Source organism: Dasypus novemcinctus, chromosome 5, assembly GCF_030445035.2.
Source record: "Dasypus novemcinctus isolate mDasNov1 chromosome 5, mDasNov1.1.hap2, whole genome shotgun sequence".
In the NCBI taxonomy this organism is placed as follows: Eukaryota; Metazoa; Chordata; class Mammalia; order Cingulata; family Dasypodidae; genus Dasypus; species Dasypus novemcinctus.
This window is the reverse complement of record NC_080677.1, coordinates 154,650,818-154,894,610: the sequence shown is the minus strand read 5'-3', so window position 1 is coordinate 154,894,610 and position 243,793 is coordinate 154,650,818. Positions and strand designations below refer to the sequence as shown.

General features: G+C 40.0%; 1 protein-coding gene across 4 annotated transcripts; it reads right to left on the bottom strand.

The window, feature by feature from the left end:
- Positions 1-4,848: 4,848 nt before the first annotated feature.
- On the bottom strand, positions 4,849-208,947 carry ZNF438 (zinc finger protein 438). 4 transcript variants are annotated; one of them, XM_058297746.2, is made up of 7 exons: positions 208,823-208,947; positions 152,488-152,547; positions 106,190-106,294; positions 29,756-29,823; positions 19,032-19,115; positions 7,725-9,498; positions 4,849-6,082 (listed from the first exon to the last, which is right to left on the bottom strand). In XM_058297746.2, the coding sequence occupies exons 4-7, from the start codon at positions 29,790-29,792 to the stop codon at positions 5,533-5,535; spliced, it is 2,445 nt and encodes an 814-aa protein (XP_058153729.1). In that variant the 5' UTR covers positions 29,793-29,823; positions 106,190-106,294; positions 152,488-152,547; positions 208,823-208,947; the 3' UTR covers positions 4,849-5,532. The 4 variants fall into 4 exon arrangements, with proteins under 4 accessions (XP_058153729.1, XP_058153730.1, XP_071071559.1 ...); XM_058297747.2 differs by having other exon boundaries at positions 5,393-6,082; positions 152,488-152,544; positions 208,823-208,880; XM_071215458.1 differs by lacking the exon at positions 152,488-152,547 and having other exon boundaries at positions 5,393-6,082; positions 208,823-208,928.
- Between the last annotated feature and the right edge of the window lie 34,846 nt (positions 208,948-243,793).

The following is a 243,793-nucleotide window of genomic DNA, read 5'->3' as shown; positions in this document are numbered from 1 at the left end:
AAGAGGCCCCTTTCCTAACCATGTTCTACCTTTGGGACCAAGTCAGGCTGCAGGCCTGGCCCATCACAGGGCATTCAACAGAGAGGAAGAGCAGAGAACCAGCGGGGCGGGCGGCTCAGCAAGGAGGGACCATTTCAAACCCAACCCAACCCAAAGAGCTTGGATGGGTCTACTTGGGAGCAGCTTCCGCTCAGCCGTCCTTTGAAAAAGGGTTTCAAAGCCTGTTGGCTTATGGAGTGAAGCCCCAGCAAGGCTCCTAAATGAGGACCCCGCCTTGTTCCCAAGGGCGTGGCTGCGGAGGCCCCAAAAGGCCTTCCTAGCTGGGCTGTGCATAAGCTTCCAGCATGAGTCATCCCTTTGGCTTGAGGCCACTGTTCAAAATGCTATAAAATGCAAATGTGTGGGGAGAGGTGAGTCACTCTTCAAGCCCAGACAGCAGGAGCTGAGGGACTGGGTGACAGCCCAGAAAGGCTTTGATGGAGTAGGGGAGGGGTCAGAAATCTAGAGTCTGTGGCAGAATATTTCAAATTGTGGTTGCTCATTAGTGGGTCATGAAATCAACTTAATGGGGCGTAGCCAGCCTTGAAAAAGTGAATTAGAAGAGACGGTATCAGAATGCAACGCACACGTAAGGGTATTATTTCCCACAATTTTTGTGTTGTAGAAACCTTTGGGTGTGCGAGCGCGTGCTAGGGTGACAGTATAAATGTAGTTCTCACTGTGCGTCGTGCCTGCGGGGTAGTGGTAGGAAATGCACTGGGGGTGGTAAGACAACGTTTTCCAAAACAGAATGCAGCACAAACATGCCTGCAAAGGTAGGTGGTCTCCTGCCCCTCTCCGGGGAACCCTTTCCTGAAGTCATCTTCCAGGAAAATCCTATGCAGATAAAAGCACTCGTATGTCCCTTCCCCATCCCTTTCTTCCTTTATGAAGCACATGATGCAGTGATCTCTACCTTCCTTCCTTCACGCAGTACCTAACGTTTCAGTACATACAGTGCTACTTCAACCTTTCATACCATGGTACTGCATTACGGAGTAGGCCGTAAGTTTTCTAAACCAGCTCTGAGGGACCTTTAGGTTGTGTCGAGTCTCTTGCTTACTATAAACAGCGCTGCAGTGGACATCCTCCTACATCTGTGCATGTGGGCCACAAGATCCACAGGACAAACTCTGAGAAAGTGGAGTTCCTGGGTCGAGGTGTCTGTGCATTTTCAGATTTTGATAGACATTACCAAATTTCTTTCCACTGAGGTTGGGCCAAAATGTTGATGGCATTTTGCTGCCTGGGACACTGGAGCCAGGGAGCCTCTTCCCCAAGGGCTTTCCAGTGCGCCATGGGCCAGCCATCATCAGACTACATCTTGACAGGCAACTCCTGCTTCCCCTTCCCCACTCCTTACTCCAAGGAAGGATGAACACCATTAGAAAGACTTAGTCTTCTTGGATCCTTAAGAATCACTGCCCTTGGGTGTAATCACCACCACCGAAAAGCTGGGTTCAACGATGTCTTAGGATAAATTTAACTGTGCATTCGTTTGTATTTAACTGGGAAAAGACAGCGTTTTAGTTCTCTGGGAACACACCCTTAAATTATTCTCTGATCTAGCCGGTCCTCTGGGAGGGTTATGCAGCTCATGTGTTTGAGCCACCTGCATCTCTTCCATGGCCAAATTTTTGTAGTAATAGAGGCATGCTGACCCCGACCAAGCACCCACAGAATACCCCTTGCGACTCCTAGGTGGGGATTCAATTCCTATTTAATTGTAGCTCAAAGGACAGAAGGTAAAATCTTCCAATTCTCCGAGTCAGGTTTAGTGGTTATTAATCAAGACTATAACTTATTTTAATATTGAATATTATATATATTACTACATGATTATAAACACTTGCAGTTTTGGTTCTGGAACATACTAAAAGGGGCAAGGATTGCAGTCCGATTACATTATATGAATAGATGAATTCTTCACTGCTAAGCTAACCAAGGGGAGGGGATGGCAGCAAATTTCACTCAGAAAAACAAATCTAACTGTTGAGACTAACATCAAAATGATAACAAGTAATCTTTACTTCTCTGTCAGTTGTCACATTTGGCTTCCTTCAATAGACAGCAATTTTTTCTAGGGTTAGGCAACACTGAAATATTTTCACCCTTCAAAGCTATGGAAAATGTGATGTACTCCTAAGTCAGCATTTGCATGCTAAATACAAATTTAAAATATGTCAGAAAAGCTGTGGTTACAGTTTTATTATGAGGATAACCACGGCCAGACAGGAGATACAATAAACATTTTGCCTCCAAAGGTGACACTCCTGAAGAGGGGGATATAGTTAAAACATATATTAGATTGCACCAGAAGCCTAGATAAGCTGCTGATTGCCAGACATCAGGGAAGTCAGTACAAAATGGAAGCTAAAAACCTGTTTTGCTAAATCCCAGTTTATCCTTACCAGCGTATTTTCTTCTCAGGAGCTCAGTGAAAAGGGGAGACAACATAAAATACATACCTAACAAAGCATGTCAGCAGCTTGAATGGAGCAAAACAGTCCAGTTCCGAGAATTCTAATAAATAAATGAAGTTGAGCATTTATTGCCAACAGTCATGTCACAAAGGCTACAGAGAACTGGAGCCGAGCAGCTGGGGAAGGGCAGAGTCTGTAGCCAGAGGAGGCAGTGGAATGCGCCCAGGTTTGATTATTTATGGTGTGTCGATGAAGAAACAAGTTTCCCTATGAGGTCCAGCCTCACAGAGGAACGGTGAGGCTGAACCAGGAAGAGGCCCCAAGAAAGAGAGCGAAACAAAAGAGAGTGAATAAAAATGACAGCTAATAAAACAGTACAAATCTAAACTGCTGTAACTTTCAGAAATAATTTAGGGCCAAAAGACAAGAAAAAAGCCTTCTTTGGCTGGCTCGAGACAGTTTTCCCAGAAGCAAAAAATAGTAAGCAAAGTCAGGGTGCTCAACTTAAGAGCAAAAATTTGCCTCAGTGCCTTCTGTGGTATCTGTTTGGTTGATCCTAAAGCTGGATTTTTCCATAAAAAGGGAAGCGGCAGTTTTGTCTGTATGTAGCCAAGGTCTTCATGATTTCAACAAGTATTTATTGTAAACAATTACATGTCAGGTGCCATGTGCCAAAGACTGAAATAACAAAGTGACTTGTGCTTTCTTTATGGATTCAGCACTTAGAAAACCTCTGTGAAACCCAAATTCCGTTTTTATTAGTTTCTTAAGAATCAAAATGCACTTTGTATACGCAGGTAGATTGGCATTCTCTGTGGAGTGCCCATCCTTGAATTCTGGACTCGAGGTCCACTCTTTCAGCGGTGTTACGACCGCACCTCCTTTTCCAGCTCTGTCCTGGAGCAGAACATGACATGACAACCAGTTCCTACCGCCCTGGATGGTCCACATGAGGCGTTAGTGCATTTTATTCCTCTCAGTTGCTCTTCCCAACAATGCACGAGGGAGGATCACCCACTTTTTTTACCGATGAGGGAGGCTGAGGTAATCTCCCAAGGTCATTGGGACTGGACGCGCTCATTTGTCTCTCCTGTCATCACCTCTGGGCCCAGTGTAAAGGTTGGTACCCGCCTTCCCCTCCACCAGGCTCCAGGAAGGCCCTGAGCTGTTCCACAAGTCGCCTGAGCTAAACGACCCCCTCCTTTCTCTCTGCCTCTGCTAAGGGAGCCTCCTTTCCCACCATTCACACCAAAGTCGTACCAGGAACGCCTTATCTTAAAGCTGCCAACTTAAGGAAGCTTCCATTCCGACTGAACACATGCACCCAGGCTTCCAGGGGAGGTTCCCCTGCAGGGCAGGCTCCCTTCTGAGTTTTCTGAAAAGATGAGCGACCCCACCCCATTCCCTCCACGAGTGCCCTGACTTTACTTAGGACACTAGAAGGCTGAGATGCATTCTAGAAGGGCTCCACCCAGCTAGAGCATCTGTCAGGAGCTTCACCCCTTCCCCTTTTGTTCTCCTCCCACTGCTAACACTTCTTTCCAGAGGCTCAACATGAGAAATCATGGTTAAACAGGGAGCACAGGCCCCTCCACAGGTGTGGGGACTCCAGGCTTTCTTTACATGCTGGTGGGTGCATTCTCCCCCTACACTGCGCTTCCAAACAAGCTGCAGACCCGCCGCTTCTCCTGCTGGCCCCGGGCCAGTACTCCTGAACGGCTACTTAGCACCTGAGCACTGCGCAGGCTCGGGGTTACTTGACGGGTTACCTGAGTTCAAGTATCATGGTTTGAATTCAAGTAATTTTCTTGGTAGATCTTATTTTTTAATATTGTCAAGATCAAAATTGTACCAAGGTCAGTACCTCCTAAAAAAAGACAAACAAAAACTAGACAGTAAAAAAAAAGGGGACTTGAGACCCACGAGCTTATCAGTACAAATTGAGTTCTTCCTCTGTTAAGTAACTCTCAAGCACAGAAAAATATGAAGGCGAAGCGTGGGCCATGCTTTGGAAGAACAGGGCAGGCTACGTACAGAGTGTTTTCATCCAGATCCAAGATTTTTCTTAGATGAATGCTCAAATCTCCTCTTTGTAAGAAAACGGTTTTGCAGCCAGGATGGTCAGAAACTTCAAAAGGCAACTTTTCTGATTTGAGGTACCTTACCACGGATTTAAGAGGCAATTACTTACTCTTGACTTTCAGAGAGAACCTGGGCTTGAAAGGCAGAAGTGCAGCTAAAATGGATCAGCTGGCAACAACTTTCTCAACTCTTCAGGTAGTGGGGAGCAGCAGTGGAGACACGTAGACACGTGGACTGAAATTTCCTGGGTCCCAAAACTACCTGAAAATAACTCTTTACCAAGAAAGCAGATTTTTGCATTAGCTCAAGTACTAAAAATATTTTTATTATTTTGACATAGAATGCTGCAGTCATAAGACTTACCAACAGTTACCCTGAAAGACAATGTGCATTTAAGAAAACAGCAGACCCCCCTCCCCAAAAGATCTAAATCTTGAAAACATATACTTAAAATTATAGTGACAACCTTATTAAATATGCTGTTCTACAATATATTAAAATAAGTGAGAGAATTTAATAAATACCAACATTTGCCATCCAACTTGATACTAAGTTGGAAAACGAAAGGTTTTGCCACCGGGAAATCTTATCACCTCTGTCACTCTGCGGACGCAGAAAAGCTCTGAAAAGGACACCCACGCAAAACACACACGTTTTCACTGAAAACTGTATTTGAAGAACAACAGCCTGTGATCCTCTCTATTTCAATCTCCAAACTCTGATCTTTTCTTTTTTTTTTTTCCAAAATAAAGCCCAGGACATTAAGAGTTAGTATGCAGAGTTTCAAAATAAGACTGCATATGGTTGGAAAAGTCTGCACCGACATCCCACATCTTTCATTTCCTAAGAAAATAAAACGATGTACAAAAATCACTTCCGTTCATTACAGCCGACCCTACTGGGTTTGAGTTTAATACTGGAGCACCACAAATAAAGCCCAAAGCTCCGAGACAAGGGTGGCGTGCGCGCCAGGCTGCCTGCCGAGCGGTCACTTTTCGGGTCCGCCGGCAGGCCCCGCGCCGCCCGGGGTGGACGAGGCGTGCAGCAGCGCCCAGAGGCGGGAGGGCTCCTCGCAGTTGTGCCTGCGCTCCCAGTGCAGCAGCAGCTCGGCGTGGCTCCCGAGGGTCTGCGGGCACAGCAGGCAGTGCAGGCCGGGGGGCTCCTCCCTGGGCACGCCCTGCAAGGGCTCGGCCGGGCTCTGCCGAGGAGGTGGCAGCGCGGGCGGCCTCCTGGCCCTGGGCACCGCGCCCACCGCCGCCACCGCGGGGCCACCGGGCCTGGCCGGCTTTCTCCTCTCGGGACAGTCTTTCCAGTAGGAAGCGGCGTGTCTGACCAGGTCTTCCTGAGCCCGTCTGCTTCCTGACAAAAGCCCTTCCTGCGGCCGGCCCTGAATTTCCTCTCCGTGGGCATAAAGCAAATGGAACTTTATTTCGGCCAAAGACGGGGCGGTGACCTGGCAGCGGCCGCAGCGGATCTGCAGCTTGACTTCGTCGGCCTGGTTGAGGAAGAGGTCGTCCTCCGGGCTCGACTTGCTCTCCCTGGAAAGGGGGGACAGTCTAGGTCAGAGCTGGCCGGAGAACACGAGGCGGCGCTTCGCTCCAGGGCTCTGGGACACCTGCTGGCAGGAGGGACGAGGGGAGCGCGGGAGGCCTTAGGCCAACAGGGCAGGAACGCTGCCTCCTCTGGCCGCCGGGGCTGCTTAGGAAGGGGCCGTCGCCCTTCACATCTCCCCAGGGAGCTCATCTGGCTCAGCCTGCCAACACGACCGGGGGTGCCTGGCCGGGGAGAGCCAGGTGGCAGGCCTGAAGCGCTGGGCATCTGGAGGAGGTGAGAGCCCCACACCACCTGCCGGGCTCCCCTGACCACGTGCAGCTTGGATGGCTCATCTCGAAATCAAAAGCCGACAAGAGGGAGCCATGAAGGAGAGAGGTTTCTTCAGGGAGGTGACTGTGTGTGGCACAGATGCCTGAAAGGACAGACACACCTAAAGAGAAACAGAAACTAAAGAAAAGCAAGAAAATGAAAACAGGACGGGTGCCATTCTTTTTCAGAAGATGACAAAGGAAGCCAAACTTGAGCAGAAAGTACAATCCGTAGCGAGAACAAGTAGGACAACGAGGGTGATGGGCAGAGAACCTGAGGGGTGGGAAACGCCCGTGAGATTGAACTTCAGTAACTCCCTCCTGGCCCCCCAGAAGCGGAGGACGCTCGGGGTTACCAGCGGCTCTCACACCGGCCCGCAAGCCTTTCAAATGACAAGGCTGGGAGGTGACACCTGTAAAAGGGAAAAGTTCTTCTGGCTTGATGGGAAGAACAGGGTCGGGGGGAGGGCTGGGTGTCACGGTCACGGCAGCAGCCCACGCTGACTCCCCGCCACGGCCAGGCCCTGACCGGAGCAAATGAAGCTGTGTAGATATACATCCCGTAGCCACGAGTGGGGAGAAGGTACCTGTAAAGACTACCAGGAACTACATGCAGTCATTTACTGTTCCATATCAGATGCGAAAATAACCCCCTGCCCTCAGCACACCCCCCCAAAGTGGCATTTGTGCCTGGCCTACAGGGGTAAGGCAGTCGGAGACCCACGGCTGATCAGACACCAGAGCCACGAGCTCCATCTTCACAGCACGCCGGGGCTACGCAGCCAGCGTCTGAGGGAGGGACACACGAACTCCGGAGATGCAAGAGGACAAAGCAGGGAAGCAGATTTGGTTGAACAGATAGCGCATCCACCTACCACACAGGTTCAAACCCAGGGCCTCCTGACCCATGTGATGAGCTGGCCCACGAGCAGTGCTGATGCGCGCAAGGAGTGCCGTGCCATGCAGGGGTGTCCCCCGCGTAGGGGAGTCACATGCGCAAGGAGTGTGCCTTGTAAGGAGAGCCGCCCAGGAGTGGTGCCGCACACACAGAGAGCTGACGCAGCAAGATGACGCAACAAAAAAATAGACACAAATTCCCCGTGCCGCTGACAAGAATACTAGTGGACACAGAAGAACACACAGCAAATGGACACAGAAAGCAGACAACTGGGCAGGGGGGAAAGGGGAGAAAAATAAATTAAAAAACAAAACAAAAAAAAAAGTTAAAAAAAGAAAAAAAAAAGAGGACGGCGCACTGGCCTCTCCCCGGGGTCGAGGCAGACCTGCCGGCCAGGCTCCCACCTGCGTGAACACTCACCTGGCGGCCGCTCCCTCTGTCCCGGGCACGACCAGGTCTCTGATCCCTTCGGGTCGCGCGTCCCCGGGCCGGGGCTCGCTGGGGGTGGGCTCAGTGCTGATGACAAGCCTGTGCACTTCTTTCAGATGGCCAAAGTAGACTTTGATGTGACCGAACACTTTTGCACAGAATTCACAGCACAGGAGCCTCTTGGGCCGGTTCTCGCCGTGCTGGAGTGCCACGTGGGCGCTCAGGCTGCCGGGGCGGACGTAGGCCTTGCGGCAGAGCCAGCAGCCGTAGGGCCTCCTGTTGGCGTGCGTGCTCATGTGGTCCCGGAGGTGCTGCTGCCACTGGAAAGGGTGGTTACAGACGTGGCATCGGTGCCAAGGCAGCTTACCGCCCGGAAGGCCATTTCTGAAGCCGGCGCCGGGCTTAGGGGAAGGACTGTCGTTCTGCCTACAGCCGAGGTACTTGGAAGCGAGCGAGCTCGTTAACGACACATCCTGGGACTGCAGCACGGCGACCGGAGAGGCCGGGGGCGCCAACGCTGGCAGGACGAGCACGGGCTTGGGCCTAATGCTGCGGTATCTCCTCAGGGCCCCGGCCTCGTGGGCGTCGCTCGCGGCTCTGTCGGTGCCATCCCGGCACTTGTCGGCCACGCACCTCCTCCTCCTCCCCTGGAACGCGGAGGTCTCCTCGGGTGCCCTCCGCTTCCTCCCTCTTCTCCTGGCTGCGCCCCCGCCTGGTCTGGTCCTGTGGCTGCGCTCGGGTTTGGCAGCCGGGCGACAGGCGCTCTCGCGGGGGCCTGGCCTCGACACCACCTGGGTGGCCACGCTCACGCCCTCCGTGAGGGATCGCGCCTTCTCACAGTCGGCCCCCGGCCCGGGAAGAGAAGAATGGGCAGCGTGCGCCTCTGGCTCAGGTTTGCAAAGCCCAGTCGTCTTCACTCCCGAGTAGGGTAAGATGGGTAGTTTACCTGGGGGGACTGAGGACAGCAACTGAACCGCGCCGCCTCCCACTGCTGGGGAGACGCCGGTCATGGCTTTTGCAAGAGCCACTGGACCCTCGGGTCTCCCTGCAGCCCCTGCGGGCTTCTCGGGGGCCTTCCTGCAGGTGAGGCTCGCTGTCCCTGCGGCCCTCGAGTGGCCTTGCCCGCCGGGGGGCTCCTCGGGTGCAGATGCACTAGGGGCGGCAGGGGTGGCTGGCTCTGCAGGGCTGCCGCTGGGTGGAGGCCCCGAGTTGCTGTGGCCGCCGCCGTCGGGAAGGGCGGCTGTGCGAGTGCTGGCTCGGGCTTGGTCTGGGCAGAGCAGGTGCTTGGGCGAGCTGGCTTCCTGGGGCAGTTCTGAGGGGGCCGGTGGGGATGGGGACGGCTGAGGACACGCTTGGGCAGTGGCAGGTTTGCCGCGGTCACTCTCCGAGGGGCTACGCACGGGCTTCTTCCTTGACCCTTTGTTCCTCCTCGGGGGCTGGTATCGTGGGATAGGCAGCTTCAGGTTTCTGGGCAGGGGCAGTCTGGGTTTCTGGATTGGCTGCGTGGAGGCGACGTGTGGCAAAGCGACGAGAGAAAACGTCCCCTCGTGGCCGGCGAGCTGCATCAGAGCGTAATTCTGGGACGGCATCACCAGTGGCTTGGACGGTCCCGGGTGGACGTGATCAGACAGCGACGGGGAGTGACACGGCAGCACCGCGGGTGTCAGGACTTTGGGCACGATTTTCGGTGCGATGGTCCTAAACTGACTCTTACTCTGCAAACCTTTCCTGCTCTGTGCCGTTGCAGGAGGGACGCGTGACTCACCTGCAATGACAACACAACCCAGCCGGTCACTGCGTGTGACTGCACAGCTGCCCAGAGTGCAAACAAGCACCTTCAGCTGATCCTGCCTACAACGCATTCCTCGGGCGCTCTCCCCGCTTCTCGGCAAACCCCCTTGTCCTCTGACGTGAAGGCCAGCGCCCCCGCCCCCCGAAGAGCTGCTCCTCTCCCCTGTGCTTCCACAGCACCTGGAGGCCACTTAGCGTCTCCCTAACCCTTTCTCTGTGTCATGGCTATTACTCACAGAGCTTCTGAAAAGCTGGGACTCTGCCGTCCTCTTAGTCTATCAGTCCATGCTCTCCATTTACCCAATTCCGACCCAACCTTCCAGGCCCGGGGCACGCCCACCGCCTTCCCGGCCTCCTCTCTGCCCCCTTGGGCAGGCCTGCCATGTGTTTTATTTATTCCGTGTCCATGCCTTGAGTCCCCTATTAAACGCAAGCTTGTGAGGGCCAGGCCACATTCCACGCTGCATGGCTTTTCCCACAGCATCTTTGGTATATAAACAAACGTTGCTGGTATCACGCTGACGGCTGGCCCGGCCTCAGGACACACAGGCAGTGCAATTCAGTTTGCATGGGGGAGGGTTCCACACTGAATGCCAGCTTTGTTGCTGTTTCCCCATGTGACTTATGAATTTCTTCTCACACCTTTCAAGCTGTTTATGTGTTTGCAATTAAGTCACCAGTATTAAAAAGGCTGGTGTGACACTTTCAGAAAAATGTTGAAGGAAAACAAAAAGATACCAAGAGATGACAAAGATAAGAGAGCATAAGAGAGACGTGGAGCATGCACAGAGCATCTTCTAGGCCACTTTTGGGGACAATCCTAACCGACAGACTAACCCTGCAGGCGCCCTGGATTTATTCGCCCGGCTGAGGCCAATCACCCCTCCTCTGAGAGAAGAATTAGGGCAGCATTCTGATGCCCTGCTTCGGAGGACGGATCACCTTGTCTGTGCCCCAAGCCTCAGGGTGCAAAGGCCGGGTGGGGTATTCTCCTTACTCAGCCTTCATTTCAACTTAGGTCTGCCAGGCACCTACAACATTCAGGCACTGGCTATCGCAGGCCCACGGGCCTTTTCTGGGGCCAGATGTGTTTTGGAATTTACATTTGCAGGTTTCAGAAAGGTGATATGATGTGTATACTAAATATGACCTAACAGCCAGCAGAATCTGGGGGTATGCATAACTAAACCTATTAAACCTATTACCACTCCCACAGTAACATGTGACTATCCATAACAAGCAGGACTAATGGTTTCTAGATAGTCTCTGAAGGAATTTCGGTGCCCTGTCAAATTTTCAGTTTTCAGATTGCAGAGGAGAACTATTTGTTTAAGGAATACAACGATGAATAGACAATTTCTATCTTGAGAGCTAGCAATCCAGTGAAAAAAGACAAATTTTTTTTAAAAAAGTAGACTCAGCCATGATTTTAAACCCTATAGTTAGTGAACTAGCAGAATTTTAGCAGGAAGTTAATTCCCTCAGCAAAAAACGACACCTACCCCTAAATAAACCCAAAAGCGGCACTGTAGGAATGAGGCTGAAACTCATTTTGACAACTTATTTTACAAAGTAATCAATGTTTGGTGAAGAAAAAGATGCTATTATAAACAAATCTCACATGGTAGTTTGCAGCAGCGTCGAGAAGGAAAAAGACCAGCACTGTGGACTAGAAAAACCAGGTAAGGATACCTGTAACATGCTGTTTTCTTTGAGGTTCATGGGCAAACGGGTCAATCATTCCACAACGGTCCTCTAAGGGACAAGCTACATTTCTCCTCACATGTGGTTTTCCCCTTTTTTCTAAACGCAGCCTTTCAACTTAAATGTCCTTCATTTTAAGCTTCATCTTCCCATCCTCTTGGAAGAAATATGGAAATAAGTTGCAAAAAAAAAATAAATTAATTCAGGGTTGGAAGAATAAGCCTAAAAAAAAAGAAAGATGACTGCTTAAAATGATCGATAGCTTATGGCTACCTAGAGACAAGGGGTATTAAAAAATTACCTTAATGATAATGTCATTGGGGGTGGGAAGGGAGAGAAGAGAAGACACTGGGTCATTTATATCGAGTTCATGCTCCTAATTGAAGAGTAGAAAATATTTGCAGCAGTAAGAGCTGGCAGAAAGGCGATTTTGTCTTTAGCAGTTGAATGACTGCTTGGAACATGTTGTGACAGTGATCCACCACGGCATGAGACACATGGCCTCTCTCCTCTGCTCACACTATCTGGCTCTCCGTCGGGCCTGGAAGGCCTCGCGCCACTGGCCACCTTTGTCCTCGAGCACGCCACTCTGGCCTCGGTGCCCCTGTGCTGGTCCTTAACCGTGTCAGACACACACCTCCTCGGAGGCCCTCACTGTCCCCACTGCCCAGGACGCTCCTCCCTTAGACAAATCCCTGGCTCCTTGCTCCACTGTTTCCTTCAAGGTTCTCCTCAAATGTCCTCTTCTCGGTTAGCTCTTTCTTGACCACCTTATTGAAAACTGCACCCCCATTCTGAACTCCCTACCCCCTTTCCAGTTTTCCTTTTCTCCAGAACCCTCGCTAGCGCTACCGTCCTAGCTCCAGGTTCCCCTGGAACGTGAACCCCTGAGGACACTTTTGTCCACTGCTGTGTCTTCAGGGCCTAATAGTCCCAGCACGAGGCTGGGACGCAGCAAATCCTTGTCGAATAGGTAAGTGGTGAAAGAGTGAGGAGAGAGAGGAACGAAGACCACAGAAATCGAGCCTAGACCCTTTTGTAAAGAAACGAAAAGCATGTGATTTAAAAGGGAATTTTAAAGCTTCCTAACTTGGAAAATCAAGAAAGAAATAAGAGATTATCCCTCTGGAACATTATTTTTTCCATTTCTTTGCATTCACTGCCACAGGAAGGGACTAGAGAGTTGGCACCTTGGGAAGCCCCTGAGAAGCAGGCAAGAGGCTGAAAGGCAAGGCCGATCCTGACCAACTAACTGGCAAGAGAACGCTACGTTAGGTTGCTGGGTACAGACTAACTGTCGAAAACCAATCCGGTTCTGAAGAAGAAACGGCTTTAAAGAAAAGGACTAGAGAGCAGAGCAGAGGGTTAAAGTGAGGAGCGAGGAACACCTTGGAAAAAAGCGGCAGCTTAGAGGAGAGAACGGTACTATGGACGAGAAGAGCGGGAATAAGGAAGACCAGACGGTGCAGCTGAAGCAACTCCTAGCGTCAAGGTTACCGCCAAGGTCTCTGAGGACTTGGGTAGGGAAGGGGCTTCCTGCTTTTCATAACCAAGTGTGAGAAAGCAACCCTCTGACAGTTAAGGCTTCCAGAAGCAAAACTAAATATACCTTATAGAGCCCTACTGAAAGGGATTGAGCTAATTAGGAGGCCTTTAAAGTTAACATGCTTCAACCGCTCTTCAAAAGACTCCACATTATAGTGGAAATGAAGGTTCCCTGGGAAGAGTGATGGCCTTCAGGAGAAGGTGACTGTGGTCCAGGGCCAAAGGAAAATCCACGGAGGACCTCGCACGTCCCCCCAGGTGAGGATACTGTTCTGTGTGGGCAGCCTGGGCAGCCAGAAATGACAGGGCCCCCAGTGACCAGGTACTGCAACAGCAGCCTGCCAAACTCAGCTGGTTCTTCTTGTTCTTGGCAATTGAAAGAACTGGATAAGCAGTAGAAAAGCTGATCAGTCAGTCCAGGACCATTAATCAGAAGCTAATCCCGAAAAAAGGGTGAGGTGAAAAGATAAGGCCTCACTAGGAATATTTAACGCATTCACACTTGCGGGGATCGATCAGGATCAGGAAGTACCTACAAGGGTGGGCTCTCTAGGAAGGGGGTGTGGAGTCCCATTTCCCAGAATCATTCAGGATGAAATGATAGGGAATGAAACTGATGCTTCTGAAGAAATGCAAGGCAGTTTGAAAAAGGGCATTACCACCAAACAAGGTGCCAATGAAATAATCATCCAACCATATGATGGAATACTACGTAGCAGCAAAAGCAAAGGAGACTGATTTGGAGTACTCTCCAAGATAGGAGGCTTGTAGCATGCTATCACGGGGATTGAGACATTGGGGAGATACGTACACATTCTTGCATATGCATAGAATATCTCTGAAAGGAAACAAAAGGGCCTAGTATTAGTGGTGGCCTTTGGGGGTAGGGGCCCAGGGGATCAAAGAGGTCAGGATGGGGTAGATGCTTCATTTCCCCTGAGTACCCTCTGTGCCTGGCACAAAGGAGATGGTCAATAAATATTTGCTGAATGAATGAAAGGAACAAGAGATGCTTAGAAGGGGTATCTTTTGAGAAATTTTTGATGGGTTAATGTGTGTCTAGATACACTCATGGAGAATTTCCCATGTCTGATCTTTCTTGCCTACTTAATGACAGAACTTCTAAATGATCAGGGAAGTAATCTAGTAATCTGTAGGCAATGCATAATCACCTCCCAATGTTAAACACTAAAAGGTATTAGAGCTTATTACCTCCCAAGGACGAGCGGAGTTCTGAGAATTGTTCCTCTGAACATTTGGCTTTTTAGGATAAAACAAGGCAATTTGCAATAAAGGTCAGTTTTGCTCCAGTAAGTACAGTTTTTTTTCCTAAGTAGTTTCCATATTAGGGGTCCTTAGAGAAGCTGAAAATGCCAGTAAGTTTTTTAAACTCTAAAACATTGAGGTGGCAGTATTATAGGAAGTCATTCTCAGCAACAGAGCGGCAGTAGTGGTTTACCCCACTTTACAAGCCCTTCACAGATGGTGGGAGCTGAAAAACCCTTACCTGTCACCTACTAATTTACAGATCTCATAGAACTGGGCACTAAGTAATAAGAGGTAGAAATTTCCATCTGCATTTATAATTTCTGGGAATCCCACAAAATCACCCAGAACACATTCAAAGAGAGACTGAAAATGGACTTTCATTAGCTGAAAACATAAAAAGGCTCACCCAGCAAGATTAATTTTGAACAATTATTCAATGAGAACTCTTTAAAATAGAATAGGGTTTTAAATGTGAGTTGTTTTAATATGTTAAGCACATTAAAATAACTATTTTGAAAAGTGACATTGGGAGTTGGTAGAAAATTTATCTTATGTGGATTAAAGGGAAACTAAGAAGTGCTGAGTCTTTATCATGTTCTAGAATCTGTGCTAGTTCTTTTAATTGATCCCTCACCCAAACACTGCAAATCAGAATTACTGTTCCCCTTTTACAAATTAGGAAAAATAAGACTCGAGGAACTTAACTGGCCCAAATTCCTACAAAGGAGAATTGTCCCATTACAATTTGAAGCAACAGCCCTCCTCTCCTTCATTCTCCCCTCAAAGGGGGAACAATCTATCCAAAGTTGCCATAATTAACCCCTAAATATAACATCATCTCTGAATTTTAAGAAGGAAAAAAGAAGAAGAAAATTTGAAATAGAAATGGCTTGTCATAACCCCAAAGTTCTATTAACATGAGAGGATACTTTCTTTCTTAAAGCTTACTTACTAGAGAGAACTCAAGGAAAATTAGTAAAGTCAGTGGAAGGTACAGATTTTTACAGCTGGACTTGCCCCTTAACTATCCACAGGACCCTGACAGATCCAGTGAGCCTGTGGGTATTTGTCTGGAGAGCAAGCAAGGGACTCGAACTGATGGATATGGCCTGCAAGTTAGAGACAGGACCCAAACGATGCGCCATCAACAATGTCTAACCCACCTTCACCCAAGCTGCTTCCCAACACAGCAGGCAGCAGTCAGCATTAAGAGACCCGTCCATGGGGCAGTTCCCTGGACAGCTACAAACAACTCACTTCCTGATTTCCTCCGGGAGAACCAAGGTCTGCTTTCTTGCTTCTGAACAAAGGTGTTCCCACTGGTCCCTCTGGCTGGTTTGGGCAAAGTTCCATGATTCCATCCGTGTGGGGCCAGCATTGGGTGTAGGCAGGGAGATAGGAGTGTCTGCTCTTGGAACAGGCGCCACGGATCCAGGCTCAGAGCTAAGGTGCTGTCAAGTCTCAGGCGCTAAAGAGCCAATACTTCTGGGTGTTGTTTAGGTTTCAATTTTATTAAACCAAAACCTCCTATTCTCAATTTTATTTGTTGGCATCCTGTTCTCCCTCCCACTTGGCTTTCAAATAATAAATTCCAGTTGGGGTTCAAACTGCTTCCCAAGATGCTCTCTGGTTAAAACAAATATGGTAACACCCTGGAGAAGTTTGGGGTAAAAGAAATGCCTCTTAACACAAGGGAGCTCAACTTAATTCTGTTGAAAAACCTATAAACACATTTCCTCTTGCCTATCCTCTCCCCAAGGCACTGTCCTGGATCTCCAGCGACGTAGGAGTCAACAAGCGTTTACCACGTGTCAACTGTAGGCGTACACTGTAGGGTGTGCGGGCAGGAGGCACAGGCTTTCTTTTGTTTCAAAGGACTCAGAATGCCAACTATCTTTTCTAGCCTACGTATTGGTAGCATCTAAGACCTCCTAGGCACATTCTATCTCTGAGGCAAATTTCAGGAAATCCGAGACTATACAAAGGAAATAAGCATATTCCCAACTGGATATCTTGTATCCCGAGTCTCATTCTGTCCAGCCTCCTTGGCCCAGGTGCTCTGCGGAACTATGCCCTGACGGTCCTACCCTGTGCGCCTACTAGCCCCAGGGATACCCTGCACCTTCCCTTCAGCACAGTCTTTGGGACTTGTCTTGCCAAAGAGTGAGTTTCACTGCATGGCTTACCAGGAAAGGGAATTCTCATTTTCTGAGGACCTGAGTTTCTTAGTTCCTAGCACTTACCAAGACTGTTTCTGAGGCATTAGCCCAATGATGAGTAATATTTTCTGGGCCAGAACTGAGGCAGGTTAGTATAGGAAACGAGGGATGGCTGCTGGTCAGAACGAGGCCGTAACCATCACAGCTGAGACCTAGGAAAGGACAGGGCCGCGAGATCCGGCCAGGAACCCGTTTTCAAGCTGTTTGAAAACAAAGCTGTAACCATTATAGCTGAAATATTTGCCAAGATTTTCACAAGGTCACATGGTCTGGTTTCAAACTCCAGGGCTCAAAAGAAGCCACAGGGGAGTGGATGTGGCTCAAGCAGTTGAGCACCTGCTTCCCACATGGGAAGACCCAGGTTCGGCTCCCAGTGCCTCCCAAAAACAAACCAAAAAGACAAAACAATAAGCAAACAAATGAAAAAACCAACTCAGGGAAGCCGGTGTGGCTCAGTGGTTGAGCGCTGGCATATGAGGTCCTAGGTTCAATCCCCAACCTCAGTACCTCAGGAAAAAGAAAAAGCCCCAGATAATTCCAAAAAGAAAGGCCTCCCCATAGGTTCTCTAAAGGCTATGAGGTGAAGATAGAAAGGGACAGAAAGGCCACCAATCAGGAAAGCAAACAGCTGAGCTCCCCTCCTTAACTTGGGGAAAGGGAGGAGGAGAGGAATAAAAAGGCCTCCTGGGCCCCCCTCCCCTTCGTGTCTCACCCTTGTGCCGGCACTGGTATCTCATGTGTGTACTTCCACTTTTTTCTTCTTGCTTAATAAACTCTTGCTTGCCTCCCCTATGGCGGGCCCTTAAATTCCTTTACGAGAAACCCTGAGGTTCCAGCAGCAGAACCTTTACGTGCATGACCTCGTTTAACCTGCGCCATAAGCCAAGTGGGGAGTTATGTGGTCTCCACTTTCTCTGGAGCGATCCCTAAGCTGGTAAGTGACTCTGGGGCTCAGTCCCTGGGCCGTGACCCCGAGGGCTCTGCTGCCACTGCCGGCGATGGCCTGCTCTTCTGGAGGGACAATTTCTAGGAGAAACAACAGGTGTTTGGGGGGCTGGACAAATTTGGCTTCGAGTCCCGGCTCTGGACCCACGGCTTGAGCAACGACCTACCCTCTTAGCCGAGATGTTCTTATCCATCAAATGGGCAAACTAGGCTCCAGCACAAACACCACCCTCAGGGTTAAATGAGAAAAACACCTGCCAAGGTGCCAGGTAGTGCCACTCGTCAGGGCTCAGCAGACGCCAGTTCTCTGCTTTCTCTTGCCAAGAGGCTTGAGGTCCTGGCATTTATTTTTGGTGAGGAAGAAAAGCCCAGGTTTTGAATGCTAATCACATGGAAATAGGTCTAGATCTTTAAACCAGATCTTTAAATCATTTACCTTTTAAGGTAAATGAAGGAAAGGGAGAAGAGATGGTTGTGACTTGTGAGTAATGCTCCCAGAGAAACTGTAAGTGTTTTTTTCCCTTGTACCTCTCACCCCTGACTCCCAGGCTCCACCTTTCCCAACATCTACTGGAGCCTCCCAATTTTTGCCTCCCAGAGGAGAAAGTGCTAAATGGGTTAAGAATTGGGGTGACTAGGAGTTAACCTATGTGCATTTTAAAGAGCCCTTCCAAGGGAGCACTCCTCCCTGCTTTTGCTCCTAGAGAAGGTGATGCTAATTGCTGCTGCCCTCAAACCTAAGGACCAGGAGAGAGCCACTAACCTCTTAGGCCTTTCCGAGGCTGAGGTGTGTGCTTGTGTGCAGCTGGGGCCAGGTGAGCCCAGGTAAAAGATGGGGCTAGAGGGAGGCTAGACCAAGCAGGGACTCTGGCTACACCCATGGAGCAGGGTGGCAGCAGTGGCCCTATGACTTCTCAATTCATGAGGGAAAATCTGGGGGCTCTCAACAGGACTGAGGGGCAGGGCGGCAGAACCTTGAAAACATTTCCCTTATGGACTTTAGTATTTTGTTGAGGAAATAATTAAGAAATAAGTTTAGGATAGATTGAGTATAGAAAGAAAATCTGGGCATCAAGGAAGGAACTAACAGTTGATAAAATCTAAAAAATTAGATATGTAAATATATTATTATGAAGCAAGAGGAAAGAGGCATCCTTTATGGAAGAATTTAAAAACCTATTATGTAAAATGTCAACGGCAATAAAAGAAAAAAAAATTTAATACAATGTGATTTCTTATATTCAAGAAGCTAATTATTCTTTTTTTAATTATATGGGGCCATATAATTAATGCCTTGAAAGAAAAGAAACTTTTGAAAAAGCTTTATCATTTAAAATACATTTTAATAATCCTCAATTTAAATGATTTCCCCCTTATTTTAATTAGGTCCCTTGTAGACACCCTTATTTCCAGGAGACATTGATTTTGATTTCAAGTGCTTCTGATAGAAAACAGTTGAAAACCATATGGATATTTTTACCTTTAAAAAAGTTAGATGGATGAACATAAATCGTTTACCTTTTTGGCAGTATTTGTAGTATACACATGATTTTATTAGTTTCATTATCACAAAACAGCCAAGTCAACATCTTTATCCAAATCTAAGCATGGGTGAATAGAACAAAAATTTAACTAAGAGCAAATGATCTTAAACAGAACACAAAGCAAGATAAATGGAAACTTCTTCTTACTGTCAGTATGACTAGAACAATTGCTATTCAGGTCAGTCACAGAGTTGAAATTCAGAAGACCTTGATAACTGAACTTTTACAAAGCAAAGAAAGCAAATGACCTCATTTTACATACTATCATCCCTACGGAATACCTGTGGGCACTGTCTTTCCAGAATTTTCCGACATTTGCTGAGCCAGTTGTTTCTCAATAGGACCAGTGAGCACAGAAACCTCTCCTGCAAAAGAGTTTTAGTGCGTCAACACATGTCTCACAGCACGAAACACAGGAAAGGCAATATAAAAGTCTGTGTGCCACTGACAAATTAAAATGCCAATGAATTAATCCTATATTTAAATAGCAGTTGGAACAGTCAAGTATCTGGGATGACTAACTTGATGACAGTTGGTGAAGAAGACCTTTTCCTTGGTAGGGATAAACAAAAAGATAAGGTTTCAACATCAGACCGTGCAGTTGTTTGGAACATTCAGACCAGGAAACACGCAGTAGGTAGAAGGTTCTTGCCTTGGGCCAAAAACTGACGAGTATGTGACTAACTGTTTCAACAACAGAACAACTAAAGACAAGCGACCAGAATTACAAGGACAGTCTTATTTTTACCTTGCAATTTCAAAAGGTTTACTGAAATTCATACGGGATTGTGCATATTGCATTTCAAGAAATGGAATAATTGTTCCACTGCTATAGCTTTACAGATGCTTTATCCTCACTTCTGATTTATCTTCGTCCCCGTGATTTATAACATTTTTTGCTGCAAGTTTTTCTGTATCTCAGCTTTTATGTCACATGGTTCATGATTTGTAAGTACAAATGCACAAAAGGGTAGACAGCTGCGGATCTTTTCCAAGAGAAGTATTCCCTTGCTAGGTGGATAACTGCTCCTTAACTCTGCTGCGTGGTGGGTTTGACTCTTAGTTCTTTCATTGAGGCACACTTGTCCCTTAACAAAGGGAGTCCCCTACTACCCACAAGACTGACACTTTGAAGAAAATTTAAAGAAACAGATAATGAAGTACCACGAGCTGGCTGGTACTGAGGTAGGGGATTTGTGCCATAACTGGGGTGGGACTAACTTGAATTTTCTATATCTGAGTTAACGAACTTATCCAGATTCTGATGTATGGCCAAGGCATTCAGATTATGATCGAGGCTAGTAAGAAGAACAAAATCTTCGGCATTAGAAGGCTGTGGGGACCCCTTGGGATTTCTTTTCCTCTGGGTTTTGCCCAGCTATTCCGCAGAGTCCTTAGGTGACAACTATAAGACCTGGTAGAGGGGGCCACCTCCTGGCACCACAGGTCGGGAGCATTTAGGGGCTCCCTCTGTTTGCTCTCAAGAGATGGGAAAGCATGAGGTCCACGTGCCCTTTCCCTGCCTCGAGGCTGTGTGGTTGGGTGTGTGTGTAGCTGGGGACATGCTCCCTGTCCTGGAGCTGGCGGCTTCATAGGTGCTCCCAGCATGTACCTGCGCTCTCCACTCCTACCCTGAGCACTGGGCAGTGCCACGAGGGTTATGTTTCCTGACTCCACAGCCCATCCGTGTTCCCTAACACATCCCCGAGGGCCCTCAGGGGCTGGCCATGTCCCCCCATGGCTCTCTGAAGCCATCGCCCCTCCCCCACTGCGGTCTCCCCCTGGCCAGTGACGTCTGGCTTTGGCTCACGGAGAAAAGGGAGGTCACTGAGCGGGCGCTCACGCACTATCCCTCCTTCTACCTGTTAACTCTTCTCTCTTTGACCGTAACACACAACATAAATTTCTAAAAACCTTCTTTGGAGGGGAGGAATAGAGAAGTACTATGGCTTTAAAATACACAACTCATCTGCCGCAACTTCTCAAATGGTAAAATATGAAAACAATGTGCATCGTAGACTGAGGAAATGACGTATTCCCCGCCCTGTTGTGAACCCCACACTTCTCTCCAGGCCTCAGGGACCTGAGGTCCCTCCCAGGAAGGCCTTCCCTGACGGTTCAGCTGAAAAGCAGCCCTCCCCGCCATGGGATCACTCACTCTCTTCTTTCTCTGCTTCATGGTGTTTATCTTTGTAATGACATTGTATATCAACCAGCTTGTTACCTGTCTCCTCCCACTAGAATGTAAGCTCCAGGAAGCACGAGCTTTGCTTTGTTCATTGCTAGGACCTCAGCCCCTATATCAGTGCCTGGAACAGCAGGCACAGAACATATTTGCTAAATGATTGAACTATTATCTCTCACCGGTTTTATCCAACTTTCTCCTTATCTTTTGCTGGATGCAAATTTTAACAGCGAAGAGTTCCTGGGCTCCAGCAACCATGCTGCCACCTTTCTTTCCTTCCTGAGAAAGCTTTCGGGGAGGTGGTACATAAAGTCCCCATCTTTCTCGTCAACTTCCAGTCTTCCCTCAATGCCCTAGAACCTTAGGTTCAATTAAGAAGTAGGAAAATGCCCCTCATGCAGGGGTCAGGCTGGGTGCCTCCCGTTATCTCACTTCCACCTCCACGTTAGCATCTCAGCCTCCTGCAAGGTCACGAAGCTGTGAGAGTTGGCTGTGGACCCAGGCCTACCTGGCACTAAGGCTGCTGTCCCTTCATTCTGACACACTGCACTTAGGAAGGCGTGTCGCCATTTATCTGTTTAAAAATAGATGCCAGTCTCTTCCACTGTTGGGGAGTGCCACGTAATCCATTCTTGATAAAGGAAAGATCCTCTGGACTGACATTTTCCAATCAGCGAGTGTGACAGTCAGGAGAGAGGGCCCTTCCTGCTCCAGACACCAGCCGCCAGTGCAGGGGTTCTTAACCTTTTTTGTCCCACAGACTCCTCTGCCAGTCAGGTGAAAATCACAGACCCCTTCTCAGAATGCAGCAGCAGATAGTTTTATGACACTCAACTAGCGATGGGTCTAACAACTACTGTAATTTTCAAGTATGGATTTGCATAGTGATTTTTTGAGATATGTAACAACTGTGATGTGATACGAAATAAAAAATACTGTAATTTATTGCATATGTTCATAAGTGAGGGGAATGCTGGGTTTTAGTTAGAGGTCAGAGAAAATTAAAGATAATAAGTTGATTTTTTTCAATTTTTCAATTCAAGCTCATGGGCCCCCTGAAATCTGATTAAGAACCCCTGCTCTGCTGTGATGGCTGGTGAGGTGGATAATGAAATGTAGAGCGAGTCCTTCTGCAGCAAACTAGCAGCCTGCTGCTCAACCACCAGGCCTCTTCCCCAGTTTACAGAGCTTCCCATCAGCAAATGGGGCTTACACCAGGACGAAACTGTGTTTTTTGAAGTTTTTTCCCCCTCACCCCACCCTGCTGTTTTTGCTGTGTCCATTCACTGTATGATCTTCTGAATCGATTTCTTTTTGTCTTCTCTTCTCGTCTTTCTCCTCTAGGATTCACCGGGATTCAATCCTAGGGACCCCTGATGTGGAGAGTTTCCCTGACAATTGCACCACCTCAGTTCTTGGTCTCTGCTGTGCTTCACCTTGACTCTCCGCTTCATTTCTCTTTTGTTGTGTCATCATCTTGCTGGGTGACTCATTTGTGTGAGGGCACTGGCTCCACCATGCAGGCACCTGGCTCGCCGCACAGGCACGTTTTCTCTTTTTCTTTTTTACCAGGAGACCCCAGGGATCGAATACGGGTCCTCCCATATGGGAAGCAGAAGCCCTATCATTTGAGCCACATCTACTTCCCTCACTCGAGCCACATCCACTTCCTAGAATGAAACTTTTTTAAAGCGGCAATTACATAATAGATTTAAAGACACTTTTAAGCACAGACTTGGTTTTATAATAAGAAAAATGAAGGAAAAAGTATGAATAAGGTCTTCTATAATTCAAAACCTGAGGTCACTGAGGAGCATTAGGACTGAACGAAACGGTGTGAGAATGCTAGAAGAATTTCTAAAGTTTTCACAAGGCAGGTCCAGCCTTTTTGTGAACTTGTTAAAACATCAGTTTTGCGGTATGCAGTTGGGATCTAGGGAATTTGGGGGGGTGGGGTGGGGATTGGGGTAAGCTATTCCTCAGGGAAAACAAGACAAATTGCACTGCGTCTAGGATGGAGAACAGAGGTCTGTCTGATTTCGGCTCTTCCACTTATTGCAGGATTGAGTCTGAGCAAGACAATATGCCTCACTGGCCTTCGGAAGAGAGGGTTTGACTAGGTCAGCAATTCTCAAAGTATGGTCTGCAGAACCCTGGGGGAAGGTCCCTGTTTTCATAACAGAAGATGCCCTTTGCCAAACTGTGCAAGGGGTCGTATCTTGCCCACCACACTCTCACAGTAAAACAACAATGTGGCAGTACAATTTTTTAGTTTTATGCAGTCTTGATCCTTGGGTGTATGACTTTGTAAAGGTCTGTCTAATGAAATGGGATGCACTCACAGAGCACTCTGCTGCATACTGAAGTATAAGCACTGAGAAAAATAACATGTGTGATCATCTGAGTTGCCAGCTGAACTAGTTGCTTTTTTATGGACACCATTTTTGTTTGAAAGAACATCTGACAAACATATGTTGAATCATGTTACAAGGACATATTTGGACTTGGTATCTGGCAGGCATTTTCTCAAAAATGAATGAAGGGAGCTTGCCACTCAAAGGAAAACAGCTGATGGTATTTGTTGCCAATGATAAAAATCATGCTTTCAAGTGGAAATTAGAATTTTGGAAACCTGACTCCACTTGCCAGGATCCTGAAGCTTCTCAATACTCAATGACACCACGGACGAGATGGCAGTCATAGTAAAGACAAGGATAGCTGATTTTATCATCATGTAATGACGTGTTAAAAAGATATGCATAACTCAGTGAACTAATACTTTCTAAATGACTGCGGTAGGCTGAGTTATATACCCCACTTTAGATGGGTCCTGAATCGTAATCCATGTCCCCGAGCACGTGAGCTCACTGTAAATAGGACCGTTGTTACAGTTATTTTTATTAAGGTGTGGCCAACTGAACTGGGGTGGGTGTCAGCTCAGATTAGTGGAGGCCCAACATAGAGAAAGCCACAGGGAGGAGCCGGAAGCAGGAAATCAGGAGAATCCGAAGGAGAAAGGAGAGCCAGGGAACCCCAAGGACGGCCCACAGCCACCGCCAGAATGCCAGTCTTCGGGAAGAAAGCAAGCCTTGCCAAGGCTGGGATTCTGGACTTCTAAAAATCATGAGCCAGGCAATTCCCACTGCTTAAGGCAACCCAAAGCAGCTGGGAAACAAAGACAATGATCAATGCATGCTGTTAAACATATAGGTCAAACATTCCCTCAAGTGTAAGATAGGCCAAATGTAACAGCATCCGAAAAACTACATTGGCGTGTACTCTTTCAGATTCCATGTTGCAACTAAACTTGCAGTTACTACTTGACGAGTTTTGGTGAGAATCAAAGAATAACCCTAATTATCTTAAAAGGCTAATAAATACCACCCCCTACCCTTTCCAACTACCTATCTGTGAAAAGCTGGATTTTCTTCAAATACTTCAACATAAACAACCTATTATGAAACACTGAATGCAGGACCAGATATGAGACTCTGGCTGTCTTGAATGAAGCCGAACTTTAAAGATATTTGCAAATAATATAAAGCAATGCCATTCTTCTCGTTTTTTTTTTTGCTTTGGAAAATTATAGCTGACTTTCATTAAAAATTATTTATATTAACATGTAGTGAGCTTAATTTTGCTATTTTTAAGTGAATTCATAGAATTTAACATTTTTCAGTTTAAAAATCTCTATTACAGTAAATATCAATAGATACAACCTACATAAACAGATGCTCTTTACAGTCTTCAATAATTTGAGTGTGTAAAAGGGTCTGAAAACACAAAGTTTGAGAACTGCTGAACTAGAAGAAATCAAATGTCTTATCTTCTTTACAGATTCTATGTTTTTGTGGATGAGAATAGAAAATCAAACCTGGAAATGTTTTACTTTTTGTTGCTAAGGTTTTGTTTCCATCACTTTTGTTTCCCTGAGAACATAATATGGCAGATTAATAGGAGAGAGTTTTGAAAATAAAGTATTAAAAGACTACTCAGCCTAATAAAAAATATAAAATTTAAAATATCTAGTTGGCAATGCTAGAACACATGTTAAATAATAAAATGCTTGATAAAACTCTTAAATATAGAGCTTTAGATGTTTATTTAATCTGAATTCATATTCATGGAATAGCTCATAAATTATATTATATTAAAACTAATGATATTTGTATTTCTCCCCAATTTTTAGAAATGTCACCCCAAGATTCTCTTGTGTATACAATCTTTTCAAAAGATAGAGCACTATTTCCTAAGGAAAAAATTTTTTTTTCAACAAAATGCATTTAAAATCATTTAAAATTATTTTATCAAAGCCAAAATAATCATAATTTGCTCTTTCCAGGGTAAGTTGGAGGTTAGGATTTCTGTAAACGTTTTTAGGATTCTGGGGCCAATTCAATGAAAGACAAGAACAATATGTTTACTCTATTAAAAACATTACTAGATTTATGAATTTCTATTTCTATTGGATCAGATTTTACAAACAAAAAGTGCCTATCCTATATTTTTGGCTTGCATAAATATCCCTGTCAAACTCCTTTGCTTTTATCCCTGCTCAACTCATCACACAACCATCTGCATAAATAAAGATGTAAGCATCTGCTGGACGGCAAATGGTCTCAGGGGCAGATGTTCCAATCCTTGGGCTCATGTCACTGGGGCTGGATACATTATTTGAACAGATGTACACAATCTGAAAGTGCTGTGTCCCACGGTGAAATGCCTCCAACTGCTTTCTATCAAAGTCCATAAATGCTATTTGCACCTGCATTTATGTTAATGGCATAAAGGCAGCAGGGGTTCTGACAGAGTGAGATGTGATGCTACGAAATATATTTACGTGGTTAATTGGAGTTTCTGAGACTCTGCTGCCAAATGGCCACACTGACATTGATACATAATACCCAAGTAAATCATCTGATTAGCAGCCTGCTTTTTAAGTCATGGAAACATAGCTGTTTCAAACAACAAAAATACGCATAATCTGAATTTATCAATAAGAATATATTCATCTCTAGTATTTCGCCCCTAAAATAAGAAAATAATTTCCAGTGTCAGGTCTCCCTGACAAATTTTAGGCCACCCAAGTCATTTCTATTTTGTTCCACAAGCACATTTCTATAGGTATATGTGTGTTTTCCATTTGTACTTCTGTCAACAGCATAACATACTCATCATCCACAGTGGTATTTTGCAGAAGTTATTGCATCGGAAAGTTCCAATTGCAAACATTAAGGAGTTAACCAAAACCAGCTTGAAAACGTCAATTTGTACTTTGTCTGTAGCATAAAATAGTACCAAATCTCCTAGAACAAGCATTTACACTGCTAGTTAAGATCAAAATGCTTCCATATGAAGTTCACTTATTTGGAAACATAATATACTGGTGATATATACAGAATCAGTTTTTTCCTCCTCAAGAGTGAGGTCACAAAGAAATGTTAACCACAAAATACACAGTATCAAATTACAGCAGTTCTTGCTATTATATGAGTATATTAAATGTTGGAGCTGAAGGGTTCAAGAATTTGCAAGGGTAGTTATCTCTGTAGCTTTACTGAGCTAAGAACTTACAGTCACTTTCAAATAATACGTTTATTACTTTATTAACTTGAAATTTATAATATCAACTTGGCACACATGGATTAATATATGAGTTAAGTGTTACCCAAGATAATTTCCATTCTGCAAAATCTGCTGAAATTTACACTGTGCTTTTCGAGTTTCCAAGGTGCATTCATAAGCCTTATCTCATCTGAGTCTTAACAGGGTAGGAATTATTATCCCCACCATAAAGATGAAGGCACTGAGGCTTGTAGAGTTAGCCAAGATCACAGAATATAAAGAGAAGGACAGAACCACCAGGGCTTGGCCTTCCCTCCAGCTCTTAGCTTAGTGCCCTTTCACCGTAGGGGATGAGGAGGCACAAAAGGGAGGCGAGGGAGAAGGAGAAGGAAAAATGGGAAGAGAGCTTCAACAGAGCAGAGCTTAGTTTGCCTTTGTTTTCTTTTTCCTCCTTTGTCCCCTGCTCATTCTCTCTCCAAAGAGACTGCTCAATAAATATTAGTGAAATGAGAATTTGTTCTTTCATAGGCCTTAGAGCTCTGGATGGTGTTTCATTAACAAAAATGATTAAAACATTTTCACATACAGACTACTGAGCACTTTACCTGTCCTCCCTGCTCTTTCAGGAAAAAAAATTGTTTTCACAGCATTTAAATCTAATGTTTTTTTTTGAAATGTGAGTTTAAAGCATTTTGAATATGACTGAATATATATTTGAGAAACACTACAAGCCAGGGTGCTTTAAACTGTGCCAAAGATAGAAAATTTGTAAGACCATTCTAAAAGACCTGATATTTAAAGTAAAAATAAGTTGAAAAAGTTTTCTGAACTTTTAAAAGGAATGAATATTAACTAGCCACCCAGAATGTTCCTTACTTTGAGTTCTAAACTGCCATATTCACTTAAACCAAATTATTTGTGTCTGTAAGACTTTATGTAAGAAACAGAATATATTTTTTAGGATGTGCCATAATTATTGATTTTAAAAGTATTTTATTGAGTCAAAAAAATAAGGAGTTTTAAAAGGATCCAAATAATAATGATAGAGAGTAATGGCTGAAATTTCCTGGTTACAGAATGTAACAGGGTTTGAAAATAAAGAATAGTTGTACAGGGCCTATTTAGCTAACAAAAAGGGGTCAAACGGGGCCATTAGGACCCACTGTATCTTTGTCTCAAAGCACCCCCATCCTACTTATTATTCTCATTAAACAAAACTAGTACTCGCAACTTGAAGACTATGCTTAAAGAATACAAGTGCTATGGCAGTTGAGAAAGGGGTCAGAAGGTCTGTAAAAGGAGAACTTTCTGCTTACAGAAGACTTGCCTAGAAAGGGCAAAACCGAAAGCTGAAGCTGACAGATGACTAAGCACTTTGAGTGATCCCTCACTGGACTTACATAAAGACCCTTCAGTGACTGATGCGCAGCGGGATGTGTTTTGACCGCCAGCACGGTGGTGGCACACCTTACTTCCCTATATCAGCCGGAGGCCAGGCACTGCCTGGCTTAGTTACTCCCACAGACGCACTACCTTTCAGAGCCGAAAAGGATCATGGAGCAATCACTGTTTCACTAACAGCGAAACCAAGGCACAGTGGCAAATAACTCGTCTGAGGTCCCGCAGCTGCTGGCGGGCAGTTCTGGGAAAGCAGCCTGGCTTCCCGACCCCGCGGCCCATTCCTCTCGTGCGCAGTCGTGCGGGCCCTGGCTGGCGTGAGGAGGACAGCGACGCCACGAGCACACTGACATTCCAAGTCCTTCAGCTGCTCCTGTGCTATGACTGACCTCCAGAAGGCTGTGTGCCCTCCATATGCGGAGAACACCGTAAGTAAAGGCACGCTCTTTCTTTCTCCCTCCCCTCCCCATGTCCTTTCTGGCTCGGGAGCAGGGATGGATCTTGCGTGTCTCAAGGACTGTCCCTTTGGCCTGATGTCTGGAAGAGAACCAACCAAGGGGTCGCCCTTGCCTACTTGCCCCACATGGATGATGCTCGGCCTCTCAGGCCAGGTGGCATTCCGAGCAGGAGGCAGCCGTGCCTCTCTCACTCCACCGGCCTCTGAGGATGGAGAGTCCAGATATTAGCAACAGCCATTAAGAGGATAGTCACTCTCATCTCGTAAGGGCCTCCGATGCCATCAGCAACATGCTGGGGGATTGCCAGAATGGTCTCCTTTTGTCTCCATCACTTCCCCAAGGGTAGGACTTACTACCTTCGTTTGAAAGTTCAGGGAACTGAGGTTTTAAGAGGCTAAGCAATGCCCCTCAGTTACAAAGGTATAGAACTCAGTTTCAAACCAGGTTCACTCTTCACAGTTACACATGCCACCTTCTCCATGGTAGACCAAAGAGAAGGTTTGCTCCCCGGAAGGGCCCTTCAGGGCAAATTCCCTCCTTTCACTACCAGCTATATCCTCCTCCAAGGCAGCCCAATTTTGTGCCACTGAAGACATCATCTTATCAAAGTTTATCTTCCTTGGGGAAGAGAATTGGCGAGGATATGGGAGAAAGGCCTGGATTTCTCCTAGACACTGGCATGTATCGCTTACGGTGAAAAGAATTTACTTATCCTTTATTCAGAAAGGACTCTACCCCACCTGTAGACTGCTTTTCTGAAAGCTCCAGGAAGCTCCTGTTAACAAATCATGATTTTCTTTATTAAAACTCCTACAGGCAGGAAATAGTCCCTCTTCTCTGCTCCTTTTTAAATGGGCTTGGAAGGAAGAGGTCAAAGGAAAGTATAAGCAAATATCCTCTCTCTCTACGCGTGTGTGTGCGTGTGCATGGTATACATATACATATATACATAAACAGCCCATTCTGCCTCAGGAAGGCCAATCCTCTGTAATTCCACCTGGCATGGATTTAGATGCTGAGTAGCTCTCAGCTCCCAGGCTGGGCTTACAGGGTACATGCTGCACTGGAGAACAGAGCCCTGCTCTCCTGGAGCACTCAGCTTAGACAGGGAGCTGCAGCCTTAGCACGGGTAAGAAATGCTAGAGTTTACCTAAGGAAATCAGCTTTCACGTATAATTACAATTTTTGTTCTTAATTACAGGAAACAAGTCACTGTATGGTCAGTAAATAGTGACATTCACAAAGAAGAAGACACAGAAAAGAGACACAGAGAACAGACAACTGGGGTGGGGGCGGGGAGAGGGGAGAGAAATAAATAGATAAATAAATCTTTGGGGAAAAAGTTACAACTCTTTATGACCCATGTATTACCATTGTGCCTCAGCATGGCTTATCTTACCTTGATCTTTCGGCGGGACTGACAGAGGATTCTGCATTATGATGGATTGGACTTGAATAGTAACTTTCCTAAAAACAACCAAGCACAAATAATAATTAGAAAATGATTGAAATATCACGTTAATGAGTACTACAACTATAACTGTACGCTGCTTGTGGTTCCACTTTTCTAAGCTGTTTGAGCAATGAGAAAGGGACTGAGACACTGAGAAACTTATGTGTTTCTTGTCTTCTCATTTTTTCTACAGCAAGATTTCACTGAAGGCAGTGGAATGGACTTGGTGAGGGATGAAGGGCATTTTGCGAGTGGGGCCCGGGGGCCATGTCTGCCCTCACAGAGTGAGGGGAAGTGCAAGGAGAAGAGTGAAATGCCCCGCGCTGACCGTCATTTCACAGACTCTGCTTAGGAAGAAATAACTCTAGTGCTTGAGATTCCAGGTGAAGCTAATGTAACTGCAATAGAGTCATTACACTTTGTGATTATGAAGATTATGTCACAGTATACTAAATGACATATACACTAGGATTACGACTTATAAAAAGAGAGGAATAGTCACAAAGCATGTCAATTTGCACATTGGAATTGTGTTAAGGGTGAAACCACAGGTGCTCCCCACCCGTTTTAGCTATTTTCCAAACTGTCTATAATGTGGGGTCCCATATTAATAAACTATTTGAATGTAAAACTAAGGCGATAAAAGTCTTTTGAAAAATTCTAAGTAAATAATTTTACAAGCTTTCAAACATAGAAGTCTTTCTAAATGTGACATTAAAGACAGAAATCATTAAGGTAAAGACTGATGAGTTTTCCATTTCAAAATTAAAATATTTTTAAACAGGAAAATTAGGCAATATTAAAAGGCATGCGTTTTGCTTCCAGCCAAGAGGGAGTTAACAGAGACCCGATTCACCTTCCTGTCTGAAACAACCAAAAAACCCAGAAAAACGATAGGGAGGAACATTTTCAAGACATCAGGCCAGGAAAGACAGGGATCGCTGTGAGACAGGATACGCATGAGCTGAGGACAATGGCTGCTGAGGACAATGGCTGCGGCTCAGAGGGGGAGCGGGACCCTGGGGGAGGCAGTCAGAGTCCAGAGAGACCGAGGTGGCTAGAGTTGGTGAGAGAGAGTACCGAGGAAAGAGAACTGTACAGAGAAAGAACAATGGGGAATGCAGAGGGGCCCTGAGGAGCCTGGGCAGTGCTGCTGAGCAATGCAGGGCAGGGAGTGCCTGAGGTCACACAAAGCACCGACCCTCATTGTAGAAACAGCATCCAATCCCACCAGCCAGCCTGGAAAAACTCCCAAGGCACTGGATAGACTAAACAGAAGGAGCTTGACTTCTCTGTAGGGAGGAGCAGACTGAAACTTACTGGAGTCTCAACATCACATATCTTAGAGCAAGACATCAAAGGATCAACCTGTTTGCAAGTATCTTAACTCTGTCTCAGAACAAAACTCAAGGGTATGTAAAGAAACACAAACATATCCATCACCCAACAAGGTAAAATTCATAAGGCCTGGTATCCAATAAAAACATTATCAAGCATGAAAAGAAATAGGAAAATGTGACCCATAATGAGGAAAATAATAATTCAAAACTGACCCAGGAATGAGAAAGACAAGGCCATAAAAGGTATAACTGTATTTCATAGGTTTAAGAAGTACAGACAAGGAAGATATAAAAAAGACTCAAATGAAACTGCTAGAGATAAGAACTATAATGTGTGCAGTGCAAAATCATGGGATGGGGTTAAAGGCATTTTAGAGGTATCCGAAGAAAATATTAGTGCACTTGAAGACACAGCAATAGAAATGATCTAAAATGAAATTCAGAGAGGGAAGAGAATTTTTAAACAATGAACAGAAAGCATGAATGAGATGTGGGGAAACTTTACGCAGCCTAGTATACCAGTCAATAGAGAGAAGAGAGATGAAAAGACAGAAAAACTCTTTTAAGAAATAATGGCAGAAAAATTTCCAAATGTGAATAAAACTAGAAAAGCTGGAGAAATTTATCACCAGGTCATCCACACTGTAGGAAGTGTTAAAGGGCGTCCTTCAGACAGAAGGAAAATGATACCAGATGGGAATATGGATCTGCACAAAGAAAGGAAGAATACTAGAAATGAGGACTACATGGTGTATGAGGTGTTTTTAAAAAAAAAATTTACATTTCTTTAAAAAATAACCATTTAAACAAAAATAAAGTTTTAATGTAGTGTTTGAACCTATATGAAAGTAAGATGCATGGTAAAAACAGGACAAAGGCTGGGAGGGGAAAATGGAAGTATACTAGTTGCAAGGCTCTTACACTACATGTGAAGTAGGATAATATTACTTCAAGGTAGATTCTGATGAATTAAAGATGTATCCTAGATACCCTAAAGCAACCACTAAAATAACACAACAAAGAGTTTTAGCTAATATTCCAACAAAGGAAATAAAATGGAATCATAAAAATATTCAGTTTTTCAAGAGAAAACAGAAAAAGCCAGCGAAAAACAGAAGGGACAAATAGAAAACAAATAGCAGGATGCTGTCATCTTTAAACCAAATAATATCAGTAATCATATCAAATGCAAATGTTCTAAATACCCCAATGAAAAGGTAAAGATTGTCAGACTGGATAAAAAAAGCAAGACTCAGCTCTAGCCTACCTACCAGAAAGGCACTTTAAGTACAAACTCACAAACAGGTTCAAAACAAAAGAGTGCAAAAGATATATCACATTAGCTCTATTCAAAGGAAAGCTGGAGTGGTCATAGCAGCTTTATTTGTAATAGCTCCAAACCAGAAACCACCCAAATGATAGTCATCAGGTGAACAGATAAACCGTGGTGTATCAATACTTAGAAACTTAAAGGAACAAACTACTGCTCCACCCTGAAATATAGATGAAACTGAAAAACAGTAGGCAGATGAAAGAAGCCAGAGAGAAAAGAGTATCTACTGTGTGATCCCACTTTTACAAAACTTTAGAAAGTGCAAACTGACCCATAGTGACAGAAAGGAGATCACTGGTTGCCTGGGTCATTCCAGACAGGGAGGGGTGGGAGCAAGAGACCACAAACAGACAGGAGGAAGAGAGAGGCATATCCTTTGGGAGTGGAGGATATCCTCATTATCTAGATTCTGGTGATCACTCCAAGGGTGTCTACATTTATCAAAACTCATCACATTGCATTTTAAATTGTTCCATTTATTGCATGTCAATTAAACCCTAATATAGTTGTTAAAAAATTAAGATGCAAATATTGGGAAAAAATAAAAAATACACAGATAGGTATTCCTCCATTTATTCACTTCACAAATACTTGTGGTTGACACACTCTGGAGCACTGTGGGCACAACAAAGGATAGGACAGACATGGTCTTTGGGCTCATGGATCTTACTGGCTGGTATAAGACAAATTAATAAGAGGAGAAAACATTCTACCATAAAGACTCCAAAACTTTATAAAAGAAGTCAGTAAACTAGTAATTATTAGAAAGAATGTCCAGTCTCACTAATAATAAGAGAAATGCAAACTTCAAAATCAGATTACTTTGCCTACAAATTGAAAAAACAAAACAAAACATGCAAACCATTCGAAAGAATCTGAGGAAAGGGGCATGGTTATTATTCTGTGCAGGAGTATAGTTGATGCAAATTCTTTGGGGGATAATTTTGCAAAATGTATCCCAAGCCTTAAAGTTCTGTATTTCTTTTGATCCAGACTTCTACTTTTTCTTTTTTCACTTTTTAAAATTAATTTATTGAAGTATATCACTCATACATAAACAATAAGTGTATAGTAATATTTGTGTTTTTCTAAAACAAACATATATAACATCATACAGGACTCTCATAACTCACCCTACACTAATAACTTGCATTGTTGTTAAACCTTTTGAACTAATGATTAAAGAGCATTGTCAAAATTTTACTACTAACTGAAGTATTTTCCCCCCAACCAGCCCTATTATTATCTTTATATCATTTATATATGAACATACATAAACAATTAAATATATAGTAAGACTTGTGAACTTACAAAACAAACATGCATAACATCATACAGGGGTCCCATATATCAATCTTCCACCAACACCTTGCATTGTCGTGAGATGTTTGTTACAAATTACAAAAGAATATTGTCAAAATCTTACTACTAATCATAGTCCTTATCTTACATTTGGTGTGTTTTTCCCCAACCCACCCTATTATTATTTTTTAAATATATTTTTTATGACAGAAGTTGTAAACTTATAAAACAGTCATGCACATTTGTAGAATTCCCAAACAACACCCCTCTATCAACATACCACACTGTGGTGGAACATTTGTACAGATAAGATATCATCTGATTGTTACCATGTCCATAGTGTACATTTGGTTCATTTCCATACTGCCCCATTATCAACACGGTATATCTTTTGTATAGATGCAAGAATATTATTTTATTACTGCTAACCACAGTCCATAGGTCACTCCAGTTGTATTTTTCCCATGCTTCCCCATATTCCCAACACCCTGCAGTAAAGGTGTACATTTGTTCTAGCTCACAAAGGACACTCCTGCATCTGTATCATCAACCACAATTCTCATCCACCTCTTGCTTTACTGTGCTATTTAGTTCCTAGATTATTCTCTAGCATTCTGTCAATTGGCATTTACATACCTAGACTATTGTTTTTAGCCACATCCCCATTTATAAACTAGCTGATACTATGTGTTACCATCCACACTATACATTTCCACACTTATACAGTAAAGCTAACACTTCTACATACATTAAACATCAATAGTCCATCTCAGTCCTCCTCTTATCTCCTTAAAGAATCCATCATCTACCACCAGGTCTTGAAAATATTTTCCTACAATTTCTTCTAGAAGTTTTATGGTTTTTGCTTTTATTTTTAGGTTTTTGATCCATTTTGAGTTAATTTTTGGACAAGGTGTGAGAGATAGGGGTCCTCTTTCCTTTATTCAGCTATGGATATCCAATTCTTTCAGCACTATCTGTTGAATGGACTGTTCTGTCCAAGCTGTGCAGGTTTGACAGGCTAGTCAAAAATCACCTGACCATACATGTGAAGGTCTGTTTCTGAACCATCAATTTGGTTCCATTGCTCTATGCATCTGTCTTTATGCCAGTACCATGCTGTTTTTACCACTTAAGTAGGTAATATGATTTAAAGTCTGGAGATAAGGGTTCACTTTTCCTTTTGATGATGTATCTGGCTATTCAGGACCCCTTACCCTTCCAAATAAATTTGATGATTGTGTTTTCAATTTTTTTTTTAATGCTGGTGGAATTTTTATTGGGATTGCATTGAATCTGTATATCACTTTGAGCAAAACTGACATCTTAATATTTAGTCTTCTAATCCATGAGCATGGAATGTTCTTCCAGTTATTTGGGCCTTTTCTGATTTCTTTTAACACTGAATTGCAGTTTTCTGAATACAAGTGCTTTACATCATTGGTTAAGTTTATTCCTATTTGAGTTTTATGTCATATTTTATTTTTTACCACTCTTTTGACACTTAAGTTACTTTTATTGATATAATCTTCATTCTAGACTCTCTTCCAGGCCTCTCTCTCCTGTCTTTTCTTTTAAGGCTTTAGCACAGCCTTTAGTGTTTCCTGAAAATCTGGTCTCTTGCTTAGAAATTCCCTCAGTTTCTGTTTATCTGTGAATATTCTAATTTTGCCCTAATTTTTGAAAGACAGTCTTGCTGGATATAAGATTCTTGGCTGGAAGTTTTCTCTTGTAGTATCTTAAATATATCAGACCACTGTCTTCTTGCCTCCATGGTTTCTGGTGAGAAATGAGCACTTAAACTTATTGGGTACCCCTTATATGTTATGCATTGCTTTTCTCTTGCTGTTCTCAGAATTTTCACTTTGTCTTTAGCATTTGACACTCTGATGAAGATATGTCTCGGAGTTGGTCTATTCGGATTTTTTTCAGATGGGAGTACACTGTGCTTCTTCAACATAGATATCCATGTCCTTCAATAGGGTTGGGAAATTTTCTACCATTATTTCTTCAAATATTCCTTCTGTCCCTTTTCCCTTCTCTTCACCTTCTGGGACACCCATGACACAGATGCTTGCACGCCATTTGCTGTCATTTATTTCCATGAGACCTTGTTCAATGTTTTCCATTCTTTTCTTTATCTGTTCTTTTGTATGTTCACTTTGAAAGGCCATTTCTTCAAGCTCACCAATCCTTTCTTCTGCTTCTTCAAATCTGCTAATTATATGATTCCAATGTTTTTTAAATTTCATGTACGGTACCTTTCATTCCTATAAGAGCTGCTATTTTTCTATGTATGCTTTCAAATTCTTCTTTGTGTTCGTCCAGTGTCTTCTTAATATCCTTTATCTCTTTAGCCATCTCACTGAACTTATTAAGGAGATTTGTTTGAACATCTAAGATTAGTTGTCTCAACTCCTTTATGTCATCTAGAGGCTTATCTTGTTCTTTTAACTGGGCCATAGCTTCCTGTTTCTTGGTATGGGCTGTAATTTTTTGTTGTTGTCTTAGCATCTGGCTTACTAGAGTATTTATTCTGGGTGCAGTTTTTCCCTTTAGTTTAGGGCTTCCTGCCCTTTCTCCCTTGCTGGTTGTGCAGTAGAAACCAAGGTTGTAATTGGTGCTATAAGCTGTGGAGGCTCAAGCTGCCCTCACTGCGCCAGGGACCAGTGAAGCTTCTTCCAACTTTCTTCTTTGCCAGGGGTAGGGACAGAGTCACAGCTGTGTGGAATAATCCAAGTCGTGCAGTGCTGCAATCAGCTCACAATAGGTTGTCTCAAAGGGAAGGCAATGCAGAACTTACAGAAATAAAGGACAGAGAGAAAGACATAAGTGAGGAAATAAAGATGGGACCAGGGGACTCACAGCCTCTGAAAATAAGAGCCTCAATCCTAGTTTCCACAACGGGTGTTTATCGGAAACTACTGAGCAGCTGTTTGCTATCAGAACTGTAACATCATTTACAATAACAGGGAACAACTGCAACATCTACAATTGAACAGGTGTAACATTTACAATAAGGAACAGGTCATACAGAGTTAAAATACAATCTAAACTCTTTTTCCCACATTTCCCCCTTTTTGTTTTTGTATATAGGGGGTCACACAAAAACTAAATATAATCCAATAAGTGTTCTGCTAGATAAAATGCTTTTCCCATGCTTTGCAACATCTAACTTATGGCTAGGAAGTCCTGACCCAACAGCCGACCAGAATCTTGAATGTGCTGACCCATAAGGCATTGGTTCACGGATTAACAAAGCTTCCTGCATGATATTTTCACTTTCAGGTTTGAACAATACTCATTAAATTTTTTCTCAATACATTCAGTCTGAGGATTGTTCAAACTTAAAACAAGAGATTTACATATACATTCAACAAGATATATCACGTACAGTTCATCAAATCACTTAAGTACATAATATGTTTCATTATTAAAGTTCTGATTAGTATTCAAGCATCTTATATATAATCCACAACTGCAGTAGATTATATAACAACAAACAGTAAGACTTCCAACTAGCAGACATTTAATGAATAGACTTTCATTTCTCATGGGCTTAAAATTCCCAACCAACAAGGCTATATAGTCCAGTATTAGTGCCAGCCACATTCAATTCACAGGATAAGTCAATATTCACCTTCTCCCTCTTTTTAAAATATTTTTTAAAGCAGCCTGCTGGAGGGCCTCCTACTCATGAAGGACCTTTCCTAATTAACACATCTTAGTGAGGGATAAAAGATTTTTAGTATCCCAACAATATTACCAATTCTGTTAACATGAGAAAACATTGTACTTTATCAAATACAGTAGATGGTAGAGTTTTGTCTTACCCAACCAAACAACATTTAAGAATTTGATAGAGCAGCAGGGACCTTACAGCTTGTCCCAATTGCTTGCCTATTCCAGGCCCTTAAAATACCATTGTCTCTGATGTTTCTTAGTAGGGTCACTGCCACAGGTTTCTTCTATGCAGCCAGATTCATTGCTATCAGACCAGGGCAGAAAGCCTTGAACTGCGAAAGTCCATCGCTGACCTTTTCACATAGTTTTTATACTTTTTATATTCTTTCAGGCTTGTTTTACTTTTACAAAACACATTATCTCACTGAATGTTACCACAATACTTTTACAACTTGCTATATGCAATTTAGTTCTGTCCCGCATACCTCCATTTCTGATTTTATAAAACAAACCATTTTAAGACAAATTACTCATTATTCAATTTCAGTTAGCATACCCACAACTTTTCACTTTTTTCAATATTCACTTAACTTTTACATCTTTCATTTTAACCTATGAAGAAAAAGAAATTATTCATTTCAATTCAAGCAAGAACTATTTTTTATGAAGAGACTCGGTAATTTTATTAATCAAGAATTACATTTCTTATTATTATAGAGATCTCATTAACATTTTAAACTCAGGTAACAATATAAGTGCTTATTTTTTGACCATTTGTATAGAGCTCTTTCAGATTTTTTTTTTCTAATTGTATCACCATCTGGAGGTATCAGAATACATACTGACAGTGAACGATCACAAAAACAGTTAAAACATACACTAAAACAATTACAACACACACACTGACATTGAACAAACACTAAAGCAGTTCCAAATCTATTAATCTAGAATTTCTTCATTGCTTCCTTTCATAATTCAACATTTCTTTTCCAGTTTTCCTCCTCTCAGTTTCTTTCTTACTCTCTTTCTTTCGTCCCTAAGTCATACTTGCTCTATGATGCCATGCTTGAACAAGTTCTGTAGTTTAGATACTTTGATGTAAAGCCATTCTAGTCCTTGGAATGAGACCCAGCCATGCAGTTTCCAGCGTCCGTCTCTCCATCTGCATGACTGGAGATTCTGGTTTCCACAGGAACTTTCAGCATCATCTCTTGGCGTTTATGGTATGGCTTTATCTGACGAGCTGGTACCCACACACAGGACGTTCTCCATCTCCTGAGGAAATACAAGCAAACCCTCGAGGACTTCAAAGGTTTTCCAAACCACTCAGGGCTCTGTGCTGTCAACAACCATGTTAGTTTCACTCAAAGCAATCCTTCTTCCCTTTGGGAACCTCGTTGGGCACCAGTTGCTGTGATCAGCTCAGCGATAGGCTGGCTCGAAGGGAAGGTAATGCAGAACTTTACGAAATAAAGGGCTGAGAGAGAGCCACAAGAGAGGAGATAAAGATGGGACCAGGGCACTCACAGCTTCTGGAACTGAGAGCCTCAATCCAAGTTTACACATTGTATTTATTGGAAACTACTGAGCAGCTGTTTGCTATCAGAACTGCAACATCATCTACAATAATAAGGAACAACTGTAACATCTACAATAGAACAGGTATAACATTTACAATAAGGAACAGGTCATACAAAGTTTAAATACAATCTAAACTCTTTTTCCCACAGTGCAGACCTGGACTATAGTTGTCCAGAGAGACCAATGAAGCTTCACACCCCTTTCTCCCCTGCCTGGGGCAGGGATGGAGCTGCAGGTATGGCCAATAATCTATGCAGTGTGGATCTAAGATGACCACAGTGCCCCGGTAGACATCCGATTTTCAGTCTGTGCCAGCCAAAGGTACCTGCAGTTACCTGGATAGGCTGGTGTAGGGCCGCCAGCCTCCTCCCTGCCAGAAGTGGGGCTGAAGCCTAGGTGAGGGTTGCAGGCCAATCTGGGTGAAAGAAACCAGTTCCTACCTTCACTGTGATTTTCAGTCCTGGCGTCCCCTCAGGCTGGGGCGGAGTCAAAATGGCAGCCACCAGCCTCTTTCTGACTTGGGCAAATTCATACCCCAGCTGTTTCCAAGGTTATATCTTAGCCAGCCGAGTCTACCAATCAATAGCTGAAATAGGTGGCCAACCATCTCCTCCTCTCCTTTTTTTGGGAAATGGAGCTTCCAATTCCAGCCACAGAATAGCTCCTGGGGTGGCTTGCATCGCCAGAGTAGGATAATCACTGGCCTCCATGGGTTGGCCGGTAATTTCCTGGAGAGGCTAGTGTAGTTCCCCACAGCTTTCTCCCTGCTGGAGGTGGCACTGGGGCCTAGGCTGGAGCTGCAATCTGACCTGTATGGAAAGAAGCCGGTCCCCACCAGCACTGGGATTTTCAGCCCGCCCTGCGTCCCCTTGTGCCAGATGCGGAGTTAAGATGGCGGCTACTGGCTCTTTCTGACTTGGACAGGCTCAAACTTTAGTTATTCTCAGGATTATACTGTAGCCTGCTGAATTTTACTCATCAGTAGCTGAGACTGGTGCCCAACTTTCTCTTTCTCCCCCATTTTAGTAAAGTGTAGCTTTCAATTCCAACCATGGAACAGCTCCTGAGGTGGCTTGTGCCTCCAGTGGAGGATGGGCACCAGCCACTGAAGCCAGGAGCATTCTACTTACTAGTCTTCTCGGCAGATGGGCAGTGTCCTCCTTGTAGTCCTTCAAGGATGTTGCAGGTTGCTCTTCTGGCCTCTTAAAGCCCCCAAACAGGTGCTTCAGCTAGCTCCAGATAGCTCTGGGTGTTTACTAACTGCCCTGTAGCAGGAGCTGACTCTAGGAGCTCCTGACCCCGGCATCATCTTGCTGGTTGTCTACCAAACTTCTACTTTTAAGAATCTTCCCCAGGAAATTATATTGGTAATATGCAAAGCTATATATCACCTTTTTCATTACCATCATCCTCATTACCTTTATAAAATTACAGTACTATTTAGGACAGTACACAGGAAATTTAACCTCCTCAGTAAATTAGGATATATTCTAACAATGAATGCATTAAAAATGTTTCTTAAAACATTTAATAATATGGAAAAGGTTAGTGACATATTTCTGGATCAAAAGGGGTAGCTTAGAGAGCAATATGGTTCAATATTTTTGTATATATGTTATGTGCAAAAGTAGAAAATATTAGAAGTAGCTATCTCTGAGTGGGAGCTTAAATTGCTATTTACTTTTTTTTATGCTTATGGACAAATTACTAAATTTCCCCAATGAAAAATATTACCTTTGCAATCACAAAAAGTAATATGAGTTTTTATTTTAACTGTTTCAGAATGCTGTATTAGAAGAGTGCCATTAAGATCATCTTAACCAACCCCCCCAATCTCTTAGTATTTAAAGTGGAAAATTCACACAAATGGAGCCTTAGTCTCTGCTACTACAAAGCACTGTACTATTATGTTTAATTCTGCCATACTTAGGAAAAAAGGATTATGCTGTGAAATAAAGAAAAGTTTATACTTTATTAAGGAAAATCTTTGAATAAACAGAAAATTGCATTTTCTGATTGGGCTGGATAATAGTTCATTATATAAATATGCCATAAGAAAAGATACATTAAATAGTCACCTATAAGACATGAGTATTTTTCACACACCATGTAAACAAAGTCAATGTGCATCTTTCTCAAAGGTGCCTCGGGTGGTACTGGCTGTCCAGGAATCCCTCACAGTAGATAAAGACTCTTCTAATTGTAACTTGACTTTTCTTACTCGAATTGCTCAAAAGCATATTAGGTAGAAAAAAAACTATCAAAAAGGAAAAAAAGTAAAGAGTGCAAACAGCTAATACCATTAGTTATAGCAAGATCTGATATACTATGCCTTATAAATCACTCATATGCTTACTTCTAATTTCTGTCAATATGACATATTTAAACAGAGTTGATTAAAAAAGAAAATTAGGTTGACAGCTTGATGGTGCTGGAAGTGGAGATCTTTCATTTACTTCCAGTTGAGGGAAACTCAGGTAGACACTGTTCTGCCTTTGTTAGGCTCCTGGCCATGGTCCCTAGAGATAATTTACATAAAGAACCTCTGAGTAAAAGATTCGTTTGCTCCATGGTCAACAGGCACGTGTGTAAGTGCACGCTCCATGTGCATATGACTGTAAATGAGGGCACCAACCACGGAACTGCAGTCTAGTCTTATTTCCAGGGACCTCTTTCCTAGAGAATACAGACATATATCACCCAGCCTGGTCAGGAGTGGCGCTGCACAGATGGAGAGCTGACACAGCAAGATGACACAACAAAATGAGACACAGATTCCCAGTACTGCTGACAAGAATACAAGCAAACACAAAACACACGGCAAATGGACACAGAGAGCAGACAACTGGGGTGGGGGGGAAGGGGAGAGAAATAAATTTTAAAACCCCTGCCTTAAAAAGTATCCTCATTACCACAGAAAGTTCCCTTGGGCCCTTTGTAGTCAGTCCTTACCACTTACCTCTAACTAGACCAATCACTATAAATTAGCTTTGACTGTTCTAGAATTCCATACCATTGCCTATAAATCATACAGTATATATATATATATATATATTTTCTGGTACCAGGCATTGAACCTAGGACTTTGTACATGGGAAGCAGGCACTCAACTATTGAGCTACATCTGTTTCCTATATTCTTTGTTTGATTTTTTAAACAAATCAATTTTATTGTTTGAAATTAATAAAGTATTCAATTTATCCAAAGTGTACAATCATTGGTATTTGATAAAATCACACAGTTGTGCATTCATCACTTCATTCATTATTAAAGCATTTTCATTATTTCAATAATAATAATAAACAAAAAACAGATGAACAAACAAGAAAATTCCTCATCTCTGAATCTGTTTCCCCTGCTGTACATAGTTGCTATTTCTGGGTATACTTGCACATTTATTTATTTATTTATTAAACAGTTTTATTGAGATATATTCAAATACCATATGATCTATCCAAAGTGTATAATCAATGGCTTTTTTTTTAGCTGTAAAAAAAGTCCTTAATTGTAAAATTGTAAAATAAATAGAAAAATAGATGGGAAGAAATTACAAATTTTAAAAAAGAATCCAAGGCCAGATTAGATTTAATACAACCAACTGTAAAAAATAGATAGCATAGCAACAAACATCTATAAATGTAAATAATAATTCAAATATAATAGAAATTAATTATAACAATTCTAATTTTTATATTACAGCTCTAACTCTTAGACATAATAATCTCTCAGAATGAAATAAATTATTGGTTTAGTTATTTAATTTCCATTTAGGTCATAATTCTTTCTAGATAATCAAATTCCTATTTGGGAATTCTTCACATCTTATTGGAATGAATTATAGTGGATAACAATTTGCCAACTCATAATGTTATAAGGCAGAAAACCTCAAAATCTTGTTCAACAGTAGTCATGCTAAATCATCATTGATCCAAGTAGATTATTTTAAAGAATAAGAATGAGTTAAAGAAAAATGAAATATCCAAAAATATATCTCTTTTCCAGTCCTATTCAATGAAAAGCAAGTGTTTATTTTGTAGGATAAAATTTCCACATACTGATCACAGGAACAATTTGCCAAATGCACTGAGTAATTAATGTTCATATACTATAATGTTATTTTACATTTACCTGGTCTACTATGGCTCTTTTTGGTTACTGTTTGCATGGAATATCTTTTTCCAACCTTTCACTTTTAACCTGGTTGTGTCCTTACGTCTGAGGTGGGTCTCTTGTACATAACATAGAGATGGCTCATATGCTTTTTTTCATCCATTCTATTAGTCTCTGTCTTTTGATTGGGGAGTTCAATCCATTAACATTAAGTGTTGTTACTGTAAAGGCATCACTTACCTCATCCATTTGGTCCTTCAGCTCTCTGTTGTCATAATGTTCTACTGTCTTATCCTTTAATTTTCCCTTCCTAATAATCTTCATTTCTAAACTCTTCCCCAGATCTCTCACCCTTGTTTTTTCCTTTCAGGCTGCAGCATCCCCTTTAGTTATCTCTTGCAAATTTGGTCTTCTGGTAACATATTTTACCAGTTTTTGTTTGTCTGTGAAGACTTTGACTTCACCCTCATTTTTGAAGGACAGCTTTGCTGGGTACAGAATTCTTAGGTGGCAGTTTTTTTCTTTCAGTACCTTTAATACATCATACCACTTTCTTCTCTCCTTTGTGGTTTCTGATGAGAGGTTGGTACTTAATCTCATCGAGTTTCCCTTGTATGCGATGCTTTGCTATTCTCTTGCTGCTTTCAGAATCCTCTCTTTATCTCTGATATTTGTCATTCTGATTAGTAGGTGTCTCGGGAAAGGTCTATTTGAATTTATTCTGTTCAGGGTGCATTGTCCTTCTTGGATGTTGATATTTATGTCTTTCATAAGGGTCAGGAAGTTTTTGGTCATTATTTCCTCAAATATTCTTTCTGCCCCTTTTCCATTCTCTTCTCTTTCTGGGACAAGGACAATATGAATGTTTGTGCATTTCGCATTGTCATTCAATTCCCTGAGACTCTTCCATTTTTTCCATCCTCTTCTCTTTCTATTCTCCTGTCTTTTCCAGTTCAGATGTTCTGCCTTTGAAGTCACTAATTCTGTCTTTAAGCAATTCAAATCTGCTTTTATGTGCCTACAATGTATTAATCTCATCTATTGTGTCTTTTATCCCCAAAAAGTCTGTTACTTTTCTTTGAGGCTTTCAAACTATTCTTGATGCTCTCCCAGTATCTTCTTAATATCCTTTACTTCTTTAATCGTATTTTCTTTAAATTCCTTAAAGTGATTTAGGAGAGTTGTGCAATTATCATTGATTAATTGTATTAAATCCTGTATCTTTTCAAGATACTTGGTTTGTTCCTGTTTCCTATTATGGCTTGTAACTTTTTGCAGATGTCTAGGCATCTGAATATGTTGGTTAATTTACTTTGATGGCTAATTTCTCCCTCCTGCCTATTTTTTTTTATGTCACAGCTCTTCTTTGATATTGGGTTCAACTTATTCTCAGTCTTTAAAATTGCCCAGCTTAAGTTTTCAAAATCGGACCAGGGAAACTCGCTAGTGCAGCACAAATTTTCTCCTACGGGTTGGATACAAAGAGCATGAACAGTTTTTGTCCATGTAATTTCCAGACTGGCCAGCAGATGGTGCTTGTCAGTGCACCGTTCCACAAAGGTGTTTCAGGCTTGGCTTTCCTGTGTTCCCATGTTGAATCTTCAGAGAAGAGATTCAAGCATGCTCTGCTGGCTGAGCTCACTGAAGGAAAGCACCCTGACCTCCCCTCCCTTTTCCCCTGAAACAGGTGACAGGGAGGAAGATGTCTGTTCCCCTCCCAGTCAGCTACAGGGAGCCAGGTGTTTTATTCCAGCTTACTATCTTGGGGGTAGGGCAGGGGAACCCTTCCTGGCCACCATGGGGGCTTGGTAACTCATGTTTGTCATTTCAGCTTCTTAGTCTCTCTGTCCCTCACCTTCCTGGGAGTTGTGTAGCACTGTCCTGGTCTGCTGACCCCCAAAGCCAGTCCCTTGGATAGCTTTTGGTTCTCTGTTGTTTTCGTAAGAGCATTAAGCACTGCCAGTTAGTCCTTCATCATATTCCCATAATCCTTTGCTCCCTATATATTCCTTCATTGGGTATATCAGTAGGTCACTCCTTTATATTGCTGAACAGTATTTTGTAGTAGGACTACAACATAATTTGTTCATCTATTCATCCACAAATGGGCATGTGAGTTGTTGCCACTTTTTTTTCTATCATAAATAAAGCTATTATAAACATTTGTGACCAAGTCTTTGTGTAGATAAATGTTTGCAGATCTCTTGGATAAAAATCCATAAGTGGAATTCCTGGGTGGTATGTTATGTTATAAGCAACTGCATAACTGCTTTCCAAAGTGCTTGTACTATATTTCATTGATTTAAAAAACTATTTCTTCAAAGCAATCATGGAATTCATGTTTCCCAAGATCTTACATAAATAAGAGAACAAAATACCTTACAGCTCAGTTTTGTTAAAATGATATTAGTTTATAGTACATAAACCCTAAGTGATGATAGTATTCATCATTTGTGCAATTATAGTAAATGCTTATTCCTATTTCAATCTGTCCTATTTAATACAGAAATAATAAAATGATCAAATCAGTCCTAAAGGATCAGAGAAGTTAAAAGTTAATACACAGAATAAATCTTGATCCAGTTAGAAAGTTCTTAATGCTTATTTGGTTGAAGCAGCATTTATATTTGGCAACTTCTTCTTTCCCTAAATGGCTGCATACTGCTAATAAGTTCAATATAAAATCCCTCTTTAAATTCAGGTAGTTCTGAATGTCAGCCAGTGACTGAGTGAAATGCTTTGCAGAGTCACTCTGGGGGATAAGTTTGTTTTAGACCCTCCAAGGTGACTTCTATCCTGCTTGGAGTTGGGGAAACATTGGAAGTGGTCCTGTTTTCCCTAATTCTTTAGATTTGTTGTGAAGGCGATCATGCCAGATGCTTACTACTGTTCTCCAAGCCAAAACCCCTCAAAAGCTGGACTGGCCTTTCATTCTCAGGACTGTGCTCCAGCCCAGTCTCCAGAATGCAGAGAGGTAAAGAGTTGTGGAAGGACAAATTAATAGCGACAAGGAGATGTGTGTTTTGTTTTTTTTTTTAAAGATTTATTTATTTATTTAATTTCCCCCCCTCCCCTGGTTGTCTGTTCTTGGTGTCTATTTGCTGCGTCTTGTTTCTTTGTCCGCTTCTGTTGTGTCAGCGGCACGGGAAGTGTGGGCGGCGCCATTCCTGGGCAGGCTGCATTTTCTTTTCACCTGGGCGGCTTTTCCTCACGGGCGCAAGGAGTGCGCGTGGGGCTCCCGCACGCGGGGGACACCCTTGCGTGGCAGGGCACTCCTTGCGTGCATCAGCACTGCGCATGGCCAGCTCCACACGGGTCAAGGAGGCCCAGGGTTTGAACCGCGGACCTCCCATATGGACGCCCTAACCACTGGGCCAAAGTCCGTTTCCCGAGATGTGTGTTTTTAACAGAAACTTCCTACTGGTTGGCCTTGGACAAGTCACCTGATTGTCTCTGTTTCCCCAACTTGGAAAAGGAGAGATAATATCTAACTCATTTAGTTGTTGAAAGGATTAAACTAAATACTGTGTGCTGAAAATACTTTGTATAAAGAATTATTCAAAAAACAAGGTATTATATGTTAACTTTCCAAAAGAAAAGTTTACACTCTCTTTGGAATTCCAAAAAAAAAAGAAAAAAAAAAAGGTCCTTAGAGTATGCTTAAAAGTATGAACATGATTTACAATAGCAAGAGCCAATCTCATACAATGCATCTATCTTCCCTTACATGTACTGCACGCCTGGCTGAACTGGGTACATGAACACTGAATGGAAGGGCATTTTTCTACCTCAACACAAATCTGTGAAAATGTGTTCTACATTCTCTTTTCTTTTCCATTCAAAGGTTTTCCATACATTTAACTCCAACTCCTATGGCTCCAACTACAACTCCCAAATTTTTCTTTCCAGTTCTCAGGCTCCAGGGTGAAATGTCCTCTGTTTGCTACAGATCTCTACTTGGAACATCTCAAAACTAAAAGCACTTCCTGTCTCCAAATGTGCTCTTCCTTTGAAGTCTTTCTTTCCAATCTATTCTCTAAATGCAGATGGAATAATCTTTCCTTTTTATCTTTTTAATTTTTAAAAATTTAAATTAAAGTTATAATACATTTAGAAATACAGCCTTAATCATGTCCTCTTCCTAGAAATAAACACTTTCAATGCTTAGAGTTGATTCCTTCAGTATTTATATCTCCATATCTGTCAACAGCATGCTTATAATCTTATATCTTAATTTTTTCATTTTTAGACATTATCAATTGATGTCCCACCATGGAAGATAAAAATTTAGTTCTATTTCTCTTTCAATCAACAAAAATCAAAGCAAAATTGATGATTAATAATTTGTCTGCATATAGAATTCCAGTTTGAAATTTGAAGGCATTATTCCACTGCCTTCTGGTTTCCAATGTTTGCTGCTAAGAAATCCAAAGCCAATGTTACATGTGGTCCTTTGCATATCATCTGTTTTTGTTTTTCTTTATAGAAACAATATTTAGAAATTTCACAATGAAATGTTTAAGCTATTTTCAGCCATCTGCCAAGTATTTTGAGGGTCCTTTCAATTTAGAAACTCATGTATTTTAGTCTGGAAGTCCTTATATCTATATTAGTTCCTAGAAAATTTTAAATTTATTTTTCTGAGATGTCTTCTGATTTTTCCCTGTTCCCTTCCTTTCTTAAACTCCTTTTATTCAGATATTTACTCTTCTTGATCATAATTTGTTTATTTTTCCCCTTAGATATACTTTATCTCTTTTCATTTTGCTCTTTCTTAGAGAATTCTTTAATTTTATATTCTAATGTTTCCAATGAGTTTTTCACATTTCTGTTATCATATTATTTATTTACAAGAGCTCTTTTTGTTTGGTTCTTGGAATGTTCTTTTTATGTAGTATCTCATTCTTGTTTCATGGATATATTCTTTTTCTACTGATATTAATAGTTTTAAAAACATTTTTCTTCATTATTATTCTTGCTTTCCTCTAAGTTAAGTTGTTTTTATCTTAATTTGTTTATTTTCATCTTGATGTTTTATGTTAGAGCATTTCCTCTGATATTTGATGCTCCCTGAAGGTCTGCTCGTGTTAATAGCAGGGCACTTAGAAGCTAATGGATACTTAGTGTTGGACTGAATCTGTCAACCGAAGGGCTTCACTGAAGGGTAGTCTGGTTATGTGATTCCACCAGGGAACCTCTGGACCATACATTCAGATCTTTCTTTAGCTGGTTGGATTCTATGGAGAAAAAATTCTGGTCTCCCATTTGAAAGGTGTATGCCTGCCTGCCAGCTTTCTGAGAGCCTCATGAAGAAAAAAGGCTGGGGAGGTGGCTTAAATTCAGTATGTAAATGTTCACTTACACACCCTGTTTCATTTTCTAGCTGTAAAAACAAAGACTGTACAATGGGTTGGCTTCAACAGGAATTTATTGGCTCATGGTTTTGAGGCTAGGAGAAGTTAAAAATCAAGCTGTCAGCAGGGCAATGTTTTCTCCCTGAAGACTGTGGTATTCTGGGGCTGACTGCTGGGATCCCTGGAGCTCGGCTTTTCTGTTACATGGCGATGCACATGGTGATGTCTTCTTTCTCCTCCAGGTTTCAATGACTTCTGGCTTCTCTCCTGGCTTTCTCTTTGGCTGAATTTCATCTTGTTTATAAAGGACTCTAGTAATCCAGATTTTAGCTTAATGTCATTCAGCCACACTTTAACTAAAAATAACATCTTTAAAAAGTCCCATTTACAATGGGTTCACATCCACGGAAATGGACTGAGTTTAAGAACATGTGTTTCTGGGGTACATAATTCAATCCCTAACACCTATTCACTACTTCAACCCTCAACTGTGCCCACTGTCTCACAGTTCAGAGACCCTTCTGCTGGGGTAAGGGAGGGATGGATGTTCCACTGTGAGACGTTGTAAGGGGATGTGTTTCTTAAATCTTTTCAACTAAACCCCTGTTTGTCTGACCTTCATGCCTCTACTTCCAGTAGAATCTAGAGCTGACAATTTCTGAGCTTTTTTGGGGTAAGAGTCCTATGGTATAATTCCAATTGCTTTTCAGACTTTCTCACTGCAAGTTTATTAAGTCAGATAACACTGACTCATCTGGCTTACCAGTTTCTAAAATATAGTGTCACCCTTTCACCCTTGTTTCCTTTCTTATTCTCTTTGTCTTTAGATATTTATGTCTCTCTCTCTCTCTCTCTCTCTCTCTCTCTCTCTCTCTCTCTCTCTCTCTCTCTCTATATATATATATATATATATATATATATATATATATCCTTTTACTCCAGTTTTAGTGAATATTAGGAGGGGGAAAAAGTTAAGATATGACTTTAATTGTCATCCTACCAGCAATCCATGAGTGGTCTTTCTCAAATGCAAATCTGATCATGTTTTGCCTATTCATCAAGTCCTTCGCTAGCTCCCTATTGTCCACAAGATAAAGTCCAGCTTCTTTGGCCCAGCATGTGAGTCCCTTGCTGCCTCACGTACCACCATGATACTATGAGATGCATCTCAGAAGGTGACAGGCCAGCTCTCATAGCCTTCCATAATTCTCCATGAAATGTCCTTTCCCCCTTGCTTTGCTATGCAATTCCTGCTCAGCTCTTTTGCAGTGTCTACCTCATCCATTCAAGAAATTTTTATTGATCTGTCCATTTGTCTCCCAGTCCACACTGACTGGCTCTGCCTTAGTATGTAATGCCTGTTTAAACCTGTCCATTTCCCCTTTAAGACTATGGGTTTCCTGATGTTCAGACAATGCCGTTTTTATCTTTATACTTCTGGAACCCAGTGGGGAATGATATAATCAGGTTTAAAGTTTATTGAATAAATAAATGATGCCTCTAATCCTGCAAAAACGAGTGCAAGAAATTATTTACCAATACTTGCACAGATCCATCAAGTGCTTTTCGTACCATGTAAATCTTTTAACTTTCAATAGATAAGTTTCTAAAATTCTGAGTCATTTTTTAACGAACAGTGATTTTTAAAAATCTGAAGCAATGTCTTATTAATTTTGCCCTGACTATACTTTTCCATAACTAAAAGTGACAGATAATTGACTAAGTTAATTTTCTCAGAAATAAATTTCCTTTTATCTGTATAGCTTGCCTGGGCTGAAGCCTACTAAAATGATTTAAAAATTAATTATGTAACTGTAAGAATTGTTCTATGCTCTTGAATTTCTCTGGTTTGTGGCCAGGGGACTTTCAGATACATCAATATTATTTTGAGTGCTATCATAAACAGATAAAGCATGTCTTAGGAAAAAACAATTTCAAACATTATCTATAAGTGAGTATTTTGACAATGCTGCTTTCCTGTTAGAGGTTCCACTGTACTTTATTTAGTTAAATCTAAAAAGACACAAGCTTAAGAAATAGACACATTTCCACTTCTTGCTTGTTTAAATGTATATGATAATAAATAAGAAAAATATTTGGTTATTTCTACATCAAACAGAGCATCCTTGGAATTTCCAGCCTAGCTCCCCTATACTAGGGGAATGAAAAAGTCATTTAGTTCAGGAAGGCTACCATCAAGATTAAGATGAAAGCATTAAAAAAACAAAAAGAATTGTGTAACTTGGTAATAAATGAAATGTCACAAAGCAGCAAAATAAATACCATGAAAATAAAGAGACTGTAATTTACACTTCATGCTATATAGATACATATGGTGAAATTGTTCATTAGTTTTTATTTCCTTCAATCAGTGTGGTTCTTAAATCAGTTTGGATCTAATGCATTAATCTGAAATGATCACTTTTCCACTTCTCTAGGCTTTTTTCCCCTTGTCAACACTCAGTGACAAAATGACCTGAAATCAGTCTCATAGAAATTTGGTATAATTTTAATATCATTGCGGATTCCTCACATCCCTTTTCTCTCTTAAATCTTACCAGCTGCCAAGCAGGGCTTAAGTCTTGGTTTCATCACCATAGATTGATTAGTTTACTTGGAATAAACTCCTTTTCTGCCCTCTGCCCCTCTCCATTCTAATGGACTCACAGCACTGCCAATACTGCCCCTTTCTCTTTCAGCTCTGATTCCCACCTCCAGTCCTTCTCCACAGTCTCTGCTAAATTAAACTTCCATCAATTAGCTTTAGAAAGACTAGTCAATTAAACTAAACAAAACAAAACAAACTGTTTTCTGCTCTATTTCCTGCTGTCTTCATCCATGCTTTATATTTTCCTATGTTCTGTGGTTGTGTGACCTGCTGTTTAACTAAAATCAGCCTGGTGATTTTTCTTCTTTCTTTAGAATGATTCAAACTTTGATATTTTCCCTGGGGCACTCTTGTCACAGAATTACCTTTTCAGCATCATCTAAATATTTTTCATTCTCTGCTGCAAATGGCTTTTGTCTAACCCTTAGTTTATCATAAAGTGATTTTCTCCAACATGAAAAAGCTAAATAAATATGAACAAGAATGAAAAAGGAAGGAGGAACAAAAAGCTGTCAGGTTGATGGAGACCTTCTGGAATTTGTCTTTCTTTTTTTTAAAAAAATTTTGTTACTGTAATACAGCCTGTGCATGAATTCAAACTCATCTAATTCTGTATCCAAGTGTGCCCAGTTTCTAGAAAGCCAGTTAAGTAATACAGGCCTTGTAGGCTTTAAATATTCAGAAAGGATGGAGACTGGATGTGTATTCAACGTTACATGCAGGCAATGTGGGTGATACGTTAATTCAAGCTTCCCTGGAGGGAGGACGATATGTTAATTCAAGCTTAACTGGTATTCAAACAAACGGATAAACCCTAAGAAACTAACAAAGTCTTTTTGAACCCTAAACCTCTCCTGGCCCCACCATGTGTGTCTCTTGTATAAAAATAACCTAAAACCTTTGCTCAGGGCTCGGTTTTTTTGGACAGGGTCTTCTGGGTACAGCCAGTCGTAATAAAGCTTCCTTTTCAGAGATTCCTGAGTCCTAGCCTTCAATATGCAATCATTGAATCCTCTTTGCTTCCACTACACTGTGCATTGTAATAATGTTATAAAAAAACATTTTTGAAAGATGAGCACTTAAACACATATACAACTGTAGCAATACTTAAGTAACTAATACCTATGATTTAATACATATGTAATATACTGTGGCATTTTAGAACTAGAGAAACCCTGGTAATTTTTTATTATATATTTTCTGCTAATAAAATATTACATTACTAAATTTTGAATAGAGGAAAACATCACCCACAATATAAATATAATATAATACTAACATAAATACTACTAGTATTTTGGTGTCTTGTCTCCTTTTTCCTTTTTTTTTTTTCTACATGTAATCATAGTGTATATATCTTTACTCTCAAATCCCCCAACCCGAGGAAACAACTCTTACCTTCTTGGGTATCCTTTTGGAAACAGTCTGTGTATATGTATGTAAGTCAACATATATATAGAAATGGTTTATCCCTTCTTTCCCCACCTTGCTAAACTGAAGATCATACATGCTTCTCTCTCTCTCTCTCTCTCTCTCTCTCTCTCTATATATATATATATATATATATATATATAAGAGTTATTTGTTTTATTTATTTTTTTTAAAGGAGGTACTGGGAAGCAGGTGCTCAACCACTGAGCTATGCTTGCTCCCTGAGATTTATTTTTAAGGAATTGGATCATGCCATTGTGCAAGTCTCAGATCCACAGATGCTCTTTTTTTTTTAAAATTTAATGTATTTTGGAGAGCTTCCCATATCAGCACGTATTGATCCCCTTCATTCTTTTTCAAGGCCGCATAGTACTTCAACGCAATGGAGCTGCAATTTTATTAACTAGTCACCTGCCGACTGATGATCAGATTATTCTCAGCCATTTGCTCTTATGAACAAAGCGACAGTGTACCTCCTTATCAAGACATCTTTGCTAACACCTACACATCTCTCTGTAGTATAAAGTCACAGTAAGAAATTTCTGGGTTGATTTAAAATTTTAATGGATGTTGTCAAATTGCCTTTCAAAGAAATTGTACTGATATATATTCTATCTGGCAAAGCAAGGAAGTACCTGAAAACTGCTATTTGCAAAAAATGCCAGAGGGCTTTTTCAATTATCCAAAAGTTTTAAAGATTTGAGCTTGCCTAGATATACTTCTCAAGTTTAGATGAAATATATAAACACTGCATTAAAATACCCTGGCAATAAAATGAAGACCAAGTTTCCCATCGCAAGGATCCAGAAGGGTGACGGTTCACGGGAACTGCCTGCGACAAACTGGAAAAGGAAAGCATCAGTCACCAGTGCGTGGAAGGTGCAGTCGCTGCTGCCTGGCCTTACGGAAGAAGAGGGTACTGGCGCCAGGGGTGTGGCCAGCGAGTGGGCGCCAGCACACTGGTGCCAACAAGTGAAAAGACAAACTGATTTCCTAATTCAAAAGGACAAGCCAGATGAAATAATAGGAGGAAAAAAATCCTATGTATTTCAAAAAATGTGTTTGTTTTTTCCTGAGGACACTACAGAATGTACAGGTGTCGTTTAAAAGGTAATTTTATAGGGGAAAAATGGTACTCCTTTGTCTAATAGGAAATTGGTGTCTAGATTGCGGTGCTACCAGCCGAGGATCAGGTGAACCCAATTAACCCACTTTTCACTGGTACCTACTAAGTGTTTGTCGTAGACGAACACTGCTCCCTAAATCCTTTAGGGTACTACATGGAAAAACCTAAACAGGCTATAAAGGTCATGACATTAATTTTGCTGTCATCCTTATGCTTTAAATAGGCATCAAACACTAAAAAATCTTGTCCTCTGGGAAGGAAGGCAAATCTGAAACTAATTATGGAGCTTATTATTCTAATACTATTAAATTAAACACTATGACCTTAGCTAAATTTATTTTGGTATCTTTTGTTAATGAACAGAACTTTCCAAATAAGATTACTTCACATGCTCATAGAGCAAAATACCTCATCAGAGGACTATTAGAACAAAGTAACCACTTGAAAACCTGAATTTTCACTCCCCTGTAGCTTAACGGGATGTGTAATGCAATAAGAAACATGATGTGGAATCTTCTTGCAGAAGACGCTGTTTTTGCTACAACGCTTTATTTGAGAAGTGAAAACTTGGCATGGGTAAAATACTGAAGCTAAGAGTCCTATTTGTCATGGTTGTCGGCCCGCCTACGGATGGTTTCACTTATTTTCTGCTCTCAAGAAATTCTATTTTGCTCATAGCTAGGACTATTTATTTAAACCTAAAGGGGGGGGGGGCGGGGAGGAGGGAAAAATACCTCAGTAGATTTTCTGTGGAAATTTCCAAGAATCAAGCTATGTGAGGTGTTTGGAGGACAGGCCGGTGCTGAGGAAACCTCAGCTTGAACGTATCTGTTCCTCAGGCTGCAGCCTCCTGCCTGAGCCCGGCCTGAGCACCAGGGCTGGGGAGAGTAAGCGTCCTCCCCGACCAGGCACAGGAGAAGGGTCTGCAGGGTGCAGGCTGGTCCTGCACTAGCAACGAGACGCCCCCGCCCCAGCCTCTAACAGTTTCCCTGTAATCCTTACAGAGGCTGGAGAGGAGATGGGGGCTGAGGAGAGACAGAGGAGGGCGTGGTGGGCAGGCAGGAGAACGAGGCACGCAGGGGCACCATCGCTATCTGCGAAGACTAGTGAACGGGAGAGACAGTTAAAAGCCAGCAGGAAGGGAAGGGAAAGGAGGCAGGGGGAGAAAGGAACGCTTTTTTTTTTTTTTTTGGAAAGGAGAAACAATGCAAGAAATATACCATTTAAATTGCAGTTCCGTTAAATCCCTCAGAACATATTTATTTACTAGCTCCTCATGTACTTTAGAGCGGCTAGAGAAGATGTGTATATAGTTCCTTTGTGCACTGTAGATGGTCTTGACAGTCCTAACTGTTGACTGATGCAAATGATCCTGCAGTGGATCAACTGCACTAGTTCATTAAAATTTAAGGTGCAATGGAGTTAAAACACTTTAAAGGGAAACTTCTATTTCTCTGAATTTGAAAGCTAATCTCAGGATATTTCTAATTGTCTCTCTTTCATCAGAGGTGTTAACTGACCAGGAAACATTACCATAGGAAAAATCAGAACAATAAGCAGGGAGAAGACCCTGAAGGATCATTTTTTTCTTGCACGAATTTTGATAATGGTTTCTTTTGGATACACAGGGGTTCCAGTTAGAAGGCTATGACTATGGGTGCTTTCCTGATCCTGCCTTTTCACGCATTTGACCATGTTGCAATGACCCATGTCTTTATACTTTGAGGACTGATACCTCCCACTGCCTTCTGGACTCCAAACGTGTACCGCTGCACATCAGCTGGTGAAGCAGCACGTCAAGCTAGCGCACGTTGCTGCCGGCCAGCCACATGTTCACTTTTCAGAGGTGGCATCTTTGTCTATGCAACAGTGGTTTTACAATTATTTTAATATTTCACTGCATTTGGCTATTATTTTAGAAAAAATTAGTGGAGATAAAAAGTAAACAAGTTTATACCGATATTCATGATTGGAAGCACACTGGACTTAAGCCAGGCATATGTATGTTCAAATGTGAAGGGAAATACTACTACTTACAGCATGCACCACATATACCAGGCATGCTATGTCATAGAGAATGATGTATGAGGACCTGCGTAATATTTTGCTAGCGCTCTGGTAATGGAGTACCTTATATAGCTGATGTCTATTTTCTGACTTTTCCTCCTTTAACTTCTGTACTTTTTTTGAGGAGTATATTTTGAACTAGAGTAAATGCTGCCTATAAACAGGAAGTATCAGCCTAGAGCTCCTTCACACAGCCTCTCCCAAGACTGGGTCTGGTTCATTTCTTTCTATTTTCCCTAAACACTTACCATGCTGGCTCTCTGGAGACTTTACTAGGACAGGGTCTTCTAGGTAGTCTTAGCTTATGGGGCTACCTAAACAGCAGCAGCCGACGAAAGAACCAGTACAACAGGGCAAGTACTTGCATAAATAACATTTTCTCAGCCCCCAACTGGTGTCCCCCCCCCCCACCTCCACCCCTAGCAGGATCAAAGTTGAGCCAAAGAAGTCAAGTTAACCCAAGTGGGTCCAGATTAAAATAAGTGTCGGCATCACACAGAGATTAGCTTAACCCCAATAGCTCGGAGATTACCATAGCAAGGCCATCGGCGACGGGGTTCCCCACGATGTGGGCAGTAGTCAGAGCAGATGGAGAAGCGTATAGGGGTGACAGTGCCTTGTGGCCCTTCTCCTGGGGACGTTCAATTAGACTTTAAGGATCTGAAGTGCTGGCAAGATATGTTTACCTACACACAGCAGGAAACTCCAAGTTGCAATATGACGGCCAGGAAATCTTTTCTCATTTGGGTATACCCTCTGAAGCACTGATACCACAAAATCAATTAGTTGCCACTATAAAGTCACCATGTTTCCCTATACCTGGGAGGATTAACTCTAGTACAACCAAGTAAAGACATATGAAAATAAAAGATAAGATCCTGCTAAAGGTAGTTGCTTCTGGAAAGGGGAGAAATGGGAGGCACCTCTTGGAGGGAGACTTAATTTCTACTGTCTACTCTTCTATAAACATTTGGGTGTTTTACATTAAGCATGTAACTACCCTAAAATGACAGTATTGACAATAAGAACAAAAAGAATGAAGAATGAAGTAGATCTAGAGGGACAGGTGGTTCCCAATAAACACTGGCATGTAAAGATGGCCATGAAATAATCTTAAGTGAGGCAAGTTTGTGGAAAAATGGGATAACCCCTGATCTCATTTGTCTTTAAATGGGAAGGTTTATTCCCACAGAGAAACCTCAAATAGTCAGTAGTGGTTACTGGGTTGATGACACTTCCCATCTTTTTAACACACATACATATATATATATGCACACACACACATATACATATAATTACATAACTATTATATCAGAATAACAGCTAAGAAAAATCTTAATTAGAATGCCCTTTGTAAAAATATTTCTGGACTTTCAAGTAGTAATTAACAAACTAAATGGTAGTCCTTTTCACTTTTTTTATGATCCTCATTCCAATTTCACAATGACTACACTCAATAAATAATTTTCTATTAAAATCAAATGCATAGGGAAGCGAATTTGGCTCAACTGATAGAGCATCTGCCTACCACATGGGAAGTCCAGCGTTCAAACCCAGGGTCTCCTGACCCATGTGCTGAGATGATCCACACTCAGTGCTGATGTGTGCAAGGAGTGCTGTGCCACCCAGGGGTGTTCCCTGCATAGGAGAGCACCACATGCAAGGAGTGCGCCCCGTATGGAGAGCCGCCCTATGTGAAAAAAGCACAGCCTGCCCAGGAGTGGCACTGCAAACATGGAGAGATGACGCAACAAAAAGAGACACAGATTCCCGGTGCCACTGACAAGAATGCAAGTGGACACAGAAGAACACACAGCAAATGGACACAGAGAGCAAAAAATGGGGGGGGGAGGCGCGTGCGGGCGGTGAGGGGAGAGAAATAGATCAATAAATCTTTAAAAAAAATCAAATGCATAAAGTTCATCCAGCAACATTCTAACAGTCATCAATAAATAACTGATTAGTAGAGTGTGCTTGTATTGATAAATACAATGATAAAGGACATCATAAGTAATTTCTTAAAATTTTTGTTTTGATATTTTTTCTAAACTCAAAATAATTTCAGCTTGGTAAGAGCCCTTTAATATAAAACTAAAAAAATTTCCCAAAAAAAATAATATTCTCTGACTTCCCCAGATTAATTTAGGCTCTGTTATTCTACGTCCCATTGTATCATTTAATTTTTCCTTCCCAATACTGATTTACTTACATTCTCACACAGACTTAAAACTCCACAAGGGCAGGGCCCAAGGCTACCTTGTTTCTATTAACCCAGGGCCTCTGAGGGGAGAAGTCTTTCGAAGGTATTTGATAAATATACTTTGCAAGACAGAAAGCTAAACAAAAGAAGTTGCAAGATTTACAGATATTTAAGGGCAAAATGAATCCTAAAAAGGATTATGTGATCAATGAAACAAAAGAAGTCCACATCATAGTTTAAAACAGCGTAAGGATGGCAGACAAGGTGAGTGTTCTTTGCCTAAATGATCTGCTGTAAAAATTAAAGCATGTGTTCTCTGAGTACAACTGCCAAATGCCTACAGCATTCAGCTACTTTATAATAAATATAAGGCTCTGAATCACAAGGCCAAAGCCTTTAGAAAAATAACCACAAATAACTTCTGAAAGGAGATTGTAATAATACACCCTTAAGTAGGTTATCATTAAAATTTCATCCCAGGAACAGAATTTTTGTTTCCAGAAAATTTGGAAACGTTTCAGGAATCTTGAAAAAAAAGAATTATGGGATAGAAAATATCATTAAGCACACACACACATTCACCCTCCCACTCAGACACATGCTTAGGACTTCCATTTTGACAATTCTTGAAAGGAATCTGCAACTTAATATTTTTTAATGAATATGTATGTTTTTTGGCATGTCTACACTTAGACAATCCACTAGAGTTGAATTAAGTCTACTCATGAACTTGTATGTCAGTTTCAACAGAATTTTTACCAAGGTAGAAAGGGATACTTATTCTAAATCAGAAAAGTTTTCTGCCAACAAGGAAATTAAATCAAGTAATGTGCTTTCCTATGCAAGATTACATCTTTGCAAAAGTGGGATAGTGTGGAAGGCATGAGTTCATTCACTCACCAGTCACTGTAACTAATAAACTCCTAAACCAGGCATTGGTGAAGCAAAGGGGCAGACTGTAAAGATTTTCAGCTTTGCGGGCCAGAGGATTTTCGCGCAAATACTCAACGCTGCCACTGTAGTATGAAAGCAGCTACAGACCATATATACACGTTGGCTGTGTTCCAATAAAACTTTATTTATGGACTCAGAAATCTGAACTTGATATTATATTCAGGTGCTGCAAAATGATAGTCTTCTTTTGATTTTTTGAAAAATCATTTAAAAATGTAAAACTCATTCTCAGCTCGTAGGCCATACGAAAACAGGCCCAATCTGGTCTGAAAGCCTTAGTCTGCTAAGCCCTGCCCTATACTTGCCCTAAACCAACTCTTTAGTAAACCTAGTTTTAATAGGCATGCCACTTCCTAGTCAGGTAGCTTTGGACTTACACCATCCAACAAACCCAAACAACAAATAAAACCAACCACAATAAGAGCCGAATTAACTCTTAGGTCTCAGATGGGGGTTAGAGTACCATTTTGCTGGCATAACAGTAGCAGCAGCAAGTAACATTTATTTTGAGTTTACTATGTTTCAAACAGTGTTCTAAGCATTTTAAATGTTGCTACTACATTGAATTCTCTAACAGCCTTAGGATGGGCTCCAATTCTGTCTGTACTTGCTAACATTGGTTTTTGTCCATCTTTTTGATTACAGCCATTCTAAGGTGTGTGAAGTAGTGTTTTTAGTTTCCATATTCCTAAAGCAAATACCAGGCAGTGGGTTGGTTAAACGATAGAGATTTATTGGCTCATGGTTTGGAGGCTAGGAAAAGTCCAAATAAGGTGTCATCAAGGCGATGTTTTCTTCCCTTAAGAATGGCATTCTAGGGCTTTTGCCAGTGATTTTTGGTCCTGGCTCCTCTGTCACATGGCACCTCTCCCTTCACTTCTGGATCCAACTGACTTTCCGCTTTTGGCTGCTGCCTCTGTGGTTTTTCTCTTTCTCTGTGACCTTCCCTACAAGGCCTTCAGTAATAGGATTAAGACCCATCCTGGGCCACACCTTATCTGAAGTAACTTTCTCAAAACATCCTATTTATTAATACAAGGGTTCACACCTACACGAACGGATTAAATTTAAGAACACATTAATATTTTTCTGGGGTCCTCAGCCCCAAATCACCATGAATAGTAGCTTAGCATTTGATTTGCATATCCCTAGTGATAATGAACTTTTTTTTTCATGTGTTTGTTGGCAGTTTCAGTTTCCTGGCTGCTGAAACAAATATCATACAATGAGTTGTTTTACCAACAGGAATCTACTGGCTCATGGTTTCAGAAGCTAGAAGTTTGGCCTCTTCCCAGAATTTGTATCTTCTGGCTGGCCAGCATCTTTGGGGTTCTTTGGCTTTTTCGTTACATGGCAATGCCTTCTCCTCTCTCTTCCAGGTTCGACTGACTTTCAGCTTCTGGCAGCTCACATGGCTTCTCCATCTTTGTACAAATTCCTCTGCTTTTAAAGACTTCAGTCATATTGGATTAAGACCCACCCTCATTCTGTTTGGGTACAGCTTAGCTAAAAACATATTTTGAAGGTCCTTTTTATGAATGGGTTCACACATGTGACCAGGGATTTGGACTTGAGCATGTCTTTTGTGGGAGTCATGCTTCAATCCCCAACATAGTCTATTCATATATCTTCTTTGGAGAAATGTTTATTCTTTTGCCCATTTTTAAATTGGGCAATCTTTTTATTGTTGAGTTATAAGACTTCTTCCTATATTCTGGATATAAGTCCTTTATCAGATATATGATCTGCAAGTATTTTCTCCTATTCTATGGGTTGTCTTTACTTTCTTGTTGAAGTTTTTGAATCAGAAAAGTTTAAATTTTCATGGAGTAGAACTTACCTATTTTTTCTTTTTTTCTTTTTCTTTTTTAAAGATTTATTTATTTATTTAATTTCCCCCCCTCCCCTGGTTGTCTGTTCTTGGTGTCTATTTGTTGCGTCTTGTTTCTTTGTCTGCTTTTGTTTCTTTGTCCGCTTCTGTTGTCGTCAGCGGCACGGGAAGTGTGGGCGGCGCCATTCCTGGGCAGGCTGCTCTTTCTTTTCACGCTGGGCGGCTCTCCTCACGGGCGCACTCCTTGTGCGTGGGGGCTCCCCCACGCGGGGGACACCCCTGCGTGGCAGGGCACTCCTTGCGCGCATCAGCACTGCGCATGGCCAGCTCCACACGGGTCGAGGAGGCCCGGGGTTTGAACCGCGGACCTCCCATATGGTAGACGGACGCCCTAACCACTGGGCCAAAGTCCGTTTCCCCTATTTTTTCTTTTATTGCTTATTATGCTTTTGGTGTTATGTGTAAGAAACTGGTGCCTAATTCAAGGTCATAAATATTTAGGCCTATGCTTTCCTCTAAGATTATTATATAATCTTAACTCTTATATTTAGATCTTTCATCCATTTTGAGTTAATTTTGGCATATGGTGTGAGGTAGGGGTACAATTTTATTCTTTTCCTTGTGGATGTCCAGTTGTCCCAGCAACACTGGTTGAAACACTATACTTTCCCTATTGAACTGTCTTAGCATCCTTGTTGAAAATCAATTGACCATAAATGTATGGTTTTATTTCTAGACTTTCAATTCTATTCCATTGATCTCATGTCTATGCTTATGCCAGTATCACACTGTCTTGATTATGGTGGCTTTGTAGTTTTAAAACTTTGTAAGTTTTAAAACAAAACTTACTACAAAGTGAATTCTCCAACTTTCTTCTTTTTCAAGGCTGTTCTTGCTATTATGGTCAACTGCATTTCTATTTGAGTTTTAGGACTGACTTGGCAGTTTCTGGAGAAAAAAAAGGCAGCTGGGATTTTCAGACAGATTCATTCCACTGAATCTGTAGATCTATTTGAAGAGTACTGCCATCTTAAAAATATTAAATCTTCTAATCCAAAAACATGGGATGTCTTTATTTAAGTCATTAATTTCTATCAACAATGTTCTCAAATTTTTGTGCACAAATTTTGCACTCCTTTGGTTAAACTATTCCTATTTCATTTTTTGATGCTATTATAAATAGAAATATTTTTATTTCATTTTTTGATTTTTCATTGCTAGTGTATAGAAATAAAATTGATATTTGTAACCTGATCTTGTATCCTGAAAACTTGCTGAACTTGTTTATTAGCTGTAATAGTTTTTGAGTGGATTCCTTAGAACTTTCAGCATGCAAGATCATGCCATCTGCAAATAGAGAAACTTTTGCTTCTTCTTTTCTAATCTAGATGTCTTTTATTATTATTTTTCCTTGCCTCATTTACCTCAGTAGAGCTTTTTAAACAATGTTTAATAGAAGTGGCAAGAGAATACATCCTTGTCTTGTTCCAGACCTTAGAAGTAAAGTTTTGAGTCTTTCACCATTAAGTACAAGGCTACCTATGGATTTTTCAAATAAGCCCATTAACCATTAAAATGTTGAGGAAGTTCCCTTCCATTCCTAGTTTGTTGAGTGTTTTTACCATGAAAAGATACTGGATTTGTTAAAAGCTTTTACACTGTTTACTAAGATAATCATGTGGTTTATGGTTGTTATTCTATTAACAGAATATTATATTGACTGATTTTCCTATATTAAACAAAACTTGCTTTACTGGGATATATCCCACTTGGTTATGGTTTATAATCATTTTCATATGTTGCCAGATTTGAGCTGCTACTATTTTGTTCAGGATTATCTGTGTCCCTATTCATATGTGATATTGGTGTGTAGTTTTGTTTTGTTTTGTTTGATGCTTTTGTCTGGTTGTGGTATCAGATGTCTTAGTTTGCCTTACTGGCTTAAACAATGAAAATTTATTGTCTCATGATTTTGAGGCTAGAAGTCCAAAATCAAGATATTGGCAAAGTTCAGAGTCAGGAACATACTGGTACTGTATTGCTATAACCCTTGCGGTTCCTGGCTTACACCTCTGCCCATCACGTGGCAATCTCTCTCTCCTTGCTCTATTAGGTTCCCATTGATTCCTGGCTTCTGACTCCTTCCTGTGGTCTTCTCTGACCTCTAACTTCTGGTTTCTTCTCTTTATAAAGACCCCAGTAATATGGATTAAGACTCACCTAGATTCAGTTGGCCACACCTTAACTAAAATTAACATCAAAAGTCCTATTTACACATGATTTCACACCCATAGGAATGCAGATTAAGATTGGTTCTTTCATTGGAGTACAGAATCCAACCTACCATAGAAGGTAATACTGGACTTATAGAATGAGTTGGAAAGTGCTCCCTCCTATTTTTCAAGAAAGTTTCTGAAGGACTGGTGTTAATTATTGTTTAAATATTTGGTAGACTTCACCAGAGAAGTCATCTGGGCCTGGACTTTTCTTTGTGCAAAGTTTTTTGATTACTAATTCAATCTGTTTATGTGTTTTAAGTCTGTTCAGACTATCTATTTCTTCTTGAGTCAGTTTTGGTAGTTTGTGTCTTGTTAGGAGTTTTTCCATTTTATCTACATTACCTAAATTTTTGGCATACAATTCTTCATATTATTCCCTTATAATTCTTTCTTATTTCTTTAAGTTCAGTAGTGATGTCTTCTCTTTCATTGTTGATTTAGTAACTTGAGTTTCCTCAAAATTTTTTCTCTTGGTCAGCTTAGCTAAAGGTTTGCCAATTTCCTTGACATTTCAAAGAACCAACTTTTGCTTCTGTTGATGCTTCTCCACTGTTTTGTATTCTCTGTTTCATTTATTTGCATTTTAATCATTATTATTTCTTCTGTCTGCTTACTTTGTGCTTTTTTTTTTTTTTTAACAAGGTAGGAGGTTAGGTTACTGATTTGAGATTTTTCTTCTTTTAATATAGGCATTTACCTTAAATGCCTATAATGTGCAAAAGTTATAAATTTCCTTCTAAACACTGCTTTCTTTAGCTGCATTCCATACAGTTTGGTAATTTTGTATTAGTTTTCATTCACCTTAAAGAATTTTCTAATTTCCTACGTGAGTTCTTCTTAAATCATTGGTTATTTGGGAGGGATGTTGTTTAATTTCCACATATTTGTTAATTTCCCCAATGTCTCTCTGTGACTGATCTTTAATTATTGTCCATTGTGGTCAGAGAACATACTATGTATGTATTGAGACTTTTCTTATGGTATAACATATAGTTTATCCTGGTGAACATGCCATGAATATGTATTTGAAAAGAATTTGTATTCTACTCTTACTGAGTGGAGTGTCCTAGATACGTCTGTTAAGTCTAGTTGGTGCTGTTACGGCTCTGGGATTGGAACCAAAGCTGTTCTGGGGTATTCAGAGAGGGAGCTTACCTTTTTAAGTGCTTACCATTCTACTTTCTATCATCCTAATGGTAAAGGTATACACATGGAGAATCTCACTTTAGATTTGTTTTTAAATACATCTATTCTGAAGCACTCAAGGGAGAAGTAATAAATGAATGGTGTTTTCCTACCTTTCCTGATTAATTTTATATCTTTCTCAGGGACTTGTGAATATATGATTGCAAAGCACACTGCAAATAAAAAAATCAATACAAGTGCACAATGAAAATAAATAATGCTATTTCAAATGGCTAACAGTGAAGTTTAGTTTGCCCAAGCACTTTCAGAAAGAAAGATTATATCACTTGATACAGCAGAAATAAATTTTTGGATTAAGAAACTTCATTAGCAAAATAGACTCCGGAAAGTAGTATCAAGTGCAGTAGATTTTCTTAAGAAGGTCTCATGAAGCACACCTAGAAATTATGACAACTACATCAATGTGCAAAAGTTATCTAATAAAAGACCTTTTATTATTCTCACAAGAGATTTGTGGTTATTTCACACAAACTGTCTAGAAGCTATAATTTGCTGACTTTCTTAAAGACATGTAAAGAAAATTGGATTTTCACACTTTAAGAGAAAAACACAAAACAATATTATTTGTCTATCATTAGAGCCACATCTACATCTATTTGGAAAATGACATAGTATTTGAGATCACTAGCAAAATCCATACAGACATTCACCTTAACCTGCGGCTTCCTGCAAAAGCTTACCACTGTAGTAAAGTACTAAGTTTTCTCAAAGTATACATACAATTGAATTATGTGAAATTACAAATCCAAAGAAATGCTTAGCTTTGATTCTGATTATTTTGTAATCCACACAAGTTACTCAAATAATCTCCATGAACTGCTATTAAATCATTGCTGTTTTTACATGGGCAACAGGAAAATTCCATGACTCCTGAAAGATACCAGAAGTCTCTATCTGAATAAAATGCAGAGCTCCTGATTCTTTGCTGAGATTATATATTTCCAAAAAGAAAAAAAACCCAACGTCCATAAATAATACCTGAAATGACAAGTCTTAGAAAGTAACTTTTCACCTTTCCTTTCTTTTCCTAGTCCTCATTCCTACTCACTCATCTTCATCTTTACCCTGATCAGGTATTCTTACATCATATGTCTTCTGGGTTGAATGTAATAAAAGCACCTTACTTTTCAGTAGGACATGGTGAATCATTTTCAAACTTGTAAGAGACAGGGTGCTTTCCAATCCAAATCAACAACACTATATACAATTTAACTAAGTGAGAAAAAGTTAAGTATGAAGCAGCTGTGGCTTAGGCTGCCACAGTGACCACAGTGGAAGACAGGCCTGAGTCTGAAAACATGCTTGCCAGGCTGGCACATCATGCCTTTTTCCAGTTTCGATTGTGGTCAGCAAAGAGGGCTGTGTGAACAAAAGGGATGCAAAGAGATTTCTGAAAATATCTTCATGACCAAAATAAAGGTTACAGCAGGCTCATTTATTTCTAAGTTTGCCTAGCTAGATCTTCTTTTACATCAGTTCCCCAAGATTGAGGCCCACCAGGTTCAACTGAGCCCTTCTTGAGAAGCAAGACTCCTGAGTGCTCTGCAATCTATCCACTCCCAGGACACCCAACATAAGGGCTTCCTGGAATCTAGAGTACAGTGACCACATGCGAGAGTGGGGAAAGAGCTAAACTAAGGCAATAGGTACAGGAAAGAGGAAAGACGGTATTTAAAGTGGGTATCGATCCCAGGCAGCAAGAATCTCTGGAAAGATGGAGAACATTAGGGTTAACTGGAGGCAAGAGGAAGAGACAAAGCTTCAGCAAATGCCCAGATCCCTCTAGTTCTTCACTATATGCCTAGAAGAAGCTGGTAATGACAGAATAGCGTTTCCTTCACTCCTATCCCAGGCCTAAGAATGGGCCTCCTACAACTACACATGGGCAAACAGGCAAAGATACTATACAAGGCAGCTCTGGGCACTTCCAAATCAGTTAGATCAGAATGAAGAGAATCTTTTCAATGACTCACCATGTGAAAGATTTTCAGCAGGAGTTTGATGGTATGGAGGATGAAGCCATCATAATGTTGCAAAGGATCAGAGAGACTTCATCAATTAATACAGATAAACTACTCCCTTTTGAGAATCAGTGGTTTAAATAGAATCATCATTTACATATTGGCAAGATACATATCTACAATGACACACTATCCTTTTACCTAAAGTATTTTTGGCAGTAATTTAAAAGACAAAAGTCAAATGTAATTTTCCCGTACTTTTTAAAAGGATTTTTGTGGAAACATTTTCTTATTCCTAAGCCAATTCCAAATTAAGAGTTGAAATTGAAATTTTTCTATCAAAAACCAAGACTAACATTTCATGAATTCTGGAATAGAAAACATTAGAGAATCACTAGAAAAAGTATCAAAATCTTAGGGTACTGTAGTTCAAGCAAATAGAAATTTTCGAAATTTGAAAAATAGGAAAAAATACATGTGATTCATAATACAGCAATTATGAATCACACTTCTCAGTTATGTTAAATAAACAAACATTTAAATTGAGTAGGGGAGAGTAACATTCTTGGCAGATTAAAAAGAAGGAGCTGGTCACCATTAATTCAAATGAGAACATCTATTTACTTGTTAAATGTTTGCAAATAATATATAAATTTTATTTAAAACAAACAAAAAACCCTGGCCAAATAAAACATATCCCACAGGTACAAACAGAGATGCAAAATCTAGCATTTTCCTCTCCATTCCTTCCAGGAGTGTTTAGTGAAGAGTTGCAGGGTACTACACTCAGCAGCCTGCGGGGGGCCTGTCCCTACGCACTAATTGAGGAATTTTGCTGGTGAGAAAAAGGCCTTGCAGGATAAGCACAATGTAAGGTAACAGGTGACGTACCAGAAGCCTGCTTCAATGCGAGAATTTACATTACCACAAATGTTCGCTTTTTAAAAATGTGTCGGATCCTCTTGAAAATTCTCCCCAGTAAAACACCTTCGCTGTCCTTGTCCCTCTCTCTGCTTTAATACTGACTTCATTCCCAGGAGCGACAGACATAACAGGGGAGCTGCATTCTTCACATCCTCATCTCAAACCCGGCAGGTGCTCAGAAAAGGGCATTTGTGGTCAGCTAAGAAACCCACTGCCCAAGTATTTCTGGAAGTAGAAAAGCCAGTCTCCTTGGTAACTAATGCTAAAACTGCCCCCTTTGCTCCTTAAACCTCCATTTCCAGGCTCCGTTCCACTCACTCTCACCCAACCATTTCACCTCCACCTCGCAGAGAACACAGCAGCCATCACGATGGAAAGCCACGCGCTTCTGGCATGGAGCACACACGGCCCAACACTTGTTCCCATCCCTCCCACTTTCCACCTGACACTACAGGAGCTGCTCCTCGCCTTCCCAAGGCCAGGTCCTCGGCCTTGGACTCCATTCTCTCCTCTCTCCCCAACAACAGGAAAACATCACTCCTTCCCTTGCCTTTATATTCAACCTCTTCTTTTTAACCAGATCTTTTGCAAAGGCTTTGAAACAAATCCAGATTTCTTCCACTAAAACAGCAATAACAAAAACAAGGCCATTTGGCTCCACATCTCCCTCCAGCTATAGCCCAAAGTGCCATCACTCCTGTTCTTGAATAAACTTACAGGAATACTCTTATCCCCTTTCCTCATCGCCTAGTCGCACGCCCTTAGCCCTAGCACTCCTCCAAAGCAGCTCCTGCCGCTCATCCACAGAGGCCACTCGTGCTCACCTCACCTAACATGGCAGCAGCCTAAAAAGGGTGCCCATTCCCTCCCACCCTTTTTAAGATACATAGATCACACAACATGTTACATTAAAAAAAAATATGAGGTTCTCATACACCGTACTCCCCACACCCCTCACGTTCCCCCTTCTTGCTACCCCTTTTTCTCTTGGCTCTCGTGAACCAGAAGCCCCTGGTTTTTCCTTCTGCCGTTCTGGTTCGCCTTGGTCACTGACGTAGCCCAGTTGGGACATGTCCTTGGACTTGGTCTGCATTCTGGTGGGCACAGACTCATTGCAAGTAAGATCTCTTCAAGCTGTTACTTCAGTTAAGGTGTAGCTCAGCCTACCCAGGCTGGGCTTTAACTGGGATTCCTGGAGTACTTTATAAGCAGTGACAATCAGGTGAACAAGCCAGGAGAATAGGCAGAAGCCAGAAGTCAAGGCAACCCCGGGGAGAAGGGAGATGATATCCCCATGTGCACTGTCACGTGATGGAAAAGCCAAGGGCCCAGGACTGCCAGCAGTCAGCCCCAGAACGCCACACTCTTCTGGGAGAAAGCATCCAGTTTCGGACTTCACCCAGCCTTAGAACCATGAACCAATAAAATGTTTACGCTAGCCTAGCGTAGGTATTTGTTTTAGCAGCCAGGAAATGAAAAGTCATTAAATGCTGAAGCTCATCAAGGCAATCCTAAGCACCATCGTCTCCCATGCAAACCACCAAAATGTCAACCATTTCCATTCTTTACCCCCAAAGCATATTCCACACTGTAGCCAAAATGACCTTTTCAGACTGCAAATCTGCTCAAGTCAGCTTCATGCTTAAAATCTTTTATTGGCTTCCCATTGGTCTTAGGATAAGAACAAATCTCCTTAAGTAGAGTCTGAAAAGCCCTACACGGTCTGACTTCTACTTACCGCTCCAGTCTTACTTCACACTCTTTGGGTCCTCCAGCCCCTGGGCTGGCTTTATTCCATTTCCTTGTCTTCGCTTTGCTCCATCCCACCACGGGGGCTTCACACGTGCTCTTCCTTCTGTTTTAAATAACACTCTTTCCTCCTGCCTTCTCCTAGTTAATTCCTATTCATCCTTCAGCTCCATGCTGAAATGTACCTTCCTGGGGAAGTCTGCCCTGCCCTCCCAGTCTATCATTGGTTCTCACTGCTGGTGCCTCTCTTGCAGGGAAGAGGAAGGGAAAGTGCATTTAGAAAGGAGGGGAGAAGTATTTCGGTCAGCTGAAATTTAAGGAAGATACTGCTATTTCTTAATCATTAATTGAAAAAGCACACAGACAGGTCCAGGGGAAAAGGAGTTACTTGGGTAACAATCAACTCTAGGAACAGAGTTTGTTGGGTAATCATAGGCTGAACAAAGGAAAAAAACACAAAACCAACTTACTAGCAAATCTGCTGGAATCAGAACAAGGATCTGTCTTGCATTTGTCTGCTACTGGTATCTTCTCTAACCTTGCCAGATTTTATTAGAATGAGTTATTGTTAGGGAATAAATGACTTTTTTTTTTTCCTACTGGAAATATATTTTCAGGCAATTCATCTGGTCTTAGTAAGTGAAGACATGGACTAATCCAATCTAAATGGCTAAAGAGACGTTAAAAATGTCTTTTTAATTAATAGGTACATTTCAGCAATGTCTTAAACACCTTTTAAACTGTTATTTTACATCATCTCAACATTACATATACACACATGCATGTTATGTGTGCATCTGTGTGTGTCAAAACTAAAAACCAAAGTAGAGCTTGATGGAATTTTACTCAGTAATAAAAAGGAACTATTAATACACATAACAAGTTGGATGAATCTCAAGGGAATTATGAAATGAAAAAAAGCCAACCCCAAAAGGTCACGTACTGTAAGCATCAATTACTGAAATGGCAAAATGATAGAAAGAGGACAGAAGGATGTTTGCTAGGGGTGAGGGATGGGTTGGGGTGGGGGCAGGTGGGAAGATGGTGTATGTGGTCAACAAAAGAGCAACACGAGGGGTGCTTGCGGCAGGACTGTTCTGTGCTTGACTGTGGTGGTGGATATAAGAGGTGACACGTGATATAAGTGCATAGAACTAAATATGCACATGTGAGTGCAACCACACCTGGGGCCATCCGAATCAGAGAGGTGAGTTATGTCAATGGCAATATCTTGGTTGGACCAGAGTTCTGCAAGATGTCACCACTGGGAGCAGCTGGGTAAAGGGGTCACTGGATGTGGGTTATTTCTTACAACTAAATGTGAATCTAAAATGACCTCAAATTGAAAAGTTTAAAGAGAGACAGTTTTAAAGTGCTTTCACCACAGTCTCAGAGTCATTAGCTTACCCATCCCTGACTACAGATTCCAATTTTTAAAAAGTAATCCTCCAATTCCTCCACATCCCACCTTCATTGGTATCAGACCATGAAAAAAGGGAGACTTGGGTTAACAAAAAGAGTAAATGTCTTGAGGTTGTAATGAACACAGAAAAAAAGGATTAACATTTAAAAACACAGATCTTGGAACATATTTTAAAATTTGAGATCACAACGACACAAACAACTATTTATGACCTAAGAAAAAATGCCTCCTTTGGTACTTTGAAGTGTTAAAAAAAAAATCACATAGAATTAAATTACAAAGCTCACACACTTGTTTTTGCAGCTGGTCTTTTTTAAAATCTAGGAACTTTAAACCTCCAATTTTAATAGGCTTACTGACGATACCCCAGTCCTTTGAAAAATAAATGAAATATCATAAATCATCTGACAGTTCTTAAGCTTAGATTTTTATCATCATTCAGGATCTTTAAAATATAAAAAGCAATAGGAAAGGAGAGGATCTTGTCTCGTGCCCTATAAAGTTTAAGACAGAATATAAATCATACTATTAAATGTCATTTAGAACTCTAACTTCAAGCCTTAGGATTAAATTGGTTTAATATTCTTGGTCGTTCCTACGAGAACTCATGCAAGCAGAACAACTTTTCTTACAAAATATTGCAAAACTCTGGCACTTCCTGTGATAAATGAAGCAATAAGGCTTTGGAAGTGCAATTGTGTATATTCAACTACTACTTCTAAGCAACCAGACTATCATCTTGCAGGATATCTAACATTATGAATTTATTATTTGGTATCCAAGGGAATGTCTGAATACTTATAAAGAGTACAGGGTTGGGGCAAACCCTTTACATCTTAAAACTACAAATTTAGGACCACACCAGAGCTAGAGTTCAATCTTTATTTTCTGGCAAGTTGATTTAATAAAAAATATTCATGGATTTTGCAGGAAACACAGAGATGAAAAATCTATAAATACCTTGAAAATGTTTACAATCCAACAGAAGAAGAGTAAGATTGTGGTGGTAGTCATAGCATTCTGAGAATTTTGGTCATAGTTAGGCTTCAAGAAAATTGGGGGAGACATTCTCCATGACCTGGTTGTAAGGCAAATTCAATGATCAGTTTAAGTGACATTTCGATTCATAAAAGTGTGCCTTCTGCTGTCAGCTGGACCAACATTAGGGGAAGAAGGTCAAGGCTGGAACCATTCCAGTTGTCTGGCCCATCATATTTTAAAAGAATTCTAGGGGATGAGATTCATGGGGCCCAAAAATTACTTCCGTCTTTCACGATGGTTTCATTTACCTTTCACATCAGTAAAAATCCATAATTTTCCTTCCCTTTTCAAAGCAATACTGGCACAAATTGTTAGAAATACCACAGAAGATTTATATTGCATCTACTTAAAAACTGTAACCATTTTTAGATTCCAGTAGTTTTCTAAAGCGTAGTTTCAGGTAAGGTCTTCCCCAATGCTGACACCACATCTGGCTGTAGACAGGCCCATAAATATTTGAATGACTGAGTGAATTAATGATACCATAAAGCCTACTTCTTATATCTTGCATACCATGCTGTTCCTAATGAAATATCCTTAAAGACTGAATTTTAAAATGAACATTTTAAGAAATTGTTATTAAATATTGAATATACACCAAACCGTATTTTTAACATATGTGCAAGTTATAAGGAAATTAATAAAATGAGCACCTGTTTTCCCACTAGCCAGTGTAAGGAAAGGACCATTACTGGTGACTCTGAAGTCCCCTTGGTGGCCCTCCCAGTTCCCACCCTCCTTCCCATGCTGCCTCACTCCCTTTCCTGAATTGTTTCCTTGCTTTCCTTTGTAATGTTACCATATGAATGCCTAATAAATATATTCTTTAATTTTGCAAGATTTTGCATAGAATTATATTGGTTGGAATCAAACTGGGAGTATTCCTATGTCACTTGGTGTTATCACTCAACATCAGGCTCAGGAGACTCTGTGATGATACGTGGGAGATTATAATCCATTGTTCAAATACAGCACAATTTATCCTTTCTCTTCTGAAAGGATATGAATTATTTCCAGTTTTCTGGAGCATTCCTACATACATTCTCAGTGTTCATGTGGAAGAATTTCTATGTCTCAGAGTAAATGCATTGCTTATTAGATAATGACAAATTGTTTTATATGCCTGTGCCACCATCTGCTTCCTATTTTACAATATCACTGGCATGGTAAGAGAGTTCAGGATGCTCCACTTCCTTGCCAACACTTCTGCCAATCTGGTGGATGTAAACTAATATCTCATAATTATTTTATGGTGTTTTTTCTTTCTTTTGAGGTAAAATTCACATACAATGAAACGTGCAAATCTTAAGTATGCCATTCCATGAGCATTTTTACAAATGCATTTGTACCCGTGTAACCCAAACCATGAGCATCACCAGGAGAAAATTCCCTCATGACACTGCCCCCCAATTCCTGCCCCTCTCCCCAGAAACAACCACTGTTCTGATTACTTCCCCTTGCAGATAAATTTTTGCTTTAGAATTTCACAGAAGTGGAATAATAGTAAATGTACTCTTTTGTGTGAGATTTCTTTCAGTTGGTACAGTAAGATTCATCCTTTTTTTTGTAGTTATCAGTTTGTTCCTTTTTATTGCTGAGTAGTATTCCATTTTATAAATATTCCACAGTCCATTTATCCGTTCTCTTACTGATAAAACAACTGGGCTGATCCCAGTTTGAGGCTATTATGAATAAAGGTTCTGTGTACATGTACTGTGTTAATTCTTGCACATGTCTCTTTTGTGGACCTATGTTTTCAGTTCTAGCTCCCTGGCTGAACTGGAGCTGTCTTGCAGATGAACTCATACAGACTTCCAGTTTTGGTTTTGTCTGCTGCTGTTAACCATAGATGTCAAAGATACAAATACCAGGGTACAGAACACTCAGTTTCAATAATGAATTCCTTTACAACTGGAACAAAATACAATCCTCTTCTTCAGGTGACTCTCAAAAAGGAATAAAGGACACCTTTTTTTTCCTGATGCAACTCACTAACTCTGCAATTTTGTTCCAAAGAGACAGGGGTGTCAGTTTTAACTCTCTCACAAATGCAAACATACTCAGTGTCTGTCAAACTCAAGCATGCAAGGTCTTTTACAGATTCGATTTCTGTTACCCAGCAAAGAGCAAAGTTGATATTTATCAGGAAGATCATATATATATATCATATATATATATATATATATATCATATATATATATATATATATATATCATATATATATATATATGAGGCATTCATGGCATCAGGAAGCCCCTAAGATTCTTTTTGCTTCATCATAAACGACCACTTTATGCTAGTTTTTGCTTCACTTATATGTTGAAGAAGTTCACCCAGTATGCCAAAAAGTATATTTATGTGATCCTCTCGCTCTTCTTGTTTTAGATCTTTTTCATTAATAATGAGATGGTGAAGTTATGATTTTTTCCTACTTTTCAGAAAACTTCAAAGGGCAGAGAGAAAGGCCTGTTCTCTTGTAGGTGGCGATATCAAAGCCCAGACCCTATCTGCCTAGGCCCACAACTGACCATATAAAGATTCCACACTGAAACAAGGAAAACCAAAGGCATGCCAGATCCAAGTTCAACAGCATCAAGTACTCCTTTACCTTGAAAAGCCAAGTTTAAAAGAAGTCTGTCCTTTAATGCTACCTCAGGAAGAACTCAAAGGAAAAGTTATTGAATTTTTGGAAGTGCAATGCTATTTGCCTGTTGACTTACACTTGAAGGACAGTTTGGCTAGATATAAAATTCCCTAAGTTACCCACTCTTTTCTTGAAAATCTTCTAAGTATGCTCCATTTTCATGTGTTCAATGAAATCTAAGGCCAACATAATTTTCCCCCTTATAATAACTCAACCTATTTGCCTGGATTTCTAAAGGAATCTTGCTTTTATCTCTCAAGTCCAGTGCTCTACTAAGCCTTGGCACACAGTGTGCCCTTTCAATATTTAGATTCAAGTTATTTTTTATTTCAGAAGAGTTTACTGTCTAAACATTGGTTATATTTCATTAGTTTGGGTTTCTTTTCAGTCAACAATTATACATATGATAGATCCATTCTTATTGTCTCATATATCAGTGGCCTTCAGATGAGGTACATTTGAGCTATATGAAGATTTTCCAAGATATGCAGGCACAGATAGTTTAACCCAATCAATTTCCAGATTCTCAACTTCCATGTACTGATTTTCATTGGAATGTACCTACAGCTAAGATACCAAGCTGGACTCTTCCCCTTTCCCCCTTCCTTCCTTTTACAATCATGCTTTTTCCACTTTATAAAAGACATGTATACCACTCACCAATCCCGTCTAGTGCATTTCCCTGGGATGTACAACTCTCCAAGATGCCAAACAAAAGAACAATTTAATATACCAGTGGCTGTGAATCTTCCTTCACTCACAGTATTACAGTAAGATTTTGGTCTTTCCCTGTCTTACATATCTTTTATGAAGAAATGGAGTATTTGGACACATGTTAGTATATTCTAAATTCAGATGTTTTGTAGAATGAAGGAGTAAGGACATTTTCACTTAAGGCCTTCTCTCTTCCATCCCCTAATTATTGTTAAGTATCACTCCTGTGGGAGTCTCTAGTGAGCAAAGAAACACCGAAGGCAGCAACACTTTATTGTATCCAAGCAACACACATGGACAGGCTCTGTGTCTTATCTATCTTTCTAACTTAGAATTAGAATGAAGCATGTGCTGGTTGTCATGGAGATATATATTAACATATTTATTTTAGTAGAAAAATTAAGCTGGACTTCTATTGAGAGAAGGAAGTATGATTTGGATGATAAGTTTATAAATAAAGACTACCTTTATCAATTAGATTAAATGGCAACTATTTTTCCTAAATTGATTAAGTTACATTTAGAGCTGCAAGGTTTTGGTAAAAATATATTTATGAGATATGTTAAGAAGAACAAATTTCTCCAAAAATATTACATTGGTAAAGATATATTAGAATTAGTAATATTTCTAACAACCCTTTCTAAGTATATTGGGTTAAACAGGATACTTCTCAATAAAAGAGAAGTATAATAGTCATTTGATAAACCTTGGTAACTGGGTAACTTCCTTTTGCAGGTGATTTCCAATGCTTTGCTTTCTACAAATGAGGGAGTAATTGAGTTGTCAGTAGATGTGATTATTAAAATAACTTTTAAATTTATAGATCAATTTATGAGTTATGACGTATAGTTTGGAAGAATTATAAAAGTGAATAAATGACAATTTCTGCATATTGTAAATATTTTTTAAACAAATCACTTTTAAATATACATTTGACTGTGTTCCCTTTTCTCATTTTGAGTCTCTGTGACCTCATTATTTTTTCTGTATCATCTCTTTTCTCTTGCACTTATCCCCTTTTTTTTTTCTCATTTCTTTGAGAGTTTTGTTTTTCTTCAGTTTCTTTTCTGAGTTCTGCCAGCTTCTGTTTCATCCATTGTCATCTTACTATTACTCCCCTGGGTTCCTGCTCTTCTGCTTAAGCTTCAGAGAGACAGTATCTTCATTAAGTTAATTTTGGGGGAAAAAAATAGTGGCAAAATATTTGCTTGTTAATATCTGCTCTTTGCCAATATTTTTCTGTTGTGTGTAGTTCACGTACTTATCATTTTGCTATACTTTTTCTTATAAAATATTGGTAGCAATGTTATGTTAGATCCTTGTTTATTACTTATTGCTGAAGCAGTTAAGTTTTTCTGGACTAGCTGTGTGCATGGGGTTCCCTGGAAGGAGAGGGGCTAAGGTAATATTTCAGGCTGATTTTTTTTTTTTTTTATACAAAGCTCTCTTTTCTCTGTTCCTTCAGAGGTGTATGCATTGCCAAAAAATGGTCGCATATTCCTCAGGTCCCTATATGCATGCCCATTTGCAATGTGACTTTGATGGTCCTCCTAACAAGAACTGGTGCCTATTTCCCCACACCTGTAAATCTGGGCTTGAGATGTAACTTGCTTTGACCAAGAGAATGTGGCAGAGTGATGTGTGAATTCTGAGCTTAGCCTTCAAAGGGCCTCACAACTTCTACTTTTATCCTCTTGGAACTGAAGAAGCCTGTGATAGTCCCGTTGAAGACTGGAGACCTTGTGGGGAAAGAGGATGTCCAGCTGACAATCAGCCCAACCACCAGACATATGAGGGACAGCATTTTGAACTATTCAGCCTCAGCTGAGCTTCCATCATGAGTGACCTCAAGTGAGAGCAGCAGACTAGCACACTAGAACTGAGTCTAGTCCAAATTGCTTATCCTCAGGATCATGGGAAAGTAAAATGATTGTTGTTTTAAGCCACTAAGTTTTGTAGTGGTTTGTTACAAGCAATAGATAACCAAGACTAACTGCTTCTGAAAATATGGCTTGTTTCTTCAGAAAGTGGATTCTGCCTGGTTCTAAACTCCTGCTGCCCATGGGCCCTCATCACTAACATCTCTCTCCATACTTCTTCCTCCTGCCTTCTGCACGGCTTCCACTCAGTATCACCTAATGTGACAGCCCTTAGACATACTTTAAAATTATAGATTACTACTGACTCTGGTTTTAGTGAAAAATGGAGTTTGTAGGTTTTTTGCTTTTCATATTCTCTTTTTACTTTTGGATGATTTCCCAAGAGAATAAGGGTAAACAAGGATCTTTACTGCTAAGCTCATACTGGAATTCCTTCCATTTTCTTTATGGAAACTAACTCAGGTGACTGGTAAACTAAGTTCTTAATTGCATTGTACTTGAATTTATTAAGCTGTTACTTTATATGCTGTATTTCTTTATGTAGTCTAAAATTTCCTTCTATTCTCTGAGGTCATAAAGCTACCCTCTTCTTATAATTTTATAATTTATAATTCTATAATTAAATTTAATTATAATATTAATTTATAATTTAACCTCTTCACATTTTGTGAATGGTCTAAGGTAGGGATCCCATTTTTTCCCTCTTTCCTATAGACAACCTATTACTCTAGCACCAAATATCATCCTTTCCCTCACTGATCTAAACTACCAGTTTTGTCATAAACTGAGTTACATATATAGATGGACCTGTTTCTGAATTCTCTCTTCTTTCCATTGGCCAATCTGTATAACCTTACACCATACTCTAGCTTCATTACTATAGTTTTAACTTATGTCATGCTATAAGGCAGGGAAAGTACCCCTTTGTTCACCTTCAGATGTACATTTGTAATCTTTGGACCTTGGTTCTTCCAAAAATTGGTTCAGAATTATAATAACGAGATTCACCCAGGTACTTAATAATAATTAATACATTAAGAGAGAATTAACATCTTTGCAATATTAAGTCTTCCAAACCTTGAATATGGTTAATGTCTCTCCGTTTAATTGGATCACATTTCATGTCTTTCAATAAGGGTTTATAACTTTCTCCATAAAAATCTTAGATACTATTTTTAGTTTTATTTAAAGGTTATTTTTATTGTTTGACTACTGTAAATTTTGTCTTTTAAAAATTACATTTTCTTAGGTAACTTTATGGTAGAGAGAGCTTACAGACACCATTTTAACCAAGTTGTCCAAGGTTAAGGTCACCATAATAAGTCATATAGATCATGTGCCCTCTAATATGATGTGACAAAAACATTAGAAAACACCAGACAAACCCAAATTGAGGCACATCTCACAAAATACCTGACCATAACTCTTCAAAAGTGTCAAGGAAAGACTAACAAACTGTCCTAATTCAGATCTTGGAAAGATATGATGACTGAATGCAATGTGCCATCATGGGTTGGATCCTTGAACAGAAAAAAGATGTGAGTAGAAAAACTGGGGAGATGCAAACAAAGCTTGTAGTTTAGTTAACATTATTGTGCCAATGTTTTTTTAACTTTGATAAATGTACCACAGCTATGTAAGATGCTAATTATTTCAAATAAGATGTTTTTTAAAAATTAAATTTTCTGGCTTTTTGTTTTTTTGGTGGTTGCTGCTGGGTTATAGAAATGCAACTGGCTTTCTTATTGATTTTTTTATCCAGCAATCTTGCTAAACTCTAATTAACTCTAAGAATTTAGCTGTAGAGCTGTGGGACCTTCTACATGGATAATTGTATCTGTCAATAATGGCATTTCTTCCTTTCCTTCCCCTGATTCTTGCCCCTCCTGTCTTACTCTGCTGGCCAGGAACTCTGGTACAAAAACGCACAGAAATGTTCAGAACAGACATCCATGTCTTTGAATGGAGCTAAATTATACCTATATAATATATAAGTATATATATATATAATATAAATTATGATGCTCAGAACTGATTTTAATTTTATCAAAATAATCCAGGGAAACTAAGCTGCTTTTGCTTTTGAACAATTCTACCACAGAGCTAGAAATATCTTTTTTTTTTTTTAGGTTGAAATACTAAAATGTTTCTCCAAAAAGTGGAAAAGAATATAGAACACAAAGGAAAGGAAATGACATTTAAAAAATTTTTTTTAAATTTTTTTTAAAAAAGGGAGGGGAGAAAGAGAAAAGCAATGTGGCATTAGGTTACTAAAATAAAATGAAACCTGTGACAATAACCTGTCCAGATATGCTTTCCCCTTTTCATGCTGTAGCCATCCTGGGAGTTGGTTGCCCTGCCAGAGTCTATATTTCTGGATGCTCCCCCTCTCCCAGCCCAGGCACCTAGAGGTGGCCATGTAGGTAGTTCCCCCTGGCAGAATGTTATGGAAGTGGCTGAATGTCAAATCCCAGGTGGGGCTCTTCAGAAGCAGGTGAGGCTCCTTCCTGCTCTCTTTTCCCAGCTTCTGGAGCACTCCAAAGGCCCAGGTTATGGATGGCCAACTATTGCTCAAGAACATCCTCCAAGCACTGTTTCCTTAGCAATAAATATACTTTCACTGGTTTAAGTTATTACACAATTTGGGATCTATTTATTACAGCAATTGCTTTCCCTAACTAATACAAAAAATGGTATTTTTAAGTGGGGGTGCTGAGAAAACAAGGAATCTAAAAGAGAAGGCAATGACTTAGCAGTCAGGTAGCAGGAGTAAAGAATAGAAAGCTAGAGAATTAGATCATGTAGTCACAAAACATTTAAGAAAAATATTGTTTACCTAGATTAATGGTGACAGAAGTAAAAAAGTGGTTGCCTCTAAGGATGTCAAGTGGTGAATTAACAGGAAAGGGGCATCTATCCGGGAAATTTTGGTTGGTGATCACACAGTGTATACAATTGTCAAAAACTCATTGAACTAGGGAAACCGACTTTGGCCCAGTGGTTAGGGCGTCGGTCTACCACATGGGAGGTCCGCGGTTCAAGCCCCGGGCCTCCTTGACCCATGTGGAGCTGGCCCATGCGCAGTGCTGATGCGCGCAAGGAGTGCCGAGCTACACAGGGGTGTCCCCGCGTAGGGGAGCCCCACGCGCAAGGAGTGCACCCATAAGGAGAGCCGCCCAGCGCGAAGGAGGGAGCAGCCTGCCGAGGAATGGCGCCGCCCACACTTCCTGTGCCGCTGATGACAACAGAAGCGGACAAAGAAACAAGACGCAGCAAAAAGACACAGAAAACAGACAACCGGGGGAGGGGAGGGGAATTAAATAAATGAAAATAAATCTTTAAAAAAAAAAAAAAAAAACTCATTGAACTAGAACTGTATATTTAATGTTTACAAATTATTCATCAATTTTTAAGAATATCTGAGATAACACGGAAGGCAGAAAGAGTGCCTACACCAAATCTATAGTTACAGGGAAACAAATCGGAAAACCGAATATTAGGATGACAGTATTATTTGCTGAATTTACTGAGGATTTATAAGAAAGACATATAAGCACAGCACTAACTGACAGATTTGAGAGCTGAATTGAAAGAGAACAGAGAATCCAGAATTGTGGGGCCTTCCAGGGTTAGAAAGGCCAGCTGCTTCTGGATTTCACACAGTAGGAGAGAAGATTTGAGAAAGGCTTTGAGCAGCAAAGGCCCATTATGGTCTCCCAACCTTGCTGCAGGTCAGTTTAAGGATGTGAACTTCCCATGAAACCTGATTCAGATGATCATAAATGAGCCCCTAGCAAGCTGAGAGAGAGGGGCTCTTGGGTGAGGAGGCAAATAAATAAGCTGGGCTTGGGACTTCTGGCATGTCCTGCAGAGCTGTACAGGTAATGTCCAAAGTGGGATGGTGCTGAGAGTGGTTGGGGCGTCGTTATCTATGAGGCCCTGCCCTGCAAGCCTGGGTATGGAGTCTCTCTATTGCTCACACATGGGGTTACTTGTAAGCAGACAGACCAGAGGCAGCTAAGCCTTTGAGGGAACAGCATTGCTGAAATACCCACATGCTCGGCATATGAGCCACTGACAGAGCCTCAAACTATGCTCGCTGCCCCAACACTGTATGGGAAGAAAGTAGCTAACAAAAGCTGAATATCCTCCAAGGAGGGCATAATCCCCATCGTCCAAGTGAGTGTGATCTTGGAGGAAAATGGGCAAGTAAGAACCTTTTGAAGGCAGAGCCAGGCGCAGAAAACAGTAAAGGGGTTCTTCTGGAGAACAGGATCCAAGCCCCCCCGCAAAGAGGCGTTCTTCAAAATGCTTCTTGTTGCCCCATGCTTTTTACCATTGCCAGAATTCCTGATCTAGATGCTCCCTTTGTTAAGTGGGCCTAATGCAATAAATCATGGACACTCCACATAGTAGGATAAATCCAAAGAGTCTCTGGCAGAGATCACGGCCTGACTGCCAGGAGGCTGTGACTCTCACCTGACCCCTGCTATGAACTGTGTGACCCTGGGCAAACCATCTGCAAAATGACTAAGGGATATTTTTGGTTCTATAATTTTAATTTTAAAATTTTGACCTGTTGAGCCAAAAGAAAACTACAAATATCCATCATAAAATGTCACTACATGGGGAATCCAAGGTAGTGAGAGCAAGACAGCAAAAGCAACTCAGCACAATCCTGAAAAGTTATATTGGCAAGAAAAATGCTGGTACATTTTCATGTCTTGATTTTTCTATATAATTCTGATATCATTACAGTACATTAAGAAATAGAATAAAACTTTTAAGTGGGAGAAAGATACTTGCCTTCCACTTCCTTAGGCTTTAAAACTAATCCAAAAAGAAAGTGGGGGCAGAAAATTCCACTTACCTAAAAATGAAAATACTTCTGTAATATGTACAGACTAAAATTTAGAATGTTTAAAAAAATAAAATTTGATATCTTTTATTCTAAAAATACCACAAGTACACATTTTGTTTATATATTCAATAATAATAACTGAATTCTAAACTCTTTTTGAATAAAAATGTGAAAAGTATGCCTTTTAAATTTCAACTGTGATGCATCTTCCAAGTTTTAGAAGAAAACAGCATTCAAGAGTTTTCTTCATTGATGAAGGATAAGACAAAAATTAATTTTTTATATTGATACTTTGTTATTCACAATTACCAGCTTTATACACTATAATGATAAGGCCAAAAATTTTAAGAGAACAGGACCCAAACTTTGTCACTATGAATCATTATCTGTTGAGACAAAACATAAAAAAGGTAAATACTTTGCAAATCCTGCTGTGATATACCAACCTATTAACATGAAGTTCTAAGTCAGTCACAGTTACTGAAATCTTACTGACCATAGGCGTGTCTGAAGAACGGTGACTAAAGAAACAAGCAGAGCTGAACCAGGATCCAGATGAGCTCATTTGAGTTCCTCTCAATCATAGATTGAGGCACATGTATAAACAATTAAGCTCTCTCTCTTTTTTTTAAAATGTCATTATTTTTTTAAAGATTTATTTTATTTATTTCGACCCCCCCTCCCCACATTGTTGTTTGTGCTCTCTGTGTCGGTTTGTTTTGTGCTCTTCTTTTTAGGAGGCACAAGGAACTGAACCGGGACCTCTCATGTGGGAGAGAAGCGCTCATTGGCTTGAGCCACTTCCACTTCCTGCCTGGATATCTTTCATTGTGCCTCCTCATTGTGTCTCTTTGTTGTGTCATCTTGTTGTGTCAGCTTGTTGCACCGTCCCGCTATCTTGTCTGTCTTCTTTAGGAGGTATCGGAAACTGAATCTGGGACCTCCTATGTGGTAAGCAGGTGTCCAACTGCTTGAGCCACATCTGCTTCCCTTCCTTTATTTTCATAAGCTAGTCCGCTTTTACCTGTAACTGAAGGAGTCCTAATGAACATACCATTTAATCTAAATGTTCCAGTTGTTAACAGAACTACAAAACACCATTCTTTACCAAAATCTAACTTCTTTTATTCAAATAAAATCACAAATCATAAATGGTATACACATAGGCCCCATTCAATATTTAGCTAAGAAGCTTTGACTTTATTTGATATCTTCCTTTTTCCAAGGTAGCATCATCTTTGAGAATGAGGCATAGATAGATATTTTAAACATCCAGTTGCTACTAACCTACAGAACAATTTTCTTTCCAGATACTTCGAAAATTCTTTAAGCATTTCTTTAAGCTTTCTCCCTCAGAGCCCTCAGTTCTTAATAAAAGTCAAGTTGTCTAGTTATCTTATGTAAAGGCTATGTGGATTACTGAAATAATATATCCCAAAACATCTGTTCCCTTGGGAGGAAAGTATGATTTAAATTCAAAGAATGATTCTGCCTCAGTCTCTGACCGAGACACTGGCGATGAGGCTACCTTCAACCCCAGGATTTATGGGAAGCAGGAGGAGGGTAAGGACATACTTCCAAGCAGACAGGTAGGAATGCTTAGAAGTCTTTCTTGGATGCTCTCCATGGAGTAACTTCCCCACTAGTTTTCTACAAGACATTGTGCTTCCCAAGAGTCCATGTCTAAGCTTTCTGGGCTAGAAGTTCTTTCCGGGATCTTTTTTGGCTATAACTCAAATGCATATAGGGGTCAGGCAGGTGATCTAAAAGCATGAGGAGGTGTATTAGTCACGGTTCTCTGGGGAAACAGAATCAACAAGGGATATCTGTGGATAGTAAGAGATTTTATCAGTCTCTCAGGCAGCCGTGGGGATGCACAAGTCCAGATTCTGCAGGCAGGCTGCAACCAGGGGCTCTGATGAAAGTCCAATGAAGATTCTTGACGAGTTCTAGGAGATGTTGGCTGTCCAAAGAAGAGCTGGGCAATTCTCTCTCAATGCTGGAATCTCTTCCCCTTTTAAGGGATTCAACTAATTGGGTTAAGAGTCACTCATTGCTAATGGCAATCTCCCTGACTGATGTCATTGTAATTAGCTATCTATGATTCACCACCGCAGTAAAGTCAAAGGTGACTGAAGTCCATAAATGCCTTGTATTACAGTTAGCCCAGTGCTTACTTGACCAAACACTGGGCACAATTATCTGGCCAAGTTGACATAATAGCCTAACCATCACAGGAGGCTACCTAATTTTTAAAATTTATTAAAAATCTTTTATTTGCATTAAAGTATGATTTTTTAAAAATCTAGTTCCTCTTCTGGGGGTGGTAGTACAGGTGTTCTTTTTTCCATGCACCATTTCTATCTACTAGCCCTAGATTGTGCAGGTTTTGTTTCATAATGCTATCTTTTCCATCTTTGACACTGACATTCCTTGTCTGCACAGAAAACATGCATGAACAAAAGTTACGATGAAGATAAGAATAGCCAGGTCAATTGTGCACTTGCGATGTGCCAAGCCCTGTTTTAGGTGCCCTGCATGCATCAACTCACTCTCTCCCCGCTTCAACTGCTATTCCATTTTATAGGGGGCACTGAGGTACGGAGAGGGCTAAGCGCCTTGTCCAAGATCACACGGCCAATTGGTTGGAAGTTGGAATCCACACACTGGATCTCAGGATCTCTGCTCTCTAACCATTCTCTGCACTCCACAAAGAACGCCGCAATCCTGTTACTCCCCACCTTAACAGATGGTGGTATGAGTAACATTTAACTTTCCTCCTTATTCTATTTAAAAGAAAAGCGGCAGCCAGAGAGGAGGCTGGAGACCTGCCGAGTGGAGTGGAGACGCCCATCTGAGAGGCCGTCTCTGTGCAGCTCTAGCAGATTCCTGCCACGGAGAAGGGCAGGGCCAGTGTTGCGAGATCTTTCAGTCTTCAAAAGAAGCCAGAATTCTGGATTTGTGTGTTCAATTACTTAAGAATGCATTAAGTTAGTTATTAATTAAACTAACATTCATAACTAAAAACAATTTATTATTTAATAAACAAAACAAAACGCACTTTGTACCAATCTGGCCACAGGTCATCTTTTTACTCTCTCTGCTTTATAGATTGTTTTGCTTTCTTGTCTACTTCCACTCCTGCTTCTCCTACCGGATGCCGCCCGGGGCCCCCATCCCGGATCAAGGATGCAGGTACAGCGCTGGACTGGGATGCTCTTTGGAAGGTGCCGAGTGCAGCAGAGGTGGATCCAGGGCCAAGTGGGCGTGCTCCTCTAGCTCCAGAGCCCAGGCCCATCTCACTGCTTCTGTTCCCTCAGCTGCTCTTCAGAGCTCTGGCCTCTGTCGGTCTGAGCAGGAGGGCTTTAGAGCATTCCCGGGGAAAGGTCTGCCCTGAGTCTGGAACAGGACCTTGTACCTCTCAAGCTTACCCACCACTTCATTCAGAGCTCTGTCCTTGCAATTTAACGAGTTCCCCAAATCTCTTACCGGCCTAAACGTATAATTAAAAGAAGCATTTAAGTGGATTGCAGTACCTCATAGTTCTCCCTCAGAATTCACCATTCTATAATCTAGACAAGATGCCCCGAAACAGGAGGCATTTTTCGAAAGCAGTTTTGTAAAAACCATTTTACAAAATGTGACTTTCTTACTCAGCTTGCTCTAACACTTCAAAAATACAGAAAGGATTATTCTAAAGATGCCAACATCAACTCTAATCCAATAGGTCCGATTGCTATTTCGTAGCCTTAGAATCTTCTGAGTCCCTTTCGACCACACATACTACTTCAGTATCAACTGGAGTTCAGGTCTATTTACAACAGCATAGAAAACCAAGAATGGTCTCTGGAAAGCTAAGGCAGATGCCTGGCCTGCTGCCAGGACTCTCTCCACTACACCAAGAGATTAAATTCACTGTGATGCAATGTGGCTCACCCTAGCCTTAGGGACTTGCAAAATTGACTGTTATTTTTGAAGAGTTGTAGAGTAATGCTAAGGAGTGAAACGCCATAAAATTTATCCACATCATCTCATTTAATTCTTTTTTAAATTTGAATTAAAAATATCTCAAAACTTACATTGGCTTTTAGGCCTGTAAAATCTTACTGAAATTGACGAGCTCATTATTCTCGAAACAGGCCCACGTGGTCGGTCAAGGAGGTTTTCTTCCCTTTGCAGATGAGGAAACCGAAGCTCAGAAGCTTTACAGAGCTTATGCAAGGTTGTTAGTGACGGAGGTGAAGCTTGTACTCAACCCCCTGAGTTCTGTGCTGGTCCCCAAGAAATAAAAGCCATGCAGACTTAAGACCAGGTTCTTTAGACTGTCAGAGCTGGGATCAAAACCCAAGCTCCATCCCTTATTTGCTTTTTGACCTCAAACGCCAATTTTAACCAGTCTAAATGCCACGTTCCTCCTTTGTCGAATGGAGCTAACATGAGAAAACCGACATAAAGAACTTGGCACAGGCTGGGTGCTCTCTCCCACTCCCCTCCAGGCTCCTCCATCGCTGAGCAGACTTAATGCACAACTATTTGGATGACCAGTGAAAACCTACGATGCTATCAGAAAAGTCAGTCAAGGGATGTGGCTATACCATAACGTAACAATAAAATTCACTACCAAGAGCAAAGAAAACCATGGTGGAAACTGTCACACTGCTCGATTACAGAACAGCTGAGAGAGGAATACTTTTTTAAAAAAATGTTTTTTTAAAGGGGGAGGGTGAGAGTTCATATCAAACTTCACGCCTTGAAATTATTCCCTGCTGTGTAGTGAATAATAGCTCATTGTCTCCAACCCAAAAAAGCTCAAAACACATCAAAGAGGTATGAAAATATTTCCATTCTATGACACGGTTTAGGGCTGCCGCGTGTGGGTGATCCCAGCAGCTGCCAGGTTCTGTGGGAGAGCCACCAGGATCACCCAGCTTGTCAATGCCGCAAGAGAAGGCCACCTCTGACTCTGTCCTTAATCCCTGGATAAAAATGGGGGAGGGCGCTCAGGGCACAGGCACCAGTGGGGGATGGGCCCGCATGCAGGGTCGGTGAGAGGCTGCAGCGAATGGGACTCGAGCAGGGAGGGCAGCGGAAGCTGAGAGTAAGCAGGGCTGCTGGAACCTGGAGGCGGGAACAAGTCTGCCACCAGAAAATTAAGCAAAATATTAAAATGTGCGGCATGACTCAGAATATTTCTTCAAATTTCAATTTAATGCTAGGTAATTCTTGTGCCAATAACTACCTTCAATGAGCGACTCCAGCTCCTGGCCCAATCCCGCAGAGCTGGGGCTGTATACTGCGTATGTGGGTGGCTATTAAATGCTGTATAATGACTATGTTAAAGGTTAGATTCCTCATACACATAACTTCACTTACTATTAGGAGTTAGACGTGTACATGAGTAGACAATGGTCTCCTTCCATTAAGTGCAAACTGGCTGAAATTACTGTTCAAGTTGCCAGGTGGTAAGAGAAAAGAGATCATATTAATGAGGGCGAAGTTGTATAATCAGTTTATAAAACAGATCATGCCAAGGTCAAGGCTGACATCACCAAATCCCACACATCTCAGTACACTCAAAAATGTGACTCTTCTCTTTTTCCCCACTACCACTCCTCTAATTCAAGCTGTTTCTTATTTCTCTTCCATGTACATGCAATTGACAAATTATCTGTGTTGGCAAACACCAATTCTCTCCTGTCCCCCATCTCAGGAACCTGATAGTTTTCCACTGTGTGAAGGTCGGAGGCCTTACTGCTCAACAGGGCATTCGAGGCTCTCCTGGATTTGGCTTATCCATCTAATTCAGTTCTCAGCCTTGGCTGAAAATCAGAACCACTAGGGGAGCTTTGAAAAAAGAAAGAGGCCCCATGCCCCAGAAATTCTATTTATTAGTTCTGGGGTTAAGATCCAGGGACTTGTATTCTTAAAAATATCTATGGATGACTTTTATGTACTGCCAGGGTTGAAGGTCTGCTCTAATTTTCCCCACCTATGATTTCACCCAATGTGAACTAAACCTCCTGCTCCAGCTAGTAATGCTTTTTGCTTTGCTTGTTTTTGTATCTCCAGTCCTCTATTCATGCCATCAATCCAAACTGGAGTACCGTTTCCTCTCCTAGATCTTTCCTGAAATCTTCACCATCCTTCTGAAAGTAACTGAAATCCCACCCTATCTTTCTAGCCTGGGTGAATCACTGTGCTATTGCCATTCGGATCGCCCTGAGCCCACTTGTGACCTTCATGATGCATTCTGGCAACAGATACTCGAGCAATATGGGGCTGAGTCCTTCATAGTTTGCTCCCTGAACCTCAGGCTCCTGGAGCAAAGGCAAACGTCTCAGAACATCTGTGATGCCCACTGCCCATGCCTGAGAGAGCATTAAGCTAATGCAGGCACTTGCTCACGTGCTCAATACTTAAGATAACAGAACAAACGAAATTCCCCGACTTTTCTGAGGCATTTTTCTTACAGCCTGTCACCTGCCTGGGCTGTTTACACACACTGTGCATACGCAGACATGATAACCACCTGCCAATGAAAACGGCTGTGATGTCAAACAATGGGGTGAGATCTGTAAATAAGATTTTTTCCCTACAGATGTTTATATATGTTTATACTTGCAATTCCTCTAAGTTCACAGAAGAGCAGAAAGGGGGAAGTTCCAAAGAAGCCACCCATGTGAGAGAAGAGCTGAAGGTCTGCTTACCATCCTAATCATGAGAAATGAGAATCTATGGTTGAAACTGAAAAGCTTCTGGCATGAGTATCCACTATTCTCAAGCCATGCCAGCGCCCCGGCTCAGGTCCTCCGAATGCCTGAGCTGCCAGAAAGTTCCAGCTTCCAGGGCATGGGGGAGGTACGTCTTACACCCAGAGCCAGAACTTCCCCACAAAGCGGTGCTGGATGTGGTGGCTGCCTGAAGCTAACGGAGCTGGGGCAGTATGGGGTAAGTGGTCTTAGGAGGGCTGGCTAAGAACATACCACTATTGATAACATTGTTTTGGGGAAAAATGCTTTCTGCCTTCCAAACAACAGAATTAGACATGAGCTCTTGGAGCACAGAACCGACTGTGTTGCTGAGTATGCCCCAGCCAGGACTTTTCCTAGGGTAAAGGGGAGGCCTGCCCGAGTGACCTCCAGGAACAAAGAATCGCTACAAACATGGACTGTGTGTGTGACCAAGGACGGGAGACAGAGGCAGTGATGGAGAAAAGGCCAGGCCACTCTTAATTTATTAACAAATACTAAGCTCTAGTAGCGGCCATGCTGAATGCCTTGGAGGTGAAATAAATGAAGCAGACAAATCTTTGACTTATTGTCTTTACACTCCAGGGTGGGAGGTGAGACAGGCATAATCACAAACAATGAAGCTGCGTAGTAAAACTACAATAATAGTGGTAAAAGCGAAATGTTAGATGAAGCCGGTGGAGAGGGGAAGCTAGCGCTTCTAAGCTGGACCTTGAAGGCTTGAGCAGAATTTTGCCAGGCAGGGGAGGCTAAGTGGGGAGCTGGGGACACCACGGGCAGGAGAAACAGCACAACTGAAGACCCAGAGGCACGGAGAGCATCGAGAGTTCAGGGGCGAGGAAAGTCCAGTTGGCTAAAGAGGAGGGGGGCATTTTTAGGAGCCTGGTAGGGGCCTTTGAATATCAGCCAAAGAACATGGATGCCATCCAGCAGAGAGCAGAAGCCATCAATGGGCTTTTTAAGTACAGGAAAGGTTCTTTATCTGGCAGCAGAACAGAGGATGGAGGAATAGAGAATGGGGGCAGAGAGATCATTAGGAGATCCTAATAGTGAGGTTGGTTAGAAGGGCCTGTCGAAGCTAGGCTCTGAATAAATGGGTAACAAGCATTTCAGGTTGGAGTGCTAGTTAATTACTAAATAGCTCCCTTTATGATCAAGAACATATAACTCATTTAGAAAAGTTGTATGAAGACAAACTGAAAAACAAAATATTTTCTACAATGGACAAATTATTTTAGAGAGCACCGAGTTGGACACAAAGGACTTCATGACTAAACTTGAGAGAGATCAAAGGGTGCTTTTCAGGTATTTGTCTCAATTTTTAAAATAATATAATGAGGTTAAACATTACATTGACAAAGCTTCAAATGTAGTGGACTTAAATTTTTTACATTTTAAAACAATCTTAGGCTGGTGGTCAGGTGGATGTGAGCAGAATTAGTTGATGTGACCTCTAAACTGTAAAACTTCAATATTGGATGAGACATGGCATCTTTACCTCAAAACAAATGTAATGAAAGTAATGAAATTGAAAGAATTGAGAGGTAGGTAATCGAGGCCAATTAGATAGTCAGTCACCTTTAAAGACCATCTAAGAGTTAACACGAAGCCCTATAAAATTGACATTACTTATACTATGCATAATTTAAGAACCTAAAATAAAAATCTCAAGCTATGGCTAAAGACTTCTAAAACATGGGAAGTGGATGTGGCTCAAGTAATAGAGCGTCCGTCTACCATATTGCAGGTCCAGGGTTCAAACCCAGGACCTCCTGGCCTGTGTGATGAACTGGCCCATGCACAGTGCTGATGCGCACAAGGAGTGCCATGCCACGCAGGGGTGTCCCCTGCGTGGGGGAGCCTCACGTGCAAGGAGAGCCACCCTGCGTGAGATAAGCACAGCCTGCCCAGGAGTGGCAATGCACACACGAAAAGCTGATGCAGCAAGATGACGCAACGAAGAGACATAGATTCCTGGTGCTGCTGAGAATGCAAGCAGACACAGAAGAACACACAGCAAATAGACACAAGAGAACAGACAATGCGGGGGGGGGGGGGGAGGGGAGAGAAATAAATAAAAATAGATCTTTTTTTAAAAAAAAAAAAGACTTCTAAAACAGGAGAGAATATTTTCCCTCCATATATCTTTATGTCAATCTCCTAAAAATTCTGGAAAATACATTAATACATATTTAAGCCTGATTTGAACAAAATTATTTAAAAATTTAGCCAACATTTGAGCCCTACAATTTATTTAATACTATACTATGGAGATCAGAGAGAGATGAAGTTGAACAAGAGACAATTTCTGTCCTCAAGAAATATATAAACACAAATAACTCTACTCAATATCAAAGCAATACAGTAAGTGCTACATTGTCCAGTTGGGGCTATAGGATTTGGGGGAGGGTGAATCTCTACAGAGAAAATGTGGGAAGGCTCTGTAAGAGAAATTTGAATTGAGTTTTAAAAGAGCACTAAGACTGTCAACAATCAGATAAAAGCAGGGTTTGGAAACATACAATATTCCAGGAAGAAACAAAAATTACTTTGTTTTAGGCATAGTAGACAAAATGTACAATGTGAGCTCAAAACTGTCAATACACTTGTATAATAAAAGCATGATTCTGGGGGAAGAAAGGGAAGAGTTGGTAGGAAGACAGACTGACAGACAAATTTGGGGTTGTGGCCAAATGTGAAATGACGGCTTTGAATGTTAGATTTAGGGTTGGGGCTTTATTTTACACATAAAGGGAACCATCAAAGGTTCTCAAAAGAGATAGCCTATTTTGTATTTTTTAAAAAGATGGTTCTGGTTTTGAAGTATGAGCTGCAAGAAGATTGAAAAGGCAGAGATTGGTTTTGTTGGTGAAACAGTCTAGATGAGAAGAAGCCAGGGAAAGTGCAATGGAAATAAAAGTTTAAAATTCACTGAAGACAGGCATGAAAGTGTGAACCAGAATAACCATGCCTGATGCCAGTTATGCAAGACTGAGAAGAGGAACAGTCATTCCCATTCAGTTACACAGTCACAAACGCACAGTGTCTTGGATCTCACAGAACTCTTTTTTTTTTTTTTTTTTTAAAGATTTACTTATTTAATTCCCCTCCCCTCCCCCGGTTGTCTGTTTTCTGTGTCTTTTTGCTGCGTCTCTTGTTTCTTTGTCCGCTTCTGTTGTCGTCAGCCGCACGGCAAGTGTGGGCGGCGCCATTCCTGGGCAGGCTGCTCTCTCCTTCGAGCTGGGCGGCTCTCCTTACGGGGCGCACTCCTTGCGCCTGGGGCTCCCCTACGCGGGGGACACCCCTGTGTGGCACGGCAGTCCTTGCGCGCATCAGCACTGTGCATGGGCCAGCTCCACAAGGGTCAAGGAGGCTCGGGATTTGAACCACGGACCTCCCATGTGGTAGACGGACGCCCTAACCACTGGGCCAAAGTCCGTTTCCCTCACAGAACTTTTCAATCAGAACCACGTGTTGCTTGTTTGCACTGACCACTACCTTACGAAATCAACCAATCCAAAGACTCACCTCACTTCTGATAGTCGGTCCTAGAATTTTGGGGCCCAGCCTATCATCAAGAAAAGCCCTACTTTCATTTCCTTTAACAAGGCACTACCTTAGAATCTCCTGCGTGGTCTCCCTTGTTGCAGTAAATCCGCATTATCTCCTGAAAGGTTTATTTACTAGAAGAGGAAGCTTGCCACAAAAGACTGGAATCCATCAGTGAAGTCAAAGAACAGCAAAAGGAGGAAGTGCTCTGTCCTGCCTTTTCAGGTCAGAAAGAGACCAAGAAGAAGCTACTTGTGATTTCAGAGAAATTTCAGGAAGCCAATAAAAAAGAACAAAAACTTCAGTAATTGAGGGATTTTTTTTTTTTAAAGCAGATAAGTAGAATTAACTAGTAAACTTTCTTCTAAGAAGCCTGATGTACTTTGAAAGTGAAGCTGAATCTTTAACAAAATTTTTAAGTTATTGTTTTCATGTTCAATGCTAGGGAAAAGAAGAATTGGAGAGGAAGAATGAAAATAATGGAGCAAAGTCCAGAAAAGATAGGAGCATGAACACTGCTGATTCTGGCATTTTACAGAGGCGAGATCGTGTTTTGTCTATGATTAGAAATGCAGGAGATGATGAATGATGGCTATAAATACATTTTTGCATGTAAGAGAGTAAAGTTGAGGGATATAAGATCCAATGGCAAAACCATCTATTGAGATAGAGAGGGACAGAGAGAAAGACAAGCAAGAAGATAGGAAGAAAAAGAGAGAAAGTGAGATGGAGACAGTACATAAATAGAGAAATTTCTGAATTAAAGAGTTTGGGGAGAAAAAAACAATTGCCAGGAAACAGGAGAAAGAAAAAAGAGAAGGGGCTTTCTGTATTTGAGATCTTGCAACAATTCTGTTCGATAGAACCAAGGAAGTTAAAAAACTAATATCTGAAACTCAAAAATATGAATTTGGAAGAAACATTATTATCAGTTGGAACAGAGATGATAACTTCAAGCGTGGTGCTGACATCACTAAGGAGGCTGGAGCAAGGTCCCGGAAGTCAACCATAATAGCCAGGAGAAACGGGAGATGGTGTAGTTGCCAGGTTTAATTTCTGCAGAGGAGAGGGAAGAAGAGTTCCAGAAAAAAAAATCAGTTACAAGACCTTGTTCACAACAGAGCAGAAGGTCCAGATGACACAGGGAACAAGAGAGGGAGGTGGACTACCTGTATAGTCAATCTGAATTGGGAAGATATGAACACTTGGATAAAGAAAACATAATAAGAGTAGGGCTGTACCCAGGATGGTGGGTGAAAAAATATCACCATTTCTCTCTCTCTGACTCATCTGTTTGGTGAGAAAGGACAAAAAACTGGTCATCCAGTCTCTGACTCTCTTAGATTGTGCTTGCCCAAACCCTCATGCAGTCTTCTATCACCCACATAGTAGACTCAAGAGGTAAGTTGAAGGGATAGGAAAACAACGTATGTCTAAGCTACACTATTTAACCTAGTTTTCCCATTGATGAAGTTGACATTTTTACCCCAATCTTAGTTAATGTCTATTTCTCAACGACTTCAGAAGCTGGAAGGGTAATCTAGTATAATTAATTGACCCCCTCAAACTCCAACAATTGGGATATAAAGTAAATAAATGGAAAGAAATCTGAAGGAAACTTCATGGGAAATGAGTCAAGTGTAGAACTTTTGAAATTTCTCAGAAACATTCAAGGCCTAATAATACTGATTAACTTCAGGTGAAGAACACTATTAGAAGTGGGAAGATTTCCAATTATGCCTTTAATAAATACAGATTTTTTATTTCTTTTTGTGTAAATTTTGATGTTTTTCAGGAGTCTGTCCATTTCATCTAAGTTATCAAATATTTGCTTGTTGATAGTATTTGCTTATCTTTTAGATATTTCCTAGATCACTAATATTTCCTTTTAATTCTTAAATTAGCAATTTGTATTTTCCCTGTTTTTGTTTTCTTTCTAGAGGATTGTCAAGTTTATTAATCCTTTCAGAGAAACAACTTTTGGCTTTGTTGATTTCCTCTACCACATGTCTGCTTTCTTTACTACATCCTTTTGTCTAGTTTGTTTATTTTTAAGCATTTCGAGATGGAAGATTAGCTCACTGATTTTCAACCTTACCTTTTAAATATATGCATTTAAAACTAAATTTCTCTCTATGCACTACCTTAACTGTGTCTCACATGTTTTGATAGGCTACATTGTCATTACCATCATTCAGCTGAAAATGTGTTCTTATTGTTGTCATGAGTCATTATTTGGTCCATATACTATTTAGAAGCGTGTTTGTTTTCCAGGCAAATTGAAAAGTTATCTTTCTTTATTTCTAGTTTAATTCCAATGTGGAGCATATACTATATGATTCCAATCCTCTGAAATTTGTTGAGACTTGCTTTTTGGCTCAACACATGTTCTATTTTGTTGATGAAAGTTCCATTTGCACTTGAAAAAAATGTACTCTCTGCAGTTGTTGGAAATAGTGTTCTAAAAGTAGTAATTTGGTCAAGTTGATTAACAGTATTATTTAAATATTGCATAACTTTACTAATTCTTTAAATCAGCTTCTTCTATCAGTGATTGAGAGTTGTTAAAATTTCTAAGTATAACTGTAGATTTGTCTAATTATCCATTTTGTTCTGTCAACTTTAGCTTTATATATTTTGAAGTTATTAGGAACATATAAATTTGGAATTGACACTTTCTATCATTAGTAAATGTTCCTTTTATATCTCATTATTTTTTGCTTTAAAGTCTACTTTGATATTAAAATAACTACATCAAGTGTTTTTTTCAGGTTAGTATTTGCACAGTGTACATCCTTTTCTTTCCTTTTTATAGGTCTTTTTTGTTTTAACCCAGTCTGACATTCTTTGGCCTTTAATGGAGAATTTAGTCCACTTACGTGTAATTCATTACAGATTTTTGAGAACATCTTCTTGTTACTGGTATTCTATTTACCTCATCTGTTCTTTTTTCATTTATTCCTTTTCCTGTCTTGTTTTTCAATAAAACTATTTTTTTTATTATTCAATTTAAGTCCTCCATTAGCTTCTTTTAGGGATAATCTTAGAGATGACAATATACTTCCTTGATTTATTTCTGGATTTAAATTAGTACTTTTGCCACTTCCACAATATAAAAATATTAAGGGAACAGATATAGCTCTAGCAGTTGAGTGCCAGCCTCCTACATGGGAGGTCCCAGGTTTGGCAAATGGCTCATCTCTCTTCCTGGGACCACAGGATTCTCTCTCGCATCTATGGAGCTCCCTTCCTCTTTTCTTGGGTATCTGCTTATGTGTTTCCTTGATTGAGCATCCATTTATATAGCCCACAAAGGGGGTGGGGAATCAAACTGAGTTGTCCAAAACCTTAATCTTAACATAATTTAATCAAAGCCATCTCAGTTGAATCTATTACAATCAAAGGGTATCATACCCAGAGGAACAGACCAGTTTACAAACATAGTCAAATATCTTTTTTTGGAATTTATAAATAATATCAAATCTTGGAAACTCTGTGAGCCCCAAAGCACTATATAAGAAGCCTAACTACCCTAAGATGATCATGCTAGATAGGCCACATGAATCCAGTCTTCCAGCCATCTCTGCCAAAGCACCAGATACACATGCAGAGAGCAGTCCAGCCACCAGCTAAACACCACCCAGGGATCTCTGTCACTGTAACATGGAGGGGAAGGATTGCCCAGTGGAGACCTGCCTCAACTCCCAACCTACAGAATCATGAGGAATACAACAAAATGGTTGTTGTTTTAAAACATTAAGTTTGGGGGCAATTTGTCATGTAGTAATAGATGACTGAAATAATGATTTTTCTAATTTAACTTGTGTTTTAAGTTGTGGTTGTGGCTGCATTGTGCTGCCAACACTTTTTACAACCTACCTGGAAGCAGAAGCCTAAACCTAGACATTTTTGCAGAATTTAGGTGCAAAATTATATTACACAGTAAAATTTTTTCCTAGAGATAAGATTTAACATTCCTTATTTCTCTTTAGATGCTACAGAACAAATACTTTTCTGAACATTAAAAACATCAACTAAATTATTGTGATTAAACCTAATCATTTTCTTCTTACCAAATAAACTATTGTTCATACATAATGAAGCCAAATGATTCATGTTCAGGCTATCCTTCAGTTCATTTAACACATGGTTATTTAGATACTTTCTCATAACTGAAGCCAGACCAGGATTACAAATATAAAATTAAGATCATTTGTAGTAGTCTAAAGCAGCAATTTTAAACACAATATAAGTACTACTGTATTGAGATAAATTATGAAGCACAGAACAGGTAATAAGCTGTTAACAAAGGGGTGAGCAATAAATAGATGTGTGTATATATATGTTTGCATATGTTTACGTATGTGTTTATGTGTGTGTGCGTGTGCACATATTGAGAGGGAGAGTGAGGAGGGAGAAAAGGGAGGAGAGAGAGATGGAGAAACGGAAGGGGGGAAGAGAGAGAGGGAGATAGATGAGAGACACAGAGAGAGGCAGAAATACTATCCCCACAATGTAGCTTGCAGTCACTTGCACTCACATCCTTTTCAAATGGAGGAGTGCTGGTGCCAGGGTGTTTACTGAGGTATTTTAACAACTTAAAAACTAGAAACAAGGCTTAAGTACACATAAATAGTAAAACAAGAAGAGTCTAGAAAAGACAAAGACGACTTTAATTTTATACTATATACTCGTATATACTATATATACTATAAAATATATAAGTATATTTTATACTCGACATATGAATTGAATTGCTGCAAATGTTTTATAAGCATGTAGCATTTGCAAAATTTTTTTAAACAATGAAAAGCACTGCAAGCTAATCCCTACAGCCACAATCCAAGGTCTGCAGAGCCTGAATGATCCCTTGGTTATGTGCTGGAAAAGAGCCAAAATGATTGCTCAGGGAGAACCTTAACCCTTTCAACACTTATTTCTTCAGGTTGCCTTCATGCAAAGGTAGAAGACACTCTATGTAAATACATTTCCTTCTCGGCCTCCCCAGTTTCTCTGAGAAGATGAGCATCCTATCCCTAGCCTTGCTGCTGATTAAAGCCACTGGCTCAAATCTAACCTGTGACTGAGAATAACTGCACACCAGGTACTTGCCAGGAAGTGAAACTCTTACATTTACCGCTACTCGATTTTTACTGAAAACGTCTGAAGGACTGCCTGATGGTTCCGTAGTCCAGCCATTGCTCATCCTAACAGGTGATCTCTGAAAGAGCAGCAACCCTGGCCTTGTCTTCTACAGCTCCCCTCTCTAGTCACCAGCAGGACGGTGTTCACTGACTGTTTGAGCTGTACCAAAGACCCAGGCTCCAGGAAAGCTCCAGAGCAGAAGAGGATCTCCTCAGAGAGCTTGAAGCAAAATTCGTGATCTACCTCGAGCAAATATACAAGCTGTTATGAAATGCGCTCTTACCCTTACTCCATTTGTCCAATTTTCTCACCCATTTGTTTTTTTGTTTTATTGAGGTATGGCTTACATGCCATAAAATGTACTCGCAGAAGCAATTAAATGATATTTTAGTCAACTTACAGAGGTGTGTACCATAATACAGTTTTAGAACACTTTCATCACCCCCTCAAAGTGAGCCCTGTGCTCTCGACCCCCACGCTCGCCTGCAGCCTCCTACTGACCTGTTTTTTAGCGCTATACATTGGCCTTTCCTGGACATTTCATATAAGTCATCTTTTGCATCTGGTTTCTTGCACTTATCATAATATTTTGAGGTCCATCTATGTTGTAGCATGTATTCGTTCCTCCTTTATTTCTGAATAGTATCCTGATGAATGGATATACCATATCTTGTTTATTTATTCACCACCTTTGGTTTCCAGTTTTTGTCTATTATGAATAATATTGCTTTTAGGTGCTGAAGATACAGAGACAAATAAGATATTCTCATAGAGAAAGGATGGCAGAGTGTGTTAAGAGCAGCAATAGAATTGTGTACAAGATACAGAGGTAGCAAGGGAAAGGGATGTTATTTCTATCTAATCAGATTTACCTTTATATAAGAGGCACATTTCTGAGAAAATGACTTAAAAAGTTTGGTATTTTCTAGAATGAGTGAGTTTTAAAAACACCAAAGAGACTAGTACTTTCAAAGCTTGTAAGAGGCAATCCTTTTGTAAAATAGAGGGTCACTCAACTAATTTATGTCTTTGCATTTGCTCTTTGTTTTTAAGATTACAAAAGAGATTTACACTAATGGAAAAATCAAACAAAAATCCCACTCCTTCTCAGAGGTAACTTCTGTTGCGCTTCGTCAACCCAACTGTTCAGGGCTATAAGGATGCAGGATACAGCCTCTTGAATCCCTCAGCTAGACCTCAAACCCTATTATGGTAGCTAGGAGCGTCTGCCTCTTTCCCTACCAGAATAGCTAACAAAACTTAAAAATTACTTCTTTTCCATTTGTATCCCAAGCTATGCTCCAGAAAAGGTAGCAATTAATAGAAAAATGGCCATAAAAAATGGACCTAAAAATCCCTCTATGTATAAAAACTTCACAGTGGCAATTTCTAAAATTTGTTCTACAGAGTTTAATAAGTACTTTTTAAAAAAAGAAAAGTAGGAAGGAAGGAAAGGAAGAAGGAAGGAAGAAACATGGGGGTGAACATTTCTAAGGTTAAATAAATTGGGGAAATACTAGGCCAAATAAAATAACCATAAGCAATGTGATGCTACCATCTTTCCTAAAATTAACCGACTACAAACCCTTTAATTATGGATCACCTAGTAATAGCTGGAAAGACTCACTCTTCACAAGAACATAGTTTGGAAAATAATCACTGGCTATAGTTCCCCCTTCATTATTATACTAGCAGCAATTCAGACCGTTCAACAAATGTGGGGGTTCAGACACGTGCATAGGGTCACATAAATACCCTATTGGCCAAAAGACTAAATAAATAAAGTTAACACACTGTCTTAAGAGTCTATCTTTACTATGTTGGGAAATATGATTTCAGTTCTGTGCTGTATTATTTTCTTTGGCTATTTATAAAATTTTAAATAATACAAAGAGTCTCAAAATAAATTCTACCCATTTTTTAATTTGCTTTACAAAACCAAAGAATTAGATTAAAATCTTTTGGGATTTTAATACAATACTTGATTTATTATAAAAGAATCTTTAAGAGATTAATAAAAATTGCTGTGAAATTATGATATTTATCTATAGTGACTCTGTGAATTTGGATATAACACAGTAGTGAGTGCTGGTAAAATCTGCCTCTGCGATTGAATGCGGCTTTACTACCAAACTGTACTCAAGAACAACACCTTTTCAGTTTACCTTATTCCTGTCTTCCTGCTGAAATTTTAATTGGGTGAGAAATTTGGGAGCATTTCTTACTGAAATGTTCCTTGTGGAACTAAAAGAGCTGCTGCACATCCCAGGTGAAAGCTTTTCTGAAATTCCACTTCAGGAATAAATAAGTCACCCATGGAAAAAAAATTCTGTCACACAGTTGAGTCTTTTTTGTTGTTGTTTTTTTCATTGCTGGTGGGGGCAAGAAGTGTGATTATTATTGACAATACTGATAAACATGAGACAGGCTCTACACTCCTTCACACACAAGCTCCAACTTCTTACACAATGTCCTCCTTGAGCTTCTTCTCGGAAATCTCTCTCCATTCTCCATTTGATTTCAAAATGATTTCACCCTTCAGTGAGCTGCCAATTCTTGTTCTGGCTTCTCACTTAGCACACAACCATATCTAATGTATAGTAAGTTGCTGTTCAGCCTGGTTTGTGTACTACGTATCCTGTTCATTGAGAAGTCTAGGAGGTTTTAGATGGCACATCTTGGGAGCTCACAATGCCACATTCAGGGCCGCTGGCATTAGCATTCTCTAGGTATTTGCTGTCTGATTGACTGATAGTAATTATTTAGTGCTTTATCATGGTCCTAGGAATAGGTCACCCTTGGGAGAAAATATAAGTGTTTCTCCATTTTGAGCATAATGGGTTTACTTATTGGTTTTAGAAAATGTTAAGAGACTGCCTCTAATTTAAGGCTCTGATGACTGAATGTCATTATTTTTCTAGGATAGAACAGTGTCGTGGTGAGGCCAGCCACTGCAGATCACCTCAAGATTCAGGCACAGACTAAAGGAGGGCATTAACTATTTAATGACAAAGGGACTTTGAACAGGGTGGATCATTACAGACTAACAGGAAGGGCTGGAGCAACATATTAGACACGCTCTTAGGGAACCATCAAGACCCTCCGAAAGTAATTCAGCAGGCTCAGTCATCCCTGCAGCAAACCACTGCTGAGAGCCCACTATGTGACAAGCTCTGGAGGAGGTGTTGGTGAATGAGAACTAGCAGTCATACACGTTGGCTGGCTAAAGCAGATTCAAAGAGAATCAATCTGAAAATTCATTCACCCACCTTCATGCAACAATACTCCTTTAGACAATGTAAAGGAGTTTACTGGGATCTAAATATCAGCTAACAAATTATCCTGAAACTCCCTCAAAAAGTCATTGCTTAGATTCTGCACCTACTGCTCCATGTCGCCAAGTTGTTGATTCAGGACACAGAGACGTGCAGCAAGCAACCTGAGCAGGGGCCCCCAGAGCTGTGTCTAAAGGAACGCACGGTCCTGGCCATGGAGGCCACGCAGGCAGAGGTACTCCTGGTCTCCGTCAAAGCATGAACAGCTGCTGACAGTCTTAGGTTTCGTAGGAGCATAACATTTTCTTTTAAAACTTAAGGGGGAAAAGGCAAAAACCAGAAAACCTTTTGCGCCACTCGCAAAAATTTATATATCTTAAAATTATGGAATAAAGACGAGCTGCTACATACTTTTAAAAGCAGAGAAAAAGGAGAAATACCAAGTACCTCTCCCGTCACCTTCTGAATTGACATTAAAAAAAAAGCAGAAATTATACAGTTTCAGTTAAGCAGCTTCACATCTGAGGCAGCTTCAAATGATCTACCGAGCAAGTAGGCTAAATGTGAGATGGTCTGGTCAATTTGCCCTTTTTGAATCACAGCCCATTTTTCAAGTGTGTTTTTAGAAGGAAGAATGTAATCTTTAATAGAACCACGGAGTTTCATTCTACCAGAAATTCACTACACGAATCAGCAGATTCTAAAATCCATGGAAGTAATTCAACAACAAACTTGCCTGCTAAATCTGAATTTTCTAACTAATGTAGTACTGCTCTGTTGTTACTACTTTAAATCAAAGGGATTTCTTCTGGGACCACACTGCAAAGGAATGAGCCTTCAGCCTATCTCCTAGAGGAAGGAGTGATTTCTGTTCTTAAAAACAGGAGGTTCGCCTACATGTTCATCTGGGACAAACTTGGCCGGTGCAAGCAGGCTAGAAGGTTATAGGAGCCTGGGAATGTTTAACATCAAGAAAAGAATTACAGCTCAGTAAGATCAGAGGGAATTACACAGGAAATGTGAACAGTAACCCTTTCATATCCCCCCGCCTGTGATAAATGGAGTCCTGCTGCCACCCAATTATGTGAACATGCAAGCCCAGAGCAGAGAAGTAATAGGGGAAAAGAAGTTTGACACATGGCATAAATTCATAATGAACTGATAAAACCATGTTGCTCCAGAAAACAACCTTTAGTGTTCTTAGTTGCCACATATACACTGTATCATTGCCTTATCTACCAGAGCCCTAACTAAAAATTCCAAAGAAACTTGAAGAATCAGGCAGAATTGGGGGATGGATGAGTTGGCAGACTCATCATAAGGAGGGAAATGTGGCTCATCTGAAGCTGACCAAACAGGTCTCCACCCTGGCCTATGTTTAAACATCTTGTTCCTAGTCAGTCTGCAGGGAAAACATTTTTTCCGCAGTAAAGAATATGCAATCAAATCAGAAATTCTTACTCCATCCTTTATCTACTCTATGTAAAAGTTTCATCAGTACTCTAAGCTGGAAGCTTAGAGAATTCAAATGATATTTTTTTTCTTTCAAAAGTAGCCTACCTATCTATAGTCAAGGCAAGATAAAATTTGGAAAAGCAGATGTGATTTGCAGATCCTAGGCTTTTTTTTAGAGACCTCTGGTTGGGATCTCAAGAAAGCAACCTACTCTTACTACACCTGCATTTGAGAAAAGGGAAATTGCTCAGTTTCTATGAAAAGGCAAGTTTGAGAGAGAATACTTAAAACCAAAAGCAAAATTTGAAAAACCAAACATTGTTCTCAGATGGTGAGGGGATGGGTAGGGTTGCAAATAAAATGAAGAAAACAGTGTTATTTCCAATGGGCTAAGTTTAAAATAGTGAATGGAATTTCACAGGTCACTCTGAAACAAGATCTAACTTTTTCCTTTGGTGTAACTTCATGATAGAGGTGGTTTGCCACAAAGGGTAGGTCAAGAAATGAATGAAAGCGAATATTTGCTTACAAAGCAGACCACCAACAAAAGCCAAAAGGGTAAGCTTTTCAGAACCATCTAGAAGAAAAACCAAAGGATTCTTTTCCCCAGCAAAGCACCTTCTCCAAAGCACATGGTCTTCTTTAAGGAATGGCGTATTTAGTGTTTCTGTACAATAAATGGCACACTATTCAAATGGCAAAAGACATTTTTAAACTGTAGACTTCTTAATTGCCTTATAGTTAAACAACTGATGTCGAATTTCTCTAGCACTAGTGCACAGATGTGTAGTCTCATGACTTGGCAACAAGCTTAAAGGTGCTCACTCCGTCCACAGATTCTAAATATTAGGAAAAACATAAACAGAACTGGAGGGAGGAAGATGATAAACAAACTCTGAATAGTAAACCAGACTTCTGAGTTTTCAAGCAAGGATCAGCTCCCCATTAGAGTGTGGGACCCCAAAATACACCAAACAGAAGCTTAGTGGAGCTCAATCTCCTCATCTGGGAAATGAGAATTTACTATAATGTTTCTTAACAATTTTTAACCCATGTCCCCTTTTGATAAAAAGAAAAACCTCAAATCCTCCTTGAATGTTATTTGAGATTTCAAAATTAATTAAAACTAAAAAGAAACCACTGCAAGATAATTTCTGATTTTTTCAATATGTCCCACTACAATAGAACATATTAACATATACTATTATAAGTGGTCAGATATCAATCAATATTTGTTTTATCTTGAAGACAAATAGTCAAAAATACCTATGTACACTAATATATTGATGATAATGAAATAATTTTTATTGAGACTTTCAGCATATATCTTCCCTCATTGAGATCTTCTCAATTCTTACATTAGCCAGAGGAATGCTAATTCATACAGATTAGGCATTCAAAATTTGTTAAGTGACTCAGCAACAGGGCCTCTTTTTCTATTCTGAAAATAATTGAAACCTCTTTCAAGTAATGAACAGACACAAGCAGGTTAAGTCTTCAGTACAGAGGCATTAGTAAATGAGGAAAATGGCAGAAGGCCTTGATAAGTCATGACCATGAAAATGAAGTGAGAAAATTATACAACATCTGTATATTTGTATAGCACATAGGAATGTAAAAAATACTTCATGAAATTTCAGCCCACAACCCTATAAAATACATGTTATTATTATTTGAAATCTAAAGAAACTGAGCATAGAGTGGCTTTTTCAAGGTCACCCAGATAGTTAAGCTGTAGGGCTGAGACGTACCCTTCTGACTCGTTCCATTTACTAGAAATTCTTTATTTTGCCATGAAGTGTTGAAAATATCCTTATGCAAACTCCCAAACCACGGTTTACATAATAAGCCCCAACTATTTTTTCTTTCAACCCATCATCTTCACTCCTTCTCTAATATCTTCCATAAAAATTATCCCAATTCCCACTGCAGCAGCAGCCTTTATTTCCTCTTATCAGTATGACTCAGGGCACAAGTAAAGGCATCTTTCAGAAACTAACTTCCTTCTTATATCCTATAACTGTCCCAAAAAACAAGGACACCATCACAGATACTGGCTTCTAAAATCTTTAACTACTGAGGAAATGTCTGGGGTGACTCCTCATCATGCACAGTGAGTCAAATATGACACAGACTACCTCTTCATTCCTGAAAGTTGAGCAAGAGTCACCATCAGAGCCCCAGCCTTCTGGTCTAGGAATAGGGCCCCTGACTCCAGGCCCTTGGTAGAGAAAAGTTGACTGCACAAGAATAACAAAACTAACACACTTAAGAAGTTGTATTTTTACCAATTTTTAAAAATCAACATCCTAAATCCTTAATTTTTGAAGTCTTATTAAAAAGTGATAAACTAGTGGCAAGAGTACTTTAATGTAAAAGGGAGGTGGCATTTTATGCATTTAAAAAAATCAAGTATTTTATTCGCCTCTGAAAGTTATTGTGAAGATTATAAGTCTAAACTATATGAGACATGCTAAGCATCTTATCTAGCACAGAATAAATGTTCAATAAATGCCAGCTGCTGTTAGGAATAATACTGAAGTATTAAATCCAAAACTTTGCAATGGAAGGCCAAATTTAAAGTGAACCAGCAGACAATTTATTCTGTGATTTTTTAAAAACATCTACACAAAACACAAGTGTCTGTTTTCTGCATACAAATACTGCACATAAATATTCAGAAAAAGATCTGGAAGAATACATGGCAAAATGATGACCTCTGGGAAGATAGCCAGATTGTGGTCAAAGGGAACTTTAGTTTCATCTATAATGCTGTTTTTAAAAAACATGAGGATGGACTCATGTATTCCTTGTGTAATTAATTTAAATTTATTCTTATTATTTAATTTTTTTAAAAAGAGAAAAAGAAAAATACATTCACTCAATGTATCACCCAATTCTAAACTTGATTATTACTATTACATGAAACAGTTTCCTTTCATTTGCTGTTAAGGTTTGCAAATTTCTAAAACCGATTTTTCTTTACTTAGTAATAACCACTCAAGCTTTATGTTACAAACTGCTTTTAATAATCTTCCTAATGATGTTCCAAATTACTACATTAAAAATACCTGCTTGTGCCAAAGAAAAAGCTCCCCTCCCCACAATTTAGCTAAGTTTTAAAGCCACTAAATGTATTTAATTGTGGTGCAAGGAGGCTTTCAAAGTCCAGAGAGCCATAAACCAAGAGTTTTATATAAAAATATTACATTTTCCCCATAAATTTTATATGTGTTTACATTTAATAAGCCACAAAAAGTTGAGCCCTTGATTCTTTCTTTAAGGCCAAAGGGTTGTCTATTTAAAATCCCCCTAACAATTTCCAATGTCTTGAGGGCTGCTGTAATTAAAAGCCTCTCCTCCCAAGGTCTTCCTAACTTCTAATTCTTGTCTGTACCATCCTGGCTCTGGTTTTTAAAATTCTAACTTTCCTTCTAGTTCATAATCATGACTCTGAGTTTCCCATTCCTTTCTTTTTTCCCCTTTCAAATCATGTAGATTTGAGCCAATAAAGTGTGGGCAAACCAGGTCACAAAAGCCTTCATTAAAACGCCCTTGGAACACCAAACAGAGGGTCTCCCGTGGCTCAGGCACAGAGAGGCGCCACGTGCTCACAGGCCCGACCTAACCTGGGCCCCTTCAGTTTACAAATCTAGCTGATAAATTAAAGGCCTCTTCTGTTGTGAGAGGATACCAACATTATGGAAAACTGTATAATATCTTTCAGAAATGCTCAAAATTCAAGAAAGAAAATGGTTAAAATGACAAATTTTATCATATACACACACACACGTATGTATGTATGTTATCACAACCCAACAAAAGGAAAGGAAAGGAAAGGAAAGAAAAGAAAAGAAACGGCGTCATAGGCTCCAGCACTCCTCAAAAAAAAAAGACAAAACAAATCAAGGGAGCCCTTTCCTATAAATTAAAGGGAAGAATATTTGATCACAAGGTATCTTCTTCTAATTTCAAATAAAATTTAAAATTCTAGATTTAATGCAGGGAAATTACCTTATAATAATAATAATATGCAGCTTTATTTTTAGAAAATAGAAAGCAAATATATCAAATTTTTAATTTTTAAAAAGTTTTCCCAGATGCCCAACTATAGACGTGTTAATATTGAGTTGCTGTACCTGTAAAATGTAGAAAAATGGACTCCTTCAAGCCTTAACTTGGCATAATGGTTAAGAACATGGACTTTGGAGCCAAGTTCGAGACCCATCACCTACTCGTTGTCATTGGTTAAGGGATTTAACTATTCTGGGCCTCAATTTCCTCATTTATAAAACTGGGCTAACATTAGTATCAGTCTTACAGGACTGCAGTAAGGACACATGACTTGTTATAAACAAAGCACCAGAATGGTTCCTGATGCTGAGAAAGGACTATAGCATTGTGGCTTAAGAGCCTTCACTTTAGAAATGTATCACCCCTGGAACAGAACTTAACAGCTTCTACAACCAGTGACAGCAGAGACACTTCGGAGGCTGCTTGGGGCTCTGCTTAGACACATTCAGCATCACCTGCAGCATTCTCTCCTGTGCATTCTAATTATGTATTCCTTCCACATGCTACCATGCACCCAGTGCTCCAGGTACCTGTTTATCCATCTCCGTCTGGACTACGAATGCCCCGAGAACAGGGACGCCATCTTCCCGTGCGGTCTCGGCATCTGGCACAGTGCCTGGCATAGAGGGGATGCTCTAGAAAAAAGGAAAGAAACATAAGCTCTCAAGTATTAGCCATGTATCTTTTCTGTTTCATTCAAATTAAGTTCCTGAGCACAGATCTCTGCATGACTAGCTGTGCCTACCATACAGCACGCATGTATAAATAAAAGCCAATCACGTGCATTTTTTTGTCCAACGTTCAACTTTATTTTGAACTTTTTATTTGAATTAATTCATGACATGCCATAATTTACTAAAATAAAATAATACATATCTGAAATGAAACAACCCCCTCCCTCCCCGAAGCCCTTGTTGGAGGGAAATAGCACCTTCAATATTTTAGTGTTCAGAACTGAAGACTACAGAGGACAGATGCAACCAATGTCCAACACCCCAGCTTTCCTGAGCTGTTGCAAAGGGAGGCTTTGCTGGGGCCCTTCCTCCAGAAACTGCCAGAGCAAAGCCTTTCTTCAAAAAGAGTCACTTTGACCGCTGAAATTGTATTCAGTCAGCACTGTTTCCTGGCTCTTTCACAATTGTGGCATGCTCATTATTTGAAAACTCTTTTTGCCCATCCTGCCTGTGACCATGCCCAGCTCAGCTATGACACATAGCCGGCTCGGGCAGCACTGCTGACCTTGTGAAATACAGCTTCAGCCTTTTACCACTCAGGAGCTCATCAATGAAAGACCTGCAGTGTGACCTGAGCCTGATGTCAAACTGTGACCACACGGCCAGGCCACTTCCCAGCACCCTTAATCTCAAAACACTCACAAATTCCAATAGAAAGGCGAAAACCCTGAGAATCTAGATAAAAACGCTTCCTGGTTGCCTCAGGGGGAAAAATGGTGATTTAGCATTCTACTGACTCATTCTATTACCGGATTACTTCCAGGTGTCATAATTAGGACAATCAACCACAACATGTGTCGCTGACCTAATATTAGGTCAGAGCATAAATACATAAACCACATGTGACCCTGCCTTCCTATCCTATTTACTCAGAGTAGTAAGAGAAATGATTTATTTCTCTTGAATTTACAAGATGAAATGAAGCTGGCTCCTTTGCCTGATGAAATTAAAAATAAAAATGCTGTCAAATGGAAGCTCCTGGCGCCTGGGTCCGTCATGGAATTGGAAAGCTAGAAAGGATCTTAGAGAGCGAGCCATCTTCTTCATTTAATAATAGAGCGAGTGTGAGGTCCAGAAAAGTTGAGTGATCTGCTATGGTCACAAAGATAAACAACAGGACCGAGGCTAGAATAAAGGCCTTCCTCCCTCCGCAGCCCATGGGCTTTCCAAAAGACCACACTAGACACGCTCTTGCCAAGAACCTCGCTGACCTGGCAATCCCGAAGAGGCTGTTCTCAGCTTGACCTCAACTCTCTACATCTTGGTAGTCCAGCTACATAATTATCTGCTAAAAAAATATGAGAAGGACAAGCCTTCCATCTCTAAAACTAACCTGGCAACAGCACTGTTTTCTTAAAGATATTATCCCTAGCAACTCTATGGGCATTTCCAAGACAAGGCTGGGCATCCTCTAAGACCCTGATTCCCTAAAAGGTCCTCAGGCAAGTTCTGAAAACAAAAACAAACAAAAACAAACCTGGGAAAGCCCCATGCAAGCATCCTTATTATAGAGAGGGAATGAAAATGGAAGCATTCAAAGTAGGCTAACAGCCTCTCAGAGCTCTAAGCAGCAAGCACAGCTTCTACGACTGAACAAATATCACCGAGAATCTAAATGTCAGGTCAGGTGCGACCTGATAAAGTAAGTGACAGTGGCATTTTAGAAAACAAGCTTACTAGAGTAACTAGTAACCCTCCTCCACCCACCACCAAAAAATCCATTCAATAATCCCAAACATCTTCTGGATTTTATAGTTTGCTACAGCACAGCAAAACTCAGAATTTAAGATTTTAATTTCAAATATGACTCCGTCTACTTCTTCTTTGTTCCTGGATCTAATGAGCAGGGGAATGACCTGAAGGTGGGCAGCAAGGAAAATGAAAAGAAAGTCTTCCTAAGACATAATGTGAATAGATTTTTCAAAATAGTTAAGAGTAATATAATAAAACACAAACTATTTTAACAACTTTCTTAATGTTCATTTTAATATATACCTAGAAAACACAGGCAATTCATTTCAATTTGAGGCAACCTTAGGATTTTTCATAATCATTATGTCCATAAAATAAATATTTTATAAATTATTTTAAAGTAAAAATTAGTAATACCCTAACATGAAAATCTCAGATTATAGTAATGAAGACTGAGAAGAAGATACATAAAATCCTATTAAATCTGCCATGGCATACTGAGGGAAATAAAAAGATGCCATCTCCTTCTTGACTATTACTTATAAGTATTACATAGATTTAAATTTTAGAAAAACTTTCAAATAATCCCTAGCAGACATGAAATAAGACACAAGTCTTTCAGAGAAACCATAAGTTTAAAAAGTCAAAATCACTATAAAACAAAGATAAATCATTACATCATATAGCAAAAAAAAAATGCTGAACACAATAGAAACAAAGAATTTAAAACAGAAAGCTTAAAGCAAAATCAAGGTAGTAAAACCAATTCGATCACTTTTGACAGTAAATATAAATGAGTTAAAATTATCTGTTAAAAGACAAAGGTTCTGATTAGGGTAAAAAAATAAAATCCAATGATGCTCCACTTTTAAGAACATACCAAAAAGAAATATTGTAAGAAGTAAAAAGATTTATAAGGAAATATAAACTGAGGTAGTAGAGTTCCAGGAAGATAGTGCTGGAATAGGCAAGCAGGGATCAACTCACACAAAAACAATGGAGAAAGGACCAAGAGCTGTCTGAGGGACCTGCTTTGCGGTCAGTGTTACACAACTCCCAAGAGGATGAGGAACAGAGAGATGAAGAACCTGAAACAACAATCTCCCACCCACAAGATATTAAGCTGGGATAAAACTTTGGGCTCATTGCAGTCAACTGAGAGGGGAAGAGACATCTTCCTCCCTGTTAGCTCGTCAAAGGGAGGAGGGAGATGCATTGGAGGGCTCTTCCTCAGTGAATTCGGTCAGCAAATCCTGCTTTGAATCCTGGCTCTGGCCAGACCAGAAATACAGGAAAGAGGAAGTTAAAAGAAACACCCAAGTTCCCTGATGAGCACCATCTCTCCTGGCTTGCCAAGAAAGTACAAGGAGAAAAACTGATTTTAGTCTCTTTACACCCACCCCTGGGAGAAAAATCTGCCCTCCAGTAGTGAGTCCCTGGCTTACATTTGATAACATAAGCTGGGCAATTTTAAAGACTTAGAATAAGGTGAACAAAAAAACAAAGAAGATCAGTTAAAAAAAAAAGAAAAAAGAACACTAGGAAAGGCAGACAAACTGACCACCATAGTGAATTCACCAACACATTCAGATGTCTAGACATCAGCAAAAATTACAAGCCATACTAAGAAACAGGAAGAGATGGTTTAGGCAAAGGCACAAACCAAATACCCTGACAAGATACAGGCTTTAAGACAATCAATTCAAAGAACTGAAAGAAAATATGACTAAAGAGATAAAGGATATTAAGAAGACACTGGGAGAGCATAAAAAAACAATTTGAAAGCCTGCAAAGAAAAGTAACAGAGCTGATGGGAATGAAAGACACAATGTTTGAAATTAAAAATATAATAGAGGCCATAACAACAATTTTGAATTGCTCAAAGACAGAATTAGTTATTTCAAGGACAGAACATGTGAACCAAGAAAGATAGGAGAGCAGATAGAAGAATGAAAAAACTGAACAGGGTCTCAGGGAATTGAACAGTACAAAACACACAAACATGCATTATCAGTATCCTAGAGAAGAGAATGGAAAGGGAGCAAAAAGAATATTTGAATATTTGAGGAAATAGTGACCTAAAACTTCCCAACCCTTAAGGAGGACATAAATATCAATATCTAAGGACAATGCACCCCAACAGAATAAGTCCAAATAGACGTACTCCAAGACACCTACTATTCAGAATGACAAATATCAGAGATAAAGAGAGGATTCTGAAAGGAGCAAGAAAAAGCAAAGCATCGCATACAAGGAAATTGCAATAAGTGCCAACCTCTCATCAGAAACCTTAGAGACTAAGAAGAAAGTATCAAAGATACTGAAAGAGAAAAACTGCCAGCCAAGAATTTTATATCTGGCAAAACCATCCTTCAAAAATGAGGGTGACTTTAAAGTCTTAAGAGACAAACAAAAACAGAGAGTATGTTACCAAAAGACCAGAATTACAAGAGATACTACATGGAGTGATGCAGCCTGAAAGGAAAAAACAAGTCCAAGAGACTTGGAGAAGAATGTCGAAATGAAGATTATAAGGAAGGATAAATTAAAGGGTTAAAAGGCAATAGATATGACAATGGAAAGTCAAACCATAAAATGGGCAAAGTAAGTTATGCCTTTATAGCAGGGGGTCCTAAACCTTTTTTCGTTCCATGGACCCCTTTGCCACTCAGGTGAGAGCCACAGAACCCTTACTAAGTCCACACTATATGGTGGATTACTTAATAAATATATCATGCCTGCACCAACATGTCCCCACAAGAATGTTTTTTTTTAACTTCAATTCAAGCTCATGGACCCCTTGATAAGAACCCCTATTTATAGTAATAACTTTGAATGTTAATGGCTTGACCTCCCAAATCAAAAGACAAAGACTGATGGAATGGAAAAAGAAAATGAACCATCTATATGCTGTCTATAAAAGACTCAGTTCAGATTAAGGACACAACCAGGTTGTAAGTGAAAGGATGGAAAAAGATATTCCATGCAGGGAAGCAGATATGGCTCAACTGATAGAATGTCTGCCTACCCTATGGGAGGGTCCAGGGTTCTATACCTGACCCATGTGGTGAGCTGACTCATGCACAGAGCTGCCGTATACAAGGAGTGCTATGCCATGCAGGGGTGTCCCCCATGTAGGGGTGCCCCATGCGCAAGGAGTGAGCCCTGCAAGGAGAGCCGCCCCGCGTGAAAAAAAGCACAGCCCACCCAGGAGAGGTGCCACACACACACAGAGCTGACACAGTAAGATGATGCAACAAAAAAGAGATGCAGCTTCCTGGTGCCTCCAAGGGTGCAAGTGGACACCAAATAACACACAGCGAGTGGACACAGAGAGCAGACAATGGTGGAGGGAAAGGGAGAGAAATAAGTAAACAACTCTTTAAAAAAAAAAGATATTCCATGCAAATAGTAACCAAAGAAGAAGAAAAAAAGAGCTGGAGAAGTGATGCTAATATTGGACAAAATAGATTTTAAATGCAAAACTGTTCTAAGGGATGAAGGAAGTCATTATGAATTAATAAAAGGGGCAATACACCAAGGTGAAATAACTGTGATGAATATTTATATACCTAACCTGGGTGCTGCAAGATACATGAGGCACACATTGCCAAAACTGAAGGGAGAAATAGACATCTCTATAACGACAGTTGGAAACTTCAATACACCACTCTCAGCATTGGCTAGAACATCTAGACAGAATAATGAAACAGAGAGCTTAAATAATATGATAAATGAACAAGAACTAAGACATTTATAGAACATTATACTCCAAAACAGCAGGACATACCTTCTTTTCAAGCACACATGGATTCTTCTCCAAGACAGGCCATATATTGGGTAACAAGAGAGGTCTCAATAAATTTTAAAAGATTGAAATTATACAGAATACTTTCTTTGATCATAATGGAATGAAGCTGGAAATCAATAATGAACGGAAAAGGAGAAAATTCATAAATATATGGAGATTAAACAGCACACTCTTAATAATCAGTGGGTCAAAGAACTTACAAGAGAATTCAGTAAATAAATGAAATCAAGGACAAAAAAAAAAAGAGAATCAACAAAACCAAAAATCGGTTCTTTGAGAAGATCAACAAAATCTACAATTCCTTAGCTTAGAATATGACAAAGAAAAAAGAAAGAAGCCCTGGATGGTGCTTCAGAGGTAATCACCGGACATTGTAAATCCTCACAGGGCCTACATGATGGAATAGAGGAGAGTATGGGCCATGATGTGAACCAATGTATATGAGGTGCAGAGGTGCCCAAAGATGTACTTACCAAATCCAATGGATGTGTCATGATGATGGGAACGAGTGTTGTTGGGGGGGGGAGAGGGGGGGTGGGGGGTGGGGTTGAATGGGACCTCACATATATATTTTTAATGTAATATTATTACAAATTCAATAAAAAATAAAAAAATTAAAAAAAATAAAATAAAATAAAATGCAAAGGCATAAAAAGTAAAAAAAAAAAAAAAAAAAAAAAAAGAAAGAAGATGCAAATAAATAAACTAAAAAATGAAAGTGGGGACATTATTACTAACCCCAAGGAAGAAATCATAAGAGGTTACTATAAACTGTACACCAAAAAACTAGACAATGTAAATGAGATGAACAAATTTCCAGAAACACACAAAAAACCTACGTTGACCCTAGAAGATCTAGAAAACCTAAACAAACCAACCACAAGACCACAACAAACCAATCACAAATAAAGAGATTTAAATAGTCATCAAAAATCTCCCAAAGATGAAAAGCCCCAGGTGAATTCTACCAGTTATTCAAAGATGATCTAATATCAATCTTGTTCAAGCTTTCCAAAAAAACTGAACAGGCAAGAATGCTGCCAAACTCATTCTATTAAGCCAACATCACCCCAATACCAAAAGCAGATATATACACTATGAAAAAAGAAAATTACAGACCAATTATCTCTAATGAATATAGATGCAAAAATCCTTAAAATATTTGCAAACTGAATCTGAAAGCACATTAAAAGAATTATATACCATGATCAAGTGAGTTTTATCCCAGGTATGCAAGGGTTTTCAACACAAGAAAATCAATTAGTGTAATAAACCAAATAAATAAATTGAAGAAGAAAAATCACGATCCTCTAAATTGTTGCAGAAAAGACATTTGACAAAATAGAGCATCCTTTCTTGATAAAAAACACCCCACATATAGGAATAGAAGGAAGCTTTCTCAACATGGTAAAGTCCATATATGGAAAATCCACAGCTAGTATTATACTCAATGGTGAAAGACTGAAAGTTTTCCCACCGAGATCAGGAGCAAGATAAGGATGCCCACTGCCAACACAGTTATTCGGTATTTTGCTACAAGTTCTACTTAGAGTAATCACGCTAGATAAAGAAATAAAAGGCACCCAAACAGGAAAAGAAGAAGCAAAACTTTCACTAGTCACTAATGATATGATTCTTTATCTAGAAAATCCTGAAAAACCCAGAACAAAGCTACTCGAACAAATGATTTCAGCAAAGTGTTGGGATACAAGATTAATATGCAAAAATTAGTAGCATTTCTGTATACTACTGATGAGCAATCTAAGGAGGAAATCAGAAAAAAGATCTATTTACAATAGTGACTAAAAGAATCAAATATTTAGGAATAAGCTTAACCAAGGACATTAAGGACCTGTATTCAGAAAACTACAAAACACTGCTATAAGAAATCAAAGACTTAAATAAATCAAAGGGCATTCTATGTTCATGGACTAGAAGACTAAATATAGTTAAGATGCCAATTCTACCCAAACTGATTTACAGACTCAACACAATCTCAATAAAAATCCCAAGCCTTTTTTGCAGAAATGTAAAAACCAAATATCAAATTTATTTGGAAGAATAAGGGACCCCAAATAGCCAAAAATATCTTATAAAAGAATGGAGTTGGAGGACTATCACTTCCTGACTCTAAAGCATATTATTTAGCTACAATGATAAAATCAAAACAAAACCGAAAAAACAGCATGGTACTGACATAAGGATAGATATATTGACTAATGGAACCAAATCAAGAACTCAGAAATAGACCCTCACATTCATGGTCAAGTGATTTTCCACAAGGCTATCAAGCCCACCCAGCTAGGCCAGAACAGTGTATTCAACAAATGGTGCTGGGAGAACTGGCTATCCATATCCAATAGAAAGAAAGATACATCACGCCTTATATAAAAATTAACTAAAATGGATCAAGGACCTAAATACAAATGCTACAACTATAAAGCTCCTAGAAGAAAATTTAGGAAAACATCTTCAAGATCTTATGGTAGGTGGTAGTTTCTTAAACCTTACACCCAAAGCAACAAAAGAAAAAATAAATAAATGGCACCTCCTCAAAATTAAACACTTTTTTCTTCAAAAGACTTTACCAAGAAAGTAAAAAGGTAGCCTACTCAATGGGAGAAAATTTTGGAAACTACAGATCCAATAAGCATTTGTTATATAAAAGAGTTCAGACAGCACAATGATAAAAAGACAAGCAACCCAATTAAAAACTAGGCAAAAGCTTTAATAGGTATTTTTACAAAGTGGAAATACAAACGGCCAAAAAACACATTAGAAAATGCTTAACATCACTAGCTATTAGGGAAATGCAGATCAAAACTACAATGAGATACCGTTTCACACCTTATAGAACGGCCATTATTAAAAAAAAACAAAAACAGAAAACAACAAGTGACGGAAAGGAAGTAGAGAAACAGTGACAGCACTGTTGGTGAGGACGTAGAATGGTGGAAGACAGTTTGGCAGTTCCTCAAGAAGCTGAATGTAGAACTGCCATATGATCCACCAACACCGTCCCTAGGAATATAGTCAGAAGAACTGGGAGCAAGGACATGACCTGACATTTGCGCACTGATGCTCATAGCAGCATTATTCACAATTACTAAAACATGGAACCAGCCCAAGTGTCCATCAACTGATGGATAAACAAAATGTGATATGCATGTGTGTATAAGACATATATTTATGTGTGTGTATTTATATAGGAATACTATGCAGCTGTAAGAAGAAATGAAATCAGGATGCATATGAACGAATGGATGAATCTAGAGGATACTGTGTTGAGTGAAATCAGTCAGACACAAAAGGACAAATATTGTATGGTCTCTTTAATATGAACTAAATCTCTTCCTGGTCTCTCCTTCCCCTCACAGCTTCCTATTCCTTTTGAGTTCTGTGGGTGGAGCTTCTTGAGGCTTCGTGCCTAAGCGATCCAAGAGTCTTCTCTCTCCTCGTTTCTTTCCAGGCCCTTCTATATCACTCTCCACCGTTCTGTTCTCCTTCTGATTTTAGCTGTAAAATATCAGGCAAAATGACTAATCTCTCCCTGGGGCCTCAGCTGTTTTGAGTCTTCTTTCTTCACACATGGCAGGATCAAAAATGACAGTATTGTCTCTTCCTGTGTGTCTCTGTGAGGGTCCATTTATATCATACCAGCAAGGGGGCAAGGACTCAGCCCGAGTCATGTCTTACTGAAGGGGTCAAATCAAAAAAGCCCTAAAAGCAATCTTAACAGGTAATCTAATCAAAGATCCCTCAACTAAATCTAATACAACAAAGGGTATCACATCCAGAGGAATAGATTAGTTTACTATCACATCCAAAGGAATAGATTAGTTTACAAACAATCTTTTTCTTTTTGGGATTTATGAAATAATCTGAAACTGCCACATGGATGTTCATGTATGAATGATATACATCAATAAAATTCTATTACAAAATAAATCCCTGATTACAGCTCTCCATAACAGATATAAAGATAATGAAAAAGTTTGAAATAGTGTGAGAATTACCAAAATATTACACAAAAAGACAAAGTGAGCTGTTGGGAAAAATCATGTTGATAAGAGTTGCTTGACACAGATGCCACAAACCTTCAAGTTGTGAAAAAAAAAAAATGCAATACCGCAAAGCACAATAAAGTGAAACATACCAAAACAAGGTATGCTTGTATCTATTAAAGTTATTATATTCCTAGTTAACCACCCCCCAAAAGAAAACTTCAGGTCATAACATGTTTTAACTGATGAATTCTATCAAACATTTAAAGAAGAAATAATACAGAAAGTAAAGGAAGGGAGAACACCCCAATTCATTTTAGGACACCAGCATTATACCAATACCAAAATCAATAAAGACATTATAAGGAAAGAAAACGATGAACAAATATCCTTCATAAGTTTAGATGAAAAAATTAAGAAACCATTAGCAAATTATTAGCAGTATGTAAAAAGTGGATTTATTCCAGGAATACAAAGTTGGCTTAACATTTTAAAATCCAGCAAGATAAATCACCACTTTAATAGAATAAAGGAAAAGTCATATGATCTTGTCAGTATGTGTAGAAAAAGAATGAAATTCAGTAGCCATTCATGAAACTAGAAATATAAGGGAACTTTCTCAACCTGATTGTCTACATAAAATGTCCATCTAAAAATCTCATTTAATGGCAAAAGATAGAATGCCCCTATGATGGGGAACAAAGCAAGGATACTCACCATCTCTCCTCTCTAATATTGCAGGAGGCCCTAGGCAGTGTAGTAAGGCAGTAAAACGAAACAAAATATATATAAATTGACAAGGAAGAAGTAAAATATTATTTGTAGACAAAAAGATCATGTAAAAAGAAAATGCTAAGTAATCTCAGAAAAGCCACTAGTATTGAAAATTGAATATAACAACGTTGCAGGATACAAGATATATATACAAAATCAACAAACAATTGGAAATTGAAACTTAAAATAAGAATACCATTTACAATTGCAAAAAATATATAAATACTTAAGGATAAATTAATCAAAACATGTGTAAGATTTGTGCAATAAAAACTACCAAACATTAGTACGAAACACTAAAAAAGACCTAAAATAGAAAGACATGAAATTCATGGACTGGAACATTAATATTGTTTAGATGTCAGGTCTCCCTAAAATGATCCTTAAATTTAATGCATTTCTATGAAAATGTAGCAGGCTTGTGTTGTGTGTGTGTGTGTGTGTGTGTGTGTAGAAACTGACTAGCTGAGTCTAAAATTTAAATGGACATGTCAAAAGCCAAGATAGGCTGAAATCTTGGGCTTTTGCAGGAAACAATTAGCCAAGTTGTGAATGTGAAGGAAAAGTCCTTTAAGAAAACTAAAAGTGTACTCCAATGAATGCATGAATGATAAAGTGAAACAGCCTTATTGCTGATATGCAGAAAGTTCTTGCGGTCTGCAGAGAAAATCAAAACAGCCACAATATTCTCTTAAACCAAAGCGTATTCCAGTACACGCCCTGACTCTCTTCAATTCTACAAAGGTTGAGAGGTGACAAAGCTGCCAAAGAAAAGTCTGAAGCTAGCAGAGGTTGGTTCATGAGGTTTAAAGGGAAGAAGCCATTTCCATAACATAAAAATGCAAGGTGAAGCAGCAAGCACTGTTGTAGAAGCTGCAAGTTATCCAGGAGCTCTAAGATCACTGATGAAAGTGACTACACTAAGCACCAGATTTTCAATGTACATGAAATTGCCTTCTATTGGAAGAAGATGCCATCTTAAGACTTTCACACCTAGAGAGTAGAAGTCAGTGTCTGGCTTCAAAACTTCACAGGACAGGCTGACTCTTGTTAGGGGCTAATGCAGCTGGTGACTTGAAGTTGAAGCCAATGCTCATTTACCATTCTGAGAATTCCAGGGCCCTGAAGTATTACGCTTATCTACTCTGAGCTCTAGAAATGTCATAAAAAGCCTGGATGACATTACATCTGTGTACAGCATGGTTTACTGAATACTTGAAGCCCATTTTTTTGAGATCTACTGCTCAGAAAAAAAGATCCCTCTCAAAATAATACTGCTCGTTGACAATGTACCTTGTATAACTCCAGTGTAGATATACAATGAGACTGATGTTTTCATGCCTTTCATTTCCATTCTGCAGCCCATGGGCCAACAAGTCATTTCAACTTCCTGGTCTTATTTAAGAAATAAATTTTGTAAGGCTACAGCTACCACAGACAGTGATTCCTCTAATGGATCTGGGCAAAGTAATTTGAAAACCTTCTGGAGAGGATTCACCATTCTAGATACCTCACAGGATGGCACTCAGGATTAACTGTGTTAAAATACAAAAAGCTTTGAATACCATGTTATGTGACTTATTATTATTAAGGCAAAAACAAGTAAACAAACAGGCTCTAAATTACACATATCACTTGGGGCCTGTATTTCAAACATCATCTATATGAAGTCTCTTTTGCTTCATTCCTCACTCTCAGAATTGTTCTAAGGCGTGGAGTTTGAGAGTTTGACAGAGAGAAGTGTGACTATATTTGAGAACTACTTTTTCCTCCCCATTTTCATTTATTACTTCATTATTGCCCTTAGTTAGGGTAGGATGTATCACGCTTCTGCTAAGACCATGTGAAAAAAGCGAGTCTCAATTGCCCTGGAGAAAGAGATCAAGGACCATTACACGTACAATGTTTATTTCATGTTTACAATCAAGGAGGTGCTACCATCTCTCTCTCCTCCCAGGAGGATCCTTGGCTCCCTCAAGACAGGACTATCCATACAGGAGATAATCCAAAGTGTAAGTACCAGGTCAGAGAGGCAGTGTTGTTTAGGAAAAGTCAAGATGGCAACCAGGACGAAGGAGGAGTTAAATCTAAAGGACACAGATAGGGTCAATGGGAAAGGGGAAGCAAAGTCAGGAACCTAGAGAAGATAGAACAGGTAGGGTCTCAAGGTGAAGACAGGTTAAGGAGTTCAGGTCTTCCTTCAAGAGTCAGGACAATGTCCTCATTAGAATACTGACTTCACAGAGGGTACCAGGCACATGCCAGGTGGAACAGGTCCAATTGCTGAAGGAAGCCGAGCTAGGCTGGAGGCACATAGCAACACGTAGCTGCCCATCCTATCATTTAGGTACTAGCTACCAGAACTGATCAAATATACAGCACTTCTATATCACAGTGACCCTGAAAAATCATTCTCTTATAACCACCAATTTCAAGTTCCAAAGTTCAGTGGTTATTGCAAGCATGGATGTGCATGATCATTACCTTATTCAGGCCTAATTAAAAACACTTCTCTGGTAGTCAGAGGCTATTTTTTGTGTATTTTAAAGAAGAAAAGGGTATGGCTGTTTCATCCACAATGAAACATTCAAAATATAGTCACTTCTTCTCAAACAGCTTCTGGGATAAGGGTAAAGTTGAGAGGAATTTTCTGTTTCACTGACCAAGCCTATTTCCAAATACTGTGCTCTCTACTTCTGAAGCAAAGTGAACATTTGTTGCATAAATAAAATCTATTACGGAGCTCGTATGTGAGTGTGGTGCTATTTATTTTAGACAAAGAAATGAATCAAAATAAATTAAAAAATTAAAAATTGATAGGAAAAAATTGCCTCAGAGTAAGTTCCTGAGATGAGAACCTGGCCAATCTGTCTGGAAATCAACCTTAATAGCAGCTCTTCTTTCCTCGAAAATACTGGAATTTTTTACTAAAAAGGCATTATATTTTATTGGAGAAAACTCTCCAATACAGAAAGAGTCAGAGGACTCTGAAAAGACCTAACAAAACAAGATTCCAAAAACAGAAATAATCTCAAAGTTGGAAAGACCTCAGAAATCAACTCTTTCCCACTCAACTCCAGCATATTTTTCTTCTATTGCCATCACTGTGAGGTTAATCAGCCTCAACCAGCAGCCTCAACTTGAACGCTGTCCGTGACTGAGAACTTTCTATCTTATGATGCAGCCCGTTCTGTTTACCTGCAGATATAATTACCACCTTATTCACTGCAGTGCTCACTACACCGAGCACAAGTCTATCTCCCTGTAACGTGTACCTGTCAGTTCTAGCTCTGTCTCCATAGATTTCTAGTCCCTTTTACACTTGAAGGCAATTCAAATTACAAAACCTTAGAATGTTAAAGGTGCAAAATTTCTAGTGTGACCTCTACCACTAAAGGTGCTGCAGAGTTCTGGATATCTCCTTTTCTTCTCTTCAAACTTACCACTGCTGGTACTCAGCTGGAGGCTGAACTGGCTGGAATGAGGGCTGTGAGTAGGAGAGAAGAGGAATTTAGCTGACTCCAAACTACAAAGGACTCCAAAATCAAGGGTGTTTATAGAAAAGGGTGAGAAAGAGTCATGTGAGCAGGAAAGCAGGTGCAGAGCCAAGAAGCCAGAGATCAGCCGGCATAGGAGACCAGGGCAAGAACGGACAGTTTGAGAGGGCTGGTAGATAATCACACCTGTTTCCCCTTCTTCCTGGATTCACAGTTCATCTACATTTCCCAGCCTCCTCTGTGGTTAGATTCAATACTAGAACTAAGATCTGGATCATGGAATGTGGGCAGAAGGTTCACAAACACTTCCTGCACAATCCCCTACTCTCTCTACCTGTTTCAGTTTGCTAAAGGCATACACCAAGGCAATACATCAGAAATGGGTTGGCTTTTACAATGCGGATTTACTAACTTACAAGCTTACAGTTCCAAGGCTGAGAAAAATGTCCAAATCAAGGCTTCAGGTGGAGCTCTCTCCCCGAGGACATGGCTGCTAGTGATCCCAGACTCCTGTCATATGACAGGGCACAATAGCAGTATCTGCAGTCTCTGCCTCCTCCAGCTCCACTGCACCTTCTGTAGCTTTCTCTATCCCAGGTTCTGCTGATTTCAGCTTCTGTGGGTTCCTCTTTGGGCACCTGGGTCTTTTCTCCCTGTATCTCCAAATCTGCCCCATTTATAAAAGACTCTAGTAAGAGGATTAAGACCCACCCTGGGTCACACCTAACCAGAGTAATCTAATCAAAGGCCCTTACCTGAAGTAATCTAATCAAAGGGTCCCACCTGCAATGGGTTCATACCCCCAGGAATGGATTAGTCCTAAGGACATGATCTTTTCTGGAGTACTCACAGTCTCAAACTACCCCACTATCCATCCAAGAACTGAATGTAGGAGAGAAGGCTCTAGAAAGTGGTCGGAGGCACTGACAAAAAGAGCCTGGGTCCCTGAGTCACTGCTGGAAGGTTTCCCAGGAGAATCATCTGCCCAGCAGAGTTACTGATCATGAACATCTGTGTAGGACTATCACTCAAGTGAGACATAAGCTTACTTTTTAAAGATACTTAGATTTGGGGGCTGTATGTACATCCTATCTAATATTTGTTTCAGATATAGGGCATTGCTGTAACAAAATCCCGAAATACATCGTTATGGCCTGGTGGTAGACTGCAGTGACAAAGAAATTGTTTTGAAGCCTGGGAAGTTAGCAACCCAATGGATGCAGAGACAAAGCATTTGCAGAACTGTGGCCTACAGACCATGTAACTACTGAATCTGTAGTTCTGTGGAAAGTGGTGGGCATCAGGATGTTAGCATGTATTACCACTACTGGCTGCCTTTAGGGAGGCATAACAAGAAAAACTGCAGGAAAGAATCTACAGTTTGGCTGCAGAAATGAAAGGAAGGAGACTCCAGAATTTGGAGTATCATAGAAAAAACAACTGCTTTACAGGCCTCAACAGCAAGAGATAAGATGGAAAATGCTTCGAGGGGCAGAGGCCTAGTAAAACTTCTCACTTGAACAAAATGCCTGAGTCTTGCAACAAAGATTAGATTAAGGTTGTGATTCTCCCCATGCTTATTTCAAATGTCCTCAAAGTAGCCATAAAAATTGAGGGAGGAAAACCTGGGGTGAAGAAGCAAAGACATAAGGAAAAACTGAGGAAAAGGTCTAGGAAAAAACATTGGCTGTGGTTTTTAGCACTTAAAACTGACTCAGCTCAAACAGGTAAGAAGGTTTCTAAGTTTTTAAAGGAATAGTATTGCCAAAGAAGTCATCGACTCATATTTAAGAGCCTTTGACTATTCTACAATTATCTGGAAGAAATAAGGTAAGAAAGCTGTATTGAGGCACCAAAAGGTGAATATTCTGTATGTCAGGAAGTCCCCAGGAGCAACCTCAGGTTTAGTGATGCATTAGGAGGACTCACAGGGCTCAGCATATAGTCATACTAACAGCTATGATTTAATACAAGGGAAGGACATGGACCAAAATTGGCACAAAGAAAAGACTCAGCAGGCAAAGTCTGGAGGAGCTCAGAAATAAACATGCAGAAGTCCTCTCCCAGTGGAGTTGCTTAATTCCCTCAGCAATGACTAGTGATGATACATGTGACATGTTGCCAACCAGCTAAGTACACTGGACACTCAGGGCCTGGGGTCTGTATTGGGGCTATCACTAGGCAGCCTCTGCCATGCATGCATCCAACTCCAGACTCCAGAAGGAAGGCAGAGGTCAGCATAAACCATAGAGATTTTAGGTTTAGGCAAAGTGAGTCTATCTTATCAGAGAATGGTGGGAACCCTCCCCAAATCCAAGTTCCCAGACACCTGCCAAGAACCAAACTTGCAAGAAGGTTTTTCAAAGGAGAGCAGTCAGGCCCACTATGTTAACTCTTTCTTGCACACTCCCCAACGCCCACTTCAAATGCAACCAAGGAACATCATGGACAAGGAAGAACCTCCCAGAAGGTGGCGTCAGGGATCATGGTGAACAATGAACAAAGGAATGCCTCCCAGAGAATAAAGTGAGTGTTTAATCAAGGAACTTCCCCAACTTCACGAAAGATCTTCAAAATGCCCGTCTAGAGAGATTTTAGAAATACTACAGACTAGGAAAGGTATGTGTCTCCCATTTTTCTAGTTTTTAAATGGGAGTTTACCTTTCTTAGGTCCACAATTATAAATTGGGCATGTGCATATTACAAATTGGGGGTGCGCAGATAACCTGGCAAAGTTCACAGTGAAAGCGGGGCATATTATGGAAGAAACTGGGTAGATCACACCAAACCCTCTTCACCTTCTTCCTGGCACATGATTAGATGACATTGTGTGTGTGTGTATGTGTGTATTTTATTAGAGAAGTTGTAAACTTACAAAACAATCATATCATGCAAATGTGAAGAATTCACAAGCAAAACCCCTTCACCAATGCATTACATTGTGTGGAGTATTAGTTACAGATGATGAGATAACACCATTAGACTATAACCACTAATTATGTTCTATAGCATCTATTTGGTATATTTTTTCCATACCCCCATATTATCAAAACAGTACTCTGACAGTGATGCAAGAGTAATACAATATTGCTGTTAACTATAGTCCACAGGTTAAATTAATTATATTTTTCCCATGCATCTTCATAGTCTTACCAACTTGTAATAGCGATGTACATTTGTTCTAGTTCATAGAAGAATATTCTTGTATTTGTACTATTAACTACAGTTCTCATCCACTTCTGGGTTCAGTATGTTATTCAGTCCCTACATTATTCTCTAGCTTTCTGTTGATTGAAATTTACATCCCTAGACTACCCCTTTCATGACAATCCCATTTAAAAACCAGTTGTCTTAGTTATACTCAGTATAACGTTTACCATCAACTCTATCCATTTCCACACTGTTATAGTCAAGCTAATTAAAGCTTCTATATACATTAAGCATCACTTCTCCTTCTCAGCCCTCATCCTATCTCTTAGTAACCCGTACTACAGGCTTTAACTCCATGTGTTTTTTCCTTGATATTTAGTTCACATTAGTGAGACCATATAATAATTGTCCTTTTGTGTCTGGCTTATTTCACTCAGCATAATATCTTCAAGGTTCATCCATGTTATCACATGTATATCCCAATTTCACTTCTTGGGACAGAAGCATAGTATTCCATCATATGTACATACCACAGTTTATTTATACATTCATCATTTGATGGACACTTGGGTTGTTTCCATCTTTTGGCAATTGTGAATAAGACCACTATGAATATTGGTGTACAAATGTCTGTTCACATCACAGTTTTCAGTTCTTCTAGCTATATTCCTATCAGAGGGATTGCTGGATTATATGGCAATTCTATATTTAGCTTCTGGAGGACCTGCCATAGTGTCTTCCAGAGGCTGCATTCTCACCAACAGTGAAGGAGTGTTCCTATTTCTCCACATCCTCTCCAGCACTTACTGTTTTCTGTCTTTTTTGAAATAATGGCCATCTATGAGATGTGAGATGATATATCATTGTTGTTTTGGTTTGCATTTCCCTTATAGCTAGTAATATTAAACATTTTGCCATGTGCTTTTTTGCCATTTGTATTTCCTCTTTGGAGAAATGTCTACTTAAGTCTTTTGCCCTTTCTTAAATTGGGTTATTTGCTCTTTTATTGTTGAGCTATATGATCTCCTCATGTAGCATGGAAATCAAACCCTTATGGCTTATTGGTTTCCAAATATTTTCTCCCATTGAGTAGACTGCCTTTCAACTTCAAGACTAAGTTCTTTGAAACACTAAAGTGCTTAAGTTTGAGAAGGTCCCATTTATCTACTTTTTCTTTCATTGCTAGTGCTTTCAGTATAAGGTTTAAGAAACCACCACCTACCACCAGGTGTTAAAGATGTTTCCCTACATTTTCTTGTAGGAGTTTTATGATTCTATCATTTATATTTAGGTCTTTGATCCATTCTGAGTTAATTTTCATATAAGGTATGAGATAGGGGTCCTCTTTCTGTCTTTTGAATATGGATATTTAGTTCTCCCAGCACTTGTTGAGTAGACTGTTCTGGCCCAGCTGGGTGGGTTTGACAACTTTGTCAAAAATCACTTAACCAGAGATGTGAGGGTCTGTTTTTGAACCATCAATTTGGTTCCACTGGTCTATGTGTTTAGCTTCATTCCAGTACTCTGCTCTTTTTTACCACCGTAGCCAGGTAATATGATTTCACTTCTTTTTTAAGAAATTTTTGGCTACTCAGGGACCTTTACCTTTGAAAATATATTTGATAATTGTATTTTCCATTTCTTTAAAAAAGGCTGATGTAATTTTTATTGGAGTGCATTGAATCTGTATACCGATTTGGGTAGAATTGGCATCTTAATAATATTTAGTCTTCTAATCCATGAACATGGAATTTTCTTTTATTTATTTAGGTCTTTTAAAATTTCTTTTAGCAATGCATTGTTGTTTTCTGAAAACAAACACTTTACATCCTTGGTTAAACTTATTCCTAAATATTTGATTATTTTAGTTGCTACAGCAAATGGAATTCTTTCTTTGACTTCCTCCTCAGATTGTCCATTAGTAGTGTATAGAAACACTACTGATTTTTGCATATTAATCTTGTATCCTGTCACTCTGCTGAACTTATTAGTTCTATTAGTTTTGTTGTAGATTTTTCAGGACTTTATAGGTAGAAGATCGTATCACCTACGAATAGCGAAAGTTATACTTTTTCCTTTCTGATTCAGATTCCTTTCATTTTCTTTTTCTTGCCAGGGTGCTCTAGCTAGAACCTCTAGCACAATATTGAACAGTGGTGAGAGTGGCATCCTTGTCTTGTTCCCGATTTCAATAGAAAAGCTCTCAGTCTTTAACAGTTGAGTACAATGTTAGCTGCAGGTTTTTCATATATGCCCCATGGCGGTTTGGTATTGTTTATGAATTCCAAAAATAAATATTGGATTGTGTATTTCTAAACTGGTCTGGTCCTCTGGGCATATTACACTGTATTAGATTCAGAGGTTTCACTTTTACTTTACTAAATCAAGATTAGGGCTTTTATTTGACCATGTCATTAGGGTGACTCAGAGTCCCCATTCCCATGGTGGGGATAAAACAGACTTTCACATGGAAGCAGACACACAGAAGCAGATACACAGCAAGAGAGAGTGCTCCATAGACACGGCCCTGGAAGAGAGATGAGCCTGATAGTCTACAGTTGACCTTGTGGAGAGAAAAGAGCAGCTGAGCCTGGAAAGAAATGAGCTCCAAGGAGAGTGGCAAGCCTGATGCTAGGAGCTGGGACCATGGAGCCTTAGGAAGAAGAGGAAGGCTGACTCCAACGGATGGCAACAGACTTTGGTGAGGGAAGTAACTTACATTTTATGGCCTTGTGACTGTAAGCTTCTACCCCAAATAAATATGCTTTATAAATGCCAACATATTTCTGGTAGTTTGCATCAGCACCCCTTTGGTTAATACATGCCCTTTATCATGTTGAGAAAGTTTCCTTTAATTCCTATCTTTTGCAGTATTTTTATCAAGAAAGGAAGTCATATTTTGTCAAATGCCTTTTCTGTATTAAGCCAATTGTGTGATTTTTCTTCTTTGACTTATTAATGATATATGCTGCTGATTTTCTTGTGTTGAACCACCCTTGCATGCCTAATATAAAACCCACTCCAATATGTTGTTGGAGTAGATTAGCAAGCATTTTGTTGAGGATTTCTGCATCCATATTCATTAGGGAAATGGGCCTGTAATTTTCTACTTTTTGTAATATCTTTATCTGGCTTTGGCATTAGTGTGATATTGACTTCATAGAATGAATTTGTAGTGTTGTTCCTTGTTCAAATTTTTGGAAGAGTTTGAGTAAGATTGGTATTAAATCTTCTTTGAATACATGGGAGAATTCACCTGTGAAATTACCTGGTCCTGGCCTTTCATTTTTGGGAGGTCTTTGATGACTCTTTGACTCTCTTCACTTGTGAATGGTTTTTGAGGTCTCATATATCTTCTAGAGTCAATGTAGGTTGTTTGTATGTTCTTAAGAATTTTTCTATTTCATCTATATTTGTTTAGTTTGTCGGCACGTTTATAGAATCCTTATGATCTCTTTTATTTTTGTGGGATCAGTAGTAATGTTCCCATTTTCATTTCTGATTTTATTTACTTGCACCTTCTTTTTTTTCATTTTAAGTCTAGCTAGGGTTTGTCAATTTTGTTCATCTTCTCAAAGAACCAAATTTTGGTTTTATTATATTCTATTTTTTTGTTTCTGTTGTTCTAAATTTCATTTCTTTCTGCTCTGATCTTTGTTATTTCAATTCCTTCTACTTGCTTTGGGAATAGTTTGCTGTTCTTTTTCTAGTTCCTATAGCTGTGTAGTTAGGTCATTGATTTTTAGCTCTTTCTTCTTTTTTAATGTAAGCATTGAGTGCTATAAACTGCCCTCTTGGCACTGACTGCTGGATCCCATAGGTTCCAATATGTTGTGTTCTTGTTTTCCTTAGTCTCGAGACATTTCTTTCTCTTGCAACTTCTTCTTTGGCCCATTAATGTTTTAAGTGTGTTTTTTAATCTCCATATATTTGTGAATTTTCCCTATTTCTTCTTCTTGATTTCCATCTTTATTCCATTATGATCAGGAAAGTACTTTGTGTAATTTCAATTTTGTTAAATTTGCTAAGATCTTCTTTGTGACCCAACATATGGTCTATCCTGGAGAAAGATCCATGAGCATGAGAAAAGTGTATATCCTGGAATGTTCCATATATGTCTGTTAGGTTTAGTCCATTTATCATATCATTCGAGCTCTCTGTTTCTTTAGTTATCCTCTTCCCAGATGTTCTATCCAATGAGGAGAGGGATATATTGAAGTCTCCAACTATTATTGTAGAGAAATCTATTTCTCTGCTCAGTTTTGCCAGTGTTTGCCTCATATATTCTTGGGGCATCCTGGTTAGATGTGTATACATTTACAATTGCTATTTCTTCCTGGGGAATTGCCACTTTTATTAATATATAATGTCCTTCCTTGTCACTAATAACAGTTTTGCTTTTAAAATCTATCTCATCCAATATAAGTATAGCTACTTCAGCTTTTTTTTTTTTTTTTGGTTACAGTATGTCTTGGATATCCTTTTCCAGCCTTTCACTTTCAATCTATTTGTATCTTTGAGTCTAAGGTGAATCCCTTGTAGACAGCATATAGATGGCTCATATTTTCTTATCCATTCCACCAGCCTGTGTCTTTTGATTGGGGAGTTTAAATCATTAACATTCAGTGTTACTACTGTAAAGGCAGTTCTTACTTCATCCATTTTGACATTTTGGATTTTATCTGTCATATCTTATTTTCACCACTCTTTTTACACTTTTGGTTAACTTTACTAATATAATCTTCATTTCTAGACTCTTCCAAATCTCTTTCTTGTCTTTTCTTTCCAGGCTGTAGCACTCACTCTCAATTACAAACTCTCTCAGTTTCCATTCATTTGTGAACATTCTAAACTCCCCCTCATTTTTGAAAAACAATCTTGCTAGATACAAGATTTTTCACTGGCAGTTTTACTCTTGCAGTGTCTTAAATATATCATACTTCTTGCTTCCATGGTTTCATGTTTGCCTGTCTCTTGCTATCATTTAGTTCCCTGAGACCCCGTTCAATTTTTCCATTCTTTTCTTTATCTGTTTTTTGTATGTTTGCTTTTGGAGGCCCTGTCTTCAAACTCACTGATCCTTTCTTCTGCCTCCTCAAATCTGCTGTTATAGCCCTACAGTGTATTTTCAAATTTCATTTATTGTGCCTTTCGCTGCCATGAGATCAGCTATTTTTTTGTATGCTTTCAAATTCTTCTTTGTGCTCACCCAGTGTATTCTTAATATCCTGAATCTGTTTAGCCACCTCATTGAATTTATTGAGGAGGAACATCTATGATTAGTTGTCTCAATTCCTTTATGTCATCTGGAGGCTTAGCTTGTTCCTCTGACTGAGCGGTATCTACCTGATTCTTGGCATAGGTTGTAATTTTTTGTTGGTGTCTTGGTATCTGGTTAATAGATTTATTTATTCTGGGAACAGTTTCTCTCTATAGTCTAGGGATTTCTACTTGATTGGCTTTGTGCTACAGCCCCTCTTTGATACTCAAATTAACTTAATTTGGAACTTTACAGTAGTTTGTGTTTAGCCAATCTGAATTTGTTTATCTCTTTTTTGTCTGTTTCTTGCCCTTCCTCCCTTGCTGGTTATATAGTAGGAATCAAGGATGCAGTTGGTACTGTAAGCCATGGAGATTGAAACTGCCCTCATTGCCCCAGGAACCAGTGAAGCTTCTCCCACTTTTCTCCTCCACCAGGAGTAGGGATGGAGCCACAGCCATGTGCAGCAATCCAAGCCATGCAGGCCAAGACCATCTGCAGTTTCCTCAAGAGACTGATGAAGATTCATGCCCCTGCCTCCCCTGCCTGGGTCAGGGATGGAAACATAGGTGTGGGCAGCAAACTAAGCCATTCAGGTCAAAATTGACCTCATTTGCCCACGGAGACTGACAAAGCACCGGCCCCCCTCCTCCCCTGCTAGGGGTGGTGATGGAGCCTCAGCACCTGCAGTTGCCCTGGGAGGCTTTGGGAATACTGTCCCTTCTGCCCTTTCAGGGGTGGGGATAGAGACTCAGGCACTCAATAATCAGTCTATGTAGGCTGCAGTTGCCCAGAGAGGCTGAGGAAACACCGTCCCTCGCCAATTCTATTGGGGAGTAGGGATAGAGCCACAAATGTCCAGCAGTCCAGTTTGTATGACCAAAAGCACCCGCAGTTGCCCAGAGAGGTTGAGGAAATACAGCTCCCCTCCTGTCCTATTGGAAGGCGGGGATGGCACCACAGATGTCCTACTATCCAGTCTGTGTGGGTGAAAGTTGCCCAGAGAGGCTGGTGCAGGTCCCCCCAGCACCCTCACTGCTGGAGTTAGGGCTGGAGCCTAAGCTATGGTTGCAATTTGATCTGGGTGGAAAGAAGCCAGCCCCCCTCCCCACCACTGTAATTTTCAATCAGCTCCATTTCCCCTCATACTGGGGGTTAAAATGGGGGCTACCAGTCTCTTTCTGCCTTGGACAAATTCAAACTTTAGCTGTTCCTAGGATTATAACTTTAGCCAGCCAAATTTACTAATCAGTAGCTGAAGTCGGTGCCAGACTTCCCCGCGCCCCCCCATTTTTGGGAAATGTAGCTTTCAATTCCAGCCAGGGAGTATCTCCCAGGTAGCTTGCACCACCAGCAGAGGATGGGCACTGGTCTCTGTGGCATGGAGTGCTCTACTCAAGATTCTTCACTGCAGATGGGCAGTCTCCTCCTCCATTCTTCCAAGGATGTTGCAGGATGCTCTTCTGGTCTCCTGGGCTTGCCACACAGGTGCTTTAGATAGCTCTGGGTGATTACTAACTGCCCTGTAGGATAAGCTGACTCTAGGACCTCCTTACTCTGCCACCATCCTGCCACTCTCCTCACTTAGATGACATTTCTCAGTCTCTTTTGCAGTTGTTGCTGCCTGGTCACTGAGATACAAACAGAAGTAAGTACGCTACCTCCAGGCATGACTCATAAAATATTTTCATGCAGTTCTCTTCTTTCTTTTTGTTTAACTACACATTGGGCTAAAAGAAGAGAAGGATGAGGTCCTAGAATAAAATGATCTTTAAGATAGAAGAACACAGCAAGCTAGAGAGCCATGCTCAGGAACCCTTGCATTAAACTGTTGTAGAAGAAAGAAATGAACTTTTCCTTTCTTTTTCATTAAGCCCCTGAGATTTTAGAGCTTTCCCTGGTGTCGAACTTCAGTGTGCAAGAGAGTCACCTGGAAGGCTTATTAAAACACAGATTGCTGAGCCCCACATCCATAGTTTCTGATTCAGCACGTCTGGGATAGGGCCTGAGAATTTGCTTTACTAACAAGTTCCCAGGTGATACTGATGTTGCTGGTCCCAAGATCACACTTAGAAAACCACATATTAGAGCAGATAGCCTACGTCATTCTAATAAAAGAGAATAAGTAGAATGGCAGCTTTGAGGGAGTGGCTGGAGTAAAAAATTTTGCCTATTGTTACATTTTACCTACTTGAAGCAGTTTTTTGTGTTGGTTACTGGGTGTAAAAGACTGAGGGACTGAGAGAGTGAGAGATGCAGACAGAGAGCATGTGCACGTGTGCATGTGTGTGTGTAAGATCCTAACTTGAACCAAGAGTCTATGGTGCTATAAATATGAATATCAAAATTTAAGATTGCTTTTCCATCTGTATTAGTCAGCCAAAGGGGTGCTGATATAAAATACCAAAACTCTGCTGGCTTTTATAAAGGGTATTTATTTGGAGTAGAAGCTTACAGTTACAAGGCCCTAAAGAGTCCAACTCAAGGTACCATAAGAGGTACTTTCTCACCAACTGTCTGTTGCCATGTGTTGAAGCAAGATGCCTACCGATATCTGCGAGGGTTCAGTCTTCCACTTTCCTCTTAAGGCTCCATGGGCCCAGCTTCTTCCAGTCTCAGCTGGAGCCTGGAGGGCTCATTTCTTTCCAGGCTTCCTCAGCTCAGCTGCTGAGAGTTCTGATCTCTTCAGCTGCAAACTATCAGGTGAATGAGTCATCTCTCTTCCTGGGACCTCTGTCATGTCTATTGAGCTGTCTCTCTTCCTCTGTGTTCTTCTCCAGTGTGTCTTTTTGAGTGAGTGTCCGTTTATATAGCCCACAAAAAGGGTAGGCACTCAAACTGTGCTGCACTCTACTGACGTGGTCAAATCAAAGCCCTAATCTTAGCATAATTTAATCAAAGACATCTCAGCTGAATCTAATACAATCAAAGGGCATAATGCCCAGAGGAACAGACAAGTTTACAAACATAATCTCTCTTTTTAGAATTCATAAATAATCTCAAACTGACATACCATCTAAAAACATCCTTAGGGCAATGAATATGCCACTCTCTCCTTCTTCATAGGGTTATTACTCTTTAGAATTCGCAAGGGGCATGAGATACTGGGATGTACCATGGGTTCACTCATTCATTCCTCCAGGAAACATTTATTGAGGATCTACTATGTGCCAGGCCCTGCTCTTAGTGCTGAGGTTACTGCAGTGAACAGTAAAAAGTCTCTTCCTTTAAGGAATTTATATTCTAGAGAGACAGTAAAAAAAAAGAAAACAAATATATACTTCCAGGTAAAGTCCTATGAAGAAAAATAAATCAGGGTAAGGGGGATAGAGAGTTATGAAGAGGTAAGGTCTTTTAGATAGAGTGTTAGGGAAGGTCTCCCTGAGGAGAGGACATTAAATTAGAGACCTGAACCAGGTGAAGTAAGACACCCGGAGATCCTATGAGCATTTCAGGCAGAGAAACAACAAATACAAAATCCCTGAGGCCAGAATGGACTTGTGGTATGTAAGGAACAGCAAGAAGGCAAATGTGGCTGGAGCAAAGTGCATAAGATAGAGGATGGTAGGAGATAAAGTCAACAGGGAGAACCTGTAGGACCTGGTAGAACACGGTGAGACTTGGGGTTCCATCTTGGGTGTGAGGGGTAGCCACAGCTTGTTCTGGACAGGAAAAAGACAGGAAGTATCTAACACTCTTAGAAAACTCACTTTGGCTTATATGGAGAATTGCTGGTTAAGCTGCAAAGATGAGATAAGGGTGGTCAGTTAGGAGACCATTACTATTCTTACTGATGGATTGGATGTGGGGTATGAAAGGAAAGAGAAAAGTCAAAGATGACTCATAGTTTTTGGCCTCATTTGAGGAAGGAGGAGACAGGAACAGGTTTGAGGAAGAGTTGAAGAGTTCTATTTTAGACATGTTAAGTTTGAAACGTCTATTAAGTTTTCAAATGGAGAGGCTGGATAAGCAGATGCTGGATAGCCTGAAGTTCATGGGAGAGGTCAAGGTGAAGAAACAAATGTGGGAGGACGGATGGCACCTGCAGCAAGGGATCACATAAGACCACCCAGGAAAGAATGTACTGCAGACAAGGCCCCAGAGAATGCCAGTTTCTGGAGACTATGAAGAGGAGTCAGCAAAGGAGATTTTGTATTTTTATGACTCTTATTTAATGAACAGTTGGAATTATTTTTTCTACAAACTAAGAAGTCTACAACCTTTTCAGAAACCACCTTGCAGAGTCATATACCTTATTTCTGACTCTTGATCTCCTGAGTCTGGTTAGCTGCATTCTGCCCATCAGTGACTCAACAACACCATCCCTGGTACCTGGCACGTGTTCTAGTTTCTTGGATCCAAGTTCTCACCCTGATTAAACACTCGGAGGGCATGTTGCCCAGAACTGCTCAAAGTTCTTGGCATATGATCAATGAAGCACACAGCAGATTCAGTGTTCAACACTGTAATCGGGTGATAGAGAAAAATGGGCATGTTGGACTCAATCTCAAAGACCTGTAGAAGAGCCAGATTAGGGCTGGCACTAGGAACAGGAGCCCCTACTCCAGGCTGCGCACCTCAGGGATTCTCTCTAAGTCTTCGCAGTATGGTCAGACATTCCTTTATCCAGAAAGGTTGTGCACCGTGTGCTCAAGGATTCAACACTTCCAGGAACCTGCTTACTTTATGAGCCATACCCGAGGAACTGCACCCAGAGGACACTTGTTCCTTCTGTCCTTTGCTCTCTGGGTTAGTGGAGGCATCTGTTACTTGCCCAGCCTCATGTGTACAGGGGAATTTCAACCAATTTCATGGATGCTTGAGGTACTACCAGAAGTGCTTAGTACACCTTAGCTATTATCATTCATACTTTAGATCAGAAGTTCTTAACCTTTATTGTTCCATGAGTCCCTTTGCCAGTCAGTTGAAAACCACAGACCCCTTACTAAGTCCATACTATACTGTGTATTATTTAATAAATATATCCCACCCGCACCAACTCATACCCACAAGAATGTTTTTTTTTAATTTAAATTCAAGCTCACAGACCCCTTAAGAACCCCTGCTTTAGATGACCATAAAATGACAGCCAGCTGAATGGCAAGCATATCCCTATAAATAACATTGTTAATACTGTCCTAGCAAAAAAAAAATAACAGAGGTTATTTTCTGTGAGCTATCAATGGAATTTAAACTTGTCCAAATTCTCATTCCTTTTTCAAAAATTTCCTATCAAGACTGACACAATTATGTTACAGAATTAAGAAACAGAGACACAAATTTTACTGACATCAGATCAATAACAACTCTAAATATCAAAGTCATCAAAAAAAACCAGAAATCTCCAGGCCTGACAATTATTCTTTAAGAGTGGTATGTTGTTTCAAACATTTATTTCTATTTTGTTTTATGAAATGTAAGTTTAACTAAAATCATTAAAGCTGGCAACAGAAGCAAGAACCATTTACAAAACCAGCCTGGTCTTTAAACTTTCATTAATGAAAAGTTGTTAAATCAGAATTTCAATAAACTACTGAGATCCTTTCTTCAGTTCTTTTAAACATACTATTTATAAATTTAGAGGAGTTATACTACTAGAGTTCACTTTGGAATTTGAGAATATCTATTGCCTAACAGCAACGAATTCTGTATTATTTTACCTCAGATACAAAAATGGCTATTTAGTAATTGTGACATCTCTATGCATACTCTTTAACAACAGGGCAACCTAGAAGATCAAGTTAGTGTGACTGAACAGAACTACACTAAGAGGGTCTCAATTCTAAATCACTGAGGCACACCACTGGCCTTTTTCCCTCTAAACAGTGCACTAAAGAAGATAGGAAAAAACAATGCACTAGGAATAATTTATAGGACCTGCTTTGTGTTCAAAGAAAGTGCCATAAAAAACAATAGAATGCATGCTACCTTAAAGGACTCAAAAAGAAAGTCTTTAACCAAGTTCAAGGAGATGTTCACAGACACCATGCAAAGGTCCAAAAATGAAGCCCTATACTTCCTATGAATGGAAAATAAAACTGCAGTAGGGACTTCTGGGAAGATGGAGGACTAGAAAGACATGGGACTCACTTCTCAAACAGAAAAATAGGTAGAGGACAGGCAAAATGGTCTGGGAAAAAAATCTAGCATACAGGACACCAGAGAAAGGCTGGACACTGCCCAGAGGAGAGAGGGGCAAAGGAAAAGAATCTCAAGGACAAAACTTAAACACACTCTGAATTGAGAGGGCTGCCAAGACCGCCATCTGCTGGCAGACCAAGGAAGTGCATGTGACGAAATTAAAAGAAAATAAGTAAGAGAGACTATTCCCAGTTTTTTAAAGCCTTCTTCCCTAAGAAGTGGATCTGAAACCAATTACTGGGCCCAGGGCCCAGATCTGAGTAACCTATAACAGAGACAATCCTAAAGACCCAGATCAGGCTGAACCAAGAATCAAAGAACAGAAGTAACAAACAGACACCCACTACTAAATCCCTACAAAAGAGAGAGAAATTGAGTATCTGAGTAAACTCACCACCCTAATCAGGTGCCTAGACATCAGCAAAAAATTACAAGCCATATTAATAAAATAGAAGATATAGCCCAAGAAAAGGAATATATCACAGCCCCAGAAGAGACATAGGATTTGAGACAAGCAATCAACAGGTGCACATAAATTTCCAAAATCAATTTAAGGAGTTGAAAGACAATATGATTAAAGGTATAATGGATATCAATAAGACACTGAGTGAGCACAAAGAATTTGAAAACATGAATAAAAAAGTAACAGATTTTATTTGAACATTTTAGGGTAATTAGGTGTGATGGCAAGTTTTTGGTGCCAATTTGGCTACATTATAGTACCCAATTGTTTATCACACACCAAACGAGGTGTTACTGTGAAGGGATTTTTGTTTTGGCTTGTTTTGTTTTGTTTTTAGGAGCTATACCCACTCCTGAATTTAAAAAGTAAAGAGTTCATGGGAATGAAAAACATGATAGGTGAAATCAAAAACATATAAGAGGAAAGTGGCTATGGCTCAATTGACAGGGCTCCCCTCTACCATATGGGTTCGTGTCCCAGGGCCTCCTTGTGAACGCAAGCTGACCCGCGCCCTGCGGAGGGCTGATGGCCCACGCCTGCGCACAGCTGGTACAGCAGATGATGCAACACAGGAAGATAAGCAGACGCAGAAGAACATGCAGCAAATGGACACAGAGAGCAGACAGCAAACAAGCAGCAAGGGGGAGGAAACAAATAAATAAACAAATCTTTAAAAAAATTTATAAGAACAAACTTGAAAAGACAGAAGAAAGAATAAGTGATACAGAAGACAGAACAGCTGAAAATGAAGACAGAAAAGAACAAAGAAAAAAGAATGGAAAAAAACAGAGCAGGGGCTCAGAGAGTTGAATAATAATGCAAAACACAAGAACATACATGTCATGGGAGTACCAAAAGGAAAAGAGAAGGGAAAAGAGGCAGAAAGAGTATCTGAGGAAATAATAGCTAAAAATTTCCCAACTCTCACAAAAGAAATGAACTTACATGTCCAAGAAGCACAGTGTATCCCAATCAGAATAAATCCATACAGACCTACTCCAAGACACATGTTATTCAGAATGTCAAACGTCAAATATAAAGAGAATTTCTGAGAGCAGCAAGGGAGAAGCAAACCATCACATACAAGGGATGCACAGTAAGACACGGTGCAGATATCTCATCAAAAACAAGGAAGGCAAGAAGACAGTGGTATGATACATTTAAGATACTGAAAGAGAAAAACTGCCAGTTGAGAATTCTTTATCCAACAAAACTGTACTTCAAATATGAAGGTGAGTTTAAAACATTAAAAAACAAACATAAACTAAGAGAGTTTGTAAAATAGAATATGCCTTTGCAGGAAATATTAAAGCAAATCTTAGAGCCTGAAAGAAAAAGAAAGGAAGAGAGACTTGGAGGAGAGTATAGAAGAAAGAATAGCTGAAAGGGTAACCAAAAGAGTAAAAAGAAAGATGAAAACAAGATATGACATATGAAAACCAAAGAATAAAATGGTGGAAGTAAATAATGCCTTTATAGCGATATCATTCAATATAAATGGATTCAACGTCTCAATCAAAAGATACAGGCTGACAGAATGGATAAAAACACATGAGCCATCCATATGCTGCTTACAAGAGACTCACCTTAGACCCAGGGATACAAACCAGCTCAAAGTGAAAGGCTGGAAAAATATATTCCATGCAAATAGAAACCAAAAAAGAGCAGGGGTAGTTATATTAATATTGGACAAAACAGACTTTAAATGCAAAAAAGTTAAAAGACAAAGAAGGCCAATATATATATACTAAAAGGAGCAATCCACCAGGAAAAAATAACAGTCATAAATATTTAGACTCCATACCAGGGTGCCCCAAATTGATGAGGCAATCTGGCAAAACTGAAGGGGAAAACAGACATCTCTACAATAATAGTGAGACTTCAACAACCACTCACATTATTAGATAGAACAACTAGGCAGAAGATCAACAAGGAAACAGAATTGAACAATACAATAAATGAGCTAAACCTCACAGATATATATAAAGAATATTGCGTACAAACTCAGAAGATTATACATTCTAAATAATGTATCCATGGATCATTCTCCAGGATAGAACACATGTTAGGTCACAAAGCAGGTCTCAATAAATATAAAAAGACTGAAATTATACAAAGCACTTTCTCAGATCATAATGGAAAGAAACTGTAAATCAATAATAGGAAAGAGGTAAATTCCCAAATGTGTGGAGGCTAAACAACATACTCTTAAATAATCAGTGGGTCAAAGAAAAAACTGCAAGTGAAATCAGTAAATACATTGAGACAAATGAAAACGAGAACACAACTTATCAAAACTTTTAGGAAAAGATATGGGGGGAAGCAAAGATGGTGGCAGAGTAAGGAGCTCTTGGAGTCAGCTTGTGCTACAGGGCAATTAGTAGTCACCCAGAGCAAACTAAAGCACCCGTTTGGGGGCCCCAGGAGACCAGAAGAGCATCCTGCAACATCCTTGAAAGTATGGAGGGAGGAAACTGCCCATATGCAGAGAAGATTCATGAGTAGAGCCCTCCACACCGCAGAGGTCGGTGTCCATGGCACAAGCTGCCTCAGGAGCTATTCCATGGGTGGAGTTGGAAGCTCCATTTCCCAAAAATGGGAGAGGAAGACAGGGTGTGGCAACGACTTCAGCTAATTATTAGTAAATTCTGTCAGGCTAAAGTAGAGCCCTAGGACAGCTAAACTTTGAGCCTGTCCAGGTGAGAGGGAGGCTAGTAGCTGCCATTCTGACTCTACTCCCAGCATGAGGGGAAGCGAGGAAGACTGAAAATCACAGTGCTGGTAAGGACTGGCTTCTTTCCACCCAGATCGGACTGCAGGTCTAGCTTAAACCCCAGCCCCAGCTCTGGCAGGGAGGAAGTTAAAGGTCTTGCACCACCTCTCTGGGAAACTGCAAGCCACGCTGCAGAGGCCAGTGACCATCCTACTCTAGCAGCACAAGCCACATCAGGAGCTATTCCATGGCTGGCGTTGGAAGCCCCATTTCTCAAAAATGGTGGAGGAAGAGATAGTTGTCCACTAACTGCAGCTGATTAGTGGACTCGGCTGGCTAAAGTATAATCCTAGAAACAACCAGGATTTGAGCCTGTCCAAGTTGGAAAGAGTCCAGTAGCTGCCATCTTGACTCCACCCCCTGGCATGACAGGAAGCCTGGCTGACTGACAATCCAGTGAAGTTAGGGACTGGCTTGTTTCCACCAAGATCGGACTACAGCCCTAGCCTAGGCTCCAGCCCCACCTCCAGCAGAGAGGTGGCTGGCAGGACCTGCACCAAGCTCTCCAGGCAACTGCAGGTGCTCTTCACTGGCAGAGACAGAATAGTCGGACACGTGGGGCTGCATCCCCGCACATCTCGATAGGATAGGAGGGTGCTGGGTATCCTCAGTCCCTCCAGTCAACGGCAGGCTTTTCAACCATAGGAACAGGTTTGTTGACTGCCTTCAAGTCCATCTCCACCCCCACAGAATACGAGGGGGCTGGCATTCCCTCAACCACTCAGGGAAACTTCAGACAGTTCTGGGCTGCATAAGGCTGACCATTGGGCACCTGTGGCTCTATCCCATCCCCAATAGGACAAGAGATGGACTGTGTTTGCCCAGCCTCTCTGGGTAACTGCAGGTGCTTCAGGCCCACACAGCCTGGACTGGTGAGTACTTATGGAACCACCCTTACCCCCCAATGGGAAAGAAGAGGGCTGGTGTTTACACAGCCCCTTCAGACAACAGTGGGCACTTTCAGAACTATTGGGTATCTGTGGATCCAACCCCGTAACACGACAGGAGGGGGCTGGTGTTTTCTCAGCCTCTCTGGGCAACAGCAGGTATTCTCTGCCTAAAGGGACTGAACTGTTGGGCACCCATAGAACTACCTCCACCACCCAATAGGACAGAAAAAGGCTGGTGTTCCCTCAGCCTCTCCGGGCAACAGTGGGTACTTTCAGACTAAAAGGACTGAACTGTTGAGCATTGGTGGTTATGTTCCCACCCGCTAAAGGGCAGAAGAAACAGTACTCCCTCAGCCTCTCAGGGCAACTACAGGCATATTTAGCCCACATGGATTAGATTGTTGGGCATCCAGAGGGTCCATTCTCACTCCCAGCAGGGAGGAGGTCTGGTGCTACATCAGTTTACCTGGGCAACTGTAGTCATTTTGGACGCACACAGTATAGATTGCTGCCCACAACTATAGTTCCATTCCCACCCAATGTAGGGGAAGAAGGGCAGTGACGCTTCATCAGTCCCTCTGGACAACTATATACAGTCTTGCACTGCCCAACTTTGATTATTATTATACACGGCTGCAGCTCTGTCCCTACCCCTGCTAAAGGAGAAAGGTGGGAGAAGCTTCATCAATTTCTGGGGTAACGTGGGCAGCTTCAACCTCCATAGCTTACAGTACCAACTACATCCTTGACTCTTACTACACAACAAGGAAAAAAAGACAAGAAAGCACTAAACTAAAGGGAGAAACTGCACCCAGAATAAATACATCTAGCAAGTCAGATACGAAAACACCAACAAAAAATTACAATCCATACCAAGGAACAGGAAGATACGGCCCAATTAAAGGAACAAGATTAAGTCTGCATATGACATAAAAGAGTTGAGACAACTAATCATAGATGTTCGAACAAATCTCCTTAAATTCAATGTGATGGCTAAAGAGATTAAGGATATTAAGAAGACACTGGGGGAAGCGGGCTTGGCTCAATGAATAGAGCATCTGCCTACCACATGGGAGGTCCAGGGTTCAAACCCAGGGCCTCCTGACCTGTGTGGTGAGCTGGCCCAAACGCAGTACTGATGCACGCAAGGAGTGCCATGCCATGCAGGTGTGTCCCCTGTGTAGGGGAGCCCCACACGCAAGGAGTGCGTCCTGTAAGGAGAACCGCTGAGCGCAAAAAAAAGTGCAGCCTGCCCAGGAGTGGCACCGCACACACAGAGAGCTGACAACAGCAAGACAACGCAACAAAAAGAGATACAGGTTCCTGGTACCACTGAGAAGAACACAAGTGGACACAGAAGAATACACAGCGAATGGACACAGAGAGCAGACAACTTGGGGGGGTGGGGAGGAAGAGAAACAAGTAAAAAATAAATCTTAAAAAAAAAAAAAGATGACGACACTGAAGGAGCACCAAGAAGATTTGAAAGCATACATGGAAAAATACCAGACCTTATGGGAATGAAAGCTGCAATAAACAAATTTAAAAATACACTGGTGGCATATAAGAGCAATTTGAGGAAGCAGAAGAAAGGATTAGTGAGTGTGAAGACATGTTCCGAAAATGAACACTTTCAGCGTGAAGACATGTTCCGAAAGTGAACACTGTACAAAAGAACAGATAAAGAATGGGAAACTAAGGAACTAAATGACAGCAAGAGATGTGCAAACATATGTGCCATGGATGTCCCAAAAGGAGAAGAGAGGGGAAAGGGACAGTAGGAATATCTGAAGAAATAATGGTGGAAATTTCCCAACTCTATTGAAGGACATAGATATCCATGTCCAAAAAGCACAATGAGCATCCATCTAAATAAACCTGAATAGACCAACTCCAAGACACATACTAATCAGAACGTCAAATGCCAAATACAGAGAATTCTGAGAGCAGCAAGAGAAAAGCAATGCATAACATATAAGGGATACCCAGTAAGATTAAGTGCCAATTTCTCATCAGAAACCATGGATTCAAGTTACCTCCTGAGAGCCTTCATGGTGATCAAATGTGGCCACTCTCTAAGACAAACTCGGTATAAAAATGCATTACCTTCCTCCCCAGGGTGGGACATGACTCCTGGGGATAAGCCTCCCTGGCACCGAGGGATTACTACCAAGCATTGGCTGGTGATGCAACTGGAAAAAGATCTTGAATAACAGGGGGAAATGGGAAAGACAAGTGAGTTTATATGGCTAAGAGACTTCAAAATGAGTCAGGAGGTGATCAGAGAGGTAACACTTAAGCAGGTTTAAGCAGGATCTCATAGACAGCCAAAGTGAGGGTTAAGGAGACACCCAGGTCCTATGGTCATGGCAGACAGCTCCGGAGTTCAGTGCTTTGCCAGTGGGCCCTACGCTGGATGCTCCTAAGTGTGACAAAGTTGGACTCAGATGTGACTTCTCTACACATGCCTCTTCTCTCCCTTTTATTGAACCATAGCTGGTGCTGGAGTTGGTAGGTGTACGTCTAAGAGACTTGAATCTCTGGGCTGCCCATGTGCCAGCTGGACCCTGAGCCTCAGGAGAGTTGCAACACCTACTCTCCAGTTCATTGGACTCACCCAGGACAATTAACAAGGAGGTAAGGAGGGACAACCACCACACCAAGGAACCAAGAGAGTCTACAACTGCAAGCAAGAGCGTCCCGTCCATCAGCCATATGGGATCGAAGCCCCTTCTCAATTAGAGGTAGGGTGGATATCCCAGAATCCTCAGGATTACAGAATAAAATATGGACTCACTGGTATTCTACTATAGACTTATTGTGATTCTAGCAATGGAAGAAATTATATCATTCATGTGAAGACAGTGGCCACTGGAGTTACTGAAGGCAGGGAGAGGGAAAAAGAGGGGGCATTTTCAGGACTTGGAATTGTCCTGAATGACATTGCAAAGACAGATACAGGATATTATATACCCTGTCACAACCTACAAAATGGAGAGGGAAAGAGTGTAAACTACAATGTAGACTATAATTCATGCTATATAGCAATGCTCCAAAATGTGTTCATCAATTGCAATGAATGTACCACACTAATGAAAGGAGTGTTAATGTGGGAAAAGTGGGAGGTGTGGGGAGTGGGGTATATAGGAATCCTCTATATTTTTTCATGTAACATTTTATGTAATCTATGTATCTTTTAAAAATAAATTTAAAATATATTTTAAAAAAATAAACCATGGAGGCAAGAGGCAGTGGTATGATATATTTAAGATACTGCAACAGAAAAACTGCCAGCCAAGAATTTTATATCCGGTAAGATTATTTTTCAAAAATGAGGGCAAGATTAGAATATTCATAGTTAAATGGAAACTGAGAGAGTTTGTAACAAAAAAACCAACTTTGCAAGAACTACAAAAGGCAGTGTTACAGCCTGAAAAGAAAAGACAGGAGAGAAAGGCTTGGAAGAGAGTCTAGAGATGATGACTGTATCAGTAACAGTAACTAAAAGTGTCAGAGGAGTGGTGAAAGTAAAGTGACAGATAAAACCCAAAGATCAAAATGGATGAAGTAAGAACTGTCTTTACAGTAAAAATATTGAATGTTAATGGATTAAATTCCCCAATTAAAACACACAGAGTGGGGAAATGGATAAGAAAATATGACCATCTATACGCTGTCTACAAGAGACTCACCTTAGACCCAAGGATACCAACAGATTGAAATTGAATGGTTGGAAAAAGGTATTCTATGTATGCAGTAACCAAAAAAAAAAAAAAAAAAAAAGCTGGGGTAGCTATACTTATATCAGATGATATAGTCTTTAAAAGCAAAATTGTTATTAGAGACAAGAAAGGACTATATATATATTAATAAAAGGGATGATTCATCAGGAAGAAATAACAATCATAAATGTATATGCACCAAACCAGGATGTACCAAGATACAAACCAGGATGTACCAAGATACATGAGGCAAACACTGGCAAAACTGAAGGGAGAAATAGATATCTCTACAATAATATTTGGAGACTTCAATACACCACTCTCAGCATTGGATAAAACATCTGGGCAGAGGATCGATAAAGAAATAGAGAGATGAATAATATGATAAATGAACTAAATTTAACAGACATATACAGTACACTGTACCCCAAAACAGCAGGACATACATTCTTTTCATGTGCTCATCAATCTTTCTCCAGAATAGATCAAATGTTGGGTCACAAAGCAGATTTCAATAAATTCAACAAAATCTAAGTTATACAAAGACTTACTCTGATTATAATGGAATAAAGTTGGAAATCAATGAGTAGCAGAAAAAGGGAAAATTCACATATATGGAGATTAAACAACACACTCTTAATTAATCCGTGAGTCAAAGAAGAAATTTCAAGAGAAATCAAAAAAATATCTCAAGACAAATGACAATGAAAACACAATATATGAGAATATATGGGATGCAGCAAAGGCAGATTTATAGCCCTCAAAGCTTACATTAAAAAAGAAGAGATAAAATCTATGATCTAATTACACAGTTAGAGGAACTAGAAAAAAAAAACAGCAAACTAGTCCCAAAGTAAGTAGAAGAAATGAAATAACAAAGATCATAGCAGAAATAAATGAAATTGAGAACAAAAAAAAAAAAAGAGAAAATTAACAAAATGAAAAGTTGGTTCTTCAAGAAGATTAACAACGTCATCAAACTCTTTGCCAGACTAAGAAAAAAAAGAGAGAAGATGCAAATAAATGAACTAAAAAATGAAAATGGGAATATTACTACTGAACCCACAGAAATAAGACAGATCATAAGAGCATACTATGAGCAACTTTATGCCAAAAACTAGACAATGTAGACAAAATGTAAAAATTCCTAGAAGTGTACAAACAACCTACACTCACCCTAGAAGAAATAGAAGACCTTAACAAACCAATCACAAGTAAAAGATTGAAGAAGTCATCAAACAGCTCCACAAGATGAAAAGCCCAGGACCAGACAGTTTCACAGGTGAGTTCTACCAAGCATTCAAAGAAGATTTAATACCAATCTTACTCAAGCTCTTTCAAAAAACTGAACAAGCAGGAATACTATCAAACTCATTCAATGAAGCCAGTATCACCCTAATAACCAAAGCCAGATAAAGATATTATGAAAAAGAAAATTACAGACTCATTTCTCTAATGAATACAGATGCATAAATCCTCAATAAAATACTTGCTAATTGAATTCAACAACACATTAAAAGAATTATTCATCATGATCAAGTGGGTTTTATACCAGGCATACAAGGGTGGCTCCACACAAGAAAATCAATCAGCATAATACAACACATTAATAAATCAAAGAAGAAAAATCACATTATCTTATCGATTGATGCAGAAAAGGCATCTGACAAAATATAGCATCCTTTCTTGATAAAAATACTATGAAGACAGGAATTGAATGAAACTTTCTCAACATGATAAAGGCCATATATGAAAAACTCACAGCTAACATTTTAACATTGAAAGACTGAAAGCTTTCCCACTGAGATCAGGGACAAGTCAAGGATGCCCCATTGTCACCACTGTTCAGTATAGTGCAAGAGGTTCTAGCTAGAGCAATCAGGCAAGAAAAAGAAATGAAAGGCATCCAAATTGGAAAGGAAGAAATAAAACTTTCACTATTCACAGATAAGAGCCTATATCTATAACATCCCAAAAAATCTACAACAAAGCTGCTAGAGCTAATAAATTATTTCAGTAGAGTGTCAGGATACAAGATCAATAGGCAAATATCAGTGGTGTTTCTATACAACTGTCATGCTCAATTTGAGGAGGAAGTCAGGAAAAAAGTTTCATTTACAATAGTGACTAAAAGAATCAAATACTTAGGACTAAACTTAACCAAGGATATAAAGCACTTGTATTCAGAAAACTATAATGTATTGCTAAAAGAAATCAAAAAAGATCTAAATAATTGGAAGATCATTCCATGCTCATGGATTGGAAGACTAAGTATCATTAAGATGTCAATTCTACCTAAATTGATATACAGATTCAATGCAATCCCAACAAAAATTCCACCAGCATTTTTTCAGCAAATGGAAAACACAATTATCAAATTTACCTGGAAGGATAAGAGGACCCAAAGAGCCAGAAACATCTTAAAAAAGGAGAAGTGAAGTTGGAGGACTCTCACTTCTAGGCTTTAAATCATATTACCTAGCTACAGTGGTAAAAACAGCATTGTATTGGCATAAATATACACACGTAGACCAATGGAATCGAATTGATGGTTCAGAAACAGGTCCTCACATCTATGGCCAAGTGATTTTTCATAAGCAAACTATTCCCAAAGTAAGCAAAAGGAAAGAAATAATAAACACTAGAGCAGAAATAAATGAAATTGAGAACAAAAAAACAATAGAGAAAGTCAACAAAACCAAGAGGTGGTTCTTTGAGAAGATCAATAAAATTGGCAACCCCCTAACTAGACTAACAAAGAAAAAAAAGAGAAAAGATGCAAATAAAATCAGAACGGAAGGGGGGGGAGTTACAAAGGACCATATGAGGATATGAGAAACTGTCTGCCAACAAACCAGACAACATGGATGGAATGGACAAATTCCTAAAAATGCACAACCTACACTGACACTACAAGAAATACAAGAACTTAACAAACCAGTCATATTTAAAGAGATTAAGTCAGTCATCAAAAATATCCCAACAAAGAAAAGTCCAGGACCAGATGATTCAAGGGTGAATTCTACCAAGCATTTTGAGAAGAATTAGCACCAATCCTGTTTAAACTCTTCCAAAAAATTGAAGAGGAGGGAAAATTACCTAAAACATTTTATGAAGCCAATATCAACCTAATACCAAAGACAGGTAAAGACACTACAAGAAAAGAAAACACAGACCAATCTCTGTAAGGAACACAGATGCAAAAATTCTCCACAAAATACTTGCAAATAGAATCCAACAGCCTATCAATAGACTTATACACCATAACCAAGTGGATTTATTCCTGGTATGCAAGTGTGGTTCAACGTAAGAAAACCAAGCAATATAATACACCACATTAGCAAATTGAAGGGGAAAAAAACACATGATCATTCTGATCGATGCAGAAAAGGCATTTGACAAAATCCAGCACCCTTTCTTGATAAAAACACTTCAAAAGATAGGAATAAGATGGAAAATTCCTCAATATGATAAAAGAATACATGAAAAACCACAGCCAACATCGCTCTCAACGGGGAAAGGTTGCAAGCTCTCCCTCTAAGATTGGGAGGTAAGACAAGGATGCCCACTGTCACCACTGCTATTCAACATTGTACAAGAAGTTCTAGCTAAAGCTATCAGACAAGAAAAAAAAAAAAGAAAATCCAAATAGGAAAAGAGAAAGTAAAACTCTCACTATTTGCAGGTAACATGATCATATATTTAGAAAATTCTTAAATGGTTACCACAAAGCTACCTGAGTTAATAAATGAGTTCAGCAAAGTGGCAGGATTTAAGATCAACATGTAAAAATCAGCAGTGTTTCTGTACACTAGTACTGAACATCTGAGGAGGAATTCAGGGAAAAAATTCTATTTACAATATCAACAAAAAGAATCAAATATCTAGGAATCAATTTAACCAAAGAAGAACAGGACCTATATGCAGAAAATTACAAAACAATGCTAAAAAGAATCAATGAAGACATAAACAAATGGAGAGTTCATGGAAAACTAAAGAGTGTGAAGACGTCAATCCTATCTGTAGCAGTTTGATATAGTTATGAATTCCAAAAATAGATATTGGATTATGTTTGTAATCTGGTCTGTACCTGGGCATGATGGAGTTATGATTAGGCCATGTCATTAGGGATAAAAGGCATGGCAAAGGACAGAGTTGGAAGGTTCTTAATGTCGAAGTTTTGATGTTTGAGTATGATGCTGAAGTCCTAAGCTGGAGCCCCAGGAAGTAAGCACACAGAGGAAAGAGAAGCAAGCCCCAGGAAGAAAGGAACCCTGAGGCCACCAAGAAGCAAGACCCCAGAAGGGAGGAACCCAGGAAGCCTGAACCCTCACAGACATTGGCAGCCATCTTGCTCCAACACATAAAAATAAGACTTTGGTGAGGGAAGTAACTTATGCTTTATGGCCTGGTATCTGTAAGCTCCTACCCCAAATAAACACCCTTTATAAAAGCCAACCAATTTCTGGTATTTTGCACCAGCACCCCTTTAGCTGACTACTACCCTATCCAAACTGATTTATAAATTCAATGCAATTCCAATCAAAATTCCAATAGTCTATTTTACTGAAATAGAAACAGCAATTGCCAAATTCATTTGGAACAGAAAGTGTACCCAAAGAGCCAAAAGCATTCTAAAAAAGAAGAGCAACTTGGGAAGAATTTCACTGCCTGACCTTGAAACATTATAAAGCTACAGTTGTCAAAACAGCATGGTACTGGCATAAAAATAGACACATCAGTGGAATAGAATTGAGAGTCCTGAAACAAACCCCCACCCCTAGAGTCATCTGCTTTTTGACAAACCTACCAAGTCCATGTTGACAGAACAAAACAGTCTCTTCAACAAATGGTGATGGGAGAACTGGATTTCCATAACCAAAAGAATGAAAGAGGACGACTCTCTCACTCCCTATACAAGAATCAACTCAAAATGGATCAGACTTAAATAAAAAGTCAGGACCATAAAACTGCTACAAGAAAATGGAGGGAAACATCTTAAAGATCTTATGGTAAGTGGTGGTTTCTTAGGCCTTACACCCAAAGCACATGCAAATGAAAAAATAGATAAATGGGACTTCCTCAAAACTAAACGTTTTTGCACCACATAGTATGTTTTTTTTGTTTTGTTTTGTTGTTTTGTTTGAGGTACTGAGGCTGGGGGTTGAACCAGGACCTCGAATTTGGGAAGCCGGCACTCAATTACTGTGGCACATGAACTCCCCCTGCACAGGACTTTGAAAAAAGGGTGAAAAGGCAGCCAATTCAATGGGAGAAAACATTTGGAAATCACATATCTGATAATGGTTCACTATCTATGATATATAAAAAGATTCTACAACTCAACAATAAAAAGACAAATGGCCCAATTAAAAATAGGCAAAAGACCTGAATAGACATTTGTCCACAGAAGAAATACAAGTGGCAAAAAAATACAAGAAAAAATGTTCAGCATCGTTAGTGCTAAGGGAAGTGCAAATTAAAGCTACAATGAAATATCATTTAACAGCTATCAGAGGGATGCGGATTTGGCTCAACTGATACAGCATCCGCCTACCACATGGGAGGTCCAGGGTTGAAACCCTGGGCCTCGTGACTCGGGTGGCCAGCTGGCCCACACACAGTGCTAATGAGCGCAAGGAGTGCTGGGCCACACAGGGGTATCCCCCACATAGGGGAGCCCCACATGCAAAGAATGCACCCCATTAGGAGAGCCACCCCCCATAAAAAAAGTGCAGCCTGCCCAGGAGTGGCGCCACACACATGGAGAGCTGATGCAGCAAGATGATGCAACAAAAAGAGACCCAGATTCCCAGTGCTGTTGACAAGAATGCAGGCAGACACAGAAAACACACAGAGAGCAGACAACGGGGGGAAGGGGGGGGTGTAATAAATAAATCTTTAAAAACAAAACAGCTATCAGAATGGCCATTATTAAAAGGACAGAAAACTACAAGTGTTGGAGATGATGTGGAGAGAAAGAACACTTATTCACTGTTGGTGGGAATGGAGAACGGTAGAGCCACTGTGGAGGACTGTTGAGAAGTTCCTAAAGAAGTTGACGATAGATTTGCCACATGAGCTGGTATTACCTCTACTGTCTCTATATACCCAGAAGAACTGAAAGCAGTGATATGAACAGACATCTGCACACCAATGTTCACAATGGAGTTATTCACCATTGTCAAAAGTTGGAAACAACCCAGGTGTCCAACAACCAATGAATGGATAAACAAACTGTGGTGTATACACACAATGGAATATTATGCAGCTGTAAGAAGAAATGAAGACGTGAATCACAATATAACATAGATGAACTTGGAAGACATTATGTTGAATAAGGCAAGCAAGACACAAAAAGACAAATACTGTATGACTGCACTATGCTGAATATGGGTTACCAGAAAACTGAATGAGGTTAGAGAATGGAAAGTTGAGCATTAAATTGTACAGTCTTGGTAAAAAGACTATGTGTTAATCTTTGGAAATGAATAGAAAAGGTGAAAGCCCAATATAAAGTTTGTAAATAGCAATACTATTTTTTTAATATTTATTTTTCATTAAAAAAATTTTTTGGGGGTCTGTATTTTTTTATTACATTCAAAAAGTATGAGATCCCCATATATCCCCCACTCCCCTCACCCCACTCCTCCCCCCATAGTAACAATCTCCTCCATCATCATGAGACATTCATTGCATTTGGTGAATACATCTCTGAGCACTGCTGCACCTCATGGTCAATGGGCCACATCATACCCCCCACTCTCCCACGTTCCATCCAGTGGGCCATGGGAGGACATACAATGTCCAGTAACTGTCCCTGCAGCATCACCCAGGACAACTCCAAGTCCCAAAAACGCCTCCACATCTCATCTCTTCCTCCCATTCCCCACACCCAGCAGCCACCATGGCCACTTTCTCCACATCAATGCCACATTTTCTTCGATTACTAATCACAATAGTTCATGAATAGAATATCAGTAAGTCACTCTAATCCATATTCTATTCCTCCATCCTGTGGACCTTGGAATGGTTGTGTCCACTCCACATCTATACCAAGAGGGGGCTTAGATTCCACATGGATGCTGGATGCAATCCTCCTGCTTTCAGTTGTAGGCACTCTTGGCTCCATGGTGTGGTGGATGACCTTCTTTAACTCCATGTAAGCTGAGTGGGGTAAGTCCAATAAACCAGAGTGTAGGAGCTGAAGTCTGTTGAGGCTCAGGGCCTGGCTATCATATGGTCAGTCAAGAGGTTCAGATCCCCTGAGTATATATTAAATCCCAGCACCAACTACAGTTCTGGTAAAAGTAACAGGAGAGACTTGTGAAAAAAGATCACATGTGAGTCCAGCTCCATCACACAGAAACACAAACTCCAAAGAAGGACCAACTGACATGGCACTGAACTCCATCTGCCATGACCATAGAACCTGTGGGTCTCTGTAGCCCTCCGAAGGACCAATACCCGGGGTTGTATCTACTTTATCTGTCTCTGGGACTCTGCTGAGGTGTGCATAAGGGCAACCCCTCTCATAACCTCCCAGCTCTTTTTGGAGACTCATAGCCATATAAACTCATTTGTCTTTTCCATTTCCCCCTTGATTCAGGTCAAAAAGCATTTTTAACTCCTGGTATTATATGTAAACTGAGATATTCTGCTGGTCCGAGTTGACCCTTTTATTCAAGGTCATTTTCTAGTTACATCATCAGCTGGTACTTGGTAGTAATCCCTCAGTGTCAGGGAGGCTCATCCCCGGGAGTCATGTCCCACACTGGGGGGGGGGGGGAGGCAATGCATTTACATGCTGAGTTTGGCTTTGAGACAGGCCACATTTGAGCAACACGGAGGCTCTCAGGAGATAACTCTTAGGCACCCTGCAGCTCTAGGCCTTGTTCTTATTTCAGGTGCATAGGCTCACTAGCATAGTCATTAGTATCAAGGACTCATTGTTGGACCTTCATTCTTTTCTGGTCTTTGCTGTTGCACTTGGGGGATTGTTGCTGTTCCTTTAGGGAATGTGATAGAGCTCCCCTGGCTAGGAACTCAGCACTCCCTCAGTTGTTGTTTTTAATTGTATCCCCTATGAAAATATCCAAACATTTTTATGTACCCTGGATATATGCCCTGTCGAACTCCCTGCCAACCATGTGTCCCCTGTCATTAATGTCCCAGACCAGTATTCCTCCGCTGCTATTGTTGAACCTCTCTGTGATCCAAAACCTCCTGAAAAGTGAAGCCCAATATATTGCCAGGTTCACTTAACAGTAAAATGGAATATAGTAATGAGTTTAAAGGTTAGATATAGAATACATATTAATTTGGAAAAATTACGGTAAAAATAAATTGGGGTATCAAAAAATTGTCTAAGTCTTATCTTTTTCTTTTCTTTTTTCTAATTATTAAGCTTATCTTCACAAGAGTTTTAGATCACAGTAATTCATATATACAATATACAGTACTCCCACATATTGAACATAGCAATACTATTATGTGGCTCTGAAATTGGTTTAAAGGAAAGTCTAAGGGCATGTATATTATTAAAAAGAAAGCTAAGAAATGCAACATGGGACTGTATAGCATAATAAGCCTGCATGTGAACTATGAATATAGGTAAAATTACATATATAAAACCATTTTTCTTTGAAGCTGAACAATATATGTTAATAATACAAAATGGCAATAACAGATTTTTTAAAAGCCCATTATACTAAGTGAAAGAAACCAGGCACAAAGTACTACATATTGTGTGATTCCATTTATATAAAATGTAAATACAAATCAATTTATAAAGATGAAATTAGATTAGTGGTTATGTAGAGCTGAGGAAGGAATGCTAATGGGTGTGGAGTTTTTCTTTTTGGAGTAATGAAATTGTTTCAAAATTTTTTGTGGTGATGAATGCACAACATTGTGATTATACTAAAAACCAATGATTGTACACTTGGGATAGACCCTATGGTATGTGAATATATCTCAATAAACTGCTTAATAAATAACTGTGCAAGAATAGCCAGAAATAACAGTTATGTACAGCAGGGGTAGCATAGAGAGATTGAGGGATGATGAATTTTGTTTGTTTTTCGCTTATTATTATTGAAATAACAAAAATTCTCTAATAATTATTGAAGTGATGAATGCACAATTATATGATTATGCCAAATAGCATTGATTGTATACTTTGGATGAATTGTATGCTTTATTAATATGTATCAATAAAACTGATTTGTTTAAAAAAAGCACCTACTATAGCCACATATTTCCCTGTATCGCTCGCTGTTTCATGGAATCTGTCTGTTCTTCAGGGTAATTAATAATTTTGACTTTTTTTAACTATTGCACAGAAAAACTATTTCCAGCCTGTATATTTTTTCCCCTCTAAATGAACTTTCAATTTTGGAATAATTTTAGATTTATATAAAAGAAGCAAACATAGTACCGAGTTCCCATATAAAACTTTCAACCCAGTTTCCCCGAAAGAGCACATCTCACATAAACATGGTACATCTGTCAAAACTAAGAAGTTAACATTGGCACATTAATCAGATCTTACCAGTTTTTCCACTAATGTCCTGTTTCAGTTCCAGGATCCAATTCAGGGGACTATATTGCATTTAATGATTTTTTTTTAATGTTTTAACATTTGGTATGTACCACATTCCTGTGTCTTAACAATGTTCTCATTATTATTATTATAGAAAATAAAGTTAAAGTCCCCGGGGAAATATGATTTATAGGATATTAGGGAAATAGTATATGAATATTCATGTATACATAACAATTTCTACTAATGCTTTGTTAAAGAAACAAGTAAATCACTGAAGTAAAAGAGGCTCTGTTACGTTGCCAGGAACCTATAAGATTAAATTACTTAATGTTTCAGAAATACGTATTTTTTAAAAATACTTGTCACTTACCTATCTCCCATAGTTCCCATAAGGAGTCATCATATATTCAGTAAATCCTTTTAAATCCTTCTGGAACAGAATATAAAGTATTACAATCCTATTCAGATAATCCATTATTATCAAATATATATTAAAAACTGCTTTCCTTTCATTTTAAGCTCCCATTTTTAATTACTATATGATATTTTTATTAAGATAACAAAAGAACTAAGGGAGAATAATTTCATAAGTTTCTGTCATTAGTATCAAAATGAAAGCACTCAAAATTTAACAAAAGTTTTAAGAATAGAAAATGTTTCAGGAAAAAAAATGCTACAATGAGAAAAACTGACTAAGAAGAAAGCTTCACATTCTTTTCCATATGCATAAAGCTGTGGAAATTACTAAATAGTCAAAAACAAGTGAATCATATTGAAGGTACAGCCTTTGACAGGAAAATTATAATCAAGGGTTTGGGATTAGGGGATTCTGAAAGGACACTCATCTGGTGAAGTGGCCATGCAAGCCAGTCTTCCTAAGACAGTCCCAATTTAGCCTGTTGTCCCAGTGTACCATCCAATTTACCATTTGTTCTGGACCTTTTTTTGGTGACTTCTCTTTCAGTACCATTAAAATAAGCTGGGACGTATCTGTACTTTTACTTCTTGGCTCTGCCACAGACTCATTAAGTAGTACATGAGGTACACCTGCAGTGAGCCTAGTTGTCAATTTCACATGTAGGTAACCCTGAAAGACACTCAGGGTAATGCCTTTTTCTTCTCCCTATCCTTTCTACATGTGCTGTAACTGACACCTCACTTTCAAATACAGCACCCAGGGCACTTGCAGATAAAGGAACTGAACTTGACCCCTTCACCTATTTCTGGGTAGAGGTAGAAGAAATTGTCAATGCTGCTGCACCTGCTTGCCATTTGCTCTAAGATAATGCTTTAACAAAAGCAGGAAGAAAAAGTGTTTTACGTGTTACTCTATGAAGTATGACTTTTTATTTAGATCAAATGACTTGCTCACTTTGGATATCAAATAGTCCTGTTTATATACAAAAAGTAAAGTGCAGTAAAGAGAGTCACAATTAAAGAATGCCAGCTTTCTACCAGTGTCAAGAGATGCTTCCAATAGAAAAACCAGTTATTTCCAATAATGGCTTGATCTTTTTCATCCAATTCATGGAATTAAAATAAAGCTTTTGAAAGCTCATTCTGCAGAGTGTGAAACACCTAACATTGCTATAATTGATATTTAGATATATTTGAAAACAGCAAAGCTAAAAATATGTTTTTACAGTGGCAATACAGGGAACACAGCATTACAAGTAAAAACAATGTTCTTTTGAAATAACTACTATGGAGCAGAAATCAATCTGTACTTGGTTGTTCATATATAATCTACAACTGTGCCCATATACTAACAATCAAAATAGAAGCAAACATAGTTTAAGACTGTATCCACAAAAGCTGCGATATTCCAACAATCAAAATTTACATATTTATACATACAAGCATAAAGTTAAAGGAACAGAACTAATACTTTTTTGTAACAAAGCTGATGTTGAATTTTAAAAAGTACTTCAGCATGGCAATACATTTTCACTTTATGCTACCTGTCATGAATTGCATTTTAGATATCTTCAGAGCCTTTTAAGAACATTCTGTAAAATCATCAATAATATTGAACTTCTTTGCAATTGTGCTCTCTAAATTTTGGTTGCATTTTGTTCTTCACTGGTTGGAAATCTTTAATTCAAGTATTAACAAGTGGAGCATCAAAAATGTCAATTTGTGAAACTTTTTAACAACTAGTGAAAACGAAGCTTGCAAACAAGAAGGGGCTGAAATATTCCCTTTAAAAGACAGAATGAGAGGTGAACAAATTAAAAGATGAGAGCTCTAGAACTTCATGTTGGAATGTTTTGATTTATAGTAAGACTTGTTTGATGGAGCTATTTTTTTATTCAAATAAACGTATATAATGTACCAGAATGAAATGAACTTGAGAATACCTACAGTATAGCAGCATCTAAATTTGGCAAAATGTTCAAAAACCTTTGAAACAGACACAACTTATTTGACAGGCATAGTCTTGGAAAACTTTTGTTGAATAAAGGAACTCTGAATAGAGTTTAAAAGACAGTACCTGTAAAAATATATGTTGAAATACTTACATATTAAATTTTCAAAAATCAAAATTTAGAATAACCTCAACTTAAAATTTGCTTTGAATTTACAAAGTACCTCAGTACCTATCAAAGAGTATATTCTCAATTAAAATATTATGGTATACCAAGAATGGTAACTGTTGAAAGAATCAACAATTGCAAATTAGTAACTAAAATGCAACTTCGAAGATTACAATTTTAGGAAACAACTAAAAAATAATACAACCATATTAAAAAATACTTTTTTTTTCCCAGAAAAATAGAGGAACTCGGACTAGGTACAACACATTTTTACTAAGAAACTGAATAACGTATGTAACACTTTACTAAGAATCAATTTATATTCTTTTTAATGTTGAAAATAATCAATATAGAGCACATTTTCTTTTGCTTTAATACATATGCATATAGGTTAATGAGTTTTTAGAAATAAATTTATTTTTAAAACAATAGGCCTATTTTATTCACTTACCAATATGATGAAAACAATTTATCGATCAACAAACAAGTATTTTTAAAATTACATAAATTTTACTATTTCTTTAATACTCATTCTCAAAAGAATCCCAGTTTGGGCAACAAATTATTTGGTTAAAACACAAGAAAAGAACCTAAAGGAACACCTATGAACATAAGACACACGCTGATAAGAGTAGAAGGTGACAGAGATTTATTTCAGGAAGCACATAATTAAAATCATTAACATGCCTTTTAAAATAATAGAACCCCAGATTCCAGAGCTCCACCTTCCTATACTAGAATTATAACCCATAACCCAACAACCCAGATCCTTAGTTTTTCAAGAACAGGTATGTCTTACTTCTCCTTGCACCCATGACTCGGCAAACCTGAGATAGAAAAGATGCTCTAAAATGGGGTTTCTTGGGAAGCGGACTTGGCCCAGTGGTTAGAGTGTCCATCTACCACATGGGAGGTCCGCGGTTCAAACCCTGGGCCTCCTTGACCTGTGTGGAGCTGGCCCATGCGCAGTGCTGATGTGCACAAGGAGTGCCCTGCCACGCAGGAGTGTCTCCGCGTAGGGGAGCCCCACACACAAGGAGTGCGCCCCTTAAGGAGAGCCGCCCAGCGTGAAAGAAAGAGCAGCCTGCCCAGGAATGGCACTACACACACAGAGAGCTGACACAACAAGATGACGCAATAAAAATAAACACAGATTCCCATGCCGCTGACAACAGAAGTGGACAAAGAAGACGCAGCAAATAGACACAGAGAACAGACAACTGGGGCGGGGGAGAAGGGGAGAGAAATAAATAAATAAATCTTTAAAAATAAAAAAATAAAATGGGGGTTCTTAACCTTTTTGTTCCACGGACCCCTTTGCCAGTCAGGTGAAAACCATGGGCCCCTTACTGAGTCCACACTATACCTTATTATTTAATAAGAATATCTCACCTGTACCTACACGTCCCCAACAAGAATAAGTTTTTTATGAACCCCTGAAATGGTTAAAAATCCCTTCTCTAAAATGTTGCCAAACAATCTAAAGCTTCAGAAGACATCACTGGCTCTTAATGCAATTAAGATGGGGAGAATGCAGCAAAAGCATTTCTTTTAATGTTTTCAGTAATCAAATTGGTATTAACATTAGTGTTCTCATTTTGAGTCTGTTGTGTGCATAATATGGAATAAAATAAATGAATAATTATGGGATTTTCTAATTGTATAATCACTGTGTCCTTGAGAAACAGATTCTTCTTGGTATGGAGAAAAGAGATAAAGATGGAAGAATTAAGCACACTGTAGTCTTGAGTTTGAATTAGAAGTATCAACATGAATTTGAGAGGTAATTTTATTTTATCATATATATTAGCTCAGCCCATTGCAAAGACCAAGAAACAAAGACCTGCTCAGTATTAATGGATATCCATCAGAAACTAGGGCTTCTAAAGAAATGGCTGATTCTAAGACTCACAAACCAACCTCAAGAGGCTCCCACTGGCCAAAAATGAAATATTTGAGCTTGATATATAACTGAAATAGATTAAAACCTATTTAGTCTCCTAGACTGCTTAAAGCAGAAACCATAAAATGAGATGCTGTTAAGCAGTGAGCATTTATTAGGCTGTGAGACTATCCAAATCAAGGTATCATGAAGGTGATGCTTTCTTCCTAAAGAAGAGCTGTGGGTGACCCTTGTTCCTCCGTCACACTGCAAGGCGCATGACAGCATCTTCTGTTCTCTCCCTTCTCTTCTGGGTCTCTTTGATTTTAGCTTCATGATTCCCTGGCCTTTCCTCTCTCTCGATTTATCCCATTTAAATAGGACTCCAGCAAGAGGATTAAGACCCACCCTGCACCATGCCTCAACTGAAGTAGCCTCATCAAAAGGCCCTACTTATAATAGGTTTGCACCCACAGGAATGGGTGAGCTTTAAAAACATGGTTTTCTGGGGGTACATACAGTTCCAAACCACCACACCCATCAAATATGTTCAAATCCAAAATTCACAAAAATATATTTTTTCAAAATTGGTTTTCACTTTCAAGAGATGATAGGGAACTTATTTATCTTCTAAAAAAGAAAAAACAACAGTAAATAAAAGAAAAAAAATTAGAACTTATCCTACCATCCCTCTATGAACTATAGCACTTGGTAAACATAGATTAGATAAGAGGAAGTGTCCCTATAAATATGTTCCAATTAATAAATGGAAGAACTAGAATATTACTATCTTGCAAACCCCAAAAAGTAGATAAATGCGGGCATTAAGCATAAATGTCTGCTAAGATAACAAAAAATTAGAAACCTAGACAATCAAATGTCATCATTGGACTAGTAACATCAGTATCACTTGGGTATTTGTTAGGAATGCACATTTTTAGTCCCTAAACCACATCTACTGAATCAGAACTTTGGGAGTAAGACCCAGAAATCTGTGTTTTAACAGGCTCTCCAGGGAATTCTGAAGTATGCTAAATTTTCCAAAACTCTGTAGATAGTATTGGCAAGGGATTGAATCTGAGTTTCAGCCAGTCTCTGCATCCAGCTGTCAATCTGAAAGAAATATAAAGGTCAGAGAACATGTTGAGCTATATCATGAGTATGCAAACATCAGAACCCTAGAATGCGGGAAATTCTATAGGTCAAACCTCCCGGTTCTTTAAACAGATAAACTGTACAGATTTAAGGGGACAAGGAGGAATGTAAAATTAGGACTCTATAGATTAGCCTACAGATTAAAAGAGATTTAAGACACATTGATTTTCTTTAATGGACAAAACCAGGAGACAAGAATGGAGGAATGAAGAGTCCAACAGACTATCCTCCCTAAAAAGTCAGTTTAACTAGAAAAAAATATTGTAAAAAAATAATCATTTAGAGTCTTTGGAAATTGTGTGAAAAACATAGAACAAATAAGAGACATATTCATTCAAGAAAATCTAGTAAATCTTTAAAAACAACAAGTCTGTGGCATCTGAGTCATGGAACCCTCCCTGTGATGGTTAGGTTCATGTGTTAACTTGGCCAGGTAATGGTGCCCAGTAGTTTGGTCAAGCAAATACTGGCCTAATCATTACTCTGAGGACATTTGGTGGACATAAATCATCAGTAAGTTGATTGCATCTATGGCTGATGACATCTACAATCAACTGAGATTGCCTTCAGCAATGAGAGAAGTCTCATCCAATTCACTGAAGGCCTTAAAAGGAGAAGTGATGATTTCAGCAGGCACAAGAGAAAATTTCCATCAGTCAGTCATCCAGCTTCTTCTGGGGAATTCATCAGGGACCTTCATCAGAGTTCCTGGCTTGAAGCCTGCACTTCAGAATTTGGATTTGTGCACCCCCTCAGTCACATGGGACAATTTTATAAAATCTCATAGTATTTACAGATATCTCCTGTTGGTTCTGTTTACCAAGAGAACATTGACTAATACACTCCCTCTTCCCCTGTCTTATGGAAATGACTTCAGTAGCTCTAATCCAGGGAGATGTGATCACAAACACAGATTCTCTCTCCCCTGGGCTCCCAGTCTGGGAGGGCAGGGTCCTGGCACTGCTCATTTTGCCCAGACTGAATGATATAATCTTTATTCCAGGTAGATAAAGCTGAGAGGACTGGGGCCCCAGTTGTTCCTGCCCCAACTCTGTCAGGGTGGAGGTTCCACATCCAGGGGTGGAAGCCAGAAGACAAGGGCCTAACACCCCCAGCCCCAACACCCTTTGTAAAGAAGGGTTGTCTCTGTGGGGGAATGAGTCACTCTGCCTGACCCCAGGACTTGTACAACGGTGAAAGGATCTGCCGGGGGGAGGGGGGGTGCGGGGGAGGGCGGGTGCAGAATAGAGAAACAGACCTTAAGGACAAAGAACTCCTTGGCTCTGCCTGAGGAAATTGATTACATTTTTTAGAGAGCTTGGAAAAGTGTATGTGCCATGTCAAAAACAACAAAGTTCTTGGTGGAGAGCAAGCAGGACACCTACATTGCCAAGACACAAGTAGCAAAAAGCAAAATGTCTCAGCAACCAGAAATTTAAGACAGAGACCTGGGGGAAGAAACAGCCAATAATGGCCCTCCTGGCATCACAGTCAGGGGGTCAGAAGGCTGTGTGCAAGGCTGCACCCAGGCAGAAGCAATCAGAGCAGGACAAAGGCAAGACTTCAAAACACTCCCAAGCCAACACACAGATCAATCAACAGAGAGAGAGCCTCACTGGCATTAGAAGATGAAGCACAACCTCTGACCAAGCACTGACAGAACAATAACCTACTCTGACCTAAGGACAACTTCCAGGAACCAGGCTTAAAAACAAAATCACGCACAGCGCTGGCAGTCTGGAAGACTGTGGCCATGTCCAAGACTGTGCCCTATTAGGAGAGAGCAAAGAACAAAAATTCTAGGCTATAAGTCCCTACTTGAACATGGGTCAAAAATATAAACTCCTAGAAATTCGATAGAATTCCCTAAGCCACACACATACCCAAGAGTAAAGGGTAAAAATCTAACTGCTCAGGAGGTATAAGCACAATCTTTGACCAATAAGTGACTTATGCTGAACTGGGGTGACTCCTAGGTAGGCAGGCTAAAAGATCAAAAAAATCTGAGCAGGGACATCAGAGTTGTACTTAATGAGAAAATAGATTCCACACAGCCAAGTCATTAAAAATAAATGAATGACAAAGCAAACAACATCAACACTTTACTCCTCCCATAAGAGGGACACCAGTATGGAGAGCTGCTCTAATATACTACCTAAAATGTCCAGTTTTCAACAAGAAATTACAAAACATGCAAAGAAAGAGTAAATTTGGACCCATACACAGGGGGAAAAAAAAGCAGGCAATAGAAACTGCTTTTGAAGGAGCCTGGATATTTGACAAACATAGACTTCATAACAACTACTTTAAATACATTCAAAGAAGTAAAGGAAATGATGTATAAAGAATTAAGGAAAGTAGATGACAATGCCTTATCAAATAAAATATATCAGTAAAAAGACAGAAATTATAAAAAAAAAGAACCAAATGGAAATTCTGGAATTAAGATGGCTGAAAGGAAATGATTCCAAACAATAAATCAAACTACATGTAAAAACAAAGGGTACAGTTAAAAGTAGTTGTGTGCGTAATTATAAAAGGCACTATAGTTGCATACATCTTTACTTTTCTTCACTTATTTACAGAATAATTCTATAAAAATATATACATAATTGTACTGTGGACTTATACCATATAGACATATATTTGACAATTAGAGCAGAGAGGAGGCAGGTGAGAGTAAAGCTGTATTGAGTTAAGGAAATGACACTAGATGGTAACTCAAATCCATTGAAAAAAGTTAAGAAAATGAAAAATGATAAATAAAAGGGCTGTTATAACTCACTCTATAAATATGTACTTGTTCTCTTCTCTCAGCTTCTTTAAATGCCATAGACTACATAAAGTAAAAATTTTAACAATGCATTTTTGGCTTTCTAACATGTATAGACATAGTATGTATAACAATAATAGCATAAAAAAAAGAAAAGGAGGGAAATGGAACTATAAAGTGGGAAACTGAGATAAAGTATAAATCAGAAATATATTTTGATAAGTTAAAATGTATATGATATGGTAAGCTCTAAAGCGACTATCACAAAAATAATTCTAGAAACAAAAATTATTAAAGGAATTAAAATGTTACACTAAAAAATATCCACTTGAATCAAAAGACAGCAAAAAAAGAGAAGTAGAATAAAATAAACACAGAAGACATAGAAAACAGATCAAAATGTCAGATGTATATCCAACTACATTAATAATATTAAAAGTGAGTAGATTAAACAATACAATCAAAAGGCAGAGATTATCAGGATGAATTAATAAAAGATCCAATTATATGTTGTCTACAGGAGACACAATTTAAATTAAAAGATACAGATGGGTGGAAATAGCTGTACCAGCTATTAAGAGAGCTGGAACAGCTATACTATTTGCAGACAAAATCAACTTTAAAAGAGAAAAAAAATTACTAGAAGAGTGGTATTTCATAAAAATAAAAGGGTCAATTCATCAGGAGGATATAAAAATAATAAGCATATATGCCCCTAACAACAGAACTCAAAAATACAAAATACATTAAGTAAAAAAACCAAGAACACAGAATTGAGGGGAGAAACAGTTCAAAAATAATATTTGGAGATTTCAATAGCCCTTTTCAAAGAGATAGATGATTAACACGGAAAAAGACAACTTGAACAACAATAGACTTAACATGCATATACAGACTACTCCACTCAGTGATGGCAGAAAATGCATTCTTCTCAAGAAAACATAAACGAATGGACCATATGCTAAGCCATTAATTTAATAATTTAAAAAGATTGAAAGCCCAAAAATTATGTTCTTCAACCATAATGAAATGCTATTAGAAATCAGTAGCAGAAGGAAATTTGGAAAATTCCAAATTATGTGGAAAACAGTATACTCCCAACTAAGCTATAGGTCAAAGAAGAAATTACACAGAAGATCTAAAAATACCTTGAGAGGAATGAAAACTAAAACACAACATACCAAAACTTATGGGATGCAGCTAAAGATAGGGGTCCTTAGAGGGAAATAATATAGTTGCAAATGGCTACAATAAAAAAAGAAGAAATATGTCAAATCAATAACTTAAACTTACTCCTTAAGAACCTAGAAAAAGAATAGCAAACTAAACCCAAGCAAACAAAAGGATGGAAATAATAAAACTTAGAGCACAAATAAATGAAAGAGAGAATGATATTAATAGAGAAATAGAAGGAATCATGAAAAAAACTTGATTCTTTGAGCTCAACAAAATTGACAAACCTTTAGCTAGACTGACCAATAAAAAAAGAGAGAAGAGTTAAATTATCAAAAGCAGGGATGAGCAAAGGGACGGCAAGATAGACCTTACAAAAATAAGAAAGCATTATAAAAGAATATTAGGAAAAACTGTATGTCAACACATTAGATAACCAAAATCAGAACAAATTCCTAGAAAAACACAAACTACTGAAATTGCCTCAAGATGAAGTAGAAAATCTAAACAAACCTATAACAAGGAAAGATACTGAATTAGTAATTTAAACACTTCCCCTAAAGAAAAGTCAAGATCAAGGGACCTCACTGATAAACTCTACCAAATACTTAAATAAAAAATAAAAATCTTTCACAAAATCTTCCAAAAAAAATAAATAAACCCAGCAGAGCAGGGAACAGTTAGTTTCCAACTCATTCCATAAATCCATCATTACAATGATACCAAAACCAGACAAAGACATCACAAGAACACTACAGACCAATTCTCTTTACACTACAGACATAAAAATCTTCAACAAAATACTAGCAAACTGGATCCAACATATTAAAAAGGATTATTCACCATCACCAAATAGGATTTATCCCAGGAATGCAAGTCTTGTTCAATATATGAAAATCAATCAATATAATCTACCATATTAATAAATTAAGAAACAAAACCATATGATCATCTCAATAGCTGAAGAAAAAGCACTTGACAAAACTCAATACCCTTTTATGGTAAAAAAAATTCAACAACCTAAAAAATAGAAGGGAACTTTCTTTGACTGAATAAAGGGCATCTTCAAAAAATCCCAAAGCAAACATGTTTAAAGGTGGAAAGACTGAACACTTTCCTCCTAAGATCAGAATCAGGATAGTCTGTTTTTCACCACTTCTATTTAACATTGCACTGCATGTTCCAGCCAAAGCAATCAGGAAAGGAAAAAAAACAAAATCAAAAAACACAACACCAGATTGGATAGAAAGAAATGAAACTATTTGAAGATAAAATTCACTGAAATGCTATTAGAAGTAATAAACAAATTCAGCAAGTTTGCAAAATGCAAAATCAATATACCAAAATCAATTGATTTCTATATATTTAGCAATGAAAATCTGAAAATGAATTTAAGAAAATAATTCCATTTGAAATAGCATGGAGAAGAATAAAATACATAGGAATAATTTTAACCAAAAAAATGACATACATTGAAAACTATAAACTTTTATTTTAAGATTTTAAAGATTACCTAAATAAATGGAAGACTATTCCACATTCTTGGATCATAAAGACTTAATGTTGTTAGGATGCCAATTCTCAACCAAATATGTCTACAGATTCAGTGCAATCCCTGTCAAAAATCCCAGCTGCCTATTCTGAAGAAATTGTCAAACTGATCCTAAAATTCATAAAGAAATACAAGGGACCAAAACAGTCTTAAAGTAGAACTAAAGTTGGAAGACTCGCAATTCCCAATTTAAAAACTTACTATATGACTATAGTAATCAAGATAGTATAGGACTTGAATAAGAATAGACATAGATCAATGGAGCAGAATTGAGAGTCCAGACATAAACCCTTACACTTATGTTTAATTGTTTGACAAGGGTGCCAGACAAGATCATTCAATGGGGGAAAAGAAAAGTCTTTTCAATAAATGGTGACAGAACCTCTTCCTTACATCATACACAAAAAGTAACTCAAAATGGATCACAAATTTAAGAGCTAAAACTATGAAGACCCTTAAGAAAAAACACAGAGGTAAATCTTTATGATCTTGGATTAGTCAATGGTTTCTTAAATATGAAACCAAAAGCACAAGAGGCAAACAAAGAAAACGAATACACTGGCTACATCAAAATTTTAAAACTTTTGTGCTACAATTGATACCACCAAGAAAATGAAAAACTCCACAAAATTGGAGAAAACATTTTAAAATCATACATCCAATAAGGGACTACTATCAATAGTATATAAAGAATTACTTTAACTCAGTAACGAAAAGTCAAGCCAACTGGATATAAAAAGACATTTCTCTAAAGATTTACATAGTGCTAATAAGCACAAGAAGTGGTGCTCAGCATCTTTAGTCATAGAGAAAAGCTTACCAAAACCACAATGAGATTCCACTTCATACCCACCAGGATGCCTAAAATTACAAAGATAGATAATTACATATGTTGGTGAGAATGTGGAAAAACTAGAACCTAAACATTGCTGAAGGGATTGCAAAGTGGTACAGCCACTTTGGGAAATAGTTACGGCAATTTTTGAAATGGTTCAAAAGAGTTACCAAATGGCCCACCAAGTCCCCTCCTAAGTATATGCCCAAGAGAAATAAAAACATACATCCATATAAAAAATGCACATATATTCAAAGAACATTATTCCTAGTAAACAAAAAAGTGGAAATAACACAAATCCCTATGAACTGATTAGTGTATAAATAAAATGTGAAATATCCACACAATGGCATATTATCCAGCAATAAAAAGAAATGGAGGGGACATTCAGGAAGATGGCAGACTAGAAAGAAGTGAGTTTCCCTTCTCTCCAAGAAAAACAGCTAGAGTACAGGCAGAAATGGCCTGGGAAAAAGTCTTCTAGGGTTTAGGACACTAGGGGAAGGCTGGACACCACCCAAAAGAGGGAGAGGAGAGGCAGAGGAAAAGAATTACTATGGCATAACTCAGTTAAAAGCAGCAGCTGCAACTGCCTGCATCCTTCCCATCCTACAGACAGACTTTTGAATTCTCAGGCCTCAGGTCCAGCAGCTACAGTCAAAGGGGGTCCCAGGGATCCACCGCCCCAGGAAATGGGAGAAAGAGGGACACAGCCTAAGGATGACTCAGCTTTTGAACCACAAATTTCGTCTGCTGTGTCCCACTAGTTAAGCCCTTCCAAGCTGGGTGGGGCCACGCCAGTGTTTGCTTGGGAGCTGGCAAGAGAATAATAAAGAGATAAGACCCTCTCTATCTCCCTCTCTACTGACCAGGACTGACTGTTGGAGAAGGAAAGGGGAGTAGAATTATTCCCTACTTGGGAAGAGGGGGTTGCCAGAAAAGATTGGAGAACTGCCTCTGAGAAAGTTTGAATTACGAGGTTCTTAGCCTCCAGGAAGGATCATCTATCACATTGATGATCCATGTTGCAGAAAACACTCCCACCAGGCTTTGAAATGAGAGGGTTGCCAAAGAGCACCATCTGCTGGTGGACCAAGGAAGAGCATGTGAGGAAATTAAAAATAAAGGAGAGGCTTTTTCCAGCCATTACAGCAGGGAATGCACAACATTGTGATTATACAAAAAGCCACTCATTACACATTTTTGAAAGATCTTATGGTATGTGAATATATCTCAATAAAACTGCTTAAAATAAATAATAAATAAATGTGTAAGAATAGCCAGAAATAGCAGCATGCGTGGCAGAGTAAGCATAGAGAAATTGAGAGGTGATAAATTTTGTTTGTTTTTCTGTTTTCTTGCTTATTGTTATTACTGAAATAATGAAAATGATCTAATAGTGATTGAAGTGATGAATGCACAACTATATGATTATACCAAATACCACTGCTTGTACACTTTGGGTCAATTGTATGCTTTATTAATATGCACCAATAAAATTGGTTTAAAAAAAGAAAAAGAAAAAGCTGGAGCCTCGATATATACTACATCATGGATGATCTTGAAAATATTATACTAAGTAATGGTGTAAAGTATAAACCAAATGTAAACTATTTACCACGATTAGTTGCAATGCTTCACTATTTGTTCATCAATTGTAACAAATGTACCTACCATACTTGTGTTAAGATGTAACTTTTCTGTAAATTAAAATTTCTTTAACAATAAAAAAATTTAAAAAGTGGGGGAACATACAGAAGAAATTGTAGACATACATAAAAAGATAACAGAGCTTACAGAGATGAAAGGCACATTGCAAGCAAAAAAATTTGATTTGATTTTGAGGAAGTTTTAGATTACAGAAAATTACAACTAAGACAGGGGAGGATCACTGGTATAGGGCGTCAGTGGTGGGGGGTATGTGTAGGGAAGGGTACAACTGAGCACATGTCTATGAAATACGAATGTGTTCATGTGGTCATGGGGTGTTACCTCAGTTGGTGGAGACCCACACAATAACCAACAAAATATTAAATTCCCATCCTGGGGAGTCCTGATACCTCCTCTAATAGAGTGGCAAAGAATCTCTAGAGTACAAAGGCAGTGCCTAATGAAAGAAAACAGCACAATACATCACGCCCTTGATATTAATGCTTATAATTATGAGCCTTATTCTTATAAAATTGAAACTTAGCCTAATAATATATATTGCCTAAGAGTTACCTCCTGAAAACCTCCTTGTTCTTCAAATGTAGCCTCTCTCAAACTCAGCATATAAACTCATTACCTTCCCCTCCGGCATGGGACGTTACTCCCAGGGATGAGCCTCCCTGGCACTGAGGGGATTATTACCAAGTGCAAGCTAGAGATGTATTTGGAAAAAGACCTTGATCAAAAAGGGGAAATATTAAATACAAAACAGTTTTTATGGCTAAGAGATTTCAAAGTGAGCGGGAGATCATTCTAGAGGTTACATTTATGCATATCTTAGGAAGATCTCACCAACTGCACAATAAACAAAGTGTCAAATAGGGGTGCTCCTGGGGGCATTAGAGACATCTAGACACTATAGGTAAGGCACACAACCCCATGAAATCAGCACCCCATTGGTGGGCCTTACCTTGGAATGAATATTAACCTATTTCCCCAGTGTAGCAGAGTTAGATTCATTTATTATTTCCCTACACATGATTCTTCTACCCTTCTTATTTGAACCTATAATTTGCACTATACTCATTAGATATATATACCAGAGAGTTAGGTCTTCAGTCTGTTAATAATCCTGTTTGAGCCCTGAATCTCAGCAGAGTTGCAACCAACACCTACTCTCCAGTTAATTGGACTCACTGAGAACAACTGACAAAATGAAGATGATGGACAATGCTCATCCCCCAAAACAGAGAGTATCTACAACTGCAAGCAAGACAGTTCCTTCTATCTGCCCCATAAGATCTAAGCCCCCACTCAATCTGAAGCAGGGCAGGTATCACCATCCCCAAATCCTCGAGGTTGAAGAAAGAACAAACCTAAGAGGGGAATGCAACCATGGACCAAGTAGACTTATTTTTATTGTAGTAACTTGTAACATTGATATAAAGATAGTAGTTACCAGAGGTTATGAGGGGAGGGGGAGAGAAGAAGAAGTGGGACATGGGGTATTTTGGGAGGCATGGGAATTATTCTGCATAATTTTGTAATGATGGATACAGGCAATTATACATTCTGTCAAAACCTATGAAATTGTATGGTGCAAAGTATAAACTATAATGTAAACTATAGACCATGGTTAGTAGAAATGCTTCAATATTTGTTCATCAATTTTAGCAAATGTACCACACTAATATAAGATGTTATTAATAGGAGAAAATGTGAGTGGGGGTGGGGTATATGAGAGTCCCCTATATTTTCAATGAACTTTTCTATAGTCTAAAACTTGTTTTAAAATAAAGTTTTTAAAAAGGGAAGGAAAAAAAAAGATGGGCTTGAGACCCAGCAGTTTTGAAACATGTAAAAAATAAATATATAAGAGAAGTCAGTCACAATAGACTTCATTTTGCATGATTCCTTTTACATGAAAAGTTCAAAACAGGTAAATCTATAAAGAAAATAGCAGTGATTGTTTAGGGCTGGGATGGTTGAGAGAAGAGGGGAAGGGAATGAAAATGATTGCTAGTGGGGAAGAGGGTTCTTTAAGGGGTAAACAAAACGCTCTAACCATGTGAATATACTAAAATCACTGAAATCACTGAACACTTTAAATGGGTGGATTTTACAGTATGTAAATTATATCTCAATAAAAATGTTTTAAAAACAGGTAAACCAAACTATTGCGCTAAGGATGCAAATTGGGTTTACAAATTATAAAAAGAAATATGCAAGTAATTACTATGAAAGTTGGGATAATGGGTATTTATGAGAGAAGAGCAAGGGCTGTGACTGATATGAGGTCACTAGGAAGAGCTCCTGGGATAACTGACAAAGTTCTATTTCTTGACCTGCATGTTGTCTTCATTGTCATAATTCATCAACCCATACATGTGAGTAGTGTAGCTTTCTGTACCTGTGTTTTATTTTATAATAAAGAATAAACAATTTCTTAAAGTGTATTTTGTAAAGATGGGAAATTGAGATTATATGTTAAAGGTCTAATTTATTGTTAGAGCAATAATGGTGATATTTTATGTGTGTGCTGTCCAATATGGATGGTTACTGAGCACTTGAAATACAGCTAATGTGACTGAGGAACTAAATCTGTAATTTAGTGGATACCATGTGGACAGTGCTGGTTTACAGTATACAATTATGATGAAATTTCTGCCAGATACATTTGTTGCAAGAAGAAATGATGAAAATAATGTTAACCGTAAGAATACTGAAAACAAAATTTATATATCACAGAGATGGTAGCTTTGTGACAACCACGATTTGGTCTTAAGTTTGTGTAAACTTCCCAAAGAGCAATGAACGGAAATGCTAAAGGGAGCCCTTCCAGCTGAAATTCAATAGCATCTAAAAGAATATAGTATCTAGGAATAAATTTAACCAAAGAGGTAAAAGACTTGTATACTGAAATTTATAAAACATTACTGAGAGAAGCAGATGTGGCTCAAGTGATTGAGCTCCCGCCTACCACACGAGAGGTCTGGGGTTCAGTTCCCAATGCCTCCTGGAGAGGACAAACAGGAAGTGGACTGGCGCAACTAGCTGATGCAACAAGATGACACAACAAGGAGGCACAAAGAGAAAACACAATAAGGAAACACAGTGAGAGACACAACAAAGCAGGGAGCAGAGGTCGTTCAAGTGATTGAGTGTCTCTCTCCCACATGGGAGGTCCCAGGTTTGGTTCCTGGTGCTTCCTGAAGAGAAGATAAGCAGATTCAGAGAGCACACAGTGAATAGGCACAGAGAACAGACAGTGAGTGCAAACAACAAGCTAGGGGGAGGGGAGGGAATAAATCTGTTTTTAAAAATTACTGAAAGAAATTAAAGAAGATCTAAGTAAATGGAAAGACAGCCTTTGTTCATAGATTAGAAGACTTAACATTGAAAGATGTCAATACGACCTAAAGTGATCTACAAATTCAATTCTGCTATCCTTCTCAAAATCCCAAAAGGTTTTTTTGCAGAAATGAAAAAGTTGATTCTCAAATTCATATGGAGTCGCAAGGAGTCCTAAATAGCCAAAACAATCTTGAAAAAAAAGAACGAAATTGGAGAACTCACACTGATCTTAAATCTTAATACAAAGTGACAGTAATTAAAACTGTGAAGTACTGGCATAAGGGTAGACACACAGACCAAAGCAATAGAATGGAGAGTCTAGAAATAAACCACACATCTATGTCTAATTGACTTTTGACAAGGGTGTCAAGTCCATTCAATGGGAAAGAAGATGTTCTTCAAGAAATGGTGCTGCGACAACTGAAAATCCACCTGCAAAAGAATAAAAATGCACTCCTACCTCTTATCATATACAAAAATTAATCCAAAACTTATCAACAACTGTGGTATTTAGAATTACATATACTGCACGAAAAAACAAAAAATAAAAAACATGTTCTTAATCCATTTCAGTGGCTGTGAACATGTTTTAAACGGGACCTTTTTTTTTTTTTTAATTTATTTCTCTCCCCTAAGTTGTCTGCTCTCTGTGTCCATTCGCTGTGTGTTCTTCTGTGACTGCTTCTATCCTCATCAGCGGTACCGGGAATCTGTGTTTCTTTTTGTTGCGTCATCTTGTTGTGTCAGCTCTCCGTGTGTGTGGCGCCATTCCTGGGCAGGCTGCACTTTCTTTCACACTGGATGGCTCTCCTTACGGGGTGCACTCCTTGCGCATGGGGGGCTCCCCTACATGGGGACACCCCTGTGTGGCACGGCACTCCTTGCGCGCATCAGCACTGCGCATGGGCCAGCTCCACACGGGTCAAGGGGGCCCAGGGTTTGAACCGCGGACCCCACATGTGGTAGGCGGACGCCCTAACCACTGGGCCAAGTCCGCTTCCCTAAACAGGACCTTTTGAAGATGTTATTTTTAGTTAAGTGTGGCCCAACTGAAGGAAGGTGGGCCTTAATACCATAATTGGGGGCTTTATGAAGAGAAAACCACATGGAGGAGGAGAAGTTGGAAGTCAAGATAACCTGGAGAATATCGCCAAGTACATGTAGAGAGAAAAGCCCTACTACAGGTTGACTGCAGCCAGCCCCAGAACACCACCGTCTTCAGGGAGAAAGTATCAAAGTATTGCCTTGCTTAAACCTCAATTTTGGACTTCTCCTAGCCTCAAAGCAATTGTAACAAATGTTCCACACCAATGCAAGGTGATAATAATAGGGTAGTATTTGGGAACCCTGTATTTTATGCATGATTGTTCTGTAAACCTACGACTTCTCTAATGAAAAGAAGGAAAAACAAAAACAAATCCTGAGTCAATGAATTCCCATTGTTCAAACTAATCCACTGTATAGTATTTGTCTTAACAGGTAGGAAACTATGATAATAACCTAAATGTAAGAGCTAAACCATAAGACTCTCACAGAAAAAAAAACAGGGAAATACCTTCAGGACCTTGTATTAGGCAATGGAGTCTTGGATTTTATATGAAAAGCACAAACAACAAAAGAAAAAAAAAGATAAATGGGACTTCATCAAAATAAAAAAACTTTTGCACAACAAAGGACATTATTAAAAAAGTGAAAAAGACAACCTACAGACTGGGAGAAAATATTTGGAACCTATATATCTGATAAAAGTTTAATGTCCAAACTATATAAAGAACTCCTATAACTCTATAACAAAAAGACAAACAACCCAATTTAAAAATTGGCATTTGAATAGACATTTATCTAAAGAAAATATACAAATGGTCAATAAGTGCATGGAAAGAAGCTCAACACATTAGAGAAATGTAAATCAATTCCTCAATATGCCACTTCACACCTAGTTTGTTTTTTAAAACAAATGGAATATAACAAGTGTTGTCAAGAATGTGGAGGAATGGGAACCCTCCCCATACATTGTTGGTGGGAGTGTACAATGGTGCAGCTGCTGTGGAAAACAGTTTGGCAATTCCCCAGAAAATTAAAAATAAAATTACCATATGATCCAACAATTTCACTTCTAGTTACAAACTCAAAAGAACTGAAAGCAGGGACTCAAACAAATATTTGTACACGATTGTTCACAGCAGTATTAGTCACAATAGCTAAAAGATGCAAGCAACCCAAGTGTTAATCTACAGATGAATGGATAAATAAAATGTGGCACAAAATATACAGTGGAATATTATTCAGCCGTAAAAAGAAACAAAGTTCTGAAACATGGAACAACAGGGATGGATCCTGAAGACTTCATGTTCAGTGGAATAAGCCAGACACAAAAGGACCAATATTGTATGGTTTTTCTTAAATGAACTATTTAGAATAAGCAAATTCATATACACAAGAAGCAGAAAAGTGGTTAGGGGTTGGAAGGAGGGGGAAATAGGGAGTTACTGCTTAATGGGTACTATTTTCTGTTTGGGATGATGAAAATGTTCTAGAAATAGATAAAGGTGAAGGCTACACAACACTGTCAATGTATATAATGTTGCAGAATTGTACACTTAACGGTTAAAATAATTTTACGTATATTTTATAAGTTTTAAAAATTTTTTATTTTTTAAGAAAAAAAATATAAAGGACATGAAACACCCTCTTTTTTACAGTCTTGGGTCCTTGAATATGAGCTAAAGCCACCATCTTGAAACCAGCAGAGGAAAAGCACTAGGACAAAAGCAAATACATTCAGGATGGTAAATGGAAATCTAGACTGAGCCAGAAAGCCTGATGATAGCAGTTAGCTGCTACATGAGCCAACTCTGAAACCATCTTTCTTCCAGACTTCTAGTTATATGAGATAATAAAATTTGCTTTTTTTATTGTGGGTTGGATCTTCTGTACTTGCCAGCTGAAAGCATTCTAACTGACAGAGAAAGATATTTCATTGAGATGGGCATGGATAAGATTAACTTTGCATGTTAAAGACATGGAATTTCAGCCTGAAGTTTCATTTATCAAGCAAAAATGAAGCTCATATAGATTTATTGGTAAATTAAAAGGATTGACCTTAGCAGTTCTTTCAAAAATTAAAAAAATCTAGTATTTCTAATGATAACAATAGTGATTTCTAATGATATGAAGATGATAAGCTCATGGTTATTATTTTTAAAACATTTTTAAAGCATTTTATTTTTTACCTTCTGTATTTCATTTTATTTCAGTAGTGAAACCATACCAATCTCTTACCTTTTGTTTATACCAATTTCCATATCAGTTTTATTGTTCATGATTTCATGACATATAACACTATACCACAACACAGTTAACAGAGGGAATCCTTAACTTTTAAGAACAAGCACTTTTAAAACCAAACAATTTATAAAAAGATTTCTATTTTTGTTTCCATACATTTCTAAAAAGAAAACATTTCAAAGTCATCTTTGGAATGATGCCTTTGATACCTATCAGAGGATAGAAAATCAACACTGTAGCCACATAAACACTAGAGAGAAAGCTTGATTTTAGCACAAATGACATTATATGGCCCATCCATGAATTCAAACTTATCTAATTTTATATCCAAGTTTGCCTAGTTTTCAGAAAGCCAATTGATATAGGCTCTATAGGCTTGGAATATTCAGGAAGGATGCAGACTGAATGTGTATATTTGAACTTAAATCCAGATGGAATGTGGGTGATATGTTAATTCAAGCTTACCTGGAATGTGGGCAATATGTTAATTCAAGCTTACCTGGAATGTGGGCGATAAGCTAATTCAAGCTCACCTGGAATGTAGGCGATATGCTAATTCAAACCTACCTGGTTTCCAAACAAACCCCTAAAACTCTAAGAAACTAACAAAGAAAGTCATTTTTGCATAAAAGTACTGCTTGACCCCTGCTCTTACATCCCCTGTATAAAAGGGACATAGAAATATTATTAAGGGCTCGGTTTTTTTTGGACAGAAGTCTGCCAGGCCTGGCTGGCTGTTAATAAATCTTCCTTCTCAGAGATTTCTTGCATCCTCACCTTCAATACCATGATCACCTGACTTCTCTCTGCCATAACACCTCTGGGGGCTCATCTGGGATCACTATGAAGGCTAGAGATGGCAACAGTTGATTGCCCCTTTCAGTCGCCTCCAAGAAGGCCAGGAGGGCCTGGGCGAACCCCAGCCCAGGGTGCCCCTCGATCCCTTTAGTCCAGAAAGAGGTTGTGGACTCCATTGGAGCCCTCCTAGAAGAAACCAGAGGCACCAGAGGGTTCAGAGGAGGCCCTGAGAACGAAGCAAGGAGCTCCACACAAGAGATGAGTAAGACCCCTGGGGGCATAGTGCAGGAAAAGCCTAACTCTGAAAAGTTAGGAGGGGAGCCTAATGAGCTCTCAAGAAGACCCTCGTGCTCCTGAGGAGAAGGGAGGAAGCCATCATCTCTAAGTCTGAGAAAGAAAAGGAAGGAAGGCAGTTGTGGGCGTGTGACTGTGGGACTGAGGGAGACACAGAGACACATTTCTGTGGGGCAAGTGCAGAGTCCCGATCCATGGTTCCGTGGCTACCTCATCTTGTCAAGGGTGGTCTGGGGGTCTCCCTGCAAAGGGACCCTCTTCCGAGGGTCAGTTTACACTGACCCACTAAGGCTAAGAGGCACTATTAAGTCCCCACAAAAGGCGTGGCTGGAGACAGACAAAGCGAAAAGCTGAGTGAGGGTTGTACAGTGCCGACACAGGGTGCAAACATGGGCAACATACAAAGCAGGACTCTGTTATGTTGTATGCTGAAAAACTTTCCCCAAGCATTCCATGGAGATGTATACAGCATAAAGTTCTAGTCAGGAAAGCTTAGAACATTTTGTGGATTAGAATGGCTGACTTTCAGGGTGGGATGATCATCCGTAAAGTCCATGATGTGGTAACTGGAAAACCAGTTCCCATACATCAATGCCTGGCAGGACGCTATGAGTCAAAGCCCGTCCTAGTTAAGGAATACATGACTATAAGACGCCAGGATTTGCCTGATGCAAAAGCCCAGGATACTGTCCAAGGAACCAGGCCAAACACGCGCTTTGCAAAGGGTCCTGAGAAAGTGAGCCCCAAATCTAGTTCCAACCCACCCACTCTAGAAAGGCCAGACAAAAATGACCTCCCACTGCCATATGTAGTTGCTCCTACTGCGCCAGTACTGAGAAATGGGGACAAGCCACCCTCCCCAAGCAGGGTAGCCTCGCCATTCCCACAGCTGCCTTCTCCAAGCAACACAGCCCCACCTTTCCCACAGCCATTTTTTCCAAGCAACGCAGCCTCTTTACCCCTGCAACTGCTATCTCTGCCAATCTCGGCCCCCAGCAGTGTAGTGTCATACTCCCAGGCACAAGTGCCGACCATCAGTCAGGAAGGAGCCCCTGAAAGAGGCAACTCAGACCATGGAGAGCCCGGGAACAGGTGGAGCAGGGAGAAGGGTCACCCTACAGCTACCTCTTCGTGAAGCCCAAGCTTCAATTTATTATGATACCGATGGCTAGATCCAAAGAGGAAACTGAACGTTCATGTACCAACCCTTCATGACCACTGACCTCTTTAACTGGAAAAGTCACACCCCACCATACTCAGAGAAACTCTAGGCCATGATGGACCTCTTCCAGTCCATCATACAAACCCACAAACCCACCTGGGCTGACTGTAAACAACTCCTCATGACCTTACTCAACTTCGAAGAGAGAACGCGAGTCACACAAGGGGCTCTAACCTGACTCAAAGAGCACCCACCTGAGGGAACCCTGGACAGAAACCAATACGCCCACACACAGTTTCTAGACGAGGACCCCCAATGGGATCCTAATAACACAACCGGGCTCAACCAACTAGAAACTTTCCATAGGGTCTTAGTCAAAGGGTTCAGAGCTGAGAGCCAAAAGGCAGCAAACACGGCGAAGACCACCCAAGCCTGACAGTCTCTCAATGAAAGTCCTGCTCAATTCTATGAGCAACTACACGAGACTTTTCGTGTATACATGCTCTTTAACCCAGATGCTCCCGAAAGCCAAACGATGGTCAAAGCAGCATTTGTTGCCCAATCACAGGCTGACATCTGAAGACAGCTACAGAAGTTAGATGGATGCACTGGTATGCATTTCCCAGCTCATGGAGGTAGCCACCAAGGTTTATGTCAACCATGATGAAAAAATCAGGAGAGAGGAAAACTGGAAAATGAAAAAGAAAGCAGACCTTCTCACAGCAGCAAGAGTCAAAAGAAGCAATCCTGTGTCAAGGGAAGTAAACTGGGATGCCTCTGCCCAAGGAGGGGGGCCCCAGCCCTAGGGTGAAATCAGTGTGCATACTGCAAGGAGGAAGGGCACTGGAGCAGGAGGGCCCCAACAGGCCACTCGACCCTGTTGCCCCCAAAAGGGTGGCCAAAGCATTAGCCAGGACAGCAAATGGGGTATCGCAAACTAAATCCTGGGTTAGCAAAAATTTGGAAGGAAAACCTGCAAATCAGCTCAACAAACTTGCGGGGATAGAGGGCTCTGATGAGGACTATTAGGACAGACTGGGCGCCTAGTCTATCAGCCCCACAGTTTGTATGGTCGGAGTCCAAATTGGGGGCTGCACCATACATACGATGGTCAACACTGGGGCTCAACACTCTGTAATGACCAGGCCAGTCAGGTCATTATCAAAAAGACAAGACACTATATAGGGGAAACTGGTAAAAGCACCCAGCTGCCCTTCCTCCAAGCTAGGACCTGTAACACTGGGGGTAGAGAAGTCACTCACGAGTTCCTGTATCTCCCGGAATGCCCGGTCTAGGTCAGGACCTTCTAGGTTGGGACCTGTTGTCTAAACTACAAGCTCAGAATATCTTTAACGCCACGGGGCAATCCACATTAGCACTGGGACCACCAAAGCCTGCGACAGTAGCGTTAACCCTCCCTCTGCAGGTAGAATGGAGACTGTTTTGCCTCAGCAAAGCTGGCCAATCTACAGCTGCACAACTCCCCTTTAGAGATGTACCCAAAGTTTGGGCAGAAGACAACCCAACGGGGATGGCACAAACCATTCCCCCAATTGTTGTTGAAATAAAACCCACAGGCAGCCCAGTAAGCATAAAGCAATATCCCATTCCACATGAAGCACAAGAAAGAATCCAGGGGAAGCGGACTTGGCCCAATGGATAGGGCGTCCACCTACCATATGGGAGGTCCACAGTTCAAACCCAGGGCCTCCTTGACCCGTGTGGAGCTGACCCATGCCCAGTGCTGATGTGCGCAAGGAGTGCCATGCCACACAGGGGTGTCCCTGTGTAGGGGAGCCCCATGTGAAAGGAGTGCGCCCCGTAAGGAGAGCTGCCCAGCACAGAAGAAGGTTCAGCCTGCCCAGGAATGGCGCCGCACACACGGAGAGCTGACACAACAAGATGACACAACAAAAAGAAACACAGATTCCAGGTGCCTCTGATGAGGATGGAAGTGGTCACAGAAGAAAACACAGAGAATGGACACAGAGGCAGACAACTGGGGGGAGAGACATAAATAAAATAAATCTTTAAAAAAGAAAAAGAAATAAAGAATCCGGTTACATATTCAGAGATTGCTGAATGAAAGCATACTAATGCCATGCCAATCTCCATGGAATACCCACACTTCCCAGTTAAAAAGGCCTGTGGGAACTACCGCCTGGTCCAGGACTTATGAGCAGTCAACTCAGCGGTAGTGACCCTACACCCGGTGGTCCCCAACCCTTACACTCTCCTCAGCTTGATACCCTCATCGAAGTCTACTTTTCATGCCTAGATCTCAAAGACGCCTTCTTCTGCATTCGAATAGCACCCCAGAGTCAACCAATTTTCGCCTTTACATGGGACAATCCAAGCTCCAGGGAAAAGCAACAGCTAACCTGGACAAGGATTCAAAAATGCGCCCACTATTTTTGGACAAGCCCTGGCCAGTGGATCTCAAGTCCTTTAAAGCAAAAAGCCATAATTGTTTTCTCCTCCAACATGAAGATGACCTCATCCTCGGAGGTCCCACCTACCAAGACTGTGCTAGCAGAACCATGACCTCTTAAAACATCTGCAACAATGTTATCGGGTGTGTAAAAAGAAAGCCCAAATCTGCCTACCTCAGGTCAAGTATCTAGGTTACAAAATAGCACAGGGGTTCTGTGAATTAGGACCTGAAAGAAAAGAAGCAATCTGTAGCTTCCCTGAGCCCAGCCCTCACCGGAAGTTGTGAAAATTCCTCGGATCGGCTGGATTCTGCGCATTTGAATCCCCAATTTTGGGGTGTCCTTTGTATGAAGCCATAAAGGGGGGAGATCGTGAACCCCCTGCTCTGGGAAAGCCCCCACAGAAAGATGCTTTCATCACTCTCAAGGGGGCTCTGATGGAAGCACCAAGCCTTGGGCTTTCAGATCTCAGAAAATCGTTCTACCTCTACGTCCATAATCGCCAGGGCATCGCAGTAAAAGTACGCACTCAGTACCTGGGTTCCTGGCAAAGACCCGTAGCCTACCTATCCAAACAACTGGACACTGTAGCCCAGGGATGGCCCTCATGCCTGCAAGCTGTAGCTGCTGGACCTATGCTAACACTAGAAGCCATGAAATTAACTCTTGGGCAGCCTATGATTGTTCAGTAGTCACAATCTTAGAAGCCAAAGGAACATACTGGCTTACTAACAGCTGCCTGATTAAATATCAGATCCTATTATATGAAAATCCGTCCATCCAACTGGAACTTGCAAAAAACTCTGACTCCTGCTATCCTGCTACCAGTCCATCCGGGGGTTCCAGCCCATAACTGCCTGGAGACATTGCAGGAGGTGTATTCCAGCAGGCTGGACCTCCAAGACCAGCCACTACCAAATCCCAACATGGAGTTACTCATGGATGGGAGTAGCTTTGTTCAGGGCAGTGATCGGCAAGCAGGATATGCTGTGGTGACCTCTGAAACCACAGTGGAAGCCCAATATCTCCCAGATAACACATCAGCACAAAAAGCCAAACTCACTGCCCTCACCCGAGCCCTATAACCTGCGGCTGGGGCCAAGGTTAACATCTACACGGACTCCAAATATGCCTTCCTTACCCTGCACACTCATGGAGCCTTATACAAACAAAAGGGACTCATTAACTCAGGAGGAAAGGGCATTAAATATGGCACCCAGATTCTGGAACTACTAGAAGCACTTTGGGAGCTCATCAAAGTGGCTGTGATGCACTGCAAGGGACACCAGACAAGTCATAGCCCCATCGCTCAAGGAAATCAGAGGGCAGATGCTGAAGCAAAACCACACCGGAGGGATCCCCATCTGAGGACCTGGCCACTGCCTTCATTCCCCAACCTCTTAACTATCAGAACCTCCAGTATATGCTGCCTGCTCTCATCCAGCAGCCTCTGAATCACTGGGAGCCACAATATACTCAAGCCAAGAGAATGGATACTCTCTGAGAGTGGGATACAAGGAGCAAATGGATGGTGGACATTGCCCGATCACACAGTAGTCGTGCCTTGAGTATTAGCCACAACTGTAGTTCAGAACTACCATGAAAACACACTTGGGAAAAACCCACCTTAAAGAATTGTTAGAAAGATTCTTCTACATCCCAAGTCTAGCTGCTGTCACCCTTGCCGTAAGCCAGTGGTGCGTGACATGTGCGAAGAATAACCCTCGCCAGGGACCCACGGGAGCCCCAGGAGTCCAACGAATCGGCAATATGCCTCTCGAAGATCTAGTAGTTGATTTCACCGAAAAGCCACGATCCGGAGGCTACAAATACCTCCTAGTCCTCGTTTGCTCCTTTTCCAGCTGGGTGGAAGCCTTCCCCATTCAGACCAAAAAGACTAAAAGAAGTGGCCAAAGTTCTGCTCAGGGAAATCATTCCTCGATACCCCTCTTAACTGGCTCTGACAATGGACCCCCCTTCATTTCTGAAATCACTCAAAAGATTGCCAAAGCACTGCGCATCCAGTGGAAACTGCACACCGCTTACCATCCTCAAAGCTCAGGGAAAGTAGAGCAAATGAACCATAAAATAAAGACTTATATTGCCAAGATTTGCCAAGAAACTGGGCTAACATGGGTACAAGTATTCCTGAGTGCCCTCTTCCAAGTTTGAGCCAGCCCAAGTCAAAAGCTAAACCTAACCCCTTATAAAATTCTCTTTGGGAGGCACCCCCCCCCCTTTATCCTAAATATAGAAAGGGACCTCAGAGAAAGAGAAAACTTACCAATAGCTCAGCAAAGATCAGCTTAGGAAAAACCCTACAAAACCTTTATCACTGGGTCCAAGAAAGGGCCCCCATTAGCTTAAGCAGCTCCATACACCCGTACAAGCCAGGAGGTGCGGTCTGGGTCAAAGACTGGAAATCAGCTCCACTAACCCCTCGACGGTGAGGACCCTAACTTTAATTTTATCCACCCCCATTGCAGTTAAAGTAGCTGAAATCACCGCATGGATACACCATAGCCGGGTCAAACGAGCTGCCCAAGAGTCCTGGACCTGTATTCCAGACACCCACAACTCAACCAAACTCATCTTGTGAAAAAACAAGATGCCACACCCTGCTCCAGTCACACCCTGGAAGCTGACTGGTCTACTCACGGTGGAAGGTTGAAAACAGAACACCAAGCTCTGCTCCAATCACACCCCGGAAGCTGACTGGTCTACACATAGCAAAAAGTATGAATCTGATTTAATCCCAGTTACAATGTCCCTTCAGTTATTTTCCCTACTCTTAGCCCTGACCTTCCCCTGGTCCCAGGTCGGCACTGCAGAGTGTGAGCCATGTACCCAAGAAGTGCAAACGGGGGTCCATGTCAATACTACGTTAATATATCATAGCCATTACACCTGCAAGGGCCATATAACCACCTGCCAGTTTCAGGGTAACTTCTATAGTGTCTGTAACGTATCTGGCCAAATAACCTGCTCTGACCCCAAGCTCCCAACAGTCTCCCGGCAATGGGAAATAAGAGTGTCTAATCAAGAAGGAAAGTTACTTAACTCCACCCCAGTCACTAGCTGGAACCAATGAGTGTCCCTCCTATTTGACGCATGTCAGGTCATAGACTCTGGGACACCATGGAGCACCGACTGTGGAGGGCTCAGCTGGGAGCAGGAATATACTCACAGCAATAAGTATTTGTGCACTCCAGAAATGGAAAGTGCAGCCCAAGGGGTGGCTACTGATGCAAATACCTAGGTGCATACTACTGCCCCTACTGGTCCTGTGTCACCTGGGCCACCTGGGACACAAATACAGCTGGACAAACAGCCGTCCTCACCAAAGAAACAGCCCCAACTAACTGTCCACACAGTCAGTGTAACTCCTTAGACCTCACCATCGTAAACCCTGAAACCTGGCAGACCCAGGGAGTCCAAAAGGGCCTCCACATTGACGGTAGAGGAATAGACCCAGGAGTCTATATCCGGGTCAGGTATCAGGAATACCTACTCACAAGTAAAGCCCACTCTGTGTTCCACTCCTCCTATGAAGAAATGGAAAAACCCTTTAGCATTCCGCAAGTAGCAGAAACCTAAACCTAGCTGAGGTAGTAGGGGCAGCCTTAAATGTATTCTCATGCTATGCATGTGGAAGTACTAATACGGGAGACCAATAGCCCTGGGAAACTAATACAATTACAGTCAACCATATAACGAAACTGGCCTCCCAGCCATCCCCCAGGATGGTATGTGGTCCCTACAAACTTCTGTCACAGAAAAATATTGCACTTCAAGGGTACGCCTAAACTCATCTATATCTGTTGGAAACCTAACCTGTACAGGGGGAAGACGCCAAAATCACACCACCAATACAACGGAGCCTTGGGGAATATGAAATGAATCTAACCTCATTCTCATAAATTGTACTTTCCTCCAAATTAATCACAGCGTGAAACTCCACCGCAAAGGGCCCCTTTACTGCTCCAAATGGTCTGTACTGGATTTGTGGGAAAGTCTCTTTCCAAAAACTTCCCTAAAATTGGTGTGGTACTTATATGCTCAGTACAATTAAAACCCTCCTTCTTCCATTCCTTTAGCAGAAGGGAAAGTGCTGAGCCAACCAATATATCAAAACACAAGAGAAAAAAGGGCTATCATTACCTGGGCAGATGATAAATGGCCCCCTGAGCATATAGTCCAGTACTACGGGCCAGCAACTTGGGCGGAGGATGGCACGTGGGGTTATCAAACCCCTATCTATATGCTAACCAAATCATCTGCTTACGAGCTGTGGTAAAAATAATAACTAATGAAACCACTCATGTTCTAACCTTACTAGCCCAACAGCAAACCAAATTCAGAAATGCTACCTATCAAAACAGTCTCACCCTAGACTATCTCTTGGCAGCTGAATGGGTAGTTTGCAGGAATTTAATCTCTCTAATTGCTGCCTTGACAACACTGGAAAGGTTGTCGATGAAATTACAAACAAAATGGTAAACATTACTCATGTTCCAGTGCAAACCTGGAATGGCTGGAATTTAAATAATCCCTTTGGAAATTGGCAGTCAATAGCAGAAAATTTCAAACTTCTAGTGGGAATAATTGCCTTCCTTGTAGGATGATGCACCATACTCTCTTGCCTCTTCTCCTTCATCGTAAGCAGGATGCGTGCCATAATAAGAGTATAGTAAAAAAACAAATAACTGCCCATCTCATGGTTCCATATACATACCAAGCAGAGAGATTCCTATAATAGTGATGCCAAAGCTTAACAACCTTAAGCAGGCATCAAAGAGGGGAAATAATATGACCTGTTCATGGACTCAAACTTATCTAATTCTGTATTCAAGTTTGCCTAGTTTCCAGAAAGCCAATTAAGTGATATAGGCTCTACAGGCTTTGAATATTCAGGAAGGATGCAGATTGAATGTGCATTCGAACTTACATCCAGATAGAATGTGGGCGATATGTTAATTCAAGCTTACCTGGAATGTGGGCAATATGTTAATTCAAGCTTACCTGGAATGTGGGTGTTAATTCAAACCTACCTGGTATCCAAACAAAACTCTAAGAAATTAACAAAGAAAGTCCTTTTTGCATAAAAGCATCACTTGACCCGCTGCTCCTACATCCTCTGTATAAAATGGACCTAGAAATCCTATTCAGGGGTCGGTTATTTTTGGACAGAAGTCCGACGGGCCCAGCCGGCTGTTAATAAACCTTCCTTCTCAGAGATTACTCACGTCCTGACCTTCAATACCGCAATCACCCGGCTTCTCTTTGCCATAATAGATGGAAAGCACTAGAACTGTGTGCTCATCCCAGTAGTCCCCAGATGATGAAAGGCCATTATGAAAGTTAATTTAAAGTCAGTTTTGAGGCCCCAAACCTTATACCTATAGACACAAGGCTACCATGAGTCACGGCATTCCCAGGCCATCCACAGGAACCTTTTAAAACCATAATCAGAAGGCTATCCACTGCCACTACCCTCTTGCAAAAAACAACTTTCCCCTTTGGAAAACATTTCATTTCACCCTCTCCCCTCTACCAAATCCCAGTGGCCAGCCATGGACTGTGTTCTCCTCTCCAACCTCTCTCTCATCTCTTACACTGCACTACACTTCTGCCCTCCGAGCCTGAGCTTCCAAGCTCTCCCTCCCCTCCTCTTCTCCTAAGGCACCTCCACTCAGGTTTCTTGTCTCAGCGAAAATGTGCCTGCCTTCCCCAGGAAAGTCGCCACGAGTCCTGAAGTATGAGCTGTCCTCCCGAATCACCCTTATTTCCATCACAGCATTCACCACACTGCTGTAATCGTGTCACCCATCTCCCCCACAAGCTCCATCCAGGAGGGGACCAAATTTATTTTTATTTGCTATTATTTTAACATCAGAGATACCTAACTTGTTTGTTTATATGAATGGATTTTCTCAAGAGAAGGTCCATCAGTGCATTTTCAAACTGCTCTCTGGAACAGGTGGTCATTACCACGGAGGAAGGGGATTGCCAAAGAAGACTTCCCCACTCCTGAATTTATACCTAGAAATTGTTCATGGGGGAAGAAGCTGCTTATACCAATAGCTTCCCTGTTGCTGGTGTACAAAGTCACTTAAATGGAACATTATAATTCTGGCTAACAGAAATAAGAGTATTTTCTAATATTACCTTTATCTCTTTCTTGCAGATAATCACATTAATTCTCATGGCTTGTACTTTAACCCATCAACTGCTAACTTCTGAGTTTGTATTTCTAGGCCTGGTTTCTCTCTTGAGAGCAAGATTCGAACTTTCAGCTCTCTACATTCTTGTACTTGACTGTCCCACAAGGACTTCACCCCATGCCCCAGCCCTCTTCAACCTGTCTGCCTCTTGGGTTCTCTGTTTCAGATAATGACATCTCTATGTAGTCACTGGAGTTATCTCACCAAGTTATCTCACCCTGGCTACTTAAGGCGTGGTCCTTGGGCCAGCAGCATCAGAATCACCTAGAATTGCAGCATCTCAGGCCCCACCCCACAGTTTAACAAAACCCCCAGGTGATTCATATGCACATTAAAATTTGGCAAACCCTTATCTCTAACTCCTTCTCCATACTGACCAGAGGTTTCTTTCCAAAACACAAACCTGGTCATGTCATATCCCTCTCTAAAATCTTTCAGAGGCTGCTGAACACTTCATGTACTTGCATGTCGCCACCCTTCTGCTCATGCTTTACCCTTTGATTTCTCCTGGCAAAAGTCTTGCTCATCTTCCCAAGTCCTGCTCAGGAGTCATCTAAAAGGAGAAGAGTCGCCTCATGTCATGGGCTTCTCTGGTAAGTCGCTGTGCTTCTGCCTCCCCTCTACAACAACCCCCTCCCAGAGTCTGTTCATCACGTGCTGCCTGTGTGCCGGCCAGACCTGAACCTCACCAGCATTCTGGCTCTAAATAATTGGCAGATGGAAAATACTCGAAACATGTGAAAGAAATCAATTACCATTTATACCGACGTCATAAAAAGCTGTATAACTTTTCACTGACAATGAGAATGCATTTATTAACAGCAAAATACTAAGGGACTATACACCTACAAGATGGAATTGTTTAGGAAAGAAAACAAAATATGAAAATTCTCTCAAGCTGCATGCTTTAGGGGGCCAACATTTTCTCCCAAGTGTCAGACCAGATAGTTGGAGGGAGCACAGAGAGGGTAGCCTTGGGGGGGTGGGGGGAGGGCCAAGGCTGCAAGCTGTTCTTTCACAATTACACATTTTATCACTAAGACAGCAATGAAGGAAAAAAGTTTAATTATGTACAATAATGCCATCTGAAAAAATTTCCATGTTTTGCATATTATTTTTCAGATGCAGTTGAGATCACAGTCAATATACCATTTTGTATTCAGTTACAGAATTGTGCCATAAATTACAATCAAATTATATACTTTGAGTGACCATGTTATTCCATCATCCTGACATACTGTAGTTAATTAAATCATTCTTCAAAGTTCAATAATTTGAGTCAACATTTATAGTGCAACGGCTGTGTGTCCGGCCCCTAACCTTCAGGACCACGTGGCCGGGGGCAGGGCAGATGCACGGTCCTATGAGGGCCAACCCAGGCCAAGTGCAAGCCAGAGGGTGTCTGCCTGGTGCTGGCTCAGGTGGGACGTGCCAGGATCTCATTACTGCTGCTCCCATGGGATGAGAAGTCAGCAGGAGCAGGAGCAGGGGAAGGAAGACAGGAAAGGGACAGAGCCTAAGAATCTGAAATTGTACAGCATGTTCGGTGGATGACAAGTGGCTGGAAACAGTGATGACAAAAGAAACAAGAGTGAATGGGCTGATTTTCTTAAAACCTCTCCAGAATTGGGAGTTATTTTAATTTTCAACAGTTGAGAGAGAACAGAAGGCGTAACTCGAGATGAATTTCAAATGCATTCCTTCAATCACCAGCAAGGATGGACATGCACTTTTATTACTAATTCTAGTACTCATTATCAGCTAACACTCTGTCCATTTATGTGCTAAACAAATCCTACTATTTTTTTTCCTCAGTAAGTTTAAGAGACCTCTTCAGGCCTTACAGAGATTAACTCAGTCATACAATATATAACCATTTTCCCCAGTCTGTCATGTTATTTTTTTTCACAGCAAACAAGTTATACACTATAAAAATTTAAATATATAAGTATTCAAATCTATCCATCTTTTCCATGTTTTTTTCCTATTTTAATAGCTTCAATGCTGAGTTATCAGTCCTTCACAAATCTGATAAATATGACTACATCCTATTTTCTACTACTTTTTCCAAAGTATGATCTTAAAAATACTTAGCTCTTAATACCAGCTAGACTTGACAAAGACACAATGTGCATAAACATTCATACACTAATCCTTAACTTCCCTTTTCTAATTCTACTTCCACTCCCTTTACTCTGATACAGCTGGAGAATTTCCTTTTACACAAACTCCCACCCATTCCCTTTTCCTCTAATATTCATGTTAATTCAAGTTTTCTTATGTGACAAAGGTGGGAAGAGAGCGGCTGGAGCCTGAGTCCTTTGCACTACCTTTAGAGATGGCTCTGAGATACCCACACCCTATGAACGGATTAAGAATTAGCATTTTAATGTACATACCAGGGGCAAAACAAAAACACGTATGGGATCCATCAGCAGTAAAAATAAATCAAGGCAAATTTTAAAGTGCTGGTGGCAACAATTACTGCTAGACTTTATAAATTCCCAAAACTAGAAAGAAGCAAATAATCCAAATTTTCCTTAAGAGCCTGGTATGCCACATCCTTTTCACTTTGTGTTACAGACAGCAATTTTCAAATCAGAAAAGGGGGCTGTAGCAGTTTGATATTATTTGTGAATTCCAAAAAGAAATACAGATTGTAAACTGGTTGGTTTCTCTGGCGTGATAACCCTTTAACTTTATTAGATTCAGCTGAGATGTCTGATTAAATTATGTTAAGATTAGGGCTCTGATCCAACCATGTCATTAGAATGTGACTCAGCATCAAGTCCCAGCCTCCCTGGGGACAAAACAGATGTTCTCAAAGAAGTAAACACACAGAGAAGAAGAACACAGAGGAAAAGAGTCAGCTCATTAGACACGGCAGAGGCCCTGGGAAGAGAGAGATGAGCCTGACAGTCTATAGAGAACTAAGCAGCTGAGCCCGCAAAGAAACAGCCCCACAGAGAGAGATGAACCTCATACCAGCCTACAGTCGAGACTGGAAGAGGTTGGGAGAGAGCCTTAAGAGGAAGAAGGAAGGCTGAACCCTCGCAGACATCATCTGCCATCTTGACCCAACAGGTGGCCAAAGACTTCGGGTGAGAAAGTACCTCTTACGGTACCTTCAGATGGACTCTTTAGGGCCTGGTAATTGTGAGCTTCTTCCCCAAATAAATACCCTTTATAAAAGCCCACAGAGTTCTGGTATTTTGCATCAGCACCCCTTTGGCTGACTAATACAGGGGCTTAATCGGGTAATTTGCAATTTGGCATTTCTGACTCCCATGGAGGGCTCTGAGAGCCAGGGGGTAAGGAGATATTTCTTAGTTGTCAAGTGAGGAAGCACACGCTTACTATTTAGTCAGCTGGAAACCAGGGTTCCTAAGTGTCCCACATGTGTAGGACATTGCATGACAAAAAACTATACCATCCCAAATGCCAGTAGCCTCAGCTAAGGACCCTACAGCCCAAATAATCTGCTTCCAATATCTAATGAAGGAAAGCAGAACCCAGGTCTTCTGACTCCCATTTGCTCTACACCCTGGCATAAATACTTGTACAGTGAGAGGGCCAGCCCTAGGTAGAACTGGGTGTATTTGGGGACCTGCCTATTCCCTCATGGGGTCCTCATTTTCTCCCCATTCTGGCCTGAATCCCTCGGATAACATCCTAACCAGGCCTGTCACTTTTTTCCCCATCCATGAGGCAAGTTCCTGGGCTTTTGGTACTCTCCTCTCAATCTGACCCATCAAAACCTGTTTCCAACAAGTTCTTAGAAAACATGAAAAACAAGCCACACTTGATGAAGGTACAATGCATTCCTGTTCTCAAGGATCTTTGTATTTAACCTAAAACCCAATAGACCCTTCTCAACATTCCTCTAGTTTCACCCCCTGGTCCAAGCCACTCTCACCTTTCACCTGCATTACCACGGTAGCCTCCTCACTGGTCTTCCTGCTTCGTCCATCCAACCCACAGTCTACTCTCAACAAAGAGCTGCCCTAAGTCAGACGATGTCACTCCTCAGCCCAGAACCTTCCAATGGCTCCCTATTTCACTCAGAATAAAAGCCAAAGTACCCCAATGGCCTGTAAGGTCCTAAATGATTTGAAATGAAGAAAGGTGGGAGAAGAGTATAATAGGGAGAAAGACCCAGAGTTCATTTTAATGATGGTAACAAATTTCAGATATCTATGAGATCTTCAAGTGGAGATATCCAAGAGGGAATATCACTGCCTCCTCAGAAGAGAATGTATGACTAGATAAGTGGTTCTCAACTGGGGATGATTTTACCCCTTAGGGAACATTTGGCAACGTCTAAACACATTTTTGGTTGTCACAACTAGGAGGAGGAGGGTCCCACTTGCATCTAGTGGATAAAGTCTCTGGAACCTGTGACTGATACGTCCCAAGGAGACATTAGAGCTGCAGATGAAATTAAAGTTGTTAACCAACTTACATTAAGTAAGGAGAAATTCTAGAATATCCAGGTAGGCTGAATATAATCCCAGGGTTTTTAAAAGGAAAACTGTCAGAACCAGAGAAGTGGCATTATAAGAAAAACTCTGCCAGCCATTGCTGGCTTTGAAAATGGAAGGGATCCATGACCTAAGGAATGCTGGCAGCTGCTAGAAGCTGGAAAAGAGAAGAAAAGAGATTCCCCACCAGCCTCCAGAAAGAAATGCAACCCTGTTGACAGCTTGATTTCAGCCCTGTAAAACTTGTTTTAGATTTCTGATCTCCAAAGACTATAAAATAATACATTTTAAGCCACTACATTTTTGGTAATTTGTTACAGCAACAATAAGAAACTAATACACAGGCATAATAATCCTTCAAAAAGTGTTGTGTAGATTAACCAAGACAACATATAAAAAGTAACCAACAGAGTGGTTAGTACATATGAAGTACTGAAAGAGATGCTGCTGTTACTAGTGATACTTCCATTCATGCCACCAAAACCAATATTATTCAACAGAGCAAACACTGAATTCAGTTCTAGAACTTACTCTGCTTAGTTCTCCTCCACAGGACTCAGTTCTCTCACTTACAAAACAAAATGAGGGGCCTAGAATATGTGACAGTTCAGGATTTTTGAGTATATTCACAGAACTATGCAACCATTACATCATCATCTCCAAAAGAAATCCCCTACCCATTAGCGGTCACTCCCCGCTTACCCTCCCTAATCTTCCGAGCATTAGGCAGCCACTAATCTACTTTGTGTCTCTATAAATTTACCTATTTTGGACTTTTCATATAAATGCAACTATAAAATACATGGTCTTTTGTGACTGGCCTCTTTCACTTAGCATTGTGTTTTCAAGGTTCCTCCATGTTGTAGCATGTATCAGAGCATCATTGCTTTGTATGGCTGAATAATATTCCATTTCATGGATATACCACATTTGGTTTATTCATCCATCAGTTGATAAACATTTGGGTTGTTTTCACTTTTTGGTTACTATGTATAATGTTGCAATGAACATTCATACACAAGTTTTTACATGAATTTATGCCTTCATTTCTCTTAGGTATATACCAGGAATGGAACTGCTGGGTCATATCATAATTCAACGTCGTAACATTTTGAGGAACTTTCAAACTGTTTTCCAAAGGGGTTACCCATTTTGCATTTCCCCCAGGAATGTATGAGAGTTCCAATTTCTCTACATCCTCACCAATATTTGTGATATCTTTGATTATTATACCATGCTAGTGGGTATGAAGCAGATTCTCATCATAGTTTTTACTTCCAGTTCCCCAATGGTTAATGTTGTTGAGCATATTTTTACGTGTTTATTAATCATTTGTAAAACTTCTTTGGAGAAATGTCCATACATATCCTTTGCTCATTTTTAGTTGGCTTATCTTTTTATTTTTGAGTTGTAAGAGTTCTTGATATAGTCTGGATACAAGACCGTTTATCAGGTATATGATCTGCAAATATTCCCTCCCAATCCATATATCACATTTAATCTTACTGTACCTCCTTGTACTAGATAAACAGATTTGGTGCTCCTATCCACATTTTACAGAAAGAATTCACTTGTTAGATGAGTAAACAGACTTTGACACCAGGTAGACTCAAAAAAAAAAAAACAACTTACATCTGTGCTCCTGTCCCTATCAATTTGAAGAGGCCCATAATGATAGCAATGTTGTGATTGCACACCCAGAAATGATCCCTGGCTCAACCCTGAAGCAGTCCTATATCTGTAACCAAACAATCTGATTTCCACAGTTACAGCAAAGATGGCTCACTCAATCACTCAACAATCTGTGATTTGTTAGGGGATGGGTGCTGTGCTCCTCTTAGGACAGGATGTACAACCTTGTCCCCGTCAGGCTGAATATTTTGGCAGTTGTGCCAAAACCCCTAGCCCGAAGTCAACTCCTTAATGGCAACTAGTCCTGACAAATCAATTTGTTATTTTAGGGCCTAAAGTCCAGACAACTCAGTAGAAACCTTACAAGTGACATCCGATTAACATGCAAGCGATACACTTTAAAAAAAAAAAAATACAAAGCATCCAATTTACTTTGCTGCCTAGAAGCTTGAGGTTTTTGTTTTGTTTTGTTTTGCTTTTGTTTATTTTTTTTAGGAGGCTCTGGAGATTGAACCCAGGACCTCATACATGCAAAGTAGGTGCTCAACCACTGAGCTATATCCACTCTGCTTTTTTTTTTTTTTTAATCAAAGCCCACAGAACTGTATGCACAAAGAGTGAACCCTAATGCAAACTACGGGCTGTAGTTCCTAACGATATATCAATATTGTTTCTTCATTAACGATCGTGCCACACTATTTTTTTTTTTCCAACTTGGTCAGTGCTTTATTGAACCAAGGCCCTTTAGTTCCAGCCCTTTCCTTGAGATTCAGAATCCAGAGGCTGCTAGGTCCTTGGTTTAGCTCTCCCACGACAATTCCTATTTAATACTTCCAAACCATACGTGTAAAAATTTTTGTCCACAAAGACACACACATCTTCTTGCCATAAGCTATCATGCTCACCTACGTGCTTCCACCCATTGGGTTTGTGTGCACATGTTTGTGCAAGGCTTGCGCACCTGCAGCCAGTCAGCCAGCCAGCCACTAGAGCCATCACCTGGTTCTCAGAAAGATTTTTATAAGGCTACTTTAAAAGCATTTGTCAAAATTGAAATTGAGTAAAAGAAGGGAAGCACTTGTGGCTCAAGCAATTGGGCTCCCATCTACTATATGGGAGGTCCAGGGTTCAACTCCTGGGGCCTCCTGGTGAAGGTGAGCTGGCCTGCATGGAGAGCTGGTGCACAAGATGACACAACAAAAAGAGACACAGAGGAGAGACAATAAGAGACGCAGCAGACCAGGGAGCTGAAGTTGAGAGAGATTGAGCGCCTCTCTCCCACTCCAGAAGATCCAAGGATTGGTTCCTGGTGCTGCCTAAAAAGAAGACAAGCAGCACAGAAGAGCATACAGTGAAGGGACACAGAGAGCAGACGGCGAGGGGGAGAGGGAAGAGGAATAAATCTTTGAATTAAAAAAAAACTGACTAAAGAAGAAAATACTCATTTTTTACCTTTAGCCAGAAGAGCCTGATGGTCAGGGGGCTCTATCACAGCCAATTCCTACTCCATAGCTAAGGAAAACATAATAGCTCCATCAAACATAGCAACAAAAATACAGCATTACTAAATCAACAACTTAAAAATGGTCACTCTGACCTTGCCTTGTCTGACTGTCTATCAAAATATTCTTAGAGCAGAGAAAAATAATCTTTAGAAGATTTAAGGCACAGGCCTAAGAGGACCACAGCAAACTTTAAAGGTCTCTGTCCTGTTACTTTTTTCTTGAAAATTTCATACAAATGCTACCATCTAAACCACAATATATCAATTTTATGTTGATGTAAAAACCATTTGGGGGAAGCAGATTTGGCCCAATGGATAGGTCCGTCTACCACATGGGAAGTCCACGGTTCAAACCCCAGGCCTCCTTGACTCACGCGGAGCTGGCCCATGCGCAGTGCTGATGCGCGCCAAGGAGTGCCGTGCCACGCAGGGGTGTCCCCTGTGTAGGGGAGTCCCACGCGCAAGGAATGCACTCCGTAAGGAGAGCCACCCCACGGAAAAAAAGTGCAGCCTGCCCAGGAGTGGTGCCGCACACAGGGAGAGCTGATGCAGCAAGATGATGCAACAAAAAGAGACACGGATTCTGGGTGCGCTGACAAGAATACAGGAGGACACAGAAGAACACACAGCGAATGGACACAGAGAACAGACAACTTGGTGGGGGGGAGGGAAGGGGAGAAAAATATATTAAAAATAAATCTTTAAAAAAAAAACCCATTTGGAATCCTTAGTTAGAGGGAACAAAGTAATTTGTAGAGAAGGCTAGAAAGAGCCCACGGCCTGTGGTAAGAACTACACTAAGGGACAGAGAGCCAGTCACAGGGCACCTGGAAGACGCCCCAGGCCCCCTTCGCAGCCCTGAGCACCCGGCACCCGGCACCCGGCGCCTGCTTACACACTGGGCCTCCCTGGAAGCCTTCTGAAGAAAGGGTCAGACAGTGGGGAGGAGGCCCGCAGCCCAGGTCTGGAGGACCGGGAAGACAACAACGCACACCAGATCTGCCGGACGAGGTGAGGACAAAAGGGGAGAAGGAATCATGAAGCTGGTGAGGAGCAGAGTCAAAAACAGGAAAGGGTGCGGCGCAAGCCAGGGTCGGGGCAGGCCTTCCTCCACTAAGAAGAATGCCCATTGTGGAGCGGGCGTCTGCTTGAAGGAGCAGCCAGGCGCTGTGTCCCCTCGGGCTCTCCACCGCTGAGAGGCCTCCCCGCGCTCCCTGCCCCCCAGCTCCCTGCCACCCAACTCGTATCCTCGCAGCTCCTCGGTTCCTCGGTTCTTCAACTCCCACCACCGTCACTCCCCCACCGAGCACTCAGAGCCATCCTGCAGAAAAGACAGAGCATCCTTCAGGCCTTCTGGCGCTTTCCCACAACACCTGAACACAACCCTAAACCCTTACCCGGGCACTGAGGCCCGTGGCCCCAGGGCCCACCCCCACTCATTTCCCCACCTTCCTCCTTACTCCTACTCCAGGGCCAGGGCTGTTCCTCAAGCAAGCTCCCACCCCAGAGCCCGTGCACGTTGTGTCCCTACGGTGGCCTGCCCTGACCTCATGCAAGTCCCTGCTCAGGGACCCTCTTCCCAGAGCCTCTTCCCTGATGACATTCCTTAAGGCAGCACCTGCATCTCTCCCTCCCTATTCTTCCTCGTTTTTCTTCTTACTATTTTATCACCATCTGAAATCATATAGATGCCTCTTTATTAGTCTCCCTCGCTAGGAGCCCTACAAGGACAGAAGCTTTGCTTTGAAATGCTCAGGAAATACTGAGGGAAGGAATGAATAAACTACGTCTGCTCTTAAACCTGTCTCAGCTTCATTTTCCCCCACTTCCATCTCTTTTTTCCTCCTAATCCATCAACGAGGTTCCAAGCTTCACTTCCTGTCCAGTATAACTTAGGGTCCGACCCCCCCACACCCATACCCACCCTGGCTTTGCGCACTTCCTGGCCTAGGTTCTCAACTTTCTTGCCAGCTTGCCCTTCTACTACACCCAGCCCCTAGGCCAATGTCAGGGTCTCCTGCTTCACTCCCACACCCACACTGGGGACCCCCACGCGGATCAGGGGCTCTGCAGGTGCATGCTATCCTCAGTCTCATCTGGGCCCCTGATCACTGCTGCCCACCAGTCCTTTTTGAGGCTCCCAATCGGCTCCCTCCTTCACGTCCCAGAGTCAATTCCAAACTTCCATCACTTTCTTCAAGCTTCCTACCCCCTCTACTCAGCAAATGACATCACCGCCACAGAAACAAACGAGAGGTTACTAGGTCAGACTCCCTCCGTTTCCTCTGCCCCCAGTGACCAACAACCGCACTGGCATTCTTACCTCCTTCCTGGTGGGGGGAGGGTGTCCCTCTTCCTGTCCAAAGCCAACCTCCACCAGGGCCAGGAATTCTAGCCACCCACCTCTAGGGACCAAGGCCACCATTATCCCTTCCCTCTCCACATCTTAACGTCTCCTCGTGACTTTTCCCCACTGTACAAAAAGGCTTAAATCTCCTCCATCATAAAAAAAAAAAAAAAACCCAGACTGTGTCTCACTCCAGCTGTTTTCCTATTTGCCTCATTCTCTCCACAGCCAAATTCCTTGAAAAGTTTAAATGGACTATTTTTTTTACCACCACCTACCATTTACTACCTACGTCTTAGCAATTTGGATTTTGCCTGCAAAACACAAAACTGTTCTCCCCAAAACACCAATGATTTCATTGAAAATTCACTCAAATTTAGTAGATCCCATTGATTTAATACTGGCACCCTTATTTTTTTTAAGATTTATTTTATTTCTCCCCCTCCCCCCCTCCATTGTTTTGTATTTGCTGTCTACTCTTTGTGTTTGCTCATCTTTTTAGGAGGCACTGGGAAATAAGCACAGGAGGGAGGCACACGGGAGGAAGGCACCTAATTCCTTGCGCCACCTCTGCTCCCTGTTTGTTGTGTCTCTCATTGTGTTTACTCATTGTGTCAGCTCATGGCATCATCTCATTGTGCCAGCTCACCGTGCCAGCCTGTTGCATCATCACACTGTCTTGCTCATCTTAAGAGGCACCGTGAACTGAACCCAGAGCCTCCCATGTGGCAGGCAGGCACCTGACTGCTTGAGCCACATACGCTTCCATCCCTTAATCTTAAAATGCTCCTCTCTTAGCTTCAGTAACATTATTATTTCTTGGAGGTCCTTTTACTTTTTTTACCCCTTCTTCTCAGTCTGCCTTGCTACTGAGTGAATTGAGTGTAGCAGTTACAAGCATGAGCTCAGCAGAGAGTACAGCCTGGTTAGTCTAGATTTTGCCACTAAGCAGCTGTGTGACAATGGACAAGTCATCTGATCTAAAATCTCAGGGCCTTGCTGGCCTCATGTATAAAGCAGGAACAATAACAGTACTATCTTGAAAGGCTTCTGTAAGGATTAAAGTAAAACAATACAAGGAAAACCCTTAGAACAGTCCCTAGAACACAGTAAACACACACAAAATATGAGCCACTACTGTTGGTACTTTTATTGTTGATCTTGTTCTTGTAATTGTCTTCACTGTTATAACCAACATTGTTGTTTGCCACTGTTTTCATCACTGTCATCATCAATACTGTTTCTGTCATTATTATTAGTAGTAGTAGTAATAGTAAAACGAAGATATTTTTTACCCCAGAGCACTAAGATAATTTAGCTTACAGAATAATTCTTACGAAAGTGCTGCATCATTTATAGAAACAAAACTTGAAAGCAATGTAAATGCCAACAATAATGGAATGTTAAGTAAAATATGGTACAACTGAATATTATCAAACCATAACTATGCAGCCAGTACCCAGAAGTAGAAAATGGATATTAACAAAAATATATCAGGATATAAAACTTTAGAACAAACATTTAAAGCATATATAAAAATAAAAAAGGAATATAATTATAAAAGGGATGGTGTTCACATAAGAGTTCTTTCAGAGCTTTTTGTATAATTAGACAATTTGAAAAATAAAATTTTACAAAATGAAAAGCTTCAACTGAAAAAAAATTTCCAAAAGGACTTCAAATCTAAATTTCTATGACTGTTTCCTGCAGACATCACTGCCAACTATATTAAGTAGGGCATGGGCTGCCAGCTTGCTATAACAATGTAGTGGCTCAAACAAAGCAGGAGTTTCTCTCTTAGCTAACAGTCCGAGGGCAGCAAGGTGGGCCAGGGAAGGTGGGCAGCTCTGCTCTATGACATCATCCAGGGACCAAGGTTCCTTCTCTCATTCTGCCACTCACTGGGGCACTGCCCTTGTCTGTAGGATTAAATGGGCTCACAAACACCATGTCCATGGGAATGGGGAAAAAGACCATGATGGACAAGCAGCTTCTTAACAAAAATGTGGTTCAGAAGTTGCACATACCACGTCCACTCCCACCCCACGGGGCCTCATCTGACCACACTGAGCCCAGCGGGTAGAGTTTCTAAGTAGAGTCTATGTGCCTAGCTAAATATCAGAGAGTGGGAGCACATCCTTCTTCCCACTCATGGAAAACAGTCATCTCCTTCCTTCCTTTAGACAACCCCAAAGTCCCTCCAGTTACTAGGTTCAGCTCAAAGTCCAGGATACACAATCCTCTTTGACAGGCAGAGATGTGCCTTCTTCCCAGGCCAGTACTTTCAATTTAACAGACAAGTAACCTTTGCTCTCTACCACCTCCATACCCAATATACAGTTGTGGAATACAAATGAGATTTAAATCTTCCATTCAAAAAGAAAAGAACAGGAAATTTATATTCTTATCAATGATGAAATACTGCTGGAAACTGCCTGACTGATTTCAGACATGGCCATTTCCTTACTTTGGCCAACAAAAAATGAACAAAAGTCACATATGCCACTTCCAAGCAGCTGGTTCTGCCAGATCTCTCTCCTCTGCCACAGAAAGGCAATGCCCCCAAAAAAGCCTCTTCTTTTGGCTTAAATCTGAGTGACAGAGGACAAAGAACAGAGCCCAACCAACATGTCATGAGGAAGAAAGAAACTGTGGCTTCTGTAAGGACTAAGATTTTATGTTTCTTATTAGAATTTTATGAAGCTTAAACTGACCATGGGAAGGCGAATCCTTAGTTTGAGCTCTGCTTGGACTGGCTTTCACTGTCTGGTCAAGAATATCTAATAGATTCCTGAGAATGATAGACTTACCTCTTGATGTTTGAGACACAGAAACAATTTTTTCAACCTTGCAGTGCCCCTTATTACTATCTTCTCAGTCAATTCAGACCACAGGCCATAGGCTGAGAGGAACTTCTTTAGCAAAACTACACTCCCTTTCAACTCAAATTGCCAACTGACCTATTGTTCTCTTATTTGATGCCCTTTTTAGTTCCCTGCTAAAGAAGAAGCAGACAGCTCAAATTAGCAATCTAAATCTAACCGCTTGCCAAGAGTTACAAACTGGATCGATTTATTGACTGTTTTGCAAGTTATCAGGGGTGACCCATTTCACCAAATGTTTCCACACACGCTTCAACACGGCATAAGAAGGACCACCAGTTTACTAGCCTGTAACGAACTCCCTACTGTCTGCCGACCGCTCAGGCAATGTCGTAGCTTTTGGCTTGTTACTTTGGGTACCAATTTTGGTATTAGATAGGGTATGTGCTAAGCTGTTGTAATAAAGGGATGCCAAAATACAGTGGCCCAAACAAGAAAGAGGTTTACTCCTCTTGCTTGAACCAGGACAGGGACAGAAAGGCAGATGGGGCCAGGGCAAGCAGTAGCTGGTCCTGGTACCCAGATGGTCCTGGAATTAAGGCTGAGGATGGCTCTGCTTTTTGTCACAGGGTTCAAGGTGGTGGTTGCCATTCTAAGTGGTGTTGCTTTCCAGTGGAGGGAAGAAGGGCAAGAGAAGAAGGGAGGAAGGGAGCTGAAGAAGATAACCCAGACATTACTTCCATCACTTCTGCTCACATGGTCTGTCCTGTTACTGGATTCAGCTCAAAGTCTGGAATGGACAATCATCTTCAAACAGGAGATGTGGCTCCTTCCCAGTCCAATGGCTTTCAAAGCTAATCACAGGGACATACCTATCTGCAAGGTAAGTTGGAAAATGTAGTCAACAGGTGGGTAGCCATATGCCCAGCTAAACCAGAGGGATTCAGACACTGAAAGGGAGAAAGAGGAACTAGAGCCTGGAGAAGAATTAGTAGTCTCTGCCACACCTTCATACAATCTATTCTCAACAAAGTCACCAGAAAGTTCCTTTTAACAAATGGCATATTTCAGACTATGGGGCACTCTTCAAAATACTCTGCTGGCTTCGCATTCACTTAGCATAAAAGCCAAAGTCCTAAAATGGCCTTACAAGATCCCACACAATCTGCTTCCCCCTTTACCTTTCTGATCCCATCCCTGAATACTCTTCCCAAAAAATAAGCACCAGATGGATTAACAATGTAATATAAAAGGTAAAACTAGAGCTAATAACAGAAAATGTAGGATAATATATATTTGTGACCTTGTGGGGGTGAAAGATACCTGAAACAAGATTTCAAAAGTGAAAACGACATGAGGAAATGTTGGTGGAATTGACTCCATCAAATTTAAGGACTACTGATCAACAAATGACACTGCAGACAAAGTTAACAGTCAAAAGGCTAGAAGAATGTTTGCAAAAGGCTAGAAGAATGTTTGTTAAAATGACAAGGGATTAATATCTAGTGTACATAAAAGAACTCTCAAAAAATAACTAAAAGAAAATGCAATTAAAACTTTAGTAAGAAATAGACGTAGACAATTCACAGAAGTGAAATTAGGGTTGTCAGATTAAACATAGCTAGTTAAATTTGAATTCCACATAAATAATGAACAATTGTTTTAATAAAGTATGTTCCAAATATTGCACAGTACATACTTCTACTAAAAACTATTGTTTATCTGAAATTCAAGTATTTTTATGAGTCATCTTGACCAGGTTATGGTTTCCAGTTATTTGGTTAAACACCAGCCTCCATGTCCAGGTAGAGGTACTCTGTAGATGGGATTAGAAGGGACAATCAATTGACTTAAAGTAAAGAAGACTACCCTCCATAATGTGAGTGGCCCTCATCCAATCAGTGGGAAGCTTTAACAGCAAAGAACTGAGGGCTCCAATAAAAAGAAGAAATTCTGCCTCAAGACTAGAAATGTCTAGCCTGCTGGCTCTACAGACTTCAGACTCACCACAACATCACTCTTATGGGGAGTTCCAGCTTGCCAGCCTCCACAATTGTGGGAGCCAATTCCTTACCGTAAATCCCTTACTATAACTGCAGATGAGTCCTGTTAGTTCTGTTTCTCTGGAGAACCCTGACTGATACTACAAACCAGATGAATGAAAAGAAGTTCAGCCTCACAAATAATAAAAAAATATGCAAAATAAAACTGAGATGGGACTTTATATCTATTATATTGGCAAAGACTAGAAAATAAGGCTTTTTTTTTTTGAAGAGCACATGATTCTTGTATTTTCCATTTTCCTAGAAAAGCACACCTAACCTGGAATTCCTTTTCTGATCGCATACTAGGCAATAAAGGTCCAACTATTCACTACATATGCACAGAAAAGAAACATGTTTAAATGCTTTATTTCACAATTCTAGATAGCACAGAAATAAACTCAGCAACCATATTTAGGCATCAAAGACAACTTTTTCCTAGAAAATCTGAGCATCTGAGCCTTTTGAGGATAAAAATGTTTGAATATCATTTATTAGCTAAACAGTATGTCTTTCGTAAACAATACCATAACATAAATTTTAATACTGGGTTAAGATTAACCTCTTAAAGTTCACTACCACAGCCATGAGAAATTGGAAGTGTAAACAAAAACAAGAATTAGACTTTACATTTTCAAAAAGCTTTCATATGAAAATGCTTTGTATAAATTATGTCTTTACCACTGGACATCTCCTATCTGTAGAACAGAAGCTATGCCACGAAAGCTGCAGGTTAAGGAAGAAAAATAAGTTTTACAAATAAATGCAACAGAACCCATTATTTTTTGAGTGTTTTGAGCTTATTTCACATGTAAATACAGCATGTAAAGTAGTATTTAAAAATAAATTTTTCAATACACAAAAGCAATTACATCAAAAATTCATTTTGACTTCTCTAAAGTCTAAAATAAGATAAATAATGCCCTCTGAGTTTCTTTTTAACATTTCCATTGGAAAAGAATTTTTAAACTGTGAAATCAAATTTAAAAAATATCTACTTTTTGTCACAGTTTCAGTAGTTATAAATAGTAGCTCTTTATTTCATTCTAAATAAAAATATTCTAAATAAATATTACATTACTGAAATACTTTATATAAATGGTAATATGATATAATAATTGGGATAAAATTATCCACAGATACTAAAATAACTTGGCTTACCTTGTTATATAAAAGATATGCGATATAACCATTAAGTCTTTTAAAACATTGATAATGCTATTAATTGCTAGTTAACTTTCATAAAGTAATACCTATTAGATGTATTTCTAACAATAGCAAAAACAATAAACTTAAGTCCATAATTCAGCATCCACCAAGACTAATTTTGACATGCATATAACACTCTCCTACAAGAGAAAAAAATAGACATAAAAATAAAGAGTTTTCACCAAAATGTTTAAAGCTTTAAATTTCCATAAGTAACATATTACCTTCTTAACTATATATATAAATAACCCTCAAAGCAGCCTGGGTCACACATATCATATAATCCCAAGACTGGTTAGTACACAGCAAATAGTATTTGCTTTCAGAAGAAGCAAAATCAAACGTTTATTATATTAGTACAATTGCTAACACGGGTTTGACATAAATGTAGAGAATAATAATTACCTATTCTCCAACTTCAGGAAAGGAGAAGACTGTTCTCTGGCTCTTGTCCCAAACTGTGAACAAGTAACCAAGGAATCAGTTTTCAATCTGCCCCAATCAATCAATCCTAAACTCTTTTCAACTTTCCACTTAAATACTCAGCCAAGAAAGGCCAATCAGCAACTGCCCAGCTTCACTACCCTGACTCCTCAATTTAGTTAGTCCCTAAACTTCAAGTTTAAGGTCAGCCAATCTGTAACTGTCTTTACTTTGAAAATTGGCCAGGCCTTAAACTCCATGCTTTCTCAAAAACCCTGTATTAAAATTATCTCTGCCTCGCTCTGAGGGACTGTGCTCTGCAAGCAGAGTTCTTCCAGACTTAGCAAGTATTAAATTCAGCTTTATTTCAGCTGGATTTGAGTGGCAGGCTCTTCCCTCAATAATACAATAAATAACATTTTACTTCAGATACTAGCATGTTTCTTCACAGTGGTAAGAAAAATGTTTTTGCTATAATAATTCAATTTTTTGGGAAATTGGGAATCTTTCCTTTTTAAATATAATCATAATCATTACCCAATACACAATGCACTGGTAGAAATGTCTTCTTCCTTCTTCTAGCAATCCTGGACCAATAATTTCATACCATCAATGTTCCAAATCCAGCCAAATGATGTATTATACTAAGTATTACACATTTTAAACTAATGAAATTTATACCAAGAAGTACATATCATCAGATAGTCTTCAAACAAAATGAAAACTGGTCAAATATTTAGGCAGATATTCTCTTTGAGCTAATTGAAATGACAGTCTCGCTTGGTTTTTCTGAAAACTTAAATTCTAAATCCTACCTTTGAAGTTGATTTACTTGTGTAAACTGATAAACTCTTAAATTTCCTAATCTAGAAAATATCATCTCATCTAAATTTCCTAATCTAATAAAATTAAATGAATATCAATAGGTACTACCACCCCACAAAAATGATGTACTCTTTTAGAGTAGGGTGAACTTTAAATTTTCGGAAAGGAAAATAAAAAGCTGATTAGAACTTTTCCATCCAGTTTGTTGTTAAAGTCAGGCTGAGGTTTAGACCAATTTGGCAAAAAACTAAGAGAAACAGCTTCAAACTTGACATAAAAGATGGGGAAAAACAATAATATGGATTCTAATTAGAAAATAAGAATGAATGGAGTCCTACTCCAAATGCAAGTTCCTGTTTCTCAGACTGGCAAAGCGAATCCTGCCATGGAGCATACCTCACCCAAATTCACTCAAATATAGCTAAGAGCCATCTCTTTAGACTTAGTTGTCCAAAAAATAAATTCTAAACAGCAAATATTGCTACATCATGGTTGACCAAAATCTGGGGAAGTGTCCTCTCAAGTCAACTCAATGTAAGATTAAAAAATTCTGAATTATCAACTGATTCCAGTGACAGCATGAACAGACTAGGCATCAAGAGACCTACTTAATCAAGTTAGGCAGAGACTTAGTGAATGTATTCGGAAATTGGCAAATTTGTTTATTGGAGAAGATTATCCAGAGAGGCAACATAGCTCACTGGAAATAGTCAAAACCACACTATGACTTGGGTAACCGTGGGCATGTTACGTAATATCTCCAAATCAGTTCCCTCATCTGTAAAACAGGAATTTATCATCTTTTTTCATAGGACTGTAGGGAAGATTAAACGGCATACAAATAAATGGTAACTTTTAAAGTGCACTAGATGTTAAAGAGAAATTTTTACATGGGAGTTGAATTGTATTTTCTTTCCACTGATGTGGATTTCAGCTGGATTAAGAATAAATGTTTCTGAAAACTATTCTACCACTTGTGTTCTAAGCGCAAATTTTAGAGAAATTTTAGAAAAATCCTAATAGCTGTACATGGCTAACTACACTGAAGTCTAGTAAAGCAAAGAAGAAAGTAACATTTTAATTTGTCAAATTCTAGAATTCTTTTAATTCCTTAGGCCAATTTAGTAAGATCAGTTTTTCTTGCAAAATCATTCTTGTATTTTGATATTAAACTGTTTCCATATTGTCTGCATTATTTATTGATATTCACAATGTCCCTTTTATCATAATCAGTAACTACTTTGTCATGAAGTATTCTCTCCATAACTCTGAAATATAAAATACAAATTATCAGGAAGCGGCTGTGGCTCAATCAGTTGGGCTCCCGTTTACCACATGGGAGGCCCTGGATTCGCATCCCGGGGCCTCCTTGTGAAGCAGGCTCACTCGCACACCGCAGAGAGCCGCCCAACCCGGAGCCACCACCACAGAGGGCCGCCTGGCCCCCAAGCGCTGACTCAGCAAGGTGACACAACAAAAAGGGAGACAAGTAAGAACACAGAATAGCACGCAGGGAATGGACACAGAGAGCAGACAACAAGCAAGCCGTAAGCGGCGGGGGGGAGGGAGGGAAATAAATAGAAAATGAAATAAAATATAAAAATAAATAAATAAGATAAAATATATATTATGATGGTTAGGCTAATGTGTCAATTTGGCCAGGTAATTGTGCCCAGTTGATTGGACAAGCAAGCACTGGGCTAACTGTAAACAAGGATATTTATGGACTTTAGTCATCCGTGAGTTTACTGCATAGATGGCTGATTACATCTATGATTGACCACAGAGATTGCCATCAGCAACTAGTGACATTTTATCCAATCCGTTGAATGCCTTAAAAGGGGAAGTGATTTCAGCATTCAGAAAGAATTTCCCAGCTCATCTTTGGACAGTGAACCTCTCCTGGAAACTTATCAAGGACCTTCAATGGACTTTCATCGGAGCCCCTAGTTTGTAGCCTCCCCATGGAATCTGGACTTGTGCATCCCACAGTCAAGTGGGAGAATTTTATAAAATCTCATACTATTTACAGATATCTCCTGTTGATTGTTCCCCTAGAGAACCCATATTAGTATACGCTTAGTACAATATATATTTTTTAAATGTACTAAGCATCAAGACAAGTCTTAATAGATTTGCTTAACAGATTAACTTCCTCTGACACACACAGCCAATCATTTGACCTAAGTCTATTTCCTTATCTGTCAATTAGTGAGTATAACGCATGCCCTACATGTACATGCAACAATCACATATGAAATTAATGTGAAAAGGATTTTTGAAAAATATGAACAACCATTTAAACATGAGAGCTCAAAATTCAGGGAGAGTCATACTAGTAAACTGTTATAATCCAGGATTATATAATGCTCAAATTAATTTTAGTAAGAAAAAATTTTGATAGCTTTAAAAAAAAAAGCCATTAGACATGCTGGCAACAACAAAAAGAATTCAAGGATATTAGCTACAAGAATAATTTCCATGCAATAAATGAACCAAATTAAAATTAGCTTAGCTCCCCAACAAACTAAAAGCCGTTCAACACAATCCACTGTTCAAACCAGGTATTTATTGTTCACAACCACCACCTCAATTTCTAAAGCTTCAAAAATCCCAAGAAGGTTATTTATTATAGGATTTCTCAACCTCAATACTACTGATATTCTGAACCAAATAATTCTTTGTTGTGGGGCTGTCTTGTGCATAGTAGGATGTTTCAGCAGCATCCCTCTACCCATTAGATGGCAGTGGCACATCCCCAGTTGTGACAACCGATCAACACTGACAAATATCCCCAGGGGCAACAGGGATGGGGACAGAATTGCCCAGTTGAGAACCACTGAGGTAAATACCCCAGTAGCCAGGTCACATCATCTCTTTTCTGACTGGTGACTGGCAATGCAGCTTAGAACTAGAAAAGAGTTTCGCAATTTAAGAACCAAACAAAAGAATGCTCCCCGTGGAGTGTTAACCTCTTAAGAGGAATTACAGCTAAGGTAGCAGGTAGTTATGGCTAAATTATCCCTTCCACCAACATGCTGCTTTTTGTATAATCTTCTCTAAGAATTTTCCTCTTGGGTATACATACAGCTTGCTAAGGGTGACAACTTAGTTACCCTGACAATACAGCTTAGTCATGCCCCCCCCACACACACACAGCCTTATTAATTTTTACTCATTAGTGTTTACTTGAAGGAAAAAAAGTCAAGTCTCAAGATTTTAATTTCTAAGCAGTCAAATAGAAAATGAATCCAAATTAAGGGCTACCTATATATTTAAATTTTTTAAAAGACTTAAACATTTACGATGCTAAATATCAGTACCACGAACTAGCATTCAGCTATTACTGCAAATATGTAAGATACATCCAAGTTGCAAAATATGGAAAAATAAGAGTAAGAACAAGAAGTGGGATGTTAAGAAACATATTTAAATGTCCAGTATGTGTTATCACTGGACTAGGCACAATGTTTTCTAGAAGAACAATTTCCATATATTCACATTAGTACTCTTAGGGTTTTAAAATTTGCTTGTGCAAATAAAATTATTATAAGGAATTTTAAGTTTATAAGTTATCTAGGATTTCATAAGGCCAAAGCTGGACAGAGTAGCTTCTGTAGTAGTCTTCAAATAGGAGAACTTGACCATTAATCTTGCTCTATTAGGAGCTGTCCAACTCAATCAAATAATCACCAACCTGCCCTCATGGAGTCTGAACCTAAAAAACAGAAAATGCCTCCGCCATCAACAAGCCATTTAATATGGAATTCTATTTTATACCATATATGGGTGTCTGATGTTACTAGAAAAGCTAACTGAAATTGTGGAATGAAGAAATAGCAATCATTTCAACTCCATTAAATTCAGAGAAATTACCAAAACAGATTTAAAATTTTTCAAACTGCAAAATGAGATGGGCCATCTCTACATTTATATTTGTGAATGGTTCCTGTTTCCAGTGATGGGGGGGACTTGGTTACTGAAATCAACTCTTCCAATGAAAGCTAAGAGCTGAACAAAATATAAGTGTATCTACTGTAAGGAAAACACTTTGCAATTAAACATACAAAAATACCATAATGCAATTACATACAATCTTTTAATGATTCGAATTGGAAATACTCATTAGAAAATAAGAAAACTGTGACAAGTGTGTTGAGGTTTTGATGTGTCTGGAGAGATTTATAGAAACAAGACACAACTTTTGGGGGTATATTATTCTAGTCTCTACATTCTCAAATGTTTCAGCTATAAGAGATATAAAACTATAATCCTACCTTTTACACACAACACTAGATCCCCTCTGTCCAAAAAAAAACAAAAAACAAAAAGCTACGCACACATCTTCTAGTGTTAAAGAGATGATGAGCAGAGAAACTTAAACCTAATCCAGTATTTGAGTATGTGGAACTTTGGCATGCTATATTTAAGCCAAGTGGAAACCTGCCCAAATACTTCACACAGCCCCTCCGTCACCCCCTATTATGAAAGCTGCAACATTTCCAGCCAACTCCCTTATTTCAATAGTGAGACCTGTCAACACTGAGGTAATAGAACTGGAAAAACTCATCACTCCGCAGTGATATTCAAATATCAGAATTTATTTCATTTGGTAAAAATTACATCACTGCTGAATAAAACGAATGCAAATACAGTAAAATATTGAGATTTCGGGTACTTCTTTTGTTGAAAAGGACCCTTGGGGTGCCTCAAATTCATCCTGCAATTGCTCAGGCATTGTTACTCCTTTGACACCCTCCCTCCAGTCAGGGGTGCTGGGGGGCAGAGAGCCAAATGAACTAATTGGCAAGCAGTATGCATTTAGTCTACTCTTGCTCTTTTTATTCCAGTAGGTTTTCCCCCACACTCAGCTCCTGGGGGTGGAGATAGAGATATTCATCTCTGAACTCCTAAAGCCAAAACAAACATCCTGAGTATAAAGTCAGCCCGAAGGCCACCAGAGGGCAGGCAATGGGTTGGGGGCTAGACTGAGAAGTGGCAGGCCCAGGTGGTCCCCAGCCTCGTGGAACCCCCGGCCCAGGCTGGTGCAAGAACAATGGCATCAAGAAGGGAAGGACCAGTTAGCGCCGCCCACTGCTAACCAAGGCCCAGATGTGGAATGAAAATAGGCTTCCTCTTCAGAAACACAGATGTGGGTCTTCAGCCCTGACCATCCCCCGAGTTCCAAGTGCTTCTCAATGCAAGCACCTGGAGGCCACTACAGGGACTAGAGCCAGATTGCTCGGGTTCAAACCCCAGCTCAAGCTGGGTGACTTTAGGCAAGTTATTTTTAACCTCTCAATGTGTCCATTTGCTCATCTGTAAAACAGGGACGGTAATGGTCTGTACCACATTGTACTAAGTTGAAGAGGGTCTCCCAAAATCCACGTCCACCCAGAACCTCAGACTGTGATCTTACAGGGCCTTTGCAGATGGAAGCAGGTTGGGATGAGGTCATACTAGACTAGGGCGGGCCCTAGAGCCAACCACTTACTGGTGGCCTTGTAAGAGGAGCCAAACGGGAGAACACCGTGTGGAGACGGAGGCAGAGGCTAGACTGATGTGTCCACAAACCAAGAAATGCCGAGGACTGCTGGCCACAACCAGCAGTTAGGAGAGAGGCACGGAACGTATTTTCCCCTAGATCCATCATAAAAACAAGCTGCCGACACCTTCACTTCAGGCTTCTAGCCTCCAGAATGACGAGAGAATAAATGTCTATTATTAGAAGCCAGCTAGTATGCAGTACTTTGTTACAGCAGCCTTAGGAGTCTAATAAACACACACAACTCCTATGAGGATTAAGTGAATTAACGTTGGTAAGAGTGCTGAGAACCACGCCTGGCATACAGTTTACACTTACATATGCTGACTCTACTAGCACTAGAACTATCACGACCCTGTCCACAGGCATCCATACGTAACCTGTCCAAGACCAAACTTGTGATTTTCCTCCCAAGCCCTGTTCTCCCCTAGTCCTTCCTCTCAGTCCAGCACTGCCATTCTCCTCGTTGTTTTAGCCATCACTTCTCCTCTTCCTCACACCCCAAATCGGCAGGTCCTGTCTGCTCTACCTTCAAAGTAAATCATGGCCTCAGCCACTCATCATCACCTCCACAACCACCCTCCCTAGTCCAGGGCACCATCTTCTCTCCCTATTTCCACAACCAACCCTTCCACGATCCTTCAGTAAACTCTCCATCCAATAGAAGGCCAGGAAGATGCCACTGCCTTGCTCCACACCTTTCGGTGGTTTGCCAGCACACTCAGAATAAACTCTGAACCTCACCACAGCCTACCAGGGTCCTGTGTGGCCCAACCCCTGCCTGACCCTCCAGCATTACCTCCCACCACAGTCTCCCTTCCTCGCTGCGCTCTCAACACCCTGCCTTACTGCGCCTGGGCCTCTTCAGAGCCCTGTCCCGAGCTGCTCCAGCTTCGGTTCAGCACAGTGCAGTCCACTTGTTAAGACAGACCGCTTGAATTCAAATACTGTCGCTACCACATTTTAGGGACGTAACCTTCAGCAAATTCTTAACCTTTCTGTACATCAGTTTCCTTACCTATAAAAACGTATATATTAGTATGCCCCTCACAGGGCTGTTGTAAAAATTTAGGGATCAGAACAATGCTTCACATATAATAAAGATCTATATTACTGTTTGCTGCAATTACTCTTCTTCCTGAAATGTTCTCACCCCAGATATGTGCATGGCTCTTTTCCTCACTTCAGCCCATTCAACTTTCACCTTGTGGTCTTGTCTGGCACTATAAAACAACCTGCCCAGATATCCCACTGCCATTCTCTTCTCTTCTTTTACTTCTCTGCACTCATCACTTCAGAAACTATATTATGTACTAATTTCCTTGTTGTGTATTTCTTCTCTGGCGTATGAGTTCCATTAGGTTGGAAATTTTGTCTTCTTTGTTGTTATATTTCTACACCTCTTGTGCAGGCAAGGGAACCAGTGCAAATTTCCTAAAAATACCATAGTTAAACAGCCTTTCATTTTCACATTTATTGCCTCAGATACCCTTGCAAAACTGACAGCAGATATGACCGTCATCTCCCATTTTAGATAAGAAAAAGAAAGTTCCAAAATCGGGTGACTTGTCTTTAGACATAAAGTTAGTTAACTCATAGAACTAAAATTATAATCCCCGCTTTCTGATTCTAAGGCTTCTTCCAATAGTATGGAAGGATATTATGCTGCTTATTTGGATTTACAGGAAAAGTGATTTCCTGTATAAATACTGGAGGTATGCTCAATATTCTTCCCTTCAAAGTTCCTGGCAAATATCTGTCCCAGAGTGTGAGAAGTATTATGGTATGCTACTAACTTATCAGTAACCTACTAACCGGAGTTTGCCAAAAAATTCTGTCCCTCAGGTGTATGACTAGATATTCCCAGTGAACACACAATCTAGAGTCCCTAAATCTCACAGTGCATATGTGCTAATGTTCTACTTCCAGCTAGCTAAGAGCTTTCTCTACAAAACCCAGACAAGAGAACATCATAATTGCCAAGAACCCTGTGATATTCATAGCAATTATTTCTTGATCCCTGTTTCAGTGACAATTCAGACTGCCCATCAGGCTCCGGTGTGGTTCAAACTCAGATGTGACAAAATCATTAAAGACCCCTACCTACAAGACCTCTGTGAAATGACCATTGGCCACTACATTCCCCAGAATAACCGATTGTCTTTATAACTTTCTGCTAGCAAGTTACACGTTTGTGTTATTTCACGCGCTCTCAGGTTCCTGATGCTGAGTGAGCAAAAATTAGGGCAGCCAGAGGTAGCTTTGCTCCCATTTCACATAACAAGGACACTAAAGGCAGCAGGTATCTTTAACTTGCCCCCAGCGATGTGGTCACTTGCATGACCCGAAACGAGGCCTGGATTCTGGATACAAAAATCCCTAGACCCTGAAGGAACTGTCCATCCCAGACTTAACGTGTCATACTCCAGGACTGAGGGGACGAAGAAAAAGGATCTAAGACCCTCTACCACGGAAGAAGAAAAAAGAGCTTATCCCACTTGCACTGGCTCCTGGAGCCGGGCTCAGGCCCCCAGAAGACGCAGCCCCGACCCCGAGGGGCGCGGCATCGCCTCCACCACCCCGGCTCTCTCCCACCCAAGGGCGCGCTCCCGCTCTGAGCGGGCACTTGTCCCTCCGCCGCCTTCGGCCGCCCCCCTGATAACTCGAAGGTCAAACGCCCCCCACAGCGGCCGCCAGCGCCAGGAGTGCGCGCAGCCGAGCGAGCCGCGCAGACCCGGGGAGCTGCAGGGACACACGCAAACTTACAGCTTCCCCACTGTGTGCGCGCCACGGCGGGATGACGTCACGCACCCCGCGCTCCGGAGGTCAGGGCGCCGGGCGCTCGGCCCATCGCCCGGCCCCTCCCACTTGCATCATCGGTCCTGCCCCCACTGCTGCCCTAGGCGCAGGCGCAGGCGCGGGCGACCCGCGTCTCCGCCTCCCCGAGGGTTCCGCGGGCCGAGGCTCTGAGGGCGGGGACCGCTTTGCCAGACCTCTGCTGGAAGCGGGTGGCCGGGGGCGCGGGTTGGGGCCAAGGTTAGGGAATGAGGACTTCCCCTCCCCAACAACAAGCTGTCACCCCAGGGGCTGGAGGAGAACGCCGGATTTATGAGGAAGTTTTTCCACATTGTCTTCGTTCCTTCCTGCGTGCGTTAAAAGTTCTCCAGAACAGTCAGGTGCCCGCGGGGCATCAGCCTCCAGGCCAGGGCCAAACCAGGGCCCTCCCGCGCTCCGACCCCACCCGGGCCCGCCCCGTCCAGTCCGCCCTTCCGCCTCCGGCCACAGGGTCCCTCAGGAGCGCCCCCCCTGCCCCGCCCCGCGCGGATCCGGGCCCGCCCCCGCTCGGCCCCGGCTCCGCCCCCGCTCGGCCCCGGCTCCGCCCCCTCGCACCCGCCCTTCCGGCTCCGGCGGGAGGTCCCCGCGGGAGCTCACCTGCCCCGCCCAGGCCTGGCCCCGCCCTGGCCCGACTCTGATCCGGGCCCTCCCGCGCTGCCACTCGGCCCGCCCTTCCGGCTCCGGCTGGTGGCTGCCTCTTTCGCCGCCAAGGGCCGGCGCTGCCTCTACGCTCTTTCCCGGACGTTGTGCCCTCACCTTTCTGTGTTTCGTGTGTCTGCTCGATGAAGCTGAAGTTACAGACCACCGTTCCTCTATTCAATGTATAATTTTGTACACTTTTTCAGTGTGAACTTCCCAGCCCCCACCACCACGTGACTGCGCCTTCACGCCCTTACAATGTGGAAGAAAAACGAAGGCTGTAAGAGCTGATAACGAAATATTAGCCGAAAGCTCTTGGCTTTGGGGATCCTTATATTACTCGTATAAGCAGAAAATATGTAAACGTTATAGTAAGAAGTGTGGCTCAGACAAACCTGGGGAAAAAAAAAATTAAGAATGGGAAAAACAGGTCTTGAGAAAAAGTGACTTTAAAGAGAAAGTATTGAAAATAGCAAGGATCACTTTTGAACACTTACTGGGAACCGTGACAAATGGCCAGATCAGGCGCAGAATTCTGTCATGCAGTTCCAGTGTAAATAAAACTTGAAACAATGGTTTGTTTATACTGTTATTGAAAATATATAGTATCTTCATAGGAAAGAGTGATGACGGAGAATATTAGCCTTTAACTCTAGATCTGAGCTGGTTAAAAATAAACAGGTAAATAGCGCTCAGGAAACATCTTAAGTAATTACAATTTTGGAAAGTTTCTGATTTGGATAACATACGATTTATTCTAGTAGCATATAAACTTTTAATTAACATGATGTAAAACATTTGTGAAGTCTGCATGATAATTTTAATAATAAGGTTTTTGTTCTGTGGAGAAGTATAGCAAATTTCACTCTTTAAAAAGTCCATGTATTTTTTAATTAGCCATATTTCTAATTTTCCTTACAAAATAATTTTAAGAAACCTTTAAATCTTTAGTTTCCATTTTCCACATGCTTATGAAATGTTTCATGCATATCATGCCCAAAAATTGGGGAAGTTTTTTAAAGTCAAATTATAGGTACACCATGGGAGGGCCCCACAGGCAAGTGTCATCTGTCATACCTTGGATTGGAAAATGGAGTTTTACATATAGGAAATGTATTTGGTAGAGAATAATTTTACCCCTCAAAGATGGTATCACGGAATACATTTTTCTTCTTATTGTTTTTTCTCTCTTGATATTCCAAATATTTAAAAATTGTTAAAAAACCTTCTGTATTGTGGTAAAGAATTAATGTGGTGAACAAAAGACTAACAACCAGAAAGGGTACCCAAGGGTAGAAGAAACCTCAGGAAATTTCAAGGCAAAATTTGTGGGAAAATGCACATCTTTAGCCAAGTTCCTGTAACAAGCTGAAAGTTGATCCAGATGGATAGTTAGCAGGACGTGTCAAAATCATACTGATGTTAGAGAGTGTAACTGTAAGGAAAATGGCTTTCTTTAAGAAAATAAGCCCTGCTTGGGGCTCTTTCCCTTTGACATCTGCTGCCACTAACATGCTGGCTTCCAGAACCCACTACTTCGAGCCACATACCTCTTATCTCTTCCCTGAATCCTACTTAGCACCGCTGAGAAAAGCTGACCTTAAAAAATAAATAAATAAATAAATTTTTGAAAACTAAGGGAAAATGAAAGAGAAGAAATATAATGGCTAATATTTATCGGGTGTTTTAATACCAAGTCCTCATTATCTTGTTTAATCCTTGAACTGGCTGAGGTACGAATCCTAATTTATTCCCATTTTACACATGAAGAAGTTAAATCACAGAGTCTAGGTCAGTTCCCCAGGGTCTCACAGTTGCTGAGTTACAGAGCCAAGATCTGAGCCATACTCCAGAACCCACAGGTTCATATAGCAAAGTACAAATAATTCAAGAAACGGGGACTTTTAGAAAGTCCAAGATACGTACATTGTAGCTCCAAAAGACTCAGGCTGTGTCTGCATGGATGCTTCTTCATTTTTCAAAGTGCTATCATGACCCACTAAGATGATTTTGTGATCTATTAATGGATTGCCACCCTGAAAAACACTAATCAGAATTGAAAATATGAAAATGTATCACAAGTATTAAGGGTAATTTTTTCCGAAACTCTAAAATTTGGGGATATTGTATTTTGGTAATATGTATGTATTTTGGGTTGCATTGTTAAATGTATTTTTTACTGTGGCTTTTGATCCAAAAAGTTTGGAAAAAACACTGTTGTAGTACTCTTCTCATAGTATCACCTCTCTTCCCCCATCCCTTTACTAACTTCTCCCCCATCTTCTTGGTCTTTACTTAACAGGAACTTCCTCTTGGAAGCCTTCCCTAAGCTACTCTTACTTTATGCGTTCATAGCGTCTTGTGATTTCCTGCCACAGTACTTGGCTCATTTTGAAAATTATTTTCCTTGCTTCCTCTGCTAGACAGTAGAAACGACTGGTTCTGTTCAACCTCAGCTCCTCTAGCGGTGGGCTGAGTCACCTGGTCCCAAGCAGGTACCAGGAAATATGGGTGGAGGAATGAATGCCTGAATAATCTCAAATGCAAAGACTGGGTGGGTTTCTTACTCAAAATGCTAGTTGGCTTCTGAAAAGGGTCCACTGCATTCAGAAATAATACCGAGAGGAAAGTTTCCTCAGGTGGAAAAAACATTTCGAATGACAACAAGCACTGAACAGGGCTAAGCTCTGCCATTCCCTGCTTACTTTCATGCAAGCCCAATAGCTTCTCCAAACTTCAAAGGGCCTTTAGCTCACTAAATATTATTTGTAGTCGCATCTAACAGGGCGTTACCCCCTCTGGGAAGTCTGGGAAGTCAGGGCAGGCCACCTGGAGCCTTCTGTGCATGAAGTCCCCTGAAAGGAACTGACAGGCACCGGGGGGCAGCCATTAATTCTCTTAAACAAAGGCTGCTGAACAAAGGCTGCCCCTAACAATGGCGTCAGGGGTGGGGGGTAAGGAGGGAAATAGGGAAGACAAGTAACTTGCAGCCTGAGCAGCCCTGTTCCTGACTGACTACATTTTGAGTCTGAAGCTGGAAGACCCAGGCTGCCTTTGTGAGTAGGCTGGGATGGCAAGTCGGGGGGAGGGGGCCGGGAGGAGGCAAGAGAGGAAGGTATGGGAGAAAGAAGAGGGTTTCAGAAAGATTTGCAGTTTCTCAGGGAAAAAAAAAAAACCTCACCCACTGCAACACCACAGACAGCCACAATGTTCCAGAAACATGCCCTTGGCCTTTGTGTATTCTGTTCTTCCTCGCTGGAATCTGTTTTCTCCCTGAGCTACTTGCAGAAGACCTACTCTTTCTTTAAGTTCAAGTTCTATCATTAATTCCTTCTGCTAATAATCGCCCATCTTTAGTAAGCACGTATTAAGTCCCAGACACTGTTGAGCACTGTACATGAAAAATTTCTTTAATCTGCACAACAACTCTATGGAGTAGCTATTTATTTTACAGATGAGGAAAAAATATTTTTCAGGTGAGGAAAAAAGTGTGGTTGAGTGGCTTGCCCTAGGTCACATAGTTTAAACTAATCTGACTCTCAATTTCGCCCTTTAACACTTCTCTGTATCTCCCGGCTTCTCCCAGATGGTCAGCCCATCTCTTCTCTCTGCTGCTAAACACAAACTCTCCTATAAAGCCCAGCTTGTTTTTTAGCATTTCAATCAGTTCTGAAATCAGAATGCATCTTAAATTTGAAGGCATGTTAGTTTAATTGACAGCATTCTTTTTTCTAAGAGGCACAGAAAATAATTGTCTTATAATTGATGGCATCTTTAGACTTAAGAACATATGATATATTGTTTATACTTATTAATGCTTCTTTCTCTCCTTTAAGCTATGAATTCTTTGAAAAGAGAGGTTGCAACTTACTCTACTTTGTGTCCATAGCACCTAGCAGTTCCTGGCACGTAAAAGGCTGCTGACTGTTTTCTGGAATTCGGTAGAAGATGGAATGTCGCCACCTGACCCTAGTGTGGACTCTGGGAGCCAACAGTCTTCACTGTTGTCACCAAAAGCCATGCTGTCCCCGAGTGCTGATGACCCGGAGAAGCTACGTCAGAGCTTCTCTGAGTTTTTGCTCTAAAAAGTGCTGTCTGGCTCTGCAGGGCTGTGGACATTCTCTTTGGCCATTAATTCAACGTGTTTCTTCTCTACTTAAATTGCCATTTATTATTTATCTTTTATATTGGGTTCAGGCAATTTTTTAAAACACTGAAGGCAGTTATACTCAGGCCAAATTAAGGTAAATTTTTAAAATCTGCTTCTGCAAACTAGAATCCAATGGCATTTAGACTGAAGATCACACTCAGCTGTCTGGATTCACTTCACAGAGGTGGTTGGTTTGGCCTATGTGGGGTTTTTTTTGTTGTTGTTTTTTCTTCAAGATTTTTAATTGAATATTAAATGATGCATTTAAAAAGAATGCTTTTGGGGGCTTCTTTTGACAAATCAGAAGCTCTGATAATGTGTCCCTGCTCCCTCAGGATGCTGATTGGTGAGAGGCTGCATCTACAGAGGGCAGATGTTCCCCATTTTCCCGCAACCCCACTTGGGGGTTATTTAATCTACCTGATTGGTTCCCGAAAGCCCCTGAATTTATGATGGAGTTTGAAATAAAGGGCTCTACCATTTAAGCCTCTGGCTTAGAAAGGACCATTAGACCTGCAAAATGAACAGTTTTGCCCAGAAATTCATGAATGCTCCATGTAAATTCATGACTTTCAATGACCACATTTTCACCTTCAAATAGATTTTTCACTATTTTTATATCTATCTTCTGGAAAAGAAACTTTTATGTGCATTAAAATGCTGTTCTTGGGCATTTAAACAAAAGAGAAAAATGCTTTTTAAAAATTCAAGTATAAAATAGAAAAGTGGGTTCTAAGTATGATCAGGCTTATTTAACTGTTATATTGATTTCCCCAACAGAACAAACACTCTTACACAACAGAGAATCACAGAAGTTTCTTTTCCTGGGTCTTTCTCTTCTCTTTTCATGGAACATGTGACACATGGAAGAAGAGAGGTGAATGTATAACTATCATATTCAATTTTATTCTATACCTCAAATGGTACTGGCAGTCACATTTAAGTTACATTGAAAAAAATAAGCAAAAAGAAAAAATAGGTAAATGGGACCACCTCAAAATTCAAGACTTTTGTTCTTCAAGGTCTTTGTCAAGAAAGTAAAAAGGCAGCTTACTCAATGGGAAAAAAAGTATTTGGAAACCACATATCAAATAAGAGTTTGATATCCATATTATATAAAGAGATTGCACAACTCAATGATAAAAAGACAAGCAACCCAATTTAAAAATGGGCAAAAACTTGAAGAGACATTTCTTCAAAGAAGAAATGAAAATGGCCCAAAGCACATGAAAAAATGCTCAATGTCACTAGCTATTAGAGAAATGCAGATCAAAACTACAATGAGGAACCATTTCATACCTTATAGAATGGCCATTATTTAAAAAATCCAGAAAACTGCAAGTTCTGAAAAGGATGTGGAGAAGCAGAGATACTCCTTCACTGTTTGTGGGAACATAGAATGGTGCAGCCTCTGTGGAAGCCAGTATGGCAGTACCTCAAGAATCTTGCCATATGACCCAGCAATCCATTACTAGGAATATATTCAGAAGAACTGAAAGCAAGGACGCAAACTGACATTTGCACACTGATGCTCATAGTGGCAGTAGTCACAATTGCTAAAATGTGGAACCAGGCCAAGTATCCATCAGCTGAAGAATGGATGAGCAAAATGCAGTATATACATATAGTGGAATACTATTCAGCTACAAGAAGAAATGAAACCGGGATGCATATGAAAACATGGATGAACCTAGAGGATATCATATTGAGTGAAATAAGTCAGGCACAAAGGACAAATATTGTATGGTCTCACTATTATGAACTAAATATGATGAGTAAACTCATGGAGGTAGAGTATAGGTTACTAATAAATAGAAGGTGTGTTGAGAATGGGAGATGATGCTTAATATATATTGCATTATTAATAAGGTTAATTGTGAAAGTGTGGAAATGAATAGAGCTAATAGTAACATTACAGTTAGTATAATTAACTCTACTGATTTATAAATATGATTGTGGCTGAAATGGGTAGTATGTGGAAGTAAATGTCAATTGAAAGGAAACTAGAGAATAATCTAGGTTATGTGGAACATAGTAATTTTGTGGTTAAGAATGTGGTTAATGGTATCAATATAAGAATGCTCTTATTTTACCAAGTGCTAAGAATATGGTGATATATGGGAAAATTACCACTAATGTAACTTATGGATGATAGTTAACAGTAATATTGTAATATTGTACAGCAATGGCATGAAGATATTTTTCAATACTAAGGGACAACAATAAGGGGGGGTATAAGGGTGTATGGGATTTTCCTTTTGGAGTAATGAAAACATTAAAATTGGCTGAGGTGATGGTAGCACAACTCTATGATGAAAGGAGAATGTATTGTACAAAGCATGGGGCTGTGTAACACAGGGAACTCAGTGGTGGATGATGGACTGTGGTTAACAGGATGAATATGAGAACATTTTCTCCTGAACGATGATAAATATATAATCGTTAATAATTGGGTATGTTGAGAGAAAGTACACCAAATGTAAGATATGGGCTAAATATTACAATACGTATAAATATTTTGACAATGCTTTTTCATAGTTTGTAACAAATGTTTCACAGCAATACAAGGTGTTGGTGGTGAGGAGATGTATGGGAGTCTTATATAGTTATATGCATGTTTGTTTTATAAATTAACACATTTTACTGTACATTTATTGTTTATGTGTGGTCATTTATGAATGATGTACTTCAATAAAATTTTAGTTTTTAAAAACAAGCCATGAGGCTATACGGGATTTGGATACTTCAATAACCTGTAATTTTGGTGAGAAAGTCAGTCTCTTTTGTCTAGTCAAGCAGTAAGTACCACTATTGCTGTTCATCAGGATAAGGCTCGGCTGCAAGCGACCTAAAAACCTTAAGGTAAATGGTTTTAAGGTAAGGATTGATATGGTTCATATGTAAAATGGCAGGAGATAGATGGTCCAGCCCCATTTGTGCATAGTGACCTCAGGGACTCCGGCACCTCTGGTCTTGTAGCTCTGTCATACATGGTCTACATTCCCAAAGTCAACTCATGGTCCAAGATGGCTGCCCAGCTCCAGTAATCCTGCAGCTAAGAGGAAGGAGAAAGTCCTGAATATTTTGCAGCTTGGATTCCTTAAGTCCCACCATTTCCAGGAAGTTTTTCTCAGCTAATAAAGAGATTGGATGAAATTTTAGCTTCTAAATTCAATTTAAAACATCCTAGTACTAAATCTGAAAATTTTAAATGCATGGACATGTCTTTCTATTACATACACCTGTAAGATGTGTTTATTTTATGCATTGTTTTAACACCTCTATCATATCATTGCTTTTACATCTAGAGCAATGATTCTCAACCAGGCCTACAAGTGAGAGTTATCTGACAAACTTTAAAAGAAATCTGGGGAGCGGGTGTAGCTCCTGCCTCGCATGTACAAGGTCTCCTGGGTTCAATCCCTGGTACCTGCCCTCCCCCCAAAAAAAGAAATCCAAATTCTCAGGTCCTGCTGATGGGCCTCAGACACAGACCCATACTTTGGGAACTCCTGGAAAGGTGAGAGAGGTGAAAGAGGTACTGACTGGGCTTGGGGGTGAGGTGGGAGTGGGGAGAGAGTCCATACCATGTCAGGACTCTGTAGCTGGGGTCCTAAGGAGTGGCAGGACCCCAATGGGTACAACTATCTGTGTGCCCAGGAAAGCCAACCTCGGGCAGCCCCACTAAGCATTCTGGGCGGACAACCTGAGGCCAAACTGGCCCAGAAGGCCTGGAGCTTACAACCTGTGAATGGCCACACTGACCACAAACCAGAGACTCCCCCACTGTTCTTGGGGAGCACTATGATCGCACTTCCTGCCTCTTGAGTGGTTGGGAGCTGAGTCAGACTGTATTTAATTTAGAAAAATTGAAGAGATGTGATTGTCCTCGTGACCCAGGTGCCATGGAACATTATTATGGATGCGACATAAGCAGTGAAAATATCTCATATTTGCCTAACACTTTATTTTCATATACAAGATCTCATGCTATACCAATTATCTGAATTTAAGTACAAAGCTATCCTTTAGGGCAAATACAAGACAGAGGTATGGTAAGGTTAGAACAAATTTAAGGTGAAACTCTTACCCAGAGAGAGGTCTTGTTCCTGATTATTTGTAGGGGTTGGGGAAGGAATTGAGGAGGAATAAGTAAAGGATTGCCACTAGACTTAACTGTTTTGAATAAAACTCCAGGTATTTGCCCACCTTGCTATCAGCATTTTCTAGTTTTAGAAGCAAAAATAGTTTTTACACTTTAAATTTCGCATTCCTGCCATATCTATCCAATTAAATGGGCACTTACATTTTCACATGCACAAGGAAATCCAGGAAAGAGATGCCCATTTTATCCTAAGTTGCTTTGAACTTTTCTTCATATATAATTTTTAAAGGCTCTTGTTCTTGTCTTTCTTTTTTTTCTTTTGAATTTAAAATATTTTCCTTGTCACACCAAGCAGACCAGTTTCTTAATAAGGGCTATGTGGTCAAGTCACTAATAGCTAAAGCACCTCAACAGCAGTCGTCTAATTCCTACATCTCCTTCTCGTGAAATAAACCTGGACCATGTATTAAAAAAAGCACAGCGTATTCATTCAATAAACGCGTACTGAAGTTTATAGGTAAGATTATTTTCTGATAAGCAAGAACTTAAGGCAAGGTCTGTTGGCTATCTAAGGGATACTCATTTATTTTTATAATTTATTTTCATTAAGGTATAATTTACCTACAAAAAATTTCACAAATTAGGAATGTACAATTCAATGAGTTTTAACAAATACACACAGCCATATACCCCCCATACAATTATGATGTTGGTTGTATAATATCCAATACTCAAAAAGTTCCCTCATGCCCTACGCTGGCCTCTGGTACTGCTTCTTTTACCTTCACAGAAATAGAATCATACATTCTTTTGTGCCTGACATCTTTTACTTAGCAAAATATCTTTGAGCTACATCCCTACATTGTACATATCAGTAATTCAAACCTATGGGTTGGTGTACTTCTGGATTCTATTCTTTGACTTGTTTTTTTAATCTTTTAATGGTATCTTTTGAAGAGCAGATGTTTTAAATTTTGATTTATCAAAATTGATTTATCAGTTTTTTGTTGTTGTAGATTATTCTTTTGGTGTCATATCTAAAAGAAAATCTTTGCCTAACACCTGGCCAAAAAAATTTCTCCTATGTTTTCTTCTTAAAGGTTTGTAGTTTTAACTCTTATATTCAGTTCTATGATCAATTTTAAGTTCCTTTTTGCAAGGGTGTGAGGAAAGTGTCTTATTTCACATTTTTTAAATCGTATGGAAGCTCTATTGCAGCACCATTTGTTTAAAAAAAAAACAATCCTTTCCCCTATGTCTTGCCTTGGCACCTTTGTCAAAAATTCATAGGGAAAATAAATGTAAGGATTTATTTCTGGACATTTTGTTCTATTCCTTTCATTCATATGTCTGTCCTTAAACCAATATTACACTGTCTTGATTATTATAGCTTTAGAGTAAGTTGTGTAATTGGGTAGTGTTGGAAATTGAATCATGTCCCCAACAAAAGGCATGTTCAGGTCCGAACCCTAGTGCTGGGTGCAGATCCATTGTAAATAGGAGCTCTTGAAGATGTTACATCAGTTAAAGTGTGGCCCAGCTGAACCAAGCTGGCCTTTAATCTGTTTACAGGAGTCTTTTATAAACACTAGTATTCAGACAGAGAGAAAGAGAAGACATAGGGCCAGGCAGAAGCTAGGAAGTCAGTGGAGAAGGTGTCTCCATGTGCACTGCACATGACAGAAAAGCCAGTGAACGAACCCCAGAGATTGCTGGCCAACCAGAGCACGCTGACCCTGGAAGACAGCCCGCCTTCTCGCCTCCGAAACCATGAGCATTAAATTCCTGTTGTGGGGAAGCGGACTTGGCCCAGTGGATAGGGCATTCGTCTACCCCATGGGAGGTCCGCAGTTCAAACCCCTGGCCTCCTTTACCCGTGAGGAGCTGGCCCATGCGCAGTGCTGATGTGCGCAAGGAGTGCCCTGCCACGCAGGGGTGCCCCCGTATAGGGGAACCTCACGCGCAAGGAGTGCGCCCCTTAAAGAGAGTCGCCCAGCACGAAAGAAAGTGCAGCCTGCCCAAGAATGGTGCCTCACACACGGAGAGCTGACACAGCAAGATGACACTACAAAAAGAAACACAGATTCCCCTGCCGCTGACAAAAACAGAAGTGGACAAAGAAGAACACACAGCAAATAGACACAGAGAACAGACAACTGGGGCGGGGCAGGGAGGGGCGAAGAGGAGATAGATAGATAGATAGATAGATAGATAGATAGATAGATAGATAGATAGATAGATAGATAGATAGATAGATAGATTCCTGTTGTGAAGCTTGTCCGTTTTATGGTATTTGTTTTAGCAGCTAGGAAACTAAAACAGATAGTGTATGCCTTCCTTCTTTGCTCTGTTTTGAAAATATTTTGGTTATTATAGGTCCTTTCCATTCTCATATAAATTTAGGACCATCTTATCTATTTCTTGTAAAGCCTCCTTGAATTTTGGTAGCGATTGTGTTGAATTCGAAGATCAATTTGGGGAGAACTGCCATCTTAATAATTCTGAGTCTTCCAATTCATGAACATGAACTGAATCTTTATTTCTTTAAATCTTCTTTAATTTCCCTGAAAATATATAATTTTCGATTTAAGAGTCTTTCACTTTTTTTGCTAAATTATTCCTATGAATTTTATTCTTTTCAATGCTATTGTGCATGGAATTTAATCCTCAATTTCATTTTATAATTTCTTGTGGCTAGTATATAGAAAATACAGTTGAATCTTATATATTGATCTTATTTCCTGCAACCTTGTTAAACTTCTTTATTAGTTCTAGAAGCTGTTTTTGTAGACTCATGAAGATTTTTTTTTCTTTTTTTAAAAAAATTTATTGGAGTATATCACTCATACATAACATACATAAACAATAGTTAACATAGTAATAGTTGTGAACTTATAAAACAACATATATAACATCATACAGGGTTCCCATACCTCACCTCACCCTACCACCAATACCTTGCATTATTTTTTTTGTTTTTTTTAAAGATTTATTTATTTATTTATTTATTTATTTATTTATTTATTTATTTATTTATTTTTAAAGATTTATTTTTATTTATTTAATTCCCCTCCCCTCCCCCGGTTGTCTGTTTTCTGTGTCTTTTTGCTGCGTCTTGTTTCTTTGTCCTCTTCTGTTGTCAGCGGCACAGCGCCATTCCTCGGCAGGCTGCTTCCTCCTTCGTGCTGGGCAGCTCTCCCTACGGGTGCACTCCTTGCATGTGGGGCTCCCCTCCGCGGGGGACACCCCTGTGTGGCACGGCACTCCTTGCGTGCATCAGCACTGCGCATGGGCCAACTCCACACGGGTCAAGGAGGCCCGGGGCTTGAACCGCGGACCTCCCATGTGGTAGACGGATGCCCTAACCACTGGGTCAAGTCCGTTTCCCCAAGATTTATTTTTTTAATTTCTCTCCTCTCCCCCCTCACCCCCCAGTTGTCTGCTCTCTGTGTTCATTCACTGTATGTTCTTCTGTGACCACTTCTGTTCTTATCAGAGGCACTGGGAATCTGTGTTTCTTTTTTTTGTTGCATCATCTTGTTGTATCAGCTCTCTGTGTGTGCGGTGCCATTCTTGGGCAGGCTGCACTTTCTTTTGCACTGGGCAGCTCTCCTTACAGGGCGCACTCCTTGCGCGTGGGGCTCCCCTATGTGGGGGCACCCTTGCGTGGCAGGGCACTCCTTGCGCGCATCAGCACTGTTCATGGGCCAGCTCCACATGGGTCAAAGAGGCCCAGGGTTTGAATCGCGGACCTCCCATGTGGTAGGTGGCTGCCCTATCCATTGGGCCAAGTCCGTTTCCCTACCTTACATTGTTGTGAAACATTTTTAACTATTGATTAAAGAGCATCCTCAAAATATCATTATTATCCAAAATATCTTACATTTGGTGTACTTTCCCCCCAAGTCAGCCAATTATAATTATTACTATTATTATTACTATCATTACTATATCATTTATACAAGAACATGCATAAGCAGTAAGTGTATAGTAAAAGTTGGGAACTTACAAAGATAACATGCATAACATTATACAGGTGTACCACACATCAGCCCACCACCAACACCTTGCATTGTTGTGAGACATTTGTTACAATTGTGAAAGAATATTTTCAAAATCTTACTACTAACTATAGTCCTTATCTTACATTTGGCATATTTGCCCCCAATCCACCCTGTTATTACTTTTTAAACATATTTTTATGATGGAAGTTGTAAACTTACAAAAAAATCATGTACATGTGCAGCACCCTTCTATCAACACACCACACCATGGTAGAACATTTGTTACAGATTATGATATAATGTCATCAGACTATTACCAGATCCACAGCATACATTTGGCATACTTTTTCCATACTCCCCCATTTTCATCACAGTACATCTTTGGCATAGATGCATGAATCTTACGTTACTACTGTTAACCACAGTCCATAGGTAACTCCAGTTATGTTTTCCCATGCTTCTCCACATTTCACACCACCCTGCGTAGTGATGTACATCTGCTCTAGCTCACAAAGACACTCTTGCCTCTTTACCGTCAACCACAATTCTCATCCACCTCTGGGTTTACTGTGCTAGTCAGTCCCTAGATTATTCTCTAGCTTTCTTTCAATTGGCATTTACATCCCTAGACCACCCTTTTCAGCCACATTCCCATTTATAAACCAGCTGTTACTTACTATAATGTGTTACCATCAACTCTGTACATTTCCACACTTTCACAGGAAAATTAACTAAAACTTCTACATACACTAAACATCAGTAGTCCTTCTCAGTCCTACTCTTATCTCCTTTAAGAATCCACCACCTACAACCAGGTCTTGAAGATATTTTCCTACATTTTCTTCTAGAAGCTTTATGGTTCTTGCTTTTATATTTAGGCTTTTGATCCATTTATAGTTAATTTTTGTATAAGGTATGAGATAGGGGTCTTTTTTCCTTCTTTTGAGTATGGATATTCAATTCTCTCAGCACCACTTGTGGAATGGACTGTTCTGCCCAAGCTGGGTAGGTTTGATAGGCTTGTCAAAAGTCACTTGACCATAGATGCGAGGTCTGTTTCTGAACCATCAATTCAGTTCCATTGATCTGTGTGTCTGTATTTATGCCAATACCATGCTGTTTTTTACTACTATAGCAAGGTAATATGATTTAAAGTCCAGAAGTGAGAGTCCTCCAATTTTGCTTTTTCTTTTTGAGATGTTTCTGGCTATTTTGGGCACATTACCCCTCCAAATAAATTTGATAATGTTTTCCATTTATTTAAAAAACACTAGTGGAATTTTTATGGGATTGCATTGAATCTGTATATCGGTTTCAGTAGAATTGACACCTTAATGTTACTCAGTCTTCTACTATGTGAATAGGAAATGTTCTTCCAATTATTTAGGTCTTTTTAAAATTTCTTTTAACAATGAGTTGTAGTTTTCTGAACACAAGTACTTTACATGGTTTGTTCATTTTATTCCAAAATATTTGAGTTTTATCTGTCATAATTTATTTTCATCACTCTTTTGAGACTTTCAGCTACTTTTACTGATATAATCTTCATTTCTAGACCCTCTTCCAATCCTCTCTCTTGTGTCTTTTCTTTTCAGGATATAACACACACATTAGTATTTCCTGCAAAGCTGGTCTCTTGGTTACAAACTCTCTCACTTCCTGTTTATCTGTGAATATTCTAAACTTGCCCTCATTTTTTTTTTAATTTAAGAACATGGTCTAATGGGGGTACATACAGCTTCAAACAACCACACACTTTTTTAAAAACATTTTTTCCTTCTTTATTTTTTTTTAAATGTTACATTCAAAAAATGTGAGGTCCCCATATACCTCCCACCCCTCTCACCCCACTCCTCCCACATCAACAACCTCTTTCATCATTGTCCCACATTCATTGCATTTGGTGAATACATTTTGGAGCACTGCTGCACCACATGGATAGTGGTTTACATTGTAGTTTGCACTCTCCCCCAATCCACCCAGTGGGCCATGGCAGGACATACAATGTCCAGCATCTGTCCCTACAATACTACCCAGGACAACTCCAAGTCCTGGAAATGCCCCCACATCATATCTCTTCTTCCTTCTCCCTACCCTCAGCAGCTATCATGGCCACTTTATCCACATCAATGCTACAATTTCTTCCATTACTAATCACAATAGTTCCATAGTAGAATATCAGTAAGGCCACTCTAATCCATATTCTATTCCTCCAGCCTGTAGGCCCTGGGATGGTTATGTCCACTCCCCCTCTATATCAAGAGGGCTTGCCCTCCTTTTTGAAAGACAGTCTTGCTGGGTATAAGATTCTTGTCTGGAAGTTTTCCTCTTGCAGTATCTTAAATATATCACCACTGTCTTCTTGCCTCCATGGTTTCCGATGAGAAATCAGCACTTAGTGTTACTGGATATCAGTTATATGATATGCATTGCTTTTTTCTTGTTGCTCTCAGAATTCTGTCTTTGTCTTTGGCATTTGACATTCTTATTAATATATGTCTCAGAGTTGGTCTTTTTGGATTTACTTGGGAGTATGTTGTGCTTCTTGGACATGGATATCTATGCCGTTCAATAAATAGGGTCGGGAAATTTTCTACCATTATTCCTTCAAATATTCCTTCTGCCCCTTTTCCCTTCTCTTCTCCTTCTGGGATACCCATGGCAAGTATGTTTGCACATCTCTTGTTGTCATTTGTTTCCCTGAGAATATGTTCAATTTTTTCCATGCTTTTCTTCATCTGTTCTTTTGTATGTTTGCTTTCAGAGGCCATTTCTTCAAGCTCACCAAGCCTTTATTCTGCCTCCTCAAATCTACTATTATGTGATTCCAATGTATTTTTAATTTCATTTATTGCACCTTTCATTCCCATAAGGTTTGCTATTTTTCTAGGCATGCTTTCGAATTCTTCTTTGTGCTCATCTAATGTCTTCTTAATATCCTTAATTTCTTTAGCCATCTGATTGAATTTATTAAGGAGATTTGTTTGAACATCTAAGATTATTTGTCTCAACTCCTTTATGTCATCTGGAGGCTTATCTTTTTCCTTTAAGGGGGCCATATCTTCCTGTTTCTTGGTATGGGTTTTAACTTTTGGTTGGTGTCTCGGCATCTGGCTTACTAGATGTATTTATTCTGGGTGCAGTTTGTCTCTTTAATTTAGGGATTTCTTGCCCTTTCTGTCTTGCTGGTTGTATGGTAGGAGTCAAGGATATAGTTGGTGCTGCAACTTGAGCTGTGGAGGCTCAAGCTGCCCTCATTGCCCCAGGGCCCAATGAAAGCTTCTCCCAACTTTCTCCTTTGCTAGGGGTAGAGAAAGAGCCACAGCTGTGTGTCATAATCCAAGTTGTGCAGGCCTAGACTGTAGTTGTCCAGAGAGACTGATGAAGCTTCACGCCCCCTTCTCCCCTATCTGGTGCTATGATGGAGCTGTAGGTGTGGGCAGCAATCTATGCCATGCAGGTACAAAATGACCACAGTTGCCCCAGTAGATTTCTGACTATCCAGTCTGTGCCAGCCAAATGTTCCTGCAGTTACCCAAAGACACTGGGGCAGGGCTCACCAGCTTCTTCCCCACTAGAGGTGGGACTGAAGCCTAGACTAGGGCTTCAGGCTGATCTGGGTCTGCCATCACTGTGATTTTCAGTCAGCCCGGCTTTCTCTCATGCTGGGGGTGTAGTCAAAATGGCAGCTACTGGCTCTTTCTGACTTGGACAGGTTGAAACTTTAGCTATTCTTAGGGTTTTCCATTAGCCAGCCAAATTTACTAATCAGTAGCTGAAGTTGGTGACCAACCATCTCTCCCTCCCCTGTTTTTAGGAATTGGCACTTCCAATTCCAGCCACAGAACAGCTCCTAGGGCAGCTTGTACCACCAGAGTAGGATGATAACCTGCCTCTGCAGTGTGGCCTGCGTTTTCCTGGAGAGGCTGGCACAGGTCCCCACAACTTCCTCCCTGCCACAGGTGGGGCACGGGCTTATGCTAGAGCTGCAATCTGATCTGGATGGAAAGAAGCTGGTCCTTACCAGCCCTGGGATTTTCAGTCCATCCCACTTCCTCTTGTAGCAGGGGCAGAGTTAAGATGGTGGCTACTGACCTCTTTCTGACTTGGACAGGTTCAAATTTTAGTTGTTCTTAGGATTATACTTTAGGCCACCAAATGTACTAATCAGTAGCTGAAGTTGGTGTCCAACCGTCTCTTCCTCCCCTGTTTTTGGGAAGTGGCACTTCCAATTCCAGCCATGGAATAGCTCATGAGGCAACCTAAGCCAGCAGTGGAGGAAGGGCGCTGCCTTCCATGGTGTGGAGTGCACTCCTCATGAATCTTCTCTGCAGATGGACAGTCTTCTCCTTCTATTCCTTAAAAGGATGTTGCAGGATGCTCTTCTGGTCTCCTGGAGCCCCCTAACAGGTGCTTTAGAGAGCTCTGGGTGATTAGTAACTGCCCTGTAGCATGAGCTGACTCTAGGAGCACCTTACTCTGATGCCATCTTGCTCATGAAGATTTTCAGTGTCATGTCATCTGAAATAAAAACAGTTTTGCTTCTTCCTTTCCAGTCTGTATGTCTTTCATTGTTCTTGTTAGCTCTGCTAGAATCTCCAGTATAAGGTCAAATAGAAGCAATGTGTAAAGATAGACAGTACTTGGATTTTCCATGATTTGGGAGAAATTGTCCAATCATTCACTATTACATGTGAGGTTCACTGTAGATTTTTCTTAGATGCCCTATATCACTTGTGGGCCTTCCTTTCCATTCCAAATTTCCTGAGAATTTATCATGAATAAGTGTTGGATTTTGTCAAATGATTTTTCTGTGTCTATTGAGATAAGTATATGGGTTTTTCCTTGATTCTATTAATCTGGTAATTACATTAATTGACTTTTGTATGTTAAACCAAAGTTTCAATCCTGTGATAAATACAAGTTGATCATGATCATTCCACTCTGATTGTAGGATTTGTCTGTTTCTCCCTTGAGTTCCATCAGATTATACATCATATGTTTGATACTATGTTATTAGGCACATATGTATATAATTATAATTAGTATTCTTTCAGGATGTTTTGAATTTTTCATCATTATGAACTGTCTTTTGTTGTTTTTAGTAATACTGCTTGTTTTAAAGTCCAGTGTTTCTGAAGTTTTCTTTTGATTACTCTTTTGCATGGTAAATATTTTCTAGCCTTTATTTTCAGACTATGTTTGCCTTTATATATATATATATTTTTTTTTAAGATTTATTTTTTATTTATTTCTCTCCCCTTCCCCACCCCTACCTCCCAGTTGTCTGTTCTCTGTGTCCATTTGCTGTGTGTTCTTCTGCATCCACTTGTGTCAGAGGCATGCAGAATCTGTGTCTCTCTTTGTTGCATCATCTTGCTGTGTCAGCTTTCCGTGTGTGCAGTGCCACTTTTGGGCAGGCTGCACTTTTTTTGCATGGGACGGCTCTCCTTATGGGGCACACTCCTTGCACATGGGCCTCCCCTATGTGGGGGACACCCCTGCATGGCACGGTACTCCTTGCAAACATCAGCACTGTGCTTGGGCCAGCTCACTATATGGATCTGGAGGCCCTGGGTTTGAATCTCGGACCTCCCATGTGGTAGGCGGACGCACTATCCATTGGGCCAAATCCGCTTCCCCCTTTATATTTAAAGTACATCTTGGTAGACGGCATGTATTTGGTTCTTTGGATTTTTTTAATCCAGTAACACAATAACTAACTTTTGGTTGGAATTAGGTCTACTTACATTTAATATTTGTTGATATCATTGTATTTCAATCTAGCTCAATACAGTATTATAATTTTTGCTCTAATTAGTCACAAGTATTTAGATAAATTAGGAGAATATATATGTATGCATGAAAGTGTATATGTACATATGTGTTAGTATACTTACCATTTCTTGGACTCTTCATTTCTTCCTGTAGATCTGAGCTTCCATCTAGTATCAAGTTCCATGCTAAGAAACTTTCTTTAGCATTTTTTAGTAGTTACCAGAACTTCATATATACGAAACAGGTGTTCAACCACTGCACTACACCTGCTCCAGCATTTGTTTTAATACATATCTGATGATGATGGTGATGAGGATGATAATTCTGTTTTTAAAAATCTGAGAATGCCTTTATTTGCCTTTCGTTTTTGAAGGACACATCACTGGATTTCGAATTCTTGGAAGAGAGTTTTTCTTCCAATAACCTTAATATTTAGTTCCAAGGTCTCCTGACTTTGAGGAATTCTGAGAAGACAACTGTTAGTCTTATCATTCCCCTAAATGTAATATGTTGTTTTCTCTCTCATTGCTTTTATCTTTGGCTTTAAGTTTAACTCTAGTGAGTATCAGAATGGATTTCTTTGTGTTTTGCTTGCTTAGGATTGATTAAGTTTCTTGAATATGTAAATTGCTGTTTCCCACCAAATTGAGGGAGTTTTTCAGCCATTATTTCTTCAACTCTTTCTCTTCTCTTTCTTTCTTTCCTCTCCTTCTGTGATACTAATTACATATATGTTTTACCAGTTCATAATAATTTTCCACAGGTCTCTGAATTTCTGTTCATTTTCATCCATATTGTCTTTCTTTTTGTTCTTTAGATTGGGTAATTTCTGTTAGTCTATCTTCAAGTTCACTGATTTTTCTCCCATCTTCAGGCTGCTGTTAAGTGAATCTAGTAGATATTTTACTTTAGTAATTGTACTTTTTGGCTGTATAATTGTTAGGTTAAAAATAATTTCCATTTATCTTCTGTGATTGTCCATCTTTTCATCCATATTTCCTTCAGTTTGTTTTTCCTTTCCTTCAGTTTTTTAAAACATAATTTCCTTTCACTCTTAGTATATATTTATAATAGCTTCTTTGAATTCTTTGTTTGCTAATTCTAACAATGGGGACTATTCAGAGACAGTTTCTATTGATTTCTTTTGAAATCATTGAAAATGAATAACACTTTATTGTGGGCGTGCCCCTGGGGCCGTTTGCTAGACGGCTTTCGCCTCGGTGAGGCGAACTTCTCGAACGGGTTGTGAGTGACGACAGGGCCCCAATATCACACAGCCAGGTTAAATACACAGTAACCACCCATGAGACCCAGGCTTGTAGCGCAGGTCTGGTTTATTGGGGAAGTGGTACAGCTTATATAGGCAGGGATGGGGGCTTGAGGTGACGTGTCAATTATAGATAGGCTAAGGGGATTGGGATAATATGAAGCAGCTACTTGATGGGATGAGGTAGTTTTGAAGTTGGTGCGCGGCGGGCTTCTCTGGTGGGAAGCTGGCTAGGAAGAAGGGAGGTGCCTTTTGTGATAGCCATTGTGTATGCTTAGCAGCCATTTTGGCTACATGTTGTTTGCCAGCAAGCTCACCAACACTTTACTGGTTTTTTTGTTTGTTTATTTATTTGTTTATTTACATATCTAGTAGCTTTTGGCTGAAAATTAGACATTAAAGATAATAAATTGTAGTGACTCTAGATTCTGTCATCCTCTTCTGAGAAATATAAGGAGTTAAACTGTTTTTCTTCCTCTGGCCAATGTAGATTTTGTAGTTATGTTTAGGATTAATTCCAGATAGCTTTGGATTTAAATACCCACAATTACAAAATCACTTTAGTTGTACAAAGGTGAAGATAGAAGTTTCTTTAAAAGTCTATGTCTTTATATTTGTTTAGTTTATACCTTTATTTAATGTCTTACCATCTCTGACTTTGTCCATTTTCACAAAACCCCATTTTTTCTCCTTCTAGCCAGTCTTTTATCACTCACCACCATCATTCCCACTATGGTAGGGTTTAGGCAAAAAAAAAAAAAAAAAAGAAATTAACAAAATAGAAAATTATAAAACCCTTTGTGATAGATTTGGTGGTAAGTTGCTCAGCTCTCTTTTCAAAATGGAGACACTCATTCCAGCTGCTGGAAGTGTTGACTGAGGGCCCACAGCTGTGTACCTCTCCTGGGAATGGCCCTCACCTTGCAGGAATCAACCTTGCCTAAGGTTACTCTTCCTTCTTAGGAACCACTCACATCCAGTGACTTATCACTTGTTCCAAAGTACTCCCCACATAGAGAGCTGCATGCAAATCTCAGAGTTGTTCTTAAGAAGTAACTTAAGAAAATCCTAAAGCTGATTATGTCATTTCTCTGCTTAAAATTCTTAGCCTACAAACAAAAGATTAACTCCTTAATTTGACATGCAAGGGAATTCATAGCTGGCTCCAGTCCAACTCTCTCTCTTCAGCTTCCTCTGGCATCACAGACTTTGTAGTCCAGACAACTTCTTATATTTATATCCCCAAACTTCCCAACCCCATTTCTTTATATATTTCCAAGAATAAATATTCCATATTCCACCTTCTGCTAATCCTTCTGTTCTTCCTTAAAACCTTGGCTTGGATGTCACCTCCTGTCTTCTCACTTTACCCCCAACAGCACCATGAAACTCTTTATACAATTTACAAAAATGATGAGATTGGGGGGTTGGGGGGTAGGGAGTGGGACATATGGGAGCCTGTTACGTTTTTTATGTTTTTTAATGTAATGTTCTTTGTGATCTATTAACTTTAATAAAAAGTGTAACAAAGAATTCATGATCTAATATTGTAATTAATTTGTTTACGTATCTGACCTTCCTACTAACCTGCAAGCTCCTCTAGGCAGGTAGTATTCTGGGCCCTAGTGCAGTCTTCAGTGTATTATAGATTCTCAATGAAGTTTTGAATGGATGAGTGAGTGAGTGAATGAATGAAGAAATACTAAGCTGAGCACTCTAAAAAAAATTAAACATTTGAAAATTTAAGCTATACTTGAGCCCTGGTATCTTATACCTCGAGTACCATTTAGCTACTTTAACATAATCTGAATTTTTAAAAAATTCTTTTTGAATTCTATAGTACCATGTCAAAGAGCAACAAATCCAGGCATATATCATAAAATTCAAGCTGAAATGTAATACAAACCCAGACCTTTAAAGCTAGTTCTGCTTATAAAAAAGAAGCTGTATGGAGGTAAAAACATCAGAGGGTTGGGGAAGGGGGGAAACAAGAGAGGGAGGAAGGGAGAGAGAGAGGGAGAGATTAAATTAGATTGGCTGGTGACTAAAAATTTTCTTCCCATTCCCAAGAGGTTTATTTTTTATCTTTCTTTTTCACACTGTAAGGTGTCAAATTAAATTGCAAAGTTAATTCTCATCAGTACGGAAGGCATTCTAAATATATTAATTAAGGATTACTGGGCATTTAAATTTTATTCATGAGAATGAAAACTTTTTAATTAAACAATTACTTGTTCACATTTACATATTTATATTATTAAAGATATTACAATTTAACATTAGTACTTTAGACTCTAGGTTCTAGAAACATTGGTGACTATTTAAAAATAAGAGCTGTGCTTATTGATATATTTGATTTTATGAATTATGACGCTAGAGTTCCCTTGAGAAATTATGTTCTTTTTTCTTCACAGATGAAGTCTTTGACAGGATGAGATCTTATCTTGCAGGAAACCAGGAATTCATTGTGGAAGAGAATGATTTGGATTTCACTCTGGGAGAACATGAAGTACCTTCTAAATTCTGTACTGTCTTTTTCAGTGATTTATATTGTGCATGAAAGCAATCTTCAGCATTTTTCAAAACAGATGAATCTATATAGAAATTGAACGGTTGTTCTTCAAGAAAATCTAAGAGAAAAAAACAAAAATATTTCTTTGGAAATAAGGTAAAAGTGAAAAAATATCATGGGTTTCATTGAATATCCAGGTATTTAGTGATTATGTCAAAATTCATATTTTTATATATTTTAATCAGTAAATCATTCATTGAAAAAGTTGAGATTAGCTGACTTAAAAACAAATACTTAATGTAAATTCTAAATTATGAAAAGATAAACCAAAAATAAAACTATAGTGTAAATTAAAATTAAAAATGTTTCTTTTACAAATTTGCTATGCCTTTTAACATTTTGTTTGGACTCCTCTGCTACTTTCTCTCAGTAAATGAGCTACTCTAATCAACAGACTGTATTTCTAAAAAATAACTTCTTAGAAAGGAAACAACATTGGAAGTTATGGTTCTTCAAGCAAAACTAAATTATAGTGCTTCAAATGGCACCAATAATCAGTTTTTTTTTTTCTATATTAAATCATGGGTTTTCATTAACAAAATAAAAGCTTTAGCCTTTTCTATATGGACAGAAAACAATATGCCTGTAGAAGCACATTGTCTCTTTGTCACCTTGATGGACAGAGTTTATTATTAACATGGTGTAATTAAGGCCTCGGCAGGGTCTGGAATTCCGTCTCTGTTAAGATTTAGAGGCTGCCAGTGGGGAGCAGCTGTTTTAAATTTAAGAGGACAGGATTGAGTTAGCTACGTTTTGTAAGAAATAAAGGAGCCCTCAGCACACACCAATTGCAGGTAAATTCAGAAAATGATAGACAGTCTTCCTTGTGTAAGAAACCAAGAAAGGAAACATACCTGCATAGACCTACTTTCCGGAAAAAAAAAAAAAAATGATGTTTTTCTATACGGAGACATTTGCTGATGTTTTGCCGTAATTCTAGTTTCAACGTTTTTCTCCATTCTTTTCCATTCAGGGCCATCTCCAGATCTCTATAGTTCTCCTGAAATCTTGGAGGTCTTGATTTTAAAAACAAAACAAAATAAGACAAAACTTCACAACTCTAAAGTGTCAACTTCCATTTTAAAACCAGGAAAGTGTCCAAAGTAATTTCCATTAACGTTTGCTTGAGATAGTTTTTTCCCTTTAGTCTATATTTTTTTACCCACAAACAGCATCAACATTTTGAAAACAGCCACACAACAAAAGAAAAGTGAACAGTCTTTAAGCAATACAATTAAGATACTGCTAAAATCATACTAAAAACAGATACAGTGTCTCATGTTTTTCTATTCTTTGGTTATCATTCCGAGTGTTGGTGAAAAACTTCTAACAAACCTTTTCTTTAAGCCAATTGTGTGGAATTTTAAACTACCAACTTTCTAGTATCTTTAAATATCCCATAATTGATGTGAATGAGAAAATTTGTACTTCTCAATAAACCTAACTTAAAAGAAAAACAAATTCCCTCAAGTTGCCATTTTAATTTCCTGAAATAGATCTTTGGGTCTGTCTCTTAAATCCTACCCCACCCTTTATTTTTTACTACAAACTAAATGCATTTCTTATTTCCTTTTCTTTAAATTATAATCCAGGAAAATCTATGATAAGGATCTGTACTTAGGAGTAAATTAAAAGCAGGTTAAAATAGAGTATAGTAATGTAAACTACACTTAACTTATTCAAACTATAGCTCTATATTATCATTTTCTTCTAAAATTAGATGACTAACCCCAATAGCTTATGTCTGTGGTTTTCAAAACTGTACATTTTTGCCACCATCAGGTGTACGATACATACATATACACTAACTAAAACCACATAGGCTGAATTGAAGTAAATAACCTGAATCAAATTGATAAAATATTTATATATTTTAGGTCACTTTTAGACTACAAGGTAAATGAAAGTACAATATTTTTCTCAACTAAATTTCACTAAATTTTTCCCTGTCCAGCCCAAGTTTCATAAAACTACTGTGTTACAGTGAAGGGATGCATAGTAATCATTCCTTCTATTAAAAATTAGAATTTTAAATTTTAGGGAAAATAAAAAATAAACATTAGTAAAATTATTCCTATTCACAGGGCTGCTTCCAATCATGATGTGAGGAAATGAAAAATAAAAAGATTTTCTGTTTCTCTGTTGAGTACGATCATAAATGCCCAAGTATTACCTCCCAATTCTATAAAATTAGAACCTGGAATGAAAACAAAAACAAAACGAGAGGTAAATAGGGAACAACCCTCCAGGTGCCACTTCAGCACTGTGCTCCTCCCATTTTGGTCATTTTTTCTTCCTGTTGCTATTGGATTTTTAAACAGTTTGCTGTACACTTTTATTCCTAATATAAAATTTGGGCCCACATATGGTCTCTCCCTTATTTTGCAAAGTCCTCAGTTGTAGAAATACAGGTTTTTAAAACTGTTCTTATTTGTGTGACACTATTGTGCTCTGCACACAGAGTCCTTAAAAAATGCAGTTTTAAAACACTCAAGTAAATAACAACACATCTTGTCCTTAAACTTAATCACAAATGTAATTAAATCACAAAACAGCTGCCTTGACGGGAAAGACTCAGGCAAAGTGAAATCATAGAGCATAGTTGCCAAATCTTTAGTGAGTGCCTTGAAGGGGCAACATGATCATCTTTGATCTCTAGTTCAAGTCTTGATACTGCAGGAGCAAAGCCTTAGAAGCCCTGCAGCCCCAAACCATGCAAATCCAATTTTAACTTAAATAAGAAGCATTTTGTTGAAATGGTTTCAGACATTAAGAATCCTTGATGCATGTCTTCTACTAATTTGTCTTTAATCTTTTGGAAAAAGAAACCATTTTGATACAATGGATATCACAAAACATAACACGAACTCAAAAGTGTACAAAAGTAAGTGTTGCTAGTAACTAAGGGCTGGGGAATTTTAAAACTCTCTGAAGAGATGTTTTGGGATATAGGATCTGCAACAATTTTAAAGTTTTCAGAGTTCTGAAATGAGACTATGTTTTTGCCCAGAAAAATTTAGTTGAAATAATATGAAATTTATCTGTTTTTTGTCTTTTAAGTTCTTCAAAATATTTAAAAATGTGTGAAATTGGAATTTTATATTACAGAATAAATGTTATTTTTAAAAAATAACCTTACTTTATGATGTACTAAACTTGTTTTATTCATTCGACAAGTTTTTTATTAATCATGTGCTCTGTGCAAGATTCAGTTATATGGATTGTGCAGGAGAAAAATATGAATAAGGCACTGACCCTTGAGGATCTTTCAGTTCGGTGTGGGGGTGAAATATAGGTAAGAAACAGATAATAACACAAGATATAAAATTCTAAATATAGTTCAATTTCAGTTATGAATATTAGTTCTAAATAAATACTTGGTAATTAATTAATTTTTTTATTTATAATTTTTCTGTTGGTAATTTAAATTTGACAATGTAATCACAAGTCATGACCAAGCAGGTTTGCTATAAGAATTAACATAGGTATATAAAGTTATTAGAACACATGCAGTAAGTGTTTCATATGTGTTAGTCATTATTTATTTAGTCCAGGAATAAATGATGGTTCAAAATTATGAAAAATATCTAGTTGATAACATTAGCAAATTAAGGAAGAAAAACTTATGTCTCAATAGATACAAGAAACACATTTGATCAACTACAGCAGTGATTAACCAAAAACAAAAACCAGCAACTGTAAGGTTCAAAGGTAAATGGCTAAACCCAACATCATTAAAATCAGGAAAGAGGAAAGTGGACTTGGCCCAGTGGTTAGGGCATCCATCTACCACTTGGGAGGTCCACGGTTCAAACCCTGGGCCTCCTTGACCTGTGTGCAGCTGGCCCATGTGCAGTGCCGATGCGCACAAGTAGTGCTGTGCCATGCAGCGGTGTCCCCGTGTAGAGGAGCCCCATGTGCAAGGAGTGCACCCCGTAAGGAGAGCTGCCCAGTGCAAAAGAAAGTGCAGCCTGCCCAAGAATGGCGCCCCCCACACAGAGAGCTGACACAGCAAGATGACGCAACAGAAAGAAATACAGATTCCCGTGCCACTGACAACAACAGAAGCGGACAAAGAAGAACACAAAGCAAATGGACAGAGAACAGACAACTGGGGTGGGAGGGGGAGGGGAGAGAAATAAATAAAATTAAATAAATCCTAAAAAAAAAAAATCAGGAAAGAAATAGGAATATCTACTGTAGCAGGGGTCAGCAAAGAATTATTAACTGGGTATTAAATTGTTGATGAAGTAGCTAGAAATACAAAAAAGAGAACATAGGCTCCCAGGTGTAGCAACTGCAGAAAGCAGCTCCTGTCTTAGGATTGGGTGAGGCAAGACCTGAGGCTGGATTTACTAAAACTTAGAAGCTTAGAGGTGTGACCTCATGGAACGGAAACTCAGACCTCTGTGTAGAGGGTGCTGCTAGCAGATGCTGCTCTCTTTGAGGGGGTGCAATGAGGAGGCTCCTGCAAAAGTTAGAAAAATGGTTAATTGGAGTCACCTGCTGCTATGCAACAGCACCGTTGCTACCTTGGTGATGAAGAACTGGTGGCATGGCATGCATAGAACAGGAAGGAAGTAGGAAGCCCACAAACAACAAAGAGGAAGCCACCAGCCCTTCTTCCTTCCCCAGCCTTGTACTGTCTCTGCAGCACTCCTATGGGCATAGTTTTTAAAGGCGACCCTTTCATGCGGGTCCATTCATGTCACTTGTGTGGGACTAGGAATTGAGGGAACCAACCAAAGGGAACTGAGACTCTGGCTATGGCTTTTGCTGTGAGTAATAAAGTCTTTTGTCTCTGACCCAGGAGCCAAGTGTCTTCTGTCAGCAGTCATGAAACTGGCAAGTTAACGGGTTAGCTTGAAAGTAAGGTAGACTACGAGACCCTTCTCAGTGCCCGACAGTTGGCTGCTGTCCTGCTCCAGGCTATGGGTTGGCTCCAGGTCTGCCTCACAACTGTTCTCATTCCAGGATTGAGAATAAAGGAGCAGGCCCTACCTGAACATTTTCATGCTAGCAAGCAGAAGCTCAAGAGACCAAGTGAAATCACACGACTTAATTTAACTCTTCTGCTTGGATGCGCTTATGCCATGTCCACATTCACTTGCCAAAGCAATTCACATGGCCAACCCAAATGGGGAGAAGAAGGAAGTATGTTTCTTCTATAAGAAGGTATTATAAAGTATTGCTAACCAGCTTGGATGGTTAATTCTTTTTACCAGGGAAGGAGTAGATAATGACCAACAATTCAATCTACCATACCAGCAGTAACCAGATGAATATAAATGGAAAATAAAACTCTCCTTTTCATAATACCAAAAGCAAAACAAAATGATCAAAAGAATAAATTTAACAGAAATATTGCAATACCCATATGAAATTTTTTTCTTGAAGGACATAAAATAAAACCTGAATAAATGACAACTTGTACTGAATGTTACTAGATGGAAATATAGCATGATAAAATAACCCTTCTTCATTTCAGTACATTTTCATGCAAATTGAATCAGAATGAGAGTTTTTGATGTTCTTTAAAGTGGACATAGAGATATTGAACTTGATTTGAAGAATAAACAAGTGAGACTAGCCAACACATTTTTGAAAAAGAGAGATAACACAGTGTATTACAAAGCAGGGAGAACTTGCCTTACTGGATAATAACTTCCTATAAATCAATTGTAATCAAAATAGTATTGTAGTAGAAGCAGAGAGGATTCAGTGATTGCATATTGAAGGCTAGGACTCAGGAATCTCTGAGAAGGAAGATTTATTAGATTTATTATGACCAGCCGGGCCTGGTAGACTCTTGTTCAAAAAGCCAAGTCCTGAGTAAGGTTTTAGGTTATTTTTATACAACAGACACACATGGTGGGGCCAGGAGAGGTTTAGGGTTAAAAAGACTTTCTTTGTTAGTTTTTTAGAGTTTAACCATTTGTTTGAATACCAGCTAAGCTTGAATTAACATATTGTCCACCCTCCAGGTAAGCTTGAATTAACATATTGCCCACATTCCGTCTGGATGTAACTTTGAATACACGTTCAGTCTACATCCTTTCTGACTATTTAAAGCCTATAGGGCCTATATTACTTAACTGGCTTTCTAGAAACTAGGCACACTTGGAAATAGAATGAGATAAGTTTGAATTCATACACAGGCTATATTATACCCCCCTTTGATGCCTTGCTTAAGTTTGTTACTTTTGGCATCACTGTTTTTGGAGTTATGAGGTGGGCCGCTGTCTGTGTTGTTACTGCATCATTTTTAAAATATTTTATTTATTTTAAATAAATAATAATTTATTAAAGCATGTACTCTAGTTATTATTAAGGGGAGGAAATAGGGAAGTATGATGAGAGCATGGGAGGAGTTTCAGCTGTTCACCATTTCGATTGCTCATTTTTTCTATTAATTTTTTTCAGGAGGGCTTAATGATAAAGTCCCTGGGAACATCTGGGGCTTCTCTTGGCTTTTGGAGGAAGTCTTTTTCTAAGTGGTGGAATCTCGGGGAGATTTTTTTTGCTGGGTTCCAGATCCGTCTACTGATTTCCTATCTTACCAGCCTGTTCTATTTTTTTTCTTTAGAGAGTTCACACCTTTAATCTTAAAGGGGGTGCTGAAGGGAGATGGTCTTTTTTCTGTAGCTAGTTCCTGCTGGTCAGGGGCAGTTGACTCTATCTGGCAAAGGATGAAACTCTCTTGCTATCTTACCTTGTTTGGAGGAAGATCTGGCATCCTGGGCAAAGCTGGATGAAGTTTTCATATGACTAACAAGATGTTGATTCTGGAAGAAATATACTTAATTAGAATTTTGAGAATATATGGTTCTACTAAGAGGATAAGAGGACACTGTACCACAAAAGTGGAAAAGGTCAGGTTCCTGCAAAGGTGACATTTTTCTAAAGTTGGTGGGAAACTATATATACATATGTGTGTGTGTGTGTGTGTGTGTTATTTTGTGCTATTGGTTAACTTCAGAGAGAAATTGCAATAGACAACGGGGTTCAGTATAAATTGTCAATATCAGTTCCTATGGTAGAGAAGAGGAATGAGAAGAGGCATTTCTCTTTTCAGTTAAGCTAAAGGAGTGATCAGAACTACAGAGTAAAGTTTTTATGTTTTGGCTTTAGTTGAGCAAGTCCTGGTACTTTTTTGACTGTTTTTACCAGCTTTGTCTTTTGAAAACCTGTTTGGCTAAGCTGGTCAGGGCGTCCCTTCCTAGAGGAGTGCCTTGGTGATGTTCATGAAGGACTTTCCACTGCACTGCTCCTGGCAGACTTATTTTTTTTTTCCTATAGCAGTCTTTGTTTTTGATGCCCTGGATAACTGCTATTTCCTGAGGTAACAGTATGACTTCTAAGTAAATCTAGGATTTTTGCTTGTGTTTAATAGTTGACCCACTGTTAGTAAGCAAGGCTTGTTCTTGTTACACAGAAGAGTAAGTGTGAAGGACAAGGAAAGCAGACTTAGAGTCTGTGTAAATATTAGCCCAATTTCCAGCTGCTGGCTTTAAACTTCAGGTAAGGGGAATCAGCTCTTCTTTCAGGGCTGAAATTTCGGGGGGAAGAGCTCTGGCATCTATGGTTTCAAATTGAGAAACCACTGCCTCGCCTGCCTTTTTAATTTTTCTTTTAATAAAACTGCTTTCATCTGTGAACCATTTGATGTTTGGATTTACAAGAGGTTCATCCTTTAGATCTTGCCTGTTTAAGTGGTTTTGGTAAAGAGTCTCAAGGCAGGAGTGGAGAAGGGGTTTTTCAGGATCTGACTTTGGACTCTCTGCCAGTAGTAGGGTGGCTGGGTTGAGAGTTTGAGACACCCTTATCTGCACCTCGGGGGTTTTTAGCAATCGAACCTGGTATTAATTAACTGGCTTCCTGTAAGCTATTGGTGGCCCCAAGTTAATTTGGTGGTTTTTTTTTTTTTAGTTGAAAGGACTGTTAGTCCCACTGTTTTCAGGCAAGGTGGCCATTCTTTTATTTTATTTTACAGACAGGTTTATTAATTACTTAGAAAATGAAGATGACCAGAACTTTGAACATGTTCAATGTCCTTCTGCATATGATTTACTAGAAATATTACCATAATCATCAGACATATATTTAGAATAGAATATAGGTACAGTATTTAATACTAATTAATGTACTGTTCAATGTATAAGTTTCTCCTTGAGCTGCAATTAATAGCTTTAAGTTTCAGGTTTGCAATACCGTACAGGTTATCTCTCCATGGGAGCAAGCTATAGTGCCAATTGTGTTTAAGTTCTACTTACAGTACTCTGGTATTTATTGCTTCATTTCGGATGTTCTTCACAGAAGCTGCAGCACCGTTGACCCTAGAAAGAAGTTAAGACAGTAGATTTCAGTATTTTACCAGCCTCGTGCATAGCGCTCTTTGGTGCTGTGAAACAGTGCCGGTCTAGAGATGATATCCATTGTACATTTGGCTGTACTGAGCCATTGTTGGCTGCTGCAAGAGTTTGAAACTGCAAAGTAGCTCCCATCCACTTCAGGAACATGACTAGAGATGTAGTAGATACTTTTATTGTTTTAGGGGTCAGGGACCAAACTAGCCAATAACTCACATGGAGAAGTACCCTACAGTGTATTGACACGTGGTTTGAAAGCAGAAGAGAGTTTGACAATACTGAAATTTATCTCTTGATTTTTATATATCTTTTTAAAACATTTATAATGCAATGTGTTATATATTAAATGAAATTTTAGTACTTTGCTTTTTACTTGTACACTTTTACTATGAAGATATTAATTACACAGGTATTTTTTTAGCAGTAGAGGAGAAACTATTTTTCCCACTTTTAAAATGAAAACTGAAGATTTCCAATGGAATCAAGATATCTTTTCATTACCACTACTTGAATATGCACATTGAGGTGACTTTCAGACAGGTTTTATTGCTATGAAGTTACTTTTTGCTGTTAACATTAATTTAGGTTTTTAATTGATAACAGCTCTTTAGAACTAGCCATTCAAATGTTTCAATTTGGAACATGTTTTTACAAACTTTTTTATAATTAAACACAACTACATAGACTGAATACTTTACCTTAGATTACAATTAGCAACCAATGGATTTTACTTTATGCACTTAGGAGAAGGTAGATTTACATTTCTTTAATTTCATTTAATTAGAGATAAACTTAGAATTTTATCATATTAAAGACTTAATACATATGTTAATTTATTAACTTGATATTTTATAAACCAAAGAGATAACACCCAAGTTAAATAAATTAAAACTGTTATAGTTTATCAAAGAATTTTTATCTAAAAAATTTTTTTATAGGTGCTAAAACCTCTTGTCTTTGATAAAATTCTAAAACTGTGAATAATCTTAAAAGCATACTGACTTCCAGGCTCTGAAATATATTATAATTATTTAATTTGTTTTAATTATAATTTAATAAGGATCTTTATAGCATTCAAGAACTTGTTCTTTACTTACTAAAATTTGATAATAGGATTAGTAATTTAGGCTGATAAAAGGTTTAAAATGGGGACCTACAGGAAAAACCGACTTCATTCCCCAGCCTAGAAGACAGAGTTTTAATCTGCTGAACCTGGCTCCTCCCTTAGAGCTCTTTCAAAGAGAAGGCCCTGGGGGCTGGGCAGGTGAAAGAGCTCAGAAAAATGTTTTTCCTTTCCCAGTAGTTTCTATATTCAGATTTCTATATGACCTTTTCATACTGCTTAGCCTAATTTTGGTTCTAGGAATATTTATTATATATCTAACTGCATATTTAATTTTTAACAATTTGAATAGAGTTTTTAAAAGAGAATTATTTGTTAATTCGATATTATTTTCTGATATATGAAGATATACTCTGAGCAAATAGGCAGACATGAATAGTTTGATACAGAAACACAACTTAAGTACTTAAAACATTCCTTTTTTTCTTTCTTTCTTTTTTTTTTACAAAACAAGTTCAACACTTGAAATATTTCCCTGAAGGCTTTTCTTTGCTGGCTTCTCCAGACTTTGGGTTCATGATTTCCCCCCTTTGTGGCTTTCTTAATTAATGGCTTATATCTAAAATGTTTCCAATGTTATGATACAGTTTTTCTTTGTTTCAGAATGGTAAGCAGAGGTAAGGGGTGGGGCCAGACTTGCAGTAACCATAAACAAAGGCAAATTCAGTTTATAATTACCATCACAATAGTTGAAGTCTAGGGGCTGGGTGAAGTTAGTAAGGTAAGTTTAAATTATAATTACCTTTACTATAGTAAGCATTAGATAGACTTGAAGTAGCCATAAACAAAGATAAATTAGTTTAAGATTACCATTACAATAGCTGAAATCTAGCCTATACCTACTCTACTGTAATAATTTCAGTTATTAATTTTTTTAAGGTTTTATATATAAAGGTACTTATACAATGATTTCAACTCTTAGTTTCTAGAAAATTTTTACTTAAAATCAATTTGGGCACCTTTATTTAATAACTATGCAATTAAAACAATTTTATTAGTAACAACTTTGTAGTTTTTCTGCTTTCTAGCAATCAAATAAATTTCACTTGTGATTTATGCATTAAGTGTACTAGCAAGACAGTATTGGCATTTAAAGATTCATTTTTAGGTTACCTTTCACTGTTATACAAATGTAACAGGTGAACTCCAAATCTGATTTCCTAGGCACACACAAACTGACAAAGTTAAACACAGATTTCAAAGTTGAACACAAGGTTATACACAGATTAAAACAGAAATTTTTAAAAATATCTTTAGCATTTCTAGGAATTCTTCGACTTTAATTGATGGCACATTGAGGTTTCTTTTATTTTGATCACTCCTCACACCTTTTATAGGCATGGCTGAGTTTAATTTGATAAGTTTGAGGTTTATTTCTTCATTTCTTTAAGGAGACATGACATGAGGTTTCTAGGTTTCAGATCTATCTGTTCCCATTATTTTTACAGCAGTTTAACTGGAGTTCAGGGTTATACAGAGGCTGCTCTGTGGCCCTGTGGACCAGCAGCAGGCTGAACTTCCTGATTCCTGAGAAGAAACTCTCCTGGGGAGCCTGCTGGCATGCCAGAAGCCATGCTTGTCATTCTAGGAAGAATGAAGAGACACCCTTTCAGTTGACTGACCTGGCATCCCAGAATTCCAGCCTAACTAAAGTTCACCATTTCAGACAATTCAATACCACCATCTGGAGGCATGAAAACATACACTGGCATCAAGTAAATGGACAAACACTAAAGAGCCACAGCACACAGACAGAAATACAAAACTCATCAATTTGACTTAAAATTTTTATTTCTTAGGTATGGCCATTTTTGAGCTTTTTACTTTTTACTTCTATTTCTAGGAGGTTTCTTTGTTTAACTTTTGGGAAGTGCCATCGTAGGCTTTCGGGGGAGGGGGTTTATCTTTCCTTAATGCATATCAGGGGGAACTGAGTTACAGCTAGTTAATTATCGCAACTTTACCAAGGGGGAACTTCTAACAGGGCTCTTTGCCTACCCTTGCTGTTTACAAAACAAGCTCAACTGCAATCCAGCATTAAAATTAAAAGACACTTCTGGCTAAACTTCTCCATTGCTCAATTCATATTCAGGCTAAGCTTTATCACAAAAACCAATTTATTTTTCTGTAACTAAGACCTTTCAAATTTAGACGAATTTTTCAGGATGCATCCCAGTGGAAAGCCCTGGGATACTGATGCCTCATTTCCTATGGTAGCAGAGAGCGAGAGAGAGGGAGCAGCAAAATCAAGGCACAAGAGGCAGCAGGATTTTTTCCTAAAGGGAGCTAGGGGGCGGGACTTAAACCCATCAATGCCTCTCCCACTGTAACCACACCTTCACTATCTTAGTGAAGATGCCAACCTGTAGTCAGCTAAAACCAAACATCAGGCTTTTTTTAAAAATTTTTCTTCTCAGACCTGGAGAAGATGGCTTCCCCCCAAACTTTTAGGGGTACTAGGGTCCTCTTGGGAGCTCATCAGGCACCTCTTTTAACGTTCACAGTTAGGCTTTCCTTACACTATGCCCCCAGTGGTCTTACCTGTCTGGTGTGCGGAGCCTCTTTTTCGTCCTCATGATTTACTTTTAGACCTTTGGTGTGTCCGGTTTTTTCCTGGGAGGGCTCTGGCAGGCCCACAACCTCTTTCTGGACTAAAAGGGGTCTAGGGGTGCCCTGGGCTGGGGACTCAACTGGGCTCTCCCGGCTTGCTCAGAGGTGTCCTAAAGGGGCAATGAAATGCTGCTGTCTCTGGCCTTCATTGTGATCCCAGATGAGCCCCCAGGAAAGGTAGTAGACCTATTTGACCATATTCAAAACATTTAAAAATCTATAACAAAGACATCATAATTAAAGTTAAAAAGTCAAACAATAGTACAAGGAAAAAAAACACAACAA

Excerpts from the sequence above, each read along its gene's own strand:
- ZNF438 (XM_058297746.2), bottom strand. The coding sequence starts at position 29,792 with ATGCAGAATCCTCTGTCAGTCCCGCCGAAAGATCAAG. Across the intron at positions 19,116-29,755 it reads AGTCCCGCCGAAAGATCAAG|GAGAGGTTTCTGTGCTCACT; the intron begins GTAAGATAAGCC and ends ACTCTTTTGCAG. Across the intron at positions 9,499-19,031 it reads TGGAAAGACAGTGCCCACAG|GTGAGTCACGCGTCCCTCCT; the intron begins GTATTCCGTAGG and ends TTGTCATTGCAG.